Here is a 288358-nt window from a genome sequence, read left to right on the forward strand (position 1 = left end):
TTATTATCATATTATTCAGTATGATTTCTTATGGTGTTGGCCCCTGACACTCTCTGTGGGGTTCTCCTCAATCCCAAACCTGATAAGTCAAAGGGGAGGTTTTTTTGTGAACCTTGGGTTTCAAGTTAACACCAATCACGTGTAGTGAGCTAGCAGTTTATTAGTGCAACCACTGCTGATCTCTCTGAAGAGCAATCACTGCAGCGTGTGTATGGATGCACAACTCTCATTGGCATCCAGGTAATTGCTGCTTTCTTTCTTTAGTCTTTATGAGACAAAGTCTGCCAGTATCCCTGATATCAAAGGGCTCCACAGGCAGTTATTTCTGGACAAGTAGAAAACTACCAGAGTTTTTTGGTGAAGCTGTGGGTTAGGTTCCCTGTGGCTTTTATGAACACATGGGGCTTTATGCAGGTCTTTGACTCCTCTCAGGCATTTGAACCATGTGATCTTGTGCCTTCCTATGAGCTGTCTCCTGCTAAGCCCCCAAAAGTACAAATGCAGACACTTCAGCTGATCATAGTGATATCAAGGTTGGAGCAGCAGCCCAAATTCCTCCCAGGAGAGAAGCGGGTAAAGCAAGCCCAGAGCTGTAGGAACAGCAGACTGTTATGGTGGGACAGTCACATCCCATTAGGGCTAAAATTGGTGCACAAAAGAAGTTGCTGGTGTTACAGGTTTTTGCTTTTCCTTTGCAATGCATTTTTTTCATCTTTCAGTTTGTTGGGGTTTTTTTTGTAAAGCCAGAAAGTAGCCTGTTTTGTGTACGTCAGGCCTGTTCTTCTGGAACCAGCAAAAAACTTGGGGCTTCATTTTTTCCCAGATGCTGTACAGCCCAGGAAAGGCCTTTGTCCAGCAGGAAGGAAAAGTGCCTATGAACAGATAAAACAGCTCATGCTTGTATGGGGAATGAATATTTTGTTGATCAGATTCAGCCTGCAAACAACTCTACAGCTGATTGGTGGGAGTAGGGACAGTCAACAAGAATTATTATAAACACTTTTAGAGGACAATGAAATACTCCAGATGGTTATAAATCTCATAAGTCATATATTACTGCAGAAACACCTGTTTTAGATAGCAACCCTGCTGCTAGAGGATGGAAGTTTAGGTTGTAGCAGCAAAAGGTGGCAAGTTCAATAAATAAGAATAATAGGGTAAGACCCTCAAGTGGAGTAAATCAGTGTAGCTTCATTGAAGCTGTTGGAACTAAGTCAATTTACAGCAGTAAGAATCTGGCTTGTAGTCAACAGGGATTTTACAGAATGTTTAAAAACTCTCCATTTAGAGAGTTCTCTGCCTTATGTCTGTGCACTAAATCGTATCCGCACAAAGTCCTTGCTGGTATAATGAGGTCATTTCCGATGTGAGCGTTCATTATATGCTTAGGTAAATTAAGGGGAAAAAAATACATCATTAGCAAAGTCTTAAATAAAGGATGGAGCAAGGTTAGCGAGTGAGAACTATTTAAATAAAATCAATCTCAGCCCTGGAGAGTTAATGGGGAGTGGCTTTCTATGGAAAAAGGCTGATGGTGTGTTGATGCTGCACATAGAAGCTGAGCAATACAGCCATGAGAGATTAAAAGCAGGGACTGAGGTTTTTTCTAGGCTAATATTTCAAGCTTTCTAAACTTCATTCTGTGACATACCATGAATGCAGCCCAGGTTTCCAGCTTCAGAAAAAAAGGCTCTGATAAACACATATTGCTGGAGCAAATGAAACTGAAGGTTCATCCGGTTTTACTGTAGCACTCGTAGCATTAAGAGGGATTGTAATATAATCCTCTTCAATGAATAACCCTAACAGATGTTATCAGGGTTGCTCTGTACGAGCTGTGGACCTCTTGCTAGAACTCCCTCTGTGGAAGTCCAGTTCATAAATTGTCCTAATGGGCTGCCTGCCTCGTCCCGCCGCTGCCGCGGCATGAAAAGGAGGTGGTTACCAGCGGCCTTGAAAGCCGGCATTATTCCCATCTGCTTTTCATTACAATGCTGCTAAATATTTCATGCTTTTTATTTTACAAACAAATAAGGGCAGAACTAATCTTTTTGTTTAATGTTCGTTGATTGACATTTCAGGGAGGAAAAAAAGTTCTGGGTTTGTTTTGATTTGTTTCTTTACTTCAGATCTCTGCAAAAGCTTTTAATGGAAGATAGAGCAGATTTCCGTCGACTTTTCTGGTGGGCTTTTTATGGCACCATTGATACAGGAAAAGATATGGGGGAAATCCAGATGATGAATGTGCTGTTCAATCAGCTGGGATTTCTTTGCTTGCAAGGAGATAACTCGATGAAGTGCAAACAGAGACAGGGAGCAGACGTTGACTGCTTGTCAGCTATATACAGAGCTATCTCTGGCTGGGCTGCTGGAAAACACAGCAGCTATTAGTCCCCCTTTGCCCTTTCACAGCGCCCTGTCAGAGGGTCCCCAAGCGCTGCAGCCAGAGCCATCCATTAAACCTCAGGGCAACAAGTCTGGTAAATTGCTGCTTCTTTACAAGGAGGGGGATGGCAGCCCTGGGAGGATTCAGCCGACATTTTAACCCCTGGTTCCCTAAACTCCCACTGAAGTGGATGAGTGAAGGCATTCCTGTGGGCGCTCTGCATCTCCAGCAGCAGGCCTTTCTCTGTCCTAGAGGGATGGATGTAGGTGACCCATCTCCACGCAGGGACCTTCATCCCTAGGGCAGAGGTGGGGAGGGAGTCAGGAGTCCCCCGTGGGGGATATGCAGTCTCCCTTCAGGCCTGTGGACATGCTGGAAGAGGGTTTTGAGAGGTTTCTTTCCAACCCAAAGCATTGCCAGGCACAGACTGAGGCCTCTTGGCCACTGCTGTTCCTCTCGAGTGGCGATGTCGACTGGTTTGTCTGGCATTTGGACGAATATCTTCATTAGAGCATCCAGTGGGCTGTGTCAGCTGTGAGGTCGAATTGCAGGGTGAGATGAAAGTGTGAAATGTCCCTCAGAAAGAGCTAAATACTCATAGAATCATAGGATGGTTTGGGTTGGAAGGGACTTTTAAAAATCATCTCGATCCTACCCTGCTCCTGCCATGAGCAGACACACCTTCCAGTAAAGCAGGTTGCTCAAAACCCATCCGGTCTGGCCTTGAACACTTTCAGGGATGGGGCATCCACAACTTCTCTGTGAAACCTGTTCCAGTGCCTCACCACCCTCAGAGTAAAGAATTTCTTCCTAATATCTAATCTACCATAATTCAGTTTAAAAACATAACCTTTTATTCTATATCTGTCTATCCATATAAAAAGTCCCTTTTCTTCTTTTTCATAAGTCCCTTTAGTTGCTGGAATTGCCGAAAGGTCTCCCTGGAGCCTTTTCTTCTCCAGACTGAACTCTATCAGCCTGTCTTCATGGGAGGAGTGCTCCAACCCTCAGATCATCATTGTGTCCCTCCTCCAGACTCACTCCAGAAGGTCTGCACCCCAAAGCTGGACACAGGACTGCAGCTGGGGTCTCACGAGAGCAGAGTAAATATTAAGCAAGGATAAATGGTCCCTTCTTCCAGCCTGCTGCAGCCTGACCCTGCAATGGAGCGGCACTGTGTCAGTGCAGATGGTTAAATCACCATACTGCATTTGACCACGTAGTATTTTTATGTCATTGCACAAACAGAAATGAGCTTGTCTGATCCACTCTTGAGGCAAATTCTTTGCATTTATTGCAGGATTAATTTCTCCCTGATGGCTGATGCATCAACCGCCCCATCCCTTTCTCCCATAATCGCTGGCCTGAATTCAGAGCAGAACCGAGTCTTGGGGCCTGACCCTAATGCTTGCCTGCAAATAGGCTTTATGACTTACGCTGAGCAAGACACCCAAGCAGTAACATTATATACTGGTTTCTATATTATATTTCTTCTAGTATTTTCCTTATGAGGACCTCAAGGCCCACTCCAAGGTTTGACTAATTCTCAACAGTCATCTGTGCATTACATTCTTTTTGCTGAAATATTATTGCTAGGGCTGAAGATTGCTGGTTCTGAGCATCTCTCTACAATAACATACAATACTTTCACTCAGGACTGTAAAAAAAAAAACCTGTAGTGGCCACAGTTCCTTGCATTTCATCATTTTCATTGAGGATTTTGACGTTTGTCTTAAAAAATTTCAAATCCAGGAATAGTAAATGCCGAGTCATAAAAGCTTAGGAAATGGGTCGAACCCAGAGTGCAAGGCAGCATTACAGTGTCTGATCTGCTGTCTCTGATAATACCCTCATAAGACAAGGGTCTCTTTTTTTTCCCTCTCCATTCCTAAATAAATGAATTGCAGCATGTATGAAATCTCCAGAGGCCATCTGTGACTGTAATTCATTTACCCACTGTATTATGGAACAGATTTTCCAGTGAGTTCAAAACTCGGGAAAGGGGGGAAGGGAATAGTACGATGAGAAGGATCTGTGATCCATATCTAAAAGTAAAAATATTATTCAATTGTCATATTTGATGGATAAAGTGTGTGACACACCAGGCAAAGCCATAGCAACTAGATAAATATGTTTAAAACATTTAATTTTGATGCATTAAGAATGAGTTGGAGCAGGGGCTTATCGACGCTGAAATTAAGCAGACATTTCTAAGTTCCTAAAAGCCTCTGATTTTGTTTAGCTTGGAAGAAAATTTGCTGTAGATAACTTGGAAGTGTAAGTGGAAGTTGGACATGGTGCACAAAGAATCAGCTCTGACAGGTCAGGACTAGCAATTACCTTTCTTCTTCATCTGTTATTTTCCAAGTGCCAGCAGCCCCTACTTCATTTGTGTTAGACCACAAGAGGCCTCTCGGCAAACTTACAGACCCTTGGCTTCTGCTTTTAAATTGAAATTAGTACATTTGTTTATGACTTTAGCTGCTAAAAAAATATTTTTATATATAGGGTACTCTCAATATTTCTGTAGTGCAGTTAACATTCAGTAATTGTAATTAGTAACACATCCTCATAAAAAGCCATTTGGTTATGTGGCTGTAAGCATCAGATTTCTTCCCTGAGTAATTCCAAGGATGTCACTGAAGCTGCAGCAGGAATGAATTTGGTCCATGGCAGCTGGCAGGGTTCATGTTTACTCTGCAGGTCATGCTGGTACCCACTGAAGAGTCTTCATTCTGCACCAGGTCGTGTGTTTCTTCATAAAGTGATACTGTACAGACGAGGGAAATGCTGCAAATTTCTAAAAACTGGTTTCTGTAGACGTCTGATCGAGAGTTCTGGCAGAGGGAGGAAAATGTTCTCTTCCACACAGTAATTAGGGGGCTCTGTTGGAGCAGAGAGAAGTGAAAAGAAGGCAAGACAAGGATCAAGGCTCCGGAGGAGAAGCTTACCTTGCCATCAGTCTGAAATCAATGGAATGTGCTGCACTGAGCCCTTCACCTGCAGCCCCTGGAGCTTGTAGGAACCAGCATTAACTTTTTCATCCTAATGCATCAAGCCCTCAAATATCTTTCTTCTGAGCCAGTGGAGATGTGAAGACACACATAACCACTTTCTTTTCCTTCTTCTTCAAAGGGTGGCAGATACACTCACCTTGCCTGACTCATATGGTCACTGTGGAGCCTGAACTGAGCAAGGGCTGGGGAAAAGCTGAGCATTAACAGTGCTGCTCCCAGCCTCTGGAGAAGGAGTCACAGCTCCTCAGTCGAGCAAAGCAAGCCAAGTATGCTCGCCTAGGGGCTGAGTGAGCCAAATACTGCTAATGTGGCTGCATTACTGCTTTCAGTTTGACCATCATGGCTCACTAGGGATGAAGTAAATGACGACTGTGTTTCTTTTTTGCTCACACCTTCTCATCTATAGCAGATAAAATCCTTTGCAGAATGCCCACAATGCTGAGTGTAATTTTTTTATACAATACTGGCAAAGCATTCAGTGACAGGACTTGGTACACACCAGCAGAACTGTATCTTTTCAACAATTCACTTTTCCAGTGGAGAACTAAGGTGTTGGCAGAGATGTGCTTTATTAGTGCAATTATGTCTATGCAACAGGCTTTTTTTGCATGCCTGTATATACATACACACACACACACACACACACACACACACACACACACACACACATATATATATATATATATATATATATATATAAAAAATTATACCCATGATCAGCAAAATCTGTAGTGCCAGGCTTGTCTTGGTGAATGCAGACTCTAGGCAAGAGGTTAGTAAATAAAAGCAGTGTAGGCTCCTCACTGTCTCAGCCCTTCCTGCTACTCTTCAAAAAATGAGATGATGGTGAGAAATGCTTGGCATTATTTCTTAATTTACACAGGGTATCAATTTGGTCCCAGAAAACTAAAAAGATATTCAACAAAAATCAAAAATCATTCAAAATCTAAATTTCCAAGGCTAAATGAGAAAATGGAAATAAAGGAAAGATGCAGCAATAAAGTTAAAAACAAAGAATAATATCATTTATGCACAGAAAACAAAAAACCATAAATGACAAATGAAGTGGCAGTTTTCTAAAAAAGGGAAGAGGAAGGCAGGGTGAGCTGCAGATGAAAATGCTGTTCCAGGAGGAAGAGGAGGGGCCTGGCAGGGAGTGGGAGTGGGAGTGGGAGTGGGAGTGGGAGTGGGCAGGAAGGATGGGTCTACACATGCTTGGGCACAGGGCTGGTCCAGTGGGAGGGTGACACAGAGGTGACAGCCTGAAGACATAACATTCCCTCTGTGTAGGCACCAGATGAAGCGGGATTCCTGTTCTGCTTCCACCTGGGTCATGGGTGTCTTCTGGTCACAAGGGGAACCAGGGGCAAATCCCACTCTCCCCAGGAAGTCGCTGCCAGAACTCCCCTTGGCATTCCCTCATTTCACAACTCAATGGCAATTTCGCACTTTGGAATCTGTCTTTCAGTAAGTGGAGAGGAACTGGGGAAAACGTCTTCCATGACCAGCTGTGGGTACCTGACTGGCAGGAGACCCAGGAGAGGCAGGGCTGCAGTAAAGGCACAGTCTCATGTGACCCACTGGACATGGGAGCTGCATCCTGGTGCTGCTGGGGGATGCTGATGCCAACTCCCGTCCATTCTGAGTGAGACCTCCAGGAGCTGATCTATGAAAAAGGAACAAGCAGGGCTCTAAGGGGATAAGTCAGGCCTGCCTACGGATCTTATGAAATTCACACCACAAATCCATGCCCTGAAGCCATGTTGGGTTTCCCAAGCACAGAGGAGGCAGCAAGGCAGCGTCTCAGGCAGCGAGGATCCAGCCTGGGCACAGCCATCAGCCTGGAGGGGCACAGCCATGCCAGGGATCTGCTGCCCAGACCTCAGCTTGTTTCCTCAGTGATGACCAGAAAAGCCAAATGCCTTCTGCTAATAATCACAGCTAGAGATGCTTTTTAATAGCTCTTCCAATCAAGAGTCACGTTGCTTATAGTAAGAAATTCCAAACTGATCTTCTTCCTCGTTGTCACTCTCTTGCTGTGCTTAGCTCTCCAGCTCTCTTACGGCAGCTGGCAGGGAAAAAGTGCTCCTGGCACAGGGGAATGCCCAATCCCCTGCAGAGGAGCCAGAGGCTGCACAGCAGCTGGCCCCAGCCCCGTGTGCCGGCAGGCTGGCAGGGAACCTGTGAGTATGGTCTCCATCAGACATTTGGCAGAACTAACCCCTACACAGGGATTCTTATAACCAGCAGTTACACCCATTCTCCCTCCAAAACCACCTCGACAGTGTTGTACTGAAGGCAGACACCAGCCAAAATCGGCTTCTGGCCGTGCCCATGGCCACAGGGCACCCACACACTGTGTCTCTGCCTCCTGGGCTGCCTCCAGCCACCTTGGACAGCGCTGGACAACACAGCTACCAGCCAGAAGCAGAGTCCTCTCTAGAGGGCACTTGGCAAAGCTTCAGGAAAGCTAGAGGGAAAGGTTTGATGGGAGAGTAAGGGTAAATTTCTGTATGAAAGTAGTTAACCACTGCTCGTGCCTGCCTGCTGTGCTGGAAGGGCAGCTGGAGAATCTGGGTATCTCCTTTTGCTTCAGAGCAGTCACAAAGCACAAGGTTTCATCCCAGAATGAGCAATCTTGGCCACAGCTGTCTTCCTGGGACCAGATTTTGAGAAGAGCTATTCCTGCTCTTGTGTGCAGTGCCCTTTCAGACAGTGACAAATGGTTTGTATTTGTCCTTGATAAAAGCCATGCCTTGTCTGAGTTATTTTTACAGCATTTTAACCACTAGTCAATCACCCTGGTTTTGCTGTGGGAAGAGCTAAATGCAGCAATTAGAAAGAACCAGACAGAGTGCATCAATATTTAGTGGTGTGTTTGGTGCTGCTGTCCCATACTCACCTCACATGGCATGACCCTGTGAGCTGGCAGGAAGAGAATGGCTAATGTGTGCATTGCTGGGTGATTCCTCCAGGACAGCAAAAAGGGTTTAATTTATTATGACAAAAACAGGGTCAAGAGGAAAAGATTTTTGATGAGCAGGAGGAGAAATGCCAGCGTCTTCTTTGGTACCCCTTTCTTCCCAGCCTTGGAAAATAGAAGTCAACATTATGAAGAGCAGTGTTGGATCAAGCTGGTAACTCAAGGTAGTTACCATGAATGCAGGTGTCATGTTATTGCTGTCTGGATGTCACATTGCCCTGGATTTCTTTGCTTTTATTGAGCAAAAACTTGGGTTCCATAAAAATGGACACTAGTTGTGTTAGAACACATACAGCTCTTGCATTTGTGCAAATTTATTGATATTGGAGAGAGAAGAAAGCCAGAACTCACCTACTGGCACCTAAATCACCTCTAAAATCTAACAAAAATCCCAGCCAGACATGCATGCCATGCTGCTCACTCCCTGCTCGGATGAGCACAGGTAGGAGTGCCAGCAGCTGGCAGCAAAAGGATCGCTGCTGGCTTTAAACCCATTTGTGTCACATCTCGCCCGTGAGGAGCCTGGCAGGCAGGCAGCAGTGAGAAAAGCTGGGCAGTTGCACAAGCAGAGAAGTCCCTGAGGTCTGTGTACTGGGGCCACCTGCCTGGGAGCACAGATCCCTTCCAGAGAGGGGCAATCCCAGAGTGCTGGGCATTCACTCAGTAAAAGGCTGCAAGATGAGAGCAGCTGGGAATGGACTATGATCTGCAGAATAAGAGATGATCTGATTTTTTAAGGATTTCTGTTTGGAGGGCTTGACGGACAGGACCCTCCTCGAAGGCCCCATGTGCTGACCTTGGACGCAGTGCAGTTCCTGGTTTGTATCTCTAATCTGCACTGTTGCTATGGGAAACTCTTTCAGGGCACATGTGTGTGCATGCACACGAGGCTGTGCATGCTTCCCAAGGGAAGGTGGCAGACTCCATTTCCTCTGCCCCTTTTATACCACAGCCTGAAACATTTGTGTTTAAATTCCATTACATCGTGAAAAACCTCTTCTGTTTCAACCAGCCAAAACCAGCTGCTATTTCTTCCTTTGTTTGAAATAGCAAAGCAAAACAGTGTTTATTTTAATTCTTGAGAGTGTCACAGATAATCTGTGGGATGGAGTCCTCATTTTCCATGCACTCCAAAACTATGGAGTGTCACGCACAGCTGTCAGTAGTGCAAAAAAATGAAAACAAGTTGCTTAGCTCAGACAAAAGCAGATAAAAGTTCTGTGTGCATTGCCCTGTAAGAAAAAAAGGTGGAAGGGATGAGGAGAAGAATCTTAATATAAAAGAAATGTGAGGATTTTAGGCACTCACAAGAGGATAAAAGAATCTGAAATCTGCCAGTAAAGAGGGATCTGTTGCCTTCCTGAAGCATGGGGATCTAATTACTCTTTTCTTTCCCCTCTTCATTATAAAGCAACTATTGCAGAACATAAATGACCTTGTAGACTCATGAGATATTCCTGCCAAAAAGCGTGTCCATTATCAAGTAATACATTTTCTGCTTGTGTAGTTCCAGTGTGCTCTTTTGAAAAGCAGTAAGTTCTCTTCTGTCTCCCTTATCACATTTCAGGATGCCTTTAGTCATAGGACCCTGCTTATTCAGTAGTTCATGTCAAAGTTACTTCAGTAAGAAAAACGTAGAGTTCTTTCAGAATTGCTTTCCTGTTCCCCAGTAAGGGAAGCATTAGGCTTGCTCCTTCTCTTACTAAAATACATTTGAGGTTTGCTGTTGATTTCATGGACGCATGAGACAATAGCTTTTGAGCCTAAGTCCCTCCAGAGCTATTCTAATTCACACCATCTGAAGCATCTTTTTGCAAGAAACCAACAGTGGAAAGAAAATAAGCTTTTGGGACAAGCACTTCAGAAAGTTAGAAACTAATTTAAAAGTTCATCATAGATCAAGTCCTCCTGGCCAGCTGTACTGTAGAGCAGGAAACCTGAGTCTTTGATAGGGAATAACTTTAGGCTGAAATCAGACAACAATAATTTCTGATAAACAATAACCCCCAAATGCTAGAAGCAATCTGAAATGGGGACAGTTGTGCCTTCAGGGACAGTTGTGAGCAGTCTTCCCTCTAGGCCAGCTGCAAGGTGCTGGTTGGCATCAACGGCAGCCAGGCCATGGGCCATCCCATCAGCTTATCCACACACATGGCCATGCAGTGGGAATGGTCACTGCAAAAAGTAGTACTATAAATGCACCTCAGAATACCAAACTCAGGTAAATCTGTTGTCCTCTGATGTCAAAATCTGGATTTGAGGGCTTTGCTTTGCTATTTAGTGATACAATAATAGAAGACTATGGTTTTGTTAAGAGTGAGCAAGTATCCACTATTTTGGCTAAGAGAGTGAGCCTTTTGTTGGCTCGAAATAACTCATAAATTGAACTTATGCCCTTAATAATAGAGCTACTTGCTTTCATTTAAGAAAAAAATTAAATTGCTACCGTTATTGTGTCCCAAATTTTATTCAGTCATAACGGTACTCAGGTTTTTATTGTTGTTGTAAAGCATTCAGGTATTTCAGTCTCACAAACAGAACATCAACCATCCATGTGTGGTGCATTTTCTGTCAGACAATTGCAGGTTTGCAACAAAAGAAAATTTAAAAAAGAAACAGAATTTGCAATAAAAGAGTCCAAGAAATGCAGGAAAATGTTTTGACTTTTTAAAGATGTATTTCTCGCTGGGAACTGTGAGTTACAATCACCCCTCCAGCGTGCTGAAATACTGAGTGCCCCACATGCACACCAGGGTCATTAATGGCTGTCCCACAGGCACCATGCTCCTAGAGAAAGTCATGTTATTGTTGTCGTTTTGTGGTCTCCCCAAATTCTGACATAAAAAAGCTGAACTTTTGCATGTACTCACATTAGATGAATCAGGCTTTTGTTGGCCTAAGAAGTTGAGTGTCAACACCAGGCTGAAGTTCGTGGCTCTTCCCAGCTCCAGCCCCAACTCCCACCCATCCTTTTGACACATGGAAAGAGGGCAAAATCCGAGTATGTTTTAGTACAAGTCAAGGCTGTTGCTCAACACGCTGGACAAATGAAGCTGGATGTGTACAAACAATCCACTTCAGCAGCAAATAATTTGGCTTTGGCATGATTAAGGCTGTTCTTAACTTCTCATTGCAGATGGGGCCAGAAAGTTCTTTTGCAGAACCTGGAGTGACCCAAGCCTAGCTCCTTATGTTTCTAGAAATAATCATGAATACCTGAGGAAGATCCCCTTCAAGGACTGTGTCACTGTCCCCACTTACAGAGGGACAAGGAGAAGCCATGAGCTGCCTTGCAGGGGATTACCTGGCAGTTCAGGGGCCTCAGAATGACAAGCTGGGTCCATCACAAGAAATCCAGGTTTTGGCATGGAAGAGCTTTTCCTGAGCGCAGCATCCCTTTGGAGCCAATGCTGCCCCAGGGAGAGGGGCAGTTTGTGCTCGAGGGAGATGCCTGATAAGGCACCTGGATGCCAAATCCTCCTGCCCCCTGTGCTGCACTGCAGCCTGTGTCTCCCCCAGCCATGGGCAAAACAAACCTGGTTTCTGACTCTTGTGAAGGAATTAAAAGGCAATCCCCATGGCTTCTGCAGGAGCACGGCAAAATGTTGAAGAACCACTGATTTATTTGGCCAAGCAAGTCTCCAACAGTACATCACAAAATTCTCCCTGTTGATCTGAATACAGTGGATAAAAAGTAAGAATTTACACCTTGAGTTTTCATTTCTTTTGTTCAGTTAGCGTTTCACTACTTGTGCCCAAAGTATGGAAATAAATGGGATTTTTTAATGAGCTTCTTCCCTACTAGTAATGTCCCAGTAGCTCTGTCTGTGTGGATGTGACTCCCAGGATCTTTCCAGTCTCACTGCTGACCTGGGAATGGTTCAGTTAGATCACCTGAGGATTCCAGACAAGTCAAGGGTGTCAGTCTCACTGTGTCCCAGTTTTCCTTTTCTGAGGTAAAATATAGTGTAGCATGAAATTGTTCCACCTTTCTCTACGCGTGGCCAACAGCTTCATGCTGAAGGAGAAATAGTCTTCCAAGGTAAGACAATTGACTTGTTTGATATGGGCTGTCTTTATTTCCTTGCCATCAATGTCTTACTGTTCTGAGACAAATCCTCTGGTCCCAAAATATAAATACTCCCTCTCAAAAACAGGGCTATTAATGTGTGTGTCACATTAAATGGAAAATATCTATTGCTATTTTCTAGAGTACTGATAAAATAAATGCCACAGCACAGCTTTATAACTACCTCTGAGCAAATATCTATGTCTATCTGTATCATAAGGAGTTGATCCTGGCTTCAAATGAATTTGCATCTTGTAGTTGATTCTTTTTTAAAAACTGCATTAGGCTAAATCTGCAGTATGTGTTTGTGAGAGAAGACTTTATGAATGTCCATAGCACCAGAAAAAGCTCAAACAGAATTACCTCTTACTACACACAGGATTTGCTCTTCATCCAGGAAAGACAACTTGAATGATTGGTGGATTTTTATGTCTAATAAAGCATTAACTGTGATCTAAACTTTTCCTGCAGTTAAAGTATTTAGTATGGCTCTTTTCTTTGTGGATTCTTTGATACTCTCTCCTCTACCCAGCTGTTTATTTAAGATAGAAATTGCAGGAGCATCCTATCTTTGTGCTTTCTCCTTCTCAGTCAAATCTTGTTGAAACTGGTTCATAATTTCAAAAGTTGCTATGAGAGGAACAGTTAGAGATGCACAAACACACACATACACATTGACCACACAGGCCTTTTCACCCAAGTTAAAAATAGAAAACCAATTAAATACACAAAAACTACTTTAAAAGATGAAGGCTTAGGCTTAGGCTGGAAAGAGGCTTTTTTTTCCGCTCTCCAGTATTACCCATCAGTGTTTTTCTGTCTGGGCTCAGCGCACTGATGGGGTGCAGGGTAACCCACCAGCCCTGGCAGTGGTTTCTCTGGTGTGAGCACCAGGCAGTTGTACCACAGCCCTGCTCCCAAAAGGACTAGGACAGGAGTGCAACTGTTGCCTTTGGGGAGGAAAAGCTGCCAGTCCTGCCCTGGTATCTAGGCTGCCACATTCTGCTTTCCACAGACTCTCTCCAGGGAGTGCCACTGCCCTCTAACTTACATATACTGATATCACCAACAACCATGGAAATGAGATTAAACCAAGACTCAGATCAGAATTTTTGTGAAAATTTGGATCAAAATCCTCATGGCAGGGCCGAGAGCCTCCAGCTTTAGGACTTTGGTGACGTGCCTGCAAGGGTTTGTCAGTCCTTCCTCACAGGACCTTCCCCAGGACAACAAACCCACCATCCTGTCAGGTACCAAATCCATCTCTCTTAGTGAAGATGGTGCACCCTGATGTACCCCAGTGAAGCATGGATTACCCAAGCAGAAACCATCAGGTCAATTTAGCGAGCAGCAGCTTTTTGCAAGAATGTGACCTGCTTGTCTTTGTTTACCCAAATCCTAGGATTTCTCAGCTTTGCAGAGAACCGTTTTCATTCCACCTGCTGCCTGCCACAAAGGTGTAGTTGTGCTGCCAGGTACAGTGGAGAACGGCTGCAGAAAAGCACCCAGACTGCATCAACAAAAGGTCTTAAACATGAGGGAAATATTAAAAAAAAAAAAAAAAAAGGAAAAAAAAAAGAAAAGCAGGACATGTAGCTCAGCCAATGCAAACATGTAAGAAACTCTGCAAGGGCTCAGAAGAGAAACCAGATTGCTGTTGAAATAGCTGGTTAACATTTTGTCTGGAAGCACAGCTTCAATAAAAATAGGTAAGGAAACCAGCTAAGGACCCCCAATGGCAAACATATTTATTGAGAATCCAATAAAAGTCTCAGAACAAATAGCCTGAAGGACCTGTAGACACAGCCTCTGCTGTAATAAAAATGCAATACAAGGCATCAGGGAAATGGTAAGGGAAAAGGGCTGCTCCATGAGAAAACCAAACAAGAATCCCAAAGCATGAGGCCTGGAGACACAGGCTGGGATGTAATAAAATAGTTGCCATTGGGGAAAAAGAAAGAAAAACAAAACATCTAACAAAGGCACAAAGAAGCCCCAGATACCCCAGCTAGCCTAGAAAATCACCACGAGTTGCCGTAAAAACACATGGGAAAATAGGAAAAGGGTAATGGCTGCAAAGCGATCAACTCCTGCAGGTACCTGAGGGCAGCGCGTAGGCGAAAGTCCACAGGAAGCCGTGTCAGCTGCAGTAAACTCTGAGGGTGCCTAGGAGACAAGGCTGTAAAAGGTGACAAAACAGCAGCCTCAGAGGGGCTAAATCTCTGCATGGGAGAAAGATTTACTTTAAATCCAAACCCCACATTGCACGGAGTTACGGGTTTTTTGTTTTATTTATCTTGGTCAGCAAAACTTTTTGGTAAGTACAAAAAATGCCAGAGAATTCCTATCGTAAGTGCACAGGACAAATTGTTTTCAGAGCCATCTGCTAGCTCAAAGGGTCGATCTGCACCCGCTTGTTGTGAATTTTCATGTACCACAAAAGCAGCCAGAAAAATGGGCAATTATCGTCAAAGCCATTGTCATGTTAAGTACTGTTAATGAAAATTATATAAAAGAAGGGTTCGTAAGATCACGCACGATTTTTTAAGGAAAGTGAGTACATTGAGAGAAGGAGGTGATTTTCATTTCCTGGCTTCAGCCACACGCTTCAGGTCAGAGCCAAAAAAGAGCAGTTGCATGGAAAGGTGAAGGAAGAGATGTGTTGTGAGGCTGTGCCACTGCCTGGGGAGCACAGGGGACAGGACAGGAGACGACAGGGCAGGACAGCACAGGGGACAGGGCAGGAGAGGACAGGACAGGACAGGACAGGACAGGACAGGGCAGGGCAGGGCAGGACAGGACAGCACAGGACAGGAGAGGACAGGGCAGGACAGCACAGGACAGGACAGGACAGCACAGGGGACAGGACAGGGCAGGGCAGGGCAGGACAGGGCAGGGCAGGGCAGGACAGGACAGGACAGGACAGGACAGGACAGGACAGCACAGCACAGCACAGGACAGGGCAGGGCAGGACAGGACAGGACAGGACAGGGCAGGACAGGAGAGGACAGGACAGGGCAGGGCAGGGCAGGGCAGGGCAGGGCAGGACAGCACAGGGGACAGGACAGGGCAGGGCAGGACAGGACAGGACAGGGCAGGACAGGAGAGGACAGGACAGGGCAGGGCAGGGCAGGACAGGACAGGACAGGACAGCACAGGGGACAGGACAGGGCAGGGCAGGACAGGAGAGGACAGCACAGCACAGCACAGGACAGGACAGGACAGGACAGGGCAGGGCCAGGCTGACCTCTCAGCTGCTGACCATCCAGCACACCCTGCTGCAGGGGGGCAGGTCTGCACACACGCTTTCCTGCACTGCCCCTCGTTCTGCCATCACTGGGCGAGGGCAGCACTGGGCAGTTCTGCCTGGGCTCTGCAGGGATACCCTCAGGACAACACAGGGTGCAGACTTCACCTGGTTTTCTCCAGGTAAATGCCAGCCCCAGAGGAGCTGTGGCACATGTAATGACACAGGTCTGCAGTGGATGGAGATTTGTGTGTCTGTTCTAAAATTTATTCAATCTACATTTAGGGGTTTTGCTTCTTAAAAAAAAAATATACATACACACACACAAACATATATATATACATACACATGCTTCTTCTGGAACAGCTGCAGAATTAATTTTCTTAGATATGTGCTGGAAGTTGTCAGTAACAAAGTTTTTGTGGTGGTTTTGTTTTTTTTTTTTACAATTAGGACACCTAAAGCTGACAATGCTTTGTCAAGTTTACTTTCCATTGCTGATAATTAATTATGTGCTTTTTTCAGTCACACTTCTTCCACCTGCTTGTCAGCTCTGCCCCTTGCACCAATCACTTTAAACCACCCACACTTTTGAAACTATCCTTCCTGAGCTGGTCTGCCTGGGCTGCACAGTCCTGGGGTTTCCTGGGCACAGGGTTTAAAGGTAGAGGATGTGGGATTAGGATTTATGAATGAATCCCCAGCCAAGCATGTAGTGAGCTGTTCCTCACAGCTTTGATCTCTCCAGTTCCCGTCGATACTTTGGGGTAGAATTTGCCCTTTTTGTGTAATTTCCAGTGTTGCCCCCTTTCAAAGACACTTCAAGTTATAGACACTTCTTCCAGCCCACCTGAGGTGGATTTATCCATCGTATCCATGCAGCTTCCATCTGCTGCTACGCCACGGAGTGCTCCAAGGACACGGCGGTGTCTGCAGTTCACCAAGCCACACGTGCAGGGGTGCTCTCATCACACACAGGTCTGGAAGGAAGAAAGCCCAAAAAGACCAGTCACAGCAGAATGGTTAACCTCAGAAAGGTTAAGCTGTTATGTCTGTGGTCCAAAAAAGCGGCGAGCTGAGCTCATTCCACCAAGTCTCTTGCTAATCTGGTGCTCTCAGGGGTGTGAAATATTATCAGCTGTTAGAGTTATTAACCAGTGTTAACCAGGTAGTGCGTGCACTGAGCTATGTTTAAGGTTAACTGTGCCATTAAGGGCTTACAAACTCAATTAGAGATTTTAGTGCTCAACAGCTAATGGTTAATTTCTGCAGATGTCCTGTTTCCAATTACTATTCATATATAATGTAACCAGCATGGCATCACACTTCAACTCAGACAGACCGATTTTTTTTAATATGTATTTTAGACCAGCAGAAGGTTTCACTTAATTGTGTAATACCAATATTTAGTATTCCTGGAGTGTCTTTGAAATCCCTTTTAAATCCCAACTATTTTCACCTTTCTTTTTCTATTATTATCACAGTTCCCCACGTCACTTGTGCTCATCTGACCTCACAAGGTTACAGAGATGTTCTCTGCATTGTTCTGTGACCCTGCTACCCAACAGGAAAAAGGACTTCAGCCAAGTGCTCCTCCTGGTTCCCACAGTCACAGGGAGAGACTCGGAGGTTTGGGGTTTTTTCCTCTCATTGGAGATGACGTGGGAAGCTCACAGCCCCCAAAGTGTATGGAGGAGCTCAAATGCAGATTTAAAAGCCTACATTTGATCCTGCTGAGTTTGGAAATTTTTAAGCAACAAAAACCCTTTTGTAAGACCTACTCTGATAAGAGAGAGTTTGACTAAATTTGCAGAGGGAGTTAAGTGGGAAGTTCTGAGTCCTGGAGTTAAACCCAGGTGGAAGGAAACTTGTTGCTGTCGATAAAGAAAAAGAGTGAATAAATCAGCTCTCAACTAATGAGCCAAATAAATTCATAAATTCACCCATTAGGAAAAATCAATTACCTTCCTTACAAGCAGTAGTGATATTCCTCCTGAGAAGGACATGAACGCATACCTAGCTCTGCACATGCTAGTAAATCTATGCTTATCATTAAATCTAAGTTAAGAATACAATTAAATTTAAATTAAATATGAAATGCCTTAGGAACTACTCATGAGCTTGAAATTCAGTCATTTAACTGCAAAGTTGAACTGGGGCCTCTGGGAGAAAAGGACCCCAGGGAGATGTGCACCACTCTAGGCTTGCAAAACCCTATGAGATGGTTTCACAAGCCCTTCCAGCCTTCTAATGGCTGCACTGCTATTAAAAAGGCATGTCCCACCTCTTCTCCCTGCCGTGCTTCCCCAGCACAGCAACCAACCACGTTGTTTGGCCAACTGCACCAGCAAACTGATCTAGACCAAAAACAATCCTCCAAAACGCCCAATAATTTTCAGATGGGTGTGTTCCTTGACTCATATGACTGCAGATGTTGTCCTGCAAAAAGGAGGGCTGGGAGGACGGGGTGATCCCCCCTCTCCTGGTGGCTGCAGAGCCATCAGCTGGTCCAGCTGGTAAGGAAATTCCATGTGCTCTGAGGGCCTTTTACAAAGTTGGTGTCATTTGGAAAGTACTTGCAGTCACTTCTGACCTGTTTCATTGTGTATGAAATCGTGGCTGTTTGACTCATTCTTTCAGGTACAAGAGCTTTTTGGATGATATCTGAGGAGATGTTCTTTGACATTTATAGAGGTGCAGTGTCAGTGCCTGTTATGGATATTCAGGTTAATGTTAGTCTACAGAAAAGGCATGGGCCACACAATGATAGAGATCTGCTTTTTTCTCTAAGAAACACCAGACAGAGTAATTAACCCCAGTGGTGTAAGTGTGGTCAGCCATTCTAAACTGGGAAAGATTTGACAAGAGATTACCAAAAGGGAGAATACAAAAGAGGCAATTCTACATTCATATATTGGAATATCAAAAAAATATTTTTATGGGAATAACAGATGGCTGGGGCTCAGAATTTGTCTAGATGTCTCTGAAGTTTTGGGGTGAGACCCGTCCTTCTCAGGTGTGCAGGGAATTTACACTGTGCATAAAGTGTACGGGTCTCCACTCTGTTAGGGAGTGGTTGTTCAGAAGCTGTGGGAGGAATTCCAGAAAGATGTTAGGACCCATTCTAATGCTCAGTGCTTCTCACTGAACATCTCCCACAGAAATACAGACTATTGAGTACCTCTAAATGCCCCCCACACGTCCCCAAAGGGGAGAGACTCGCCCACACAAGCCTGTAAATGGAAGGCAGGAGAGAGGAGGAATAAGGCATGCATGATAGATATTCATCACACTCTTCAAAGCACCACTGGATGAGGTTCACATGGGTTGTGAGAGTATGAGCAGTATGGAACACATCCAAAAACGAAGGATTCATCTATTAAAAGACAATGTGTGGCTGACTCTTTCTTTCATTTAAATTAGTGGAAATGAAGGAACAGACAATCCTGCTTATGGAGTGATTTTCACTTAGCACTTTCACCTTGATGAAGATATTTATTTATATCAGGCATTTACTTTACAATGGCAGTGGCACCTCTAACCCAGACCAGGCCACCAGAGCAGAGAATAGCCCCAGTCCTTAAAAAGAGACAAAATCAGGAGGAGTTGAAAGGGTTTCTTAGACCTCATAGGATTTTTCCTTACTTTTTTTTTTTTTTTTTTTTTCTTTCAGTAGAAACTCAGAAAAGCACTCAAGTGAATGGCAAAGTGTCTCACAAATATCTTGAATAATTTGGCAACCGCAAAGTTCCACATCTAATTTCATTACAGCACATTGAACGTTTTGGGGGTTTTTACAATGGTTTTTGCACCTTTAACAACATGTTGATTATTGCATTTTGAAATAACTCACTTCTTTAAGAATAACTTAAGTGAAAATTTCATTTAGAGTTACAACACCTGGAGAAAATCAACATCATGTGACTTGTAGGCACTTCTAAACAGGAAATACTCCATTTATTTTTTTAGCTGTGTTTGTGTAATAAAGTCTAGCATCCAAGTGTGAGCAACACATTTTCTCATTTTATTAAACAGCATGAAAGGATTTATTACTTCTCCACTGAATACACTTCTGGCACCAAATGGAGCTGGACAATAATTGTCAGGCACTGAGTTTAACATTATGAGAAAACACCTTTGGTGGAGTTCAGAGTTTATTGTATAATGAAAAATACACCTAGATGGTGAGGCTTCCTTTGAGAATTTGTTTGGTGAGTATAATCTCAGGTACTGCTGCTAATAAATTGGATTCGTTGAAACAGAAATTAAAGTACTGAAATAATATCTAAGACAGTTATTTTTCTTTTCCTCCTCCAGCTACACAGAGTTCCCTGAGAAGGAAAATAAAAACAGAGGGAATGGAGAACACTTCTTTTACCACTCAGCAGGTCAGCACTGTGAGGTGCTCGCAAGCGCCATGTACCACATTTGGAATTTTTCTCCCTTTCTCCTCTGCTCTTTCTTGAATGCTCGGGCTGCTCCTCCTCCTGTGGTTCCACCCCTGGCCAGAGAAAGGCTTGAAGGACTTTCCTCTCTCTTTGTTATGTTCCCTGTATCCCAAGGGAAAGTTGCCCCAGCCAGGGCAGGAACCTTGGATATGGGCTTGGCTTGGAGAGAAAATCAATGTGTGTTTTACAGGTGTGAGCATCCTTGTACCCTCAGGATTTCCTCAGGAATGGAGACAGACGAGAAAAGGGAGAGGTTTGGTAAAAAAGATGTGGTAAAAACTGAAATCCTGCACTTCAGAGGATGAGCAGGAAGGACCAATCTGCAGCACACTGCTCTGAGTTCCCTGCATCTCGTACAGGCAAGGGTGCCTGTGCCAAGTGCCTGGAAAAGGTGGCAGTTTTATGCTCTCTTGACTCAGTCACAAATGACTGCTCAAAGTCGAAATAATAAAAAGTCCCTGTGTATCTCTAGGGTCCAGGGCTGACAAATTCTCCCCGATGTTGCAGTGGAGCATCGCAACACTCAACATTTGATTTGTTTTCCACTGACACTGGCAGCGCATGTGTTAGAGGTTCCAGGTTAACTACAGGAATGGGAACAAGCTTTACACAATCCCCAAATTAGGGGCTCGAACTAATGAAAATCTCTCCCGTTTACTGCCTTCCTTGGTGCAGGACAGCAGGCTGCAGGCACCCCGGCATGTCCCGCAGGAAGGTGGGGAGGGGAGCGGGGGTGGGACTGGTCCCCTAAGCGCTGAAACCATCTTCATGCCGCAGTCCTTCACACCCCCCGGGAGTTCCCTGTAAATCGGGATGCAGCAGGAAGCCTCGCTCCCTCCTGCGCCCCGCGGAGCGCTCACCCCGAGATGCGGGCGGGCGCCAGGAGAGGGCAGCGGTGCCCGGGGATCGGCGGCTCCGGGGGCGATTTTCCGCGGTGCCGCCGCGCTCCGACGTGCTGCTTGGCTGCTTGGCTGCCCGTGGCGGTCCCACGGCACATGAGCCGCCAGACACAGGCACACAGGTTCGTCCTCATGCCCCGGCTGCCCTGCAGGCCGTTTCTTACGGGGATGCGGGTTCTAAGGCCGGAAAGGGCCTTTATGGTGAGGCGCAAAATGTTTAGAAAGGCCTGTTGCAATAGGACAGGGGGTAATGGTCTCAAACTGAAAGAAGGTAGATTTAGACTAGTTATTAGGAAGAAATTTTTGACAATGAGCGTGGTGAAGCACTGGCACAGGTTGCCCGGACAGGTGGGTGGATGCTCTATTCCTGGAATCATTGAAGGCTAAATTGGACTAGACTCTGAGCAACCTGATCTAGTTGAAGTTGTCCCTGCTCATTGCAGAGAGTTTAGACGAGATGACCTTTGAAGGTCACTTCCAACCCGAATTATCCTAAATAGCTCTTACTTGGTTACTTTCGGTTGCTTCTTCTGAGTTTAAATGATCCTTTTCATTTGTGTGTACTGCGGATCTCATTGGCAATGCATGAGAACCATAGGTGAAGCAAACTGCCAACGAAAGAAGAACTTGTCTATTGGTCTCTGGTGCTCACAGAAGGAATATAGTAAATCACGGACAGTAAAACTTACATTTAAAAGTAAGATAAATCTTGAAAACTGTTTGTGCTTTTACACATTAAAGTCTCGATGCAGAAAACAGTTATACATATAATTGATGTTACCACCATGATAATCCCATCGTGGCACATTAACTGAAGGTATCTGCATTTTTATAGAAAGCCACAATAAGAAAACACAATAAAGCCTTTCAGTTCTACCTTAGTTAGGCGAGTTGCAGGATTTTATTCCCTTATGAACATGCGGATAAATGACATTTTGAGGAAAATTATTATAATTGATAGATATTATGGGATCAAGACCTGGTTATAAATAACAAGGTCATTGCTAAAATGGGGATACTTTCCAACCAGTTTTAAAGTTTGTCTAGCAAAAATAGGTCAGGCCATACTAAATGGTATTTCAGGCAATTCTGAAATCAGTTTGGAGGAATTGATTTAGAGATGTATAATGAAATTTAGAGATGTATAATGAAATTTTACAACTTCAGGGAGCTCAGATAACATTTATGTGATTTTGCTCTGAATACGAAACTTTGGTTTCAAAAGGCAGAATAATAACTGAACCTCAGAAATCAAATGCAAGAAAGAGGTGGTCAGAAAATGTCCGGAAAACAGTCTTCTTCTTATGGGATAGGTATGTACGGCATGAATGAATGGCAAACTTCTGAGGCAGATCTTAGGGCCATGTTAATTACCTTCATAATCCTGACTCCTCACAGATCATAGATGTCTCCTTGGCAATCAGACCCTGGAGTCACTGATAAGGGCTTCATTTGGCTGGGAAATGACTCCCGAGTACTGCAGTTGCACACACAAAGGTACATACTGTATGAAGGCCTGTTCCTATGGAAAACTGCTCCTGGGATTCGAGCCATCACTTATGTTTGTACTTGGTCTGTTTGTTCATGCAGTCTCTCCAGTGTGATACCGATGATAATTCTTGCCTGACTAGACAGCTCCGTGCCTGGACACTGTTCCCAGAGACAGAAAAACCGAGCCTGATAACTCATATTGGTGAGACTGAAGTGTGATAGGAGTACAAATAATAACAAGTATTTTTAAATATGTGTCTACTTCCAAGTTTCTGCACAGAAATCTCGAGCTGGCACTGCTATAACATTTTTACAGAATGGACATTGTTCCTGTCTGACGATTTCAGCAAAGCAGCTGAGCATGTGTTTAGATATGAACAACAGCAGGAATGGAGGGAGAGAGGAAAACATGATCAAATGTGGCTGTTCTTCCTAGGTGGGCCTGGACCCTGGAGATACTTGGGATAAGGAGGTGATCCTTAGAAACTGGGTAGTTATATTAGGGTTAGCCAGAAAAATGTTACCTCTCGAGAAAGGAGGGGACTGGAAAGACCTATCTTGTACTTGCAGGATAAATAACAATACATATATAAATACCTAGCCAGCCTCCAAGTGAAGTCCTCTCCAGCATCATCCCCATGGAACGCATGCACACGTCAATAATTCCATCATGTCAGCGGCTGGTACTTGCGCAGGAAGAGGTTAATTCCGCCTCAGCCTTTACAAAGTAAGAGCTCTCGTTATTTTTGTTTTGGTTTGGTTTTTTTAAACTGTGCGAAGAAAGAGGCAGGCTTTAAATATTTGCGTAGGCTGCTTGGCAACAGATTGCACGCGATCTTTACAAAAACAATGAGCTCTCATAGAATTTACATTGTTTGAACCGGGCGCTAATGGCTCCTGACCAGTGCTCGGCGGCCGGTCCGTGGGAAGGAGCAGGGAGAGAGGTGTTACATTGTGCATTGTGCGCTGCGGCTCCAGCCTTCCCAGAAAGAGGCGCTGGCAGAAGCTGAGGGCCACGGTGGGAATAAAGCCGTGCCTTTTACAGCGCATAAAATGCACGAGGTGAGAGCTGACACTGCACTCGAGGCCGCTGCTCTGGGGTTAAATCTGCACACACGACATGGTGTTCCCAGATGTAACCGAGGGCTGTCTCCTTTGGTCTCAGGAAACAGAGGTGTTCCCAATATTTTTCCTTCAGAAATGACCGCTACTTGTCTGCGGCAACAGCACTGTTAAGCAGATTGCAATCCTTTCCCTATCAGCTGGGAACTGATTTAAAACTGATATATCATCTGTTCAGGAGAGGCAGAGCATCCCTGTGCCAGCAGCTGTTCAAAAATAATTGAAATCAGCTCAGAAATTATGAGATGCCTCAAAGCAATAAGCGCTATTTTATTTGTTTGTTTGTTTGATTGACTGATTGGTCCTTTCACCTCTAGGATACAACTGGAGCATGTTTTTCTAGGTTTCTTCCAATACTGTTGGAGCAAAACCATACTTCATCTCTCCCCCAGATTTTCTTCCTGTCAGGGAAAGGGACTTTTAAGCAAATATCTTTTGCAGCAGCAGTGAGAAGAAATCTGAGAATTTCTGGTACCGGTTTTGTAATATTTCCATCATCTGGGGAGAATACATCATATCCCTGCACTGACAGCCTTAGGTTAAGAACTTTGGAACCATTCCTGGTGATACAGAGGGGTGTTACTGCACATACAGTACCAACTGAGATACTTGAAAAGAAGACATAAAAGGGAACTGAATATGGGTATATCTGATACCCTACCTCAAAACATGCACAAATAAAAACTCTGATCACCGTTGCTTGACTTCGACCAGCCAAAATACAAGCAACGCTTTCTGTTTATACAGAGAATAATGAAACCACATAGCTTTCCTGAAACTACCTCCACATGAAGACACATGAGTGTAGCAGTTCGCAAGAGCTGGGAGAAGTAGGGCATAGTAAACTAAGAACATCCATATTTATATAACATTTATTATATAAATAAGACAGTATTAATTCAGAGAAATAAAGTGACTTACATATGATCATATATGCCCTAAGCCACAGCCATAGCAAAACTAACATGCAGACTTTTCAAATTCAGGTGGTCTGAATTGAGTGAATGATGCTGATAATGTTCTGTTATCAGCATCAGTTGTTCCACCAACACTCTTCTGTTCAGTCCCATATTTTTTTAATTTCATACATGTGTATATACAGGTACAAACACGGTAATTTTACACACATCTTTGGCAGAGAGGCCGTTCAGGTCAGGTGTACACACGAGTATGAACTGTGCTGTAACAACCATCTAGCAACATGTATTTTCAAATGTTGCGGCATTGACTATAAATTCAGGATAACCTCGCAAAAATGGGCTGTGTGATTTAGTGACTGTCTTGCTGAATTGATAGAAGAGGATTAAATTATGACTATTAAACCATTCACCTTTGTCAGTGGATCTAAGCACAATCTGTTTGATAGCGACAAAAAAAAAAAAAAAAAAAAAAGCAAGCCGTCTGCCGGCAGCTTTGTAGCTTTGTGAATGAGTGAATTAGTTCCCACTGGCTGAGCACTAACTGCAAACTGTTATCACTTCACAGTTGCTATTATGCTATTATGACTTTTGCTTTGCTCAATGGCTCCATTTCCCAAGGTAGAAATCTGTAAGGAATGGAATTAAAATACTTTGACCAAGTCTGTGCAAAAACTGGAAAAATGAAAAGAAAAGCAATACTCTTTTAAGATAAACCTCACAAAACTAAAGGCAAAGGACCATTAGGCAGATCCTCTGATACAGCTTTTATTTTACAAGTCATTATACTTCACACAATTAACCCACTTTTGAATAAACTGTGCTGTTAGTATGGCACATCTTCTAGAAAGGCACGCTCTCTCTCTGTAGAAATTATGAGTTGGCAAATCGTCATTTCTCTGGATGACTGACTCACTATTAAAATCCCCTCATTTGGATTCATTTTGGCTTCGGCTTCTGGCCATTGGTTTTTGTCTTTCTTGTCCCCAGTGCATTTTGAAACCCCTTAAGACCTGGTGTTTTCTTCTTAAGAAGGAAATTAACTGTGTGTGTGAAGAGCCCTGAGCAGTTTGCCTCTTCATCAAACATTTCAGGGATGTTTCTCACCAATGATTATAGGAAAGAGCTCCTGGACATATACGTATTTTAAAATCAGTTGTGTAATAAAATGCAACTAGATTCATAAATGCTGGTAAAAATCACTGGATACAAAAGGCAGAGCTATCCAGCACACCTACATGTGGTCACATTTTTACCTCATCCTGGAATATCAAACTGCTCCCATAAAAGTTTTTTGGATGGGATAAACCATTGACTTGTATAAAAACAGGAGAAAGAAAATCTTTGATTTTCAAGTTTTGTGCCTTTTGGCAATCTTTCTAGAAATTAATAAATTTGGGGAATTTGTCAGATTTTTATTTCAATAGTTCTGCAGTGGAGATAAATATTGCTGTTGGGACTTCCATTCAAACCCATCACTTGCAACTGTGTTGGTTTTGAGAGGTAGGAGATTGCACCAAATGCCTTTTCTGGTCTCTTTGAAGGGGAGAATTAAGAGTATTTTCAATCTCCAAAATTTCTTCTCAAATTAGACCCGCTGAATTTTGTGCTGTGGTATCTATGATCATCTGCCAGTTCAAGTCAAGGGAGCTGCAACATAAATAGATGTATTCCTAAGCCTCTCCCAGAAGCAAAGTACAAACATTTCCATCAAAGCTGACTGAAGTGAGGATGCCTCATACTTTCTCCTTACTTGTTAACTGTTGTTCATTTTTGCAAAGAAGTTATTATAACAGGGAAAACAATGCAGGAATACATATAAATCCATCCCTTTTTTATCCCCTCAACCTAACTCTCTGATACAGGAGGGACTGAGTGATGCAGAGGGAGGTTGGGCATGGGGAAAGGCAACATTAATGAAATTCCTATACTGAACCACGGGCAAGTTGTCATTTCAGGCTGCATTTCTCTGCTCATGCACACACCAACACCTACAAACTGAGCACAGAAAGTTCTTTTTGGTACTCCATACCCACAAGATATTGCTGTTGCTTTCTCTCCAGATTTTTCTGTTTAAAGGATGGGTTTGAAATCCAGGGCTTGATTTGGAGAATGCATTTGCAAAAGAAGACAAGAACTGATCAGAAGGAAGCAGGCAGCCACCTCTCACTAGAAACACTTCCTGGCTGGGGTGCTGCTCTCCAAACCAAAACTGAGAGCCCTGCTGACCACAGCAAAGCAAGGACATCAAAACCTGCTTAAGTAAAGGCTCCACAGTGTGATCTCTGACTTTTAATGTGATTATTCTTTAAGGGCATATTGGTTAGAAGATGACAAACCCTGACAGATGCTTGCAGTTAACTATGCTCAGGTGAAATACCACCAACCATGACTCCTAAACTGCTTCTACAGGCACCACAAGGACATTCCTTGCACTCCTCAAGGTCACACTTTGAAACATGATAAAGAGAAACTTTCTAAATCATCACCTTCCTTCTGCTAAGAAATGACTGATGGGTTTTAATTCTCCTTATTTTCAGAGGCTTCTGGCAGAATTGTGACATTAAATATTCAGTGAAATATAAGTAAGGTTTGAAAATGCCTGCTCTGAAAGAGCTTGGAATCATTAGTGAGTTCATCTCATCCTGCAAAAGCCTCCGTCTGGCAGGTTATGCATCGGAGTCATCCATTTCTTACCTCCAAAAATTATCAGTTTATTTATCAGCTACAGGGTTCAGCCCCTCCATTTGAAGCATTTACATATTTCTGTTACTTTCCAAGCTAATATTGTTTGGGAAGGTCAGGGGAGGAAGCTCTTCTCACATCTTTCACAATCAAACTGACTTGACATTGGATGTAAAATTGAAACTTCTTCTTCAAACAGAAACAAACAAATAAGAAAAGGTTGAATTGCTTTGGAAGGGTGCTGCATTGACTGGCAGTTTAGCTGAATGTTGCATTTGAAGAATATTTGACATCTTCAGTGCTGTGAAAGAGGTCAGGCAGTTCAAAAGAAGCCCTCTTGCTTGCTGGCTTCTAAGAAACCAATTCATTTTGTTACTATGGTGAAGTACGCAGAATAGATCACACATAATTCATTCCTCCACAAACATTTTATTGCAAAAATATGCTGGTTGTTTTCTGCAATACCAAATATTATTTCAGGGCTTGTCTATTTTGTTTCACACAGGTTATACCAGGAAATTACAGAAAACTGTAATATACAAGAGATTTGAAATCTGTAGATGGAAAGCTGTGTATAAAAGTCAGCAACGTTAGCATTGTTTTTACAGCAACTGCAATAGCAGTGCTTGAACACTACTAATTACATGCTGCCCTGCTTCCAATCCTAATATTCATGGGGTAAAAAACAGACCAGGCAATCTCCGTTTTCACTTGAAGCAATCACTTCTAGTTGGAGAAGGCTGATTTATAATTTACCCCATATTAAATATTTGTAGTTATGTCCAGAAATAGTCTTTGCCAGCGAGAACTATTGCAGAGGCCTTGACTTGTATCTCTGGGGTATACAATGAATGTACCACACGTTTCTCTAACCAAGATAATTCAGGCAGAAGAAGGTAACCAGGCCAGCCAGGGTGACTCGAAGCTGAGCACTGTGCAGGGATGGCCACCCCTGAGCAGCGTTCAGCTGGATTGCTTCTTCCTGCACAAGTTCACCAGCTTACACTGCTCTGCAGGACCCTACTGCCACCACCATCATCTGCAGAGATGTCCACACACCAAGCCACTACTCTCTCCTTCCATGCAGCAAGTCCTGGTCCCTCTGTTTCCTGGGTTACTGTTTAAGGCACTGCTGGCACCAAGCTGGCATCTCTGCCTTTGCATGGAGATCAGACAGAATGAACCCATGAAACTCATGTTATGGGAGCAGGTTCTGAAGGAGATGGAAACCCTAGGAAATGCTTAGATGCTCTCAAGGGGAAAGCTTTGCTTCTCTGGCCTTTTCCCTGGCTTTTAGGATGCTACACAACATCTAGAGCTTGAAAATTGATCCCTTTACTGGTAGACATTACAACCTTTGTTCAATGTTTACTGGGGAAACAAATCTTCATAACGTGCTGGAGCACACAGAAGGGAATCTGAAGGTCCTGAATTCGGCTGGTCACAGACGAGTGAGAGCAAGTCAGGCTCAAAGGGGCAGAATTACACAATGCTGTCACATGGATGAGACAACTGCAGCCTGCATCCATCAGAAACAGAAGGAAAACAGAAGCAGAATAAAGGGAAAAAAACAACAAACAAGTTTCCAAAAACTAGAGGGAACCTTTTCTGTGTCAAGTCCTCTCTGAATCAAGGAAGGGTTTTGCCCTAGTAAGGGGAGATTTTGAATGAAAGACTCATGGCAACAGAAGGAAATCAGCTCCACAAGTACATAATATTCAAATGAGTTTTACATAACTACTCTTCTTTTCTTCCAACTTTCATCTGCATGAAAGAACAGCAAAAAACCAAACTGAATGTAAGAACACCAGCCTGAAGGCCAGAGAACAGCCTTTCCCACTGTCTCTGTCAAATAAAGCACACATGTTCTCAATAAATCACACCTTAAAATGAGCCACACTTACCAAAGAAAATTAAAAACCAACAGAGGGAGGACTGAGAGTGACCCACACAACCTTGCTCCCACCACGCCAGCTGTCCTGACGAAGAATCAGAAGGAACTCACCTCTAGAGCTCTAGCACATGAAAGTTGTGCCTGTGATCCCACCTCATCACCCCAAAAGACCCAGACCCCAAAAGACCCAAGTGCATTTTGTTACTAAGTCAGTCCAAACAACCTTACCTTGGTAGCAAGCAAATAAAACAAATTCACCTTCCAAGTTAGAAGCCACTGTAACTCCTGGCATTATTCAGGGACTGTGTGATGAAACTTATACATAGTACATAAAGACCTTCCAGCAATTTCCATAGTCTATTTATTGCCAGTATGTGGCAACAGTTGTTGTGAATCGCTGTGGTTCGTCAGTGTGGCCTACGTGGTGGACTTCTGGGAGTCAAGGAAGGAGGGCACACAGCAGAGGGAGGCTGCTCAGCATCCAGAGTTTCTAAATATGCTCAGTGGTACACTGAGGCAGGGCCAAGAGTCATCACTCCTCTTCCTCTCTTACCATCTGAAAGGGACTAAGAGGAAGATGGGTCCAGTGGGGCAACACACTCCTATTTCTAAGCTGGTATTCATTTTATTTATTATATACATTTTATAAATTAATTCAATGCTAGTTATCACACTTTGCTTGGACAAGTAAACCACACATTTTAGTGTACACTCCCTTTCCTTTAAAGTAGTCATAAAGCACTTATATTTCCTATCTTACTTGTTTTTTTGCACATGACCTTACTTCCTCCAGTTGCTTAATCCTCTTATTACATTTTTCTCAGTCTCTCCTCTTGACTTGGTTGAATTAGACTGTCTTTTTCTCTCCTGACTGTTTTGGTATTTTGCTTTGAAAATCTGTTTTACATGGTACCCCTCCCATTGTTTACATGTGTGGGCAGAGGAGCCAGACTATGGGGTGGCTGTTGTCAGACAGGGTAATAGAAAATAAATCTTTGCTTACCTATTCACTTGGGAGAGCTAATGAGTCTTTTCTCTGAGCTGGCCCTCCTTGGTATTTCAGATAGGAGCTAAGCAAGGAAAATAAAATATTGATGAGACCTACAGTGGCATGATTATTGCCTTAAAATGGAGTGACCACTCAAGTCGGTCTGTTGTACTGCATCTGTAAAATACAAGAGTTAAATAAGAATGAGGATTACTTCCTGTGTTACAGACTAACTTTCCTCCTTTTTTCTCATTCAGCTATAGGGTAAGACAGCAACTATTTTCAGTCCTCTTCCTATAAGGCTTCAGAAAAAGGATTAAAAGTTGAGTGAGATCCTCACATACTCTGCAGCCCCTTTAACAAGCCAGAAGTGCATGCAAAGACCCAAGGACTATACCAGTGGTGCAGGGGCAGGACCCAAATGCCCATCACCTGTCCTGAAACACTGTTTGTCATGTGCAGAGAAACACCTTGCAGACCTGTGGCATTCAACAAGGATGTTTTGGGAATGTGGGTAGAGGGAGGTCTAGAAAGGATCAGTGGAAATTTGGGGTTGTAGCTCTTTGGTGAGAGCAGCCATGGATGGCTAAGGCATGGGTGGATAGGAAGTTACACTTCTCTGAGGTTTGGGTTGAAATGCAAGATAGTTTCACCTATTGCAAGATAGACAACACTTTTTTCTGGTCACCGTTGGTTTGGAACTGTTTAAAACAAAAGCAAGAAAAAAATCCCTTCCTAGAATGACTGCTCATATGGAGAACTCTGTTTATAAAGGCAAAGCAAATTAGCTACAATGGCGTAAATATCTTCCTTAATTTCAGAAACAGCTTCCTTTGTGTCAGATACCTTCCCTTGCCATTTTAGCAGGAATCACAAGGTACCGTCAATCTGGAGAGGCACAAAGCTGAGCTGTAGAACTTGATGGCTTTGTCCCTACTATTACACAACCTTCAAGTGTAAATTTTCTTCTCAAACTGAGGATTCAACTCATTAAATCACTCACTGGTAAGATAGGCAAAGGATGGGAAACGGAAAGCTTTTTAACATCTTTATTCTGCATACACAAAGAAGGAAAAAAAAAAAAAAAGAGAAGATAAAGGCTATGCAGAAGAGTGGTAGGTTCCCCATGAACTTCCTATCAGACTCCCTGCCTTCTCATATGTGACCAAACTCTTTTTTTAATAAACCTGCTATTACAGTTCAGAGTCTCTGCCAAGTGTTTACAACATTGCCCTAAGTAACAAGTCTGAGCCAAGGGACTTAATTAAATCTAACCTGCTTTTTCAGTTATAGAATAGTCCTTTAACATCAAAAGGCAAGTGGACTTTGTTAATAAAATCTGAAGTCACTTTTTGTTTAAGAGAAGTTCTCTACTCCTCACTGCATACAATCAGTTACTTCTTAGAGGGCATATAGTATTTTCACAGATAATTTCCACATGCCTTTACAGAGTTTGCAACAACTAACATAACATTTGGTGTTCTAGCTTTATATGAGAATCTCAGATTTCATACTTTCTTGCTAAGCTGATTCACAGTCCCCAGGTTGCAGGGAAGAACTTAAAGAAAAATGTTTATACAGGATGCCCTGTTGCTCTTACAATTTTTAAATGTCCTTACAACTTTAGAGGCTTACCCTTCCATTTAGATCATGTGGTTCTGCATATATTGCAATGTTTTTTACAGGTATCTCCAATGAGATTCTACCTGTGAGGGCTTCTGTAACCACAAAGGTGATTTGGGGAAGGTGCCCTCTGAAACTCTTGGATGGACAAACATAGGTGACATGGCTGCTGCATCCCCACACACAGCTGCACACCCGCTAAGTGAAACTGGACCAGGGTTTTCATTCACAGCACCTCATGGCCCACAGTGTTAATGTAAGATGAGGTCGATGCAGCTCATATTGATGTGCTGGGCTAGAAACTGGAGTGCTCAGACCTGGCAGATGGGCTGAATCCCAGGCTGAAGTCCTACCTGACTTGCTGGCAAGAGAAGGGCAGGCTGCCATGCTGATGGTTTTGCCTCCGTTGGCACAGGAAGAGCTCGCAGCCCCAACTTGTGCTGCTCCTTGACCACACCAGGTTCTGCTGTTGTGCCTTCAGAGTACAGGGCGACACAGAGCAGGTGTCTTCCCAGGTATGAAAGGTTTAATGCCTTTTTCCTCTCTCTAAGTGGAAGTTTTAACTTCCCTGTGCCCACAGTGTTAATCATCTACACCTTAAACCCAGCTTGACTCTAAGACCCAGACTGTGCAGGTCAAGTGCAGCTACCTGGCAGGCCTGGCAATGTCAGTGACGTGGGCTGCACCCTCAACCACCATGAGTGGAACTGGGCAGCTCTTGCACGAGGATAAGGAGGAGGGTGAAGGTAGTAATTAGCTCTAGGAAACCTGCAACAGCAATGAATCACAGCTGTAATATCACAGATCAGGTGGGGCTGGCAGTGAGGACTTACAGCAGAAAGAGTGTGGCCAGCAGGACCAGGACAGTGACTGTCCTCCCGTACCTGGCTCTGGTGCAGCTGCACCTTGAATGCTTTTCACTTTGGGGGCCTTCATTGCAAGGAAGACATTGAGGTGATTTTGGAGCTGGAGCACATCCAGGCAAGGGCAAAGAAGATGGTGACAGGCCTGAAGCACAAATCCTGTGAGGAGCTGCTGAGGGAGGGTTAGCCTGGAGAAAAGAGGGCTCAGGAAGGATCTTATTCCTCTCTACAATCACCTGGAAGGAGATTGTAGCCACATGAGGGTCATTCTCTTCTCAGAAGTAACAGGTGATAGGACAAGAGGAAATAGTCCCAAGTTGTGCCAGGGGAGGTTTAGATTGGATATAAGGAAAATTTTTTTCACTGAAAGTATCGTCAAGCATTGGAAAAGCTGTCCAGCGAAATGGTGGCAACGCCATCCCTGGAGGTATTTAACAGACTTGCAGATGTGCCACTTTAGTGACGTGTCTTTGTGGTGGCCCTGACAGTATTAGTTTGATGGCAGAACTTGATGATCTTATAAGTCTTTTCCATCCCAAACAATGCCAAATCTGTGAGTGTATGATTCTGCTGCTGAAAGCTATGTGTTGGTTTGCTTCCCCTCATTCATTTGCCTCCATCTCATGCTGCCTCTCTTTGTCCAGCTGGTGTGCTGACCATAGCAAATGGCCACTCGGAGGTCTCACAAGCAGGCCAGTGCAGAATGGAAAAGGCTATTTAGAGAGCTCATGACACCCCAGCTCCTGGAGGATGCTCACACACAATGAGACAAAACCTCAGCTGTCCCCATCCAGTACTGGGAGTAGTCTTTGAGCTGCAGTGTGGATTAGGGATCTCTGGCTGCCTCTGGCAGACAGTAGTTCAACTGATGCTGTGAAGTCATTCACCTGTTTTTCCCACAGCCACATTTGCTCAGTTTCCAGCTCCACCTCTAAATGTGGTACTGATGCATTCAGCCCACTTGGATAATGCCTGGGAAAAAAAAAAAAAAAACAAAACAGGTCCTCCCAGCGTAAAATGAAGGCAAAGCCTGGCATTGTGATTTGTGCAAATCTGTCTTGAGTTCAGACACTTTTTCTTTTCCACAAGCTGTTTTCTCTGCTCCTTAAATTCAGATTTATAAACTCTTTGTCACAGTATTCACATGTCCTTACACCTGTGCAAAACTTTCCAGTCTTGATACGTAAACAGCTGAAGACTGTCTCAGACTCTTGGAGACTGCATTTTGGGATAGCAGACTACTGCATGTTATAGTGGTGACGAATCCTTATTAGATGCTTAAGGGGTGACTTTGCCTTCTTGCCATCTCCATCTGATTTTGAGCCGTAATGACAAAATCACCAGAGGAGGCTGTGGGAAGAGCGCTGCATTCCTGAGCTGGGTGAAACAACTGGTTGTGTGGAGTGTTTGCTTGAGATCACATAAACACTTCAGACTTGAAAGAGCCACAATTTCTAGATCGCAGTTTGTTTATATTTAACTTTGTAGGTTTTGCTTACATGTTTTGCTAGTCTAAGTCTTGATGCTATACTGGTCTGACTCGATCGTGTCAAAATTTGCTGTTTACCGGAACAAAGGTACAAATAGTGGTATATTGCAATGGAACGCCCCGTATGCAAATGAAACGCTCACGCTGTTCATCAGGTTTGTAGAGAACAGATTTCAGTGACACCCAAGGGCCTTGGTAACAATTACTGTCCAAGCTGGATGAAGAACGGTGTACGTGAAGACAGTCAATGTGAGAATTCACCTCATAGGAAATTTGAGAGCCTGCCCGAGCAGACTACTAAGAGCAAGCTAAATCAGTACGCAACTATTAGTGTTTTCAATGTATAGTGGCACTGATTTCATCCGCACAAGGAAAACCCCTCTGTTGCTCATACATTGCTGCCGTGGGTGCGTGACACTCGTTCTAGGGACGGCCCTCCTCGGGTCCCCAGGCAGGGCAGGAGGACGCGGGTACGCGCCCGGCGTTGCCCGCGGCGCCCCTGCCCCGGCAATAAACGCGCCCGAGGGGCGGCCGGAGCGGGCGGCGCCGGGCTCGCCGCGGGGCCGGGCCTGGCCGGGCCTGGCCGCCGCGGAGGGGAGCAGGGGGCGGCGGGCGCGGCGCTGCCCGCGGCGGGGGCTCGGCCGGACCCCCGCTCCGCCCCGCGCCAGCGCCCCGCCGCCCCCGGCCGGGCGGGCAGAGGGAGGGAGGGCGGCCAGCGGGAGCGGAGGGAGGGAGGGACCGGGGCGGGGCGGGGCGGGGCGCAGCCGGCGCGGAGAGGGGCCGCCCCCCCGCCCGCTCCGCTCCGCGCCCGCCGTCGGTGCCGGTGAAGGCGGCGGTGGCGGTGCCGCCGGCTCCCGCCGCCCCCCTGGCCCCGGCCCCGCGTCCCCATGGCCGGGCAGGAGTGGGACTGGTTCCAGCGCGAGGAGCTCATCGGGCACATCAGCGACATCCGAGTGCAGAACCTCCAAGGTAAACCGACACCCCCGCAGAAACGCCTCCCTCCGCCCCCGCGCCGCCCCGCTCCCCTGCCCCCGCTGCTCCCCGCTCCCGTCCTTCCTCGCCGCCCGCCCCCCGGGCCGCCCCGCGCCGGCTCCCCCAGCTCCGCGGAGCGGGGGCGGCGCGGGTGCGGGGCCGGGGGAGGAGGTCGGCGGGGCCGAAGTTTCCCCCGAGCGCGGCGCCGGCCCGTCCGGCCGCGGAGAGCCCCGGCGCTGGGGCGGGACGGGGCGCGGGGGCTCCGGGGATGCGGAGGGGGCGGCACCGTCGTGTCCCCCCCGGGCGGTGCCGCCGCCCGCGGCCTCCCCCAGGACCGTCGGGGCGGGGGTTGCGGGCTCCGGCCGGGCTCGGGGGAGATCCGTGCGGCCGGGGCTCGCCCTGCCGTGGGGTGACGGGGTCCGCGGCTCGGGGTCCCCGCGGGGCCTGTCCGGAGCGCCCCAGCTGCCGGAGGAGCCCGCCCGCCGCTCCCCAGCGGACAGCCGGGGTCACTCGGCCGCGGTCAGGGCACGGCTCCGGGTCCGGACCACCGCGGCGTGAAGCGGAGCCGATGACCATCAGAGGACTCGATTTTAATCTATCTTCTAATAAGCTGCTGTTGAATAAACATGGACAGGGCTTTTGGATAAATCGTCTACGAGATGCTCTCCTATTCTGCCACAGGCTGTGCAGGCGGAAGGGATGCAAATACCTGGCTCTGAATGTAGATCGGTATCAATGTAGTAGTGGTAGTTGTAGTTCCTCCAAAGTTGCGCTTGCTCCTCACCAGGTAACTCCTCGTGATTGGAAAGGACAGCAAGATTCGATGGAAGAGGAAAATAACAGCAGCGGTTTATGGGAGAACGACTTGTTTAATGTAACATACTGATCTTAATCAATAGCTCACGTAATACTGCGATGTATCTTCATGTTCCATAAAAATAATAGACTTAAATCAGAGGTCATTATCTCTTCCTGTCTATGCATAATTATATTAAGGCACTGACTACTGGCAGAGCAGTGCAATTGCTGGAAATTAGTTTCGGTTTGGATTGATTATAGAAGATACATAATTTATCAGAAAAGAGAGTCAAATTAGCCATTCTTTCAGCTCTGGTGTATTAATGCAGTTAGCTGCTGATGGAGTCACTCCACATCATTTTGACCTGCATCATCATAACCTCTGAAACTCAGATTTTTGAGTGCCGTCAGGGCCGTTGATTCCAGGTTGCATTCCCCTTGGGTTTTGACAGTCTCTCATTACATTGTAGTTCTGTGTTTCTGGCTTCTGTCTCAATCCCTTTCAATTCTCTGTGTAAACATGGGTGACATGCCTCTGATCTCTTGTTGCTCAAAACTATAGTAATTAATCCAAATTTAATCCTTAATTCATGGGCATTTTTTGAGAAGGAATACTCAATCATTTGTCAGAGAATGGTTAATTTCCTTTTCTGGAACTTAAAATGCATGTATACAGATGCACACAGCCTCATCTAAAATTCCTGTAGTTGTGTAGGAGAATGTCATCCTACAGAGCAAATTCCTTTGAATGACATTATGTTCACAAAAAAACCCTTCTGTTCTCTTCTTGCCATCCAAGAGAAATTTCAAATTATATATTATCACCTTGCTTGCACTACTAAATAATCGTTTCATGCCTCACGTGAGCACTTATAGGGCAGAAAAAACATTTGTTCTAAGGTGCTGCTCCAAATCAAGTGATAATAGCTGTCACAAAATATATGATTTGTAACACATAGTTCTCACACTGTCTTCGAGAGATGAAAAACATTTTACAGATGGCGAGTCTGATACTCGTGAGAGTGTGATTTTTGTCTCTTGGGAGCTTGATGGCAGAGCATGGTGCTTCTCTTTAGAACAGTTTCTTGTAAAATGGCAGCATATGCTCTATGCTCATATGTAGTAATTAAACTTGCTTCTGCTTTATAATTCAAAATTCATTCTCTCAAAACAACAGTCTGAATCATTGCTAGTATCATTGTCTATCTGTTGCAGAATCAATAACAGCTTTGATGTGCTAGAAAGTCAAGAGTTTAGGGTTAAAAACTAGGTGAAGACAGCAGAGTTTCCATCAGCACCATCAGACCCCCCTGCTGCCCAGAGCCACATGAGGGACCTCAGGCAGGGATGGTCCCCATCTGCTGCTGCATCTCCAGCTCCTGCAGCACTCTCCTGTAACACCAGCTGTGTTTAGAGTATGAAGCGGATGGTTTGTCTTGTTCCAGAATGCTCTCATTCAGTGGGACGTTTTGCATATGGGGAGGTGCCTCCTGGTCTCTGGGGGACCTGCCATGTTAATATAGACCCAAGAAGGAGTAAGGATGGGAGGCAGCAGCTAAATATTTGCAGGTATGAACAACACATGCAAACACGTCTGCATGCCGAGGTGGAGACTTCTGGGCTGATGCACAGAGCCAGAGAAATGTGAGGTGTGCAAGGCAGATAGAGGCAGTACAGCCAGGCTGTCCAAGCCATCCTGCCCAGCTTGGAAGAGCCCAAGTGCAAGTGACTGTGAGAAAGGGTCCTGAGCAACCTAACTGGTATTAAGGTTTCCACAGGAATCATACAGACATCTGCTGTAGTAGTTTTCCATACCCCTTCTGCTTCGTTTTTTAAAAGTGAAAATTGTTTATTTCACTTGAAAATGTCTTCATTATATCTTGGCTAAGCTATAGAGCATTACTGACATAGAGTTCTATTTGAAGATAGCATATGTTGTTTCAGTCTGTTGCATCTACCCTCTCTAGTTTGGTTGTTCCACATCCAGGAAGAATCCAAGATGCCAGTTACTGCAAAGTGTCTGCTCTCAAGAAGATGCTTTTGCAGTGATATGATCCCACCAAATTGAGAAGATGTTGTCGGTGCATGTGCTGGCTTCAGAAGAAGCTTCAGGAACCATATGTTCTGTCATGTAACTATGTAACTAATGAGAGAAATTATGGCCTCTGTGGGTTTTTCAGCTTTTTCATACAGAGCCTAAAACTGACAGCAAAATGTACTAAATGGGCTGGACTTTGGGGGTGGAAAAAAGAATGATTTTAAAAATGGAATTACATCTTGATATTTAGGCATATAATAATGGGCTTCTATTTTCCCCTTCCATCAAGAGATTTTCCATTTTATTTTTAAAAGCAGGAAGTGAGATTTCAAAACTGTGTCAGCTAAGTGATGCTAAAAGCCAGGTACAATTCTTTCATTCTCAACAGAGGTGTTTCAGAGAACAGAAGCAGAAGTGGCAATCTAATGGAGAAGAAGAGAGAGGAATATAAAGATGGAATAAACACTAGGTGTGGTGATGCACAAACCAAGTTCCTCCCTCCCAGTCTGTTCAGTTTCTAAATGCATTTAATAAACTAATACCCTTGTGCTCTTTGTTCCGTTTGTATATTCCCCATAGTGAATTTCTCCACAGTGAATTTCTCCACATACTGAGAGAGAAAAATGGAAAGCCTGCACAGAATGTAGGAGTGCATTGTCAAGCAGGGGAATGCTCAATAATTAATTTCCTGCCAGGAGATGGGTTTTTTCCTCTTTCTTTCTTTCATTATAACGCCATTGGGAACATTTTGTTACAATACAAGAATATTTTAAAATCTTCCCTACTGGAAGCTTGATTTAGTATCATCAAAAATATACTTTCTTATGTGGTGAATTGCACTTGCTAGAAAGAAGCAACATCCTCATCCTCTTTTAGATGATATGTTGGTTGTGTGCTTTGCAATAGTCTAAATGTCTGTTGAGTAGTACCTATCTTTCCTTGCATTCCTTGGAATGAAATATGTAGAGATGAATAATTGTGCAGTCAGATGTATTGTTCATCTCTGGCAAACAAGTGCTGCTACTACAACTTTAAAATTATTATGGTTTGAATGCTCATTTTGTGTGTTTCTGATAGAGTAGATTGGCTGGAGTGGTAGAACTCTACCTTTCTGTTATCAGAGGACAAGTCAAGGTCCTGCTGCTCATTATTTCACTACTCACTCACAGTTTGATCCAGAACTCATGGAAACCTGTACATGTTTATTCCTTGGTTTCTGTAGATTTAACTATTTCTTGATTCTCATTCTTGCTCTGCTGAGGGGTGCATGGCCTTCAGAAGTATTTAGAGGGCTACACAGGAGTGTATTGTAGCATTGACAGAAATAATGGAATTAAAAAAAGGGTGACAGGCTGGAAGAAATAACCTGAACAGTATTCACCCTGCTGGTTCCCCATCCTTGCCGTAGTTTATATCTCTGCATGGATCACTTAGTCATAAAGTCCCTGTACTCTCTGATTTTGCTTGTCTTCCTGTTTGGATTTTTGAGATCTAGACTTTATAAGCTTTGGACAGTACTAACTATAATTGTCACTAACATGAATCTCAGCATCTTATGAGGTAACAGATTCTGAAGCCTCTGTCTAAAGAAGTAATACAAGTGCTTAACTCACAGAAGTTAATTCTGGCAGTGAGAGTATCTATATATCTTTACTTTGCAGGGGCCTAAGCATCACTGATGGATGACCAAAAGCAGGTGCTATAGTCAGACCTGAAGTGTTTCTCTCTGTACTTTTTATTTATGTATGAGGCATACTTTTAATGACTTTTGCACTTAACTACAGAGTGTAGTATTTTTCCTTTAATTACAAGATACAGCAGCATTCGTCTTGTTTGCTATAGTTTGACATGCTTTTCACCTACAAGGAAATTTCACAAGTAGGAGGAAACCTTTTTAATGTATCCATTCATTCTGACAAAAGTAAGGTGCTGTAACTGTTCATTACTTTAACTCTTCTATAACTTGTCATCATACTCAGCAGGATTTCATTCTGCTTGTAGGCATGTTCATTTAGTGGAGTTCTTGGTAGATTCAGGTGACATTTGGAAAGATTAAATTGTCAGGAGAACCTTAGGCAAAGCTCTGTACAACTACAAAGTGATCCTGTTCTATATAGAAGTGATGTTAAATAGGCCTGTGAATTGTAAATGTGAACCCCCAAAATAAAGATTCAGATCCAGGTATAAGAAGCCCAAGTTAACGCTGGATACCTAAGTGTCCTAGTGAGGATGGTCTTTGTAAGGGCAGTCTCTTACCTGACAGTATTTGTTAGCAATGGAAGGAAGACTTACCCGCTCCAGAAACCCTGGCACTGAAATAAAGGAACAGTAAGAGGTGAGACAAAGTACAGATTGCATGTTTCAGCATGCAATTTTAGCAAGGTTGGTGCCTAATTTCTCTAACAAATTAGAAGTCTGGGCTCTCTGTCCCATTGAATGGATGAAATGACACAAAATTCAAATCATGCTCAGTAGCTCCACAATCACATAAGCTCATTTGTGTACTGACACTTTGTCTTAAGAGAGGTTCTGTTTGGCAGCTGCATGGACCTGGCTGGAGGCATGGGGTTGATGTGCTGTCACTTACCAACATCACCTTCTCTGTCTTTCCTGGGTAAGCTGTTGTTCAAGTGCTGACCAGCCTCAGCATTAGAAGAGCTTGTGACACAGATCGTATCACTTGCCTGAAGTCATAGTTTAAAAATGACAGTCTTCAAAACACTATGTTAAAACTAGCGATGATTTAAAAAATATAATGGACTTTTCATAGTTCTTCTGCTTGTTTTTTGTTTCGTCCGCTTGACTTGGACAGAAATTCAAGCAATTTTCTTTCTCCTAAGGAAAATTTCAAGGTTATGTCACTTGACTTCTGAAGCATGTGTAACATTTATTTTGAAAATATTACAAAGAGATGACTTGATTTCTATTTTTCACTTTTAAAGACAGACTTCTGTTGGACTAGAAAAAGCAACCTTGGGCTTTTTGGCTTGTCAGTGTCCATTTAGACATTATTTGCTTATGTCCTAAGTTGTTGAACCTTACGGTTGTTTCAGAATGATTCTTAAGGGCATATGTCTAAAGGGAAAGAGCCAAATATCTGTCTTGTCGTAGAAGTCAAAATTATCTCAAAAATGTATTCAGGAGTAGATATTATCAGATAAGCAGTGATATATGTGTCAGTGCTGGGGTGGTGAAGGGCATCACAGCACCTTATAAGAAATAAGTATCTTTTTCTACATGTCTCTGTACCTGTTCTATTTTTATATCTCCCCAACCAGTTAAATACAGGAACTGTAAGTGGGGGATTGAAGGGTGAATTTTACTTCACTGTAATTGCTGCATGTTTCTGTGCAAAGAGCTGAGCTGTATTTTAGCTGTAGTTTGAGGCTGTATAGCCTTGAATAAAAGTTTAAATCGGCATCTTCTGGGGATGGTTATAATAGCAACAGCCTGGATATCTACAGGGTGAATGCCTGTGGATCTGTTAGCTTTAAGCTTTCTTTATAAAACCAAAAATCCCACTGAATCTGAATAGATGTTATCAAAAACACTTAAAAGATAATTCTAATCCTGTGCCCATTACTTAATTTGATAGTATGATTGAAGTATTACAATAATGTAATACTTTGAGGGTTTCTATTAACTTTCTGCTAATTAATTTCAGACATAAATTAAAATGTATTTTATGTTCTAGTATCTTGAAAGTTACTCCTGATATTGGTCAATGTACTTCAGACCTAGTACTTTTGTGAAGAATGCGTTACCTTGGTTTTTATACTTTTATTATTAGCATCTCTTACTGTTAGCAGTCAAAAATGAGACCTTTCTGGACTTTATAGCACATCTAGTGTTGATTTGCTTCATTATGTTTTTCCTCTTTTGGTAGTGTAATGGGTAGTATAACTCCAGTTGTTTACAAAATAAATGCTCATTAAATATGTTGTCACAGAGTTCATTTTAAAAACAAAATTTTTATTCCAGTCTTCATTATATTTAATGAATTAATATTTTTGGATTTTCATTTTATCATAATTAAGACAGTGGAGATGAGTGCATAGTGTTCATTACCAGGAAACACATCTGTTTAGATGTTCCGTGTGCCTGAGTTCCTCTTGAGCCCTGCTAAGGTCAGAGATTCTTTACCCATATCCATGGAATGGCCCAGATACATTTTTAGTCATCCAGCCTGTTTTTCCTAAGTTTTCTTTAAGGGACACACATAGCAGTACACTAAAGCCCCGACGACTGGGAGGCTGTGTGTTATTCATGTGTTGTGAGAGCCTCATCACAGCCTGAAGTGTCCATTTCCAGCTGAAGCTCTGCACTGCAGCCAAAGCAGAGGGAGCAGTTACGTGCACAGGCTGTCTTTCTGTTGTGCACTAATGGCCAGATAGGAGTACTTTACAATTTTGTTTCGGTCTTTTTGAAGAACCCCCTAATGTATGTCAGTAGGTATTTGGTGTATTCAGCCAGGGTAGTTCACAACTGAGGGCTGATTATGCTTCTCTTGGCTCAGTGAGAAATGGGAAGGGCAAGAGAGACCTGGCTCTGTGACAAATGAAAGCAATGCCAATGAAGATAACTTAAAATCTGATCCTTCATATGACTGCATCTGGACACATGAATAAAGTTTTCTGGCTCTTACTGATGTTCATGATAAACATGAACTGCAGTTGTAACTTAATAAAGATATAGCATTTATAAATAACATAGTATGAAATGTCCACTTCAGACTTATTGTCTTAAATACAAGGAATGAAACATAAATCTGTCTGGGCTGTTTGCCCAGGGAGAGTAACAAGGCAAACAGAAGCAGGCCCATGGGGAAGAGCGTGTTCCTCAGAAACGTAGATAGTGCAGGAGGGACTGCGGCCAGCATTTGCATGTCATGCTTAAACTTGGTGAATCATAAAAGTCCTGCCCAAATGAGAAGATGATCGTTCAGAGACAAAATTCCCACTGACTCTCCCTTTTTGATAAGGTACTTCATAGGCCTGTTTCTGGTACAAAACCGGAATGATTCCAAGAGTAAGAGTTAAGAGCAGCTAGGAAACATTTGGTTCCTTTCCTTGATCTCAGATTTCAGGCTGTGTAGGGGCCTTCCTGGCCTGATGATTAATGCCACTTAACAACATTTAGTTCCTGTTGCTCTCATTTTTTTCCTATTTTTTTTTGTTGTTTGTTTGTTTTTGGGTTTTTTCTTGTTTGTTTGGTTAGTTTTTGTTTGTTTTGTTGTTGTTTTGGCTTTTTGCATTTGGTTGGTTGGGTTTTTTTTTTTAAATCTCTCGAGACAAGGAGTGATTTGAAGTTTTAGACTCTTGCCTGAGTTATTCTTTTCCTCTCATTATAGAGAAAAAAGTTGTTAAGGGACTTAATGTTGGTTAAAAGAACTTGTGCTCAGTCTTCTTGCAGAAGTTGTTTGGTTATTGACACTGGAAAGAAGACAGAGTATGAATTTTTACTGGCTAAACTGCATTTCTTCTTGCGAAGGTAGACAGTCGTTTGACGTATTCAGTGTTGGCCTTTCAAAACTTGAAAACATTATGCATTTCCTTATCCTTATCAGAAGGATTAAAGAAGATAGGAGATCTTCGTTCAACAGCTGTGTGTATGAAGAGAGGAAGCACCATGTTCTGGTTGCTAGCACAGCTAAGGGATGCTGTGAAATCCTTTGTCTAAACTGCAGCCGACAGTATCACTCATCATGAGTTTATTTTAATTTAAGGATTTGGAGGTTGCACCAGTGGGACTCCTGTGAAGTCAGGAAGTGGTTGATGTGTTTACCCTGGTGATGGGAGCCCGTTTCTGCAGGAGAAGGACGGTGCACACTTCCCGTCCACACCCAGGCAGAGCCAAGAGAGGCCGTTCTCAGGTGCTGAGAGATCCCAGTGTAGCTGAGGAGGTCTGGGAAGCTGATATCCATCTGTCTCAAAACTGTTTGGAAACTAATTAATACAGCAAGTTGTATTCAGATTTTGTTTTAACTGGTCAGATCTTACTACTTTTCAAGTCCTTGACACCCTTTAATTTTAGGAAAGGTCAAAGCATTATTTCATTGCCCATTCCAGAGATGGCTCTAGAGCAATTTTTTTTTCATGCAAGATCTCAGCTTTTTTCATGCATAGTGAGTCCTTTGCTTTTATGCTGGCACTGATTACAAAAGGCAGTTGCAGAAGCGGTCTGGGTGCCCACAGCAAGCACTGATGAGACCCCCTTGCTGCGTCAGTCAAGCCAGTAAACAGCTTTGTCATTTAGGCACTTAATTATGAACTGAATGTTCACTTGACCTCTTATATTCTCATTTCACTAATGAACCAAAGCTTAGGAAGAGTGACTGACTTCAGAGCTGCAGCAGTTTGGGCTCTTTGAGCCAAAGTTTCCACTCATTTCATTTATCATACTAATGATCAGTTTTGGAGCCTAAACACAGGAGCTACATGGAAAATACAGCATAATGTGCTAATGTGATGGCCACGTGACAGAAAGATTGGCAGGGACTGCCCACTTCTTCTTGGCTTTCTGGTCCTGCTACACATGTGTATTCTTGCATGCAGCATCCTTAAAGAAGAATGAAGGGGCTGTTACAGATGTGGAAGTAACATTTAGGAATTCTGGTTTTGCAGAGTGGGTCCAAACTTGAGTTCTGGTACTCAGACAATATTGATGCGTATAGGCTTTCTTTCTTACTGCTTGTGTTTGTCTTGACTAAAATGGAAATGTGTTCCTACTGCATTCTAGCAGGGATTTATTTCTGGTTTTTTAGTGTTTGACTGTCTCATGGTTTTAATGTATTTCTCTAGATTACACCCTGAAGTTAGGTTTGAGGATAAAAGACACATGAAAGCCAGAGGATTGATTTCAAAGTTATCCAAACTATCTAATGACGTGCTTTTCTGTGCATGAACATGGAAAATTTTGGTGGAGCATGCCTTGAATCTTCATATTCTCTTTTCAAGGTGACCATTGGAACTACGAGACCAAATTCCTTTCTTTACATATTCTTCTCTCTTTCAATATGTTACAGCAAAAACTAACAATGTCCCCATACAATTCATGTGAGCTCTAACACACATGTATACTGCCTTCTCCATGGTAAACCTTTACAAACTGGTAGTTACCATGAAGCTACAGACCCGTCTTTGACCCCAGCACGTGGTGTTCTCATATTTGGTGGCAGGTGGTTCCCCTCTGGGCTTGCATGTGCTTGTTGGTGTTCTGTGCAGTGCACACCAGTTGGTATGAAGGTTAACTGCAATCAGATTTCAGTTTGGCTTGACTAGGGGTGCTTTAAATGCGAGAACTAAATGTTTCTAGAATGAAATAAACCTGCTTTGCTCTACTTTTTCCCCATTTCTGAAGATGTATTTTTTGATGTCTCATGTTGATCATCTTTATGAGTTACTAGTCATCATCTTCAGGTAGAAACTCCTTTTTCCTCTAAGGGCTTTGGAATTACCTCAGTTAAGATCCAAATTAGCTGTGCTCCCTCTGGCTCTTTGTACTATGCTTTCAGTTCACTGAGTTTGTTACAGAAGTTTTGTTTGTTTTGGTTTGAGTATGTGTTTCTAGAAAGAAGATAAAGTTAAGCTGGGGAAGGAAGAAAACTTCCTGCTACATGGAAGACGGTAATTAGTGATGAACATCTCCAGGAACTATAATTTGTTTTCTTTGAGAAATGTATGCTAATAAAAGCTTTCTGCTTGCATGCATAAATGAATCAGATTAAATTTTATCCCAGCATGAACTTGCTGTCAATTCATACTCTTCAGTACAGTTCTCAGAATCATCCAAATGTTATTTTAACAGAGAACACTGCTGTATCCATTGTCCTAAAACAAACCCTGTCTGCCTTGTGCTCAGGTCCCAAAGAGCTTGGTGGGATAGAGAGGAAGACCGAGGAAGAGCTTGCTGAGGGCATGGATGAGGCATATTTATCTTGTGTGAATGTAGGAAAATACCTGTTGAAGGATGTATATCTGCCCTGGGTGATCATAGGAATGAATATGTTCTGCAAGAGAAAGAAGTCAGAGAGTTAATAAAAACAAAATTAGAAATAGGACAGCAATCAGATTCTGTGTTTTCTTACTGCAAAGGTCACAGAGGAATGAGGCAATTAATTGCCTAACCTTTAAATGTGGTTTATAATGGAAGCTCTGCGATATCTGAGAGCGTAAGCTGCCTTGATTTGAAGCCAGTTGAAGCTGGTGTCCTGTGGATTTACAGGCTGAAAAATAAGCCATTCTGACCTGCTCCTGGAAGGTTCCTTTCCTTCTTCATTCTCTATTCCCAGTTTCTCAAGCTGTTTGGTGTTTGTTTGGTCATTGCCATCTAGGCTTGGTTTCATTGCAGGAGCAGAGGAAAGCATTGCTGTTTAATCTCATTCTTAGAAGTGAATTATTAATACTAAGGGGAATGAATAAATGACAGGTTCTTTGCTGAGCACTTTCCCCCCACCTTCTCAACCTTTCTTCCCACCAGAGCATGGGAAGTGCTGAGGCTTGGTAAGTCCTGAAATAGCCCCAGGTCTTCCCTGGGCAGGTTCTTCCCACCGCACACAGGCACTGCCCTGCGATCAGCATGTGCGTAGGAGCTGATCCATCGCTTAAGGCTTCTTTGGGAACCCCAAAGAACAATAATATCCTGCTGACTAGGATTTTACTATTTATATCCATTAGGTGAGTAGCCACCTCCTATGTCTGCTCCTTAGTTACCAGTCTGTAAATCTGTCTTTGGACCACATTGTCTACTGCATGGTTGACGACATAATTTTCAATTTCAGATGAATTTGCTTGAGACACTGAGAAGAGCAAATACATCGATGATGAAAGGCATCAGCTTTTCTTGTTTTGTTAACCTGTTCACTTTTTGGACATCAGACAAAGAGACTGGCAGGAAGCTAACCTAAAAAACAAGGTCTTTCAGTAGGAAACAGTACGAAAACAAGAGGAAAACAATCAGATCCCTTATAGGTATGTTTTTGAAGAAGTGCTGACATATATCTGTCAGATTAAAGACTGAATCCTGCCACCCACATACTGTCCTGGCAGTTTATTTTTTTTTTCTTTTTTTTTTTTTTTTTCTTTTTTTTTTTTTTTTTCCTGCAGCAGATTTTCAGTCTTCTTGAGTAGAAAAGGTGTCATTTTCTCCCAGAAAAAAACATTCCCTGGCTTTGAAACATAAGGAAACCTGTCAAATTTAGCCTGGTGTTTTCTAGGCTGTTTTTTTTCAAATGTGAGCTTTTTAAGAGAAGCTGTACAGTTTACTTTGAAGAGAAAAAAATACAGTCTGACCTGTGGGAGTCAGCTAGAGTGAAGTGAAAAGAAAGCAATTCTTTCACTGCAAGCTTTTATGAAGATTTTTGAGGCTCCTATCAGAAAATAAAGTGTGCTAATAATGGAACTTAGTTATAAAATCCAACTGCTTTGGCTCCCATATGGATAAAACCATTGTGGACAGAAGGGGTTAAATCTGATCTGAGCCAGAAGGGGCCATTGCTCCTCATTAGAGCTAATTTTAATGGTTTGAATGCAGAACACTTAGTTCTGTAATTTGCTTTTTCGCCATCCTTTATGACCAGAGCCCGGTTCTTTTTTGAAGACCTTGCTAGTATCCACCAAGGAAGCACCATATAGCTCTTGGCTTCCTGGTACCTTCTTTTCTGCACTTTGGAACATGATGGTTCTTCCCATCTCCCTTCTCCCGTGCTATCACTCCCCAGCTCCGCCTTTTGAGGTTTTCCAGTGCATATATGTCCTTCTTGTTAAAGTACTGCAAGCAAAATGCGTGGCATATTCAGCAGTTTAAATGGAACTAGAAATTCTCAGAGAAACCGGTATATTTTCTGAAACCATTTTTTAATTATAGTGAAAGCTTTGTGCTTATAGAAAGTTTGGAGTATTTTTGGTACCATCTGGTTACCTAAGCTTGGACAACAAATCACATTTGATGTAATGACGACAGTGTATAATACTGTGTTCTTCTAACCCATGTCTCGTTGATGTGGAAGCACATGGATTTTCCTGCAAAATGTGGATTCACCATCTGTGCTAGTATTCTTTGCATGAAGTCAAACACTGTTCTTTGTGTTGTGATTGCAATAGACCGATTCTGCTTTTACTGCCTTCCCTCTTGGACCAAATGGAGAGGTCACAGAACAAAATAAATCTACACCAAACACTACTTACTGCCAATGCTTATTTATCTTACGTCCAATGTGGGAGCTACCCACATTTATTAAAGTTGCAACTCACAGATTAAGTGACGTTTTTATGTTGTGACCACTGTCACTTTTTTGTGCTTTGACATTCATTGGCTTATTTGGGCTGGAACCTCTGGCCTTGGGGAAACTGTGAATTCCTTGTAAGCCCCTTGTAGATATCAAAACCTAAGGGACAGTAGCATTAAGAGATAAAATGTTGCAGGCAGGTGTGTTGCAGCTTGGTTTGAATCACGTTGCCCATCAGTTATAAAGTAGCTTAGAGGTTATTTGCCTGTAGGGCTAGGATTGGTGTTTCAGTCTGATCCAAGGCCGGGGATCCTCAGCCTCTCTGTGCTTCACCGTTGATGTCTGAACTGCTGTTTAAATTCTCCTGCCTTCCTTGTGACTCCTTTTATATTTACAGAATACTAGTTAAGATTCTTATATAGAAGGTATTGCAAAGCAGTCTGTCTTTTAACCATTATGTAATTTGAAGTATTGCACAAGAAGTGTTTTATATGCTCTGAAAATTTATACCAGTATGATATTATCTGATAGCATCATTCATACTCACAAGTTGGTACTGATGGTTTCCCCATGAAACCTGTCAAGCCCAGGGATCTTTGATCGTCTTATTCTTTCTTCATCTCTGTCAAGTTCTTCTTGACACTGAGAAATAGATAGAACATCTTTAAGTAATAAAATAAATATATTAGCAGTAAAAATTTAATCTGCTTCAGTAAATTAATTGATGTGGTATGACTGAGCAAAGAACTATTAAAGGACCTATTCTATTTTCTTGTATTTTCAGTAGTTTTACTTCTGCAATCTCATGGACATATGGTGCTTTATAGAAGATACAGATCTGTGTTTTATTAATGAGCTTTTATGGTAATTTTGATACATCAGTAAATAATCCCAAAGGGGAAGGAAAGGGCTCTAGAGGAGATTTTTTAGTTGTTGGATTCAGAGTATCAGTTGAGGGGTTAGACTTCTCTGAGGACACTGTAGGGAAAGACAGCTAAAACAGGAGAGCAAGAAGATGCTGGGGCTGGAAGGGGACTGAAAGGGCTGAAGCTGGACAGGCTGCTGGAGAAAGAAGGTGCTGATCCCTGTGCTTTGGAGGCAAGTCCATCTTTCTTCAGACATAGCAAATGCTCTTACTAGATTTGATAACAAATTTGAAACAGCAATAGCAAAGCCTTTATTAGGTCCTTAAGACAAAATTGTGGTGAGGTTTAAGAGCAGTGGCTGGTGGTGGTCAGCAGGATATTATCAGAGAATTGACTGGAATAACATTTTCCGAAATGAGAGAATGTCAGTAGGAGAGACTTGAACATGTAGGTAGACAAAACCCTATGATTTTGCCTGCTTGGAGGAAAAAATCCAAAGCTGCTCACTGGGGATTTGGAGGAGGAGGAGGTAGTTATAATATAGGAAGCTAAAAGATTTTAATGCTTTGTTCATGACTTAAATGCACCAAACCAAGCACTTGTGCCAACCTCAGTAACTATAAGCTATTAAGCTTGCCTTTATCCTTCCTACTTGTCATATGAATTTCTTTGCCTGCAACTGGGATCTGATCTTGCACCCACTGAATTTTTTGCCATTGAGCTCAGTGAGGCTAAATCTGGCTACTGCAGTGGAGAAACTGCTCATCTCCGCCTGTCTCACTCACATGCACAGAGTTGCATGCTCTGAGCACACAGTGAGGGTCCTCCAAGGGCTTCATTGTGGCTCCAGCCAGTTTATACAAATGAATCTGCCTGCAGTACAAAAACCTGAATGTACAGAGCTACATACCAGAATTAAATCTAGATCCTCGGATCAGCCTGATATCCCATGCACTTGTCCTGGGTTGGCATGTTGCCAGGTGAGCCAGCAGCACACCTGTGCAAGAGGGGTGATGTGGAAACCCCTGGGTGCATGTTGCAATGCTTTATGCATTCATTTGCCTGACTGTAGGAGTCATTCTTATGGCTTCTGGCCTGTTCCTCAGCAAAGCAATTAGCAAGTCCGAAAGGTCTTGCCTCAAGGCTTTCATAAGCCATGAATTATACATTTTATTCTGTATGCTGCCTTTCCTTTCTCTAACATGCTCTTTCCTATCCTGTAATGTCTTATTTCCCCCTCCCATAAAATCTGACAGCCTGTTGCCCAGAGCGGGGGCAAAGGAAAGTCTTATCATCTATTTCCAACATACAACTTCTTTACTTGGTCAGCTGGTTGATTTTTTTTTTTTTTTTTCCCAGGTAGTGTTTATGAAAGAAAGTGCTTGTTGCAGACATTGATATCTTTAGGCTATTCAGTGCCTTCCCTTCTGAGAGCAATACCAATCTGCTGGGCATTCAACAGCAACAGCTGCTGCCCACCTGCCACCATTAAAACACAGGTTTAGCATTTATTTACAGCACCATGGAGCCATAAATGTGGCCACTGCCACTCTGGTCTGGTGCAGCTAAGGAATAACATAGGCTGCATCAACGTGAGTACCCTCAAAAGTTACTGAGAATTAACTTTCCTGAAAGTCAGCCTGGATGCTGGTGTAATGGTTCCCCGGAAGAATGAAGGTGGTTCTGCCTCAGTTGTTCGTAGTTAAATGTAAACTGGACTCCACTTCATGCTTGAAGTCGACCCAAGCCCTTACAACAGAAGTGGATGCAGAGAAAGCTGTGAGGGTGGCAGAGGAGGGACCCTGAATCCAGACAGCTGGGCCAAGCGTGTGCTTTGTTCGAGGATCAATCCCTGTGGAGCTGGGCTCATTCACAGCCGCTGCTGCTGGAGGCTGTGCTGGGAGGGGCAGGCAGAGGAGCGCTTTAGCTGGAAAGGCTGAGCACAGAGCCCTGCCCTGCTGGAGCAGTGGGGCTGAGGCTCATCTGTCTGTAATTCTGGTTTTTGCTTTTGACATCGCCTTGAGGCAGGGAGGAGGAGTTATGTGGCTACTCTAAACAAAAATAAGCTAGGAATTCATTTCGAGAGTATTTCCCTGCTTTTCTGTCTAAACAAGAAGCTCACTGGGGATGCCTGAGCTGCTGTTAATTACAAGGATGCTGGAAAGTCACCACATGTATGTGGGTACGTTTACTTTGCAGATGTCAAAGCAGGGTTATATACCTAATAGCTATATACCTATAGTGGTTCTTGTAAGCAGTTTATTAGGCCTCTCCAGACTTTGAGGATGCTCCAGGGAAAATGCCTACATGGCCCCATGGCTATACATTACCTGGTCACCTGCTGATCCGTGGGATGCAATTATTCCTCCAGCCTCACTGAAAATGCTCTCCTAAGTCAGTGCCGTGGTGGTGACTGCAGAATGAAAGATGATTTTCAGCCACTTCAGGAGCTTGCTGCTGCTCCCTCTCAGGAGTCCCCAAGGAGTCCTGCACGCCTGCAAGGCAGCCAGCTCGTCTCTCAAATCAGTTATTTGGGATACAGACCCACCCACTCTAGATGGTAATTCTGGGCAGTGTCAGCTGGGAGGTAATTTGGTCCCAAGGCCCATGGTTTTGCTGCTGGGGGTTCTCCATGGATGCTGGGATTGCAGCATGTGGGGGTGGGGGAACTCGCAGATTCAAAGCCTGTGCTGGCCAAATTACACAAGCTGTGTTTCCAGTACCAGTGTTCTCATGCTTTCTTTGCCCTTCTGCGCTGAAAATCTTGTTTAGTTAACAAAATCAATTCTAAGCTGAGGCTGCTCTTGGACTTCTAGTAAACGTAACATTTAATTGCTAGGATGAGAAATATTTGAGTAGTGAATTTAGTGCCATGATATAAGCAAGGCGAGGTTTATAGGGAGAGGTAATGCTTTATTTTAGGCTGGCTGATAAGTTACTTTGTTGTTTTTCCTCATCCTGTTTGCTGGCCTAATAAAAGCTCCTACCTCACCTCAGACTTTTTTTGGTGGCATGCTTATCTGAGCAACAGAAATCAATGACATTAGCCTAGTGCAAGTGGTCATGTTTCCAGACTGCAGATTATGAAGCAAACAAACTCAATGTTAATTTGTACAAATCCAGTTTATTTATTGTCTTGCTTATATTGCTTTTTTAATCTAATTTGTGACCATTAAGAAAAAAATTAAGTTCTTTCATTTATACAGGGTAATCTCTTGAAAGTACATTATTATACATTCAACAGTTTGGCTACAAATAAGTGAGATTACAGCAGTGACTGACTGAGAATAACAAGTAACTAACAGCACAGCCAAGGCCCAGCCTGACTGCAGATGCAAAATGTGAAACTTTGTCTTGAGAGGTAGTAAATGGATAAATTAAACTACAGCTCTAAGCAGGAGAACACAGTTTAGCTGTATTGCCATAACCTGAGTTTTGCCAATGATGCCTGGATCCCTGAACGAAGTCAATCATCTGTGCTTCATGGTAAAAAACAACACATACCCAGTCTGCAGCTTGCTAGTAATCCCAGCATGTATAATGTACCAAAACAAGAATTTTCACTGCTTGAAATGCAAATATTACAAATCATATAAACATTTTCCCTAGATTATTTGACTGTAGGGCGAGGCCTATTTAAAGTTCATCCCACCTTAGCTTACTTATGCACGGAAAGTCCTTGAGGAACACTTCAGGGAGGAGGCACAAGTGAAGGCTGAGAGATGCCGGTGTGTTTCCTCAGCCCTTGCCAGGCTGCAGACATTGTCCTGGGATCATTCATTCCCAAAAACAGTGTTAGGATTTAATTCACCTTTTCTCTTCTTGCAATGGCTTAGCAGAGCAAAGTGGAAATATATTTTAATTTACTAAAGCAAGATTTGAGCACTAACAAAAACTCTGTGTCTGGGTTGACACTGGTGGAAACAGTAGGGAGATTGTTTGAACTGCTCACTTCCAAAGTGCTTCAGCAAATGTTTCCTTGATCAGTACAGTCTACTCCTATCTGCAGTCACTGTAGCTGCTGGTATTGCACACCTGGAAGGTCCCTCCTGTTGACTTAGCCCTCATTAAAGCTGTGCCTTTCTCACAGCTGTGACTCTTAATGACAAACACTTTGAGTTGTGGCACTTTGCAGGGCCTGGATGTGATCCCTGAACCTAGCTGCCCTGTCTTGTAAGACTCCTGGGACTCTCTTTACTCTTTAATTTTGGCTCACTGGGTGACATTTCTCTGAAGCCCTAACCAACTGGAAGTTGGACCTTCTCAGCTGGTCATGTAGACTTCCCCTGCAGCTGTGACTTTTCCCTGGGTTTGACGGTTGTTTGCAGTACATGAGAACGTGAAATGCTAAATGCCAGGATGGGAAAGCACTCCCATTTGCAGTGAGAGAATTAGGCTCAATTTCACACTCTGCTGTAACTCTGCAGACACAGAAGGATGTTTGGGACCAGCGATGTAAACACTGCAGGCTACAGTGTAAGCCCTGCAGCTACCGAGGTGGCAGGACTAGCAGGGGGGAGACAGAGGTCGCCCCGAATTCCTTTTGACAGGGTCAGCAAACACTAATCCTTCTCTGCCAGGGGAAAGTTGCTCCGTTCGCTCACGGGGAGCCCTTGGTCACGTCAGCCCATGTTTATGCACCAAACACAGTATGAGAGCACATAAAAGAGCAGTGTTGTCAGCTCAGCACCCCCCTGCCCTATACAAACACCGCCTTGTTTAGCCAGCTTGGCTTGTCATTTTTATTTCATTTTTGTAGGATAAACTCCTTTTCTTTTTCTTCTGTGGTGTTGGTAGAAGACTGTGTTCCATCTATTAGTTGCATGTAGCACTTGCTCGTTGTGTCTGCCTTAGAAACCTCCGGGTCTGTACATCTGCACCGCCCCAGATGAAGACTGCAAGAGGCGATTTCCTCCCCGCCCTGTCACTGCGTATTCTGAACTCAGCCTGGTCTGCTTACCCACATTCCTGGTTTTCTTACTGAATGCAGATGGAATATCAAGTGCTTATGCACAGGTAAAACTATTTGTTTTAACTGAGTCCATCAAGTTAACACTGAATTATCAGGACAATTAAGTGAAAAAAAACCTTGGTTATGATTGCTCATGTAGGCCCAAAGAGCATTTTGCTGTGGAAAAAGAACAACTCTACCAAATCTGAGTTTCTGTTAATCTACAAAAGAAACTTGTCAGATGATTGCACTTTTTGATTGTTGCTTCATTCCCTTGGCTTTTTCCATCCCACCAGCTAGAATTCACTAATAAATATCACTGAATAATCTCTAAAAATCAGAGTGCTGATATTTGCAAACCTGTCCTTGCAGAGAGGTCATTGCTTTTCTTTGTAAAGGATGCAAATGTGGAGCAGAAGGTAACTCCAGTCCTTTCTCCCTGAAAAATTATCCAAGGTCAAGGAGAGAATTTTTGTGTGCAGAACTTAAAAATGACGTGCAAAACATAACTTTGCTGTAGTCATGCTAACTCTTTCTAAAGAACCATTGAAGTGGTATTGCAAAAAAACCCCAACCAGTGAAGAGCCCCCCCCAGCACTCATTCCTGTAGATGCTGACTCTTCAAGAGCTGCCTGGCTACAGATTCCCTATCACTGCTACCTTGGCATGGTATGCCACCTTGGACATGTCTAAACTATGCTGAGCTTGTCTGCAAAGAGATGGGAAGTACTCCAGGGTAGAAGCTGTGCGTGTGTATGTGTGTGTAGCTATGCAGTCTGGATCAAACTCTCTTTGATTTTAAGTTGTGCTAATAATTAACCCTCAGCTTGTAGTAACTATCCAGCATAATGACAACCACACTGCTGGCTCCTGTCCACGAGGTTATTGGGTATGTACTCCACAGCATATCCCTTCCACTCTGTGTCTGGGAGCTGATGTCAGTGAACGTGAGAGAGTCTAAATTAGCCACACTTGTCAGTGTGTTTTTCCAGCTTCTAATACTTAATAGGTATATACCAGTTCATCTGTCCTTTGACCTGTTATGTCAGACTTGAAGAGTATTCTTCCTGCAGAGACTTCATTAAAGCTCTTGTGCACACACTGTGGGCTATGTTCTCATGTTTGTGATAGCAGTGGTGCTTTTTCATGTTAAACTGGTTTGACCATAAACTGTATGAGATTAAGTCCATGTCTGTTTTATCTAGATTGTTTTTTCCTTCTTCTGTGTTATGTGATGGTGGGTAAGCAAAGCAGCAGTTGGCTCTCTGTGTTGCTAATCACCTTTTCTGTACAATTTCTTGAAGGTATAAAGGACGCAAACAGGCAGCAAGTGTGTTCATTTCTGCCAGTCACTGATGCTTTGGCAGCTCACATAGAAACTATCACTAAGAGGTGCAGGAATTAGCATAACTTTTGTTTATACTTAAAATATCATTGCTTTAAATTTCATCTGCTTCTTCTTGTCAGATGCTTTGCCCTAACTGCATTCCCTCAACTGATTGTCATCAAAGCTGAAATCCTGGCACAGGCGATGTGGCTGCGGATCTCCATCATTGACTCTCATCCTGGTGGCTGAAACTCAGCAGTGAGAAACTTTTCACTGCAAACCAAAGGGAGCTCACACAGCCTGCGAAGGGGAGCAGAAAACATGCCCTCCCCTCTGTCTGCCCCTGGCCTGAGCCTGCATGGTGACCCTGTGTGGTGACCCTGCGTCTCACCCCGCACACCAGCCATCCTGAGTCCCCCACCGAGCTGATTTACAGCCTCTCCTTAAGTGCATGTGTGAAGGAAGGGGAGATTGAGCTGTAGTTAATCTCATGTTTCTAAGCAACCAGGTAATTCTCTACAGCCAATCCCTAAAGGGAAATTCCTGTTTTCCTGCACCACTGCTCAGAGAACGCCTTCCTCTTTGCCTTCTCCAGCTCCTGGGCAACAGGCAGTGGAGTCTGAGGAGGTTCACAGCTTTGCAGCATTTCTCCAAATGCTCTGGGGGAGGGCGAGGAAGCAGAAAAAGGGCACTTTGTTAATGGTCTGTAACAGGTAAGGAGGTGTTCCTTGCAAAATCAGTAGAATAGAGGGAGTGTGGAAAGTTTAAATGTTTTTTCCAGAGCTAAACTGAAAATCACAATCAGAAGTGGGGGTGGGGGGGGGGCAGATGGGGGTGAAGCCGTGCTCCAAGAAGCTTAAAGATGTCTGAATAGTGTATCGCGAATCCTGTTTACAGTGAAACCTGTTTGCTGTTAAGTTTTGGTGACAGAAGTGACTGAAATCTATTCTGAGTCTGTTTGAGCCTTTCAGAGTGACTATAAGCAACTAGCCTTTTATTGATAAAAGGTTCTGGAATCTCAGATCTCACACTGTAGAAATAGGAGTTACAGGAATCTGAGATGAAATGAGATCTCTGAGCTTCTCCACTGTTGGGAGAATGTATGCCAGGCTAGAGCTTCACAATAATTTTTTTTTTTTTTTTTTTTTTTTACATCACATGACCCTTACACAAGCAGTTACACTGCAGAGACCTCAATCTGCTCAGATCCACCACTGAAGGTGAAGCGTGGTGAACCCAGAGATATGCTGGAATGGTGACAGGAATTGGGCAATAAAGTCTAGTCACAGCTCCAGCCCCAGTGGGGAAGGTCAGTACCTACCCTGGAATTAGCTCATTTGGTTGGAGCGTGATGCTAATAATTCCAAGGTCACAGATTTGATCCCTGTACAGGCCATTCACATAAGAGATGGACTCAATGATCCTCACTGAGTTGGTCCCTTCCAACTCAAAATGTTTTGTGATTCTGCTCAGGGAAGCAGTCCTGGATAACTTGAGAAATGATTCTGTTGGTTGAAGGCTGCCCATTTGACCAAATAGAATTACTGATTAGTGGGGGGGGGGAAAAAACCCTAGAAATTCAACAGTAGTCAAATTCAACAGGAGGGAATATGGTTAATAGAAATGGACTTGCCGTGTAGGACAGGTGCATCACTGTCTTGAGGTTTGGGGGTTTTGCCTTGCCTGGTGTTTTATAACCTGAAGCTCAGCTGAGAAACTGTCCATGTTGGCCTTTGTCCTGTTTATTGACAAATACGTGCTATTGGCTACTGCTGAGGACACCAAGTCCACTTGACCCAGATGAGATTCAGTGCCAAATGGACATTTAGGTGTGATCCAGCATTCTGTCCAGAAAAGTGCACACTAAACCACTCTGCACAAAGGTTCTTGTAGTAGCTTGGGCAACCAGATGTTGGGAGCATAATTCTTTGGAACAAGTCTACAAGCCTGATTCATTTGAGCCTGTAACAGGCATGTACTTTTACAGAGTGAAGTATAAAGAGGTAACCTTTTGAAAATACAACTTCAAAGTTATATTCTTGGATTATAACTTAAGGAAGGGGCACTCATGAGATGGACTTGCCTTTGGCTGATGTGCTGACCAGACAGGGTGCCTCGTACCATGTACCTCCTCACCTCGGGGAACCACACCTCTCTAATGGCCAAGTAACTTCTTCCCCAGCATCACCCTGGCCCTTCACTGGCTTGCCCTGGAAGCACAAGGTAAGGTCCAGCCAAGGGGCTGCCCTGCCCATCCTGCCACCTGTGCGTGGGCTTGCCTCACGTGGTGATGTGCAGCGGAACACAACCAGGGCTGCCTGGGGCTGGACAGATTTTATTTCCAGGCAGGAAATGCTGTCAGGGCAAATTATGAGGAAATCTTCCAGCAGCCTCATTTAAGTCTTGAATCTTGGCTAAGTTCATCTCTTCACATGGCGGTAGAAGAGCACATACGACGGGGCAGTTTGGCTCACAGGCCTGCCCTTGGAGGTCAGTGCGGCAGCTCACACGGGCACACCAGGTCTGGTGCCACGGCGGGAGGTCTGGGTGGGTACGGAGGAGCAGTGTCTGGCTGATACCTGGCAGCCTGGGCACAGTGAGGGACCTTTCTTCCCCCTTTCTTCCTCTGTGGTACTTTTCTTGAAGATCTGACCGTGGTTAAAGGGAGAGATTAGTGGGCAGGAAGTGCCTGAGAAGACAGAGAGATTAAAACTGTTGCTGTAATTTTGGTTTGGGAGCACACAAGAAATATTCTAGCTGACAGCCACCAGCGCTGCATATGAGGTAGCTGTTTTCTGTCAGGCTTGTCTACTCTCAGCACCAACATGGGTTTTCATCTGTTTTTAAATTAATGTTAATTACAAGTTATTAATACTTTTTTAAACAGCAAAATGCAGCTGAAAACAATTACCCCTAATTGCTAATTTGTGTATGTACACCCAAAATGGCAATCTCTTCATCTGAACACCCAGTTCTCACTGGAGTCAGTCAGTATGGTTTTGCTTCCATTTTTTACTTCAGTTTTGGATTGTATGATAGTCTTTCTTTTTAATGGTGTCGCTGAAAGTTACAAGATCTCACAAGTTCTGTGATCTTCTGCAAAGTGTGATCTTGTTAACTCATAAGGAGGCCTCACTAAAGAGATGTTCTTTGGTTTCAGAAGAATGCTTAAATCACAGGCACTGGCACTGGGAATGAATCAGTTCTTGCAAGTTGTGCATAACATGCACTTGAATTTGTGCTGGGTCTCAATTTCATCTGTGAACATCATTTTCAGAAGCTAAAGGCCACAAAGGCAGCTTGTGCTGATAAATCTGTGGTACAGTTCAATGTTGACCTTTGCAATCCCAGATCTCAGATGGCTTTGGACTTTAAAAATTTAATTCAGCGATACCATGGCTTCTCTTTCCGTCTGCGTATTTTCATCCTTGCCAATGTAGGAAAGATTCAAAGCTGCCAAATTCTGCCAGTGGGAAATGGCCTTTCTGGTACTGCAGTCACAATCTGGTGGAACAGATTGTTAGATGGGTTGAAATCTGCTGGGATCACCTTCAGCTGGATTCCAGGATATCAAAGGGCTGACATCCAGCTGGCACCATGCAGTGAGCAGCGTACTCTGCTGGAGTCCACGTTGCTCGACATTTTGATCAGCACAGAGTGTGCCTCCCTCAAATGTGTAAACAACACTAAATTAGGGGTAGCAACAGCAAATGAGAGAACCTAAATCCACAGGGATAAACTTGGTGACTAGGCCAAGGTGGAGCTTATGGAGTTCAGAAAGCAAAACGGTCTGCACCTTGGCGAGACCAACCCCTTGCAGTGGCAGAGGCTGGGAAGCAGTTGTGTGCTTGTGGTCCAGCTGATATGGACATGGCTGTTGATATGGACGTGAGTGCCAAAAGGTGCCAGTAACTTTCAGCTAGTTTTCAACTTCTGAAAGTTGAAAACAACCCAATGATGCACCTTGACTGTGAATAAGTGAAGCCATTTTCTCGGTTACATTGGGAAGGTCATTGCCTTCTGTGTTTCAGTGTTAGTCATGGCCAATCTTCTCCAAGGAGCGATCATACTGCAATTGACCTTTACTGGCTGTGGAAGGGCACTTGCCTGAGAGATGGTGCATTCCTGAACACTTGTGTTTGTCTGAGCACTTGCATTTGTCTGTGTTTTTATCCTAAAGTTTTACTTGAAATGTGCCTGTTTGCACTTCCGTAGAAGACCTGAAAAAAGTTGAATATTCTAAGGCAGGAAAAATGTTATTGGGTATTGACCAATCATTAAAACAATGATTTTTCTTTGTTTAAAATAGTCCCGTTTTTAAAAACAACTGAAGGAGGAAATAAAGTGATTTTTATGCCACCTATTCTTAGTGTTACAGAACTTCCTGCCCTTTTTGGAAGATATGCAGTGCTGCAAGTGCTCAAGAATTTCTTTCCAGAAGCCAAGACCTGCAGCTGAGTCCTGTGCCCACTGCCCTTTGGGCCCACAGCCAGCAAATCCCAACTGCAATGTGGTTGTTCCTTGGAGAATATTCGCTGTGACTGATGCTGAAACACTTCATCCTACAGTAGTGAGGACTCCCAAGTGGAAGTAGAGAGGACTCTGCCATGATCAGCCTTCAGGTGTTTTAGTTCTGTTTAGCAAGCTGAGTATTCAAAGGGACTTTGTCATCAAAAGTTGTTCTCTTATTTTTCTTGTTTTTACATCCTTACCTCAAATGTTAGATCCACCTCTTGGCCTGAGGTATATCCATAGTACTTTTCCTGCACTAATAAGGGTAAGAGGACTTCTGACTGTGCCACTGGCACTACAGAGCTGTCAGGCTGTTAAGGAGGAAAAATGCAGCTGCCAGCTCTACTACAGACATCACACGTGTCTGCAGGCAGCACAGCCAGCCTCCACTGCAGGGCTGTAACACAGACATATCTGGACTGGAGAAGCATTTGTTGCACCTCCCATCCTCCGTGGGTAGGTGTGGATCATGCCATGTGTGCCCAGTCCATCCCACTGTTCACAGCATAGCTGGCAGCACCAAGCCCCCTTGGAGAAGCTGCCAGGGACATCAGCTAGCTGCAAGCTTTACAGCTTTGCTTAGAGCAGGGATTTTAATAGGCTTCACCTATGGAAAATGATTTTTCAGCCATGGTCTATATTTAACTAGCTTCTGTTTGTGCAGCATTAAGTCACTGGAACAAGATGAGTTTGTTTCATTTCCACTGATATGGCATCTTGCATCTTGCCAGTCAAATCCCACATCTGAGCCCAGCTCTTTTTTAACCATGTGGCACATTTCATCCGGGACCAGCTTGTTAAATTAAACTGGAAAGGTGGGGATCTTCATCTGCCTGTGATGTGCCACCAGCACGGTGAAAACAAGACAGTTGTGCGAGTCCTGCAGAAGGTAGGGATGCCTGTGTGATGAACACATTCCCCAGCTGAGAGCCAGAGTGTCTCAGGATCAGTGGGTGTGTGCTCTGCATGTCAGACCTCTGCTGCCAGCCTGCTCTGCATATGTCCAAGGGACCTTTGACTTGTCTGAGCTCTTTCTTATATATGAAAGTCTGGATCTGCTGGATGTTCTTCTGCCCTTCACTAAAGATTTAGTTCCGGTGAAGAATACCTGCTGCCTTTTAATTATTCATTCCTTCAGCTATGAAATAACCAACAGAGAGGATCCTTTTATGGTGAGCTGGATTTAAAAGGTAGCAGCTCCTTGTGATTCTGATATTTAATGCATGAGCGAGGACTGAATGCTGCTATCAGGCCTCCTGAGATGGTGCATCAGCTGCTGCCTTTGGGCAGCATAATGCAGAGATGCCTGAGGGGTGTTGTGTTCATTTTGTGCTGGCCTGGAATGTTATAGCTGAAATGACTAGGTATGTGTATTGCTCCCCTAACCACAGCTATCACAGAGCAGCATCAGAAATGGGTTATGGTTGCTCTGGTTTTCCAAATTGTTGTCTGATAAGAAAAGGAACTACCTCTATAGAGCTGCATTACTTTATCAGCTGTGAGATGGAAAGAATGAACAGGGAAGGGAAGAGAAAGAGATAACCATGTGCCAAGATTACAGCCAAGATCAAAGACTGAATGGGGAAATCAGCACCAGCAAAACAGAAAGGTAGGAATGATAAATGCAAAGCAGGCAAGGAGGAAAATAGTTATTGATCCTTATGTCTCCAACCACTTGTGCAAAACAAAGTCCTCCATTTGCAGCATTGGGAGTAGGATTGGGACGAGCAGCTAACAAAATGTGTAATTTAAATGTTGTAAATCAACAGTATGTGTACTTTTTTCTATGGCTTATCACTGGATTGGTAAAGGTAAGTATTAGGGAGAGAGAAACTGAAGAAACTCTTAAGATAAGGACTTTTCTTGTAGTGCAGACCCTGCAAATGCACAGGAGAGAATGGACAGTCAACCTGTTGACAGACATTACACATACCTACTTTTTATCACAGGTCTGTGTTACCTTTTTGAATGCTTTTAAAAACCTCAAGAATTTAAAGGTTTAGTCAGCTGGTTTTTTCATAGACACGCCATCAAAATGCTAGTTCTCATCCTGAGACCTTACAAAGTGCTTATGGACAGTAGGGAGACTGGGGCATGAAGCATGTTTGCTTCTCTCATGTTGGTGGCATACGTCAGTAATCCTTTGCTTTAACTACCAAATTGCAACTGTTTCTGAAAATGCAACCATTGTATGCAGCCACTGGATAACCGGGTATTTTGTTAGACATGAAATAATATTCCCTTCTGTATGAGGACTCATGTTTTGTTTATGAAGTGTCTCCAGTCTGGACAGCAGCAAAAATCTGTGTGATGTATGTGTGACTCAAGAGACTAAATAAAATGGCTCAAGGGCTGTTAAGACATACTTTAACATACAGTTTAAATAGAAATAAGCCAGTGCTGCTGCCAAGACAGGCAGAGCTATAACACACCCTTTTCCCCCTTGGCTCATACCGGCACAAGTGTTTGTGTGACTGTGCAGTGAATTGGATCGAGTGACCAAGTTAAAATAAACCCTTTTGTCCACCAGGTTAACTTTAGCTGGCATCAAATCCTGCATCTGGTTTCCCATGGAATTACAGAAGGATTTAGGCAGCTCTTCCCTATCGCCCCCTCCCAGCCATTTGAGTCTGTGAGCTGATGGAGAACATTAGGCAAATCTTTGCACAAGAGCTGTCTGCATGCTCTCATTGGGTATGTAAACTGTGAATCTGTGATAAAGGGAAAAACAGATATGGCACTACACGTCATGTTTAGTCATGTAGCACCAAAGGATGAAGAAGAAAGCACATAGTCATTCGGGGTCTTTTCTACCTGATGGGGTATTGCAGACTTGTATCTCTGTCATGAGATACATGTTATGTGGCTGATGAAGCCTGCTGTAGGTACACATTTCTCCATTTCTGCTTTTGATTGCTTCCTAGCATGGAGATTTAAATCCAACTGCATGAACGTTTCTAAGTTAAAGAAGTAGTAATATTTTAGTTACAACCTCTGTTTTCAAGAATAGGCTATAACAAATTACATGATTGAGTTATAAACATATTCAAATATGACAGTCACAGTAAAAGTAGCAAACAAAACTTATTTTTTTTCTTTTGATGACAGTGAGAATATCCATTCCCTTGCAAATAAGCTCTGATCCAGGCATTCCACAGCCACCCTATTTATAGACATAAGGGCTTTAGTTCGCTTCCAGACCCTCATGGGGAAGGAATTGAGGGCAAAATGAGACAGGCAGAATCTGCTCTTCTTGCTGTGCATTCAGGTGCCCTCAGTGGGTGTCAAAGGAAGTCTGAGGCTCTCTCCTGGGCTGGATTGCAAGTGGCTGTGCTAAAATACAAGATAAGCCGAGAAGAGACTTGTCATTGAGTGTTTCCCTCCTTTTGGTGAGTGCCAGGATGCAATGCACAGGCTGATGGGTGACAACCTAACTCAGGAGAGAAGTGTATCCTACTGCCCCAGCTCATTAAAACCAGGAGTTACTTTAACACTACCTCACCCATTGCTGTTAATAGATTATGTGTTGTTACTGTACAATGGAACAATGCAGAGGTAACTGAGATCACACATGGGCTCACATTTGCTTCTCTGCTGCATTTGCCAGAATGTGCAATGAAGAGTTTCACAGCTCTGCACTGACCTCCTGGCTGCAGAACACCAGACAGTAAGTGATGTGATCCAACACTTGGAGATACGAAGTTAACTTCCAACTTTTTTCTTACATAAAAAAGCTTCTAAGTTAAAATTATATTAGTTTGGCGTTTTGTATGATGTGGGTTTTAAAAAAAAAATTGGTTCCAACAAGCTTTAGGATGGATTTACTGTACTGTTGAACTACAGTGTTGTTCTTTGCTGCTTATGTTATTAAGTTATTATGTTTATCTCTGAAGATAATGAAAATGAGCTAAAAATTTTCTTTGCTTTGCAAAGTTTTTAGGAGACAAACACTTGGCTAGGGAAAACAGCCTCAACCCAGCATTAAGAGTACCTTTTTGAATGATTTTCTGGGAAAATTACATAACCTACACTCAGGATCCAAGCTGCCGTGGGGAATAGAGAAATTGAATGCATATGGGGAAAATGATAGTGTCTCTAATTGTGTTTCTTGTCATGAGAACATCAATAAATGTTTTAAAATGACATTTTTTGAAAGGGTAGGAGTGCATGTTTCTGAAAGCTTTAAGCAAGTATTTCAGCTTTTTCAGAACGCAGCATAAAAGCTAAACTGACAAAGGAATAGAAGATGGTGAAAGTAATCCTATTTAAAACAATTAAATAAACACATCCTGAAAACACTGGCAACTTACTAAAGAAATACCCAGTGAGTAATTTCAATGGTTTGCTAAGCAACAGGTACACTGCTTGGGCTCCTAACGTGTAGGTGACCTGAAATCTTCAAATAATGCTTTTGGCTCCAGAGGTGCATCAGGATATCTGCCCCTTCCTGTGAGCACCAGCAGTCTCCCAGTGGCACCTCCTTATCCTTTGCCTGCCTCTGTGCCAGGAGAGGAGTCTCAGGTGTCTCTCTGCAGATGTGGCTGCAGGTCTTATATCCTAGTCACAGTTTAAGGATATTTTGCACATAATAGTATTAGATTTGGGGATTTGTAATGAAAAAGTTCATTCTGATATGTGGAGAGTGAACTAGTTTAAAAAGTCATTGATCTAATGGGTTATGATTCAGTAAAACTCAGTACACTTTGCATTTTCAAAAAACAATTGACATCTCAGTGTAACTTTAACCAAAACTTACAGAAGCTTAATGCTTCAGTGAATTGAGTTGGATAGTCATCTTTAGAGCTACAAAAATATCTGAGATGCTGACATTACTTGAAAGATAAAATCTACAGACTGATATTTACTTAATAATGTGCATAAATCCTTCCTTTTCTTTCTTACTTCCTTTCACCCAGAATCATTTTGGCATGGAAAGTGTTATTTTCCATCACACCGCAGTTGCATAGTTCTTTTTGATGTATCACACTTGCACACTTCCCACAAGCTCTGAGCTGCTGATTAATCTTATTAAGGGGTTGTACCCAAATTATGCAACAGGAGTCACTGGGCCTTTTGGAAATCCTAACAAATAACATTTAGTCAGCTGAGGAACACTGTGCTTATTGATGGGAGTTATGCTTTTAAAAGTGGCCCGCACAGCTGTTTCCTAATCGTTGAAAGCATTTAAACTGAAAGCAGTTTAAAATATAATGATGCTTCTGTAGAGGAACCTTTCATGTCCCTGAATTATTTACAATATTGGTCTGCTGTGCTTGCTTTTCCATCTGCCTTTCATAGGCATGAAGAAAAGATGAAAGTGCCTGTGATTTGCACCTACATTTTTTCCTTGCTACTCAAAATGTTCCTACTGAAGGTCAAATTATGAAACCTGGAGAAGAGACAGATGTAGCGTGTTTATGAGGAAACACAAGAACTGCTCAAAAGCATCAGGAAGCAATTTGCATTCAAAATTGAGGAAGAAAGGTTACAGAGGGGAGTAATTTGGAGAGCCCCACAAGAGTCTGTGCCCACCTTGTGAGACACAAGACAATCTGGTCTTGGAATTAGCTGAGGTGTTTCTGAAACCAGCTTTTTCTCATCTTTCCTGAAACATTATATTTTCTGGTACTTGGTAAGTGTAATAGAATCAAATAATCAATTTAACAAGTAAAGAACAGAGTAGTAAAGCAAAGTAACAATAACTAGAAGAGCTGTGCATCCAGCAGAAAACTGCCTGGAAAAAGGGGCTCCTTGGCAAATAATGCTTGCTTGCATCTGGAAACAATACAGAGCCTGAGTGTGGAGAGGACCATAGGAAAAAAAAAAAGTAGTTAAAAAAATCTTACTTAATATTATTGTCTAGTGGTAGAATGGGGGAGCAAATGACAAACTAGTGAATCTGCAGGATTTATTTCTGCTGTTCAAAGTACATGCAGCATCAATTTTTAATTGGATAGAGTGTACTTTTTGAGGAGAGAGAAGTATGCGTTTTTGTTTTTTTTTTTTACCTGACTCAAGAAGCAGAAGGAGGATGGATGGTGGGATAATCTGTGGAACATGTGACTCCATATCCCAGGAAAAATTGAAATTCAGCCCTAGAGAAATGCCTGTAAATTGCAAAGGCAGACAAACTCTTCAGGGAAAGGATAAAATAATACCAGCCACTAGTGTGGAAAAAGCTTCCAGGCTGCAATTAAAGGAGCTCGAAGAGATTAACAAAGACAGAAAAAGTAGCATCTTATCCAGTGTGCGTATGTTGGACATTGGCACGCGGAGCACGGAGTGAAACCCGTCCTCGCAGGCTGGGGCAAAGGCGGAGGTGAGGAGGGCGGTTCCCCCGTGGCCCAGGCTGGCAGAGGTGCCGTGGGCAGCCCTGGTGCCTGCTGCGGGGAGCCGGGCTCGGGGCAGGGTGCCATTGCTGCTCCGGCCGCTCTGCCGCCGCACCCCGGCACCCCCCGGCGCGGCCCGGCCGCCGTGACCGCACGGGGGACGCAGCGGAGGGGCGTCGTTTCGACAGAACTGGGTTAGCTGTGAGCGCCTCTGCCCCTCTGAGGAGAATTGGCAGGAGGGCACAGATCTGGGACGGCGATGCGGGCCGCTGACAGGAGCCGTGCGGAGCACAAGGACGTGCACACGCGGACGGGCACCCAGAGGACGTGCGGGTTTGAATTAGGCCTCGCTGGGCCTGTAACTTCCTCAGGAGGAAGGAACTCCTTTTTTCTCTAAAGCAGCAGAGTAGAGGGCAAAAATGATCTGTTTCCAAGGACTGATATACCCGATACTACTCATACCACCAACTCCATTCGGGCCGGAGGGTTTCACTGGAATGAGCGTTCGCCCAAAAGGAGCATACTCGTGTGCAGAGCTAGCTAGAACACCTGTGAACCTCTTCAGTACAGACAACTGCAGACAGTGTAACTTGGTTTCAGGGACATTTTTGTACAATTTCAAGCAAGAACCGGGCACTTAAAGGTAAAGCATGAGTTTGTGTTTCCAAACTGAAGGCAAAAATTCAGGTGTGCCCTAATTGGCCATCAACTTCTCATTGATCCATGTTGCAACTTGGGAAACTATAAACTTTTTAAAGAAAGGTCTTCTCCAAAAGTGGATTGCTGACAGCATTCCTTAATGCAAAACAATTCTACCTTCTCACCTCTATATCTGAAGTGAATACAAAGTCTCCAAGCCATAAGAAACTGCTGATGAGTGTGTCCAGACCAGTGCAAATCATCTGATATTTGAGGACTGCAGTGTGAGAAGTTCCTGCCCAGGAACTGCAAGGGGTGGCAGACAGACTGAAGGGATTGTGTCCTTGAGAGTGCAGCACAGGTGGCTTTGTGGGAAAAGTGCTTGGATATGCACCTTGTGCATAGGTCATGAGTAGTCACAGCACTTGGGGACTGAGCTGCTTCCTCAGTAAGAACACAGAGTCCTTTTTGATAACTGTGGTATTCTCTTTTGCTCCAAGCGCAATTTCTGAAAAAAATACCAGTTAAGAAACACCTTTTTTTTTTTTTTTTCCCCTCTCAGAAAAGAACAGAGGCAGCAATGAGACACTTCAAATTGAAAGAACATTCTCATATATCACCATACCTACAGAATTTATCGGAGTCAAATTCTTTGCTTAAAATTTTTTCTTTTTGTCTTTGACTTTTAACTTCTCTGCCCAGAGCTTATTCCAAAAGTGCCAGGATGCTCTCACAGGCTAAAAGCAAGAACAGTAGGTGCTGACATGCCTGGAAGCAGCAGATTTCTTAACAAACACTCACTTGATGTTGTAGCATTTCCTTTTTAGAGCAAGTAAATACAATGGTGACCTTGTCTGTCAAGCAGTTGCAGTGTTAGGAAAACCTTTAATAGTAGCATTTTCCATATCCCCAGCCACTCAGCAAACCTGCTTCACTACAAAAAGCTCTCCTGATGAAGGGAGGGAAAGAAGTGGGGTGTTCATAGAGCCTAGTCAGCTCAGGGGAAAAGCAGGCACAGCCCTGGGCAAAGCAGGCAGAAGTGTCATTTTCTGATCTCCAGGAAGGAATTAGGGGTCAGGCTAAGATAAACAGATCTACAAGGGGATGGAGAAATAAATCTCCAGAGGATGCTGGCATCAGTGAAATAGTGCTCACTATGCAGGCAAGAGAAAGTAACTGCTCTTTGCTTCTTGTCCACATTGAACAGACTGCTTCTGGTTTAAAAATATTCTCTGTGGTGACCTATTTGAGAATAGTTTTGTGTTACTTTCCTGACTTTATTTCTGGCTTTTGATTTCCCGTAGAGATCTGGAGCCTGATGGATTAGACCTGTTTCTGGGAGTAATTGTGGCAGTAAGGAAGGGCCCCGTATCTGGAATGTGCTTTCCTTGGCAAGCACTGGGTGGTGGCAAACTTCAGGGTGTGACAGGAGACCTATTTATTTACTTTGGTTCTTGTGCATACTGTAGGGGTTTTTCTGTGTGTCCAGCTTGGGATGACAGTACTTGTGTCCCACCCAGGGGCTCTGTGATAGCGACACTGTCTTAGACATGCACTGCAGAAATTTTTCATGGCTGTTTTTTTAAGAGACAGCTGGTTTAACAAGGCCAGCTGTTTCATAAATAGGTTAGTACATTTTAAATTAACAAAGTAATTTGTTAAAATAGTCGACTTTAATAAGGTGTGTTAGTTTTAACCAGTAAAAGTGAGTGAAAGGCAATTGGAGCAGGAAGCCAAAAGGGTTGTTTTATCCAGGTCCTTCCTTCTCCCTGATTTTTTTAAAATATTTCAGTCCATCTAAGGGTCAAACAATTCAAGGTCATGCAAAGAAGATTGTAAATTGATGTCAGGTATCATAACGATCATCTACTTACCTGCAGTGGTGGAAGTCCTAGTGCAGACTGGTCAGTCTACACTAGTAGAAATAGTGAAAAGGAAAACCACACCCAAGCCTCCTGCCTTGCCACTGCTATACAAGCATGAAAAAGCAAAGATTTCTCACTTTTTCTCTATGTCCCAGGGCCTTTTATCCAAAGTGGTCTTTTGCTTCAGCCTAGAACATGTCAGCATGCCTTCAGCCCAGGTTCTCTCTGGCCTGTCCACTGCAGTTCCTGGTAGGAGAATGTGCTGGAGGCATGTACTCACACAAAGGTCTGCCCAGCCAAATATCTCTCTCTCTGTGACAATGCCAAAGGGGGTACCTAGTTAGTATAAGAAAAGGGCAAGAGTTTTCACAATTTCCTCATCCAGTCTGCAACCATTTGCAAAACAGGGACTTCCAGAGCCAGGAAGGAATATGCTGGTGAACAACATGGGTGAATTTTCCTTCCGTGACTGTGCCTCCCCTTAAGCTCTCACTAAATGTGTTGAATCCTTGGTGTCTGACTGAGGATTTCAACAGTGCAACTATGTGAAGAGGTAATTCCCTCTAGTTTTGTTTTTAAACCTGTGCCCTGGTGTTTTCATTTGATGTTCCTTAGTTCTTTTGCTGGGAAAGACAGCAAATTAGTCTCTCAGTGCCACTCATGAGACATCTCACACAAAGAGAAAAAAAATATTCTGTCAAATCCCAAGTTGTCATTTCATCAGATCATGTAATCTTACTCTTGCCAGCACTCTTGCATCAAAAGACAAAAGAATTGTTTGTCACCAAAAATATCCATCTGCCAGGTAAGCAGTCACAAGAGATTAGCATGATGTGTTCCAGCACCTCTCTTCTGGTAAAGCATGAAGATAACAGGGCAAAGGCTGGTATCACCCACTGACTTTTTTTCAGAGCCAGCTCTTCCTAGGCAGAGACACAAGACAGCAATTACACTCTGCCAAACCCACTGCAGCTTGGAGAGCTTGTTAGGAAACATGCCAGGACCAGCACTGCCTCCTAGTTGTAGGTGGATATTGGCAAGAAGTTCAATGCAGGGCAACCAGAAGGAGTGCTGGAAATATGCAGCTCCCTCTTCTTGCACTCTAGAAGTGAAATATTCACCAGCATTTATACTTTATCCATGAGGAAGCTGGGACTAATGCTTGCATTAGTGCCTGGGTAAGGAGGGAAACCACACACCGTGGTAACTTCACAGATTTCCTCTGCTGGTTCCCAGGAGCTCAGAAATGTGTCATTCATCATAGCTCAACTGGTACAGCTCTGGATCTTGCTTCTAGAAGTGATAGGTGCCAGGCATGATATGAAGGATACAGTCCCTTTCCTGGAATGCCTCTGGTACCTGGCTGAGCACCAGCTGTCTCAGACTTGCAAAGTAATTAGTAGTGCATCTCTATTTTGATGCCAGAGGTTAAAAATGTTCTAGGGCTACTGCTGAAGTATGGGATGATGACTTGCATGCATTGACTTTTGGAAGTAACTCGAACCACAGGTTAGGTTTGTTACATAATGTTGTTACATTATTAAAAATGGGTGGATCCTGAGAAATTGTGGGATTTGACTAGAGTGGGCAAGTTTCAGGGATACTAACTCAGCACTGATTAGCCCATCTCTGTACTTGAAGAACAAACTGTTAGTACAAGATGTGAGTGGAGCAACTGTATTTAGAAACATGTTTCCAGGGAAACATTAGTTTCCCTGGAAGACAACCCTGAGACATGAAATTTTATGTGACTCTTGGGACAAATGTTAAGTTTGAAGACTTTTTTTTTTTCCCTTACTTTTTATAGCAAGTACATTCTGCTCCAAATCCATTCGTTTCAAACCTGTATGGTAAAACCTATTTTAACTGTGGAGTACAGTATCTCAGTGGATTTCATTAAAAAAAGGGCCCACACAAGCTGCATTCCAAAGATCCATCTCTTGCATAGCAACTCAAATCAAATCAAATCAATGCTTTCTAAGCATACTGGCCTAACATGCAAAGTGTGATTTAAAAGAGCAAGGCTTGAGATGTAACTTGGCTTCTTGTATGACATCAGACAAATCAATCAAATGTACCTCGTTTGTAAAATCAGTATAGTGATAGTTTCTTAGCTTTGACCCTGAAATTGCATGGATCAATTTTATAAGTGTCTAAAAATCCAGAGGAAAAGGGTCAGTTTATACCAGCAAAAGTTTTTTCTTTGACTGGCAATTCCTTCTGAAACCAGATGATTTCATCTCTTAACCCCTTGGTAGCTTCCTTACCAGCAAAGTTCTCCAGAAGACTGCTGTATCTCACTTAGTGAGCAAAGTTTATGTTCTTTATGCAAGATCTCTGTTGAAACTGTAAATACTATGAACTTGTCTAAGTACTTTTTGTCATTATTTTGTAAATTTTAATCTGTTCATAAACTCAAAGTTTTTATTTCTCTGCATGTTGTCTTTGACAAAAATATGTCCTTTGCTATATAATTGTACTTCTATACCTGATTGTATCCATTTTTTTAAATGAGAGAGTTGTCTGAAAGTGTCTAAGTGGAAGGATTTATATAATTAAGCTTTGAAATCCTATGTTTCATGTCAGAGAAGTAAATCGATTGATTATTGCTTTTCCAGCTGAGACATTTGGGCCAATGCTAGAATTTGTAAAAGTCACCAGTTATCTCCATTTTTAATTTTCTGTCCAAGGTAGGAGAGGCAGATGAGATTTGTCTTGGGAATCTGAATGACTCATGATCCTTTCTTCTCATCTGTTAATGTCAAAGTGTCTTTATTTGCTTACATATGTGAGGTTTAATATGACCATCCTGCAAAAAAACAGCTATAAACTTAAACCTTTTCAATGTTGAAAGAACAGAGTAAGTATTATTCATTATTTTATTTATAATGAAATGATCTACAGATTAAATCTGTTTGTTTTAGCAGACAAATCAAAGCTAAATTCTAAATCCTGATGCCTATCTTGAGCTGTGGGTGCTGTCAAGGAAGAGCCTCAGTGGGACTCAGCTGTGCCCAGAATGCTGCAGGATGTGAGATGAGTGAGGAATGAAGGCTCTGCAGACCTTAAAGAGGTGTGCAGCATGTTGTGGTGTCATAGCATCAAATCCTGATTAAATTATGTGCTTAGGGATTTCTGAGAAGCTTTTTGTACTTAATTGCCAGCCACGTGTTTCATCTGGCATGGAATTGTAAGTAATTACGTTGCTGTCTTTGGTCCATACATACTTTCTTTTCTTTTTTCAACTGCTGATCTCCAGCAGAGCAGCAAAGCCCTCTTCTGACAATGTCTCTCCACTTAGAGGATTCCCACCTACTCTGCACACACCACAGAAAATGAAGACTGTTCATGTTATTGCTGTTGCTGACCATTTGAAAACAAACAAAAAGTGAAATTACTTGTCTGTCAGCCAGACACAGCTGTAGGCAACAGTGTGAGCTGACTGGCAGTAAAGCAACATGAAGCAAAGTTATTTTTCAATCAAGTTAGGCTTTACCCTATTAATCCACTGAAGCTGCAAAGGCAGTTTTCAGTAGACTTGTCACTTTATTAAATGGGAGCTAAAGCCAAAGGAAATCCATTTAAGAAAGAAAAGTTAAACAATGTAATTCTGCAGCTGTAGAAATAAATGGAAATAGAGAAGGTATATTTTCAAAGCCATTCTTTCACCGAAATTGCAGTCATAATTATTAATGGAAAAAATAAACTAAAGGGTAACCATGAAAAGTCTCTCTGAAGTTGCACTAAAACAAAATTCCCATCCTGACTTTTCTGGTGACTTTCTTAAGAACGTCACGTTGGTGAGCGAGGGAAGAATGGCCTGCTGATGAAATTCAGTTGTAACATTTTCTCCCCTGTTACTTCCAGTATCAGTAACTTCCAAGGTTAGTAGATAAAAAGTGTTTCTGTCTTTTCAACTTTACTGCCCTGGGGTCAATATACAGGTGCAAACAAAGCCAGCACAAGTGAGACACACTTGTATCAAGTCCTGTTGGCATTCCTTCCTTGGCTGTACTAATGATGTTATTGATCAGCAGTTTTGGTATTGTTGGATAGATGAATCATGAAAGTCATCTTACAAATTCCTTATTTTATAAACATTAGGGCCTGACTTTGCAGTCAGTGTTTGTGGGTTCAGTTTCAAGTTGGCTTCAAAGTGTGAATGATTACACTGTTACTGATGAGAACCACAGAGCACAAAAATTTACCCGAGGCCTGAAAGGAATTCCCACAGGCATTTAAGATTTTGAGCCTTGTCCTTGACACACTTTACATAGGATTTTTTGATAGAGGTCATACTCTGGTATCCATGACCTTCCTAGTAATATTTTGTAGCAGAATCTAAATGCTGTTTTGCATTGAGAGTAATTTTATTTTTTAAATGATACTTCTGTTTCAAAGTAGCATCTTTTGCTTAAAGACTTGGTGTTTGCCTGTTGCCATGCAAGAGGCTGCAATCAGGTTGTTGCATTCCTGATATTTTTTTTTTTTTTTTTTTTTTTTTTTTTTTTCTCTTTGAAGATTTCATTGTGTTTCCAATCCTTAGGGGACCTGTCTGTATGATCATGTTTTAGTCATGATTAGCCAATTCTCTGATCTGACTTTGCTTGTACTAAGGGTGCTGCAAGTGCTTTGATGGTGCTCATTGCCATGCACACTTCAGGCCTGCCAGAGTCCTTGGAATACTTAATAATGTCTTTCTGTGATCTGAAAATGACACACAATGGGGATATGTGAACTCTGGCTCTCAAAATCCCTGAGACATGTCTCATATTTCTAAAATGCTTCATTTGTTTTAAGTCATTTCATATGCCTGTAAAGAGCAGAAACTCCTCACAAGAGTTAAACTTCTCAAAACCAGGCTCTCAAAACTAAGCAGTTGCTGGATGGCATGAGCCAGGCAAGGCTGCACAGGACCATGACCATCTGCAAAAGGTTCTCAGCTGAAAGCACCATGCAAAGGCAGAATGGTTCTGTCCTGGCTCTAACACAGCTCTGTGAGATGCCTGGGCTCCTTATGAAAGAATCTTGTACAAGTCACATGCAAACAGTCTTCAAACAGCTTTGAAATCTCTAGGTCTGAACATGGACAGGGCCTGAGTGAGGAGATTTTGTCATCCCATTCACCCGCAGTGCCAATGCCTGTGCTTGTACTAGCTCACCTGATCTCAGTGTTAGTGACAGGTCTGCATACAGTGCAGCCTTCCTTATGCTTTTGGTGTTTTTTCCTTTTTACTGGATTGTGCAGCTTCTTATGGGTTGCCATAAGGAACAGGAGTGTGTAGTCCTGACAGCAGCGGTGTCCTTTTCTGCTGTTCATCTGTCCATCCATCCATCCATCCATCCATTGCATTTCCTAAAGCTGAAGAAAAATGGAGGCTAAGGAACTGATTTTTTCCGATTGGACAGCATGCATGTTCCAGCTCTAAAGGTAACTGGAGGCCTAAAGGTGGTGGAGGTATCACCTATTAACCATATCCAGCACATACCAGCATTCCTCTGGGCTGAAATTGGCAGGTGTGCCTGTCAGAGGAAAAAGAGGCAGAACAGAAGCTGACTGATTAGAGCTCTTCTGACTCCTACAGCAGCAGGAATGCTGTCAGCCCTCATGCTCTGCATTATTCCCATTGCACAACGTTCCTGATTTGATATGGCAAATGGATAAAAACCCAGGAGCATACACTAACCAGAATCCTGTTGTTAGAGCTTGGGGTGAGAGATGCAAGGCAGTGCAACTTGGGGAGCAAGAGTGAGCTCATGTGATAGTGTTTGTACATGTAAGTGCTCTTGGCCCAAGGACTGCTGTACACAGTAGGCCAACTCTGTTGCCAAAGTGTGGCTTGACACCCTCCCTTGTGCTGGCCCTCCCTCTCATGCCAAAATGCCTTTATTCCTCTTGCTAGGGACTGTGACGTATATTGGAAGGTCTGCCTTTCTCTGGAATATCGGATTAACTTCTGAGTACAAGCTAATATAGCAAATCAATGGCTTATGTCCCATTTTGAAGTGTATCTCTTAAACACATCTCAGGAGGGATTGTTATGCATGCTGGGCACAGTTCAAAGCAACAAATTACGTGTGCTTTCCATGAGCGTTTTTTGTGGTTTTTTGTTTTTTTTTTTTTTAATTTTATACTTGGCCTTTTGTAAAGATGTGATGATGCCATATGAGCATTGCAGATTGCATAAAAGGAAGGGCTTGTTGCTTGCATGATAATTGGTCCCTGAAGTTCTTGCTGCTCCCATTTTCTTCTTTGTAACAGAAGACACTGCCATATCTTGTCCTCAGTGATGGAAAAGTCTGATAAAGACGATGACAGAGCTGATGATGTTGAAGGTACAGTGTAAATACAGATTACAGATATGTACTAAAAGGGGTTTTGCTTGAAAGAAGAATTTCTTGCTATTGATAATACTGTGCAGAATGTCTCTCTGGTAAACATTGTCTTTGGAAATTCCCATAAAGAACACAGATATTTGCTTGGCATTTAAATCCAAATTGTTTTACATTTGCCTTTCCATCTGAGTGGATGTTCCATGTTGGCTATGAAGGACAGAGTGTGAATTTTTATGGATCCTGCCATGTTATCATTTGAAATTTGGAAAACAGTTGCAAGACAAAAAGCAAGGTAGAGAGGTGGTGGCTGTCCTGGAAGCTACAGGTGACTATTTAATAACAAAGTGAAGAGGTGTGTCAGTGTTGAAGACACATGAAGTGTCTACAGCTCACTGTGCTGTGGTTTTTGATGACATTGGTTTAATGCCATAAAATGGTACTATTTTACTGTTGGATCCTCAGAACAAGAGAGCTCGTATACATGTTGCTCTTCCTTGGGTTTTCATCCCGGCAGATTTGCTCAAACCTGCCTTCAGGCATATAGCTAAAATTGTGGAGCTCCATCAAGAGCATCAATCAGTCACTTGAGGGCTGCATTTCCACATTCTTGGAGACTCAGGAAAAGCTGGGATTCTGAGTGTTACTGAAGGCCTTAATCCAAACCCAGTCCAAGATATCTGATATCTTCTAGTTTTGATTAATTGGTAAGCTGTGCCAATACTATTTCTGAACTACATTCATACATTATGAATGGTCTTAGTTCCTGCTGGAGCAAAGGAAAGACTGCTACTGATTTCAGAAAAATATTTTCTCTGCTCACTTTTCGTAGCTGGATAGCATGACCCAGAATAATACCCAGGACTTGCAGGACTTGCAGCTTACAATTCCCTGTGCTACCTAAAGCAGTGCTCACCAGGGTGCAGAGGGGACCAGGCTTTCTGCTATGCTGCCCATAAAGCCTGTGTTAGTGCTAGAGGGGCCAGGCTTGGGGTCATGTGGGGGGCACTGCGTGATTGACTTTGCTGACCACTCAGAATTCTGCCTGTAACTTCTTCTGTGGCAGGCACCCTTTCTAGAAAAGTAGGAGTAACTCTCTTTAAGCCTCCTAGAATACCTCCCAACAGGTCATTTAAGTCAAATGGCAACTTGTTAGGAGTGTGTACTGGTCACTGCTAGGCTCTTGCATTTTATAAAATGCATCTTAGAAAGTATTTCTACTGTGGTTCAGCCTTTTATCCATTTTAATCTAACTTTGGCAGCCTACAGTCTGCCTTCATCCATTTTTGCATGGTGGTTGCCTTGTGCTACAATACAGCACCTCACATAGTGTAGCTCCCACCTCTTACACTATTTTTGGTTTTCTGTTCCTCTCTGTCCCTCCAAAAGAGTCTTGTACCCTCTACTTCAGATCACATGTCTGGCCCACAATGAACAAAGCATCTACTTATTCCTCCAAAGCCAGAGGATTTTTCTCTAGTTAATATTAATCTCCGTAAATCTCTTCAATCTTTTGCTCTTAGAGTTGCATGTATTTCTGCATGTTTCTAATATTCACCTGAGTACCATGCTCCTCACTCTATTTCTTCTGTGCTGCTTATTGGCTTTGATAAAAGACTTTAGAAAGATGAATAAGTGGCTCTGGATTCTGCATATCCATCCGAGCCGCTCCATTTCTTGAGCACACCAATAGGGTTTTGGTTGTCTCTGCACTGGGTTACTCTTTCTGGCTTTTAATACTGCTCTTTCAGTACTGCACACATATAATTAAGTTTTACTTCTGAACCTCTTCTAGTGCTGTCCAGAAGGCTTTGTAAGCATTCTTTCATTTGGATAATGTATTGGCTGGGTAATCTTGAGTTGTTTGGGGACAGTGGGGGAAGAAGAAAAGAGAAATCCAGAAGCCACCGGCACACCAACAAGCAATTCTTTGTGATTTCAGGGCTTTTGCAAGGTAGTTCTGTGACACATTTGTGGTTGCCTTTCCTTACCTGATTTTAGAAAATGAAACTAAGTCTTTTATGTTTCCCACAGGTAAAGGCAAATTCCAAAGAAGATTATAGCCCTCTGGCAGTTGTCTTCTCAGCCTTTCTGTACCATCCTGTGGTGCTTTAAAGATCCCGGTTAATAATAGCGAGAGTTCAAATTTTGTGTTAAAGACTGATTTGTCTAAAGAAGCTCAGGAAACTGCCTGGGACCCTTCTGTGGAAAGTGGATGTGTTGCCAATCCCCTGCACCTGCATTTTCTTCATTCTACTCGCAGATTTAATTACAATGGTTTCAAATGCACAAAAATGCAGATAAACACCAACATGTTAACATTAACTGACAAATACAGGAAACAGTGGGACTGGGCACGTGCTAGTTCTCATCTCATTTGGAATGTCAAGAAATAACCCTGACACATAATGTGGGTTTTGTTTGGCTCCTTTGCTCATCTCAAATTATTCAGGCTTTAGTGCTGTTGTCAGATCTGACGTATAGCAGAATATCTTACTGCATTTCAGATTTTGATGTTTCAACACAGTTAACCAGCCAAAAGGATTTTTTTTTTCTCTCTCTAGAAATGAAAAAATATGAAGGATAAAGAATGCTTCACAGCTTTAAGTTTTTAGGTTTGCCATAACAAGTAAAGGTAAATGAAAAGTAGAGATGGAATGGACTGGACTCTGTGATTAGCCCTTACTTGCTGGATGTAGTATGGTTTCTGGAGGATGGTGTATTTTTCATTTTAGATGCCACAGGATGAGAATGGAGATCTTGCCAGGGATCACTTAGAAGTGATACTGATATGGCTGTGGGACCTACTTCTCCATGTGGGAAGGAAAGGTCTGTGCTAGTAAAACCATGTCGATGTGAACTTTATTCAAGGGCCATTTCTTTAACTGATAAGAAGATAGCACTAACTGGTACCTGTCTGAACAAGGCAACTATGATTTTGTTAGTTTCAGAAGGGTGCTTCTCATTTTATTTTTGAGCAGGTGCACAGAATCTAACCAGATATACTCAAGTAGGTAGAAAAGCTGCAACAGATTGAAATTGAAGTTAAGCATTGTGCTTTAAAGCAGAGTTCAATATGACAGCAAAGACAGGAGTGGGATATTTTGCCCACTGCAGAGCTGGGGACCTCAGTTCCTTCAAGAAACATCAGCAGTCGCAGGAGGTGAACCATTTGGAGAAGCCAGTGCTAGTGCAGCAAACAGCACTGGAACATCATGAACTCTGGGCGAGGAACAGCTCTTGAACCACGACATTATTGGCCGTTGTTGCGTTTCTCCTAATGGTAGTTGCTGGTAACAGCAAATCCTCTTTCTTCTCATACTCAGAAGGAGGTATTATGATTCTTGAAAAGTATGTAATAAACCACAAGAGGTGGTCTGCACAGCCTGAAAACCCCTTGCTGGATCAACACTTAAGTCAGTTTTTAGATCAATTTCAAACCCATTGAATTTAACCTAATGAATACTTTATTTGGGTCCAGCAATCTTCACAGTAAACACTGATGTCTGTTTCATTCAGTGTTCAGAACAGAATTGCATTTCTCTTTTTTAACCTTGTCAGATTTTGTTTCATAACATTCCTGGTATGTAAATGAGAAATTTTATTAATCTGTTCAAAAACATTTCCCATGTATATAAAGAGTCATGCGAACAAAGATGTTTGCTTTGTGATTGAAGGGTACATGAAGGGGAATCTTTACCATCTGCCACTACTAAATTAGTTTTCAAGGGAAAATATAAATCCCTCTTATTGGAAGCATTTTTGATCAGCTCTAATAGTAATATTTTATGTAGGATTTCTCTTCCAAAGCTCAATAGAATTTGCAAGTAAATTCATCTAATTCTTTGGTAAGAGAAACATCTGTCTCAGACATTATGAGGATTGAAGCACTAAGAGTTTTTTAGAAATCTCATATTCATCCTGTAGTATTTGTCTGGTGCATGTAATCTTAATATACCAATTGCAGCAGTAAATTTTTTGCTATAGCCAGACACTGAAGTCCAAAAGAAACCTGTTTAGCTGCAGCTAATGAAAATGTAATGTTTGGGATCTTACAATGTTTGCGTTCTGCAGCACCAACCCGAGTTTTAAAGAATTTTGAACCAATAAGACTTGGACTCTGCAACTTCGATGGAATGAAAAAGCCTCAAGCTTTCAACACCTGCCATAGAAATTTAATAAGGACCCTAATAAATGGGTCAGTTTCAACAAACAATTAACTTAACAACTTCATCTGGAGGGCTTAGAGGCCCTGTTCATAAGAGGTAACTTGAGAGCAGACTCATGTTATATAGTGTAGTTAATGTTTCCTTTAGAAAACCAGGGGGTTTAGGATTTTATATTTCATGTGCTCCAGATTACATCAAATTGGCATATGGTACACAACAAAGCCTTCAACCCCTGTATAGATCAAACAGAAAATTTATATTAATCTTCTGAGCTCTTTGGGGGTTTCTTAAGCACAAGGAATATATAGAATTCACAGGAATTCATAAGCTTATAAAATTAATTTTGTTGGCTAAAATTTTTCCTTATATTTCGATCATGCCTTTAAAATTCACACTCCTACAAATATGGAGATTTTTATGTGCAAGTACTGAGTGTTCACAGAGCAGTGTTGCTGGATTGCACAGTATACATCAGAGGAATGTTGTGAGCTATTTTTTCATCCTCTTGTGAAAACATTTAATAGAAATTATGTCTCTGAGCATTCATAGTTCAATGTGTTTAATGTAACTCTGTGTTGAGATGAAACAAAAGTACAAAATTTAATTTCACTTTCCCCTGCTCTACTTTACACATTTCATCTTAAACTCTCCAGTTCTTTTGCTGTCAGTTGCTACCCCTGCACCCAGTCTCTTGCTCACCCCCTTTTACTTTTGTTACAGTACACCTTTAATCATCCTTCCTACGTCAGATGTGTTGCTTGCATGTGCTCTGTCCTTGGGCTGTGCACCTGAACTTTGTCCCACATATTGTATTTGAACAGTAGAAGGTCTCCCGGACAAGGATCTGTTCTTCATTGGGGTTGTCAGTACCTGGTATTTATCATCAACATCCTGTATCTAGTGCCTGACCACGTACTCTAACTTATGGCATGGTCTTTATTTGCCTGTAGGCAATTACTTATATCTATCATCATCTCAAATGATCAATTTTAGGTAAAATCCATTTTCTAAGATGTTGGTCTGGTTTCCTTTATGAATACTGTTTGCAGAGAAAGGAGTGTTCAGATTTGTTAGTATGATGCCTAGTAATCCGAGATACCTAAGTTGTGTCACAGTGCAGGAACACCATGAAGCCCAGTTTAAAATCCTGTTTTCATTTTGTTTAGTGGCCTGTAGTTCAAAAGTGGATTGTTCAATGTGTGTTCATTAGGGACTGATTGCTTAACTCTATGAACAGGGGCTTGGTGGGGGAGGAAGGCAGAAGGAGAGGAATTTGCATTTCCCAAGACTTAGGGTGTCTGAACCATATTCCACTTTGGAGCTGGGCTGTAGTATTTAATTATCATACATTTTCCCATATATTTTTGTTGTGTAATAAGAAGTGTCATTTTCTCCAGATCAAAGACTTTGGCAAATGCTGGGATACATCCAGAGCCATGCACATTATGATCTGGTTCTGTGGTGGCCACTGGGTACTGACGAACTGGATGTGGTAGGGCGATTATCCTGGCAAGTTATTGTCACTGAAGCCAAGGATGGTTAAAGCATCTCTGTCACAGTTAGATGGCCAACACCAGCATTTCCACCTTGAAGACTTGCTTCTTGTTAATAGTGAGTGTATCTATAGAGGCCGAGCTTATGGTAGAAAGAAGGAAGCTGGATTTTGTGCTTCTTATAAAACTGGAACTCGGCAAGGTGTCCGGAAGGTGAGTTGTAAGTGCATCTACAAGCCAGCTTGACCTGTTGTGAAGGTTTTAATGTCATTTGATGATGATATCCTAGATTAAATGCTAATAGGTTTGGAAGCAAATTTAAGTGACCTGCTTTGCTTTGGGAGTAATATCCATACATGCAAATCAAGCAATTTCCTGAAGCTATGTAATTACACACTGACAAGTGTTCTACTCAAATCAGCTTCCATGTTTCATAGTTCCTTGAAGTGCCCAGCCCCATGGTGGTGTGAATCAGACGATTATTCACAACTGGTTCTACAACAACAGAATAAATAGTATTTAGAAGCAAATCAATATTTGCTATATCCAATTTGCTGTTGAACATAGAAGCTCTTAGGGATCGGCTTCCTGCAGGTGATGCAAACAGTAGTGACCTTTGAGGAGATTTGGGAGGGGAGAAATGGCATGAGCAAATGCCTGAGGAATTTCTAGACTGATGGGGAAGGAAATAGTGCAACACAGGAAAGCAGCAGAACTCCCTTGTGCATTAGCAGCTTAACCCAAGTGGTTTTTGAACTGGCTTAGTTTTACTCTTTGAGGAATTAGTTGCCTTTGCCATAAGATTTTACAAAGCAGTATATCTTTCTGAATATTCAATACTGACTAGGGTGCAGTTACTGGTGCTGAGCCAAATTCTGCTGAATTCTGCTGTCCTCTAGGACACACCTGTGGGGCAGAGAACTGTGTGGGTTATACAACAGCAAACACCCAATCCTAACAGTACACCTCTTCCTTCTCCAGTGGCTTCTTTCCCTCTAAATTATTGCAGTTAATGCCTGTCAGTGCCCTACCCCTGTACTTTGATACAAACACTGCCTCTTACACCCTCCTATGAAAGCATGTTGTAGTTTGGCTTACTGGAAGAGTGTGGAAGACCCAGCTTCTGTGAGTAGTCAGAATTTGTCTCTATAATTTTTCTCTTATATCAAGATCTGAGTTGAGCTGAATCAAAAAGGCAATTCCTGACTTTTTACAACCTTCCAGCATTACATCTTTCAATTCAACCCTCACAGCAGGCGTCCTTCTTTTCCAGTATAGGATTTGTGTGCAGGCCAGCCATATGGTGGGTGCAATTATTATTTTATAATAGTGTTATTGCTCTCTAGCTGCCCAGTAAACACAGTGCAGTTTTAGTAATCTATGTACATAAGTATAGGAACTTTGGACTTGAATTATTTTCTTCACTTCTATATAATATTAGGTGTGAAGGAGAAAAAAAGATTCAATTTAATTTATAGAAACTGCATAAAGTTTATAGAGTCTCTACAATTGTCTTAAATGAAATGATTGTGGAGAAGAGTGGCTGTACTGAAACTGGGAGGTCCACAACACTGGAGCAGAATAGCAGTTAAAGGCACACAACAGTAAATACCTGTGCTGAACTTTTCCCCATTAATTCTGCCATTGAGCATATGGACTGCATTAGGGGTTTGTGTGCCTTAGGGATTTTATAAACACATTTCCTCTTCTTTCCTATTCCCCTTCCAGTTACTGTTGCTTTAGAATTTTACAGAATCAAATAGTGCCCATTCTGGGGTCATCACTCTTCCTGGAAAGAAGCTGTTTGCCCTAGAGACAAATTCATCTCAGAAACCTGTCTATGTATGCAAGTGCTTTCCTGAATGTGCCTTTTTTTTAATGTTTGGTGTATGAGCTTCCCGAAGCAGTAATACCAGCTTGGCTCACCCATCATTTGAGGCATATGTGCAACTCCTGATTTGCATCACGGCAGAATTTCTGCAGCAAAATTAGGAGCCAGTGTGTGCTCAGTTTTATGGATGATCTGTAAATAAAGACAGCTCTCTTTTGCATGCTTATTTACACTGAAAGGGAAGGTTGCCAAAGTGACTGGTGAAAAATACAAGAAACCAAGCCTCTTATGATACCAGAAAACACTATATTTGCTTCTATGAACCTTTCTGTGTTTCCTTTTTGATTTTGGTTGACATTGGAAATCTGTATATCCAGCCCATATGATAAGGTCTCCTTTTTCTTTTCTGAAGCCTGGCACTGGTGCCCATCCAAGCATTCCTCAGCATTTCAGACAAGTGTGATAGGTGGCCCTATTGCCTGCTGCTAGCTTCTCTGCCTGTTCTGCCTTCCCCTTTGCACCAACACCTGTATTTGAACAGAAAGAAGTATATCTGGGAACAATTCTGGCTTTAACCTCCACCCACTGCCAAAGGTTAATTTTAACAGCTCGATTGTCGAAGTTACATCCTGGTTGACACACAGCTCTTCTGCTGCTCAGCCGTGGCTGTGGGTGTGAGAGCATGGAAACCCAGTTCTGAAGCTGAGGTGCTGAAGAAAGCGAAGCCCAAGAAATATGTGACACATCTCTCAGTTTATTGTACTTGGGGATTTGTAGGTGGTAAATGCTGTGGGTGTTTTACAGATACTCTGGAGTCCTAATATAATTTACAGTTTCATTTGTAGAGAGCTGTTTCAAATCTTTGCACATTCTTCTAAGGCATTTTAAAAGAAAAGCCAAGAGTAATAATTAGTTTGGCATTTTCTATGTTTTCTAAAGCGCTTAAAGGGTAATGATGTTTTTAACCAATCTTGGCGAAATTCAGGTTTTATGGAATGACTTAAAGGGCCTGAATGGACATCAGTGAGAGATGTGCTTCAAGCTGAAAAGCTCTATTCCAATGCATCAAAATACGGAAAACAGTTATACATATGATTAGAGGTTGCTGACCCTTTGGTTAAAATGATCAAAAAGAACAGTATTAAAATTTGATTTACAGAAGCTACTGCTTGGCCTATAATCAGTCTGACCAATAAAAGCAACCCAGACTTTTTCAGAATGTGATTTCCCAGTAGATAGGTTAGCTGTTTTTGTAGGGCTGAAGAAACACAAAATGGTTTAAAAATATATTTGATACACTCCATGAGTAAATTGAAATACTAGCATATAACTAGTTTTAATGGGTTTTGTTCATAAATTGCCAGATTTCCTTAATTCAAGTGAAACTTGAGAACCACTTGAGAATAATTGTCTTTAAAATGAAATATTACTTTGACAGTCTACTTCATTTATATTAAATATATCGTTTACTTTTTTATATTAGAAGGTAAATGAAAGCTGGTCAGTAATATGATTCCCCTTGCACTCTTGCCATAGTTCACTATGGAAATGGATTCAGGAAATGGCAGATGTGATTAAAAACTCTTCAGCTGGCCCAAGAGCTGTTTGTACAGCACCCAGTGCACAGCCCTTCTGGCAAGGAACAAGCACTCCTAGTCTTATTGCAATATAAATAAAATGATTCTTCAGTCTGGAGACTTGGAATTTTGATTCTAAATGTACTGGCTAGGAGACTGGGAAGATGGGATTTCATGAGGCTTTTACATTCATGAGAATGAAGACAAAATTGTTGTGTTAGTCCCGTTTCCTTGTGCATGCAAGTAAATACATTGGAATCCACGCCAGCCCAATTTGCAAGAGGGTGTCAGAGCAATAATCCTATCAATTGACATAGAAGGGTCAAGCTGCCTGTTCAGAGGGTGACAACGCCGGGGAGCTGTGCACAGCACATAAATGTTCACCTCTCAGAAGCCGAACACTGAAGATTGCAAAACTAAGAGAAATTCCTTCCTCCTGCCTTTAAAATATATCTATAAATGTATAGCTCATGTCTGGGCAAAGAATTTGAATAAAACACTGAAACTGAACCTTATATCTCTTGATTTAGAATATGTTTGTTTTATTCACCGAGTTCTCATGAATTCTAACTCTTTTGTGCATCAGTTTCTGAAATTTCCTACCAGTTTTCCCTCTTCTGGAATCTTAAGTGCTGTTTTTTGTTTTTGATATTTCTAGTCGAACGCGAAAATGTACAGAAGAGGACCTTTACCAGATGGATAAACCTGCATTTGGGAAAGGTAAGACTGACGGTCTTGATATTGGGATACAAAGGCATAGCCATTGCAGTTAACTCCTCTAAAGTAGTTAAGCTTTGGAAACAAAGTTGACATATGTGCATATAGGGATGTTTGGTGGAGAGTGAGCCAAAGCTCAAATCCAGTTTCTGGATTAATTAATTTTCAGGCACAATGAATGCTTGACTGGCATTTATCCTCTCAGGTACATTTAAATCTTTAATGCCACTGCCTGTTACCATGAGGGTAGAATTTTCCCATGGAATGCACCCACGTAAAATCAAATATGGTTGAGGCTCTGAGGTGATGATGTCTGTGTTCTTCCCTGAACTGGAAGTCTGAACATCTGAGGAATCATGGCTAAAGACAGATGTTCTTCAGAACCTGTCTTCATCCCAGATCTGAAGACGGAAAACAGTAATTCCCTGTCAGACATGTTTTGGGGGGGCAATATGATGGGATCTTCACATATCCACTTAGATCAGAGAGCTAATATTTGAACATCATATCTTTAAGTTGTAATTGTTTCAAAATGACACCATAATATGGCTCTTAAACCTAATTTACTGTTCTTATTGATAGCAGATAAATACTACCTCTCCTGAGTAATCTGTCATGCAGAGAAGGTTTTTGTTGCTGTTGAGGTTGAAAAGGGAAAAAAAACCCAAACAAACTAACATTACAGAGATAGCAGCCAGGCTTAATGCAGGATCAAGGAGTCAGACCAGCTTCCTGATCTAGACTGAGCCCTAACTCAGACTGGTGATTGAGCTTCACAATACTTTAGTATGTGTGGCTAAATTTCAAAAATTACAGATTGGGACTAGGTTTGGGCTGACTCTCAGTTTAGTAGTCCTTGAGAAGTGATTGCATTTCAGACACAATAAAGGGGTTTAGAAGAAAGGCATCACATATATAGTTGCTTAAGTCTACTACTCTGCAGTGAGTGTTTCTGAAGGCATAAAGGGATCTTCTTAAATCTCACTGGAAAACCAGAATAAGGCTAGTTGGAAATGTTTTGACTAGCAATTGCTCTCAAAGGCCTCTCAGAACAAAGACAGTGTTACGTGATGCCTTCGTGGATCAGGCTCTAGGGCTTTAAACTAACTGCAGTTTTGGAACTTGACAGAAAGGGTTGTCAAATATGTGACTGCAAAGAAGGTCTTTGATTTACAGAGGAACTATATAATGAAAAAGGCTGTAGAGTGCTGTTAATTCTGCTGTGCCAGGCATGTGAAGTCTTAAAACTTTTGTGGGCAGGTCAGCTTTCTCTGGAGTGCATACCAATTTTTTTCCTCTCTAATTCAACAAATAATGCTCTTTTGGAGAAAGGGTGAAAGCCTTCAGCTTTATTAATGTTTTTGCTGGAAGTGGCATAATAAACATAACCATGTAAACAATGTCAACTTCACCAAAGCTGTCTCTAATTACAGGTGATTCCCTGAGGACACTCACTGAGAAACGTGTCTTCTGCCTTTGTCCTCAAAGAAGCACTTCTTGCAGAGTGGCTTCTTTTTTTCAGAGGCAGCAATGAAGTCTTCTTGTACTTCTTCAGGAAACTTTTGGTGTGATCCCACTTGGGTCATCTCATGAGAGAATCTAGCTCTGCTGGTCATGGGATAATTGGGAGTAATCTGAATTTCTGAGTTCTGTTTGTTCTTGCTTTAAGTACCAAAAGAATAGAAAGTGTTTGAGCTTTAGTCTTTCAGATAAGTTATTTAATTTTAAAATGAAAGATACTTTGCTTTTTTCCTGGAGCATTGTTTAGTCTCTTGGCTAGAATAAAGATCAGTAATGAAAATGTGTGGTCCCAGTTTGCCAGCAGCAGTGCTGAATCGAACAGAAGTGTGTTGCCCAACCAAAGATGAAAAGACTGGGCTCTTGAGGGACACGTGAGTGCCACCTGAGCAGAGTGTAATTGCTGCAGCTGGGACTACCCCTAAGGGATTTGAGCTGATTTGGCTGTGTGCCTTGAAGTGCACCCATCTACCAACACCACAGTGAAGTGAGGAGATGGTTTCCTTTGGAAGAGTTTGCTGAGAAAAGTGAAATACAATGCAGGATGTTGCTTTTTAAAGTACTTAGAAAATGCTGGGAGACAGATCAGCACCACCAGAAGCCTTTCACATGAGAAGGGACATTGTGGCTGGCTGGATCACGGATTTATTTCTGCACAAAGTGGTATTTGCTTCTGCTGGACATGTCTTAGTCTGAGGGATCAGCACCCAACCCCTCGGTGGTTATTTCTTAGGCAGGGTATTTAGAGTTAGATTCCGTTATGGGAAATCTGGAATTAGTCCTTGTCTGATTTCAGTTTTAGCTCCAACATTCACAGGACAGAACTGCCATCAATGTGAAGAGCAATCAGCTCTTTCTTATAGCAGGCTATGATTTACTTCTTGTATCTTAGTTCTGTAAAATTCTCCTTCTATCTCTCTGAAATCATGGTGATTTATCAAAAATAGTGCTTTAAAAACTACCTGGTTTCTTTTCTTCACAGTGCAAGCCTCCTTTGAAAGTGAAAGACTTGTTTATTGATATACAGGATGGCAAAATCTTGATGGCGCTCCTGGAAGTCCTGTCAGGACAAAAGCTGGTATGTACAGAGAGGGAGAAACCTCCATACCAAGGAGCTCAGTATGTTACAAGCAACAGTGCCTGGACATCCAAGAAATAAGGGTGAATTTGGGCCCATGTCTTGCATAAAGTAGTAAGAATTTCAGCAACTTTGTTGTAATTTCCTTATGTTACAGGTGGGTATCCTGAGCTATAATGTTTCAAAAAAGATTTCAAGGAAATATAACAATGAGGTGTAAATGGTGTGTGATCAGTGTTAATGTCCTTACTCCTGCTGGTTTTTAAGGCTTTAATATTTTAATGCTCACACATTCCATTTGGAGATTACCTAAGTCACATTACCAAGAAGACAGATATTTGCTGTATCATTTTTTAAATCTCTAAATTCTGTTTCTATTTTGTCTAAGATCATTATGACACTCAGTAGGTCTTCTGATGCCTGCTGTAGGTCTGAGTTTCATTCTGGTATCCTGGCTTGAGTTTCATTAATCTTACTAATACGGTCTAAATCAGCAGTGCAAAGCTTTATTAATCAGAAACTTCTCTCCTCCTTTCTTTGTGAGAGCTGTGTAAAGTCCCACATGCCAGAAATGGAACACCCAATGCAAATATAAATGCCCAGTTGACTTTAGTGTTTTCTTTCTCCATCAATCTTGTCATGAGAACTCTCCTATCTGTGGCTATCACACTTGGTAAGAAGAGCAGCTGTCTCACCACTGCAGATGGACCTGGTGGTGCTCTGTAGTGACTGACCACCTGCATACCCCACAGCAGGAATGCCCCCTGAATGTGTGCCCACACATTCAGAGTCAAGAATATTTTTTAATATTCTTGAAAGTTAGCAGATCTGCAGCAGAAGCAACAGTGTCTCTATGTGCATTCACACAGATTGCATTGAGGGCCAGGCTTGAAATGAATTGAAGGGGGAGATACATCATGGTAAACCCTAGGCTATGCTCTGGGAGGTCAGGGAGGAGGTGAGAGAAGGGGGTAAGGTCAGCTGGCTGCATTTCTTGTTAGCTGTTTCTGCACACATGGGATGAAAACAGTGTGCCAAAGTGGAACTGCAGGGAGACAGGCATGTAAAATCATTCATTTCTGCCAAAGTGAAGGTTTTTACCTCCCACCTGATAGCCTGTGCCTGCTATTAGAATTGCTCATGATTCCTAATTAGGATAATTTCAGTTAATTCAAGACAAAAGAAAATATGTTATTTTGAATTTTCAGGCAAATTTGATCCTGAGACTGAACATGCTTGGGGAGTGATTACATGAATAATCAATGTGGCTGGTCCAAGAGAGTGATAATGTCTGGAGAATAAGCAAGCTGGTTGCTAACCCTATTTTGCTACAATCGTGTAGTTGAAGCATTTTACTGCTCACAAAAGTTGGCAATAATTTTTCATAGATGGATTTCCTTAGCTTTATTTTGCCTCAGTGCTTGTGATGTTTTAAGTTTTGTATGTGTGTGAATGATTCCACCAGTTTTAAAAACAGTGTGGCATTTCTTTTTTCTAGATGCACGAATACAAATCTTCAACCCATCGCATTTTTCGTTTGAACAACATAGCGAAAGCACTTAAGTTCTTGGAGGACAGTAATGTGAGTATTTTCAAAGACAGGTCTTAATATTTTCTCTTGATGTATGCTGCAAGTGTAATTGTTGCTAATCTGATGTGCTGCATGTATGCAAGAAGAGTGTACTGCTCAAGAGGCTGTGACTTACCTTTGCAGCAATGCTGAAAAGCCACATAAAAATGCACAAGAACAACTACGGAGCCTAAAGCAAGGATTATTTGTTCATTATATATGTTAAAGTTCAATGGGATCAAAGGATCAGGAACCCAATATTAAAAGAAGATAAAAAGAAATGCAAGTAATTTTTATGATCTGGGTCATAGTGGCAGTACTTCAGTTACAGTGATGGTAGATGACTTTCTTTACTCAGAAATACTTTCACTATTAGAAATCATGTATTTATCTGATCAACTGCTGCAGCAGTTGATCATGAGTCAAAACCAAGAGAAAGTGAAATCTGGGTACCTGATATAAATGCATAATTCCAGGAATCAAAGCCTTACAGGGATATAACTTTCCTCATAGTCGGTGTTGTACTACCACAGCATCACTTCCTACAGTTAAGTGTCCAGGTGTGATCAGACCCTGTAGCTGGAAATGATTAATTCCTTTTTCTATTTCTCCTGTGATGGGTTTATTCCAAACCCTGTGAAAGAGGCATGTGTGTTGTTGAGAGTAATGGGGTCGAGAGAAGCCCCAGCCATGTAACAATTTGTATACATGGTATTCCTAGATCTTCCAGAAAGAGAAAACAGATATTGGGCTATTTCCTATAAAGGACTCCAGTAAGGTTAAACTTTATGGGTGAGGAGGGATCAGTGTGCATGCAAAATCCCGCCTTGCATGGGATGCTCCAAAGCAACTAGTGTCACTTTGCTGCTTCCCTGAACTGACTTAGCTCCTGCTCCAGCAGTAGTGCTCATCATGCAGGAGAGTTGCTGCAAACCCCAGTGCAGGAATGAGCATGATGTAAGGTCTTAGCACATCTCTTATGATTTTGTAGATGTGGGAGGTTTAACATCCTTTGCCTTTTTCCCCAGGAGAGGATGTGAAAGGTCAAGAAGTTGTGCAGTAACTTCCAGGTGTTCCAGCCTCCCTATGGAAACTCCATCAGTAGGGGCTGATCTGGCCCGAAATGTGTACGTCTACACGTCCTGCTGTAGAACTGCTAAGAAATATTTTATGTATTCACATATTTCTTAACAGTTTCCCAGTCGATGCTTTTTAACCAAATCCAGCTAAGGCCCACTGGCAGATTATTTCTCTTTGTTGGTAGCAGCACTTGACAGAGCTGCAGCTGAAGCATGTCTGGTTGCCAGGACCTCACTAGGTCCTCAATCACCAAGGCCAGGAAGAAGGAACCTAGAATGCAGGTGGCTTTTTGATTAGTAGTGCTAAAAACTACTTTCCTATGGATTTTGTGTTCCCTTAAGGGTAAACAGTCAATATCTTCTACCTGAGTATCTCTGCTGGGCTGGGTGACAAACATAAGCAGCAGTAAGAGGACAGAGCTCACACTAAGCAGTGTAATGATAAATGCGACTTGCTCCCCATTGTGGAGAAACTGCTATTCAAATATGCTAAATCTTAAAGGTTTTCCCATGCCAAATGACTTGGAGCTAGCAAGAAATCTGATCCTTGAAATACGACTGCTAGAGGTGTCTTCTTGCTAAGACTGAAAATGTTGTGCAAACCACTAGATAAAAAGTTATTTTGCTTTCCTTTTTTCAGCTTAACCAAACCAGTTAGTGAAGGGTGGTGATGAAAGCGTTGGCAAAATGCCTTGGCTGCCGAGAGCGTCAGGGTTAGATATTAAACCACAGTGGGTGGAACCCGACAGCGTTTGCTCCTGTGGAACTGGGGCAGCGGGGTGAAGCCCTGCTGAGTGATTCGCCGTGTCCGGGACTTCTCCGTGATAAATGGGCTGCTGGGCTTTAACTCGGTCTGGGTGCCATGTGCAGTACTGACAGCTTCCTTGCTCCCTCCCTCCTCCGTGACCTTTGCCAAAACCAAGTCTGTGTTGTCTAAGAGAATAACATCCTGGTGTTATCAGCTGGAAAAAACCTCAGTGTGGGAAAGTCTAGAGTTTGCTTGGATTAGGCAACCCTATCCGTTGCTAACTGATTTAATCAGAACTCTGTGACAAGCTGTGTAAGGTGGGATAAGGAAGGAGAAAGGAGATGCATAGAAAAAAAGAAGTAAGCAGTCTTACTAGGATTTTAGATTTTTGTAAAAAGAAAAAGACTCTACTTTTTATCAGTGGGGTCCACTGGAGGGGGCCCCATCTTCTTCAATTTCTGTATGGAGGAAATGCATTTGTAGTCCCAAAAATGCAGAACTGAGTTCCCTTCTGTTCTGCAGACTATGCTGAGGGTTTCAAATAGGAGTTCCAGGAGAAGGGTGATTGTGACCACGGCAAATTTTCATTAATACAAGATTGCAGTATTGCTTTTTTGCTGCCCTGTCAGTGGCAGCAGTAGTATAGACATATCCAGTAGTTTCAGTGCATTTTTTGCATATACCTTGCTGCTCTGAATTTGGCTCTGAATTTATGATTTCTTCTACAGGTAAAGCTTGTTAGCATCGATGCAGCAGAAATAGCAGATGGAAATTCCTCTCTGGTACTTGGACTAATATGGAATATAATCTTGTTTTTCCAGGTAATAAAATTTAAATACTTTAACCATAAGTAATCAGTCTTCATGGTATCCATCTATTCCAGCTGAATACTGATTTTTAAATTGATTTTTAATCCTAAAGAACATAATTAATCATGCTAAACCTGAGCTTTTCCCCTCCTAATATACACTAATTTTATACTTGCAGATGCTTTCATTTTATTTCATTGGACCTATTTTGATGTAAATTGGAGACAATTTAAGCCCTCATTTAACTTGGACTTGAATTAGAGCTTCAGATTACTACTTTCCCTTCTTTCCTGTGCCTTCTCAGGGTTCTGTTCCAGATTCCCTGGATCTGAACGAATGTCCTGGGTATGGTTCCAGGTCACAGTTTATTTTCAATAACCTTTACCTGGATTTGGTCCAATGTGGTGGGAAATTCCATTTAGAATCACTGTTCTCTGGAGACTTACTCAACACGGCAAAAATTTGCCACTGATATACATAAGTCATACGAAAGATCTCAAAGGACCTGGAGCTGATAGCAAGTATTTGAGCCTGAAAATTGATTTATCCCCAGGCTTAGATTAAAACTGCTCCCTAACATAGTTGGAAAATTACCTTCTAGATAATCCCAAATTCTAATGGACAGAGAGAGATGGAGGGAGGGTTCTGCAACTCTCATAAGACTATGAGGCCCCTTCATTCTCTTGGTCTGATTTAAAAAATGGTTTTAAGGTTAAAAAAGTGATCTCAAAGTTGCACTGGGGCTTCTCTTCCTGGCTGAGCTCCTCAGGCTGAACAGTGCTTCACAGAACCAGTTTGGCCAGGCAGACTCACGGGCACAGATGATGTGACCAGAGCCTGTCACCCTGGCAGCAGAGGGCACAGGGGACCCAAAAGCAGCAAAGTCTCAAATGTCAGTGCTGATCAAGGACAGGAGTGCTGCTGCAGGTCACCATTTCTAGACAAAAAATACTTCACTCAAGCGATTCCTGTGAAGAGAACAATTTCAGTTACACTGACTTGTTTCTTTGGACATGTTTCTTTGCTTTTTGTTTCATTTGCACAGTTCGGCCTGAACTGGTAGCTTGCCCTCTCTGTTGCCTGGGCTGCTGCTGGCTGTCATGCTTGTAAAGTACGAGTTGAGAGCTAAAATGAACAGGTTTATAATTATCACTTAAAATTCAGTTATGGCACTGATCACTTTAAAGTTTGCATGAAAACAAGGACACTATGCAGCCAGTGATAAAGCAGAACACTGTGTATTTCACCTTTTATTACAGATTAAGGAGCTTACAGGCAACCTCAACAGGAACTCCTCCTCCTCCAGCCTGTCCTCTGGGCCCAGTGGTCCAGAATCAGACACATCCCCCAGCACTCCCAGCGTGGAGAGAAACATGTCCATTACAGTGAAGGATCAGCGGAAAGCCATCAGGGCCCTTCTAATCTGGGTTCAGAGGAAAACCAGAAAGTAAGCTAACAAACCCTTGAACAAAATAGTGTCTTGCCACCGGGCCCTTTGAAGCTGAGTCTCTTTTCTCTGTCCTGCCCCATGGGTGTGTTGCCATGTGCTGTGGCTTCTGCTTTTGAAGTTTGGGAGCGCAGGGTCTCTGCAGGCGGTGTTTCACTATGGCCATGTGTTTACAGAAGCCATCTGACCTTGAAGGCCACTGCTGGCTCCATGGTTTGAGTGTTAAATGTTAACTACCACTAACCTGCTTGGTGCTGTTTAAAGCAGGATCTTTTTCTACTCCCCAGACCCTGGCTTTCATTCAGTCTATTTGACATCTTTTGCTAATTAAAGGTTAGGCATAACCAGGGGGTGAACTGAAAAAAATAAATATATTGAAAGACTTTATCAGCAGCCTTTAAATTAAGCAGTAGCCCAGAGGAAGCTTCTCTGTGTGCTGCAGAGTGCCTTGAAGGACAGAGCCCCTACCAGAGTCCCTCCTTCCTCAGAACTGAAGAGACTGAAACTTAAGTCACTTTTCTTGAATTTGTAACAGTGGAGTGCCTTTCCACCACACAAGACATCTCTCTCCTCTTTAATAAAAAAGTGGTTCTTTCAACAAAGCATTTTGTGTAGTAATTATTTATTCTGGCAGAGTTACTGTCAGGTTAAAAAACTATAGTGTAAGATGTCTCATGCACATGCAAATACTTGAAGTGTGTTTTACATGTATTGTTATTTGAAGTAGTGACTGGCAAAGAGTTTTAAAGAGGGCATGTGTCAAAGTTACTTATACAGGTTGGTTAGCTGAATATTTGGCATTTTTTGTCTCTGGATTTATATCTTGCCTTTGAACACAAATTTTCTGTGTCTAGTGTTGAAGACAAAAATTTACATCTTAAGTACTTGGTCCTGTGGACCACATCATCCCTTGGTTATCTCCGGTGAAGCTAAGGGTGCTTGTTGAGCAGATAAAATTGTCTCATTGAGATCTGTAGCTCACTGCTGCCAGTGCAGACCATAGAGGAAGTACAGTTTTAGTCCAAAATAATGCTGATGTTTTCATTAATAAGTGGTACAAAGAAAGTGAGGACCTGAGAAGTAAAGGCCACAGACTTTTCAGCTCAGTCAAAGAGTGCAAATTGAAAAGATCTCATAAGAGAAAATTATTCTTGCATCTGCAGTATTTAAAACATAATAGCATCATTGTAATCCTTTATCCCATGATCTGTGCAGAATTTTCTATTCTGGGGCTGTATCCCATTGCAAGTTTGATGGCTGTTTTTCCTCCAAATCTTTGGGCCTCTAACACTCTTGTGGTGTATGCATATGCTGACACCATTTGCATTTGGCAGATTTTCTGTTATAGAAGGCCAAGTACACAGGAATGGGAATCATTTATGCTTATGTGTTTAAATATTTAAATCTTGGATGTTTTCCCAAGCTATGGCATTAAAATGCTGGGGAGCAACAGAAACAGGAATCACAGAGACATTTGGTTTTGTGAACGTTAAATGTGGTTACTGATTTCTTAAGGGCTTTGTTTTTACTAACTACTTCCTACAAGCAGGTTGGTGTCAGCTGTTAGCCACACCAATTCAGTTTGTGAACCCATGTGTTCCTGAATGTATTTCTAGATTTTGAAATCCAAAAATATCTCAAATCTGACAAGTGCTACTCAGCAACCTTATGTTTTAACTTTGAGGAGTCTGAAATGATGATGCCTTTACTTTGGATTTTGTAACAAACCAGACATGTAAACTGTATGTAATTCTCTTTAGGTATGGCGTTGCAGTCCAGGACTTTACAAGTAGTTGGAGGAGTGGCCTTGCCTTCTTAGCTGTCATAAAAGCCATCGATTGTACTTTGGTAGACATGAAGCATGCACTGGAGAAATCAGCACGAGAAAACCTGGAGGATGCTTTCAGCATAGCACAGAATAAACTGGGTGTCCCTCGGCTCCTCGAACCAGAAGGTAAACACATCAACTTTGTTGGGTAGTGCTCAGACTCCAGTGAATTCATGAATATTGCATTGTGATACATACCAAAAACCTCCCAGTGATTAGGCTGCTGATGGAATCAGTGTGCTGAGCTTTTTGATAAGAAAAATAAAAATGGTCAGTGGCTTGTAATTGTATACTTCCAGTCATAATTGTAAACCATAATTGACCTCTTTGAGGTCAAAGATCTCTACCACAGTTTTAGCTATGTGCAGTAGTCCTGGTTCATGCTTTGTGACATCTGCATTCTTAGAGGGCATTAATTGTTGTGCTGAGGGGTGTCCCAGTGCCTTGGCACCGTTCGGTACCACCTAGGCTGCAGAGACTAAATGTCACTCCAGGATGAACTGTGCGAGGCTGCCATACCAGGCAAATGGAGTGATACCCATTCAAGTGCATCTGCACCTCCCAGTTTTCCCCTTACAGTGCATATATACACACAAGTATTTATACACTTAAACCTAAGTGTGTATGTGTACATAAAACAGGTATAAATGGGTTTCTTTTTACTGAACTCTACTAGACTGGTGCTAGGCCTTAGTGTCATGATTGAAAGAACAATTAACTGTCTAGTGACAACAGCATAAATGGCAGTATGAAAGTGAATGAAAAGGGAACCCTGGTCGGGGTTCAGTATGTGTTTGGAAATAGGAAAAAATGAACGTGAATAGGATGTTGAGAGCCCTGTCAAGTGCCATCAGCAGTGAAGAGCGTCTCTCTTCTCTGTCAGAAAAAAAAAGAAGTAGCTGTTTGTAGCTTGTTATTTTTGTGACCATAATGGCAGGATAAATGTCTGACAATCTGTTCCTTTGCAAGAGCGTTTCAAAGCTGTGTGTGCTCAAGCCCCTCGCGTCTGTCTCCACAGATATCATGGTGGAGTCACCCGATGAACAGTCAATTGTGACATATGTGGCACAATTTCTGGAGCACTTCCCAGAGCTGGAAGGGGTATGTGTTTACTCCTATGTCATGTCATTTCTTTAATTTGCCTTGGTGAATGTAATAAAGTCAGATTTATTTTCTAGGCTTCTTTCTGAGCTATTCAAAATAAACAACCAACCTGGATTTAATTATTCACATTTTTTTTAAAATAAATCCACTGAAATGGGCTTTCATTGGTGATTACTAAAATTATTTAGGTAGAATTGTGCTTTATACGTTTACATCCAATTGTGACAGTTAGAACTGGTTTCATAGGACTCTACTGCTTTGTTATATTGATTTTAAAGAAGGCTGAAATTTATTCCTTTATCTATAATGATTAATTGGACCTCAAATTTAATTTTTACTTCTGTCTTCTCAGTTTGGGGGCCATGATCAGGTATGAATTTGGCAGGTATGAGACACAAGATACGAAAAGCTGAATTTTGTCAATACAAGACTAAAAAACATTCATCATAAGCCTGAAATAAATTGCAGTTTAAATGACCAGGACTTTAATGCAAAAATAAAGAACTGAGGATGAAGCATGGGCTGACATTTTCAAGAATTGGCAAAGGCCTTTTGGAGAAACAGGAATTTTCTCTCATTTCTTGACTGAAAGTTACAGTTGGGATATATTTTGTAGTTGATAAAATTGGTGGGCATTACTTAGGTAATTGGAATTAAAATTATTACAATAATCTAACTATTATTATTAGATTAGATGAGCAGTAAGATTGGTTGACATTAAGACTTGTTGGCATTTTAATGGACAAAGTTAAAAACAACCTTTCTTTTAATAGAGTAGTCTGTTGGAAGGAAATAATCTGGTATATCAATATATTTCGCAATGGATTTATTGGAGTTGTTAGGTTTATGTTATTCCCAGGGTTTGGGATTGTGTCAAAAAGCCAAGTCAGTTGTCTCCACAGGTGCAGCAGGGAGAGATAAATACATTAACAATTGAGGAGTAGGCTTATCTGCATTCTGATCTTCCTGTTGAGCTTTGTTCAAGGCACTTGACTTGCCAAATTAGTTTTCCGACTTTCAAAATAAGTGAGTCATTAATTGGCCGTTCATAAAGTAATGGACTGAAAGACTAGGTATGTATTCTTTCCATCGTGTTTGGGAAATGTAAAATGGTATCTGACCTAGGATTTGACTTCTAATGGTATATCATCACTTACAGGAAGACTTCACAGATCCTGACAAGGAACTTCCAATTGAGTCCACATATGTCCACATCAAAGACACGCCGTCAGAAAAGGAAGGCAGAATCTTGATTTTAAGTGAAAGTGAACAAAACATGTATACTGTTAATCACGAGAGGAGTCATCCAGCTCCTCCAAAGGTCCATATCCATGATATCCCTGAGAGAATCCCATCAGAAACCACTTCTGAAAATTGTAATGGGAAACTGAGTCAAGTGTTAGGCGATTTACAGGGAATGTCTGAAGAGGAGCCTCAAAGGCCTACCTCACTGAAAATTACAGGACCTGTCAGTTTTGAATCCAATTCCTCTTTGGAGGTTCTAAATGATAAATTCATACCAGGTGAAGAGAGCATCTCTGATGATGCACTGAAACAGAATGATGACCTTTCTCCAGCTATTCTGACACATCAGAAAAATTCTGTTGACTCTTTTGAAGAATACTCTGAAGAATTAACTAAGGAAACCCCTACTGAATATGACAACGAAACCAAGAGCCTTTCAGCCAATACTTCTTCTTTGAGTCCATTATCCTGGACTTCAGGTATCCTTACAGATGATTCTATTAATAAAGTCGAAGAGAGCAAACCCCAGTCTTCAATTCTATTGCCAGAAGATACATCAAAACAAGAAGATACACAGAAGTACATTCTCCACCTTCTAAATGAGGAAATACAGACACTTCCACAAGATGAACATACAAAGGAATCACCCGTCCTCGAGACAATAGAAATGAACCCTTGTTCACCAAATGCTTCTAAACTCGAAAGCCAAGAACTATCTACACAGCATGAAACATCTGATGACTCTCTCTCAGACGTACCTAAAACTCCAGAGGACCTGGACAGCTGTGATGAAGTTGAGTCTGCAGCTGAAGTGCTACCCAGTTCTTCGAAAGTATCCGTGATACCCCATGATCTCTTTTATTATCCACATTATAATGTTCCCATATCAGCAGTTCTGAACGCTTACCTCGAGCCTTGCATTGAAAGTTATGATACAGGAAATGAAAAAGCTTCTTCTGAAACAGTAACAAATGTTTTACATGACAAGAACTTACCAGAACAGGACCACAAGGAAGATGCTCCAGAGCCAGACTTGGAGAATAAGCTAGGTACCCCTCCATCAGAAACAGAAACTGAGAACAGTGAGGAGGAAACTACAAAAACAAGCAGTCAGGTGAATTCTTCTGATGAAAAAGAAGTGCCATTACTTGTAGAAGAGTTAGAAATAGAAGAAGATGGCAATATGGCCACCAACCATGATTCCACTATTCCACAACATCCTGAGGTATTTTATTTTATTTCCAGCATTTCTTTGTGTCTATGTGTAGGCTTAGCATCAAATCCCAGTGGTTTTCATTTGCTTTCATTTTGCAATGTTTGGGAGAAATACTTAAAATGTACTTGGTTTCCTGTTCCATTACAGTTTGCCACAGCCCCCTACTGGAATGAATGGAATTGCAGATCCCTGAGAGGATCTGACGTTTACAGAGAAACTATGTCCTAATACTAATGGCACTGCAAAAATGTGAATTTATATTATGCTTTAAAATAATTTGAGGCTTCTGTAATCCCTAAGCCTAAAAGATTACATAAAAGCATGGTAAAAATGTGAATTTTTACTATGTTTTAAAATAGTCAGAGATTTCTGTCTAGTCCTTTGGCATAACAGATTACCAGAGAAAATATTTTTAATAAACTGTAATGAGATGAACAGAAATTATTATTGCTTCTAAAGAATGGATATAGGCAATGATAATTTTTGTCTCAATCCAAGTAAGTTTTCCTACAAAAACTTAGAAAAAAAAATTGAGTAGGATACATTACATGAGTAAAATGAAGGCTTGTCTGCACTGGAGGAGGAGAAAGAAGTGAGTACTTGGGGGTATTTGGTTTAGGCAGTTTGCTCCTGCATCTCCTCTTGCAGACACCAGTTTTTGAAGTGCCATACATGTTTTCCAGCACAGTAATTTTTGACAGTGTTTTTCAGGAATGAGTGTCCATTTAATGCTGCTCTACATGCTGCTTAGACACGTTGCTTGACCATGTTTTGGTTCTGACTCTAACTACAGTAATGGAGTCAGTTTGCTGTTAACTTGAAGGACTAATTGGGGGTAGATTTTAAAAAGTCTAGTAGATTGCTTCAAAGAACCATGTCATGTCATGACTTCTTAATAGAAAGATCTGACTTTCCAACTGTATGTATGTTGAACTGATGATTCTGTGTATCCCAAAAGATTTTCAAGAAATTAATTGGTTTTTTATTCTCTTCAGTGAGACTTTCAATCCCATACTATCTGCAATTGAGTGTCTGAGTCGGCTGCACCACTAAGATATTTGGAAGGGTGGGGAGTCAATCTTGTTGTCTAAAGCAAAACATTCCTTAATTTCAACAGGCCATAGCAGAATATCTAGAAGATTTACCAATAGCCATAAAGACACCAGAAGAAAATAGTAATAGGGAGGAGGAAGAGAAAAATATAATTGAAGAAGATTTGCAGATCTCAGAAGTTGTGACTACTACTCTGTCACAAGATGACCTGGAAGAAAATGCTGAATTCCAGGAATTTACCAGGTATTTCACATTAACTTTGTCCTAAATACACCTAACCGGTCTTTTGAAATTGCCCTGTCCATTGGATACTTGTTGTAGTCTTGTGTTAGGAAGAAGTATTGGGATTCATTGGCTTCTTCCTGTGTTTCTCTTAAATATGTCGAGTGATTCAGCGGGACTTGATTTGACTGTGCTACAAACTTTGCCTCACAAACCCCAAGTGGAAGCACAGTGCATTTTGAACATGGAAGTGTTATGATTGCTTTTCTAACAGAGAGGGTGTTTTGTAATGTAGATGAAATAGTCCATGTGCATTGTGACACTATGTGGAAGCATGACACTGATTGATTTTAGTAGATGCCTTTTGGATGTTTTTTTTGGTTATGAGCAAGTAAATGAGGTGTTGGAGAGAAAATAAGATTAAGAGCTTAAGGGTCAAGGTAAAGGTATTTTAATGAAAAGACAAAAGCCATGTGTGGAAGCAAATTAGAAGAAGACCGAAAAACATTTATTTATTCTCTACTTCCCATCAGCATGGCAGTGTCCAGCCACTTCCTGGGAAGCAGGGTGTAGCGTTTGCTACAGAAGACAGATATAAGAACAAGTGGGGGGGTGTGTGTGTGTGTGTCACAGCCCTTTGGTCAGTTTGGGTCAGCTCTCCTGGCTGTGTCCCCTCCAAGACTCTTGCCCAGCCCAGCCCACTGCTCTATGGAAATTTAAATGCAGCCCAGCCAGGCCCACTACAGAGACACTCAGCTAATTTTGCTCCATTTACTTCTGGCTTTTCTTTTGTTCTAATTTATTTTTAGGTAATCTATTTAAGGAGGGCATGAACTGTAATTTATTGATGCTTATCACTAAAGCACTCTAATGAATTTGAGAGTTTGCTTAGAAAAACCCACTGTTCTCTTCAAGCTTTCTGTTCCCTGTCAGTCCAATTTTTTTTTAATATCAATGGCCATAAAACCTGGGTATACTCTCACTTAAGTATCAGTGATGTCAAAGGTGCAAAAATGCTCTCAGATACAATTTTTCAGAAAAGATTCCTTTTTGAGCATATGAATTTTTCATTGTGGGTCAGATTTTCCCACAGCCATTTTTATCATGTTACTGATAAATTCCAGCCCATATTCTAATACATGCAACAATGCATATTTGTGGTTTTGTGTAGCTTAAACCTGTCACATCCATTTGCAGTGTCTTTTTTTAACTTAACTTATGAATTTAAAAACTTTGCTTTTACATACAGAGGCAATGACAGTGATGCCAACATTCATCTCCGAAAAAGGTTTTCTCGTAATGCTTCTGAGGAGGTAAGTGTGGACATTTATTTATTGCTGTTTCTCTGGTTCTCTTAAACTCCAGAAGTTCACACACTGTAAAAAGGCCTGTGACAGTATGAAAGTCTTGTGACTTCTAATAATTTTAGTGCTAAAACCAGGCATTGTTGCAAAGTTTTACTGAACTCTCCTAAATACGTACTAAACTTTACTGAACCTTGAACAAATTGACAAAGGAGTACCTAATACTGCAGTTAAATCTATTGTAACTTTAAATCACACCTGTATAGCTGCAACATTTTGCTTGTTTGAAGCTGCCTTTGTTTGCCTCCCGCGTTTCTTTTAGTTCTTGCATTCTCTGTATGATGTTGGTGCACTGGTTTCAACCCTGCAAAAATGCTGGGTGTCTCCTGAAGAACACTGTTTCTGAAAAATTGGTCTCTGTCCCTTTTCCTCACAGTGGCAGTGTATTATATGATCAGTAGCAGCAATTAACCCTAAGAGAATGTTAGTTGTAATGTGAAACTGCATCCCTAATGCCAGATGTGATTCATACTGGATTCTTGAGAGCACACGATGCAGCTGAGGTCTGGATTTTTATTTTTAAAGTCAGGAGGAAGGGACAGCATCAGCAATCCGGTGTGCTGAGCAGGGACAGGAATATTGCTTTTTTTCAACACAAAAATAAAATTCTGGCCATCTTGGAGTTTTAAAAAGATGCTGCCACCAGTGTTCAATGAAAGGGAAGTTTCACACAGATGCTTTAGTTGCAATGCTGTCAGAGCTACTAGAAATACATATGAATGAGGGAAGTTTCATTCAACTGATGAAAGCAGTTGGAAGCAAAAAAATCTTATTTCACAATTTTTTTACTTTCCTGTGTGTGTGCACCAGACTGCAGGGCTGGATATGCTGACAGGAAATACGTTTATAAGCACACTTTCATTTTATTTGAGCAAAAATTAGATACAATTTGCATAAAATACACAATTACAACCTTTGTGAGAGGCTGAATTTTATTTTTGTTTTCTAATCTGTTCCTGGTTTGTTTAAGGAAACCTATGGTGTAAATGAGGAAAAGATGACAGCTATGGGTGAAAATCCATTATTCATCGGGTGAGTGTTTCTTATTCAAACTTAAGACTTTTGCAAGGAAGCCATAACTCCAAAGTACTACTAGCAGTGATACAAAGGGAGCTGGAAATTAATTATAATGGTAATAACTGTCTTCTGTAATAGCTTAGAGTCCACGTTTCCTGTAGGTGTAAGATACAAAATTTCCTTATTGCTCAGTCTATCCCTTGACTAAGATGCTTTTTCTTGACCTGAAAGATTCAGCTGTCTAAGCAAGATTCTGAGTATTTTCCTCATGTGGTGGATATCTCAGGCTGAGAGAAGAGTGGGAGAACTTCAAATGTTAGGCCCTCTGGCAGCAAGGACTTGTTCCAGGTTGGAAGACTGTAAAAACAAAGTTTAGTGAGAAAGTCAATTACTTCAGTGGAGGACTGGCCTCTCTTGGAGAATCTATGAGTTTTGATAATTTGTATGTGTCTTTAGTTTAGACTTAGGGTGATGGGTCACAAATATGGAGTGTGCATCCCTTTGGTATTAGGGTCTAAATATCTATACGGAACAAGGATTGCTTTAGGTTTTGCCTCTTAGCTGATACTGAATAGTACCTCTCAGAACTTCTAGGTAAAATGGTTGTTATATTTAGATGCAGAAAACACTTTTTGAAAATTTTATCAGGATCCACTGGCCTGTCTCTCTGTTAAAAAACAATGCACAAATAGCTGTTACAGTTGTATCAGTTGTAGAATTTGCTGATGTTAAGTGAATTTTGTGTAATACTCAGATATATATCCAGTAGGAAGCCCCAAGCAGAAAACCACAATTTTTTCTCCAAAAGTAGATTAAAAGCAGTTTATCAGAGTATTTTTCTTACAGTACAACAAAATTATAAAATGATTTTACCAAGTTGTGCCTTTTTAAATAAGACCTTTCCTTGTCTTTGTGAGAACTCAGTGGTGCTGGCAGAATTTTTTGGGCTTTGCTCTTACAAACCACAGCTGGAAATGTGGAAAATTGAAATTTTCGAGTTGTCCTGCAAACACCCAGCTGCTAGCTGGTTTCTTGGTTGGAAGTCTTGGGCTTTTTCTGTTTAATATTCTAGTGCCTAGCATGAAGGGCTCCGAAAGTAGATGATTTGGGGAAAGTATATCTAGTCAGATCCAGTGTATAAGCAAAACTGTGGAAGTGTGAGATGTGTTGCCCAGTGCGATGTTTACTGTTCTGAAAATAAAAGGGCATCTTTTTGACAGGTGGAAATCTCCTTACATCAGAAGGCTTTGCTGTAACGGCACTCACTTAAACTACCTGAGAATTTGTCTGGAGTTTTCAGATTGATTCTTACATATGTTGACTCTGGAAGGAACACACTGTTAATGCATTGCCCCTCCTAGTCTAGCTGGGGCCCTCCAACTGACTACACTGAAAAGGTTCATTAAACTGCTGTCTTTTAGTCCACCCTCTGATCTTCACAGTAAATATTAACACTGAAGGTTTCTTCTTTTCCTCGCCTCTTACTGAATTCTCTTCTGTTTTCAGGAAGAAAAAGGACTTGGAAGCAAGCGAGACTCCAGCACCAACTCATGAGATAACGATTTTTGAGCAGCCAGAGCTATTCTACTTTATCATTTTCTTCTGGGTGCTGGTCTACTGCCTTTTACTCCTTCCACAGCTTCTTAGCAACAAAGCTTGACCTGTGTGAGGTGTGGAAAATAAAGGGATGGTGGCTGGATTGCTTTGTGTATCTGCATATGAATATGTTCCTTCAGGTGAAGCACAAACAGAAATCCAGGACCTGGTATTTGTGTTTCTTATCAGGTTGTCTTCAATTCCGCTACTGTTGTGCTATGACAGTGTCAAAGCACGTTTTATATTATGGTAATTGTGTAAATATATATAAAAATTATCTGATTTAGTAGATGCAATTTTGTACATTTGTGCCTTGCTTTATAAGATGCTAAATAAAACCAGATTATTATCAGTAGAAGTATGAACAATTCAGAGCTCTAGTCTTCAAAAATTATTCTTCTGGCTTCATTTTCTTATGTAGGGACTGATAGCTGTGGAAGAGGGATGGTGTTACCTCTGGATCTGACCACCTGCAGGCAAGGCTAGAAATGCTTCTTCACATTTTCCATTTGAAAGTTGGAGGCAGAGCAGAGATACAGGTAGTGAATCACACACCAGGAATTGATTACAGTCTGAGCAGCAAATCCAGTGGAGCAACAAAATCAGGTTGAGGGTTCATTGGGGTAGGGAAGTTTGACTTTTTTAGGATTTAAAGTAATTTTTCTCCTGTATGATTTGATATGTTTGATTTGCAGCAATAAATTGGGTATGAAGATGTGTGAATAACATACGTGTTAGCTGCTTCTTAAGAGACTTTGTATGGGAAATCCCAGGCCAGAAACTAAAGTTTTTTAAAAGTACCTCAGTGCTTCTGAGTCTGCTTCTGCTTCAATTTCTTTTCTGCTTTTATTTACACATCGCAGAAAGATTTCTCTCTTTTGCAGATACAAAAAATAATAGGTAAGCAGCTTTGCTGAGGCTACTGGTAAGGCACTAGGGCATGGTAAAAGAATTAGAAATATCTTTTAAGTGTCCAATTCAATTGAGAAAGAAATGACAGATATAAAACTAAATACAGAGAAGTGCTGACAACCAGTATTGACTTCCTAGCACAACTGAAGAGGTTCCTGTGGGTCATCCATGGGCACAGTTGAGCCGCTTCTGCCTCTTTTAAGTTCTGTCCACATTAATGATCACTTTAGGCTATTTGATATAGAATTTTTCCCAGAGAAGGTGTAATCCATGCTTTGTAGGACAAAAGAGAAGTCTTCAATTTCATAGTAATAACTTTTCTCTGTGTGACTTTCAGTGAAGTCACTACTCCTCATTGGCACATTTTTAGTTTCACTGGACGCTTTATGAGAATACATCACATTGCTGCTTCCACCTGAAAATTCAGAAGGTTCACTGCAATGTGCTTCCTAAAATGAAGGGTGTTATAATTTTACACTGAATGAAAAATAAATGACATGGCTATAAGTTTTACATATTTTGTTGTAGCATAATGTGTATCCCTATCCTGGCTAAATTTTCAGATGAACTAATAGCACCTGGGATCAAGATACTTTAAAATATATAGCAATTTATTTGCAGGTATTTAAAACCTGTCTGTAGTCATGTTATCTGCTGAGGTAATCCTAACCATCTGTCATACTTCATTCTTCTTCATAAGCTTTTTGTTCCCCTGGGATTTTTCTCCTGAGCTGCAGTTAGAATCCAATAGAAGTAAGGAATGACAGGAGATCTTAAACATTGAAGATAAAATTCTGGACACTTTTCAACAAAGCTGAAATCTTTCCTATTCTGTCCTGCCACTGTTAACTAGAGCTGGATTAATCCCATGAACCTAGAAATAAGTTCCATTGTTTTCGGTGATGAAAAGATCCAAATGTCCCAACTTAATTTGGTTTAAATAAGCTTAAGTAAAAAAAACAAAACAAAACAAAACAAAACAAAAAACAACAAAACAAAACAAAACACCAAAAACCCACAAACCCAAACATTTCTTTCATCTTGTTCACGAAAATAGTCAAGATTTTGAGTCAGCCGATTTTGTGATCCATTAACCTGTTTGTGCCTATTGTGGAAGACAACGATACTTTTTACAGAAAAAAAAACTATATTAGAATTTTTGAAAGTGCTTTCTGGAAGTAGGCTAAAATAAAAAATTGAAGGGTTAGTGCTTTTTCCTCTGAAAGAATAAAACTTAGTACAAGAAAAGTTTTATGCTTATCCTGAAAATCAGGGAATATCAGGCTGGGGTATAGCATCTATTTAATAGCAGCAAGCAGCAGTGCTCTACACTAGTTTCGAGCAAAACTATTGACAGCTTTTCATTATGTTCCACTCTTCATAGGCTTCTTTGGTTTATGATAACTTTTTCTGACCCCTTAGATCTTTACTCTGGTTCTTCCATGTTTATTAATCTTCAGCAGAAGCTGTTTGCAGCTGGATTGCAGTCTCTTTATAGGGCTTTACAGCTATCAAAGTTCAATCAATGCTCCCTTCTTTTTTCTTTCCTCCTAAGAAAATTAATGAGGATGAGGAGCTCTTTGGATGTCTTAGCTAAACTACTGACATCCATGAAGAATGGAAAGGTGAATGGGAATGTGCAGTTGCCAGAAATGTCATCACACACTATTTTTGTCCAAGAAGGAGAAAACCCAAGGTTCTCTTTATTACCTGCCACTGATGAATAGCGACTGATACATTGAAATTAAATGTCAAACAGCATCCCACAATTGTCTTAGTCATCTCAGCCAGTGTTTCAACTGATGTACACTATCCAGTCTATCCCACTGAGAGACAGAGATTGCTTCATCCATCCATAACAGATGAAAAAAAAAAAAAATACTAGGTCATTTCATGATACTTGATATAATATTGCTTTCAATTTTTGGGTTTTGTTGTGGGTGTGCTATAATAGAAGCAGTGTACCTTACCCAGCCATTCCATGGGTGAGAAGATCCAGGGTAAAGCACTAAGAGTGATTACACTGGTGTTGTCAATTGTGCTTAAAAAAATTACTGAACTCTTCAAGAGTTTTTTGCCTTTACCTGGACATCTGACACCTGCATAAGCAGCAGCTTCCTCCAGTTAAACTGACTGGTGAGCCTGCATCTCTTCTTCCACAGTGCAAGTCCAATTCCTTAATGTAAGTGCCCTCTTCCGAAAACACTGCTTGGTTTTGGGGTTTGTGGCCTATTCTGAGCTACTGCCTAAAAGCCTGATTATGAAACATTTATTATGGCAAAGCCTGTTTTTAACTTACTGCCCAGAGGAATGGTTGGAGATAGTGGAGGGTTTAAACCCTGGTGGGCAATCCACTGTCTAACCCATTTGCCAACAGATATGTGCACTGTCTTAATACCGAAGTTTTTGCAGAACTTTTGCCTGGGTTGAAAAATGCTCATCTTGAACTGACCACATCTGGTATATTGATTTAGTGGCTTAATTCAGATATATAGGGGTACTAATCTGTTAAGACTCTTTCTAAAACCTGCTGGTTTTGAGCAAATGTGGGTAGCAGAGCATTGTGACGTGTAAGTGTCAGGAAGTGCCTTGAGGATCACTGGATAAAGGATGTTTGGTGTTTACAGAAGCAGCATTAAAGAGAGTGGCAACTGTACTAGGATGGTTCAATGTCATTGTAGTCACGTAACTTAACTGCAAAGTGTTCCATCATGATTTTATAGAAAGTGCAAGGAAAGATACACTGCTAAAGACAGAACCCCACTAAGAATTTATGGGGCAGATGACTTAGAGTTGAGGAAATGAGTTAAACAGTCACATAATCTACAAACTGACCAGAATATAGCTTTTGCCAATTTGTAGGAAATTATCAGTGCAAAGGCAGGGTAAGCACAGACTACAGTAAAAAACGACAATCAGTTTTCAGTGCCATGAATATTTTTGAGAGATTGAGCTCTAAAATGTATTTTTATTCAGTTTCTAGATTGTAATGAATGTGTCTACAGAATTTTATGCAAAGCTTGAGAGTTCAGCTGTTTTAAAATAATTTTTTTTATATAGCAGTGATTATTTTATCTATATATTTAATAGAACTGTAAAACCATTTTAAGAGTACCTGTAAAATTCTATGTATGTGATACAATTATTTATTAATAATGACTCATGAGAATGAACATTAAGCTATGCATTGGTTGTGTCATCCATCTGAAAACTGGAAACTGCAAACAGAAGAGCTTTTAATGAACAGCAGATCTGAAAAGCAGGGAAAATGATTGAATACATTTGTGTGATTCATAAAGCTGCATAGCAATATGTCATTTTGTGATGTTCAACTTTCAGCTAGAGTTGCAAAATATACAGTGATTGAGCTACTTTCTTCCATTAAAACTTCCTGAGGCTGAAATTTCTACATGTTGATATTTGGCGTCTAAACACACTTAAACCCCCCATTTTCTGGACACTCTCAGTTTACTCCTGTTCAGTATGACTGTAACTTCTTTATTCACGTAGTGCTCCACTGAGTTTACAAGGGTACCATGCCACACCCAGTGGGGGATTTTAGGGTTCTCTGCACTAATCCTCAAAGAATCTGAGCTTTAGGAGATTCATTTGGCCAGTGTATGCAGTATGACATTCAGCCATCTATCACAGTAATAATTATAATAGTGCATTATCACTTATGCTAGCTTTAAATACTTGGGAGTCCCTTCTTGCCAAGCACAAACATGAATACATCCAGTGATGTGTTCAGTTCCTCTGCTTCTGTGGAAGTCAGTGCAACACATCTGTGTGCTAAGCACACACTACACGATCTGGCCCTGAGGGCACTTAACATCAATCACATAGGCCAGGAAGTCACTGAAGCCTATGCAATGCCCATGCAAATCCAATGTACGCCAACCATACACCACTCACTTCAGTTACTCCATTTTACTCAGAGCATTTGTTTGCCTAAATTCTGCATAATCAACCTTCCAAAGAGAGGAAGTTAACATCTGCTTTCACCTTCAATTAAGAGAACAGCAGCAGGGAACAAATAACTGGAAAACAAGGGTGAGGTTTCAGGCTGGGGTGTGGCCATGGAAGTTCCCAAACTGCTACAGCTGAAAGCTCACACCCTGGCAATACATTGCCTGCTGATTCCATTGAGCTTATGGGTAATAGATATGGATGGAGGTAAAAACCACTAAATGCTTTGTATTTCTGCATTGTGCAGGTTTTTGTCAGGTAAATAACTTCCCCTGGCACACCACTGATAACACTAATTTTATAGCTGCCCAACTTAGCATTGATCATGTTCCAGGTTTGTATATAAACAGGACACACAGTATGGCTTGTCCTCAACCATACCAGTTCAAGATCATGAAGCCATTCATGCAGGAGGATGGGATACATGCACATTAAATAATATGGAAAAGTCACAATCTCTGTGGAGTAGCTCGCTTGCTCTGTCCATTGCTTCACACAACTCCAGAGCTCACAAAGGGTGAAAAATTAATCCTTACTTTTTCAAGTGCCATAGTCATTTCAGGGTTATCTTAGCTAAAATTGGGGAACATCAAAATATTTTTTTCCTCCACTAAATGCAAGACATGGAAAACCTTTTTTCATCTCAGTGGCACTTTTGACAATCCCTTTACAAGCAGCAGCTACTGCTGATACTGGAAAATGAGACTCATGTTATTTTCTCCCCATAGTGGGGGAAAATGTGTAAGTTTATGTCTCTGGAACATAAAATTTGCCCCTGAGTGATTAATATACTTTTTCCTTCATGAAAAGATTAGAAGGACCAATAAAAATGATTTTACCATAGTAAGAAATAGGAAAATCTAACATTCCAAGAAAGGCTAGGTCCTGGTCATTGCTGCTGTGTTAAAGCCAGGTAATATCTTATTCCCCAAATAGTTTCAATACTTTCACTGGGCCTTCCTGGAATCTCTTTGATTCACAAAAAAGTTTTGCTGTGTCCAAGGACCAGTTTGTACAGGGGGGTCCCTGGTCCATGGCCATTATTAAGACTATAACAGAAAATCGCTTGTTTATTTCAAAATGACTGGTCTGATGTGAATCAAGTAAATATAACATAAATGCTGCTGAGTTCTTGAGAGAAACAATGCAGTAACATTTTATTGCCAAATAAGTTATACAAATCAAATAAATATTTTTACTGTAATGAAAAATTCAACTTGTACTTTTGTCTTGAACAAAACATTATAGTAGGCATACCACCTTGTGCTGTTGTATACCGCTGTGTAAAAAGCTGAATAAACTGTTCTACCTTTCTTGTAAAAGTTCTCTAGTTTAAAATGTAAAGTGCTACATGGCTAAAGAGTTAACGAGGGACTTCATCTTAAATAAATCATTTGTAAGTGAGGAATGTAATATTTAAAATACATGTTTCTCTTTGGCAAGTGGTGAGGAATTATGATTTTTTAAAATGAGAACAAATGCTGGGAGGATTTGAGTGGTGTCCAGATATACTGAAGGAAAGGCATTTTCATGTGCTTTCAAATACATTTCTTCTCAACAGTTTCAGTCAGGGGCTTGTATTGGATGTTTGCACTAGTTGATCAAAGCTAATTTTTGTGAGAAAGAACTAAATTCTTCTGTATAGTTGGTAAACAAAATGTTTTTAGAAACTGTTATGCTGTAATAAGAATAGTATTTACTAGTGAATAGCTCCAATTTATTTTACAGAATCTCCAATTTTGAAATAAATGGACAGGCTTCCTGTATCTAATCTGTTACCTGTGGACTTTTCCTTGTGGATTCTAATTGTTTAATTTATTAATTGTTGTTGTTGTTGTTATTATATATTGCATCTATTATATATTATTTTTATCTATTTACACATTTTCATGCCCAGGAATTAAATGCACTTTTTAGGAAAGAAGACCTCAGTAAAGACTGCAGATTGATAAAGTGAATTGTTTCCCACTTACCCAAAAAGTGACTTTTCATTTTGGAGGAAGAATCAAAACTTTTTTTCTGGTCAACAAAAAATGGATTTAAAATTTTTATAAAGGGGAAGAATTACTAATTTATTAATGCATACTGGCATTATAAAGGGAAGCAATGGGAAAGCTTACAAAAACAGTTGTGCTTAAACAAATTGTAAGGACAGTAAATAATTATCTGGGTTGTTTCTATATTCATGTTTAGACTTGGGGATTAGTAAATTTCTAGCTGCAGTACCATTTCATATTTACTATGTACTTCCCCCTACACCCTAATTCCCTTTGCAGTATATGACAAAAAGAAAATAAAGTACAATAGAGTTGCAATACAATTCAGAATCAGCCCCATGATGTGTGTCCTGAAAAAATATATCTAAATTGGATAAACACGGAGAAAGGAAATGGTATATGGGAAAGCTATAGGAATGCTTCTCTAAAAGTTTCATGGGTATCATGCTTTAGGACTTGTAAATACTCCTCTAATCCTTCTACAAAATCATCCCACATGCTTTCAAAGTGTTTCTAACCACTCCTGGAGTAGCTGAACCTGTCTCTCGGACCACCCTCCCCCACACCTAAGAGTACATAGCAAGAGAATATTCATGGTGCTGTTGAGAGTTTGGGATAATTTGGGTCCAGTCCTGTTAGCAGTGCAGATTTCCAGAATCATAGAACAGTTTGGGCTGGAAGAGGCCTTTAAATGTTATCCAGTCTAACTGCTCTGCCATGGGCACCTCCATCTAATCAGGCTGCTCAGAGACCTGTCCAGTCTGACCAAATGTTTCCAGGGACAGGGCATCTACCACTCTTCATTACCAAACTTTAAAATCTCTAAATAAGCACTGTGGAGAGGAATTTGCAAGTGCACTGCGGAGGGGAGGGTATGAAGTTCAAATAGGCAAGATGGGTCATCTCAGTGTGTGGAAGCAGAGTAAACTTTTACAATGGTATGAGATCCAAACTTTAGTTCAAATTCAAACACAGTAAGACAGGAACCACTGGACTGGTTTTAACTACTCTGGGATAAAAGTAATTCTGACAGAAACTCAAATATAATCTCCCTTATCCTTGCTGTGTAATCACAATTTTTGTAGCTTGAAGATGATGCACATGCAGTGTTGGAAACACACTGGATCCATCTGGATCTTGGCAGCAACAAAGACAAGCACAGAGTTCATTTCAGATAAGGAGCCCTACACCTGTGTACACACTGAGTATGTACTTCGGTTGTGCAGGAGCCCAGACCTCCTAAGGAAAACCTGTGACCATCACACATATTCTTGTTGGTAGTGTAAACTGAAACCTTCATCCTCTCTCCAGGCTCATTTTACCTGGTCGGTAAACAAAAAGCCAGCAGGAGCACCTTTGATCCGGTGAGTGGATATGGCAAAGCCTTTGACTTGAGCTGTGATCTCTACTAAGACACCAATTATGAGATGCCTTCTGTGACTTACTTCATTCTTTGGTAAGACAGTACCACTGGCTTACCACAGTCCTTGGCAAACTACACTTTATCTTGGAATATCATATAACATATGATCAAAGCAAAATGTATAGCTCCATCTGCTGTAAATACTTTGAATTGATTATTTTTACTTTTTTTTTTAATGGTTGCTCTCTACCCTGGGGAACAGATTTATCACTCTGCTGATATGTATTTTATGCATGTCATCAAGGATCGACATAAATATAGATTTATACATTTTAAAGTGGTATTTCTTGATTCTCAGGCATAAATGAGCATTAACAAGGGTATATGTCAAGGACATTAGGAACTTCTGTTAACTGTTGTATGACTGATCTTACGCACTGTGCTATTGCAGCTACTTCTGGAATTACTCCCCTCTTTCAATAAAAAACCCTGTCAGGTAAAGTCACAGGTGACTAGAAAAAGGGAAACCTTGCACCCATTTCTAGAAAAGGTAAAAAGGAAGAGCCTTTCCCCCTTGCTCCTCTGGTTCCCTACTGGCACAAACCTGAAAGGAAACAGTGCAGTGCTCAGTTCTTCAAGGGCTGACATCATCAGTAAACCTGAGCAAAACTTTTCCTCCTTGCTGCCCATGTTCAGATGTTTTAGTCACACCAAAGTCTTTTATGATTCCCTCCTTTTTTTACTTTTGATGTATTTCTAAATTTGTAGGAAAATTAGTCACAGCATCCAAACCCATTGTAGGTTTGATGGCATCAAGACAAGCCAAAAATGATTTCTAGAGGAGTTGGAAGCCAATTTTGGTTTAAAAATATTCTTTCTGTGAGACTTTCCAGAACAGCCAATACAATTACAAGCTCAGAGTTGAATACAAATTTTGTTCCTCCCCTGCCACTTTTTTTTTTTTTTTTTTTTTTTTTTTTTTTTTTTTTTTTACCCACTGGTAGCTATAGGGGGTCAAAAAGGGCAAAAAGGGATTTCTTTCCTCACAGAACATTTATTTTTCTCCATCCTTCTTCCTTACCAGTGATTTAAATTTGTTTAGTTTCTTTAGTGATGTGTCACTGTGATAGAGACACTCCAGAGACTCTTAAGTAGAAGATGATGGAGTAGCACACCAGTCTGGAGAAATCCAAGGTAAAAGCAGGGAACTTTGCCTGGGAAATGTTACCAGGAGAGAGAGGGGTCAGTTTCCAAACTATGTCAGCTCATATCCTCATGTCAGTAATTTAAAGAGGTTTAAAAAAAAAAAAAACAAACAACAACAACAAACAAACAAAAAAACCCAACAAAAAACACCTGAAATTTCTCTTGCACTAAGGAAAATATCCTTGGAATTACAAAGTCTAGATCACTGAAGTGGGAAAGCATGCCAATTTTTTTTTTTTTAATTGCATTTTAGGGTGAGACAAAGATTCATGCAACCTAACACCTTGTTAAACTCTAAGCTTCAGTTTTAGAAATGGAATCTGTTCAAAAAGGGTTCTTTCCTTCTTCCAGCTTCCTTCTCTATAATCATAGCAGCAGCTTTTTCCCATAACACATTGCAGGTGTTATTATTAGCACTGTGGTTTAAAATGTTTGCAACTGTCCTTTCCTGCAGTGATTCACAGCTATGAGCTAGAAAACCTGGTAGCCAGACTAGGGGCTTCTTGAGAGGAAAGCCTCAAGGAGAAATTTCCCGAGTGGAGGGCAGAATAGGCACGTCCTTTCCTGGCCAGAAACTAGAATGGAGCGCATGGGCACGTGTGCCAGCTTGTTTCAAAGTGCCTTACTGAACCCGTGTGTGACAGGAGGCCAAAGACATCGTGGCTGGTACCAACAGCAGGGAACAACAGAGGTCACCATTGTCTCGCAAGAAGGAATCTCTCCAGAGCCCATTGTGGAACCTGATGTGACAAGTGGAGCCAAAACGCCTGGTTTCTGCTAGTGTGATTAGAGAGCTCTGTAGCATGAACAAAGACAATTCATTGTGACAAAGTGGTTTTTAATGTCAGTTTTCCTCCTTTCTAACCCAAACAGAATCTTTTTTAAATCTCAGTCAATAGAAAAAACCAGAAAAGCCTCCACTCCCCATCCACTACTGTTTTTTTAAAAAAGGAGATGTATGTCTCTATTTTCCTGTTGTCTAACAAGTTACCCCATAGAGTAAATATCAGTATTTATAGTACTAAAGATATGGGGAAGGCTGTTACTTGGTACATTGTTACTTAATCTTTTCCAGATTTTAATAGCTGGGCAGGGTGTCCTTTTCATTCCACAGCCTGTTTGCTTTGTTGTTATGGTTGGTTGTGTGTTTTCTCTGAATGCCAAACAGTTCAAAATACGTGGAATTTTTCAGTTCCATCCCACATTGATGAGTTACTCTCACTTTAAAAATCTTTGTAAGGAATTTGTGAAATTAACATAAAAGTAAATTTTTAATTTGGGTTTAAACTCTGGTTTAAGGTTAGGACTGATTACACAAATATAAGATGTCAAATATCGGTTTCTCAGAATGGAGAGAGGGTAGTGGGGACAGGATTGTAAGGAACAGCAGAGATTGTATCCTGTGCTTTTTTATCAAAAATTCCTGTCAGCAGGCAGTTTCAAGGATGAAGTAGCTGTGGAGAAAGACATCCAATTTTATAAGAAAATAACTTCCAGAATTCTCCTGGCATTTGTCTGTTTTGTTTTCTAAGTATTCTGCTTGTTTTATCTTTGAACCTACTTGAAATGGATAAAATTCATTATTTAACCATGGCCTGCACTAAGAAGGATTTTTTTTTTTTTTTTCTGCTCTATTTTATGTTAGAAGGAATCAAGAATGCCAATTTCCTTCAGCATTTCAGCTAAAATTGGAAAAATAGATCCATATGCTCTGACAGTTCCCACTGGATAAGACTGACCAGCTGCTCTTCTTCCTCAGCTTTTGTCATGGGATATAATTATTCTTCCATCCATAAAAAACAGAAGGATGCCCTTTCAATCTCACAAAAATACTGAGTACTGTAACATTTAACAACATAATGGTGGGCATTACAGAAGATGCGCTCTAAACAGCAGCAGAGGTTTGTGCCAAGAAAATACTTAATTTGATAATACCCCAGACCTCTAGATCACTTTGAATTTGAAGTAATTTACTTGTGTTGTTTTAAATGAACCTTAGGAGTGCTCCAGTCAGCTTTATCTTTTCATACTGATTTTGTAGACACAGTTATGTTAACAGTGGCAAGTCCCTGGTAGAGAGCAGATGGAAGGAGGAAGCTGGACGCCCAGTGACAGATCTTCAATTGAAAACAGTCTTCTGCACAACTTACAAGCGACTGGCCAGAAGTAGCATCACATTTATGGTCATCTTCTTTATTAGGCACCACGGTCGATTACCATCCAATCCTTGCGCAAGCACATGCAATCATAGGGCTCTCACTTGGTCCCCTGGCTTAACACAAATGTAATTCATTCACCTCTGGCTGAAGGGTTTTGGTGGTGCAAAACCTTACCCCATGGCAGCTGTTTAATCCCATTTCAAAGCATTTTAAAAAATATTTATTAGTAACATCTACTAGATCTATGGAGTGTTGCCAAGATACTGGAGCGAGACCAGTGGTCCTGCCAGGCAACAATCTGCCTCATGCAGTTGACAGAAGGAGAAGCTGCCTTGGGAGCCCATATAACCCAACCACCTCCAGCTGCCCTTTCTTCTTCCCCCTTCTGGGCCCTACACCAGCAAGGACTAAAGGCTCCCCAGTTGAAAAGCAGCGCTTTCTGGCAGGAAGGTGACTTCTGATGGAAATGGCCACCCGTGTGTGGAAAGGTGGGATTTTGTTACACAATCACGAGACTGCTCAGCGTTGCTCTCTACCTACATTAACAAAAAGGATCACCCTTTCTCCCAACGGCTTGCCGTGCGATAGAACAACCCCATTCCCTCAGATCCCTCTCTGCACGACCAGCCCTGCCTCAGCGGCACAAACAGCCAAGGCCCGGGCCTCGGCCCATTTCCCAAGATGGCGGGCGCCGCCCTCACGGAGCGCTGCCGCGCGCCCTCCGCCCCCCGCCTCAGCGCGCGAGAGCCGCGGGGCACGGCCGGGGAGGGGAGCAGAGGGAGCGCGCACGCACGTGAGCGCCCGGAGGCTCCCCGGCGGTCGCTGTATCCCGCCGTCCCATTGGCCGCCTCGCGAACCTTTCACCTTTTACCCGGCTGCGGCCGCCAATCGCCCGCTTCCTCTCATAGCGTGGGGGATGCGGAGCGTGCGGAGTGCGCAGGGCGGAATTCTCGGAGCGGGGTTGCGCCGCGGGCGCTGGGCGGCCCCCGTTGGTACGGGCGGGAGGGGCGGGGGCGGCGCTCCGTTTGCGTAGCGCCAGCCGTAGCGCAGGGGCAAGGGAGGGAGGGGGAGGCCGTCCCGGGCCCAGGTGAATGGAGGGAACTGACAGCTGCGGGGACTGAGGAGGCGGCGGCGGGGAAATGGCGGCGGCGCGAGCACAATGAGACGCGGCCTGTAGTAGGGGGAAGCGCCGGGCTGGGTCCGGTCCGAGCAGGTAGGAGATGGCGCGCCGGGAGCTGCATGGCGGCCGAGCGCGGGTGTGTCGCGCCCGCTGGCCGCAGCTGCCGCGGCCCCGGCGCCGCCGCCGGCGGGGGGGGGGATGGCGGCAGTCCCTGCCTCCCTCCCGGGGCCCGCGCAGTGCTGCCCCGCCTCCGCCCCAGCGGCCGCCCGCGCCGGGGCCCGGGGCCCGGGATCGGCCCGGGCAGCTCCCCCGGCGCCAGCGGGGCCCGCACGGCTGGGCCGCGCTGCGGCCCCGCTCGGCTTTGTCTGGGAGCGGCGCCCCCCGGGCACTCAGGGGCCCTCCCGCCGTGACCGGGGGAAGCAGTGGCGGGTAGTAAAGGGGTTCAAACTCGGCAGTGCTGATGTTTAAGGCGATATAAGAATGTTTTGGCTCCCCTCTTTGCCTCCTTTCCATCCTTTTCCAGGCTAAATGAAGGCAGCGTGGTTAAGGCAGACCTTGTGCTGTGTTGAATGTGCGTTGCAAAATGAAAGGTTAAAAAGACGTGTTTTGTTGCTGTGTTAGGTAGTATAGAAATAGCTCGCATGAGTTGAAAATGAAGGGTGATACTGACCTATCTGACCAAAAAAAAAAAAGAATATTTTTTGTGTGCATTATGCTTAACCCGAAATTACTGCTTAATAACAGTGACTCTCAAAGTGAGTAGTGAATCTCCGTTAACTGCTAGCAGTCCGGAGGATCTTTGGCACTTCAGATCAGCTTTGAGGGTTTTTGATGTTAAGATTTTGATCTTCAAGTTTCGTAATGGGCTCAAGTGGTGTAAGTGTGTAAATTGGAAGATTGTCTTCCGTTTTCTTTCCCTAAACGTGGTAATCAAAACAGTTAACTTTGCAGACGCTCAGTTTGCCCTGTTTTACTGTGTTTTGTGTGTTTTCTTTAAATAAGCCACTCTGGATATTCTGTTGAAATGCTGACTGCACGTGGATGTTCTGTAGGTGAAGGTAGTGCTTGTTTTAGCAAGTTCATACAGACACTAACTGAAACTCATTTCATAACTATTCTCCTAAGTTCCTCTCTTAAGAGACTCTTTCTTATTGTTTATCTCCACATTGTGGTCTTTGAGCTTTGAAGATGCTACTAGCAGTTTTCAGCTGGAAGGTGCTTTTTTTGCGTGTTTAATAATTGGATTGTTACCTTATTAATTGTTAGGGTTAAAAATATGTATATACTTATTATAAGTGTTGACCCTGAATTAGCTACTGCTGTTCTTCAAAGCATCCTGATGATGTGGCAGGTCAGTACTTGGCAGCCACAGAGTGATTAATACAAGAATTAACAATTAATTGAGAAGGAAATGGCATCAATATGTCATTGTATAAACCTATTCTCAGTCCCTATGTTTAATATTAAATGCAGTTTGGGTATTTTCTCTTTATCTCTCTTCTACTTTAGAGAGGTTGTATTAGGCTAAGAGAAGTGTAGATTGAAAATTGGCTGGGGCTTTTCACATGAGGAAGGGATAACAAACATCATGAAGGGAGTCATGAAGAAAGTAAAAGTGGGAAGTGGTTGATTGTTTGTTTCTTTTGTTTTTGAAGGATTTCTGTATCCTACAGACTGAACACAAATGTGATACTCTTTACACTGTGTGTAACTGAAAGACATGGTGCGTCAGTCTGTTGGGAGTGCCAGAAGTTTACAAGACAGTTAAAACAATTAATTTGTAGTGAAATTCATCCAAGGCTATAAAAACAGGAATCTCTTTTCAGTCTTGGCAAACACCAAGGTGGCTGGTCTATGGAAGGTACTTCTGCCTCCCTGCAATTACACTGTTCCATTCAGGACCTCCGCTCGTTACTGGTAGAGGAAAGGCAACCAAGCTGTTTTGTCTGTTACATTGTACTAATGTTTTTCTAGAAGTTACATTTTGTTCTTTTTTTTTTTTTTTTTAAATACCTTGATCACCTGTAGCATACAAATGGAAAAAACCCTAAAATCTGCAGTTCAAAACCAAGTGTATTTTCATGGGGTTTTTTTATGTAGTCCATAGATGTTTCTCCTTTCCAGCCTCAAAAATGTGCAAAGTACTTTGCCACTTTTTCAGCAAGGTGTATGGATTTGCTTCAGCACCGGTGCTCAGAGTCTGAGTATCACTGCTTGACCCATGTTGGCTTTCAGTATGAGCTGACTCAATGTGCATTAATCTGTACTGAATGCAAATTAAACACATGAATTCTTAAAAGAACAAGGAGTTATTTAGTGAAATGGATAAAAGAGCTGAAATAGTTTAATTTCTCTTTGAATAAGCTCTAGAATGTGAGAGCCAGAGTTCAGGAAGATTTTGAAAAGGATTCTAGGGCTTTAGGAGTGTTACAATAAGTGCTAAGACTACAGACAGGTTTATTATTTTGAGGCATAGGTTAATCTATTGGTACCAAATTGGTTTTTGCCATTTTGCTTCTCTGTATTCTTAACATAAATATTCGTAGCTCTGTAGCTTATTGTGTTTGTAGCTAGCATTTTATTTACTCTGTTAGACAGACAAAAGAAATTCCCTAACAGCTCCAAGCCCCGGGGGTCCAGGGTTATGTTCTCTACTGTGGTCAAAATGACTTCTCGAGACACATTTTCGTGAACAAAGCTTAGTTAACCGAGGGGGAGTTTCAGAAAAGGTTAGAACCACGGGGGAGTCGCCTCATCACCTTTGTCTCTAATTGGGGTTTCTTGTCAGTTATGCTAATTTGCTAAACATAAAAATTGTGTCTGCTTTATGTTACATGTGCATCTTCAGCACTTTTCATCCAGTGTGTATGTCGTGCACTATAAGGATCCTTGCAAAGGTAACCCCTTTTTATCACTTAACTGGCTCATGATTTAAGGGCCAGTGAAAAGGTATCACTAGCAGGCAGCAGGTAGAACTTTTGAACGTTCTGAGATAGGTTGTTCTGCTGTTCCATAATTCTCTCTGACCTTTTTCCTTCTCATGTAGGTAATACTAACTAGAGAGTATACATAGTGTTGGCAGAACAGCAAGGTGGCTCCTGACTGACTGTGTAGCCAACCACTGGCCATATGTATCCTGTCACCTTTGTGTGTTCGAGTAATTTCTTCAGACTGATAGCAGAAGTTTAGTTTTATTTATAGATATATTTTAGGAAGTGCTACTTTTAAAGAAAGTTAAAGTGCAGTTATAGTGTTGTGTCAAACAGGAGCTTCTGCAAAAGGTGTGCTTTTAGAATCCTGTATCCTGAAGGCTAAGAATAGTTGGAGCAGATTAGAAAGCATGATTGTGCTTTACACCTTCCTGATGTTTTTTTTTTCATCCTTTAGCCTTCTGTGAGTACCATATGTATTGTGATAAACCAGAAGAGAAGAAACTTGATCTATAGTAAAAACTAAAAGTTTTTTTAGCTGAAGTTACAGTCTTTGTTGACATTTCAGGTTTTGGTGTTTAAACTGTGTTGACTGGGGGTATGGTGGCTTTAGGACTGTTATTAAAATAAGCTTTCTAAAATACTTAATCTAGAGAACAAAGCAGTGCCCACCTAAATCTGTGCTATGTGGTTATATTAGGTAAACTGTTGGTTTTGATAGTTCTTGCATGATTATCTAGTAACGTCATAATTTTTCAAATTTGCATGCTGAGCAGTATATTTGGAATTCCCTTGTTATTTCTGCTCTGTAGTGCAGACTACATTAAATCAATTTTCCATTATATTTGTCACCTTCAAAATCATACACTCAAGAAGCAGAGAACTGAAGCTCGTGTCAAGAAATTTACTTGCATTTTTGCACAGCTGCAGGTGTTGAAAAGGCTGTTCTCTGATGGGAAAGAGAAGAAGGAGCAATATTTTCCACTTTCATGAGTACTCCTGGATCCAGGAAAGTTCAGTACTGCTTGTTGTGGCCCTTCCTTTACGTGCAATACACTTGTCAGTCGGTGATCTGCGTTTTGGTTGGCACAGGTGTTACTACTGAGTTCCTTCTTACCGAGACAAAAAAAGTCATAAGTGTTCTCTGTTGATCTTTGCTAATGGTAGTGGAAAATCTTGATTTGCTATGCTTTCTTCTCTTTATGTCAGTGACTCAGTGCTTCTGTGATGCAAGCTAGTATGACCAGGTTCTGCCCATGTTTTAAATATTCTTTTATTCTTCATGAAGGATTAATTCCTTTGGGTTCATTCAGTGAGTGTGAGATATCTGAGAAGCAGCAAGGTGGCTACTGACTGGAGGGATTGGTTGCTGGAAACAGTACGTGGTCAGTTTAGTACTGTTTTAGCTGACCTCGGGATTTTTTTTGTTTTAACTATCAGTATCCTTGTGTTTTTTCATTTGTGCAAATCCACACACAAACATAAAAAATCCCCAACTCTAAATTAGTGTTTGAACCAACCCCTTATTGTTAGTTATTAAAACCTGATTTCTGGTACCTGTCTCCTTTTTTGAATTCTGATTCTTGATAATTTGTCATGCCATGCAGCAGTCTTTTCCTCAGCTCAGATGCTAGTAAGTAGCTGTGTAGCACAAAGAAATTGATTTTAAATATAGAATTTAGGAATTTTTTAAAATCTTTTATTTTTAAAAACTGAATTGGAGTTTTAGACCTGCCCACTTATTGGTTGCATAAATCTCCTTTCCTTAGGAAGTGAGGTAAATACATTTTGCTTTTTAAAGTTAATTTGTTTGACTCCATTGAGGTGATTTGACTATGCAAGCATGTCTGGGCTGGCTACCTTTGCAATTCATGTTTTTCTTTTGTTTGCAAAATCTGCTTTGTTTCTGATCTACACCAAGTTTCTTACAGCTTGCTTTCAACAGTTGCTGGCCTTTTATGATATTTTTGCTCTATATTTTTTTTCTTCAAGCAGAAATAAAGAAGGCTTAGCTATCTAAAGGTGAAATTGCCTTGTTTATAGTAAAAACTTGTAGACATGATCTGAATTCTACACAGCATTCAAACCATTGAAGACTTTGCTCACTGAGTTTTGACAAGTCAATTCAGTTTGGTTTTCTTCATCCCCTCTTAACTTTCAAGTGCATAAATAAAAGACATTTTACAGATGTTTATATTCTGCATACCTTAAAACATTTAAATGTGTTTGGTCTGACTTATTAACTGGGGTTTTATGAATTCATTATATTAATTCATGATATTTCTTCTTTATTCAGATATTAGTGTCTGAGATCAATCTCAAGCAAGACTTTTAGTTCCTCACAGAAGCTTTGTATTTCTGAGCAGGCAAACTTGGGCTTTGCTATACCTTCATGGTCAATGGCTACTAGGCTTTTGTTTTTGGAAGAAGACATAAAATGAGAGTGCTTACCAAGCAAAAGCTTGGGTCTGTCAGTTTCTTTTAGTGACCCACAACCTTTGCCATCTTTCAACTAAAGTTAAATGCCCATATTGTCAAATCGCTATGTAAAGGTGTTAAGGGATATGACCTCTGTTAAAAATAGTTTTGGGGAAAAAAAAAAATCAAATGCTTCCCCCCTGCTACTGAAAATGATTTTTCATGATTCTTGCTGTCTAACATAGTGCTAGCTCAATGATCTCTGTAGAAACTAAATCAATATTGGAGATAGATAATGGACATAAAAAAGTACATGACTTCTTAAAACAAAACAATGGAAATAAACACACATTTAAACCCCTGTTTCTGCTGTGTGTTTTTGGAGTCCCCAAGGAGATGTATGTGGGTTTTGTCATTTGTTCTTGCTGCTTATACTTTCCTGTTTCTGTGAGACAGAATAAGAGGAAAATTGGAATATGAATATTTTCTGCCAGCTTAATGAAGAGAGTCAGCATGAATGGCAGAAACTGTAAGGGGGAAGTGACAGAAGCATGCTACTGAGAGTCATGGGATTATTTTTGTATCTTTTTCATTATTTCTATGGTTACTGTCAACAAGGTCTTATGGACTGCCTTACAATTTTTTACAAGGCGTAAAAAAAGCATGTGGGAAAATGTTTTCCTTTCTTCATTGTTTCTAAAGAATATTGAACTCTTATCAGCATTGGCCTCAGGAGTTCACTGACACTAAAAGATAGCAAGCTGTAAGCGATAGGGCAACAAGAAACTGTCTGTATACTTTCAAAGATTATAACTCAAAAAATAAACATATATCCAGGTATTTCCAGAAATGTATACCTAGAGGTTTATATACTGAATACATCAGCTGATTTGTTTACTGTGTAATCAATCACAAAGGCTCTGAGATAATGAAATCTTCCACTACAGAAATGTGGCTGTGCCACCTACTGAGCAAGTTTGAGGCATGATGGGTGATGAAGCTCTGGAGGAGAAAGAGTGTAGGTTTTAGGAAGGTAATGCATTTTTATCTTCAAGTATTTAATTGAAAAGGGGATTGGAAGAATGCCAAAGACATTTATGAGCTCCCTGGGTCTTTGAAAGATGTATGATCAACTTCCTGGAAATGAGCAATTTTCCCTGTTGTAATCCTTGCATACTTAATGCTTCTGTTATGTTGAATTTAAGAAGTTAAACCTGCCTTGTTTGGTTGTAAACCAATGTAAGTTGTCTGGAGAATGATCTTCTAATGACTATGTGTTGCCTAAACTGAGTACAGGATGAGTTTTTAGTGACAAAATTCATCATTTGTTAAAACTGTCTGCTGACCAGTTATCTCAGCTGATGAGGGTCTGCAAGGAATTATTGGATGATTTTAGGCCATGTAGTGACTGGCATAATGATGAAGCAGATGCTGATTTCTGGCAGACATTTGAAGTAGTATGCCACTAATGTATATGTTGCCAGCTATTAGGAATTGTTAAAACCTTCTATCGATTCATCCCATTACTGCAGTCTGCTGCCTCTAGGTGTTTCCTCTGGCACCATTTAAAAAATTTTGGGCTGCACAGGAAGATGGGTTTTAGAATTTTTATTTATCTTAGTGTAACACAGTTCAGCAGCTGTTGACAATAGAGAAGAGAAGCTGGTGTCTGATTTTCAATCGCATGGTCAAAAACCTGTTGAATCCAATTTTCTTGTTTTCTATAATGATGGCGTTCAAGTGGCTGTCAAAGTGGATGACAACCTCTTCCTCATGCCAGCTCTAATACTCCTCTCATCCATATCAACTACTGAATTCAGCTCGCTGAGCCAGTAGATAACTTGCCTAGGTCAAGGAAAATAAAATATCACTTGTTTATATTGTCCTGAACTATTTTTTTCCCAGAGAGTCAGACAAGTGTCAAAGCTGTTAGAGGGAAGGGAAGGAGCAGTGGCAGTGGGGCTGCTTCACTGAGCACTAGATTATCATCAGATTGGATTTACAGTCTCATGAAAACTAATCTCAAACTGCTACTTCTCACCAATTAATTGAGATAACTGTACCATGTTTTTCACGACTTTGTACTTTCTCATTTACTGTTAATAGCTGGTGTTATAAACAGGTGTGTTATGACAGTAGTTTTGTGGGTTTGCATATAAAAATGGTAAACCCCCAAAGTGAGGGGAAAATTATGCTACGAAAATGAAAGAAGACAGTTGTATTTACTGACACTTCTTTAGCTAATACTATTCTGAGATATGAACAACTTATAAATGAAAGTAACTATAATCAGTGTAGTAATCAAGAGGGAACACTTAGACTAGCTATTAGCTTGGAAGATTCAAATCTGAAGTTATGCCTGGTTTGAAACCTCTCATTTTTACCAAGTGGGAATTTGTAGTTGTGCCTCCATAATTATGAATCTGTACAAGAAACTACATAAAATTCTAGGACTTACTTTCCTTTTTGCTTCAAATGTAGTGATTATATGTTCCAAGACACAAATACAGTTAGATACAAATCAATGACTTCAAGTTATTAAATTTTATTAGAAATTAATGTTATTCTCTATCCAGTTTTCCATTCTTATGAAAGTGGTGGGGTGAGGTTTTTAGATGGCATTTCGGCCTAGGAAAAAAAAATACCCCCTGGTCCTGATACTTGTTGTTAAGCTTCATTGGAGCAAGGATTTCTGAAGTTTCATGGTAAAGTGAATTAACAAGACTAATTCACATAAGAAGCAATTTATTCTGTGTGATTTCTTTCATTCTGTTATATACTGACTCAGATGTGGTCACAGATTACTTGGAAATGGTTGTGGAAGCAGCAGGTAGAGTGAAAAGAGAGTAAGAGTCATGCTTTGGATGTATAATTGTGCTGTGCAAAATGTGCAGTAAGCTGTGATCAGGAGGCCTTTATTATATAGTGCTTTGTCTTGCTGTTGAGTGAAAATGAAAGATAAGTGATAAAACAAAAAGAATCTTTCTGGTGCTTTGTTTACATCAGAAATTTATTTTGTCTCTTATTGTTTTAGAAAAATTTGTACAACCAGCTACAGATTTTTATAAGCATATTTGAGAAAGCTAAAGTGAAATATCAATCTGGTAAAATGATGGGATGTAAAACCTCTGCATGTGCTACGTGCTTAATCCTACTAAAAGAGGAGTAATAAGGTCACTCTTCTCAGTGACAGCTTGTTCATAAGGATTTAAGGCACTTTTCCTTTTTGATGTACTTCATTGCTTTAGTTGATGAGTCTCATTTTCTCTAACATCTTGTCTGTGCAACAAGGTCAAACTTAATAATTTTGAACTCAAAAAATCACATATCTTTAAAATTTCATTTCAAAACTACTTTTTTATTACAAATCTTAGAGGCTTAGAGGGTTTTTGGGGGTTTTTTGTTTGTCTGTTTTTAGTGGTTTGGTGCTTTTTTCACCAGTTCTAGTATTTGAAGTGGCTTGAATTGCAAATTAGGAAATTATGAAAAAGGTAATTTCTTAAAATCATTAGCTAAAGAGAAATGAGAGACTTCCTGTTCAGGGTTGAGAAAGCAGTGCTGAGAAGAAGAGGAAAATCTGCCTTGAAAGTTAGGCATGTAATCTGCTTAAGTCATTCTGGAAATCATCAATTATCTGCCTCTTTAGGCATCTTAATGCATCTGTGTATGCCTACTCAAATAAGCTGCTCATTAGCTGATGAAATCAAATGATTAGTCAATGAAATTGAAAGTCAGTTGTATTTAAATATTTATTCTGAACAATTTAAACTTCTATTTATTATTATAAATGTAATTTATGTTTGCATTAATTGAGTTATGAATTCTTTCCAAATACACTATAGTATGCAGGGGGAAAGTTGCTCTACATAATTCAGTATAACAATTAATAAGTATCATAGTTTGGCACAGTTTTGTTTTCTAGTTATAGAAAATGTGAGATATTTTTTCCCTGCCATAACTATGGAGTGATTTAGGGAGGAGAACAAGGACCTATCAAAAACCTAGCCAGGATATTGGCATCTAAGTTGACCAATGGGAAATGTCGATGCAACTTTGGAGGGGACATTTAAAACTAACTGCGGGAGATCAGTCGCTCTCTCGCTTTTGTGATCTGCCATGAGGTGACATCGTGGTTGGGCCGGGCCCAGCCCGGGTCAGGCTCTGCTGCCCCTCTGGGTGGCCAGGCCAGGCCCGGCTGGGCCTCTAGAAGCTGCTGCCTGCATGGAGAGCGGGGGCAACCCAGGTTGGGCCCGCCATTGCCGGCTGGGCCAGGCTCAGCCAGGCCTCTGAGAGCTGCTGCCCACATGCAGTGCGGGGGAGGCCCAGGTCGGGCCCCTCTGGGTGGCTGAGCTGGGCCCGGCCGAGCCTTTGAGAGCTGCTGCCCACATGCAGTGCTGGGGAGGCCCAGGTCAGGCCCCTCTGGGTGGCTGAGCTGGGCCCGGCCGAGCCTTTGAGAGCTGCTGCCCACATGCAGTGCTGGGGAGGCCCAGGTCGGGCCCTGCTCCCTCTGGGCAGCTGAGCCGGGCCTGGCCGAGCCTTTGAGAGCTGCTTGCCCGCATGGGAGCAGCCCGGGTGAAGCCTTTCTTTGCAGCTTAGTGATAGCTCCGAGCTGGACCGCCCTAGATAAGACCGAGGGGTGGAAAAAAGGACATCTACCAGCTTCCTCCATCAGCACAGCTTTACCTTTTCTTCAGCTCCTGCAGCCTCAGTGCTTCCGCGTGGCCTTTTCAAGCTCGGGCAGTTGTAACCCTTTTCCTAGCAACATAGAACTTTTAAAGCACAATTCTTCCTTGAGAGAAAGAAGAAAGAAAAAAACAGAGGGTACATGGAACAGACACTGCAGGAAGTCAGTTAGATGAGAAGTGAAAGAACTAATAATATTGGAATAGGATTGAAGAAGTGGACATTTTTAACCGGACTTTTCTAAAGTAAATTATGAAGAAATGAACTGTTCTTTGCAGCATCTTAGCATTATTTGGGTAGAATGCTATTCTAATCAAAATTAAGGACTGATGTAGTTGAGATTTATTTGGGAACTTCTAACCCCTTCTAACCCCGCTCCTGGGTTAAAAGGAGGTCTCAGCCTTTGAGACAAAGATGACTGTAGACTAGAAGAAGTATTCGTAAATAGTACCCCAGATACACTGAGAAGCTCTGCTGATAGAACATCACAGTCTGCGAAAACTCTGGGCGGAAGCAGATGTGTGACATTGAGAGCACTGTACTATTTTGTCTTGTGGCAAATGTCTTCATAAAAAGATCTTAGAAAGACTCTTCTCCTAAAGCAGTGAGTGGTTATGTCTAAATAGTAAAATTGACTGAAAATCCTAAGTTGTGTCTTTCTGTGTTGTTCATTAAGAAAGTTAATAGTTTGTAAGAGGAAAGAAGCGTGTTTTAAAGTATCATTCTGTTTTAGTTTGTTTTCTTTTTCTCAACCTTTTTTTTCCCTCATTCTTTTAATATATGTTAATAAAACTATTTTTATTCATTTTTAAGCTTAAGCCTGCTTTGTTTGTTTTTCTCCTAATCTCTCCCTCCCACAAAAATCAATACTAAACCCCTACATTAATTGGTGTTTCTGCCCAGTTTTATTAAATTAAAACCATTACAATAAGGTAAATGGTATGATTACTGCAATGTTAATGGCTATGATGCTAGTCTCCTAATTAGTCAGATGCTTATGTTGTGAATCAGCCTAAATGATACCAATATGGATGTGCTTGTTTCTAACTTTAAAAAGAATGTCAGTTCCCGACTAATAGGGTAGTTTTCTAATAACCCTAGATGTAAACTCTCCCAGTATAAATCTGGGAGATTACCAGTATACATCAAAATTAGGTATGTTAATGCCTCTGATTTAATTGGACTTGCTGTATTGGCGTGTTAATGGTTGAGTAATTTAAAGTGCTTGATTATTCCTTGTTGTTAAAAGAAATTACTTGGTATCTAAAGATTTTTAGTTAAGTTTGGTGGGATTTGGTTTTGGGTTTTTTTTCTTTTTTTTTTTTTTTTAATCTGAAATATCTCTGCTTTTCCAAATCTTCGATTGCATTCATGTCTTTTTTGATTTGCTTCTAGAGACTTGCTCCTTTCCTTTAATTCTCTCATGACGAGGTCGAGTTCTTTGTTGCTTGCATGCTTCCAGTGCTTCTTCTGATCCAGCCAGTCTGACTGTATGTTCATTGCAGCTGCCCTTCACTTGTGTGCTGCTCCATGAGTGTCTTCAGAGAGTCTGGGTTTGATTGAAGAAACATAGTCTGACCTGCTGGAATTGGTCATCTGCAGGGTACTGTGAGAATAAATGAGGATAAGAAAGTACTCTTAATCTAATACTCATCATTAAGTGAAAGAATTGATGTGTGTGCAGAACTGCTCAGACTGGAGGAGTGATACAGTGATAACTGCAAGAGATTGTATGTGAATTTGAGTTTTGTCTCCCACATTCAGAATGGTGGAGATGTGTTCTACTGCTTATTTCCTTCTTCTGTCCTTTCCAGGTCGTTCCTTGTCAGTCACCAGGAATGTACCTGCCAGGTCGTTACTGTTTTCTTCTGGTAGGTCTTAATGTATCCGAAGTAGAAGCTGAGCTCAGCAGCAGCACAGAGGGGAGCTGTAGTCCAGGCTCTGCCAATGCAGCTGCCAGTCACCCTCACGGAATTTGGCTGCATTTTTTCCTGAAAATTGAGAACTATTGAATTAAGAAAACAGCTCAGAGTTTTGATCGTTGTTGCATGATGTTGGCCACTTAATGTTGCTGCAATCAAGCTACTACACTTATGGTAATTAGATGATACTAGGCATAATAATTGGTGGTTTGGCAGCATGGATGCAAACTACAACTAGCTTATAACAGGGTGGAATTGTTTCTTTTGCTTTGTATTTTTTATTTTTTGATAACTAGGGTTTGTGGGGCTGGTAATCCTAAATAAAGCAAATTCTGATGTGTTGTTTTTGGACAAGAGTCTCTACTCAAACTTGTACGTTTGTGTTGTGCTCTGAAAATGCAGTTCACAACTGACTGAATTACAGGACTATTTGTTTTAATATTATAGAAGAAAGGAACTCTCTTCCAGTGATGGCTCTGGAATAGGGTCACGTACATGTACGTGTCTTTTTTAATGTCGTATTGTCTCAGTAATACAAACAGGGTCTGGAATTGAAACGAATGTAGGAATACATTGTTGTGAGTTGTGCTTAGCAGAAAAGATAATTGACATGTTTAGTACTATATTAATTTAGTTATATTGCTTCCAGAACCCAACATAGTGTCAGAGACCCTCAGCTGCACCATTTACAGGGATTTAACTCTTTTCAAACATTGTTTCTCAGGCCTGAGTAGTTTTAGATAATAATACAAAAAATGGAATTGTTTAACAATAATTTCATTTCTCTTTCCTCCTAAGTTGCTTCTATAATAATTAAATTAGTGTTCAGTAAATGCTGTATTCAGTAAACCACTACTGCTTTAATGTCTGGAACAATCCTGTCATGTGCATATCTGGGAATGCTTTTGCATAAATGCAGGAAGAGCTCTCACTCCATTCTGAAAAATGAGAGGTAAAAAGTTACCTCCCCTTTCATGCCTCCCTGCCTTTTTTTTTTTTTTTTTTTATTTATTTAATGATGGTTGTAGCAAAACAGCTTATTTCAGTTTTTGAAGCTTTTTGTTACCATTCAACAAGGAGGAACAGCTTGGATTTTTTTTTTTAAGCCACATAGTTAAGAGTATCCATCACTACATATGTTACAAGAATATCTAATGTGGAAAATGGGACTAATGCTGCACTGGACTGTAATCTGCATTTAGCATTAGGGAAAGATAACTATCAATATACATTCAGAGAACTCTCAAGGATGCGTGTTTTATCTCAGTTTATTATTTTTCATCTTGCATTAGTTCTGCTACTGTGGAAGATTGATGGATGAAAAGGAGTGGGACTGTTTTCTGATTTGGAGTTGTGCTTAGATGCAACAGGACACGAATTAAGGGACCTTTATGAACTGGTTAAACGACCTCCTCTGTTAGCATTGAAGTATGACCTTGTTCTGGCTTTCATGGTTGATCATAATATGAAAAGCTTTCAAAGAAGGGAAGAAAATACAGAGCTTCTCAGTCAATATTTAGACACCTATGACCACACATACTGGGGAGAAGGTGTCCGCATTTCATTTTATGGATCTTATATTTTTATTTTTCAAATTCAGTCAGGATTCCATATTTACTCCTAAACCTAAGAATTCCATTTAAAGCATCTGTTCAAAAATAAGCTTTATTTGAAGATAAAACCTATAGAGTTACTTAGCACAAGAGGAAGTCCTCAAATCTATGCAAATCATTCCAGTTTTTCCTACTGATAGTTCAGAAACTGACAGTACGCAGAACAAGTGTGTCTCATCTCATAGGTATTTTTTTACCACTTTAACTTAGATAAGGACTTCAGGTCTTCTGTTACAACCTTTTTGCCAAGTAGATTGTTGAATATTTTTGATTCAGTTTCAGTATTGTGTCAGTTGTTCCAAAAGGTCAACAAGTGCTGCAGCTAACCTGTGATATGAAAATGCTACATGAGGCTTGAATCATAATACTGGTAAAATGTAATATTTATGGCTTCTCGCTGCTTTTGAACCACAGACACTGTGCAAATGTTTGCTTTATTGGACAATATTGAAAAATAAAGATTGCATTAAAAGATAGATATTGTTAATTGACAGGAACTGCTGAAGTCTTAATTAGTTTGACTGTAAAGAATGTGAAGGAATGCCCATATTCTAGTCTAAGTGCATGTTTTTACATAGAGGGAAATAACTATATCTTCTCAACTTTGGAATTACAAGTTAATAATTTTACATGATGCACCTTTATTCTGCTCATATCTTGTGTGAGAGACCTTGCAACACTGTTGGTTTGCCACAGAGCATTTTCATAGAATTGTAGAATTCCGTATGATTTAGGGAAAAGACCCCCAAAAAATCCAGCTGTCAATGTAAGACTGCCCAGTCCACACAAAGCCATGCCTGTAAGTGCTGCATTTACACACTTTGTTAAACACCTGCAGGGGTGTTGACTCAACCTGGCTAGCATCCTCACCTTTACATATTCTTACATATTCAGAATAAACCCCCAAAGACATACCTAACAAACCAATAAAACCAACAGCAAGCAAACAACACCAAAAAAAACCCCAAAAGAACCCCAGTGGCCCTATGGAAATGGCTTTGAAGTTATTCACATATTTTCTCCTTCAATTAAATAATCAAGTATGTTTTGTTTGTTGTGGGTTTTTTTCTCTCTGGTGAATTCTGTGGCAGCTGAGGAGCTTTGAATGTCCTCTGAATTTGGGAGGAAAAAAGTTTCTTTGTACTACATATTTTTATGTATTTAATACTGACTTCATTGCAGCTTCACATAAAAGAAAATTCCAGTAGCGTGCCCACAAGTTTGTTGCGGGGAAAGGTCATGTGAAGACAAGTAGTGTAACTGATGAGAAGTCTTTCTTTAGGATGAAATTAAAAACAACAAAGCATAAAATGTGGACTAAATAATGTGCTAACCAGCATATAATACACATTTTAAGGTGCACTAGGAGATGGTTCGATTCACCGTTGATGATGAGTACTTTTATTTTGTTGGTGCTTTTTTTTTGGAGCTAAGGCTAGAATTTGAACACTGGTTCTTGTGTGGTACATGAATTTATATGGCTGACTGCAGTAGATTTGAACTCTCCTTTTAGAATGGGTAGAGGTTTTAGAGCTTGATTTACAATCCAAATGTCTGCTGGCCTTACATCATTACTGACTTCAGAGAAAGCCTTTTGTAATGTAGGGAATTCGGTAATTTTGGATGTTGTGGCACAGTGATACCGGTGAACTGTTGAATACCCATGTTTTGAGGAGCTTGACTTTCAGCCACATGCAGAGAAAGGGTTTATGTTTATGCAAATAATGGGATTGAAGCCTCCACATGGGGTTATATTCAGGGGCAGCTGCTGCTTTTACTTATCCAAAGCAAGAATAATTAATGCTTTGGAACTGTACTTGCCTCACAGCTTGCCCCCAAATTGGGGAAGAGAGAAATCCCTTCTCTAATGTCTGCTTAATTGCCTTCCTGTAGAAAGACGTAAGTGCCTGAAAAGCTTGAACATAACCTTTAAATTAGCTAAATCATCGCAAGTAAATAATTTGGTACCTAAGTAAATGACCAAATGATAAATAAATTCACAGTCAGTTATCCCTACTTGTGATACTGATATTACAGTTACCCATAAATTAGAATGTAGACTCTGAGCTGCAGTTTTTCTGTGCAGCAAAAACCCCTCAAATATGTGGCATAATTTAATTCTAATTGTTGTTAAAATAAATAAATGCCTGTCAGCATGTTTGTATAGTTGAGGGGGGTTTTGTGGTGGTTTTTTGTTTGTTTGTTTGTTTGTTTGTTTGTTTTGTTTAGAGAGAGATACGTGTCCTGAGTGTAATTATTTTTCCTGACTTCCATAAAGGTTTAGGTCCTTGGATGTCAAAGAGTATTTTGCTTTCAGGTTAATCTGAGGCAGTAGGGAGGTTGTACTATGGTTTCTGACCTAACTTAATTGTTTGTAACATAATAAGCCAAAGAAAAAGAGTTGAAATATGGAGTTGCTGGAATAACAAAAGGATAAGTCCTCTTCTGTAGTCACCCCTTGCCCGCTGCCCTTAGCATCTGCGACCAGCTGTGATTCTAGAGGCAGGATTCCAGCCCACATGTTCTTTTTCTTCCCAATCATAAATGCTTTTTACCTTACTCCCTGAAGATCATGCAGGACTTTGTTCATGCTGGAATTCAGTTGTACTGGCATAAAGATTATTCACTAAATAAATTGTGATTTTAAGACTCCATTTGCATAGCACTTACTACAAATTAACTTAATTTTCAAGTTTTTAGCAGTTTGAATAATTGCTCTAGGGACTAGTTGTTTAATCTCAAATTGTCAAAGACATTGAAGAGCAAGGACACTGACAGTCTTTCAGATTCAGCCTTTTGCTTACAGTGTGACAGCAGGTGTTATACTGTAAATTTCACTTATCCATTTTCTGACCCTCTTTTTTAATAGCAAGTTAGGTATCATATGAATGGGATTATTTACGAGGACTGAATTACAAACGCATGAAATAAAAATAAAACCTGTTGATAGTCTTCTTGGATACTTGGTTTTTGCATTAGTAGTGTTTGAGAGGTAACAAATAACCACTTGGTACTTGAAACAAATAGGTACTTGAAGATTGTGGCCGAGATTTGCAGAAGTAACTTGTGGTTGCTTGCGGATTTCTAGAGTGCTGGAGATTTGCAGAAGTGCCTGCTGTGTCACTTCTTGGATGCTTCTCTTGATGTCTTTATAGGATCTGGAGGGTTTGTGGTTTTTTGGTTTTTTTTTGTTTGGTTTTTGTTTGTTTGTTTGTTTTTGTTTTTTTTAATGTTAGTGCTTTGAGTATTTGTTGTGTTTGTGATGCGTTTCAAAGTTAGACACTCTGAGTGTCTGATTATTTTAGAATTCTTGTCTTCTACCTGTTGATCAAGTATGTGAATGTTGAGCTCTTAAAAGGAAAGGTGGCATTTTAAAAAAGGGGAATCCATGCTGTTCGATGAAGACATTGACATTCCTAAAAAATTGGGTTTCTAAAATGTCACTAATTTTTCCTTTTTGTCTCTTTTGCTTGTTTTTAACAAGACCTTGAGAAACTATAGAGCAAAATTAAACGTATATCTCTCTATATTTTAATGTGGTGTAAAGTACTTCGCCGGCTGCGGCTGCAGCGCTGGGCAGTCCCGGCGGTGCCGCTGTCCCGGGGGCCGTCGGCAGCGCCAGGTGCCGCTGGCCCGCCCGGGAAGGATCGCACCAGGCTTTGTCTGAGCGGGTGCACCAGCGCCATTTAGATGCTAATGTGATACACGCTGCTGTTTTGTGCCAGACCTTGACTGCATCTCAGGAATGTGGCCTGTCTGGTTTTGGGTTGGCATTCAAAGGGCCCACTGTAATTCCTGCCGGCCGATCGATTAAAGCCGCGGTCCTCTGGCTTCTGTGTGCCGAAGGAAGCGGTTGCGCTGGTGGAGAATTAGAATTACATAGTTTTTTGGTTCTCCAGATCTTACCTACTGGTCTCTGTGCTTTGTGTTTTCCATCTGCGATTTGGCAGTAATTTGCTCTGTTAAGCTACACATGCCGCATTAGCTTTACTGACAAGAGTTGAACCTTTCTTTCTGTTCATGTTTGCTTTTTGCTGGGGTATCCAAATGCTGCGTTATAACCTTCAGCTTTTCTTGCAAATACATAGAGTGGAGTATATTTCTGTATTTTTACCTTGGATGTGGCAGTTTTCTGTTGTTAGGTTATTTTCTGGTTCAGTGGAATATATATTCTGGTTCGTGTTTAGAGGCAGTGAATAAATGAATAACCTAGACATAACTCCAGGAACATGCTTTAATAAATGGAAGTTCTACTTACTACGTCTTAGAAGCAATTTGCTGTATGTTGTGCTGAAAATAAAGGATATGTTTATTATGTATGCTGCAAACACAAATTCAAAATGTAGCCCAGGGAATAAATTTTTTGTCAGTCTATTTTATACATGAATGCAGTATCCATCAGATTTTCTGTGCTGCATTCCTTTTGTATTGTTGTAAAATGAAATAATAACTGTTTATTTTGTTTTCCGAGAAAACATATCTTCTTTCAGATCTCTCTCTTAAATGTGTTAAATAAAAATTTTCATCTGGATTTCCCTACCGGTTTAGGTTAAACATGCACGAAGCACAGGGGAGACAAGCTGTGAATCTAGTTGGCCTTAGCTAGCAATTATTTTAGCAGATAAAACAAAACATGCAAATATCTCCTGTGCAGTTAAAGCTGATCTTTCAGACACTGACTGTCTGTATCCCTAGCCAAAAAAGGGCATGTGATAATTAGATTTTGAAGGACCATGTGCTCTTGCTACAGAGTTAAATATTAAAAAGCAAGAAAGCAGACTACCACATGGCACAGTTGATTTTAATGTCAGTTCAATGGTAAAATGCTCTCTCTTTATGTTGCCTTTTAGGTTACCTAGGGTGAAACAAAATTACAGGCTTGGAGACTCTGGAAAAGCTCAGCATCAGCGTTTGAGGTAAAAATGAACATACTGAATTAATCTTGGGAGTGTCCTCTTTGTTAACTTTATGGAATTGATTGGAGGAGAAATTTTCATCAAGATTCATTTTGCATTTAAGTTTTCAGTATTGATTTAAAAAAATTGGACTTCACAATCTCTCTTTTTAGGTCTGGCAGAACTCACACTCTTAGGTGTATATACTGTGCAAATTTTTTATTTTATAGCTTTGAGAACACTCTAGATCTGCTAAATATGGTATTTTTGCTTTAAGTTTTATATATATTTTCAGTATTAATATATTATGCCTATATTTGGCTAATATATCTAGAAATTCACTGTCATGAATTTCTGTCTTTCTGAATTTTACTTTTATGGTCTAATCAGCTTAAGTGCATAGTATTTTCTGCTAAAAAGACTGGTGTACTTTCAAGAGAAATGGTTGTTGCTTTTTCGTGACTTGACTAAGTTACTTGCTGTTTCAGATTGAAATAGTTTAAAGAAGCTTGGATTCTGATTTTTTTTTTAATGTCTGCCTCGAAGTGAAGATACATGTGCATGGAAAAAGCAGTACAGTTATACAAACCATAGTAAAATTATATCAAACACTCTACTTTTGTATTTATCACATGAGCCAGTAATTAATGATAGTAACCTGGAAATAGGACTAGGGAAGTATGTGCACATTTAAACTAAAATATCTTTTACATCACTCTTTTAAACTTTAGTTTCTGATAGTAACTAAAATAATTCATGTTCAGAGTGAACCTAAATAGTTCATTTCTGTCAGCAAGTTGTAGTGTAGGCTCAACTCATATAAATGTTTATAAGCAACTGAATTACCGTTGACTGAATTATTAATTACCATTCAGCAACTGAATTAATCTTGCTGTTGTAGTTCCCTTTTCAGATAATTTTTATAGTTCATAGGTTTTTGTTGTGTTGTTTTTTTTTTTTTTTAAGAGTCAAGGCTTGCCAATTATGTGATTAATCTACAAGCTGATATCATGATGTCAAAATGCAGTTCGGGAAGCATAAACACAGAGACTGCGGAAATTAAAACGGTAAGACTGCTGCGTTGTATGGGAGAAGCAGGTTTTGATGTATCACTGCACTGTGTTCTACTTTATGTTTAAAGGTGCTTCAAGACCAAAGAGTAAAGTAACTTCCACGTGTGAGTTTATAGAAATTGACTGAATTTCTTCGGAGAGGAAAATGAAAGTAGCTACTTCTTTTTATTCGTAGAAGTTTAGATGTTTATCACGGAACAGTTGCCCTGATACTTGTTATGAAGCTGAATATGATTAAAAATCTATACAGTCTTAAAAAAAAAAAAAGTGCGTGTTTTTCTTGTGGATTTTATATTCAAAGGTGGTTGTGTTGGTGGAATACAATCAGTTAAAAAAAAATAAATGAGAGAGTTGACACAAGGGGTTAGAATTGGAATTGAATTCATATGTTGCTCCAGATAGGAGATACAAAGTAAATGGTAAGGAAAAGAAATTATAGGTAAATTAAGGTCTTAGTTTCCATAGTAAGCTTCAGTTTGAAGTATGAGTTCAGCAAAAATAGGGAAAGAGGCTATCTGATTAAAACTACATAGCAGAAGAATGTGCTTTGACAGCATAGGGAAGACAGAAATATATTTAGTTCAGCTGGTGCTCACCTTGCCTTACAACCTAAATGCATATACTTCATGTTTTATCTTTTGTCATCTGTTAGGGAGGTGAAAGGAGTCTGCATAGCACCAGTTCTACACTGCTGATTAAGCAACTGCATAGTTAGGATTGTTGCACGGGCCTTGTACACATCATTTTAAAAAATGAAAGTTTGTTCCAGAATCTGGCTGCATGTGTGTATTTAAAGGAGAAACATCCCCTTTCGGAATGTTTATTCTGAATGCCTCATGCACTGGCATCAATAGAGGTGTGCTACAAAACTGATTTTGGTTTTTACATTGTATTGCTTTACTTGTAGTGCCGTACAGCCTGTGTGTTTTGCTAATGAATGGTGGCATAATCCATTTGCATTTGAGCATTCAGTGTGCAGCAGCACAACTGTGTGAGTGATGACTTGCTGGCTCTGTTGCTCGAGGTGGACTCATGGCAAACAGTGTTTATTAGGTTTGGTCATACTGAACACTACATGAAGGACTTAAGGGGTTTTCTGAGTCTGCTAAGTGTCACGCTGTACTCCATTTCTCTACTACAGATAGACATTTAGGAGGAGTTTGCCAGGAATTTCACCTGTTAACTGTTGTACTGCTTGTAGAAATGCTTGAGAATCAGCTCATCCAAATGCAGAACCTCAATTAAACTTTTGTTTTAATAAGCTCTTTAATGAAACTTTTCCTGGACAACAGAAAGCAGCCGTCATTGTGCTGGTATGCTTTGGTAGGCTATTAAAGACTAATGTTAGACTGGTTCTGTATCAGAAAAATAGAAAAAAAAGAATTCTTTCAGTTCAAAATTAATATTTCTGATTGTGCTAGGGAAGGCGGTCCTTAAAGGAATGCTTATATTTGAGTTTTGTAAGCATCTAGGCATTCCCTGCTAGGAAGAGAACACATCTGAAATACCTTCTTTACATCATTTGAGAATATTGTAAGATCAAATGGAAAAATTGCTGTTAGGAAATGCATGGGATAAAGATCTTTGAAGGATGAGAGAGAGACTGTCTCATAAGATGTGTTCTGTTTTAAAGAGAGCACAACATAAAAGAGATTTCTGATTCATCTTACTGAGTAGTATTGTCAGTTGTTTGATGTTTGAGTTTTGGACTTTTTTTTTTTGCAGGTAAAATTTGGGGATGTTTGATTTGGGATTAAGTTATCATAAGAGAATTAAAGTTGCAGGAGTAATATTAGCAAAATACACTTCTTTTTCTGGAAGAAGTAATGTGTTCTTCTGGGCTGTCATTGAAAAAGTCAAATCCTTTTAAAAAGTGCACTTTTTTAAAAGGACATTTAGAAACCAGACAACATAGAAATATTTCAAGTTCACCTAAACTGAGGCAAAACTAATTCTTGCCTCTGAGTGCTTACGGTGTAAGTTGGTATGGGACATTCTCAATGACATTTTACATTTTGTATATTAACATTTACATTCATTTTCTACTCTGGATTTCATATTTGTAATATTTTACATTTTTCTTTTTATTTGGTTCTCCTTTACCCCATTAAGAATTTTCTGTGTTAGATCATTCAGCAAGTTAAAGTTTCACGTAGTACTTGAAGATAGAAATTGCTATAAAGAAACTGTGTACAGGCTCTTCAAGTGCTCATGTAAGAGAATATTCAAGCAGCAAGATTCTGTTCATATTTTTTTATAAATTGTGGTTTATTTCCTTTAGAGTAAGTGGATTATTTTTACCTCTGGAGACTAACTTGTTTTGGCTGATGTTGAGAGTATTTTTAGAGGATAAATTAGACATTCCTGGACAAAGATGAAATCCTGAAGCATCAGAAATAATGTTTGTATCACAAGGATTATATTAGGTACATGTTTACAAATCAGTATAGAAAGCAAATTAAACACATTGCAAATGGCAGTAGAAAATATTTGTTGTTAATAGAAGATGATTCAGTTTTGCATTAATTTGTAAAAACAGCACAAAGTGTGCTCATAAATGTGGTAAAAACTTGAAAGTTGCATCCCCAGCACACTACTCTCTTCTCTGTGTACCTCAGTGCCATTCCGTAAATGTTTTAAACTGTCCTCCAAGCAGGACTAGATCCAGGATGTCTCATTCCAGGTGAAGCCCCTGGTCAGTTTGGCTTGTATTCCTTAGTGCAGTAAACCTTGAATTTTTTTTGCCAGGGGATGGCTTGAAATTGGATATAGTCATGGGACTGAAAAACCTGCACCACAGTTCCAGATTTATTGCAGACTGGAAAAAATTGCTATTGCTTGTTGTTGACTTAATTTCCAACATTGTATTTTTTTCTGAAAAACAGTTCTTTAAATAATGGAATAAGGGGTTAATTTTAGCTCTGCAGTTCACTAGATGTTCACATAAATGTGCATTAAAATAAGGACACAAGGTTATGAATTCTGCTCTTAAACCTCTCAAAACTGATGGCCATGAAACTTTGACTATTATTTAAGTAGAACAAATAAGCTTGAGCACTGTGCTGCTTTATCCAGCTTCCCTAACTAGTCTAGAGTCAGAAGAAGTACTATTTGTTTCAGATGTTTCTCATTCCAAATTCAGCTTCAGCTAGTTCTTACAGTTTCTTGTTCTATCAGATTTCAAAATAATGCAGTGGACAAAAACGGAACATCTTGGCAAGTATCTTTATTACCCAGCACTGGCTGAGCAGGACTAGTTTGGCTTTTTGTTTTGCTTCACTCTTAACTAGTTTCAGTTAGCTCATGTTCAGTTTTCTGTCCACAGATTCTGAACATATGTGCTTACGTCTCAAATGTTTTCAATTTAAAATCTGTTCTTCAAATAGATCTGTTCTTTCCCTTTTTATTTCTAGATGATCCTGTACTGCTTTTCTTTTATTGAAAAACTTGATATTTTTCCTTGCTATTGAAATAGAGACTCTAGAATGATACAATTACTGAATTATACTGGCTTACTCCCATAATAATGTTGACATTGATCTTGTCAGATCTTATATACTTCCAGTACAAATGATAGGAATGAGGGCCAGGACTAGGAAACTTAGTATAGCAGAAAGAAACATTGATTTTACCTGCCTTAAATTCTCTCCCCCCTATATGTTCTTTAATATGTTCATAAATGTGTTATGTCTCATGCAAGCTCAACCCAGGTATGATTGCAGTGGCACACAATGCTATTTTGCTTGTGTGTACTTTTCAAGTTAAAAATGTGCATATACTTCTTTCTTCACACTTCAAAGGGGTTTTTTTGAGAATGCTTTTTGGTCTCAGTGACATGATTGTATTTAAAAGCAGGTCTTCCTTGAAGGTGCACAGAAACAAAAACTAGCTTAGAATATTTGTTGTTTCACAGCCTTTCCCGATGAACCTGGAATCATATGTAAGTGTAAATCCTCTTGCTTCTTACACCAGGATAGCTAAAGTGGTATCACTTACCAGGTGCATTGGGAAAGAGGTGAACTATTTGTAATACCGGATCCTTAGCTTGTTTTTTATTAGCAGCCTTTTAAAATAAGGTTGGTTTTCTCTCCTTAATTCTCTCCCTCCTGGTGATGTGATGTAGCTATTTTATATGTTCCCAAAGTTGTGTTGATGATTTGAAAAAAAAAACAAACCCATAAGACAGATAGAACAGTAAACAAAGAGGAGGAGCTGCTCATCTAAAGTGATTCATAAAACTGAAGTGGTTGGACTTATGTACAAGAATGATTGAGGAATCAGCTTCAGCTTTTATTATGGAAAATGTTTGGGCTTTTTTTCCCCCTGGTCTGTTCTAGCAATTATTGTGACGGTGAGGTCTCATTTTAAACAAAGCAAACATTAGTTGCTTTTCACCAGTTGCTCTGTGTAAGTAGAGAAGCTTTATTGAGACTGTTTCAATGAAATACGAAAGACCTTTTTGTTCTTCAGCCACTACAGGGGGTTTGAATTGTATGATCTTTAAGGTCTGTTCCAACCCAAACCATTGTATGATTCTAAGGATTTTTTTAGTCTGTGTTACTAACTAATGCTTCCACTCACTGGAATATAAAAAGAGAAGCTAGATATATTAAAGGAGAGCTTCATCTATTAGCTTGGAGAAGGGGGTGTTGGAGATAAGACCTTTCCCTGCTTTTTCTCCCTTCTTCCCTGTTCTCGTGCACCTAAGCTGTCAGTTCATACAGAAGCCTCACTAAGGTTAGTCGTGCCCAGAGTTTTCTGATGCTTTCTGCTGGTGTCTGGGGAAGATTGTGTGTCATGCTACTGTCTTTGCCACGTGACTGATTTAATCTATCAGTCACTTGCTGATGAACATTGAGTACATTTGATGTGCAAGTGCTCAGTAGATCAGAATGTCGAGGATGATCAGATTGCTACATGCAGCTGTGTAACACCTAAGCCATTCTATGATGACTGTATCTTTCCTGCCAGCTGTCTGCTATGACCCAAAGCTTTGGAGTCTCAGTGGGCATACAGCCACTAGTTCCAAGGAGAGAATGAACCAAAACATCTTTAGTTGTGCCAGATTAGAACACTATAAAATTACTGTAATTGCATTGTTAGAACCTGAATATGCTTGTATGCATTCTTTGAAATGTACAGAAACAATTTAAGAATCTTGTTTTGTATTACAACTGAAATTAATAATGACATAGTAGTGATTTTGTGATTTTTGTAGACTGTGTTGTTCTGTATTTGCAGCTAAATAAAGCAATATTGATCCATTTTATCTGTTTAGGTAATCTGAAATACTTGGGCTCAAATGGTTACTTACATTACAGGAGTAAATGAGAAGGTTGCCATGAGTTTGGAGATCGTCCTAAAGCATGTCTTGTGAAAATGCACTTTTGTTCCTTTTGAGTTTTTTTAAAATTTTAAGGCATTTTTTCTTTCTGGAATCTTCTCACTATGACAGTTTTTGTGATGCCGAGATGAAAATATCAGATAAAATTCCAGAGGTGTCAACGCACTTTTTATATTAAAGAGGAACATTTTTGATGGAAGGGGAAGTACATTTATTGATGATCCCAAACTCACAAAGTTACATTTATCCTTGTTCACTAAATAGTATTTACTGCTGAATGTTTGTCTACAAAAGATACAGTTTTACAATGGAACTGTGTCTGTAATGCTACTTCAGCTTAACCACGCTGACCTTCAGGGTTTCCCTGCCACTTTGAAAGGACTTGAGACAAAGATTTATCTGACCACCAATGGTAAAGTGAAATTACTTCTGACTCTGCAAGAGGAGGGATCATGTAGTTCAATGTATTGTGTTCTCTTTATTTTACAATATATACCTGAGATGGAAAGTGAGATAATTGGATTAATATCTTCTTTCAGAGCTTCCTATAATTGTTTAATACAGTGTAATATCAGTGTCTAGACCTGTTCCAGATTATAATATTTAATGTTAAAATATTAGCATATTACAGAGCAACGGTGTTACTAGTTGGACACTATGGAACAAATATAAATGAATACTTAATTACAGAATAGCATGATTACTAGGGTTGGAAGGGACCTCTGGAAATCTAGTCAATGCCCCATTTTTGATGATTTAATTGTACTGCGCTTTTCTTTTTTTTTTTTTTTCTTTTTCTTTTTTTTTTTTTTAAACTCTGTCTCTTCCGTTATTTCTGATAACCATTACTGGTTCTCTAAGACAGCATATTATATTTTTCTATATTTTTTATTCCTTACTACACATTTACAAAACTTAAGTAACTTTCCTGTTGTTTAGAAAAGCAAGAACATTTCAATGCAGTAAAATTATAATTAGCTTTTCCTCGTATTTTTTTAATGAATTATTTAATATGAATGCATGAGCAATTTTATGCATTTCTCAACCTGTATTGATGCTAAAATTAATATAGAGCTTGTAGGAATTTTGAGGAAAACTAAGTTTTGAAAATACTGTTCTTTTTCAAGTACTGAATAGGGTATGTATCCAGTTTAAAGACAGAGTATTCAAAATTTCTTAGATTTCATGTAGTATGCTTCTGTGTATTTCAGCAATATTTTTCTATGTCATCAGGCCATAATCACTTTCATAGGCTAAAGGTTTTTTCGTTCTAGGGTTTGTTTCTGTTCACTGGTAGGTTTTGTTTGTTTTAACCTTGATCATTCCTGACAAATGTTTTTAACGCACACACCCCAACGATGAGGACTTCATAGCCTCAGTAGGGAAGTGTTCTCCAGGGCTTAATTGTCAGGAAGTTCTGAATGCTTTCTTAATGAATTACAATGTCTTTATGGATGTTGGTGGTTAACATGGTAAGGATTCCATTCCCTATTAGTCCTTATCAGAGTCACCAGCAATTATCTGTCATGCTTCTGCCAGTTCTTAAAAAGATAATCTTATCAGAATCTGATGATTGGAAAATACTGACTTTCTTGTGTAGTTTCTATTCTTTTCCTAGCAATTAGAATAAAATTCCTGTTTGTGTGTATTTAAAGCTTTAAGTGGTCAAAGGTCTTTTTGGTTGGAAAGAAAAATGAAAGATCTTATATTTGTGCCTGGACTGTAAAATCCATGGTTTTTCTTTCCTGAAGTAAAGCTAAGACAGCTTTACTTTTTAAAGTTTAAATTTGTGATGGGATTCTGTCAGACCATAAATGGAACTTCATATTAAAATGTATGTGTGTAAATCCAAATGCCTGGAATGAGCATTGTCCTGTAAAGTACAGCTCCTTTTGAATTTCTGGGGTTCTTTGATAAGCACACATCTTCAAGTGGAGACCTGCCTGTAAATTTAAAGTTAACATTTTCTGCTGAAAATAGTATGAGAAGAAACACTTCTGTAAGTAAAATCAAGTCATGTCCTTTTCTTGATACAAGTTTTCTCTTGCTGCTTGAGATTGCAAGTATATCTAATACTTTGTCATTTTCTTCTCATAGTAGGCTGTGCTGGAACAAAAATGCAATGAAAGAAACACTGGATGAATGAATGAAAAGCCCTGCTTTGCAATCCCTCAGCATGGCGGGACTGCAGCTCATGACCCCTGCTTCCTCCCCAATGGGTCCATTTTTTGGACTACCATGGCAACAAGAAGCAATTCATGATAACATTTACACACCAAGAAAATATCAGGTACTAATGGTAGTACTAATACAGTAACATCCATAAAAGTTAATTAATGGAAAAAGAACAAGAGCAGGTGGAGAATGTGCTGTGGTTGCACAGTCAGGACATGTCGCTCTGAGTTCGACCTGTTGGGAGCTAATTCTTCAGTTTGGCTTTGTTCAACATTCCTTATATCTCCCCTTTTCTCAGTTTGCTCTAACGAGCAGAGCAGCTTTTAAGATGAGTGTCCTGCTGCTAGGGAAAATAAACTGTGCTTCTCAATTGAATGCATACATCATGTCTCCTTCTACCTCTCACTTTGTCTTCCACATGATATGCTGATTTTGATTTTTGGTTCACATACTGGTCAAAGCAGCCCTCTAAAGTCAGAAACCCCATCAGGGTATTCTGATTTTTCACTTTAAGGAAAACTGGGTTCTGGAATAACAGTCCTTTTTGCACTGTAGAGGTGCCCAGAAGTGTTTTGTTAGCCTTACTGAGAAACTTGGATCACCTTGAGCTAGTCTACTTGCTTGGGCTGAATTGATGTGGGCAATTAGATTTAAAAATTGTAGCTTCTTTCTTCCCACCACGTGTATAGCAACAGAATTCTCTATTAAAAAGATACCTTCAGAAAGCTGCCTGAGAGCAGATTGTGGTACTGAAGGATTTTAGATTTAAAAGCTGGGCTATACGTAGTATGTTAACGTATTTGAAGGATTGTGAGAATGCATTGTTGAGAAAGAGATGTGTTAATTATATGGCACTTGAAAGATCTCAAGCAATACTATTGACTTGTACTTGTCTATAGTTTATTTTATTTTTTGTCAGCTTTTTCACTGCCTTGCTGCAAGTAAGGACATTATTGTTTTTTAAACCTAGGTTGAACTGCTTGAAGCAGCTTTGGATCATAATACAATAGTCTGCTTAAACACTGGCTCAGGGAAGACTTTTATTGCAGTACTACTCACTAAAGAGCTGTCCTATCAGATCAGGGGAGATTTCAACAAAAGTGGAAAAAGAACTGTGTTCTTGGTCAACTCAGGTAGGAGGAAGCATATCTAAACACACTGCTAGTATTTCCATGGGATATTCTGTAGCAGAAGCTCGTGAAAGCAAAAGTTGGGAGAAACTTTTGCTTAGTCTTCAACAGCAAGGATGTGATACCTTTCATCTTTTGTTTTATCATCTGTTTATATATTGTTTATATATATAACATGTTTTCTAGTTTAAAGTTAAGGCATTGAATCTGCAGTGCAGTTTAATTATCCACGTGTTTCCTTGATGTGGTTTTGCATAGAGGCAGTTGCCATGGTTTAACCTTAGTCTAAGCTGAAGATCACATGAAATGTGGTGCTAGGTCGTATGGCATATATCTTATAAATTAAAGCATGAGAAGACCTTTATGTAAATGAAATTTATTTCTTTCCCTTAAGCAAATCAAGTTGCTCAACAAGTGTCAGCTGTCAGGACACATTCAGACCTTAAAGTGGGAGAGTATTCAAGTTTGGAGATAACTGAATCATGGACAAAAGAGAAGTGGAGTCAGGAATTCTCTAAGCATCAGGTAATGTATTAAGTAAAAGCTATAAGCAAGGCATACAGAGAGTTAGGTTGAATCAGAAGTGATTCCTTCCAATTATACATTCAGTCTTTTTAAAAAAGAAATCCAGCATATTTGTAATATTTGTGTGTTTATTTTGAGGCAAATAAATGTAGATGTTTTCAGGTTGTTTATAAAAACCCATCCTCTAAGTCCTTTGTTATCAATCTTCATAACTTGTTGATGATGTTGATTGCAGAAGAAATTCTGAGTGTGCATACTATATTTTAAATGCAATTAAAATTTTATTAAATGTTCAGGTTTTGGGGTTTACTTTCTGGTGATTAGTAATGCTCTATGGCATATGGGAAACCTTGATAGAAGAAAGTGTTACTATACTTAGTGAAGTTCAAAGTGAGTGTAAAAACAATTCTATTAACAAACTAAATATTTATGTGTTACTGTACAAGAAATAAGTTTTTCTTTAAAAATAATTCTGATAACATCCTACTTAATGTTACAGCTGCAAATAGTTAAGAGCTTATGAAGAGCTATCTTTCTTGCCAGAGACATGATGATAGGGCATATATAGGGATACTAAATTAATTTATTAGGGATTAATGGTACTTGTTCTGTGGTCTGATAGGTGTTGAGATTGTCTGTTGTATTCATTTTTTAACTAGGCATGTGACTGGAGAGATACAGACATGCATAAATGTACTCCCATTCAGACAGATGGCTTTCTCCAGTAGAGAATGTTTTATTCTCTTTTGTCCTTACCTGGTGTAGGTAGATGAAGAGAGGTTGATATTTGCCAGTGCTGTCTCACAAGGCCTGCAGAAAGCTTTTCCTCCTTCACCTTGACCTCCTTGACCTCAGACAGCTTGTACTTTACTTGTTACTGACATTTTTTTCCTTTCAATCTAGGTTCTGGTTATGACATGTCATGTTGCTTTGACTGTTTTGAGAAATGAGTATTTATCCCTGTCAAGTATTAATCTTCTGGTGTTTGATGAGTGCCATCTTGCAATCCAGGATCATCCCTACCGTGAAATTATGAAGGTGCATTTATTGTGTGAATGTTTAATATACTTGGTTGAGGAGGAAAAGTCAGTGGGAGAGCTGGAGAATTGGGAACCTTTTAAGGCAACTTTTGCTACCAAAAAAATGTTAGTGGAAGCAATGTTAGCATGTTCCTGGGACTGTGAAATTACTGTATTAAGACTTCAGTGGTACTATGTGGTAGAAGAGTAATGTATTTACTGTGTTTTACAGTGGGGATTAAAGAAAAATCTGTCTTGAACAGACAAGCTAAATTTATTGAATTAGGGGAACTTTTAAAATTCATTATTAAAATAAATGAGTTAGGGAATGGGATATCCTAATCAGTTTTTAGTATTTTTAAAAATGCTGCTCTGTAACAGTGTTTCTGGGGCTCTTTTCAAAATATTATTGGCTCCATGTCTTTTTTCGCTTATAAATGAGAGATACCTGCATAATAAGTATCTTTCCAAATCTCTTTTCAAGTGCATGTGCTTTTTTTATATGGCATGGAAGTATTACATTATGTGTTGTGTGTATTCTGTGAACAGAATATTCTGTTTAATGCTAACTGTTCATATTTTTCCATGTTGTAAATATTTACCTTTAAATGTGATGGCTGTTTAAATTCCAGTCAGTAGACCAGAAAATATTAATTCAGTGTTTGGTTCCTTTTGCAACACTTGTTATTGAAATAAAATTTTCCAGCCTAAGCATCATAAGTTTGCCGGTAGGATAACAGGATACCTTTTGTAAATAATTTATTTGATTTTGTTTCACAGATCTGTGAGGATTATCCATCATGTCCTCGAATTTTGGGATTAACAGCTTCCATTTTAAATGGGAAATGTGATCCTGCTGAGTTAGAGGAGAAGATCCAGAAACTGGAGAAAATTTTGAAGAGCAATGCTGAAACTGCAACTGATTTGGTGGTTTTAGACAGGTGTGTTTTATAATGATTGTTAGTAAATTGATGCTTGCATTTTCATTCTGGATAGAGGAATGAACCAGTAGCAATATTTTGTCTTACTAATTTTAGAAAAGTTTGTGTTTATATGATGTTGCTATTCCATTTAGGGTGGAGATGGAATGTTAAATGGCTTTTGAGTATAAAGGCTGATTTGCCTTGGTAAGGAGAGATTTTCTGTAGTTAAAAAAACAAAACGTTGCCTTTTTCCCCCCTTCCCCCCAGATGCATAGCCTGGGTTTTAAATGCTAATGAAGGATAGAGGGAGATGAGAGAAAGTAGTGAACACTTAAATAACAGAACAAGTGAGATACAGAATCTAGAATCCTGTGAATGTTGTTTAAATTAAAGGTGATAATGCGATGACTTGTTGCAGAGGAAATTAGGGTAAAATGACTGCTATGTAGCATATTTTCTTCTACCATCATTTGTAAATGTTTTAAATGCATTTTTTTGAACTTGTCTGAACCATTTCCTTTTAAGAATTTCTTGCTGTCATTCAAGAATAGTAATTTTTTTACTTGCGTAAATGTATGTATAGACATAGATCTACATTATGTGGATTGGTTTTCTTTTGTATAGCAAGAGAGTGCACTATGGAAAAATAATTGAAGATATTGGTGTAATAAATAGAATTTGCTCAAATTTTCCTATATTTGAAATGAGGATAGCAGTATTAGCCTTCATTTTAGGAGTGCATTGGAACAGTATCTAGAATTAAGTAGTTCAGTATTTTGGGTGGTGGAGGTTTTTCTGAAGTGTTTAACTGTATAACTTTTAATAACTATTGATTCATGGTGGGGAAAGAAATGTTCTTGAATTTTCTGTATAACCTTAAGAGCTGAAATAGTTCTGGCTTTCAGAAGCTGTGATTAACTTGATCTTTGCCCTCATTAAGATATACTTCTCAGCCATGTGAGATTGTTGTAGACTGTGGACCATATACTGACAAAAGTGGGTTGTATGGAAGATTATTAAAGGAATTGGATGAAGGACTTGCTTTTCTAAATGACTGCAACATATCTGTACATTCAAAAGAAAGAGATTCTACCTTAATTTCTAAGCAGGTAAGAATATCAAGAAATGTGAGAAACCAGGGGAATAGAAATCTTACTACTGCTTTTCTTTGCCATGTATGTTACATAACTGAAACCTCCTTAGCTAGCCATCCTTGATTACCTGAAGCAAAAACACTTCTGATTTTTGTGTTTCCTTAACATGCAGTTGTTTTCATAAATGAGTGGGGCTTCAATGTCAGGCATTGATTAGAGATTCACTTAGCTCCCTGATGTTGTAGGTCCTTTTCTGTGAAGTCAAGAATTTGACGTTTCACAATTTCCTATGACCTTTGATTAATTCAGTACAAAAGAGGAAATAATGCTTCAGGAGGAGTTTGGATTGTACCCTGTTGTATTAAAAGTTGATAGAGGAAGGATTTAGGCAAAAATTCCAGCCAGAGATGTACATGGTTTGTAGTTTATCTTAGAACAGCAGTGGACTAGTGCCATACCTTGCTGGAGCTGAATTTGAATCTCAGGCTTTCCCCTGACTTTCTCTGTGTTTGCCCCTGTGTTGTCCTGACCTTTGGCAGGGGATGGTCCAGAAGTTGTGGAGTTTTTAGCAGGGACCTTTCACACAGGGGATCCAGGTATCTTTTTTAACACTGCTTGACCTTCCTAGTTTGGAATTGCCTGCTAAGTTACAACTGTGTAGATATGTCAGTCTTTGAACAAGAAGTCAGTAGTGAGTCACTACTGTGACTATTCCTGTAACAGTCCACGAGAAATCTGGAGAATGTGTTTCTTACTTCAGTCCAAAATACTCTGGTTTCCTTTAGCATTTTTAGAAACTTAGGACTCTGACAATGTTTATAAAATACTGTTTGTGCCAGGGGGAAAGATGGTATATAAGGCAGCCTATTACAGTCCATGAGAATTGGAAGTCCTGCTTACTTTTGTGCTAAGCTTAAATCATAATAGGCTAAAATACGTAAGGAATGCTGGCTGGAGGCAGTCTTCATGACTTGCAGAGTCCAGAAGAGTGCATTAGCTGCTGTACACCTAAAGCTTGTAACCCTCTGTGCTTGTTTTAAACCAGTAGCTCTCTGAGAAGATGGAGGCACCCATATTAAGAAAAGAAATGAGTTTCAGACTGAGATGCTGTGTGTGTCTCAGCAATGTAGGGTATCAAGCCTCTGCAGACAGTTACAATTAGTCTAGATAGTTTTGCCCTCACGTCTTAGATCTAGTAAACTTCACAGAAGATAGGTTAGCCAAAGATGATAGCCTGTTCTTTATTACCTCATACAGGGGAAGAAGGAAGAGAAATTAAAGCAGCAGCTAAGAACTAGCATCCTGACTGTTGTAGTTCAGTTGTAGTTCTTCTGGTACAATATAGGGCATCCAAATGATAAGTCCGATTAATAGTTTTATCAGTGTACCCCATTTCTGAATTCCTTGTTTATTGTCTGACAACGTCACTCTTCCAGAGGAAAAACTTCTCATCAGATAAGATTATGATGGTATTCTAATGCCTGTTCTGTTTTCCATGAATAGGACATAGTTCTCTCTTTTTACTGTTCCACCCACATGTACAAACCACTGTATTCTGTTTTTCCTTTGAAAGGATAGACTTCCTAAGGCTACCTTAAAGCCACTGTACAACTTTCTGGTTATATACTTCTGAAACTCTCCCAGCTGTCAGTAGTAAATTAGGTAAAAATGCCCAGTAAAGTGTTTATTCTATTAATTCTATGTTATATAATAAAGACAAGGATTTTTGCTTTGTTTATCTAGCTGCTTCAAAAAGACTTCTCCTTTTTAGTATAAATTTCAAATTGCAGTTCTAAAAAATGGCAGAATTTTGATTAAGGTTGGGGTTTTTTGGAGATTCAGAAATGTACAGTTTGAAATTAATTGGTAGTAATTTAAGGGGGGTGGGAATATGCTCCATTAGAAACACCAAATTTCCCAAGGTCGTCTAAATAAGAAAAACAGACTCCTGCATTTTTTTAAGTAGAAAAATTGTCATAATCCTTACAAAGACTGCTGTTAGAGAAAAAGCCCCTAGTCTTAAATGAATAGTTCATGAATGTACTCTTTGAACTGATCCTTGAATTCATTTGTTGTAGATATTGTCAGACTGTCGAGCTGTGTTGGTTGTTCTGGGACCGTGGTGTGCAGATAAGGTAGCTGGGATGATGGTGAGAGAGCTGCAGAAGTATATCAAACATGAACAAGAGGAGCTGCACAGGAAATTTTTATTGTTTACAGACACTTTCCTAAGGAAAATACATGCACTCTGTGAAGAGCACTTCTCGCCTGCCTCACTTGACCTGAAATTTGTGACCCCAAAAGTAATAAAGCTGCTTGAAATCTTGCGCAAATACAAACCATATGAACGGCAGCAGTTTGAAAGTGTTGAATGGTATAACAATAGGAATCAGGATAATTACGTATCTTGGAGTGATTCTGAAGATGATGATGAGGATGAAGAAATTGAGGAGAAAGAGAAGCCAGAGACTAATTTCCCATCTCCCTTTACTAATATTTTATGTGGAATTATTTTTGTGGAAAGAAGATACACAGCAGTGGTTCTAAATAGGTAAAGCTTTTTATTTAAAAAAAAAAACAATCTGAAGAAAAAAAGGCAGTCTCAGCTGCCGGGGTGTTAATATCATGAATTATTGGGGATTGCCTTGTATTTTCATAAATCTGTTCATAAAGTTTCATTCATACAGAGTATTTCTAAAGCGTATGGGAAGAACATAGGTCTTTGAAAGTTGTACTCAAGGACTTATTTCAGACCTGAGTTTTTAATTTGATTCCTTTAGAAGGCAAAATGTGAAATATTATACTAAACCTGTGAAAACAAGCCTATACTGATTTGTTATGATTGGTCTTTAGATTTATATTTTCAATGAATGTTGGAAACTTTTCTAGCCTACTGAGTTCAGTACTTCTGGAAATCTCACCATTAACCTACTAAATCACAGTATTATATGATCCAAGTCTAGAGAAAAATCAAATTTACCCTTGCAAAAATATGTCTCAAGATTTACCAGTACTAGTTTCGCAGTTGATGTTTATAAAGCGCGTATTTAGTCAAACATTAAGTGCTTTCTTAATGTCTCCACCAAGAAAAATATTAATGTGGGAGTAATTGCCAACTGGCAATATTGTAGTTATGAATCAGTTCATATTCTTGAATGTGATACATTAGTTATGTATAACACTTAATTGTTAAAAGCTATTTGCCACAAACTGTGAATAACATGACTGAAACACCTGTCCTGGTTTTGGTTTTTGATGGGTTTCTCTGATAGGGTAGTAAATGTCCTGTGTGAGATGTTCATTGCATTCTGGGTACCTCTAAATTTGACCCCTCTAGTGGTACATTTTTGTTCAAGTTAATAAGTGCATAACATATCCTTTGGTCTACAGACTTGCCTACATGTTTTTTGTCAACTTTTCTCTTTTCCTTTTTTGCATTTTTAATATGTTCACATAGATCTGCAGTATAAGGCAAATCAAGCTGTTCAGCAAAATGGACATATTCTGCTAATAAGTCCTGAAGAAATAACATTAAGAGTCTTTTGCTGAGCTGAAGCAAGTATTTCATTACTCTACAGGGAACGAACAGAATTCTGAAAACTTTTTTCTTCTCTGTTCAGTTATGAATGTGATTTAAATCCATATTGGTTTTCCGTTGTGCATTCACTAATTCTGTGATTTATACACTATACAGTATCCTAACTGCTGTTGAACCTGACAGAATACAGACTCTAGATGAAATACGTGATCAAATTCTGTAATTTTGAGCTTTATGCACCTTGAGTAGAGGTTATTGGTGGTAAAATATAAAACTACATGTGACTTTTTATCCTTTCTGAAAGCTAGCTGCCAGCCTCTCAAAATGCTCCTTTACCTCATGTAGCACCTGATTTCAGAATACCAGATACTGATCATCAGACTTGAGCTGTTGGAATTAAGACTGGAAGCCTTTGGTAGAGAAGCTCACTCTAGGCTCTTTTCAGCAGAGTACATTCAATTCCAAGGGCCTCTGCTGATGATAGCTGTACTTAGGCTATATATAGTGGAAAGACTCTATACTGAATGAGAAAGTCATGAGTGTTTGAATTAGTGTATCACAGCTACTTCCAGTATTCCAGTATGGCTCATTAAATGGAGCTGAATTAAAGCAGAAGTATCATTTTTCTTAAAACGTAGTTATTAAGGTAGTTATACCATTTTATGAAATTCAGGATGACTGAAGAAGGGCAAAATTCATTCTTTATTATTGCACTCAGTTGATGGAGTGGCTTGCTCACTGTTTAATTTGGTGTATACATTTCAGTTCTGGTGCCTATAAGCTCCTTTCAGGATAGAAGACATTTTCTAAAGCCCAGTTTCCTTTCACTGGCATTGCAGTGCCTCTCACCTCCCTTAAGAAAAGGGTTTGAAAGCAGAAGTTCTTGTATCTATTTGAAAAACACCACCTGTTACCTACTACAAATAGTTTTCTTTAAGTCACAAGGTTGAAGTCCTATATATTTCTCAGGAACTTGGCAAAGATTTGCAATGAAGTGATTATTCAGATGCTTTTAATTGTCCATTTCTATGCAAGTGAACTGAAGTAAGAATGTTTGAGATGCTTAGTGGGTACTCAATTTGTCTGACCTCACAGAAATGCCATGTTGAAAAAGAAATACAGAAAAAATATTTCTGTGCAGTTATTAACCCATACTTTCTTAGAGTGTGTGTCTCAAGAACCTAGACTGCATACAGAAATGTAACTCCATTTGGCCTTGAATTAACAAACCATGTTTGCTCTTCAGCACAGGAGGATCCTTCTAGTCTGCTTCCCTAAGGATGGCAAACTGTATGCCCCTTTTCTGTCCTCTTGCCTATCTCCCTGTTCATTCCAGTTTTAACAGATTGCAAAGGAGGAAAGCCTTCAAGGTGTTTTATGTTCCCATAAATTTTGTTTAAAACTGGGACTAGGAAAGGGGCCCAGACTTAAGTAGTTTTCCAGGAGTAAAAGGAGCAGGGAGAACTTTGCCATTTTCCCTCTGGTTTGGCAGCAGCTTGCTGGGCAGATGGCAGGCTTGTAGCTGGGGACTGGCACAGCATCCATCTACTTCTCTGGCAGACAGAAGTGCTAGAGATGTTTTTGGGAAAGGTTTGTGTTGCTGTTGGAGGTGTAGAGATGCAGGCTGATCTTTGGCTGTGGGGAGCACCTGGTAATGAGCATGATGATATGCTTTGAGCAGAGTAGTACTGGGATGGTTATAGTGACACATGCACAGGATTATTTACTGTATATAATCCCTTGTTTTTTGTTGGCTCTCCCGCTCAAAAGCCTGTTACAGTTAAGTAATTTCAAATTCTGATCATCCTGAAAACTGATCAACTAATGCTCCAGCATTCTTTCTTTGCTTGCATGCTGTAATTGTGGTTTTAAATCCATAAATGCCTCATTCTTAGATGTAGTGCATTATTTAGGTGAGCAATCTTCTACCTTATCTGTGAAATCAGAGCACTACAAAAGTCAGCCTTTTCTGCTTCTATGACATAAAGAATAAATTGAGTGGAAATAAAGTGAGAGTATGAATGCTCCTCACATCCCAGTTGAGTATTCCTTTTAAAGAATTGTATTATGTCCTCTGAGTTAATTTCACAAGCGGTGGACGTCTCACCATGTAGGCTGAGCATTGCTCTTGAGAAAAACAGGCCAACATTTTGTCAGCAGTATACTTGAACAAAATGTATATTCTAATATTAAGTAGAATTACAATCTTACATTTTACCCTAGAAGTTAACATTTTATGCTGAAGAAACATACTTTTGTTGAGGAAGCAAGTCTTTCCTCTAAAATCAGCTAGAGCTTGCAGAAAAAGATTAACAAAGTAATTTTGAGTGGAGTGCTTTAACAACAGGGAACCTTAGAGTAATAGATTGGATTAAAAATATCTAGTTTTACCATGATAATTCTGAAATGTGCGTGATGTGTGCGCACTCCTTGTATTTCTGTATGCAGTCTGTCTTGTGGTAACCTTAGAGAGGTTTCTGAGACAACCGCAGTCAATTTGTGTAAACATGACGTGATTGTCATGCTTCCACTTTTCCTTTTAATACAGGTCTTAAAAATAATAGATTTTCCTCCATTTTGTAGGTTATGTAACTTCTAAAAACACGTGTAATATTTTTAGGTTGATAAAAGAAGCTGGCAAGCAAGATCCAGAACTGGCTTACATCAGTAGCAATTTTATAACTGGACATGGCATTGGCAAGAACCAGCCTCGTAACAAGCAGATGGAAATAGAATTTAGAAAACAGGAAGAGGTAACTTGAAGGGGAAAAAAAAAATTAGCTGGCGGTAGTCACCTTTTTGTGTGTGTATGTCTTTGAAAACAAATTAACAGTCAGAGTCTGGGGCACAGTCATTGGAGGTTTATTGCTTTGTTTTAACAAATATGTGTACTTGTTGGGGATGTTTGTAAAACAATAAAAGCATGTTTGGAGACATTGCTGTGTCACATTACACAAATAGAAATTAAAACTTAATGTAAAATCATGTTTATATCTTGTCAGATCCTTATCTAATTTTTCTGCATTATGTTAGTGGTAATACAATAATATGTTAAGAATGTAAAGAATGTCAGGCCTACTGACATTTTCAGTAGTTAATATTTTAATATTTATCTTTTCTAAATGTGAATGTGGTTAATCATTAAACTTTATAAATTTTTACATCATTTAAAGCTCATTCTCGCTGGGTTGTGCTCCAGACACCACATTTTTCCTGAGTATTGTTTCATATATAATATAAATATTAGAAGTGCCAGCTCTAGAATGTGCTCTACCTCCTGAGGATGCTTCAGCCTCAGGAATGTTTGGGAAAAGATGGTGTCCTGAAAGCAGCATTTGTTTTTTTCTTTAATACTACAACTGAAAATTTGTGAGTAAATAGGGGGGGATCCTCTCCGTTGCTAGGGGTTATAGAAGCTTCTGAGACACATGTGATTCCACACACCTGATTTTATTCCTAGAAAGCTGCTGGTTCTGATAAATAGTCTTGCTACGTTTCTGAAAAGAGTCTTCGTAATAGTTCTGTATTTTCATGTCTGGACATGTTTTGGGTGTGTTTGAGCCACTCATCTTGGTTTTACTGCCTTTTGTTGAATCTCACAATGGAAAGATCTTGGAGTAATACGTCAAATTTGTCTTCATTACTTTTGCAGGTTCTTAGAAAATTTCGAGCACATGAGACCAACCTACTTATTGCTACTAGTATTGTGGAAGAGGGTGTTGACATACCAAAATGCAACCTGGTGGTGCGTTTTGATTTGCCCACAGAGTACCGTTCCTATGTGCAGTCAAAAGGAAGAGCTAGAGCACCAATTTCCAATTACATTATGTTAGCAGATACAGACAAAATCAAAAGTTTTGAAGAAGATCTTAAGACGTACAAAGCAATTGAGAAGGTATGAGGTCAAAGGAGTGGGTCTGGGGGTTTTTTAAGTGTATTTTTTTCTGGGAAAAAACATCTCTTACCATGTTCTGTTCTTAAAATGCTAAGATCCTCCGAAACAAATGCTCAAAATCTGTTGATGCCAATGAAACTGAAACTGAACCCATTGTCGATGATGATGATGTCTTTCCACCCTATGTGTTGAGGCCAGATGAGAACAGTCCAAGGGTTACAATTAACACTGCTATTGGACACATAAATAGGTAAGAGGTATATTCATTTCTTACTTCACGTCATTGAATAAAAAGTTTCTTAGTCGGTCTTGCCACATGGATGCATGGGCTGGGGCATTTCACACATTTCTTCTTAGGCATCTTGACAAAATCTTTTCTCCTAAAGAAGGTGGTCACAGAGGTTTGAAGGGATTATTTGCTTTCTTGAACTTTGTCCTTCTAGAGGTTCCAGCTCTGATAATAAACGTAGAGATGTTGATTCCTGTTTAATTAAAAGCTTCCCTGGAAACATTCAGCTTCAAAATGTATAGTAAATTTGCATTTTTGCTCTTGTCAAGCTAGCTTTAGAAATAAATAAATAAAAGAACTGTTAAAACAGTAGTTAAATCTTCCAGTTCTAATATATTCACATTTGTAACACCAATCCTGTCATCTTTACAAACAAAACCACAGTAATTAAAGTCCACAAGACATGATGGGAGCTACTCAAATATCAGCTCTGTAAGGCAATGGTAATTAGGAGCTTCTCAGTGCTAGGAAGACAAAAAAGACAAGGAAGAAGATCCAGGGAACTGTGGACCAGTCAGTTTAACTACAGTCATATGGAATGCTATGGACCAAGTCCTCATGGCAACAGTTTTTACGACCATGAAGAAAAGAGAGTTGGAAGAAACCAACCAAGTTTTACTGAGGGCTTTTTATCTCCTTCATGAAGTGTCATGAAGTGGTTGACTCTATGAAAAGCAGTGAATGTCATGTACTTAAGTAAAGCTTTTGATGCAATTGGCAAAGTACTACCTTAATAGCTAAATTCTTGAGTTGGAGACCATTCTGATGGACTGTCTGGTAAATAAAGCCTCTCAAAGCAGTCATATTTGAAGGATAAATGGCAGATGGCGAATGGTCAAAGGCTGCCTGGCAGCTGATTATGTGTGGCATTACTTCTGGATTGTTAGGAGGTCCAGCACCGTTTAGCGTCAGGATGTTGGCATTTAATGCCAGGTTGGGAGAGAGTGAAGTCAGTACAAGGGAGGAAAGGTGGGAGGGGGAAACCATGATCAATAGGAGAAATACGACAGCAGTAAACTCAGGAGACATAATAGGAACCCTGGGACCTAGCAGGATCCATCCTTGTGCATTATTACAAGCTGGAGTGACCTTTCTGGAGACAAGGTTTGTGATAAAGGACTTTGGAGGTCTTCTGCTCAGAAGTTAGTTGACTATGAGTCAGTAGTATAGCTTTACCGTGCTCAGTATGCCTGAAATCATCTTCCTAGCATTCACGAAAGTAAGGTAAGGTTCAACTGAAATGTGTTTAGCTTTCAATTTGCAGGATTTGATGATGTGTAAAATGTTTTGTCAATTTAGGTACTGTGCTAGGTTACCAAGTGATCCATTTACACACCTGGCTCCCAAGTGTAAGACCCGGGAACTACCTGACCATACGTTTTACTCTACTCTCTACCTGCCAATCAACTCACCTCTTCGAGCATCAATTGTTGTAGGTATTTGGGGAAGGAAAAGCATGGTAATACATTAATATGTTGGGCTAAGAGTTGGTCTGTGCCTTTTCTAGGTTTAGTTTCACTGTTGGTAATGAAAACTAGTTTTTTCTGTATTGTGCTTGCTCTCTAACTGTTTTTAGGTCACTATCTATTTTTGTTACAATTCATTTTCCATCAGTTACTGTTTATGCTAAAGGCAAAAATATTTAGATATTCTTCCTTGTACATTATTGTTTTTGCACTTGTCCTTTATTGGTTTTGATCAGAAGTATAGTTGAGTTCTTGTAATTTTGGTTTCCATGGAAAAACTAGCCTGAATATCTTCACAAAACTGCCATCAATGTGTTTTTTACAGAAATTTTGCTTGCCTCAAATGCTTGTGTTAAACTAAACATACATAAGTAACGTGCTTGTAAACCAAAGTTTTTACAAAGTATTTAAATGTTTATAGGGCCCTCCAATGAGTTGTGCAAGACTGGCTGAGAGAGTTGTAGCTCTTATTTGCTGTGAAAAACTGCACAAAATTGGTAAGAACTGGAAAAACTACCTCTTTGTTAAAGTACATTTTATAGAGAAGTTGCACATGGTATGGATGTTATATATGTACATGCATTTCTGCTGTAGACAACTGTTGCAGCTTTCTTTTGCTTGCCTTGTTTCGTGATGGGGTCACATACTTACTAATTTAGCTTACACCTCGTAAGCTGAAGTTAAACAAACAGCAACATTTAACAAATTTTGCATTAAACAGCAGAAGCAACTTTAGTACAAGAGACAAAGATTTTGGCACTGAATATACTTAATAGGGGAAAAGAGTCTTATTCTCTAGAAGATACTGATTATAGGTCAGCCAAAAGAAGATGGTTTTTAAAGTGAATTGTGATAAAATATAAAATACACAGTGCTAAATTTATTGCTTTTTCTACTGTGTTCTAAGTCATGGTCCAAAAATAGAGCATGGTCCAAAAAATAGCTCTTTTTTCTAGTAAGTATAATGGAGCTTGTTCTTCATTGTGGAACATTTTAAAGATAACTCCGTGTTACTGTATTTTTGAAGTACAGAAGTATTTATGCATTTTTAAAAGCAAAAAGAATTGTAGGTCTGGGGTTAGTATTTTTTTTCTGAGTTAAACCTTTTGAACACTGAATTCATACCAACAAATATATCCAAGAATGGCACCCTGATGGTGGCTCAACCCAGTGTTGAAAAGTGCACATTCAACAGCAGTAATTTGCTTTTTATAATAATAGAGAAATATAAATTTTCCCACTTCCTTTGTATAACTCCATTTGAATGATTTCAAAATATTTCAAAATTTCATTCAGAGATCACTTTTTATGGGTGAAAAGAATTCTCAGATATCTTTGTTACAAATTTCAATTTTGTAATTATAAGATTCTTTTTTACTACAAATAAGCATTTTTGCTCAAAATTCAGTCTTTATCACTTTTCCCCCAAAGCTGCACTTTTGGAGCCTTGCAGAGTCCATGTATTTTAAAACCTTACGTGTGAGTGTTTTCACAAGCGATTTCACTATTCTGAGGGAACCAAGGTTTGATTTGCTCATAATGCTATTTCTTTGTATTCTTTTGTAATATTCAGGTGAACTGGATGACCATTTGATGCCAGTTGGTAAAGAAACGGTTAAATATGAGGAGGAACTTGATTTACATGATGAAGAAGAAACCAGTGTTCCAGGGAGGCCAGGCTCTACAAAACGAAGACAGTGCTATCCTAAAGCTGTTAGTATCACTTACTGGATCTAATGCTTTGCGTACTAATAAGACAGAATTGCCAACTCTTGATCTTAGCTGATTAGAAATTTTTAGAAGTCTTGTATTTAGAGTGGAAATACTTTGCTGTTCTAACTCTGTAGAAGCCTGCAGTGCTACCTGAGTTTATGGTACCACGTGCTTTGGAAGCATGCCTGTAAGCTCAAACAGCATTCACTTTCTGAAGGGCTTGTTGGCAAATAATTATTTGCCGAGTAAGAAAATAATGAGGAAAACAGTCCTGCATTAATAATCTGTAAAATCTTTACCTTATTACTGGCTTTCTGTTATGACAAATAATAGAAGACTAAAGATGTGTCCCGGGCTAACTACAGAAATATGTTTGAGGGGTTTTTTTTGGATGCTTGGTTTAGTTTGGCAGGTTTCCTTGTTGAACACAGAATTCCATAATTCCTGATTTAAATCTTAGAATATCAAATAAGTGTACTTCTAATTTTTTTTTTAATTTTAAAGCCGTTCTAAATATTATACTTAATATTATACTTGATTTGTTGAAAGGGTCACACAAGAAAATACGGCTCTGTGTTAAGTAACGTTTTCACAGTCTGTTAAAACAGACTTCAACCACACCAATTTGTAAAATTAGACTTCTTAAATGGTATTTGTGGGGGAATTGGAAATACTTTTAAGAGAAAATGGAGAAAAGAAGCTTTGTTCAGAGTATTTTGCAACTACTCTGGAATCTTCCTTTTTCTTCTACAGTTACAGATTCTGTCTAAGGTCCTTTGAATAGGAGAGTAATAGTAATTCATACAGAATCTGATAATCTTTGCATTTCACAAAGATGCACGGTTTGCATTTTTGCACAGTATTTCTTGTTACAAGTGCTTTTCTCTGTCCTCTTACCTCACCCAGTGATTGTTGGAATGGGGTGATTCATAAAATGTAAGATTATGGTATCTCATTCAGAGGAGTTGATTTGTCAAGTGATGCATCATTCTTGCTCAGTTATTTCTTTTTTAATAGGGAATCTAAGAATACTTTCCCTTGCCTTTGTCCCAACTTCTCACATCTGGAAAAGATGCTTTGGCAAATGTTTAAGGTCTGCAAGATCCTCTTGGGTTTAATGTAGTTATTAAATTCGTGAGTAATTTTCCATTAAGCCAAGGCCGTAGTTTTACTGCAGTGTAACTTTAAAATCCAGGACTACATGTATTGCAATTTAGTTTTAGATAAACAGGAGGATCATTTTGAGATCTGCAAAGTAATGAACTTCTACCAAACATAAAGCGGTTACTTATCATCTATGAGAAATATGAGCAGCAGAATTAAAAGTGCTTGTGGCTGTTGAGAGTGTTCATATCTGCAAGCTAGAATTGTAATGAGAAAACTCATATAGTGTAGTGCCTGGGCAAAGGGGCAGTGTATTGAATTTTGTTAGTGTTTGTCCCAAGTGATCAAAACATTTTTGATACTTTTAAATAATTCTGCTGGAAAAAGAATCTGTGTTAATGAAGCTGTAAGTTCTGTCAAGCTTTTTTTTTTCTTTTTTCCTAAATACGCACATTTTCCTTTTTACCTTTTATTTTTCCATTCTGTTGTTAATTTCCACAGATCATGGACATAAAATGTGCTCTAGTATTACTGGTTAAATGCAGACATTTGAATCAAAGCTTGTTTCCGTCTGCTTAAAGTGAGGAGAGGCATGTTTTGCCTCCATCCACTACAGCAGAAAGGAAGGTTCTAAGCATACCTGAAAGCAGGATTAAAACAAAAACAAGGTTAAATGATGTGATCCAAGGCGATAATACAATACTTTTACATTTTATAAAAGAGGAAGGAAAGAGAGAAAATTGGAAAGTTGGAAAATGCCCAAAAAAATTATGAGATGCACAGGAAAGGGGCTACCAGTCCCATGCTGGCTTACAGGGTGCAGTGGGGGAGATCTGCATCACGTGCAATGTGTTTCTCTCCGGTGAAGTCCCTCGCAGAGCAGTCAGGCTTGCCAGTGAGGGAGCAGAGCCATGGCAGTGGGACCAGCACGGGGTGTAGGGGGCACGAGCAGCTTCCCAGGGTAGTGTAGGGCAGCACAGACAGCAAAGATTCCAGCACTGTGTAGATTTGGTAGCACCTGTCGGCCACTTGTGTATAGAGGGTTTTGAGAGTGGCAACAGCACGTCCACTGCGTAAAGTTCATTGGCTGGCTCTCATGATCTGTCAGAAATATGCTACTTGCTTGCTTGATGTATCAACTACAAGCTGTTTTAATAATTTTCAAACAGGGTGCTTCATTTTCTAAAACAAAGCAGTTTCTAAGACTTATGTTAGAGGCAATTTGAAACTTGATTTTTCAAACCTTAATCTTCAAAGAGGCAATGAAGAAACATTCCTTACTTTTTACTCATTCAGGACATTCCACCCTGTGGGTTCTACCTTGCTTTGAGGAACATGGATATGGTCGTCTCCCATGGTGGTGATACAAGTGTAGCAAAGAGAGGGGGAAAGGGAGATGAATAAGCGTGTTATTATGCACGTAACCAGGCTAGTGCCAACAATTAAAAATACAAATCCAGTTACTGTTGCAACTCTTAAGTTGTGCTGGCAACTTTCCCTATTATATAAGCTCTACAGATTTTGAGAGGGCAGTAACCCGTGATCTAGGTTATGATCCATCAAACCAATCTCTCATGTTTGCATAGATTGAAATAGTTCTCCAGCTTGATCACTTACGTCTTTCATCTTGGCTCATGCCTCCTCAATGGAGGATGAGGCATTATGGATGGTAATGCAGCACTCAGTTACAGGGAGAATCAGTATCCCTTTGTTTTTCAAGTAGTCAGTAACTGGGGTGATCTGTACTTGCTCCCAAGGATAAAGGGGTAAGGCTTGGCATTGGTTACAAGGGAGGGAGGAAGAGCTGGGTCAGCACCTCCTAGGCGTAGATGGTGGATTTCTTTCCCAAACACCCATATTCTACTTTCTTTATTGGTCTACGACTTTCTCTTCAGGAGGTCCTGTCCTAATAAATTTGTAGGGAAATGTCCCAGAATTATTAGTCTCAATCACTTTCTCCTTCCCTGGCAACCAGCACCTTACCTTAGCAATCTCTTGAGGCTGGGCATGTCCAAAAGCACCCACCACAAATAGACCTTTTTTTGAGGGAACAATTCCCCATGAAGAGGCATCTTCAACTTTGAGAGCAGACATTTGAGCTCCAGTATCTACTAGAAAAGTTACAGAAGCTTTATGGGGACCAATAGGACAGGCTGTTAGTAAGTCTTCTTCAGAATTTTTGGTAAGTTGTCTTGTGAAAAGCCATCCTCTGTCCCCCAGATCACCTACTGAGGACAAAGAAAATCTCATAGCTGCTGGCCAAACATTTTTTGGTTAAGAAAGAAAACACTGCTTAAACCCAGAATAATTTTTTTTTGTTGCTTATTTTTTGCAATGTGTTTCCAAATAAACCTAAGAGGACTTTTTCAAAGAATAATAACTAGGTGAAATTTGCTGGGTTTCATCATGTTAACGTGGGTTTTGTTTATTTTTTTTTTTTCAGATTCCAGAGTGTTTGAGGGATAGTTATCCCAAACCTGATCAGCCCTGTTACTTATATGTAATAGGAATGGTGTTGACGACTCCTCTACCTGATGAGCTCAACTTCAGGAGACGAAAGCTATATCCTCCTGAGGATACAACAAGATGTTTTGGCATATTGACAGCCAAACCTATACCTCAAGTAAGGGATCTGTTTCCTTTTCTTATTCTGTGTGCTTTGCAACCTGTTATTTCCCACTTAATCCCTACCCAACAGAGTGAAGAGTTGAAAATGACCATAAATTATTGCTTGTATCAAGTAACCTCCAGAAAATAAGCATCACTGTCCATCCAATCAAGTCACCACTTCTTTTTCCGTCTTTAGGGATAGAACAACCCATTTTTGCCAAACTTTTGGTTTAGAAATTTTGTATTTTGCATTGGTAAATTCAAGATGTCCCTCTTTTTTTGTATGAGGCATGATAGGAGTAGACATACCAGCTACAGAGGTGGCTTGCACTGCACTGCCTTATCTGTACAAAAGCCATGGTAGCAAATCCTCTCAGCATTCCTAGTTCAGCAGCAGAAGCATAAAAAGTGGGCATGTTAATTGAAATTGGCACCTCTTTCTTCAGAAAATTTTAATAGGCATTTTCTGTTGGCAAGACTCAGCTGAGGAAGTTTTTTTCAAATTTTATTTTCTGTTGTCCACATAAGACATTTCAGGAGTATTTCTGTTTTTCACATTTCTTTCTTCATAATAGAAAATGCTTCCTTTTCTGCTTAGCTTTTATAAAGAGAAAAGCTGTAAAATACAAGGAGAACTGTTACAAAAACAAGTTAGTCATTCTTTAACATTCATAGTCTCATCTGTAACTGAAGGGTCATCACTGTTCAAAATTCTGATCCTATTTGATTCAATTTTCTGTAGGGTCAGTCAAGCATTACTGTAGAATCTGCACTAAACAGCCAGTAGTCTGTAGAGGAATCCCACTTCGGATTTTCTTTTGTAATTTCTTTCGATTGTGTTCTTGTTTAGATTCCTCACTTTCCTGTGTATACTCGCTCTGGAGAGGTTACAATATCCATTGAGCTTAAGAAGTCTGGTTTTACTCTGTCTCTGCAAATGCTTGAGTTGATAACACGACTCCACCAGTACATTTTTTCACATATTCTTCGTCTTGAGAAACCTGCACTAGAGTTCAAACCTACAGAAGCTGATTCAGCCTATTGCGTTCTACCTCTAAACGTTGGTAAGAGCAAAAAATTTTGTAACTTACAACTTGTCAGAAAAGTTCAGCCTACAAAACTGAATTACACATTTTCCTTTTTAAGTTGATGACTCCAGCACTTTGGACATTGACTTTAAGTTTATGGAAGACATTGAGAAATCTGAGGCACGTACAGGCATTCCCAGTACGCAGTATACAAAAGAAATGCCTTTTATTTTCAAGTTAGAAGATTACCAGGATGCAGTTATCATTCCACGGTGAGTACTCTGCATAGTTTAGATGTGTACCTATTGTACTTACACAAACACTCGTAATAAGGGCATGTTAGTATCTGCAGCAGAATTGCTTTTTAAGAACTGTATGCTGTTAGTCTGAAAGCATCTGGTAGTGTTTCAAATAATTTAAAGATTTTTTTAAATCAATAGTTATAGTAGTAGGATTTCAGTGTTTAGGCATCCCAAGATTCATTACATTTTTATAAGGAATAGTAGAGCTCACCACAAAACTTACATAGTATTTTGATAAAGCACTGCAACTTCATCAAGAAGTGGCTTACTGAAACCAGTTTTTGTTTGGAAGATTGCATGGGAGCCCTGTTCTCTGGTTGCTGCTTATGCACACCAAAGGCCTGCTAAAGGAAGGTATCATGTTGGTAGATATGAAAATTACAAATGATGAAGACCATTTAATAGAAGCTTTATATTGAGTGATACTCACTTTATGTACTGGGTATGCAAAGGTTCTGCAGAATTGGTAAGCTTTGTGGAGGTTCAGTTATTCCCTGTCAGCCAAGTGGCTTGTGTTATACCTGGTATATGTAAACAATGGTACTTGCTAAATATGTAGAGAGGATAAATTTTAGTTTAAACTTTGTTTTTTGGCCTTATCTGTCTCAGATGTTTGGGGGGTTTTTTTGAAAGAAGCTGAAAAGTCTTAGTAATAGTGTGTAAATTTTGTTTAGAGATACTACTTGTTTAGAGTTCCTATTTGGAAATTTCAATGGAAACTTAAAATGATAGATGGATCAGGTGAAAGTGTGAAATAACTTAATATGCAAATCTAGTTGTTGACTATTGTTTTCATTATATTTTATTATTATTATTACCATAATTTTCTGGGTATGTTTATCACCCTAGTTGCAATGAGCCTTGGTAGCCATGAAAAAGATGTTGCTGCAGTCTGGCTTTTATTTTAATATTCTGCCTGTAATACAAGACAGGAACTTCACTGTTTTTGAAAGGCTTTTGAATTAACCTTGCTATGTATTTGAGGTTTTGTATTTTAACTTTATTTGGAGGATGACTTGGTTAAAATGCCAGTTTAGACATGAGGTAGTACAATCTTTGTATGCAGAGGAACTCAGTTTCTACTGGTGTAGAATACCGCATTGGAGACCACATGCTAAAAAGCCAAATTAACAAACTTAATTGTTAGATGTTTTGAATTAAGAAATTATCATTTCTAGCATTACTGTTGTTCAGAGCTTGATTTTCTATTACATATTGAAGATCTAAATCCTCCACGTATTTTAAATTAATTAATTTAATTATCTAGTTTGTCCTGTAGAGGGGCTTTCACAGATTATAGATTGACTTTATTCATCTTTGTCTCGAAGCACATTTCTCATTTAGCATTTGAGTTAGCTAGATAAATGATTCCTACAACAAAAAGAAACCTCATTAACCAAAAATTTCAAGTGCACTCCTTAACTGTTAATCTCCTGACCATGTTAGAACATAAAGAATTTAACAAAAGCTTTACTGTAATGCCAAAATATTTTTTTTTTTTTAGATATCGAAATTTTGATCAGCCTCATCGATTCTACGTAGCTGATGTATACACTGACCTTACTCCACTCAGTAAATTCCCTTCCCCTGAGTATGAAACTTTTGCTGAATATTATAAAACAAAGTATAATCTTGATCTTACCAATCTTAACCAGCCACTGCTGGATGTGGACCACACATCTTCAAGGTAACAACAGTCGTATTTTATGTCTGATGTTTGTAGTTTGACAGTGAAGTGCCTTTTTTTTTGTTCTTTAAAATATGGGATAAAGCTGAGGGTTTGTGTCTTCCAAAATAATTACTGATTTTTTTTTTCTTAAGCAATACTTAACTTGTGTAACAAAAACTATGAGTTGAGTCTGTTTTTTCCCAGAGGTAATGGTGCTGTCACTTCACAGTGCATTGAAGCTGGATACTAAGAAACTTAAGGAAGTTTAGGCTAGTAAGTTCTATTCATTAATTATGTACTTACACCACAGTATTTTCACATGGTTTTTAGACTTAATCTTTTGACTCCTCGCCATTTGAATCAGAAGGGGAAAGCACTTCCACTAAGCAGTGCTGAGAAGAGGAAAGCAAAGTGGGAAAGTTTGCAGAATAAACAGGTAAAATAGAAGCATCTAATTCAAGTGCACTCTCTTAATTTTGATGTGTTGGCTACCTTTACAAGGAAAATTCTTTTCTTCCCTCTCCTCTGCCAGATACTGGTTCCTGAGCTCTGTGCTATCCATCCTATTCCAGCCTCATTGTGGAGAAAAGCAGTTTGCCTCCCCAGCATACTTTACCGCCTACACTGCCTTTTGACAGCAGAGGAACTGAGAGCTCAGACAGCCACGGATGCTGGTGTAGGGGTTAAATCACTTCCTGCAGATTTCAGGCATGTATTTTTCAATAGCTGTTTTTCAATATGATGTCTGACTTAAAAAGGGAAACAGCTATTGCTGCATGAATTATAAAACTGGTGACTCTTGTTTAACTCAGGGCACTTCTCAGTGAAACACAGTTTAAAAACAATTGATTGTGAGAGGTCAAATTACATGTTGCAATCGTTCTTTCCAGAAGGTTGTGGCTCATTTTAAACATGTATGTGCATGTAGAGTCTTCTTGTCCTGTGCTAATATTTTTTGTTAACAAACCTCCTGTTTATCTTTACAGATATCCCAACTTGGACTTTGGATGGAAAAAGTCTATTGACAGCAAGTCCTTCATCTCTCTTCCTAACTCCTCTGTAGTAGAGAATGAAAATTACTGTAAGCACAGCACAGTTGTAGTCCCTGAAAATGCTGCACATCAAGGTGCTAATAGAACCTCTTCTGCAGAAAACCATGACCAAATGTCTGTGAGTTACAGAACATTGCTCAATGAGTCACCCAGTAAACTCCAAATTGATGTCTCGGTAGAATTTGCAGCAATTAATGGTGTTTCTTATAATAAAAATCTTGCCAATGGCAATTGTGATTTAGTTAACAGAGACTTTTGCCAAGGAAATCAGCTGAATTACTGCAGACAGGAAATACCTGTACAACCAACTACCTCATGTCCCATTCAGAATTTGTACAACAGTGAGAACCAGCCCAAGCCCAGCAATGAATGTACTCTACCGAGTAATAAATACCTTGATGGAAATGCTAACAGATCTACCTCAGATGGATGCCCCATAATGGCAGTGACCACCAGTACTTCAAAAGCTATTAATCTTTCAAAAGACAGAGCAGATTCTGAAAAGAGCCCTTGCAGTGGGTACTCCTCAAAAACTCTCGGTCCTAATCCTGGTCTCATTCTTCAAGCTTTGACTCTTTCAAATGCTAGTGATGGATTTAACCTGGAGCGGCTAGAGATGCTTGGTGATTCATTTTTAAAGCATGCCATCACTACGTACTTGTTTTGCACTTACCCTGATGCTCACGAGGGACGGCTGTCGTACATGAGAAGCAAAAAAGTGAGTAGTAGCAATCCATACTATGTAAAAGGCATGCTGTAACAAGCTATATAGATGAAATTTTTGCCGAAAGGTTGAATGGGGACAGGTCGATTTAATTCCACAGCTTTGTTCATTATACATTGAGTATAATGCATATTAGGAATAAAAATACAGGACTGTGGGTTTAATGTTGCCATAACTGTGATTGATTGAAACTATTTTCTGCAGTTCAATTTCAAGTCTAAGGCAGCTGATTATGAACCTAAGAAAGGATAGGACTGAATGAAACTAAAAGTTCTGGGTTAGTGAGAACATTTGGTGCACTGAACATCTAGGGCTGTATTGAGTAGATGCTCTTTAACAGCAATGCTTGAATGAAGGGTTGAATTAGCAGCACAGAGCCTTAGGCTGCAGCTTTACTTGACCTTTCCTTCATTTCCTTAAGAAGATACTTCCCTTGACATTTTTATTTAAAAATGAAACCACAGATATGTCTTACAGAACTGTTGCAGCAAAACTTGTGAAAGTATTTTAGAGTAAATGTATACAGTAGGGAGCAGAGTCTTCAGTTCTGCTGCTGCAAGAATAATCAACTGTGAAAGCTTTTATTTGTTTTGTTTTTTCTTCCACATGATGTGATAATTTCAATTAAATGCCAAGGCATTGATTGTCTACCTCTAATAAAATGCGTCACTCTGAAAATGAAATGATTGTACAGTTTAGTCTGGGAAAATAAGGAGGACTAAATAAGTTGTACTGTTCAAACAAAAGAAGTGATTGAATATTCAAGTTCAAATTTCAAGACTTTAAAATGTGTAAACTGCATTTGAAAAGGGAAAAAAAGACCAGTGGTTGATAGTTAAAAAAGAAATATATTTGTATCTGAGAATGCTTTTTTCCCTTCCCTTTAAAATACTTAAAATAATTTTAGAGGCTATCAAAATAACATCTGGATTATGACTTAAGAAGTGTTATATGGAAGTGTTTTAACACTTTCTACTGCCAAGGTTTAGGTCAATCTATCTATAAATAAGATTTTTTCATTCCAAATGTAGTCTGAATGAGGATTATTTATAATGGTAATAAATTACTTGTACAGGTTCTATTTACTATTATTTTAAAAGTAGCAATCAGTTTGTTTTGTGAGGAGAATGTAGTATATTAAATTTCTTTAACTGAAAGTCACCTAATAGGCTTGGCTTTAGAAAAGAAGAGGAAGATGTGTATGTTGCTTTGAGTTGGTTCTACTGCATTACAAAAGCTAAACTCCCTTTTGAGAGTTGGAGAAAATTTATAATAATACAAGATCCATCATCTTGCTCCTTTTAGCTTATTAATGTAAATGTAAGTCCAAAAGTTTATCGTATAATCTTCTTAAAGGTCAGCAACTGTAATTTGTATCGCCTTGGAAAAAAGAAAGGACTGCCAAGTCGCATGGTGGTGTCGATTTTTGATCCCCCAGTCAATTGGCTTCCTCCTGGCTACGTAGTAAATCAGGACAAGAGCAGCACTGACAAGTGGGAGAAGGATGAAATGGTATGAATTTATTTAACTATGTTGATGAACACTTATTTGTGTGTCTCTATTCTTTCACACTTTCCTCATTCCACCAACCCCTGTTATTTTGCTGTTTTCAGCAAAGAAAAGGTAAATCTATATATTTCTTTTCTTTCTAAAACTTCTGTGTAAGAAAATGAAAGGAAGACTGATTCTAACCAGAACCTGAAGTAAGGAGATTTATTGCACATCATCCAGTGGTGAGGGTAGATACTAATGGAGAAGCAGAGAAGAAAAGCTTTTCTGCTGCTACTTACCCTGCTCCCAAGTGTTTTTCGGAAGTTTCTATTGGAAATTTTGAATTATATTATCATCAATAATTGTTGCATGTTCAGGCAGAATACTGTCTACTTTTTAATAAATAATGAGTTCACCTTTATAGTATATATGAAAAAGAGTTGGTGTTTATTATAGTGGTGAGGCAGATTGAAGAGTAGAACTGGCTTAAGATAATGTTCAATATTGATGGCTGGTGGCTACACTACGGGTTATGGCTGAGAGCTGCTTCTCATGTCAGGTGCTGGCTTAAGCTCTCTCACCGTCTGACACCCTCACTGTCTTATCAAATGCTTCCCAATGATAAATCGTAATGAGGAAAAGTTCACACTATTTTCTGACATTCTAGGAGCAGAAAGACATGTTCAGAAATACCAGTGAGCATAGCAATCAGTAACATGACCTTGAAGTGTTTCAGAGTGGTTTGGAGTTCAGAGGAAGGAGGTTGAAGCACATCTTTCTTTTTCCCCGTTCTGAATTCCACACTCAGACTGTAGAGCCACCAGAGGGCACATGGGAGTGCTGTTAGGTGGATGTACTGTGCAAATAAATGTTTATTGCAGAATAAAACAACCTGATTATTGTGGTTCTGTACTGTGCCAAGATTTCATTCAAAGAGACTTCCTGCTATACCTTTCTGCAAATGAGATAGTATGTTTGGGACTGGAGCTAATTGTCAGGTTTTCATAGGTTTCAGTTTTCCACAACATTTCAGTGGCCTCTTCCTCTATGATAGTCACTGTTTATTTGTAAATAAAACATATTGTTTCAGACCGAAATGCAGAGGTGATGAACTAAATAGTGGGGGCGGGGGTTTGTGCCAAGTAGATATTTTGCTTTCTTGGATGTATATTTCATTCTCCATCCATGGGCTGATTGTGTATAACTGAAAATAGGGATCTCATCATGACTAATTATTACTATAACTTAGTAGTCAAATGATAGTATTTATCAAGCTTTATTAAGGGGAATAATCTTTCTTAATTCATTTTATCAAATGGCTGATTTCCAAAAGAGCATTTGAAAAGCATTTAACTTGTATTTTGCATCACGTTTTAATTGGCAATAGCTTCCTGAAAATTAGTCAGGTATTATTTATTAAAAAAAATCATTCTTCTGTGGTTCATCATTGATTTATCTTTTAAATGCTAACGATGATAAAAATTAATGATCAGAATTGCTTTCTGTTTCCTTCAGCCAGTGCTCATCCTTATCCCTTAGAATTTTTTTTCTAATGTACATGAAGTAATGCACAGACAATGTTAGGATAGTTCGTGTAGCTGTCCTGCTAATGACAGTTTAATTTTAAGAAACTTGTGAATGAATCCACAGTAAAAATTTATAATTTGTTCCATGTTTTTAAAAACAGGTGCCAAAACCTGTTTTGGAGCATCCATATAGACATTTCTCATTCAGAGACTTTTACTTATTTCAGTAGTAAGTGTGACAGGTGGTGTGTAAACAAGAAAAAAGCAACACATCCTTGTTGGGACTGGTTAAATTAATCTTACCATATGTTCCATCTTACTGCAGGTATCTAAAATAACTATTTTAAGTTCGTTTTTGATATCTTTCTGATCAATTTAAGGTACAGAAGTCCGTTCTATATGTGTGTGAGATAGGCAGTTACAGAAGCAGGAATTGTTTCAGGAGAATGTCTAAACTAAGACCTTCTATAGCCCCTTTTTTTTTCCTCTCATTACTAAACTTGGCTAAGCCTGGTCCATCCAAATGAGGAACAGTGAGATGTTTGTTCCTTAGACTATTTTAAGTGCTGCCTAGTGCCCCTTACAGCTGCCACTCAACCACACATCTGGATGGGTGTGCATTTTGTCCAAAGGGAAGCATCCCCCGTGGTAGCATCTGGTTCACAGATTTACAAGATTTACTGACTGAGCCCTACAATGCAATGTGCATAGGTTCAGGGAAGATAAAGGCCGTTTCACTTGACGCAAAATGTTGGCTTTCAGGACCCAGTCCAGGAAAGTGCTTTGAATCTGATCTTGCTCCTTTCAAATTCAGTGGCAGAATTCCTGCTGACATCAGTGTTGCTGTGTTGAGCTTTTTAATAGTCCTTTTGATATTAGGAAGGCTACCAGTGCATTTAGCTAATATGTTTAAGTGCTTTCCTGGATAGAGGCCATGGCAAATTGTAAAGAATTATATAGTTGGGAATATTTGTGTTCAGTTTGTAATTTATGTCAGTCCATACCAATTTATTCAATAGGAGGAGAGAAAAGGCATAAGGCATCATTAATTTTGCTGTTACGGGTGTGTAAGTATTTCTAAGTATTAGAAAATCAATTACAATTTTGTCTTCTCTTTCGGTAGGTAGGGATTGAAGTATAGCCTGTAAAAAAAAACAAAACAAAAAAACCTGAAAAAAAACCCCACTAAATGCATTTTCTGTGTAGAAAAAACCTTCACAATTGCATTGATTCAACATTTGTAATAGCCTTACTTAGCAGCTTGAGAGAAGGATGCACCCGGAATTTTCTTTTGCTTTCTAAAATGAGCTAATTTAAAATTTTCTGTTGTTTACTTTGGTGTGCAAGTGTATAAATTTTAGTGGATATAAAGTTCATTGTGTCTTCCTCATATTCAAGTACAAGCATAGGTTCCTATGAAATGCAGCAGGTACTATGTGTAGAACACATACTGTTGTAGTTTAGTAACAAAGAGTTTGTATTCCAGCACGATTATTCCAGTCCTTGTTTAAGTTGAAGTTGTATTGTGCCTCTGATCAGACAATATACTTAGGAACATATTATTTTTAGAAGATACTTCTCAAATCCTGGTTTTCTGATCTTTCTGCAGTAAAAGTCTCTTATTTCCCTCTTCAGCACCGTTTTTTTGTGTGTTCTTTCATAGACAAAGGAAAGCATGTTGGCTAATGGGAAACTTGATGATTATAATGAGGATGAAGAGAATGAAGACCTAATATGGAGGCTGCCCAAGGAAGAAACAGACTTTGAAGATGATTTTCTGGAGTATGATCAGGAGCACATCAAATTCATCGATAATATGTTAATGGGATCAGGGGCTTTTGTGAAGAAAATTTCACTCTCACCCTTTTCAACCACTGATTCAAACTATGAATGGAAAGCGCCCAAAAAGTCATCCATGGGTAATGTTCAGTGTTCATCAGATTTTGATGATTTTGACTATAGCTCTTGGGATGCTATGTGCTATCTGGATCCTAGCAAGGCTGTTGAAGAGGATGATTTTGTAGTGGGCTTCTGGAATCCATCAGAAGAGAACTGTGGTGTTGATGCAGGAAAACAGTCAATCTCCTATGACTTGCATACAGAGCAGTGTATTGCTGACAAGAGCATTGCAGACTGTGTGGAAGCCCTGTTGGGCTGCTATCTGACCAGCTGTGGTGAAAGAGCTGCTCAGCTTTTCCTGTGTTCATTGGGGCTGAAGGTGCTCCCTGTAATTAAGAAGACTGATTGGGAAGGCACTCTGTGTGCTACCAGAGAGAACTGTAACAGTGAGCAGAAGAATCTTTCACCAAATTCTGTATCTGCTTCTGTAGCTAATTCAGAGCCTTCTCTGTGTAAAGACCTGGAGTATGGCTGTTTGAAGATTCCACCAAGGTGTATGTTTGATCACCCAGATGCTGAAAAAACCCTAAATCACCTTATTTCTGGTTTTGAAAACTTTGAGAAGAAAATAAATTACAGTTTTAAGAACAAGGCTTATCTTCTTCAGGCATTTACTCATGCCTCTTACCATTATAATACCATTACTGGTAAGTTGTTTTCAAAAAGCTCTATAGTTTTTCTCCGTGTTGCAAAAGCAAGAGAAGTAGTATCTTGTGTTCCCATATATAGATTTGTTACAATAGTCTTGGAATACAATATCTTAAAAAATAGTAGTTTACTCACTATTTAGAGGGGGATATTTGCTCAATTTATATCTCAGTGATTATTCATATTTTGACTTGATGCAGATAAAGTATATTTACTGAGGCCTCACCAAGTTTCAAGAAACAGCATCAGTGATAAATCCTCTATCAACAGCTGTATATGACTGATACTAGATCCTCATTTAATGGAAATAAGTTCTTGTAGAACTCTGGAAAATTGCCATGTACTTCAGGAAATAGCAGTCATATTTTCCAAATATATTTAGCAAATTTGTTCTGTAATTGAATCCCAAGAATGTTAGACTTTGTACTTCTGAAGATGAACTACAGACTACAGCTTTTATTAGCTGAATAATCTATAGGAATACAGAATGTGGAGACTTCCCTTTGAAGCTGTAAATTCAAAGTCTTAATTTAAGTCTAGGCATTTTATTGAGTAAATATTTAAAGTTAAAGTTTGAAGTAATTGACTAAATCAGACTAAATATTAGTTTTGGTTTAGCGTTTAATGTTTCTGTACATGATCTCATAAAAGATTTTACAGCAGTAGAAATTTGTATTTCTGTGATCTTTAATTGCTCTTGCTTATACTAATTAATGTAATTTTTATTCATTCTAAAACTTACATGTTTTCCTACAGTAATATGCAATCAAAAGCAAAGCATGGTAAATTCCATTCCTGTTTGTAGTGATTGGCAAATTTCTTTGCAGTCAGCAGTCTGAATTTTTCCCCACAGTGAATTGGGAACTTTTTCTGAGGAGCGAGAAAGTTCTGCTTTCGTTAAATAAGTAATTTTGAAGTGCAACTACACTGAGAAACAGTTCTGACAAAACACAGAAGCACTCCTTTGGCTTTTCGTTGTAGGAGATATTATCCACATATGTATTAACTTTTTACAAATATGTCACAAAACGTATTGAAAGTAAATGATTCCTTCATTTTTAGACATACATAAATAATATTTACACTTCCAGAAACCTTGAGGCACAGTATCCAGTTAAAATTATATTGTTGAAACTGTGTGAAAAACTTGTGATTTCATTTCTGTTTACCAGGTGAGACAACAATGAATAGCTGTTACCTGTAACTTTTTCCTCTTTAAGGGGTAGCTAGCAGTTGAGATCTGGCAGTGTCTTAGGTTCAGCTGCTATAAAAGCAACTTAGTGCTAGTAACTTCACTCTCATGGTAACTTCTGTAGTAGTTTGTCTTCCTCCTTCTCAACCCGTATTTGCATTCAGGAGGGTTTTTGCATTTGTTTCTGTTCTAAAAATAGAAGTTCTTAGCTCTCTGTTCCCATAGCCCTGTCAATTGTCAAAAAAGCAAAGGCTTGACAATTCTAATTTCCAGTTTAAAAGACATATCCTAAACAGGGATCTTTGTTGAAGGTGTCTTAACATGTGGCAAATCAGACAAAAAACCTCAGATTTTCTGTTCCCCTGCTCTTAATACACTGATTTTTATATTAATTGTTTTAACTTCTTAATTTTAGTTTAGTTTTAACTGTTACAGTTTTCAGACCTGGCAGAATCTGTTAAATTTACTTTTTGATGTTTCTCAGCACATGAAGATCTTGAGTAAAAACATTAATTGATTATAAACACAGCTGTTTTTCTAGCCTGCCAAATTTTGTTCAAAATTTGCTTTATTATCAGATATAGTTCCTGATTTTCCTGGTTTCTTTTTTAATATTTCATTAGCAATCTCTTTAAACACAAGAATACTTCTTTTAAAAAACAGATTGCCTTCTCTGAGCATTGGTTAGTTTGTGGAATTTACATGGCACTGTACCAAACTTCTTATCCAGAAAGCCTGGAAAGAATGTGTGTGTTAAACTTAATTGTGGTGTTGTACATTCTTTTATTTCCAATGCTTTAAGATTGTTACCAGCGCTTAGAATTCCTGGGAGATGCAATTTTGGACTACCTCATAACCAAGCACCTTTATGAAGACCCACGGCAACACTCTCCAGGAGTTCTTACTGACCTACGATCTGCTCTAGTCAATAATACCATTTTTGCATCATTAGCTGTAAAGTATGACTACCACAAGTACTTCAAAGCTGTCTCTCCTGAACTGTTTCATGTTATTGATGACTTTGTGCAGTTTCAAATGGAAAAGAATGAAATGCAAGGAATGGATTCTGAGGTTAGTGGAAGTAGAAGAAATATGTTCAGTATCTGATTTGAAGCATGTCACTGGATTTCTTAGCTTTTTTGCGATGTTTTATGCACACAGCAGCCAAAGAAGCAGGCTGCTGGTAATAAAAGGATGTAGTACACAAAGTAAAATACAGCCTTCAGAAAGTATAAAATCAATTAGAATGTACAGATATTAATGAATTTGAAAGCCATTTGCCTCTAGGTATTTCTGTGGCACTTGATTTTAGTTGTTTTGCTCTTGTGCTGTTAGAACAGTGTGGGACACACACTTAGCTTGCTGCTTTCACTGACTTATAGGAAGCACTACTACAACATGAAATGGAGGTGAAAAGTTGCTGAATCATGTAGTGCTGACTCAGGGTAGGTTGTCCATATAACACCATGAACAAAGCTACCTTGGCACAATCATTAAATGTACACTGACAAGAGATTTCTGCTTTTTTTCTTATGATTTCTGCTGGAGGAGGTGTTACTGCACTATATTCAAGTATGTCTGACATGCTCCTAAAGGCATTCTGCTTGCCATGGAAACATTAAATGCATCTTTCAAGTCAGCCACTTGAAAAGTAGTTTCACTGAAGGCCTGCAAACACAGGTCATATTTTGTGCTGTGCAGGAAAGCTCATGATAATGAATCTGTTTTCTGGAGAATGTAGTAAAAGTAATTAATTTACATAAGCTGGTTAGGAAATCTGTGAGGGCAAGGACCTTGTGAGTCAATCTCTAATCAGGATTTGGAAGAGATGGATTTCTCTTTATCCTTCTTTAAAAGTGTTACTGAGTAGATGTCCATGATAATTTGTGTTCTGAAAAACTGACCAATCTCTTAAAAAATATTCTGTGTGACAACATGCCAGCATTAAATAAGCATGTTATTTTTGTATTTAGTAATTTTTTTCTGATAGACAACTTAGAACTTTAGGAATCAAAATATTTCAGTTACACATACGTGTTCACAGCCCTTGCGCTCTGTTGCAGAGGTTTTAAGGGAAAAAGTCATTAAACATTGAGTAAGAAATTTGTCACTGAAGTTTAGATAATATAAGTTACATTAGAGGATTAACCTCTTATCTTTCTTGTTTTCTCCACAATATGAATGAAAAGGCTAGGAACTTTTTTCCAGAACTTACAGTGGTTTTTTTTGCTTTGTTCAGTTTTTGTGAGTATGCAAAAAGAAACTTTCACCGAAGTTGCAACCAAATTGTGTGATAGCTGTTTCAAATAAGATCCTTGTTTCACTCCCGCTACGCCTGCTCCCTATCTTGGTCTGGCACTGAATTACTGAAACTCTTATTTCATCACTTAATGTAAGAGTCTTTGTTTCTGCAGTTCATGCCAGCTAGACCGGTTTCCATGTGTGTCTCCACGTCATCTGCTTTTCTGTTTTTTCAAATCTCACTCATGAAACATCTGTCCCTTGCCTTACAGCTCTTAGTTTCTCTCTTCTTCTCTTACTTCAGTATAATGCGAAAATGCTTCAGTTTACACTTGGTATTAAGTACCCTATTCAAAACAGTTGAACTTGGTTTTTAACGTCAAAATTCCCGTATGTATTGCTGTATGTGTCAGGTCTGACTACTTGTTTGATTTATTTCAGGTAGAAATATTGGGTGGAACACATGTATGAAGTATTATAGTCACTCTTAAGAGGACTGAATTGGATTTTAAACCCCAAACGGAGTGAGAGGGTAGCTGCTGGGGGAGAAGACTGACAGAAACTTACTTCAGGCAGAGTAGCATAATGGTCAAAATCTTTGTTTTCAAGTTACTTTGGTTGGAGTTAGGCAAATTAATATTGCATGTGTTTATAAAATATTTTAGTAAAGGATTAGATCAGCTCAAGACCTTTAAGACGTACACTGAAAGTTTATTTTTGATAATGAGAATAGATTATTGTCTTAAATTGGTAGCTTAGAAGAAACACTGCCTGCTACACTAAAACACCTAAATTTGTCTGTTAGATCAGTCTGGTGGTGTTGTTTTTCAGTTATTAATGTCCTGTTTTACTAGGGCTTGTTTCATGCTTGTCTTTAGGGGTAAACAAGGTTAGGAGAGGTACATGCAACTTTCCTCCAGAGACTGGACTTGAAGATTATAAAAGTCTCTTTTTGGGAGATACATAATGTGTGAACTCTTCCATTGTTATGGGTGACTTTCTAGTATTAACTGCTATAAGTCTGGTTCTAATTGGGAAAAACAGACCCATGGTGAAATCCTACAGAATTATCACAGAAAGAATTTACGAAGTATAAAAGTTCCCTGTACGCCATGGTGTTTGGGATTTTTTCTCCATGTTTGAAAAATTATATAACCAGCAGCTTGGTTTCACTTGGGAATAAAACAACAGTTTTGCTGTGGAAAGTTGTCAATTAAAAACTTAACAGAAGCATCACAGGATATAGGATGTAAGAGAGCATACATTTTTGAAGATCTTGGTTTTACTGTAAGTGAAGCTATCATTTTCTCTTTTCCCCTCCCCTTCTCTCTCCCTCCCACCCTTGCCTTTTTTTAATTGCAAACAGCTCAGAAGATCTGAAGAAGATGAAGAAAAAGAGGAAGACATTGAAGTACCAAAGGCCATGGGGGATATATTTGAGTCCCTTGCTGGTGCCATTTATATGGATAGTGGAATGTCTTTGGAAATGGTTTGGCAAGTGTACTATCCAATGATGAGGCCACTAATAGGTATTGCCAGCTTTCAGAATATTACTAATAATTAAGTCCCATCTGCTACAAAAAGAACAAAGCTAATTTTTATTTTTCAACTTTTTTTTCCAAATAGAAAAATTTTCTGCTAATGTGCCCCGTTCCCCAGTGCGAGAGCTGCTGGAAATGGAGCCAGAGACAGCCAAATTTAGGTAAGAATATACTTCCTTCCATGCACACTGACAGAAAGTGTTTCTAAACTGTGCTTCATGAACTACAGAGAATTTTTAAATGTCACAAAGTACTTGTAATTTCTTTTGCACTAAGCAGCTAACATAATCATCATGTCCACTGTTTATTTTTTTTCCTTGCATAGCTTTCTGAGAAATGTAATGATTTCTTTTTAATTTTACTGCTTTAACTTCTGTAGAAAAAAGAATGTAGGTCTCTTACTTCACATTACCTTGCCTTGGCAGTAAGTAATTCTTGTGTGTATTTTTGCAGTCCTGCAGAAAGAACTTACGATGGAAAGGTCAGAGTTACAGTGGAAGTTGTAGGAAAGGGAAAGTTTAAAGGTGTTGGCAGAAGCTACAGGATTGCCAAATCTGCAGCTGCGAGAAGAGCACTACGAAGCCTCAAAGCAAATCAACCTCAGGTCCCAAACAGCTGAGACTCCTCTTAGAAATAAATGAAATGGGGAAAAAATAACATACAAATAAAGCAAATTTAAAAAAAAAAGTTGATGTTGAGAGGAACAAATTGGAAGACAGAATTTAAAGTTTGTTTGGTAACAGAATAGATAACAAAACATTTAACATGTATAAAATTTTGGAACTAATTGTAGTTATAGTTTTTTGCGCAAACACAATCTCGTCTTCTTTCCTCACTTCTGCTTTGTTTAATCACGAGAGTGCTTTAATGATGACATTTAGCAAGTGTTCAGAATAATTGTTGTCAGGTCTTTTTGTTTTACTTTTCTTGTCAGTACAGCTTTGCTTAGTATTAGAAGGCCAGGGAGCTTATGCCTAATGCAGTTGCTAGATTTATATATATAGTAATCTTGGAATTCTTCAATCTGTGCACTAGTGCCAGTCATAAAGCAGTTGAAAAACTGTACTGGATGATTGGGTATAAGAAAGATTAAGTGTGCCAGTATTCTCTTTTTTTTTTTCCCCTTTTTTTTTCTCTCCATGTCATCTTTTTACATTAAGATGGCATTCCCAATCATTATTGCACTTATTTGTTAGGGACAGATTTTAATTGAAATGGCTGGCATACTGGTAGAGTGAAACTTTGGTTTCCTTATGCCACACAGTCTTGCATAAAAAAAGGTTCTTGCCTTAAAAATAAATAAACCCTCATTAATAATCTTTAATTTCTGATCTTTTTTGGAACAAACTGTTTTACATTCCCTTCATTTTCTTATGCATTTTACAATGATACAGCTCTATATTTGCAGTACAACTCATTACTATAGCTGTGACTTATTACAGGATTATAATAGAAATTATATTCATATATATGTAATTAGGTTATTTTTAACAATTCTGAGGAGGTGGTTAGTCTACAGTTTTTTTTATACCATAAACAAATGGTCTTTGGCTAAAATTCCAATTTTACACAAACCTGCAAGCTAGATAGTTCCAATACTGGAAACAGCAACAAATAATTGCACAGTGCAAACTGTCACTAACAAAATAACCTTAGACATATCACACCTAAGATATGCTGCAGATTTTATAGTCAATTGGTTACGTATTTAACAAACAGAGCACCTTTACACTTAGAGATATTTCCACATAAATTTCTTACTGTACTTTTCAGAGTTGCATGCATATTTCATCTACCAAAGCTGTGCTGTTAAATAACATGAAAGTTGATGTTTGAGATATAACTGCCGTACTTTTGATACATCTGTGATTTAGGTCCTTAATTTAGAGAAACTAGCTCATTGGTGTTTTGGTCTACTGGGAGCGTGGGGGGAAATCATACTTGTATTTTTTAGGCTTTGCCTATACATCTTTAATTTAGATTTTTGTAGGCACTCTTCACTTAAATACCTCAGTTCTTTTTTTCTCTTCTTTTCCTTTTTATTTTTGCATGCATTGGGTTTTTTTTTTCTGTTTTGGTGCTATGTTTATATATTATGCTTGAAATTTTAATTTTTTGCACTGTAACTATAATACCTCTTAATTTACCTTTTTAAAAAAGCTGTGGGTCTTGTATTCCCACCAGTATCAGTAGAGGTTTGCTGCAATTTTGCCCTGTTAATTATGCTTGAAGTTTGAGAAAGCAGAGCAAGGTGTTTTAACATTTTCCAGCACAATAGTTTGAACTTGATGCTGTGTCTTACGAACTAAATTACAAACAAATACTGTATTTCCTGCTTTTAAACCCTATTCCTTTCCTCACAAATGCACACTAAAACAAAACAAAAACTGTCAGCTCTTGCTTTCTTAACAAAAAATAAAGTAAATGCCTTAGTGACAAGGGGCAGACATTAAGCTTTTCTGAAATACAGTTTCAAAAGTTCATATATTTGCTATCTCAGTCACTTTTCAGTCTGTGAAAAGGACCATTCTTGTATTTGAAAGCTGCTTGTTATAGGATTCAAACCAAGAATTAAAATACTAGCTTTATAAAAAAGTCTAGTATTTGTTTGGTACTTCAGTCATGAAAGGAGGTATAAGAACTTCAAGTGTAGATGATACAGTGATGTGGAACATAAAAGCATGCAGTCCATATTCTCAAATGTAAATTGTTTTGCATTAGCTATTTAAAAAACTGAAAAAAAAGTCACTGATTTAAGCTATAGCTTGCTCTTTGTGGTAGGACTGAAGTTTCTTAGTGAAAATACATGATTACTGATGCCAACAATTCTGTGTTTCTGGCCACACATCAATCAGCAGATGAAATCAGACCATCTAGAAAGTCTTAAGTAGTTTTAATTGCATTATGAAAAGCTAAAATTTCAGTTATTCTTTGAATGCCTAAAATTCTTACTGATTGTTATAAGGTTATAGATTCTCAGGGGTTTCAGATAATTGTTAGCAGTGAAGTGGTTACGGAGTGTTTGGGTGCAGACAAAATCAGCTGAACCTACTCTGTGTTTCAGAACAGTTTAATGATCACTTTGTTACTAGATAAAGCGTATGAATTGGACATCCGAAGTGTGTAGTGGCTGACCATAAAGTAGTTTCTGCTGCTGATGCATTTTTAAATGCATTTTAAATGCCACGATTTTTCCCAGTGTGACCTCATTGAAATACTTTTTATCCTTTGAGGCAGAAAATCCATGTTAGTTTCCATGTTATACATCTGTGTGTTTTACCCTACAGTTGATATGATTTTGATACTGGACAGTGTACGCTATTAAAGACCTAAATCTGATCATTTGAAGGTTGGGATAGAAATCACTTGACACGCTATAAGCACAAGTGTAAGCGGACTGTTGCAGCCCATCTTCAAAAGCAACCACACAAGGCTCATCATAAATAGTGTGGGGGTTAATTGGCATGAACCTTGGGGCTTTTTGTCTAAGTCCTGTTATACTGTACTTTAAACAGTCCTCCTAACTATGCTGCGTTTTTATTTTTATGGCTTTTTTTTGCGCTGTTCTGTTCATGTAGCACAAATAAGCATTGCACTTGGTACCATGCTTTACCTCATTTCAAGGAAAAAATGCTTAACAGAGAGGAAAAATGTGGTTTCGCCTTGCTGCTGTTCTGATTTAATGACTTTGAAAAAGATAGTTTTTAATGCCTGCAATGTGTCATTTACTTGCACAACTTAAATAGGTCATTTGTAACGTCTGTGGCATTTTTACTGTTCGTGGAAAAATACAACAAAGATGTGTAACAACTCTTGATTGTATTTTAAAGCTATTATTTTTCTACTACATCATTTTACTGTTATGTGAAGTAATTAAAATTAGAATGACCTCTGACTGACACTCCAGTAATTATCTCTGAACAAACCAACATTTTACACATGTAATGTAATTTTTGGGAGAAGACAACCCCTAGTAATTTGGTCAGCCTCAACTAAATCTGTTCAGTCTGAATATTGAGTGCCCAGTAGTGACTTCTGAAGTGTTTGTTCAGCTTGATGCTGCTAAAGTCCATACAAAAAAAAATAAAAGCCTACTATTTTTAAGTCTCATTACACAGTAGTTATGCTGCAACTGCCGGGTACAGAGCTTGAACAAGAACCAGTTTCGGTGCTGGGGAGGAATACAGTGGTGGCCCAGGGATGAGGTGCTGGATCCTCAGCTGGTGCAAATTGATGTAGTATCATTTCAGTCAATGGAACTGCATTCATTTATATACCTGAAGATCTCATGCTTGTATCTATGTTGCGGAGTTTTGTTTTTCCTCCTTATGAGCAAATGCAGAACCATCAACTGGAAAATGTAGGGGAGTTATGTTACTGCATATGACATAACATATGCTACATATTCTATGCATTTATCTATACAGAAAATGAATTATTTGTATCCCAGTCACAGCAGCACACACAATCCAAAAATGACAAATAGCATTGTGATCTGCTGTGATACTGCACTTGACTCTGACAGTATTCTGGGTTTGTTTTGGATGGGGTTCCCCATGAACGCATTTTCATGGAAATCTCTGTATTTTTAATATGAATGAAGCAAGAAGCATTTTGATTTTTGGTACTTAATTGCTAACGTTGATCTTTTTTCAATTGCTCTAATATTCAAGAAGTTAATTTCTTTACTGTCATATTAGATTTTAAACTTTAAACACTACAGTTCATGACCATCAAATGTAATATAAATATCAGCTGTAACTCAATATGAATTATGTTAGCAAATATCTAGAGGTCATTGTAGTATACTCCACTAGCAGTTAAAATTAACTTTTATCAAAGCTAACTACAGTTTTTAAAAATAAATTTCATCCAACAAAGTTGATGGGGTTTTCCCTCTTTTATTTGAATGGCAACCACAGACTACTTTAATTGCTTTGTAGATGCACTCAGAATTTACTGCAGCAGCAAGTTGGGGAGAAAAATGTTTGTGAACAATAATTGGAAATTGCAGGCATTTTTATTGTAAATAGTGTGACTGAAAAGAGGGTTAAAATCAAGTAGAAAGAATAACAAATATAATTTGATGGACAATAAAATATTTACCATCACATGCTGCAGCTGTCTTTAAGGGACATAAAATGTAATTCATTCATACTGTAATCATGCTGCAGAAGTTTGCAATCTGCACCTTATGGATCACAATTACCTTTAATAGTTTTTTGTAATAATTGTAGCTGAGTATATCTCCAATAAAGTTATGGTCTGTTCACCTTGTATTGTTGTTTTGCTTTTTTTTTAAATTCCTGTTAATATCTCTATAAACCTTCTAGAGTTTACAAAAAAATCGTTGTTCAGTCTAAATTTAAAAATATTGTGAAAACATTTGTGAAAACAATATTTCTTCACCTTGTTTAAAGACAAGTCTGCTTGTCTCCTTCCTCTGATGAATGAACTGTCTTCAGAGCTATGTGAAGACCCTTAAGGGACACTCAGGTTAAAAATGATGGTGTATGTAGTACAATTTGATCTCTGTCTTGACCATTATACCTGCAAAATGTCTGTTGTAGCTGGGAGGCCCCAGAGCACAAGGGTTCTCGAACACAGGTTTGCATGACTGGCACATGTTTTAAGAATAATATATCAATATGATCTAATAGTCTCAGCATTAATAATGCCAATTTCATTATTTTTGTGTTTGTTTTCTGTTAGTATTTTGCTTATCCTGAATATTGGCAGTGTGTTTGTAGAACGTTCTGACTAGCACAGTAGTGCCATGTATCTTTCACTGAGATGAGTCAGACCTGCCAAACAAAGATCAGGAGTCTTCCTTACTGAAAACTTCACAATGCAGCAGTTGCTTGTTTGGTATCTGCAGTGAACATCTCTTGTGATATGATACATTTTGTCTTAAGTTATAGAGAAAAGCCTGCTGGTCTGCTGGTAGGCACAGTGATAGCTTTTTCTAGGATTTGGAAAAGGGGCCTTTAAGGGTAAGGTCCTTCAGGCTCTAGTGTGTAAGGCTAATAAGGATGACAGCACAGCCCCCACCTTCCCAGTTCTAGCAAGTGAGTCAAGTCAGAAAACTTCCCCCAGATTTTCTGCAGGAAAATTGATCTGAAAGTAATAGTATTACAAATTGGTTGCAGATGCCATTATATCCTGTTAATTTTGGCAAAATGAGGTGAGGGATGGCTGCCTCAGCTGGAGTCTTCAAGAAGGTGGTCCATCCCTTGCTGGGTAGCACTGTCAAGGAGATGGAGTTCTCCAGAAAGTCAAGGTGTAAAATCTATAGAGGTTCTGCTTCAAAGGCATTTTTTTTGTCTGCAAACCTGCATAGTATCCTTTCTAGTCCTGTGTCCAAGTCACTAATGAGGATACTGGAGAGCACAGGGCCAAGGATGGAGGCCTGTGGAACCCCACTAGTGACAGGTCTCCTATCTGATGTCACCCCATTCACTACATGCCTTTGTACCTCACCTGTGGGCCAGTTGCTCACCCATCCCATGATGTGTTTATCCTGCACTGTGCTGGATGTTTTGTCCAGAAGAACTCTTGCGAGAGAGAGTATCCAAAGCTTTACTGAAATTAAAAAAGATCACATCTACTGGTTTTCCTATATCAGCTATGTGGGTTACATTGTCATAAAAGGAAATCAGGTTTGATAAGCAGGACTGTCCCTTCATGGAGCTGTGCTGCTTTTGACCAGTGAGTGACTGTGTTGCCTTTCAGGAGTTTTTCGACACCTCCCTGAATAATCTCCATAACTACCAGGCACTGAAGTGAGACTGACAGGCCTGTAGTTTCCAGGCTCCTCCTTGCCCTTCTTGAAAATGAGGATAACATGCAACAGATTCCAGTCAGCTGGGACCTCTCTAGATTCCCAAGACTGCTCAAAAATTATCAAGGAGAAGTGTTGCAATGACATCAGCCAGCTCTTTGAGGGCTCTTAGGCGGATCCCATTGGGCCCCATAGATTCATAGGGATCCAGCTGGAGCAGCAGACCCCATGCAAAGTCAGTTTTGACTGAGGTTTGATCATTCTTGCAGTCATTGTCCTCCGACTCAAGGCACTGAGACCCCTTAGTCCATCACTAACGCTGAAGACAGAAGAATGCATTAAACACCTCTGCTTTGTCCCTGCCCCTGTTTGTGAGGTGACCATCCTCATCCTGGGATGGGCTGATACTGTTTCTACACTGCCTATTGCCATTAATATATTTGGAAAAGCTTTCTATTGTCCCCCACATTTCTGGCAGCTTCAACTCCCGTTGAGCTTTGGCCACATGGATTCTCTCCCTTCAGTGGTAAGCAGCATCTCTGTATTTCTCTGTGTCACCTGACCTTGCTTCCACTGGGTATGCACCTTCTTTTTGTCTTATTTCCAAGAGATTACTGTTCAGGCAAGCTGGCCTTCTGCCTCCCCTGCTTGACTTCTGACATTGGGGAATTGGGTGTTCTTGGGCCGTTAGGAGGTGATGCTTAAAAAGGACCAGCACCAATGGACCCCACCACCTGCAAAAACATTGTCCTGTGAGACTTCATTTACTAATAACATGAGCATCCTGAAGTCTAGAGCTGAGGTTTTGCTAGTGCTTTTTTAAACTTGATCACTTTGTGGTCACCAATCTCCACTTGGCTTATGAAATCCTCTCTGCTGACAGATCAAGGAGGGCATCTTGCTGAATTGGCTCACTTAGGACCTGCTTCATGACATCATCCAGGTTTTTTAGGAACCGCCTGGGCTGGGTTGTACTAGCTGTGTGATGCTCCCAATTGATTCCCAGCAGGTGGAAGTTCCTGTACAAACATGGGAAGCTGACTTGGAAGTGACACTTCGTTCCTCAAAGAATAACTTGTCATTGACATCATCCTGGCTGGGAGGTCCATTAGACTCCCATGATGATATCCACATTATTCGTTTGCTTCTTGATTGTTACCCAGAGGCTCTCAACTGTGCCGTTGCCGGCTGTGATCTCCATGCATTCTACCCATTCTGTTACCCACAGTACCACCCCCTGCCTCTTCTGCCCTGCCTGTCCCTCCTGAAGAGCCTGGAGCCGTCCAACAGGGTATTCCAGTGACAGGACTCATCCTACCAGTTTTCACTTATGCCAGTGATGTCAAATCTCTGGGACTAGGCCAAAGCCTTGAGCTCCTCCTTTGCTCCTCATGGTGTGTGCATTAATGTAGAAGCATTTCAGGTGTGATGCAGTTTAGCCAATGCCTGGTGAGGCAGATTGAGAGATCCCATTAGTGCTCGTTTCCTCAAGTTCTGGCACATCATCACATCACTCATCACTGATGAGCCTGGTTTTGCCCTTTTCCCCCTTCAATGTTAATTTGAAGCTCTGCTATTTGACCTTCTGACAATCCTCAGTGCTCACCCTATAGGAATTGAGAAGACACCTGTCTAGCTGAGGAAGAGTCTACAGGTACTGATTTCCCATCTTATTACAAGAAAAAAATGCATTTCATAATTACATCAGTTGAAATAAGATGTATTTCGTTGGCTCTTATTACTCAAGTAAAATCATACAAAAAAAAAGAGTTTGAAAACTGAGGGGAGAAAGTTTTGGACAACGCTTGTCCTGAAAAGAAGCAGTAACAAAGCTAATTATAACCTCAAATCCAGAAACACAGAGGAGCGGGTTTGGTGCATGTATGGGCTTCCCTTAACACTGCTGCCAGAGTCCAGGTGCAGGATCTATTCCTTAGAGGAAATCTCCATGTCAGTGGACACAGGCAGTACTGACATGTAAGCACGTTTTATTTTCCTCATAGCAGTGCTTAGGTATTTCCTTATTGTAGAATGTGAACAATAATTTCATTTTGATGAGCAAAACAACCAAGAGCCTTCCCAGTTTTATGGAAATGGTGTCATTTACTTTGCTGCTTAACCATCTCCACTTACCTGGCTTATACGGTATTTTTAACATTACTTTTAATGTGTGTTTTATTAGAAGTCTCATGCTAGCTTTTAAATTGAAGTAATTTTCTTCTGTTAGCTTGGAAATTTCCTGTAGTTCTGAGTTCCTGTCTGGCTCTTACTGAAGTCACTGGGAAGACATCCACTTGGGGTCTGTAACTTGTGTGCATTTGAATTTAACACAAAAGTCCTTCAGACATGATAAGTGTAAATTCCAGATGTCAAGCAAAAGGTGAGAAATGCAGGGGTGTGCAAAGGCAGCCTCTGCTGTTCTGCTTCTATTTTTTCAGGCTTTAAAATAAAATGTGGCACATTCACTAGCTGCCTACTTCTGAGATAACCCAGTGTTTTCTCCCAAGTAACAAGTGACAGGACTAGGGGATATGACCTTGAGTTGTGCAGGTTGTTGGATACTAGGAAAATATTCTTTACTGAAAGAGTGATCAGGCGCTGGAACAGGCTGCTCAGGGAACTGGCAGAATCACCATCCCTGGAAGTGTTCAAAAGGCATGTGGATGTGGCACCTGGCGACATAGTTTTGTGGCGAACGCCGTGGTACTTGGTTAATAGTTGATGATCATCTTAGAGATCTTTTTTACCCTAAACAACTCAATGATTCTATGACAATTCTTCAGGTATGCCCTCTGCAGACAGCATTGGAGCTAACTCCCACCCATTTCTCTGTTGGCAGTGGAGCTGCAGGGCACCATTTGGTTTTCCTTCTCTGAGATTACCCTTTCAAAATGAGGTGAGTTGAATGAGAGAGGCCCCTTCCTCCCCTACCTCGGGATGGCACTCAGCTGATGACACGGATCTCACACAGTAGCCTGAAGCTGGATATGTTCTTCCAGGCAAAGTGATGGAACAAGGAGAAAAGATTTCATCAGCGTGCAGCGTGGCCAGTGAATCACCTGTTATTCCAGGATCGCTCTCATCTCTTGCCAAGGTGAGGATGATCCTCTCTTCTTTACAGCCTCTTGGCCTGAAGCAGGGGAGATGAACTGCTGCAGCTGTTCCAGCAATTGTAATAAACGGGTGCTAAGCTGCAGACTTACCTAACTGAGGCACCAAGTTCCATGAAGAGAGTGGAGGATCACCAGTCCAGTCCTCAACTATATATTCCTTTTAAATGCAATTATCACTTGATTGGCATTTTCACATCACTTTTAGGGTAAAGCTTTTAACTTTATCATCTGTAGAGCAACATCGAGAGAAGAGCAGTGCTGTTTGTGTTTTCTGTCTCACTACCATCATTAGAAAAAAAGCAGCACACACCTTGTTAAGCACAGACATCTGCTTCTGTGTTCTTACACTACAGCCATTTAGATCAGTTGTTTTCCCTTTTGTGTATTCATTCTCCAGTCACCACCTGACTTTAGACAAGACCTGTCTGCCTGAAATATCTGAATGGAACCCTCCCTGAAACCAGTAGAGCCTCAGGAGCTTGACAGTTAAGATCAGAGAGTCATAGAATGGTTTGGAATGAAAGGGGTCTTAAAGTCTAGTTCCACCCTGCCCCGTGATGGTCAGGGACACCTTCCACTAGACCAGTTTGCTCAAAGCCCCATCCAGGCTGGCCTTCAACATTTCCAGGAACCAGACATCCACAACTTCTCTGCCTACTCTAAGATCTGCCCTATTCTCACACAAGTATACCAATTAATGCTATTTTGCAGCACCAATTTCAAGTTAAGAAATTATTACTTTCTGGGTGATTCTTGCTGGAATAGCAGGGCATTATGTTCCTGCCAGCAGCACTCGTCACCTTTTTCCCAGCTTTACACAGTACACGTGTTCTAGGCAAAAGAGATCTCACTATACAAACAAGCATGGCATAGGCAGCTGCACTCCCTGTCTGGCCAACTGGCTGCTGTGCAGGGCTGTGCCAGAAAAACCTGCTGTAGAACAAGGGCAAAAGTTCCTGGGACTCTGCCTCAACAATGGTGTTGAAATTGCTTGTGGTGGAGATGGGAAGGGATCTGTGCAAGATTTAGTAACCATTTTTTTGCTGGACCAAACGCCTTTGTTGGGCTTTAAGATGTTGCTCTTTCTGTGGAATCTGTCAGCTAGAAGGGTTCCTGCACGGAGCAGTGCCTGCCACGTAGGGCTGAATTCCTGAAAAATGCCACTCTTCTCAGCAGGTACAGCAAGGCAGAGAAAAGCGAGACCTTCCCCTTCCACCTTGCAGGGCTGAATCAAACACGCATCCTTGTGCATGCACATTGAGAGGGAAATTCTTATTTTACTCACCATTTAATTGCAAGCTGTTGAATTTAGTGTAAAATAACCACACAACAACCTCTGTAGAAGGTTTCTTGTAAAGTGATGTTGGTTTATTGGCAGGTTGGCTGAGGTGAAGGGTTACTTAATGCAGCACTAAATAAATCGTAGCAGAGCCTTATGGCACGTAGGCTGTAGGAGCTAAACTAGATGTGAGTTCGTAGTCTATGGTACATGTACAGCAGCTGCTTTTCCTACAGGGTAGGGTGTGTTGATGTGTGTGAGGAAATCCCAGGAACTGCAATGACTGAGGCAAGGAGTGGTGGGGGACCTGCATAAACACCTGAAATTTATCAACAAATAGAGAAAGATGTAGACTGAATTATGCTGGAAGAAATGTCACGATTCAGAGACACTTCAAATATACAGAGGAAAGCACGCAGACCTGGGCAACCCAGCACATAAATAACACGCCCAGAAAGGGGTGAGCATTGTGGGGAAGAGCTGGGCAGTGGTGGAAACAGGAAGAACCAGACTAGCCTAGTAGGCAGGAGTAAATCCATTGGTAGTGATTTTCAGGGGCCAATTTTATGCTTCTCACTTGATTTCCTTGTAAAGCTAGATCTAAAAATTCAGAAGTTGATTCCTTGCCTTGTTCAAAGAGGGTCAGAGAAGGTCCCAAATGAGAGTGATCTGGAGAGATTTGGGGTAAATATGAAGGCATAAGGGTCTACTTTGGCAATTATGGCAGGTATGAAGGAGATGAAGTTGCAGTTGAAGCCACCTCAGGGGCATGGACATTTTTCAATGGTGTAGGTAGCAGCAGTCTTTGACAGCCAAGTTCTAACTGGGTAAACAGCCTAGCAAAAATCCATGTGTTTCTTGATCTGCTCTAATATCGCATTATTTTTGTACCATTTCATCCAGTTGCCCACCACAGAAATATCTATGAGTGCGCTCCCATTTTCCTGTGGTTTCCTAGAAGCACGGCTGGGGTTATCTTTGGGGAATCTGGGCAGTGCAGTGTGGTGATACTGGAGACGGAGCCTTCAAGCCTTCAGGTCAACTCCCTCACCAGCCAGAGCTGCAGCGCGGGGAGGTTCATCCCTGTCCACGACCCAGTGCCTGCAGGTCGGAGCCGAAGGCTGCGGGCTGGCCCTACAGTGATGGTAGGATTGCTTACCAGAGATGGTTACGGCAAGAATGCCCCGAATTGTGCTAAGTTCCACTACAGCTGCCTTCGCACCTCCCTCACCTGCAACTATGATCATGCTTTTTATACTATGCTCCAGAGACTTCAGTATAATTTTCTCCGCTCCCCATCCCCAGCCATCTCCCTCGACTGTCAGTGCTCATGCTGGCTGTGCACAATGTGCGCAGTTCCTCTGCTCCTCTAACCCCCGCTCCACCCCAGGGGCAGCTGGATTTCCACAGTGAATGAAGCAATTCCTGTATGTATGATTTTAAAGTGCTTTGGGGCCCTTTGGGAGAGAAGGTGCAATTGTACAAGAACAAGATATTATTAAAACAGGAATCTGTGTAATAGGTGATAAATTTTGATACTGTATGTTTAATATAATATGACGGTTGTAAATCCAGTGAATTACCATAGGCATTTGCTGTGCTGTGTGTTTATGAATTGTTTGGGCAGGTGTTTTTCAAGTCCCAGTATTTCACACGAAACGTGAGTTATAAGAGAGTTTAATAATATTTCTTACTAAACTCCAATATGCTACAATTAGCTGCAGAAATGTTATCACTTGATGGTTGAGCTTGGTTGCTCATCAGGTTCATGTATAAGAAGGTAAATGAAAAAAGCAACAGAGAGAAAAAGAGACCTGCACAAATAAACCTTTAGATCTGCCTTTGATCTCTTACAAGTAAATATCTTTAAAAGCTGCAGAAATCAATTGTTTCAGTATTGTTCAACCTGTATTTTACATGTGCTTCCACATAAGTTAGAGGCAGATATTTTGATTGCAAAAATGAAATTGTTCTCTAAAAGTTTATATCCAATAGTTAAACTATTTATATTTATTGATGTGAAGGGATATCTGTACTGCACATGTTATTTGATTCAAATCTTGTAGTATAGCTTTTTAGTCAGATCTAAAATAATGTAATTCAGGATTATATACAGTCAGAATTTCTTATTTTTATTTTTTACTGACTCCCTCTTATAAGTATAAAAACACTTAGAAGAACTTGAAAAACTTTTTCCAATCGCTGAAGAAGAGAGAAGTGCTCTCTTTCACTCTTCCATCTGCTTTTGTACCATGAGCTAAATCTCAGCCTGAGCTGATGTTATGCCAAGCAACACAGCATTAAACTATTGAGAGGAGAGCTTTAGACTGAAGAGCATCATCTTCATCACTCTAGGATTTTGTGGGCGTAAACCAGGCTGTCATTATTTTTATGAAAGCCATTCGCTTGTGTTCTTTGGGGTGTGGCATCCTTTGCTTGCTAAGTAGGTGTTTTCAGCTCCAGAGGGGTTGAAGTAACTTTCACACCTCCTTAGCCATTGCTGGCAGCTTCTGGATGAGCAAGGCTCATGGCTGGGCTTCGGAGGTTCTGTGTTGCTACTGCTCCAGCTGCTGTCCCGGGTGGCTGAAAGTCCTGGTCATCACTGCCCATCTCTCCGAGTCCCATCCCACTGTGGCTCATGCCCTCCTGAGTGCCCAGGAGCTGAGCACCGCTGCAATCAGGCCCATGGCTGCGTGTCACTGGATCTCACTAGTGTGATGCTACAAGCTGGTAGCTCAGACGGAGTCTTACTTAAACATTTTCTTTCCCCTTGACTGGCGTGAGGAAGGCGCCTGCAGCCCGCCCCCTCCCCACACCGTGCCTTGTGTATGTGCAAAAGCTGCCCTTGGCCCCAGATATGTTTGCATTTCATAATTGATGCTGGACTCGACTTGAGGCAGATACGAAAGGACAATTTTTTAAACAGATGTTGCAGGTCACTTGTAAGTTATTTGTCAAATAAGTTTCAGAGCACAAGCCGCTGCTTTTGCCATTGTAACCAAAGGCGTCTGCTGTTCAGCAGCAGTAATTACAAAGCCAGGGCAACGCAGGGAAAATTCATCTTATTTAAAAGTGTTTTAGTGTCACCAAACAGCTTGCTATGCCATTAGGCGAGTTTTGCTAGACACATTCAAGTTGAGGATTTTAATTTGTTTGAAGTATTCTCTAAAACAGAATTATGTTGGAGTTTACATAAAATGAGAGAATGACATGAAAAGTTTTAACTTAAGCAGCAAAATATAAAGGCTAATCTTATTTAAAAGTAATATGTGTGTCTTGATTGAGTGCCCAGATACACTCAACTGGGACATTTTAGTGGAATCGGTTCTAAGCTGTTACACTGAGTTATACAGAGTAGGCTTTCCTGAGCTCACATTGCCAGACCTGAAATACTCTTGTGGCTGCATTTAATAAAGAAACGAAAGTCTTGGGTAAGGGGATATGATTTTTTATGACAGAAGGAATGCAAATAACTTTTAGTCTCATTGCCTAGACCGGGTTTGGTCTGATTTGATGGAGTTTAATAATGACTTATAACCTGTGCTGACAATGTGCAGACCCGCACAACGTCATTTAACTCATTTATTCTGCTTGCTGTAAAAACAAAGAGATGGCAAATAAATATATGGAAAGTTCATTGTTTGTCAGAGGGCCCAAGCCAAAAGTTTTCAGTGACCTTTTAAAATATGGTCCCAGGCTAGTACTAAAATGTCTGTCACTCAGCGCACACACTTGCACAATTTGGCCTTTTAACCCGTGCATCTTGTTTTTCTCTCTTTCAACTGGTTGTATGAATTTCAAATCAGCTGCAGCTATTTAAGTTTTGCATTGGAGGATTACTGTAAATTGCAGTCTGACAATTACAATGTACAGCGCACAGGAGAGTTATTAATGGATAGGCCTACTGATGGCCTTTCAGCGCTGACGAGGGCCTGGTGTTCCTCACCCATAATTAGATCCAGTGGTCGGGGTCTGCACGGATGAGGCAGAGAAGGGGGTCGGCTGGGGAGCGCCGCTTTATCAGAGGAAGATATCAATTGATCAGAGATAGTTACTATCGGCAACGTCTAAATCTCTAATTCACCTTCTTCTTAATGACTTGTATTGGCTTAAGAAGCTAAGTCATTTGACAGCACGGAGCTCAGCTGACAAAGCTGTGCAGGTGGTTTTAATAGAGGATTTCTGTTGCTTGAGATTTCACTAAAGACGGAGCAGCAGTTCAACAGACACAACAGAGGCCAGTAAAAACCCCAGTCTGCTGCTCTGCTCTCTGAGGGTACCAGTGGGGCTCAGGCTGCGCTGAACCACCACTCCCATTTACACGGCACTTTTTCCCTTTGCAGAGCTGAACAAGGGCTTTCTCTGAGGTTTCAGTATTTATTTTAAGGAATTAATCTAATGTGGGCATAAATTATATGTGACAAATGAAAACCCTTTGGAGGGGGATTTCTTTATTTATTTATTATTGCCCTATGAAAAATGTTTTCCAGGACATTATGTTCCTGGAAAACGAAATATACTTACAGGACAAAGAGAGAGTCCAATGCCCAGGAAAAACCAGTAACCTTTGTAAAAGCTGAAGACAATAGTTGTTTACCAGTGATAAACTGAACGCAAGCCAAGTACTTAGATTAGACATGGCTTCATGAACCAAAATGTCAGCTTTTTAATGAAGTAACCTAAGAAGCTGTGGTTTTGTGCTTAGATTATCACAGTGTAAATCCAATAAGAGACGGGCACCTAACACCCCAAGGCGCTGCTGATCCAGCCCTGTTCCTTTCTAGAAGGATTATAACCACCTGCTGGGAAGTTTTCCATGCAGTAAAGCTGGTAGCCAAACTGATATTCACAGCATGTCCCAGAGAATTTTTATTATTATTATTCGGATGATGTATACGCATGGGAAATATAGGTTTGAGTCTGTTAAGGCCCTTTTTGGGGGTAAACATTTGTTTAAAATCTTGTTCCAATCTCTTAACACGTATTGAAGTAAAATCTAATTGAGTAGAGCACTGGCGTAGGCAGAACTTTCTGTTGCTGTTCTTGAGGGAGAGCTCAACAGAAAAGCACGTGGGACTTTGCATTGTAGCCTGGAGTGGAAACATATTTATCAGCACAAAGCCTGCTATTTTAAGTTCTTCTGGAACTAGCAAAACTGATGGACATTTCTTCTGATTTCACCACCACGTTCGTGACCTCACTCCCAGTACTACTTCTAGGTTCATGTCACAGTTTCTACTTGTGAGCCATTTGTACTTCCAATGAACTCACAACTCAGCTCTGTAAGCTATGGCTTTGCAGCTTCTAGGTTCAAGACCACTGGCTGGAAGTGCTAAGAATAAATTTCCCATACACCTGTAGCATGCTGTTATCTCAAGAGCTCTATGCTTTCAAAACTTGCTAATTATGTTTTATAAATCTCTGAGTCTTCTATCAGAGGAGAAAACAAAGGCAGGGGGAAATAAGTAACTCTCCCAAAACAATTGAATTGTTAAATGGTTTGTTAAGTAATTTGCCCAGCCAAAGTTTAGAGACTGAGCTAGAGTACAGATTGAAATCCTGATCCTTTGACACTGATGGTGAAAGTCACAGAGTCTCAAAATTATTTAGGTTGGAAAAGACCTCCAAGATCATCCGGATCAATCTTGGACTGATCACCTCCTTATCAACTAGACCACAGCATTAAGTGTTATCTCCAGTCATTTCTTGAACACATCCATGGATGGTGATTTCACTACTTCCCTGGGCAACCTAATACACAACTCCTTCAGAGAACAAATTCTTCCTGATATCTAAACCTATGGCACAGCTTGAGACTATGTCCTTTTTTCCTATCACGCCTGGGAGAAGACACCAATCCCCACCTGGCTAGAAGCTCTTTTCATGTAGTTGTAGAAAGCAGTAAAGTCCTTTCTGAGCCTCCTTTTCTCCAAGCTAAATGCCTCCAGCTCCCTCAGCTGCTCCTTGCAAGACTTGTGCTCCAGCCCCTTCCCCAGCTCTGTTGCCCTCAGTGCTCCAGCCCCTCAGTGTCTTTTTTGTCATGAGGAGCCCAGAACTGAACACAGGGTTTAAGGTGTGGCCTCACCAGTGCTGAGTACAGGAGGACAATCCCTGTCCTGCTCCTGCTGGCCACACCATTGCTGACACAGGCCAGGATGCCATTGGCCTGCTTGGCCACCTGGGCACAGCTGGCTCGTGTTCAGCTGCTGTCACCAGCATCCCCAGGTCCTTTTCCACCAGGCAGCTTTCCAGCTCTGCCCCCAGCCTGTGGCTCTGCCTGGTGTCGCTGTGGCCAAGTGCAGCAATTGGTCTTGAACCTCATACTGTTGGCCTCAGTCCATCGACCCATCAGACCCATTGGCTTCAGTGTATTCAGGAGCTCACCAGCATTTTCTTTTGCTTTACATAAGGATGGTACCCAGAAGCCCAAGTCACAGATAATTATCACAGAATTATAAAGTTGTCATTAAAATGAGAGCTGTCATTTTGGAGCCGACTAAAGGAGATAGCTGGGGTGTCAGTGTCATCCTGAGTTTAACATGGACGTACCAGAAGAAAGCTAACTGGATAAGGGTGCTGAGATGGAGGGCTGCTTTTCTGTACAGTGAAGCAAAGCAAAAACATGGTGATAGCACTTGTCTTCAACCCAAAATGTTCCTCTTCTGCCATGAACAATGAGAGATGCCCAACAAGTACTTTTTTGGACAGGTGTGTAGAGGAGCTGTTTGTTGTAAAAAATTGTTTTGTTTTAGGATTGCCTGTGCTTATGCCCTCTGACTTGTGTTTGAAGTTACATGGTGAAGGGAAGGTTTCTTCACTCATTTTTAGAGTAATCCCCACCGTGAAAAGCTATTACCGACATCTTTGGATGCTATTATTTAGTCTCAAACTACTGTCAATGGTGAGGGCAATAAGCAGCATGGTTCTTCAAGATCCTGTCACATCACAGAAAGGTGTTTTCCTCCTGTTGAGTGCCTTGTGTCATCTGCCAGGTACTGGTGCTGGGGCAGGCCTGTGTCTCCACCACATTGTCTACAACCCCCTGCCAAACAGACAAAAGTCAAACTTCTCACTGAGGACAAGTTTGGTACCAAGAATCAAGCACAATCTGTTCTCTTGCTGTAAGTCTGTCTTTTTTATTATTTAATTTTTGTTCAAGTATGGGTTTGAATATTTCAATTTATTTTCCTTTATCTATGTTGAGGGACTTGGTAAAAGAATTGTTTGGGAGGTAAAGAGCCAACCTTGATCACTCAGACCTTAAAGGTGACAGTTTTGGCATGTTTTGAGGGCTTGAAGGGGGGGGGGGGCACATTCTTTGCTCATGTTAAAAGGGGAACCTCTGCTGACTCAGTCAAGCTCTGTTCATTTATGCAGAGAAGATAGGGCCCAGTGGTTTGGTCTGTAATGGTTTCCATAAGAGACATCTCGGCTCACTCCCAGTATTCTGTGTGGTGTGAATAATTGCAATCTGTTAGCAATTTTGAACAATCCTGTTAGCACCAGGAGCTGATCAGCTGAGTTTTGCAGAGATGTTGCTAAGCTGTTCTGTCTCTCAGTCACTTTGCTCTGGCAGCTCATCTCTTCCTGCAGGGCAGTGTCATGTGGGAGCTGCTGGTGTTAAGGCAGCTCTTTCCCCTTTTGCTTGCCAGTCATGATTGTGACCCACCATGTAATACTTCCATTCAAACATGCCTGTTCTGTTCAGTGGATTTGAAGGTAGTTGCTCTCTTCCTTCGTGCTCATTAGCTACTGACATTGTGATAAGCTGGTCACAAGAGAGTACATGACTGGTGACCTAATTCTACCACGGTGCCCATGAACCATGATCAAAATATGATTTTCGCTGTGCATTGGGACTTGTGTCTATGCCTTATGCCTCTTTCCCAAGTAAAAAAGGTTTACTAATTCAATCTTTAGCACATATATCTCTGTATATATACATTTATGCAGTAAGTGGGTGTGTACATGAGTTGTTCATCTCTGACTTGCATGTCAAACATTTGACAACAAAGCAAAGAAAACCACCAGCTCTCCAGCTTCTGAAGGGAAGCACTGCCACAAAAAGTATTATAATGAATAACTGACTTCTGTCTTAGTGGTGCCTTCATCTTTTTATTCCTTTTTAAAATAAAGTCTGTTTTGACTGTTTTGCTATACTGTTAACAGACGGATACACTCAAAATCTTGGCAGTTATGGTCGAGACTGGATTAATATAGGTTTGTTATTTTACTAGCATATCCAAAGGCAAATATTCCTACTGGACTCCACCCTTCAGCTGTGAAGCAGATTGTAAATCAGTCCCTTTTTTGTTGTTTTTAAAGTAGTTTAGGGGCTTTAAAATGGTATTTAACATTATTACAGTCTGCTTGAATATTGTACAATTTCTAACTATTTCTTCTTTTTTATATCCACTTTCCTGCCACTCAGAAGCTTCTAAAGAAAAGAGTGCAGTCACTGCTAAATGCCAAGGTGTAGCAAGAAGTGCTTTATACAGTTCTTCATGACTGTTCTCTCCCAAGTACTTAGGTGCTATGATTTTTGGCTTGCTAGGAAACCCAACATTTACAGAGGGAAAGAATGAAGGCTGGGTTTTCAGATTTTGTTTTTAAGGCTGGAATGGGTAAATTTGTCATTGCACCATTCCCTAGGAAAACTCCAGAGTCAACGGTCCTTGTCTCTTTGCTGCCATCCTTAATGTATCACTAAGACTATGGAAAAAAATATTCTGCATCTGGAAATATGGAAGGAAATGGCTACTGGATCAGGAGCCAGCAGTTCTGATGCTAGCACACATCAGACACATCCATCAAGCACTCCATGACCTGTGAAAGTTATGTCCTAAAATATCCCTGTTCATGTGTTTCTATTTTGAAAATTTGGTCTCTGAGTTTATTCTCTTTCCTCAAAGTCAGAGCAATGTAACCTGGGTGCTGGAGGAAACTGTGTTTTGAGCTGATCTTAGATTCTTGACTAATTCTAAAAATAGGGCCTTCCTATCCATTAAGATAAGACTGAAACTCTGGTGACATTAAGCACATTTATAATAGCCTTGATGTTCTGGTCTGCAAAAAAATGCCCATCCTGTCTAGCAGGGCCACTATGTTGGTGTCTCTAACCTGGGTGAGAGGTTCCAGGCTATCAGATGTCACTTCCCACCGTGTTCGAGCCGCTACTGTCCCCAGGGGGAGAGAACAAGCGAACATATGATGTTTCAGAGCTCTTGTGATAAAGCTTGAGTACCTTGGAAAGAAAATCTGCTTCTTGCTCACCTCGTTCTCTTCTGATTTCATGTCCCTGAACTCTCTTGTGCTGCTTGTTTTCCTTTTCTTTGCAAGGGTTCCCCTTATCTGGATTCCTGCTGGATCTCATGCTCCTGTTCACATCCTGCCCCTGTGCTGTGGAGAGCACATGGGATCAGTGCAGCCTGTGCTGGGAGCACTTAGCCTCACTGACAGGCCAGCATCTGTGCACAGCATGCTGTGCAAACCCAAGGCTGCTGGCTGTGTCAGTAGCATGTTTAGAGTTTCCCAAATGAAAGGAATAAAAGGTGAAAAATATTATAATTTTTCAATCCCTGTAATCTAATCACTGTGTAGATTGACATCCAACCTTGCTTTTCTGCTCTCCCAACACTGTGCTCATGCCCCTACCACCCCAGCAGCAGTGTTTGCAGCCTGTACACTGAGCTGGGCAAGGGAACTATTCTCATCACAGCCTGTCTCTAGGTATTTTTCTGTTTCAAGGTCATGTTAGCCTTAAGCTGGATCAGGTTCCTCATCTGACCTACTGCATAATTTCAGGAGCACCGGCATCAACAGGAGGGAGAAGGCAGGGCTGCTGGAGGCAGGGGAAGCACGAGCTGACCCTGATCTCCCCTGCCCCTGGTTGTGAGCTTCTGTGGGACCTCTGGGCATGTGCTCCCAACCTGCATCTCCCATCACACCAGCCATGGCAGCGGCACCAGGACCAGCTGCTGGCCTGGTGCTCAGGTTACTCAGTGAGCTGATGTGTCTGTAAAGCCCTGCGGTCCCAGCACAAGGAACACTGGAAATTGTTGACAGTGGACAGGTGAGGGAGAGCTGGGCCATGTCTTTCAGGTTGGCATCGGGTCAGAATAGGTGTGGTGTGAGACTGGACCTGCACCAAGGCACGAATCAAAGCATCAGCTCAGCATCCTCATGTCAGACACAAGCGAGCATTTAACAATTTACCTTGAGGGTGGGACAGGAGCAATTTACATAATACTTCTGCAGGTATCAATCTGCGTGCTGTGGCTGGCTTCCTGCTCCCCATCCACTACATGCACACACGCACACACACACACAGTGACTTCTTTGTTGGAGTGGCAAAATGCTCCACGGGGAGTTGCACATCCCAGAATGCAGCTCTGTCTGAGTCTAGAGCTGTGATGGATCACTGTGGGGAACCTTAAATCTCTGCAGTGCTCAGATCTCTATCAAAAATGAGGGCAGCTGGAGTACGCTCCATTTAATGTAAACTACACGTATAGCTGGATTCCTTACCACCTTGTCAGTACCACCCCTAACTTGCCAAGGCCCAGAGCCCCTGAGTCTACTGAAACCAAAGGGAGGTGAGCATTTTCTTTGACTTGGATACAGGTATTTTTAAGGGAACATGGGAAATAATTAACACATAATTAACCTGTGGAACTTTCTGCCAGGAAGTATTACTGAGGCCAACCACTCTGCAGGGTTAGGAATTTATATGAATAAGAGGAGGTCCAAAGCGGAAAAGGTATCAGCCTTCAAAGTAGGCAGAACATCATTAAACAAAGTGAGTTAAGAAGATGGTTTTCTTATGAATAAATTATTTTTCTAGCGGTCTATTGTGGGGTGTCTCTCACATTCCTCTGAGTTCTCTGGGAATAACTGCTGGTGAAGACAGTAGACCACTGGTCTGATCCACTCTGTCAAGCACATTTCCTATTAAGTATACAGTATTGCAGATGTACTCTAGAGCTATTAGAGCAGCACTCACCCTGGTTCTTTCTGTGCTCTGGAAAATACTGCTTGTTCAAACAATGTAAAAAACAGTATCTGATTGTATCCCAGATCTGTCACTCTTGTAGATTGCCATGATATGAATGGTTCATTGTCACTTCGTCTCACTGATGAGTTGTTCATTAGAAATGAAAACATATATATGGAGGAAGCCAGTCTGTTCAGGGGTAGACTACATACAACTGTCAGAACATGTCAGACTGGAAGGCTGCCCTGCCCAGGAGGGACCTTTGCAGTTGTCTGTAGGTGTCTAAGGAAAGAACACAAGCAATGGAGTTAGTGAAGAGTTATCCTTCCTGGTAAACCATCTGATAGCGGGGCTTCATACCTTGTGGATTCCTAGTAGAGCTTCAGGTTATGTCCCCACCACAGGGATTAATACACACTTTAAAAATTTTTATTCCTTCTTGAATCCTTTTTATATTTTGGCCATCACTGCATGCTGTAGCATGTAGCATGTAGACAATGTGTCATTCCACATTGTCTCAATTTCTGGATAAGAAGGTGCCTCCTCTTGGTTGTTCTGAGCTTGCTTGGCCCAGTCTCATAGGATGGAGTAGAGCGAACATTTATTCCCACAAGACATTATGGCCCAGAGGCATTTCTTATACCTTCTTCTTCCTGCCTCCTCACAGCTTTTCACCCTGTCTCAGTGATCCTGAGACATCTGAGCCTCTGTTGCTCCCTTATTCTCCTCTTCCAAAGAAGAGCTGCAGCATCTCCAGTCAGATGGGCTCGGCAGAAGACACAGAATCACAGAATGGGTCAGGTTGGAAGGAACAACATTGGACCATGTGGTCCAAAATCCCTGCTTAAGCAGGGCCATTCTAGAGCACATGGCACAGGATTGTGTCCAGACAGATCCTGAATACCTCCAGTGAGGGAGACTCCACAGACACTCTGGACATTTTGTTCCAGTGTGTGTTCACTGCACAGTAAAAAAGGTCTTCCTCAAATTCAGATGGAGCTTCCTGTGCATCAGTTCCTGCCCATTGCCCCTTGTCCTATTGCTTAACACCACTGGTTAAGCAGAGCAGAGCTCCACTCTGCTGGAGCAGAGCCTGGATCCACCCTCTTGACATGCCCTCTTCAGATACTTGTCTACATAGATAAGGTCCCCTCTCAGCTGTCTCTTCTGAAGGCTGAAAAGGCCCATGTCTCTCAGCCTTTCCTCACAGGAGGGGTGCTCCTGTCCCCTCACTGTCTCTGTGGTCTCTGCTGGACCTCTTCAGGAGCTCCATGTCCGTCTTGTACCAAGGAGCCTGGAATTGGACACAGCCCTCCAGATGCCCCTCACCGGGGCTGAGAAAAGGGGCAAGGCTTGCGAAAAATTATTGGTTTGCACCCTAGGAGCAGTAGGTTTGACTTTGTTTTCTCCTTGACTTTGCAAGAGATCTAAGTTTTTGCTATCTACTTTCTCTGCAGTATTTATGACTTTACACATTTCTATCAGATCTGCTCATCTTTGCCATCACAATAAACTTAAGTAATTTCAAAGTACCTTTTCCACTGACTGCTTCCATGTAGGGAAGTTCCAAATATCCTTGTCTTCCACTGCCCTCTATGCACTTTTCTCCAGTACTCTTTTGCCTTTTCCTTTTGCATTCTGATGCATCCCTGTTAAAGACAGGGTCGATGAAACAGAATCAGGGATTCACAATATAAGGACGCTGTGTGTTTGTTTACACAGTGGGACAATGAGCACTGTGGTGATGTTCTCCTGTCCCCAAGTTCACAACTGCTCTTTAGACTACTGTGAAACCCAGAGCTATACTTTTAGAGGACAAACCACAGCGAGCCTCGGTTCTATTTCCTAAGCAGTTTTTGAGCCCGCTTTAGGTGCACGACTCCAGGAACAACTCCTTGAGACAGCTCCTTGTGGATATTTTCTTTTCACTGCACAAATGAAAAATGGTTCTCCTAAAATTTTCGCAAGAGTGAAACTATGGCCATTTTGAGTCAGACCAGAAATGCCTCTTGGCCACAGCCCTGTCTCTCTGATAGTGACTTGTGGAGGTCTAGGGAAAGAACCAGGCATTATACTGTGATATTTTCTGTACGTATTTTCCATATCTGTGCGAACTTCGTGGCCTGGAGGTTGTATTTGTTTTTGTTCTCACAGTCCTCAGGGAACCTTTCCTCTGTTCACATTCATATGGATTTTTTAATACCTTTTAATCCAGCCATTTTTTAATCTGCAAGAGGAACTCATCCTTATCGTTGAAGACCCTTGACATAAGCAGAAGGAAGTTTCTGACCTTTTTTTGAAACTCCAGACTTGTTCACCTGACCACCATAATAGCTATTGGCTATTATAAAAATTATCATTGCATATACTTTGAAAAGCATCTTTTTCTCATATAGTCTCTTTTTGCTTTTGTCTGCCCACATGTAGAAACCCAAAGGGTATTGCAGCTCATGAAAACTCTCCAACCCAGCTTGAAACTAGCAGCCTAAGAGCACTTGGAAATGATGGGAAGATGCACAGATCTCCATGGTTTACTCAGCCTTCTGCTGCCATCATTGCACTGTTATCAGTACCCAGCAAGACAGATGAAATCTACTCCTGCTGTCTGCTCAAGTCACAGCCACACCTCCAGGCTGCAGTATAGACACACCCTCTGTCTGAGAGTCTTACCCTACAGGAGTTCTTCCAGTTTTAATAAATCTGCAGTGAAATATTAAACGTTGGCATATACATTTTTTTTGGCAAAAAGAAGCAAAGGTTGGAATCTGAATTTAAAACCGTAATGCAACCAGTGAACATGAAGATTTATGGACTTAACAAACACATACAGCTTTTGAGACATGCCTAGCAGACATCATGCTTTTAAAATGTCACAGTTCATGTAGCTGTCACTTCAAACACTAAGGAAGCTGGCACTCCCCAAGTGCCAGCAAGCTCTGACTGGACAGTAATAAGACTCAGACGTCTAAAATTAAAAACTGTCCAAGAAAATGTGTAATTTCTTAAAGACCTCATTCTGCATGTTTTATACCACACTCCACTTTGCAAAGAAATTGTTGTCTGATCAGCTAAATAAAAATGAGATGTTTCCACCATAGCTTCAGCGGAGGAAACAGCTGTTTGTAGTGGAACAGCTTCCATGGGCAGTGTCATGAGCCCTACTGATTGAAAAATATCTTCTCCTATGAGGTTTGCTTCCCTTTCTCTGGCAGATGTCTAATCAATGGTTCTGAAATATGTTTTACACTGTGACCCATCTGAACATCACTGATGAATAGGATGTATTTTACTTCTGCAGTTATCAAAAGCCTCATTTCAATTCACAAGTCAGATAGTTTTTCTTTCTGTTACAGCACTTTAGTAATGTCAGCTTGGAAATCTCATTGCAGCCCGTTTCAGCAAGCAAGGTACCCTGACCTAATTGAGACCCCTGGTACAAATAGGAAAAGCTTTGGAAACCTGCTGCCTTTCTCCTCCTAACATCAGCAGACAGACACCCCTACGGAAGCGAATTTCTCCTGCTGAAAAGCACCGTTGATAAATGAGCCTTTTCTTCTGGTTGTTCAGAAAGTTAAAATAAATATTAAACCCCATAATACAAGAACACTTTCTATGAATTCCAAGCAGACTTCAGTCTTCAAAGAAACATGTTTTTGTTTGAGTTTGAGAACTTAAACATACAAATTTTCTGGTGAGCTGAAGCAGGAAAATTCTGGAGTGAATTTATTCTATGCTAACAGGATATTCTGCTGATGCACAGCATTAAATAATCATAGATCAGATGTTTTAAATGTTATTTTCCATATACCTGGGTGTAGTTTTACATCCAGCTGTTGCCTCCTCATCATCCTAGAGACACACTGGTTGTACTGGATTTTCCTGTACTTTTGCATTGTGTTTCCTTAGGTCAGGGAGATCAGTTCCCTCATCCAATGGCCTCACCTCCTCGAGTCCTGCTGTGAGTACAGTGAGGGACAGGTACATGTGGCTGAGCACAAAGAAAGAACAGTTCACACCCTTTCAGACGCAGGCTTAAAATCACATTTTTCAGACTTCTGATGCAGATGTTGGACACTAATTAGTGCACTGACCACCTTGTTCCACTGAATTCCTTGTTTCCCTCGATGCTTCCAGTCACACTTCCAAGCCAAAGGTTTCTATTGGGTATTGTGGGATTTTGCACTTTGACTTAATTAAAGCACATAACAGAAGCACAGCTAAGTCTCATCTATAAATGTGGAACCATGCTAGAAACACATTAGGATGAACAGTTCTGTTGTAGTTTCCTCTTTTTTCTATGAAGAGTTCCTTTGGTGAGGCAAATGGAAATAAAATGGAAAGGAAAAGAAATATTCTTCCCTATGGAGATGAAGAAGAAAAATAAGAAAGCCCATTAAAGTCCTAGTACTAAATAAAAAAAGACGAGAAACAATTCCTGCACTGCCACCATGGGACACAGCAGAGATGAGTGTTGTCTGTCAATACTGGTCAAATTCTTTTTCTTGTCTCCCCTTCAGGAACTGAAGGCAGAGCAAGAACTGCGATGCCAATGAACTTCTCAAGTTTAGTCATCTTCATTCTTTCCTCTGCCAAAGTGCCTGGCTCTTTGAAAAAGACTTTTGGTTCACAAAAAGTTCAAGGATTACTAATTTGTACATAGAAGGACTGAAATAAGAGATTTTAATTAAATTCCAGACTTGTTATTGAGTTAAAGTATTGTCACAACAGAAATTATTGTTTTGGAGAATCTGGGGTTTTTTAACATGCATCAGAAATCTAAGTAGAGCAAAAGGAAGCTTCAGGAAAATGAGAAAAGGAGGAATCTCCAGTCTTTGGGTTGAGATCCTTTTTTGCTCAGAGTTTGTAAGCAGGTGTGTGGTGGGATAGAATGCAGCACTTTGTATCTTTTTGTACACAAGTGCAGTACACTGTACAAATACTCGCCCAAAAGAAGTTTCATGGATTACTTTCTTCTTGTTTGGGTGGGCAGGACCCCTTGCTAGTGACTGCAGCTGGAATGTTGCTGCCCAAAGTGTGATAGCACCTTTATCAACCGGGGACACAATGTACTCAGCCACAGCTGAGCTCACAGATTTGCCTTCCCTGGAGGAGTTACCAGGAGAGTCCATCACAGGCCTTGTAACAGCTCTCCAGTATTTAGAGCCACTTTTCTCAGACTCCCACTGTTGGATCCTTGAGAACACAGGTGCCGAAAATATGAATTCTCCATGTGTGACTACTCGCGCTCCATGTCCTTCCCCTCCAGCCCATGTGTATCACAAGTCTTCTGCTTCCAGCCTGGCTGATTAGATGGCTGGAGTTGACCAGCTAGGTGGGATGATTTTCTTAATTACTCCACTGGGAAGACTAAACTATTTCCCTAGCTGTGTCCAATGAGCTGGCTGTGTATTTGACACCCTCTCTTTACAAGGAGATGACAGAGCAAAAGATTTGGTATAGGGTGTATTGGATGGATGGATTAAGCAGAAATTTGGAGAAGGAATAAGCGAGATATTTAAGAGAGGTACAAATGTGTTGGTTGAAACACTTTGTTTAAAGGCCTATGAAAGATGTGAGCAATTTTATCCTTGTACTGCCCTAGATACCAATGCAAGAATGAATGAAAGAGACTTGCATTGAGAGAGCTTTGGTTTCTCCCAGACCAAAGGGATTTTGAAGTTGACCTGAGGTGAGAAGAAAGACTTTGGAGGGGCAGGAGGTCGCTTCCATCCCAATGGGCCTTGTGGTGTCATGACAAGTTTTCTGGAGCATCTGAAGTCTCTTCTAACAGCCCGTGGGGATCTGTGTTGGCTGGGATGCTGGGTAGGTCATGGAGAATATTTGCACTGGTCTGTCCCAGCACTGAGCTCTGTGCTCACATCAACCCCACAAAGAGATGACAAGACAAGCTGCTTCTTACCAAAGCTTTGCTCTTTGGCTAAAGGAATTAATAAGAAAGACAGAGGGAAGGAAGGCCGAATGGCCAGTGTGGTGTGGGCAGGCTGCATGGTGATAGCTCACCCCTGGGATGCCACACGTGTGCCTGGACAGATCTAGCAGGGGACACAGCCCCTGTTACCCTCTGTTCAGCAGTGTACATTTGTCACCACAAGGCATTGTATATTTAATATCTCATGAGAGTTGTGTGACCTCCAAGGCCTGCATGTCATGAATGAGATGAAATTCATTCACTTCACAAAGTGTAGAAAAACCTCTTTAACCCCAGGGACAGCAGTCCCAGATTTTCACATTGCTGCTATCATGTTTTTCTCTTGAACCCAGAAAAGGTCTGTAATTTCTCTGGCTTGTCCATGAAGCTGTTCTAAGACCCCTTTGGTGGCCCACAGGATGTCTAGCAGTTCTTGGTCCTGTTTCACCAGATGGAGAGGCTGTAGTTCTTGTTGGACATGCCTACTAAAATTAATGCAGAAAGTCATCCACACTGTTTTGAGTTGGGAAGCTCTACCATAATGAAAAAAAAAAAAAAAAAAAAAAAAGATCTATGGACAGGACATGCTTGTATGGTGTATTGGTAAGAGCTTTCTCCTGGTAGAAATATATATTCAAAAATATAGAAGTGCTAAGCCATCAAAAAAGTGATTGAAGCAGCAGCTAACTATTATTTTTTCAGGGGAAAAAAGTGCTCTTTTGTCATTGACCATCTTCTCTTGATGTAGTTATCCCCAATTAGGCTAAAAGTGCCAGAATCAAAATATAGTGTCTGTCAATTCAGTTTTACAATGGCTAGATAATTACAGAGCAAGAAGATAGGATATCTGGAAGGGTGTTAACTGAAGAGCAAGGGCCTGTGTAAATAAACTTGACAATGATATGGACAGGCAAGAAAAAGACACCACCGGATAATAGCATTGTTGTGTGCAGGAGTTATTTACATGCAACCAGAGCTTGTCACAAGTAATGAGAATCAGAGGAAAGCCCCTGCCCTTGGATGCCAGGCACACCATGGAACCTCTTTCCCTAAGAATGCCAGCATAGAAGCTTAATTTTCTTTCTGGGCTGCAGAATGCAGAAAATTGGAAACTACATCTTCTGACTGGGCCTAAAACATGGGCACAGTGTCAGCTTCCAAATATCAGGTCTCCAGGCAAGCTCCTCTTCAGAGATCAGCTAGCTCCAGAGTAAAGTGGGAAGGGGAACATGGGGCATGAGGGAATGTTGGGGGTTTTGTAGAGCCCGCGTCTTTTGGGTGATCATGGGACTCCAAAGAGCTAACCACAAGGGGTAGCTACACCAGGTACTACTCTGGCCTTGCCTTCGTCATCAAATAGTGCTCACAGGAAGGTTAGACAAAACTTCCATCAATTTCCACGGTTTTCACCAGGCACAATTATGGCTTCAGAAGGTCTTCAGCCTCTTTTATGTGTCAAAAATATTAAATTGCAGCAGAAAATCCTGCATCTTTCACCAACTTAAACTAACAGCTTCTGCAAGCCATTTATAGAGCTTGCCTATATCTGAGCCTACTCTGTCCATTTTCTGAAGTGGTTTAACATCTTACTGTACAAACACAAACTTTCTTTGCTATGGCTTATGTTGACCAGAAGTCACGGTTACTGCAGCTCTATTAATTACTTGAAGTGTAGATTAACACAAAGAGCACGCCGTGCTAACACAACCCCACTGCATTCAGTCTGCTCTGAGCATGGGCAGAGCAAGGCAATGTTTGCCTGGAAAACACTGTGTAAACGTTCTTTTCATTAAACAAGAAGGAAGGCTTGTACAGCATCCAGCAGAAGGTCCTGCTCTGAGACAAGGTTCTTTTATCTGCACTGAAAAATAAACAATAATCTTATCTATAGCTAATAAATATCTTCAGGATTTGGCCCATAGAAATGATAAATGGGATAGGTCTGTCAGATTAAGAAGAGTACATAAGATTTCTCCATTTTTTTCTAACTGTGTCTGTACTTTAATGGAGACAATGTCAAAAACTACCCAATATCATGATATCCACTATATTGTATAATGTCCCACTGTGTGGGTAAGGGAAAAAAAAAGAGAAAGCCTAAACAATCATTATTCGTAATATTTCTTAACCTCTGAATGAAGAAATGTAAATTTCTAGATGTCATGGTGACACAGAAAACTTTGGAACTGGAAACAAACTCATTATTCAGGGTAGAAGAGCAGAGGAGGCAGCATGTTGCCCTGCATTTTTAAGCAAATGAAACACATGGATTATTTTTAAGTCACTGACCCAATTTAGTGAGGATTCTTTGCTGTTCCTGCACAGGAAGGATACATCCCGCTGCCTTTTCCCCCTCTCTGGGATCACATTGTCTCCTTGTAATTTTCTAGGAACCACTTTGACATGAGGCAAGTAATTTTGCTGCCCATTTCCCTCTTTTTTTTTTATTATTTATTTTTGTATGCATGCATGTATGTATGTATGTATGTATGTATTTATTTATTAATTTATTTATTTATTTATTTAAAATAAATGCAGTGTATCATCGGGGAATAAGAGGGAAAAAGGTGTTGTGCCAGGAACCAGCAGATGCCCCCTGGTCTGCCAGTAGCCAGCACAACGTGTGCTCGTTGGAATCTCACCTACAGATGCTTTAGTACCATCCCATGTAGCATCCTGCTATGTTTAACATCCTGTGTGAGAAAAGCTCTGCTGCTCTCCTTAAGAGTCATTCCCCTGCTGAGTAAGTCTCATCTTGACAGCTGGTAGGAAAATTGCAGCTCCCCAGTTCATCCCATTGAGAGCTGTTTTCCATCACAGCAGTCATTGCTCAGCTGTAACCAAGGGTGCTGTTTGCACTGCTGGTGGAACACTGCCTGTGAGTGTGTGCAGAGGTGTGGTAGTGAAACGGCTGCCCGCATCTCCTAGTTCAGCCCAGGGAGCACTGCAGCACCCTTCCCGCTGTCCTGGACAGCTGCCCACTTCTCTCCACAGCTCTTCACAACCTCCTCTCAGTTCCTGCCCTCAGCTGTGGTGCCCATATGGCTTCTTTGAGCTAGAAAAGAGGTAATTGCTTCAGAAAACCAAAAGAGAGTAGATTTAAATCAGATATTAGGAAGAAATTCTTCACTGTGAGCGTGGTCAGACACTGGCACAGGTTGCCCAGAGAAGCTGTGGATGCCCCATCCCTGAAGTGTCCAAGGCCAGACTGGACGAGGTTTGGAGCGACTTGGTCTGGTGGAAACTGTCCCTGCCCATGGCAGGGAGATGCCTTCCAACCCAAACTAATACACAATTCCATGATAAGAGCAAAGTGTGAACACAAGTTTCCACCTGAGGAATGTACAAATACAGCCTACCACAGCTGTGCTGCACTGAATACCTTCCAGCCTTTCCCTCTAATCAGGTTTCAGATCTCTACCTAGGGATGTGTAAATAGTTCTGAATCTGACTTCAAGTGATGAAAGTGCCTCAAACCCATCTATTTTCTCTGAAACAGGCCATATACTTCCCAACTGCTGAGGTAACACAGCTGAATATTCTGGTCTCGTGCTGTCCCATACTGGCTCTCCCAGTCTTTCATGGTCCCCTCCCATCTGCTTTCTCTCCCTCTGGCCCCATGTCGCTCTGTGCATCAACTCTGCGGTGAGGACAAGCAGCAATGTAGGGGACTGCACCCTCCAGCCCCACACATGGCATCTCTCCATCTGGCCTCCTAAATCTCAAGCAAAGCAGGACGGTTCTGCCATGGGGGTCATCTCCTCTCCTCACACTTTGCTGTTCCCTCTTTGTTCTTGCCTGCCTGTGGCTGGGACTGGAGCCTCCTCCCGGCCTCCTGAGCAGCCTTGCATTGGTGGGGCACATCTCTCAGTGTGCTTTTTGGTAGGAGACCTTGAACACTGCACAGCAGTGCACACTGTTCCTGGTAGTTTTATGCAGCTGTGAGTTGTGTAAAATTAGAGAGATGCCCAGAGCTCAAAAGCATCATTCAAAGTAATTGCAGGGCTGGGATGAGCCGAGCCAAGGCCTCAGAGATTTCAAGGTTTCACATTGATACCTCCTGGTGATGCACCCAGCAACAAAGTCTTTTTCAGGTCCTGTCCTTCAAGAGAATTGTACTGCTTTATACCCTTCAAAAGCTGACTATATTATGCACTAAAATGCCAGAAACACTTACTCGGATCTCAGCTGCTAAATCATCTTGGCCTGGCATCTTACTCAGATGCCTGAGCTCTTCCTTCTCATCTCAACTACCCTTGCATGACCTGGGGGAATCAGGAATATGAGCATTGTAAAACAATCCCCTTGGGAGTCTGTCTTCTTTCCAGGCACTTAAATACTTATGAGATTCTGGCCTTGTTGCACCTTGTTGCTCTGGTGCTTGTTGGCACCTTAACAAGTCTATATTTCTTCATATCTCATCTTTTTCCAGGGGTAGCCAGAGTTTGGGAGTTTGGAAGTTGGTGTCTCTGCAAATTCTCTAACCAAACATGCTGGTAAGTACAAGAAAATTAGCAGCCTAATAGTACAGCTCCTTTATGGCCTTTTAATGTGTCCTTTCATTTCCATTCATTTGGAAAGAACTGACTAAATGGCAAAAATAAGTACCTGTGGAGTCACCGGGCCAAACACATTCCTGGTGTAAGGCAAATGAAGTTACACTTGGGACAAGTTTAGCTCAGTGGATTTTTGGTATGGCTCTGTTTTCCAAGTCAAAGAGCTCTCAGCTGTTCGAAAACACATCTCAGTACATTCGTGCCGTCCTCAAAATGAACCCATGTTTCATGATCTTCAAACCTGAAAACATACTATATGTTTTGTATTTCTTGTCAAATAGCCCCCAGAATGCTGTATCAACCTTCATGGTTAATTCACCCATGAAAGTTGAGGTAGCTGGCCCTTTAGGATTTCTGCCTCTCCAGGCAGTGAATGGAACAGAGCCAGGGCAGGGGGATAAATGCACCTTCCTTCCCAGACGGGTATAGCACAGAGAGTTGTGGGAAAGGATTCAAGGCCTTCAAAGCATCTGAGCTTTCATGTGGAAGGGAGCACAGGGGCCACAGAGAATGGGGATTGCACTGGAGGAGGACTGATTTCGTTTGCCTTTAGACCAAGCGCATGATACAAAAGCAGATTGCAGTTATGTTTCCGTCCCCTCCTTTTCATACTGCCCCTCTGTTGTGAGCCCTGTGTCTTTAATACCAAGGATCTATCCCAAAATATTTAGCTCATTTTGTACATATTACCTTCAAGTAATCATACACCACTGAGTCATACATCATGGGATTAACAATCCTACACGTGGTATAAACAGAACCTAAATAAAATCCCAGAAAAAGGATATTGCCTTTAAAATAAGTCCTGACAGCTGTGGAAAATATTATGCCCCAATACAACCCTCCCATAAGACACACATTAATATGAAGAGAACCCCAAACTGTTCCTCTGGATATTTTGTAAGGTTTTATTTTATTGTGGATTGGACATATTGAAGTAAGACTATAATCTTATTGTGCTCTGACCTGTGCTTTTACTGCACTGTATAAACAGCAGTTACTACGTTCGATGGAGAAATGTTTACAGAAAGAAGAAATAAAAACAAACGGATTTATTGTGTTGCAGAAATTTGAAACAGGGCTGAAAGGCTGCCCATGTGTTTTGTGCTTGTAAGACCTTTCCCTGATGGAAACAGACAGCTTAAGCATGACAGAAGCACAGCGAGGTCCTGTGCTATCAAGAATAAAATGCAATATCCGCACAGCACCGACTCTTTCCAGCAGCCTCACCTGCAATCAAAGCCCTTGATATGGCTCTTGCTGTTGTCTGTTCACATACAGCAGGTTTGGGATCTCATTTTTTTAATAGATTTTGAAATTGTTTTTAAGTGCTAGTGAAAAGTGCCAGATTGACAGTTCTGGAGTCTGGAGCCTCTTTTTAACCACAGAAAGTGTACAGCATGGGAAACAGCAAAACTAACTTCCTTCCCCAGCCTGATCCACACCCCCACCAGTGCCAGAGAGGAGGGAAGCACGGTGGGCTGTCCTTCTCCACAGGTTTCTGTGACGTCTTAAAGCACTCAGGGCAAGCAGCCCTCATGGGCTGCAGGTTGAGAAATCACCCGAGGCACCCATAAACCCATCCACATACACAAACCACTGGGGAATCCAAGTCTGCGTTTTGGGAAAGCCATTCTCTCCTCCTCTTTTTCAAAAGCTGACTTCTTCTCAAGGCAAAGATCATTAGAAAAAAGTAGACTTTCACATCATGATTTGGCTTCTTTTTTTTTTTTTTTTTTGACTTTTTTTTTTTTTTTTTTTTTGACTTTTTTTCTGACAAGCATATCAAGATCAATGCCAGTATGATCGTTTTGATTTTTCATTTTTCCAAATTCTGTGTTTGTGGCAGAAAAGAATGCTAATAAACATGTCAGTGATATCCTTGATAAGAATATTGATTAAAAACACCATATGCACAATCTTGTACTATAAAACAGAAGTATTTGATAAACACTGGCCTGTTTTCAGCCCAACAAAATGGAAACAATTTTGAAAATTTTTAGGATTTTTCTGTTTCACATTTCAACCAGTCTTGTGATCTTCCAAGTCAAGTCTCCACAGACTACTCAAAAAGGAAAAAAAAAGTTTCCTAAAATGAAATCCTGGCCCCATTGAAGTAATCTGCAAAGCTCTAGTTGAGTTCAACCCAGCTAGAATTTCACCCCTTATTTGTACACTGAGCAAATCTGATCTGGACTTGGTAACACATAATAAACATGGGACCTTAGGATGCCATTTTTAGTCACTTTTCAGGGGAGAGCTGTGCTTTAATTTATTTTGTCAAGTGTTTCCACTTAGGTTTTTCCTATTAATGCTTCTGTTACCCGCTGCACAGTAAGGTTATACCTCATATAAGTTCTTCTCCCTTAATAGTTGTGGTACTTTTGCAAATGTTCCTCTCTTTAATATGTGATTTCAGGATAATGAATGCTTGTCAAACTGATTTCTTGCTGTCTTAAAAGAGCTGGATGTGTTAAGCAATTTGCACTAGCAAACAGGCACGATACGACTTAGAATGGCAGTCATCCCACAGAGCAGGCTGAATTATCCAGGGCTCCTTCCCAATAATCAGATGTCAGCTACTTGGCCATTAAAAAGATGCTTCAGGATTTATGTTGAAATCCAGTTGAATTCTGTCTCTTTGAGACCCCCATTGCAAAATGTCTCTGTGTACATGAAAAAATGAATTTCTGAAAATAGCTGTACATCAGATAAAACCCTGAAAAATTCCATGAGCCACCAAGTATGACAAGAAAGGTGAAACACATCCTTTCACTTCCACAGGAGAGGAAAACATAGTCCAGGTGCTGTTCTTGGTAACTCCAAGAATAGTTAATAAAATTAAATAAACCAGTAATGTAAAAAGATTATTAATAAAGAGAAACTATGAAGTTTACTGATTTTTTTCTTTTCTTTCTTTCCTCAGTGAACAGCACAAATCTTCCCCTTACAAAGACCTTCTGGAGAAGTTAGACTAGATGTTCTGAAAAAAACCCTCATTGACAAATACCAGTTTCTTGGGTGGAAAAATTTACCAAGTAATAAACAAACAGTTGTATCAAAACTAGGTTTTCTAAAGCTAAAGCCATTCAGGTTTTTATGTCTAATCCCTTGTTGAGTCCAGAGCTGGGGCAAGTGCTGGCTGACTTTGCCATGCTCCAGCTCCATTCACCCTCCCAGGGGCTCAAGGCCTCAATCTCTCACTTTTCAGGCTGTGAGTGGTCAGCCTCACAGCTTATGGTAGTTTTAACTGTGGAAATGGTGTCACTATACCACATTAAATGTTGAAAGGAGAAGATGTCAAGAAATTATCTTATTGGTATAGAATCCCAGGTTTTGGTGGAAATAAAAGACTTTTCTAGTGCATCTATATATGTATTTAAAATGGCTGTTTGAAATTGCCTGCCTTGGGGAGATGTTTAACTCACTGAATGCAGGTGATGGTAGGAAAATAAACATCAATTACACAGTCCTGTGAATTAAATGTATTTTAGACTCATGGGAAACAGGGTTAGGTAAAAATTCAAAAAGTTAGTTATTCCAACTTTCTCTGCTGAGGTGGGATCAGCTTCATGTGTTGTGTGGAGTCAAACCTGCATCTTCCTATGTTGGTGAGGGGTTTGAAGTGATCAGAAGTGTGTGACCTATGGTCATCTGTCCTTGCTTTCAGACAGCAGAGCTCATTTGCTGTGATGCAGACAGGAATCAGGTGATTCACCTCAATGCTGGAAAAGCTTCCTCAGCCCAGCACCGAGAGTATTTTGCAACACCTTTTTTTGCAGGTCTGTTGCAGGACTATGACTGAGAAATGCTCAGAAATGTATGAGCTGATAAGGTCTTCATAACCTGCTTTATAGCAAAAATTGAAAGAAATGCAACCAATTTATTTTGGCAGACAGAGACTGGGCATGGTTGCAGATGATGGGGGAACAACTTCAAGAGCTCAGAAGGATAGGTTGTGTGCCTGCTCTCTCCTCTGGGGGCCACCAGCACACCCGGAATCCATTATGGAGAGAAAATGTTGGATATCAGATAGGTCTTGATTTTATCAGTGCAAAGGGAATAGAAATCAGTGTCCACAAAGGGAAACTTTAGCAGGGAGTGAGGTTTTCTTCACAAAAAGAGGCCAGATACCTTTGACTGCTGGAACAACTTCTCCAAAGCTGTAGTGGATTACCCAGACTGGAGATCTCTGTGTAACATTTTCCAGCTCAGCCAAAGGGTTTTTGTTTGATTCAGGAATTGCTTTTTGGTCTTTGTTGTTTTATGGCCTTTGTTATATCAAAAGTCAGACTAGATAATCATAACAGCCCCTTTCAGCCACCAGAACTTTGGATCTATTATACAATTTTAGGAAATCTCAGCCCTGGCTCCCATGAGTTACATGTGGTCCTGGTGAAAGTCGGTGGAGAATATTGCTTGTTGAAGTATGTGCACTCCCTGTACAAATAGGTGCTGTGCACAAACAGAAAGATAAGTGAGCAATTGTGTGAGTATGTGAATGAAACAAGATGATGTACTACAGAGAGAACGATAAAATGAATCTCTGTGTAAAACCAGCCATCTAATGGAAAAAGCAAGAACAGATGGTGGAATAACTCCTAAACAAGCTGTTGCTTTAGACTCTGGCCATCCACAAACAAGTTGTGAGAATTTCTGATCCATGGTCCAGTGATTAAAGAGATGAAATTCAAAGGAAAAAGTGGGGAACAAAAGAGGGGGAAAAAGAATGCATAAAACCCCAGCTCAGTTTAAGTTTCATAGTGAAATATCAAAGCAGTATTGAAACATAGGAATACCGAATGCCAATACTTTATTTTTATGTTTTGCATTTACTGAATCAGTTTCAATCGTATGAAGCTCTCTGCCCTTAAGCCCTATGATATAAATTTTATTGGATTTAAAGGAAACAGATTGGGAATCTGGGACAGAAATATATATGTATTTTACCAGTGCAGATTTTATGGTTTTGCCAGAGGAAGCTTCAAAACCATTTGATGTGTTGCTTATTTAGTACTACTAACATATTCAGGAATTGGGGATGGGAAGAAAAAGAGAGGTAGGGGAAGGAAGAGAGAACTGTGCAAAGAACAAGAAACGTTCTTTCCCTGGAACCAATAAAGCGATCAGAGGCTGCAAGTGTGCCTGGAGACATGAGAGTGAGAGGCTGAGGGAGGTGGAGGTGGACAGAGGATGTTCCAGCTGCCTGCAAGGCCAAGTAATGTTTCCATCTAATTTTTTCAGTGTCAGTCTGAGTATTAATGCTCTAACCTCATAATTGGACAGTTAGCTGAGGTGAAGATGGCCATTAACAGCCAGTTGTCAAAAGCCTGCTGCTGGAAGGGCAGGCAGATGCCCCTTAGTGGGTGCTGCCCCAGAGGTTTTATCCTCCATGCTCAGGTGTTACCATCTAGCACCTTCCCTGCAGCCAGTGCCTTCCAAACTCCTGGGGACTCAGCGGCAGTTTTGAGTATGTGTGCCAAGGTTTGACACGTTTATTCCTCTCTCACAGCTGGCTGTCAAGAGGGAGGAGGAGCTGTACAACACTGCATTTCTGGCTCAAGCTTTGCTCTCCACTGGATGTTGTAGGAGACCCTTGCACTTTGCTCAGGCAGAGGTCTTGTGTTACCCTGGTTTTTCTGAGTTTTTAAAGCCTTCTGATTGCTCGTAAGATTGAGTCAGTCTCTTTAGCTTCTGTACAATATTAGGAGCAGTTTTCCCCTTTTCTAATACACGGTTACATAAACAAACTTTTTGTTTTTCATTCCCTGGCCTTTGTTTGCATATTTTTAACCTGAAAACAATTGTAACTGACAGTTGGTCTGGCCATTCAGCTGGGAGGCGATAACCCCAGAAGCCAATCCACAACCAGACCTACAAATGTATAAAAAGTAAGAAATAAACAGGCAGGGAGTTCTCGGTCTTGGCTCGGCCTTGAGCTCTCTCGCTGAGGAGCAACTCTGCACTGCAAATCCCTTGTCTCCGTGTTATTCCTTTGCGTGCCGCGATCACAGTCTTATATGGAAATTGGCCCTCAAGACACTCTGGAGTAAGTCCAGGAGAAGTCCTGGGCACTAAAAGGGAAGTGGTCCCTCTCTTTGCCTCCTAAATATTTACCAGGTCTCTGAAGTAGAGGAGCTTGAGGCACCTCTCCAGTTTTCAGGAAAAATGCGAGCATTAGATAGAAGTCTGCTACCATTTGTGACACTGACAGTGATCCAGTCCTTGGTGGGGAGTGTGTGCGTGTGATATGTTCACATTTTCCAGAGATTGTCTGCCCGTCACCTCCACTTCCCACCATGGCCTTCCAGCTGGGATGATGGCTGTACCACTGGAGGACTTAGGCTGCAGCTTCCTCAACTTTAAAAAAGAGTAAAATCCTATTCCTTACAGAGATCTTCTTTACTTAGAGGATGAGAAGGTCACTGGTCATAATTCCTCATTCTGCCTACTTCAGCTATGTGTTCCTTGAGTTGGCTGCCAGCAGAGCCAGCTGATGGTGCTGACCCAGATGCAGGAGCCACGCCATAGCAGCAGTCATCATTTGGGGTGTTAAGGTAGAAGAGAGGAAACTTCTCCTTAGAGAATGTAAGAAAATTTGGAAGGATATGTAGAAGGTAGGGGAAGAGCTAACGTTTCCCAATGGTTTCGATTATATTGGTGTTTCCTGGCCATGGGAAAATTGAGGAAGTCACAAGCTCCTGGATTTCCCCTGCTGGGGTAGGTATAGGCAAGAAGATGAGGTCTGTAGTCATTGATCTTGGGCACAGAGGAATTCAGATGTCTCCATCATCACTTAAAGTAAGGGACCACAAATGGACCACCTGAAGTGCCTTAAATTCACCAAAATGATTATTTCTATAAACATATATATTGCAGAGTAATCTGATTTATTTGGACATCGGTCATGGCAAGTGTTTACTAATGTCTGTTTTTGCTGCCATCACTAGGCACTGTTTTAAGTCACTCTGCCCTCAGAGTCTCCACACATCCTTACACCAATGTGTCATCATTTAACTCTCACTAAATTTTATGTATGTAATGTCTTAAATAAGAGATAGCCCCAGCAAAGAATTTCTAGAAAATATTTTTCTTAAACCAAGTTCTGAGTTCACTTCAGCTGTGCTTGTTTTCTGTGACTATTGTAGAGAGGAACTTTGCTAGCAGTGATGTTTTTAGGAAAAAAGGGTGGTGAGCAGATACTAGAAAATATCAAGAGAAAGCAAATTATAACTATGTAGAAGGGTTCATTAACACCTATCCTGTGATAATCCAAACAGAGGCAGTAAAAGTAATGTGTTTGAGAAATGTAATCTTATATATTTTTAATAACTTAGTAGAAATGGGTTTTGACCTGTTTTACTTCTTTTGAGAAAAAAAAAAAATTAGAGTTTTAAAAATTCTTTTTTCTTCTTCTGAAGAAGCTTGTATTAGCCAAGGAATGGTTCTCTGGGCTTCTGTCTGGGCTTTCTTTCATTGTTCAACAACGAATCTGCATTAAGTATTTAAAAATCCAAAGGAATCATGAGATTCTGTTTAGAACCTGAAAATCCACCGACCAAGAGTTCCAACAATTCGCATGAATAAACATATTAAATAAAAAAATTAAATTTGTTAGTTATCCAATTTGAGAACTAAATGTATTTTGTGGAACGATCTGGAAAAAAAAAATACGAGGGTGACTTCTGCAGTTATTAGTGGGATTTCTCAAATCACACTGAACATACCCCACAGGTATCATGATAATGTGAACCCAGAATAATGTATTAGTGTTTTCCAGTAGTAAAATATTTTACTTCTTTAATTTAATTCACTGGGTTATAATATCTAGGCTCTGAAAAGAAGATTATTCCTACCCAGGGTGGAAAATGTCATCCTGTGGTAGAAGAGGGCTAACCATAATGCTAGTAATACTGGACAGAAAAAAACAAACATCCATGTGGCAGCTGAAAGAAAACAACTGTAGCATTAAAAAAATCTTTACTATTGAATTACAATGTGTACTAAAACTTACACTCTGCAACAGACTTTCTTGGGCATAATCCCTATTAATAAAAAAGTTGAAGCGTTTGAATATTTTCTAACTGATGCCTTTGACAAGTGAAGGCTAAATATACATTGCAGTAACCACTGTTGCATATACGTTTCATGCCCAAATGGAGAAAATAACATGTTGACTGTAATTTTGTAAGACCAGAGGGATAAGTCTCAGATTCATATCTTAAGATAAAATGGTGCAATTACCATTGCAGTCCATCTTTCTGGAATATCTTCAATCAAAGAAAAGTCAACCATAATTGTGGATTTCAGTGGAATATAGATGTAGCAAAAATGTTTCAGACCGCCGTGATTACATCATCTGCATCTTGAAGATCCCGTGCCATTCACTCCCAAGCCCAGCACAGCCTCATCTTGTTCGGTGCACTGTAAAGACCAGTGATACTGTACAGATGAAGGGAAAACAAACAAAACCCAGTCAGGGCTTACAGGGATTAGTGTGCCAACATATGCAGATTCTCCAGCACTCTCAGGGAATGCCTGTGAGGCTCAGGGATCTTGACTGTGGTCCCACCCAGGAAGCTTTGCCCATGGTGGGTGGTGGAGGAACCTGGACTGATGCAATTGCCCATCAGTGGGTCCCTCTAATGAGACCACCAGGCTGGAAGAGACTGTATCTTCCCATGGTCAGTGACCTGTCTTTGTGACTTCTTATCCTTGAGTAGCAAAGCAAATGAAATCAGACCTAGAAAATTAATCACTATGTTAGTAGGGCAGGGCTAAGGTGCTCTTTCCCTTGTTCCCACTCCTGCAATGTGGATGAACCTCACTGGGATGCTCTTGTCCTGGCACCTCCTGCCAGAAACTTCTGTCTGACCTGTTGTCTTCAGGACTGTCACGTTCATGATGGATGGGAGGGAAATGAAAGGCAAGGAGATGGTGGGGAGCAAAGGAGAGGACAAGAATGATCCCCTAACACATTACCATCCCAAGTTTTTGGTTTCTTTTCCTTCCCTCAAGGTGCTGTGTATACATGTATCCTGCTTTTCAGCCATAATAGACAATGTGACATGCCACATATGGTGCCACACCACATATGGTGCCACGGACACCTTTTATTTAATCCACCTTTGAAAAATATGCAGTGCCACAGCCATCTCACAGACTTATGCAAGTTGTAATAATCACAGTTTTAATTTTTTCCCACAACTTTGAGGCTTAATAGCTTTAAAATCTTACAAGTTGTAAAAACAATTAAAGCAATAATTTTAAAAATAAGCAGAATGGGACCTTCAAAAGAATGTGAACCTTTAACACTTCACGGTTAAATAAGGGCCTTGTAACACAGTCACTTGAAGGCCAGCCCTGAGAAAACGCAGAAGCATCCTGTGAATTTGTTGATGCTAGTTCAGACAGACTGTTTATTTTCATGATTTCATGGAGGAATTTTAATTTAATGAGTGTTTTATACACTAATGTAAAGCATAGTTTCAACCCTATAATTATAGTGTCAAAATATTTCTGCTTAAACAGCAGCAGCTGACTACAGCAATGTGATTTACATCTGAATTGTATCAGGGGGACGCTGCTAAAAATAATCAGCATGTGCCTTTTAATTGAATAAAAAATTAACAAAGAATATCAATGTATTTCTCAGCCTAAATCTTTCTGCCTTTCATATAAATGCTTTTCTTATTTTCTTATTGCTTTTTCAGGGCTCGGATTTCCAGAAAAAGTGTAGGCACAGAATGGCCATGTGTCATTTTGCCCACCCGTTCCTCCCTACTGCGCACACAGCGATGGGAAATTGCATGAGCAAATTGTCAGTTCCTGTCATTGAGAGCCTACATTTTTTGAAAATCTCACCATTAATCTTTCAGCTCAGTTTTAAAATAACCAACTGCCATCACGAAACAGGTTTCTCATGCTGCTTAAGGCTGTCAGCAGGTTTTGACCAGTTCAAGCCACATTTTGCTCTTGGAATGGGGTTAGAAACCTTTTTGTAGTTGCTGCTGCTGGAGAATTCATCTTTTGAGGTAATGCTTAGGGCAGCTTCAGATGGGAGAAATCTTGGTTGTGTGTTCCCAATCTCTTTGCACCACTGCTCCACCAGAGATGGGAACACAGCCCTGAGCAGTGCCCTGGTCTTTGTCTAGCCCTTATCCATAGTAAAGCAAGATTATTCTCTGTTTGTCTTACAGTACCTTCTAGAGGCGTCGGGTGAAATGGCACGCCGTTGTGCTGGGTGCTTCCCAGGGATGGATAGCCTCTTCCCCAAAGAAACTGCAACCTACAGGCCAAGGCACACACAGGAAGGACCTTTATCCCCATTGTGGAAAAAAGGACCGATGCTGAGTCTACATCTACATCTACATCTACATCTACATCTACATCTACATCTACATCTACATCTACATCTACATCTACATCTACATCTACATCTACATCTACATCTACTGTGGGTGGAAGGGCATGGGATCCTCCAGAACATATACCTCTGCCGTGTGCTGGCTCCCTGCTGGGGAATGCCAACGAACCCCTTCTGAAATGTTCTGTGCTTGCAGACTCCATTGTAAGAAAGGGAGAAGCAATAAGCAAGGGCACCAGGGGCTGTGTCTGCAGGCAGGTCAGCAAACGCAAACTCCGGAATACATCATAGCAGACCTCCCCTCCAGTCTAGAAGACCTCCAGAAGTATGTGACTTTCAAATTCAACCAGGAAATCTGCGATGAAGCAACAGATGTTTTGTTTCATTCATGGAGGAGAATTTGGAAGAGAAACTTATGATGTTAACTCACATATACATGCAGGCCTGTGATTCCCTTCTCTTCAACAGTTCAATGGCCTGCTCCTCCTCTTCTGTGCTGCCTGAGCCTTTGTGGGTTTAGGTTAAGCAAATCCGTCTTGCTTCTTGCGCTCAAAAAGGGTTTGAGACAGTCAGCTAGGCTGCAGGAAATCCTCACTCTTTTCTCTCAGCCCTCAGCTTTAGGCCCATCGCAGCGCGCACAGCCAGCGCTTCCCCCCAGCCAGGTCGGCCTCGGCAGAGCTCTGCAGCCATCACACAGCCGCTGTCAGCAGCCCCGGGCTCAACCCGCAGCAGCACAATGCAGGCCCTGTGAGACACTGACATCGCCATGGCGCCGGCTGAGCTTCAAACACGGTCAAAATCAGCTTTGTGCTCTTGGGTTGCTGGTTTCTAGCCTAAGAAGGTATGATTATGGCCTTGTACAACCAGTATGTGATCACAAATACATCTGCGAGTTAGAAGGAAGTCTCTATTATGTTTCTATTAAATTGTATAAACATTGCATACGTGCATTACATACTGTGTATGGGCATTGAGGTATATGCTCCCACACACACGTCTAGATGTATAAATATTGTGCTTCCCTTATTTGATGAAGCATGAATTTCGAGTCCTCTGGAATTCAAGGCTTGATCCTGATTCTCATCGATGTGCTAGCTTTAGTTCCTTTTCTTCCAAGCACCAGATGCTCTCCAATGCCAGCAACGTGATGTTAAATGTTTTTCACAGCATAAGATCCTGGTGTTCTGTTATGGCCTTTCCTGGCCACAACTAGGATCAATGTATGGATGAATCTGCTGTTTGTATAAATTTCAATGTCTCTGTAGGAACTGCATATACTCTTTTTATTTTATGCTAAGATTCCACTAAATTGTCCTTTGGATTTATTTCAAAGAAGGAGAAGGGGGGAAAAGGCAGTAAAGATTGCTCTTCTTATGCTTTAGTTGTTTTTTTAACTCAATTATATTTTGACAATTCTGTATGAAACTTTGGAGTATGTCTTTGTTTAAGCAGTATATCTTCCATAGGAATAGTCAGTTAAATGTATATGGCTACTTTCAGGCATAACAAGCTTTGACAAGGGCATTTAGCGGTTGTAATTCAAATCTAATTCAGAACATCTTAGCGCTGGACCTGTCAAGCACTTGAAATGCACTGTAGCTGCAAAACCAAAGGATACGGTCTCAGTCGTGCTCTGTGTGGCATCAAGCTGATGTGTCAACAAGAGCAGTTACAATTACAGGTTCTTTCAAGCATACTAAACTAATTTACAGTACTCTGAAAATGTGGGAAAGGGCCTTGCTAGCATAAAGGTGTATGGGACTTTTAGACTGCAAAGTCAAGGCAAGTGGCACGGCCATTTCAGGAGTTTAAATATTATTTCGTTTCAGTACCACCTTTGGGGGATTACATTTGTAACCAGATATTCTGTAGATAATAATAGATTTGCCTTGCAGCCATCAAATACCCTTGTCAAATCCCATTAGAATCACATTGCACGTTTATTTGAAACCTCAGTCTAAAACTCATGCATCTGCTAAATGAGGATGGGGCTCTATTTGCACTGGCACTGACTGGTCCTTTCTGTTTGTCTTCCTTGTTTACCTGATAAACACCATTTTCACTGGCTGCAAAATGCTCAGGCTTCTGCTTACAGGGATTAGAAAATTTAATGCAGAGGGAGAGGTTTTCCCAGAAGCAGATCTGGTCCAAGGATGTCCCACAAAAAACAAGACAGAATTACAGTAACCAACATGTAATTTTAACATCACGATATAAAAAGACTTGATTTTAAAGTGCACCAGTGATTTAAAGCAGCTGCACTCATTTAGAGGGCATTGCTTTAATGTGCACACAAAGGCTAATGGAAGCTTTTACAAATGAAAAAAAAATCAGGTTTTATGATTTATCTACTTTTTATGCACAACATTATAGGCCTTTCCCCTGGGGACTCATAAATGTGATTTTTACTTCCCAAATTACAAAGCTAGTCAATTATTTGGGAATGAGTCATTCATTCAAAAGTGTCTGTAACGGGATGTGTTAACCATCAGGAAATTTTACACCAATTGGAATTATAAACACTAGGGTAAAAAAATCTCTTGGCCAACCAGCTATGTCTATTTATGAAACTTTGAGCGAGGAGCGCAGTGTAACTTACGCTGGAGAACTTCTGAGAAGCTGACTTGGAGGGGAGAAAGGGGTGGGGAATTTTTTTCCCCTTTTCCTTTTGATTGTATAAAATGTGTTTATTTTATTTTGAAATAATGTAGTTAGCAAGTCTGCAGCAACTCGCAGTCAAGGCTCCTAAAGCACCTTATAAAGCTCAGTTGATTAAGCCTCGCAGCCATGTACAGGGTAAGGAACTATTAGTTGCATTTTATGGAATGAGAAGCTGAGGCCAGAGGTGCTGCTGGTAGGAGACACAGACATTTCCTTCGGTGACCGAAACCGCTCCTTCCCTACCGCAACTCCGTCAAGGCCAACAGGAACCAAAGGAGCTGGTTTTAATTTGCATCTGCTTCCCTCTGTATCTGGCTGTCTGCCCCCAAAGACGTGCACTGACCCATCCAGAAGTCATCCCTGGGGTTAACAGCAAGCCCCAGGCATGGATGTGACTGATGACTCCTTCCTAAACTGATTACCATAGAATCATAGAACATGCCAAGTTGGAGGGGACCCATCAGGATCATCAAATCCAACTCCTGGCCCTTGACACCCCAAGACTCCCACCATGTGCCTGAGAGCATTGTCCAAATACTCCTTGAACTCTGTGTTGGGGGATCTTCATTAGTCAGTCACTAGTTCTGTAAAAAGAGCAGCAGTCAGGGAGGAAAGGGGAGAAGCACCTATGAATAGATAGGTATGTCTCTGCTGATACTTCCTCTGCTCCTGCTGGATGCAGAGGAAATCTATTAATTCCCTTCTCATCAGTGCAGCATCTCTGCATCTCTTTTGTGGGGAAGACATTCAATCTTTGTTCTTGAAAAAAGAAATTCATACCTGCTCTTGCAAGTAGGTGAATTAAAAGTTAAGAGTGGAAAATTAAGGATAGTGTATTTATAGTGCTACCATTTTTAAGGTATTATTAGAACCCAAATCATTATTTATCTTTTTTTTTTTTTTTTTTCCCTAAAGGAATTTGAATGTTGCTAATAACTTCAGTGATGGAAATGTTTGCCATGGTTCAGCACAGTTGCCCTGCTCTTGTGGCACCCTGGATTTTTCAAAATAACTTCCAAAAATACATTTCAGTACAAAGCAGATCCATAATTCTTACATGTAATCAGATGATACAAAATCTAAAATTTAAATCTCAGCTCTTCAAACACACTTGAACCCAGTGGAGCCACTGTTTCTACATGCAGAATATCCAAATGCTGATGTAAGGAAAGAAATAGGGTCATGGAAATCTTGGTAAGGAGTCATCCCATAGCAACATCCTGATGAAGTCATACTACTTTGGGCATAAGCCATAAAAAGGATAATTCAGAGCCCCCAGGGCTTTGGTTAAATGGTGTTAAGAATGGGGAGAGTTTTATGTACAGGAGCCACTGCGACAGATCTCATGTGCAGGCAGATGCAGAACAGCTAGAGGTGACCTAGGACCTAGGGAGATGTGCAGCCAGGATTGGGCTGCCTGCCACCTTATAAGTTCGGGAGAAGGTAGATCTCAACTCTTACTCCCATTCCCACCATCTTCATAGGGTTCATTTTCTGAGGCTTTGCCTTCCTTTCTTTGTACTTAAGTCCAGGCCATTGGAGTGCAGAGCCAAGTACTTCACATCAGGTATTTCCTCACAGCATCATTTCTGCTGGCTGGTTTGCAATACTGTGAGCACATGGCTGGCACAGTGAGCCCTGTTCTCTTTTCTCTGGAAATGTAAGAAAAACAAAACAGTGCCTCATGAATCCTCAAAAAACTGACTGTTCAGTCTGTGTCCAAATTGGAATTACGTCATGTAAGTCCATCGAAATGACAGAGGAATGTAAGCTTTTCTAAGATAGCAAAAAAGCCAGAGTGTGCTTCTAAGTGATCAAGTTCCTTCCATATCCTGTTTACAAGTAATGCCATTATTCAAGCCAAGCCTGGATCCTACAAAGACTTAAGAATGGTGTTGCCATTAAGGAGTGAACAGATACATTGCCTTCAGAAAATCTATACACAACATAAAATTAAATATATATTTAGGTGTTCCCAGCACTAATTTATAATAAAGCCAGTTACGGGTTGCTGGATTAGGCCCTAAATAGTTTGGCAGTGCATGATGAAAGCTCCCCATCTGTAAATTACTTTCTGTGGAACACTTTATATTGAATTCCAGACAAGTCAGAAGATTGAAAAAGAAGGTGGAAAATTTCAGAGAAAAATAGATTTCCCTAGGTCTTAGTTAATACTTCAAGAACTTATCTGCTATATAGAGCTAATAGGCCAGTTGTTGAATTTTTAAGCATTTTCCTGATATGTACTTTTCCAGAGAAATCTAAAAAATGTTAAGTAGCTTGGGTTCAGGTATTATTTACAGTGCAAATCAAGAATTCATTTTTTTCCACCAAACTCACATGCCAGGAATCTGACACAGGATCTGAACCACGACGATTGAAAATTAAGAAAAGTAAAGGCTATTCTCTTTGTCATCACACTTCCACTTATAGTGATATGCTCTTTTGTTATTAAGCAGGCCCAATCAAAACAAAAGGGATACTGTTTCTTTTATGAGTAATGCTCTAACCCACCAGCAGAAAAAAGTTCACATAAAATGTATGGGTTCGGACAGCATAAGATTTATTACGATGGCTACAAAAATTATTCCTTCTTAACAGCACTTAAATTGTCTAATTATTCACAGCTGTTTTCAATTTGTTTCAAGTTCTTAATTAGGGGGTAGGGTCCTCTGCCCAACGCCTGAACCAGCACTGTCAAAAAATGCTAAGAATGGTTTCACGCTGAACAAACCCAGCCATGAGGCTGATTAGTGGAAGCCACTGCAAGGTAATTTGTTATTCATACTTATCCATCTGCCTCCTGCTGGGCTGAGATAAAGAGATGCACAATTTCCTTCCTGTTTATATCATTATTTTAGTCCATCACGGTAATCAAGGCAAGTTTGGATGGAAAAAAAAAAAAGTAGTTTGCTGCTCTTTTAGAGGAGCATTCCCGGGCAAACAGGTATGTTTGGGAACCAGTACCTGATAATCTTAATTGAACTCTGGATTTGAGGCCGGGAGATCTTTGTTTAAATTTAGCACAACAGCGAGAGTCTCTGCGCCTGAGGGGTTCTCGGGAGCAAACAGATGTGCAACCTGCAGGTAGGAGCCACTCCTGGGGGTTTAGACTTCCATCAAAGACAACTTTCCTGAAGGATGTTACAGCAGGGCACAGCTGGTCCCTGCCGATTTTGCATAGGGAGCTCCAGTTTATTGCTGAGAAGAACATGCCAGTTCTATTCATATGTATTGGACACTAAAAGTAGACGATTAAGTCATGCTCAGAAAGGTCATAAAAAACGTTTTTGTCAGGTTGCCTTGGATCTGTCCTAGACATTTTCTCTCCTTTGAATGCTTCAACCATTAGAGTTTTGAGAAGTCAAGAGCCTGTGAGAGTCCGTGTTCTCCCTCTACCTGTGGGGCTGCGTGTTTTGCATCAGCAGCAAATGTGTAGGTGCAAGTTCCTGCCTTTGCATGCAGGAGTCTGCGCCCAGGCTGGATGGATGTCTGGGCACATACAGTAAAGGGAGCTTGAGCCAGTTCCAAAGGAAGTCTTACTGGTTTAAATGGGAGTAATAAATCTTTCAGGTCACCAGCTGCACTTAGCTGGCCTCATTAAAATTCAGATCCTTAGTATCTGTGGGCAAGTGTATGAAAAGGGGTTATGGGGTGAATTGGTCAACAGATTTTAGGTTTGTTTGTGCTCCCTGTGGACCCCCCTACTGAAAAAGTCCTGAAGAGTTGAATAGGAAAAAAAGAACCTATGCTATTTTTTCAAAGTATCCTATAGGATTTAATAGGGAATTATATCCTGGCTATGGACATTTTTTTATGGTTCAGATAACTGTAGGAAAGACTGATTTGTGCATTAATGCATTTTTCTAGTGTGTCTCAATTATAGAAACATCTGCACTAAGTGAACTTGAAACCTCTTTGATTCCCTGTGCAAATTCTCACTATTCAAAAGTCCTCATGTTTTCCTATTTCTTGCCTTTAGCTTAATAGTTTCAGAGTGAGTTGCAATAGTATGTAACTGCATAGCTTACAAAGGAAAGTGGGATTTTTAAGATGTAATTGCTTAAAACCTTCAAATCCTGCATTCCAAAAACATAGCTAGCTCAGCACAGATTGATGATCTGGATGTTATCATCAGCATCTTGTTATCTCTAGTACAGACAAAGAGTTTCAGCCTAAAAAACAGTACTTCCTCCATGAAGCCCTTTTATGGGCTGGAGAGGTTTTGTGAATCCATTCTAGCAGTCATGGCTGTTTAATGGAAGGATGGAGTTTTGTCTGTTTTCAGTCTGGTACAGAGTGATTTTTTTAATTTTTTTTTTTTTAATTATTATTACTCTCTGCTGTTATTTACACCAATAAAAAATTAGTGTGAGCTTTTAAGGTAGACTGTTTCGTGCAGTGTGGGACAGCAGAGAATTTTTTTTCAGCTAATTGGAAAATGAAATACTAATATCTTAAAACACATTGTTAAGTTTGTTCAGTCCTTTTCCAGGTTCATATAACAACTTTATAGCAAGCTGTTCTTATTCTAGGTGTGTTGGGCAGCACAAGAACACTTCTGCAGGTCTGTGCCATGGTGAATGGTTTCGATTGAGCGTTCACTGCTTGGTACCCGCAAAGCACAGCTGACACCAGCTCCAGGCTACCAGCATTGTGCTCACTTGGTGTGAGGACATGAAGCCTGTTCTGACTGTCTATGAATGGAACTCAGGGGCAGTGTCTGCTTTCCAGGCACCTTTCCACACCCAAAATGCTTTCACTGGCATTTTCTTTGTGGAGTTGTGGATCCCCTTCCTTCCAGCTGGAAGTGAGCTACAAGCAAGGGATCCTTGCCATCATCTCACTTGGTAAAAAAGCAGTGCACTTCCTGGAAAGTTTCATGTCCAAACAAGAAGGAAAAAGAAAAAAAAAAAAAAAAAAAAAAAAAAAAAAAAAAAAAAAAAAAAAAAAAAAAGGCAGACAAACAGTTGCAGAAACAAAGGCAATGAAATCAATTGCTGTTATTACAACAACCAAGAAAGTCACAGTGAGAAAAGACTGGGTCTTATGGCCCACCTCTTAGGAAAATGTGAGGAAGACTTCCATTCTGATGGCAAGTCCAGGGACTGACTCAGCAGGCTGCCCAGAATCATCAAGAATTGTGTGGTACTCAGAATTGAATTTCATATCTCATGTAAAACTTTCCTGTATTTCTTCAACTCTCTGAAATGACTCTGCTTAAGCCTTTCCACCACCTACATTATACGGCACAACTTTATTGCAGAGGCACTCACGTCTGCTGAATCAATACATGTTAACCATCACAGTTCAGAGGATATCTGCTGATATAAACACTTCTTGTCTGGGTGTATAAGGACTAATTCCCACTAAAATCAGTTGGGAGTCCATTATTAATAACAACTGACCTGAACCAAAGATTTGCTCAAATTTGCAAACTGAGCCTGTATTGTGACCATTGCTGTTGTTTATCCTCTGTCCAAGCTTGGCATTTCCCTTGATTGGAGAAATGTCACTGGCAGCTTTGATATCTGAGAATCTTCAGTCTGTTTTTGCACTTTTGTGATGGCAACATGAAATCTGTCGAGTAAACTCAAAGCATTCTGGAGAGAGTTCAGAAAAATTTGGACCAATATAATTTTATGTTTGTATGAATAGTCCCGGTGTTTTGTTAAGTCTTAACTTAGTTTATATTTTAGTCATTTACTGGGACACCAATAAAAAAGAAATAACCTTAAAGAAAAAACAGCTGGTGACTCAAAATCAAATCCTGCTAATATTTCTCTCCCAATAAAATTGGTATCACTGATATGAAGGCAAATTCTTCACATTATATATTATATTATATACTATAATATATAATAGAATGTATACACACACATAAATCCCTAATACTTTAAGAGCTAGGATTTAGAAAATATATAGGGAAGCAAAATTACATTCAGTGCTGGGCACTCTACTACCAAAAATATCTAGAAAACCTGGAAGGACTTCAAAGAAGACATGTTAAAGTGAGACTGGTAATCTGGGGGAATTGGATTTTGGGGAAAGTTTTAAAGCACCTAAAACCTGTATCTAGAAATTAATGAGACGGTGACTCAGAACTCTGACTTGCATCAGAACTGGCACCATTTTTGGCTGGCATGTGAAGGTAAATTGAAGACAGATCTGGTTTACACTGGGCTATAAAATGACATGGTTTCGATACAGCTTCACAGAGTCATCTCTTCAGCAGCCCTGGAAACTTCGAAATGTGGGGATGGAAGTGGCAGCAGGGGCCAAAAATGCCAGAGCACTGCCTGAGAAGCCTTCTGCACCTTGAGAAGGCCCTCAGCCACTCCGCAGCAAAGCGCTGGCATTGGTGTTCGGAGGCTGCACGCACCACCTCGGCAGCAAAACCTTTGCCTTTTGAGGGCACCAGTGTCTGCAAGGCTGGAAGATAAAGGACTACTGTGCCCTGAGCTGCTGACAAGATCCAAGTCTCACTTTATAGGCACTTTTTCCTCAGATGTGGCAGTGGTGTTGCAGCAGGGGCTGTGGCAGGAAAATCCACGTATCCTGCAAATGACTGACGGAGATATGGGAGGAATGGATTCACCCGCTCATGGACACAGAGATTTCCAACAGAGGCGGGCGCCTAGCCCAGATCCTGAAGTCCGGGTATGTAACCAAAACACAAAAGTTGCCTTTACTTGTAACACAGCCAGCTTAGAAGAATCCCTAGAGACATACATACTCATGAAATCAGAAAAATAGGAATTTCATAAAGAAAGTTTCTTAATTGTGAGACATTACATGCTTATTCCTTTCCTCATTACTGAATTTTAATTTTTAAATAGATATTTTTTGCAAGAGCAGATTTATAAACTTCTTCTCTGGCCCCTTGGGAAGGTTTTTCTGGGATACAAAAGGTATGGTTCCCGTTAGGTGAGATTTTTAAATTTAGATGTAGCAAAATATTGTTACAGAAAATCACACTGCTCACTATGTTTATCTTTGTCTTCTCAGACAAGTTGGCTGATTTAACACACTTTTTTCACTCCAGACAAAACTTACTTCCTTTCAGGTATTAGCTAAAAAATTAGGGTATAGTTTCACAATGAACAATTACCTTTTATTTTAACCAGTCACAAAATGAAGCCTGCTATTGCAAGAACATTTAAAAAAATACTTAGAAGTCAAGATATTGGTTCTGCCAATTTAGGTGTGGGAAGGCCCATTTCATGAGTGAAACTTTATCAAAAAAGAACTCTGACTTGCATATTCAGGCACATGAGACACAGCACATCAGATGCTGTCTGAAGGACTGACTGATAAACTTTTCAAAACCTAAGGACTCTGTGGGTAAATTCTTACTGAATCAGATCACTTCTGTTTCCTCCATATTTGGAACTTCCTTTTTTTTATTTTGTTTAGGAAAAATGTACTTATCCCACTTAAAACCATTTCCTTTTTCCTCTTTGCAAAGTGAAAAAGCAGAGATGTGAATTAATAAACATAAAAGAGCTATACTTCGGCTGCAACAGCTTATTGTTGAAAATCTTGAATCCTAATTAAGGGAAAGAAGAGAATTTGACCTTTGGAAAGCGACAGCCTTGTAATATTTTATGTGTACGATTATTTAGAGAACGGCAACCACTTATGTGTTTGAATTTATAAGTGAAAGGTAAAATATTATTAATGTAAGTGAAACATGCTTCAAGCAAAGAATAAAGCAATGAATCACGTTAAGTGAACTTTTGAAGGATGTGCTGCTGCTCCTGGATGGTTAGCTCCTTGCAAACAGGCTGTTAGGTTGAAACCGTATCTGTGGTTTGTTGTTTCATGAAAGAGCAAGATAAACTGGGGAGACTACAACAATAATGAAAAAACTGAAATCCATGAGACAGGTTCTGTGAGCACTTCCTCAGGGAGAGGAAAGGCAGGAGGGATGGATTGCTAATGACTAGAAGTAGAACGTTTGATGGCATTACCAGGCAATGTAAATACAGGCTAATGGCCTCATCCTGAAGCATTCTTGTGAGGTGCGGGGTGAGAGGCCTCATAATGGACCACAGCCAGCAGCAGCACCCTAGACAGGATAAGACCTGAAGTTACAGAGAATACAGAGCAGGGTTTCAGTCCCTGACCGCACCTGTGGTGGGAAAGTGAGATCTGGTCTCCAGAATACACAAAATACAGAAGTCGTTGTCCCCGTTCATGTTTCTGTCTATAGCTGCCTGAATTTCATAGGCTCTGTAGTAATTTCTGCTTTAAAAATTCCCATTCTTAGAGTTATTTAGGGAGACATTCAGGTCCCTAAATACAGGTGGCTTCCAGACACCACTCCATGAGGACATGAGTCTCTTGCAGGAGCCCTCTGTCATAGCTGCTGGTCTTGTGTTAGGCACCCTCAGGGGTCCAGGATGGCACTCAGCACCTCCAGCTAGGCTCCAGTACTGCTCCTGTACTTCCAACAGGAATTTCTGGTTGTAACCAACAAGTGTGTTTCAATTTATTTCAGTATTTTCTCTCCAATGTCCCCACTGCATTTGTGCACGTGGAGTATTCCTGGCTGTCTTCTGGAGGCTGGAATTCTCCCTGGATAAGCATAGGTTTGGACATAGCACTTTTTCACAGTATAGCAATGTATAGCACAGTATTGCAAAGTATAGCAATGTTAGGCACTGTGAAGAGTACCTGTGGTTACTGTTGCATAAAAAAAAGAAAAAGTGTCAATGTGCATGGGAATATAAAAGCAGTAGTTCTGGCACCACGACAACGTTATATAAAAGTTTTCTTTATGGGTCTTGAGGCAAATTCAGCTATTGTTTGCATGCATGTACCTCTTGAGTGCCTGGTGCTCTTCCCGTGGACATTAGAGCACATTCCGTCTTGCCATTTTCCCTTCAGCTGCACAGCTCCTTCTTCATGTATGGCAGCTTTAAAAAAACAACAACAAAAAAGTACTCTTTAACCCTACTGACCTTTAAGCACATGACCTGTGAAAACATCATCTTCTTTCTATCTACCATACTCTGTATATTCAAGCACACATTTGACATTTATGTGTTCCTGTGGCAGTAAATTTACCTTCTGCTGACATAGAAATAAATGCTTTAATCAGAATAAATCTGACTCTTTAAATCAGCTAGCTACAACTATAGCAAATTAATTACTAAAAATGGCTGTGCTTAAGGAGTCTGGATGTTTCTAGTATTTATTAAGAGCATGACTTTATTTTTTCTACAGCTTCTCAAGAGATTTGATCTCTGCACAAGTGAATAATTTCAGCTCACTTCAATGGAACTAGTATGTAAGTTAAATACTATTAGTCTGAGCCCCAAAATGAATATGAAAGCTACTGCTTTCCTTCCCAAGGGAAAACCAGAACTGGACAAGGATGAAGAGAACCATTTTTAACACACAATGTCTACAAAATGGGTATTTCTGGGAGCAGGTGCTGTTTGAGCTCCTGCAGAAAGGACCCTGGGCATTGTGGTCAGCCTGGGGCTGGAGGTGGGATGTCACTGTGCCAAGAAAGGAGCTTGAGGCAGGGGTTGTGTGTTGGAACATCTCCTTGCTACCAGCCCCACACCAGCCTTGGCTCCAGGCAGTCACTGGGCTTAGCCCGCTTTGACCTGCTCCTAAGATACTCTGCAGATACACTCTCTGAGTCCAAACTGGAAATTATAAAATATTTTCCTGCAATTTTTAACAGGAAATGCATCTGGCCTCCATAACAACAATAACTGTCATAATTAAAGACACTCTTTAAAACTTCATTTGGTTGAGAAAGGAAGCTATTTGAAGGAAATGTCAATCCAAACCCTTTTTGTGAAAAGAGCCCTTAATGACTTTCAAAACCTGCTGTAACTGTCTAGGATAACTTGGAAATACAAATGTCAGAAGATTTCTTGATCAAAGCAAGCTCCCGTTCTTACTGTTTTTCATGTCTTTTATAAATTTCTGTCAATTTTATTGAGACCTAAGCAAGCCCTTAGTTGAGACTTTATTATGAAAGAACGTATTTTTCATTTTTTACAGTTTTCACAATATCTTTTCCCTAACTATGACTGTTGCTGCTCAGAAAGTAATGAGTTTGGCCAAACCACTTTCACAGACGAAAGCTATAATGGGAAATAAAAACAAGAGCTTTCTCCACCCTGACAGACTCCCATTTAGCCCTTTGTTTCTGTCCTCAAATGCTTTAAGATGAAAACATTCTTTATTCAAGTCCCCCTTGCCCTGGCCCTGCCTGTAATTTGATGTCAGGCTCTTTCCCAAGTCACCCTTGAACGTCCAATTTGCAGTGCAAGCATCTTCCCCTCAGATCTCCTGCTCCCTTGGTTAAAATGATGACCCTTAGTGGCTGGGGGTGTGAAGACCTCTATCCATGATGCCCTGCAGCCCTGCAAAGGTGTGAGTGACCAATGTGGTGTAGCAGAGCTGGCTGTGGGGAGGACGGGAGGGACAGCTGGATCCCACTGCCACAACATCACACAAAACTGCCAGAGGCGCTTCTTATTTTCCCAAGTGGCATGCCTGTGAAAGGAAATGCCAGCTGAAATTTTAGGGTATTCATGGGAGAGTTGCCAGCTGTCATATGAAAAAATACCATTTTTTCTAAGCTGCTGCTTATGTGGTATAAAGGTGGAAAGATGGCATCGTGAGGCTTTCCTCTTTGCCAGATTTTGTATGGGAAAAGTGAGGCGTGTCTGAACACATGCTAAGGTGTCCTACACTTGCTTGTCTTAAGTCTGAAAGCTTTGGACCAGCAGAAAAGCCCAGCATCACTGGAGGAGCAATGTGTGCAGTACTCCTGGAGGGCCACTGCACTGTTGTAACTTGTGCATGCCTGTCACTTCGAAAGCCAGGGACAGGATTGGTGCCTCAAATGGACATCATTCAACTAAAGGTGTTGGCCCTGGGGACTTCAACTGTAGTGAAATCTGGCCAAGATGATGTCTCTGGGGTAAAAGTGTCATTCTCTTTGAATTCACAGGGACCTTAAAAAAATCCTCACTCAGCTCACAGCAAAAAGAAAAAAAAAACAAACAAAAAGAACACAACACTCGAAAAAACAAAACAAACCCTCAACCAACAAAAAAACCCAAACCAAACAAACAAAAACCCCCCAAAACAAAACAAAACCAAAAACAAAACAAAACAAAAAAGAATCAGGAACAAAATAGGCAAAGAATAGGATTAAAATAAGTTTTAGGCTCCTTATAAGTTGGATGAATGAATGATTAGACAGTTTCTCTCAAAATTATTGAGGGTTCCTCCTCACCCTTACAAAGAAAAGAAAGTCACAGACTAGGCCACTGATCCACCAAAGAGTTCAAAGTTTGCTGAAGGGTGGGAGCTGCCAAATTCATGAGGTCATGTTCAGAGCGAGATAACTGTCCAGATCTCATTCTGAAAATGAGTTTCGTTTCTGGTATGCATGTGAAACCTTTCCGTTTCTCTCAACTGACTTTAATCTTCAGCCATTCTAAGCTTGCTAGACTGCTGCCTCAGACAAAGATGATAAATAAAAGAAGTTTGCTGAATAGTTTTCTGACTTTCTCTGATCAGAAAAAATCTCCTTAAAATAAGCAATACTGAGACAGCCAGCGCTGCAATGGGATTAACAAAAATGTGATCAAATAATGATCTGGATTTAACATCCATAGGTGCAGAATGGACCATGAGCTGCTGTGAATAGCATCACTAGCTTGCTTCCTTTTAAAAAAAGTTTCATCCATACACTCTCAAATAAAAGCAAATTTTGGGTCTTTTTGGTCCTAACTCTTCAAAATGGCATCTAGCCTACAGATTAATACACAAAATAAAACAAGAAAGTGGGAAAATTAATGAAAAATGAATGAGTGAGCAAATTAATGAATGCTGTGAACTCCTGAGGATGTTAGAAATGGGGCAAATAACAATAATAGTTACTGATGGATTCTGTACCTGGTTTGTGACACAGCTCCTGGATGGGCCATTGCCCCAGCACTGTCCTCAGGGCTCTTCCCTGAGCAAAGGGGAAAAGAAAAGTCTGAAATGTGATAACAGAGTCACAGGGCTCGGTGAAGGGCATCTGAGGGGTACCAGAGACAATATTTGATTTTAACTTTTAATTAGCTATCGATCAGGTTAATTGAACTTCTGAGGCCAGAGACAGGTTGCTCTCAGTAAATGAGGAATTTGCATTCTCCAACAGCCTTCAACAGGACAGATTTGGCAGCTGGCTTTGCAAGTGACTTCTGCTAAGGCAGGGTATGCCGCAAGTCAATTCTACTAACTTAAAGTGGGGTGAACATTATATCTCTGGTTAGGCTGTGCTAGTCTGAAGCACTTCCAGCTTAAAGATTAACTCTGAATAACTCTGAGGACATCTCTTGGCATATTTAATCCCAAAAGATACGGAGATACTGTAACACATTAATGTAGTCTTTATGTACCAGTAAGGTCCAGATGTGGGTATTCAAGCACCAAATATCTACTGAAAACATGTAAATCTGTCATTTAAGTCACTGAGAGGAGCTTAACCTGAAACTAGAAGCCTGAATTGAATGAAAGACCTTCACTAACAGCAACAGGAGTTTTGTCAGTGTAAGGACCAAAGGATTTAGTCTTAACTTTGAAGGGAAGTAGTTTTAAGACCATTGACAACTGGATGGAAATGCTTGTTTGGAAACCTCAGAGCCACTCTTATATAGCAGTGGCAGAAATGTTAATGTTAAATTTTTCCTTGCAGGTCAGTGACAGAAACACAAGTATTAAGAAAACAGTTTTTTGGATGTTATCTACAACTTTAATATCTCTTTGTAGATTTGTGAGCCTGCTGAATTTGCCTGTCTGTGATTTGCCTGTAATTATTAGAGAAAAAAAAAAAACAACAAAAAACCAAAAAACTTAAAGGTAACTCTTTAGGTCAAAATTTATAACTTTCAAGTGATCATCTGCACCCTGTCATTTTGACTTCTTAAGCCTGAAGTTTGCAGTGCCTCAGGCAAGAACATTACTATTACCGTACGTCAGATAAGATGCAGCCTGGGTTTTTTTGTATATAATATTTATTGGATATCGGGCATTGCTAAAGGGGATCTTATTTTAACTGAAGCCAGATTTTCTGTAGTTAATAGAGTTAGGAATGGTGTATTATTTTCCAACTTGGACGGGTTATTAATACTTATAAGTTGTGAACATGGAAAGAATTCCCATAAATCTGTGTAGTGCACTGAATCTTACAACAGAAGAGATAAAGATGTATGAAAAGCTGCTGAATGCCTGCACGTCACATTCAGCCCCCGTTCAAGGACCTGATTCTGCTCTGGGGAGCCCTGGAGGAGAGGGTGCCTGACTGGGGCTGTCAGCGGCTCCAAGGGCTGCTGGTCCCAGGATCGGCTCTCCTCATCTCCACATGTTGCTCTCCAGCTCTGTGTGTTTTCCACACGTCACGATAGTCCTCTACTCCCCAAAAGGTATAGTTTAGCCAAAAGTGGGAGGATTTAGATCCTCCCTACACAGAAAAATCAAAGAATTGATGACTGATTATTTTCCTCCCTCTGTTTTAGCAGAGAGAGTGGGCATGTATTCCTTCAGTGCTGCTGGAAGGGGCAAGGATCACTCTCAAGTTGAAAGAGCTCACTCCAATTAACCAGAGAGACCATATTCAGACCTCAGTGTCCTGTACCAGATTCTGAATCTAGAGAAAGTTATATACACCTGTCTCTGTAGAGCTGCTCTTTTCCCCCTGTGGAGCCTTATGAAATTAGGGGTCATTTTTATTCTGGCTTCTCTTTTCAGCTGTGTACACGCCTCCCTTGCATACACAAGCCTGGCATTCATGCAAACCAGGTGCATGCAGAAAAGAATTTTGCTCTGAATATTTATTTAGCCAGCAGTAACTAAGCTCTCCAAATTCTTCTCTGGATAACTCTGCACAGAGCTTTGTGTAAAACCTGGGACAGACTTTCATTCTTAGCTTTAATTTCTCAGTTGTTCTATTCAGGATGCCAGAGAAGATATTCCCACAATATGACCACCTTGCTGCTGCTTCACTGCATGACTTCAGGCAACACAGGGAGTGCGGAGCCCTGCTAGGCGCTGAGGGCCCTTGGCTCCCTTCTGACACTTAAGCATCTTATTGAAATCAAAAGGACTCACTGGCTTCAGTGTGACCAGTGCTTTTGGTTTCCTTGAACAGGGTTGGAGCATGCAGCTCCTCATTGCATCCAGTCCTTCAAGATTTTGTTCCAGCTCTTTCCTTCACTGTCTGTAAATATGCATGTAATGGTACTCAGCCTGTAAAGATTTCATAATGCTACACATTATGCAACAGAAAAACTCAGGACAGTGAATTATAAATGCCAATGTATTATTTTGGGAAGTGTTAGTAGAAAAATAAATGTGATATATCCATTCTACTTGCACAGTAACTGCTACCATCATTCTTTCACATCTGTGCAATTATTGTCCCTGTGCAAGGTCATGTTGGTAATCCCATCTTTACGGATGTACAGCTAAGGAAACCTAAGTGACTTCCATAGGTCACAAAAAAAAAAAAAAAAAAAATCCATGGCCATGCAAAGACCCAGGTGTCCTACTCAGGTTGTAACTTCTGAATTTCCTAACTTGGTGCTATAAATAGCCTGGGTCCCAATTCTGCTTCCACCTACATTCCCATATCTCTGTCCCCTCCATCTACATGTCTCTGCTCCATCCTTTTGTAGGAACACTTACAGTTCAGCTTCAGGTTCTCTACTGACATGTCTCATATTTGGTGAAGAGATGATGGATTAGTTCCCCTAAGCTGAGGCTGGATAACTAAAACCAGGCTTACAGCATCCCTAAGTACACAAATGAACAGCCTTCTCTCAGAGAGTTATGGTTTTGTTCTACACAAATCTGGAAGTGGTGTCATATAAGTCTGCACATGCACTAAACACTGATCATATCTGACAAAAAAGCAAAAATGGAAACCTCTCCTAAGGCAAGACCTCCAAATGTATAATTAAGACACAGAATGTGTGGATGGTCACATGGCTTACACTGGGCACCTTGGGACCCATAGCAGCTGCTTTCTGCTTCTCAGTACTGGCAGCTTCCAATACATGGGGGGTGGTGTAGAGGGAGGTTGTACCTTGTGCTTTCTTAGTGTATTACACAAGGAATTAAAGAATCCAGTTTCAATTTATAAGTGTCTTTACAAACTTTTTGGTTATGAAAAATGTAACTGATAGGTGGTAAAGACAGGACATGGGTCTGCTTGGACCTTTGGACCTGGTAGAGGTACTGTTTTGATCTGATGACTTTGTCATATCCAACATTCTGTGGTGAGACCTATCTGACAGTGCAATTTCTCTCCCTAAAACTTTTTTTAGCTTGGTGCCACAGTAGTTTGAAACTTAATGGGTGTTTCCAGTTTGTACCACACCAAAGATATAAACACTTTCATTTTGTCTTCTGAAGAGTTGAAAACACAATAGCTGTCTGGGAGATGTTATTGAAATATTTGCTCTTGACAAGACAGGGCATCCACACAGCTCTATTACTCAGATCACCAGAGGTTCTCTGTGACATTACCTATGCTGTCTTCCCTTCCAGAGAAGTCTTAGAAGACACAATGCCCTCCCAGCACTTACAAGCGCTGTCAGGTTAGGCTGTGGTAACTGAGGAAGTCAAATGAACGGTGCTTTTGTCAGCCAGAACATCTACACCTGATGGGAGTTTTGAGACAGTTCCCAGATCAGCCCAGTAATGTAAACTGAAATAGATGTTGATATTTTTTTTTTCGATACTCAGCTGCGAATATTGAAGGCTTCTGAACAGAAAATTTGCTTGATATTCCCATCTTTTCATGGGTGCCATAACTTGGGTGACAGGTAGGGAGCAGAAGCTTTTATTTGCCACCACTTGAACTGGCAGAACTCGTGAACCACAGCCTGCTCCTATTCTTGCTGAATCACATCTCATCCATGTACTGGAGGGAGAAACAGCCTCTGCAACCACAGAAGAAATCATTGTGAACTGAGGGTGTTTTGAGTAAGCAAGTCCCTATGAGAGGTCTTCAAAGCACCTGGATGATGAGTTCATTGCTTCAGTGCCAAACTGGACTACTCTAAAACACTGTCCATGCAGAGGGCTTTGGAAGCTTGTTTTCAACCAGCATTTTCAACGGGGCTGATTGGCCTTCAATACTGGATGTGTTTTTCTCCTGGTGAATGCTCATCTCTATGCCCTGGGTTTGGGGCTAGCAAGTTTGAGCAGACACGTGTCCAAAGAGGGAGGGCAGCTGGGAGGATACGTGTCAGAGTGCAGCAGGCTTGATAAGCTGCAGAGGCACACCTTGAACCCTCGTCAATGAAAGGCATAGCCCCAGACTGCCAAGAGGGCTTTAATAACTAAATAACATTTACAAAAGGAAACTGGGAGTATCTTTACTGAGATAACAGGTTAGCAGGACCACCTGGATAGCTACTGAGCTTGTAATGTGTCAGGCTTCTGTAATTGCTATTGTTAACTGTAATTAAGTCTTCTGCGGCTGCAGGAAATTTTTATAGGTGTTGATCATCTTCTTGACATACATGAAGACCTTAGGACTCCAACTTACGTGTTCAGCAGCTTAAAAATCAGACCTGCACTAGGAATTTGCTGCCACCAGTGCGTACCTCCCAGCACCTGAGGAAGTTGCTGTGTTTACATGATGAGAAGATAGAAAGTTTGTGAAGAGGCTTGTCAAGAGTCTGCCATTTTTTTCTGGCGCACTATGATGTACCTTGGAAGAGGCTAGCTTTAGATTACATATTAGGAAGACATATTAGTGGCCAGAGAAGACATGGATGCTCCACCCCTGGCAGTGTTCAAGGCCAGGCTGGATGGGGCCTTGAAAAACTTGGTCTAGTGAAAGACCTTTAAAATGCCTTCTAACAAAAACCAAGCCCTGATTTTATGAGCTATCCCCCCTTCAAATGAAAAATGGAAGGGCATCCATACTGCACCTGAAGCAGTATCATCTACAAAATGCAATGGAGTATTGTGTAATGGGAGGTCGGAAGGCAGAGAAGCGAAAGCCAGAAGGAAGCAAGGGAAAAGGTTGTTGTTGAGCCCCTGAGGGGGAAGTGACACTGAAATGACTCCAAGGCAAGTTTGTAAATTATGAGCAAAGATAGCACATGCTGTTTGCCTCTCTCTTTGCATTGTTCAGAGGGATGGAAATTTATGTACAGTCACGTAAATGAACTAGAGTGAGGCAAGAAATATCCCTGAATTTATCTTCCATTTTTGTCTCTAATAATTGCTTCAGGATCTCAAATCCCAGAGCATAAATATATGGTTACCCCTCTGTTCCTAGTGGTTAGATAGTTTTTAAAGAAGGATACTAAATATTAAAAGACAGTTCTATACATATGTGCGTACTGTCTTGGAGATCTTGTATGCATACGTGTTTTCCAAGCCCATTCCCAGATAGAATGCCATTACTCCACAAGCTGTACAATGACTTCGTTATTGAGAAAGGCAATCCCATTGTGATTTGAATTGCGCCTGGAGTTATTAAAAAAAAAATCAAACATGGTTTTAATTGCTGTGAAGGTTTTAGTTGCTTATAGCCAGGAATTTAGCTGAAAATGTCTGCACTCCTGAGTTTAATTTGTGCAAAGTTTAATATCTTCATGCAATAAACCACTGAGGCATTTCTGTTTTTAGAACAATATACTAAACCATTCTGACTTCTCCAGGCAGGATCAGTTTAAAGCTTTGATTACCTAAGCTTTAAATCCTTAATCTGTGCTTGGAAAAGGCGAGGGGGGAGGGAAGGGCAGTTAGTGGAGAGGGCAGCATTTTCTGAATGTCCAGCCAAGTATCTACAAAAAAAATTAAATAGATGTTCTGTGGCACAGATACATATGATTTTGCCCACGATAAAAGCACACCAGTGTGCTAATCTGAGGGGGGGGTGGGCATGCACGTGTGGCCCACGCATGTGCTCTGAACCTGGGGACAAGTGCCTGAGCTCTGCAGTCCTTGCCCCTTTTACCCCTCGCAGCCATGTGTGAGTAAATCACAGCTGTCAGTATGGTAGCAGCTTGATTAAAGTTCAGGGGTTTAATAGATCATTTTAAAAACCCCAAATTACTCCCACTCCCTAGTCGATCCACCTGGACCCTTGCCCTAGGTGCATGGCAGTTTTCAACCAGCACTGGAGAAGCCAAGTCTGGGCCTGAGGTTCCTGCTTATTCCCCGAGGATCCTCGCTGCAGACCTAGACCAACATTCTCAGCTGTATTTAATCTGCTCTGAGACAAGCTGGCTATGAGAAAATGCAAAGGAAAAGGCACATAAGCAAAGACATGGAAAAACTTGGACAGTTGGCCTGCTTTGTTCACTTGGTAAACTGGAGGCTGGCCAGTAACAGCGGAGCTCCCTTGGCAATACAAGTCTGTTCCAATTAATCGTGTTTAACCATTCTAATCACACTTTAGCACATTAATCCTATTTTCAATCCAAAACACATCTGAAAGAGCGGCATGTGGGCCTTTTTATAGCAACCGCAAATCAGATGTAACTGAGAGACATAGGGCCCTAGTTTACTCTGCACTTTCACTGAACTTAAACTTAATAAAATATGTGACTGAGTTGTGGTTGGATTTACTGCATGATGTTGATGCTTCCACATATAAATAGATCCCCTAAGTAACTTAAAAACCTGTCAGAAAGGGCAGTGAAAATTTGATTATAAGGTAACCAGTGCGTGTGTTTTCTAACAATGACATTGTTCCTCTGGTCAGTGGTACTGAGAGAACTTTTAAAATTTAATCTGCTTATGGATATACATGATGCTACACTTGGAATCATGGGGCTATGTTTTTTGCCTCAACCACGCTCAGTTACAAAGAATTTTATGGCTTGCTTTAACCACGAAAACAAAATAAAGCTGTTATCTTCTCCCAGTCATACTTCTGACTTTTAAAATAAATTTTGGAATAGCAAAATTTTTAACTTTATTGTATTCACCATGCATCAAGTGAAATAATATTTTTGGTTTGTACTCCTGATAAAATGTAGCTGCTCTGCACTGTTTCTGTGTTAAAATCCTTGCTTTCAATAAGAGGTGGTCTTGTTAAGGTATAGATCTGTGATGATGCATTTTATTTTCCACTCTGTGAGTTTGCTTTAAACTGAAAAACAGCAACAAGAAAAAAAAAGAAGGAATACATCCAGTTATGTCCATTCCCAAACCTCTTGATGTATTTAATGCCCAAATCCATGTTTAAAGGCAGACTCAGTGGAGATGTACTGAGATGTAAATTATGCAGAAGGATTTGTGTTTGAGCCTTGAACTTAGCTGTGAAGTGGGAATGAAGTTATCAATTCATGATAAATTAATTTAGCAATTCAGAATATAGCAAGAAAAGGTATAAAAGAAAAGTCCGTCTTAAAAAGGAAAATCCTGGACAATTATCAAGATTATACTTGATGTTTGGTTATCTACGTAAACACTTCTAAGCTTTTTATGTTACAAATATTAATCTAGTAAGATGTATTAGGGGAACCTAAATGCAAACTAGAAATGAGTTTATCCAGGTAAGTTAGGTTTTATTAAACAATTTAATTCATTCCAGTTCTTTTGGAAGAAATTGCAGGTTATGGTTAATGTAGTGTATCAGACAGGAATAGCATTCACAGAGCCACCTGCATTTAATATAGAACTGTCAGAGATCTCTACTCACTACCACTTACCCAGAAAGAAATATGCAACAATTTGATCAACCCTGGGCTTTCTAATATTGAAAAAAAAAAAATTTTTTTTTCTGAATACAATGAAAATAAAGACTCAGTTTATGGAATTTTGTTCTTCAGTAGAATCTATACAGGGGTTTTTGAGCTTATTGAATTAAAAGTAATTTTGGCCCCTTCTGTATGCTTTAGTAGGTACTGGAAAATACTATCCACTGGGACTGTGCCCAAATAGAGAATTAAGACAATACATTCAAGGCAAGTCTTATGAAAAAGGCTTTTTCCAAATATCATGAAAGAAAGTTTGAAAAAATAAGTTAGTGCTTTGTGGTGCCAAAGTCTGAAAATCTTTGGGTTAAAGATACCAACTGATGCATGGAATATTACAGAATTCCATGACCTGCTAACAAAGCAGCTGATCTACCAGGTATTTCTAATATTCTTCAAAAATGAGTCTATTACTGGTGAAAAGAGCAATTGAGTGACTTGGTATCTGTGATCATAGAGCACAAAATGGTGAGCAGACAGTGTTGGCTTCTGCTCCGCTGCTGATGAAAAGCATGACTGGAAAAAGCTTGCCCTGTAAAATGGGGACAAAGCAAGGGAGGTTTTACCAGTACAGGAGCTTGAGATGCCTACTAGGGATACAGGAATACAGGGATACAGAGGACGAAAACTGCTCTGATGGGAAGTCAGGGGCAGTGTGAATGATTTGTTTTTTCACTTTCTGCACTAAGCTTGGCACAGCAGACTTCATGGTAGAATTTAAGGAGGAACTGGGAGGCACATGGCAGAGCAGCAAGTCCTTCTACCTACTCTAGAAAATGAACTGCAGTCAGCAAGAATTTGCTTGCTTGTGAGTCAGGCAAGTGCTGATATTTTGTTTTCGGTAAAGCAGAACTGCTAGGGGACAAGGGGTTTAATGTATTAATCTTCCCCCTCAAGTTCAGTGAGCTTTTTGCCATCAAACTTTAACAAGTGCCATGAGACTCTGCTAAACCAGACAGAATAGAGATTGATGGATTTATTTCCTTTCCTTTATTAGGAAACCTTTCCATGATTTGTAAGAATTCATCTTCTGAAGGGAAGCTGTGCAGCAGATGAGTTATCTAGAGAGTTCTGGCCCGGCAGCAGCGGGGAAGCTCTGTGGCTCTGCACCCCACAGCCCAGGTTTGGCATCTCCCTTCACCACCCACCTGCCTACAGACAATATCCATCCACAGCAGCCTCGAAAGCCCCTGAGGCCAAGGAAACCACATACACATCAGCAGTGGGTACCTGCTGATGTGCAGAGATGCCACATTGCCATATCAGCTCTGTGCCAGTGCCTTCTTTTCACTGCCTTCCGAACACAAATCCTCAATGGGCTGATGATCATTGTTGCCTTTAGTAGGCCTTAAACAATGCATTGAATTTTAATCCAAAAATGTTTCCCTCCTCTGGGTTAGATTTTCCCATTGTACTGTAGTGCCACAACTGCTCACGTGCTCCCCAACACTTCATGTGTCCAACAGAGGAAGCTGGCAGTACGAGTGAAGCTATTCAGAACTAATATGTGTTTAAGTATTTTGACATTACAGCAGAAATGTTTCCCAGAGCAACAGGTTAAGTAATTACAACTTTTCCAGCTTTTTAGATAAGATATTCCTGTTGCTTAAAAAAGTGTTTATTTTTATCTATCGTTTCAGGGACAGAAAGTGTCAAAATACAAACAGAATGTGAGAATAAAAGTGATAAATTAAGAAACAAAGGTGTAAGTGTAGTTACTTGACCACTTCCTGGATTATTTGACACCATGGATTTCTCAGGCTCAGCATTATACTTCCATCTCCCTGGGAGATTTGGATAGGAAGGCCTAGATTATTTACTCAGTTTCTCTGGTATGAAACTGGAGTAATTGTAATAATTCAGATTTGGGTCCCAGTTACCACAGTTTAAATTCTGTAACATTAGTCTCTAGGCAGCCTCTGGGGCTTATCCATATTGAAAACCATGTAAATAAGATCACAGCCTAACTCCCAGAATCAGTTGGGGAACTTTTTTTAATGCTAATTTTAATTCAGGTTTGGTTTAATTCAGGTTTCTAATCTCCTACAACCTCCTGTTTTAGCAGTGGGTGCAGATGCAGTGAGTGGTGTTACAGCTGCTATGGAAGCACTCTTAATTTCTCTTCAGGAATGGCACAATCCATTTGTTTCAGGATGTTCAAGATGAAACTCCCTTTAAAAGAGGTGCTTTTATCTTAGCCTTGGAGTACGAGTTTTGTACCCAAACCAGTTCTCTTCTCTGGAACAGAAAAAAACAAAAGCTACAGTGCATCTTGCCTCTCAGAATGGCTTGGAAGCTCTTGTTCTAGATACACACATACATTCCACAGATGAATGGAGGTGCCATGTCATGGTCCTGTTGACCACATGGCGATTTCTTATGTATACATTTAGTGTTGAACACCTCCATGTGGCTCAGCTTCCCACTATTCCTGATTGTTTGAACTGCAAAAGCTGCCAGCACTCAGCTCCGTGATGCTGGGCACAAGGTGGCTCCAGTCCCTGCAGAGGCTACAGCTCAAGCTTAAGGTATGGTTGCTCTTTACATGAGGTGGACTTAACCCAAACTCTTTCCAAAGCTTTTGGATCACCATCAGGAAAACTTCTGGACCACTATCAGTTCTCAGCACTTCTCACACTGTATGTTTAGAGTAAAACTTTTAGCTGAGATATGATTAAATCCACTGCTTCATGCAGCCAAGTCCTGGATCACTTCCCATGGCCTCATAATGTCCTCAAGCGAAACAAGGAAATGTGACATTTATGACTCGTTCCTTGATAGGTGTGACAGAGATGAAGATCCCATTAAAGCTGTTGGCTGTGTTCCTATTATTTCCTTATAAAAACCTAATCTATATATATATTTTTTTGATTAAGAATTGTAAGTTCTAGATGGTCTACAGGTTGGTGTGTATGACAGGTAATGCCTTTTGACATAGGCTAAAATGAGTGTGTAATATGTGTCACATACAAGCAGAGGTGCCCAGACCACCTAGAAAAAGTTCTGTAGCCTTTAAATGAAGTAGCACACAGTCTGTACACATGAAAATACATGCAGTTACCACCTGGTGTCAAGAAATCACATCTAAAGACACAAGACTGAATTTCCCAAGTGTGGAAGTGCTTGAGACCTCAGTCTGGGATATTTCTGTTTGTCTAGAATATTATGAACCAGGAAAGAAAACTTGTTTCCTGACACAACACTTGCTCTTTGTATGGCAGCTGAAGCTCCAGGAACTAAAGAGGACAAAACATGTTAAGTATTGGGCCTGAGAACTTGAAGCCTGTGGCTTAAGGGAAAGGTCAGTTGTTGTACTAAAGGAAATTGAATCCAGTTTCAGAATTTTGCTCCCATCAATGCTTTTACACATGAGCAAATTAATGTATTTTAGTTGTAGTAGAGTCACAGTTTTTCAGGCCAGATTGTGCAAATACATGTTTTTCATACTAGGTAAGCATCTGTGTTTCTGTTACTCAGTAGCAATATTGTAGTTCAATATTATGCAATGACAATACTGCAGTGCTTAGGAGTGAACAGGAACTGCAAGGTGCTGAAAAAATTCAGAGCAAAGAGGTGGCCTCTGCCCTAAAGACATGGTCCTAGAAAATAAGAGATGTGAGAAAAGTTAGGAGATCAATAAGACCATATTGAGGGGTTATTGGACAGTACATTAGTAAATCCACTTTGTATTTGCTGTATATATATATATATATATATACTGCATTTACTGAGCTGTATAATAATGGATCATATTTCTTATTCAGTACTGGTGTATCTTTTTACAAATATTTTCATTTGTTTTATAAATTGCTGGGAACTATCCTAGCAAAGTCTCTTTAACACTTTGCACAGGACAGTATGAAGAATATAAAGTCCTTTGTCGTTTCCTGTGCATGTTGGATGAATTTAGTGCATGCACTTGCTTTTAAAAAAGAAAGTATCTTACGTAATTTTCTGCCTCAGATTTCTAATTAGACTGAACTCAAGAGGCAGGTTTTACAGTCAGACAATCATTATGGGTACAGTCTTGTACCCCTAGGGAATCTGGTTAGGGGGAACTATCATAATACCATCCCCAGAAGGGATGTTCCCTTATATTTGTTTGTTTAATGATGCTGCATGTCAACCACTCGAATTCTGTTATTCCCTTAAGGAGCTGCTGTTGCCCTAGATGTTCTTCCGTGATCACGCAGAACAGCAAGCTAAAGAGAATTGCAAGAGGCTGTTGGACTGCAGGTCCTGTGTTAAAGCCACTTTGTCACTGAAACATCACTCCACTCACATCAGGTGAGAGTTTCAGCAGCTGCATTTGGCCTTTTCACCCTTGTCTGCGGAGACATAAATACCTTGGAGTGCTTTCACATTCATTCAGACATGTCAAAGGCTGTCTGTGAAGCTGAGAGTCTCACTATTTTTAAAAAGGCAAAGCAAAGCCCAAATGTTATAATGGATGTAGTTAAAATTAGAAATAGATCCTAGTGGAAATGTGGGGAATGAGACCAAGTTGAAATAGAGGCTGAACCCATATTCTCACCCTGCTTGCATCTGCTGCTCCGAAAAGAGAGCCTGGGGTGTGTTTGAAATACACACAGCAGGTTTGGGGCAGCTCCGTCCCTAACTGCAGTTAGTAATGGTCCCCACAGGGCAAAATGAAGACTTAAAACTGAGATATATATTTTCAGTCTTCTGGAGTGCAAGCACTTTGGTTTAAGAAAAAGAAGGTTGCAGTGCATTTGATGTCAGTTCGAGATTCAAAAAAGAAGACTCCACGCCCTCCTGCATTGATATAAAGACGTGGCCTCCAACTCTGTACCTCAGCCCTGGTTCTCACCTGGCTCTGACCCAGCAGGGTGTTTGCAGCAGATTTAGAGCTATGCAGACTTCATCCAACATCATTGCACTTCCCACAAGCACAGCATCCCTAGGGGGCTGTAAGGGCAGCCACATGCCCTTTCCTAAACTGCTTCCAAAGTACATTTTTAACAAAGCTGCAAGAAAGATTTTTGGTGGGTTTGGGGGGTTTTTTTGGGTATTTTTTTGGTTTTTGGTGGGTGGGGGGTGGGGTTTGTGGGTGTTTTTTTGGGGGGGTGGTCTTTGGGGTTTGTAGTTTTTAGTTTTTTTGTTGGTGGTGGGGTTTTTTGGGGTTTTTTTTTGTTGTTTTTTTTTGGTTTTTTTTTTTTTTTTTTGTTGTTGTTGTTGTTGTTGTTTTGTTTTGTTTTTCCTCTTCTCTTCAGTCCAGCTATGCCTGATGAACAAGACTGAGAAATCTGGGTCAAACTCACTGTTAATTTATAGAGTTCGGGAGACTGAGAATACTTCTTGTCTATGCTACAACCTGAGAGCATCAGGGAGAAGTTCAGCAGCGGAGTTCCCCATGAAGCTCTCTGAGCAGAGGATGCTCACTGCCAGTGCCTGAGCAAACTGGGGGACATCCCTGCTGCTCTGCAGTGCATCCTCCACCTGCCACTGCTGCCTGGGCAGTGCTGGTCTCTGGACAGTAAAATTACACCCACAATCAATTCTTTCCATCCTGTCTTGTCTCCATGCACACAAGCACTTGGGAAACAGGACTACCCTGTGTTTTCAGAGGGACGTGAGGAATGCAAGGCCCCAAAAGGCAGAGGATGGGCTCAGAGCTCACTGCTGAGGTGTGTTTGTTTGGGTTTGACAAATTTAGGTTTTCCTTTGGAAGACTGAACCTTCCTTTTGAAAGTCTTCGAATTCCAGCTTTGAATTCCAGCTGCCTCAATTCCAGGCAGGCAGATTTTGAATGGGATCCCTGTGGTTTTGGTTTAGGGTTATATCCACAACTGAAAGGGGCCTTAATTTAGCCAGTTCCTCTTGGGAAGACGGCCAAAAGATTGAGGTTTCTGCCATCTTGAGCACAACCTTCATAAGAAATGCTCCTGAAGTTTCTTTGCTGTCAAATTCAAGTCCTTCTTGCTGCTTCAGCATGCCACCCCAGCTTAAAATCTGTTCAGAACAGGTCACAGCTTGAATCCTTGAACTTTTGTGGTGTTGGGCAGGCATGGATTACAGCAAACAGCATTCACCCTACACTTTGCTTCCTCATCACTAGCTGAGATTTAAAACAGCCACAGTTCTCACTACTTTCTGCTGTTCCAGCCTCAGAGATTTTGATTAGGAGAAGAAATAGAAATGCCAGAAAAATGAGTGGAGAGAAGAGGAAATTGCCAAAACCAAGCTGCCTTGGGACATATTCTAACTGAAGTGGTACAAGAGAAGCAAAGCTGTGGCTCTGTTGTGTTCATATTTCAGTTTCACACATGGCCAGTAGAAATGAGGATGTGCCATAGGCAGAGGAACACATGCTTTCACCTCACACATTACTTGTCCTGATGGAGGAGCTAATTACCCCATGCAGGATTGTGAAGCCCTGCTCTGTGTCCATGTGATAGCACCTGCCCTACTGACCACAGTGGGGACTGACTGAGGGACTCCAGAGCTAAAAGCTCTGTGCTTCCAGAGCTGCCATGTGGCTCTGGAGTGCTCAGTGGAAATCAAGATCTTCCCAGAGAGTACCACAGAAAAGTGCTGAGTGAAGGATACAAACACCTCAGGACTCGAACAGGACAGGACTGGGAAAGTGCCACTGGTGACGTATGACAGTATAATCTCTGTAGCTCTCTGTACCCAAAATTTAGGAGCTGTTTCTTCAGCCTGTGTTGCTTAGAGAAAAAAAAAATTTGACAAGATAAATCTGCTGGGGTTCATCGCTGGATATATTTATACCATAGCAGCAGCCCTTTAGTTTAAAATGGGGTCACAAGGCCTCCTCCCTCATGTGAACAGCAACATTCTCTAGCGCAGGAGCACCTTGGTGAGAGGAATATTTTCCCAAAAGGCTGTTCTGGCCATTAGCTCTTTAAATATAGCAAAGAGTAGCTGCAGCAGCCCAGAAGCAACTGCAAACCATTTTAGGTCCTGTCATCACTCATTCTGTCTCCTCTTCCAGCTGGTAGCTCTTGTCACATCTTTCTTTCCTTGTTCCAGAGGAGTCTCCTGGTGTTGATAACTATTCCTTATTACTTCTAATTATTCAACCAGTCCAAACATTTTCTGTCCTTCCTCCTGTGCGTGATAGAGATGGATGCGTTGCTGCTTTTTCTCTAGATTCAAGAAGGGTGCACCACAGGAGGGCAAATGGAAGAAATTCCTATTTTTAGCAGTGTTGATGTGACCACAAAATCCCTGCTGTGCTTGTTTTGGGAAACCTGCACTGAGATGCATTTTGGTGTGAACTTGGGGTGGCTTTCTCTCCCGTGTTTCATAACTTTACCTGCCTGCAGGGCACAAGCCTCTTTTTGGTCCCTGGATTGGCTGCAGGCTGAGAGAGATGGAAGAGGGGAGGGAAGGGGATTGCCTTGCCTTTGGACTGCACATTTGTTATTGTTTCATTTTAATTGTTCCTAGTAATTCTAAACTGCAAGCTGCTCTGTGCATCTGGGGAAGCATGATTGTACAAAAGCTTTTTTTTTTTTTCTATTTGAAGCTTTTTTTTTCTTTCATTCATTCTTCAACTTATTTTCTTTTTCCTGAATCTTCACTTCTTTTTTTAATCTTTGCAAAGGAACACAATTTTTTTTTTTCTTCTAAGCTATAATTTATTTGTTATTTTATTGGGGAGCACAGGAAAAGGTAATTATTACTACATTTTACATTATATAGGGATCCTGCTCTGTCACAGCTGCTGGCCACATGACCAGCCTTTCTTTAGGGAAACCCAAAGTGCTCAATTTCACTCTGCAATTCTGTACTGTCCAAAACGTGCTCTTACAGAGTCTTCTGAAAAGGTCATTTAATTATGAATTAGGTGTAGATGTTTCACGGAATTTTAAAAATAATGAAGGTCCCGACTTTGAGGTATAAAAATAAACAGTTGTTTTGGTTTTTTTTAATGAGACAATTTCAGAGGCAATGATTTTAATGGGTAGCATGTTTCAACGTTTTAAAGAGTTTGAACAAAGCAGAAAAACAGCCTTAAATTTTGAACTCCTCTTTAAATAAAAATGTGACAGTTCTAGTTTAAGGAGAGATATAGTCTTTGTGCTGTGACACTGGCGGTATGCTCACAAAGCTGCAAGCCAGTTTCTAAAAATCTGCTAAAGGACTGTTGCATAGAGAAAGTTACTGGAATATGAGAGTTTTGGAGACATGGAGAATATGGACATATGTGGATTTTTACATCTTCACATACCCCTCTGAGCTCTTCTGAAGCTCCTGGAGGAGAGGGTGGAGTTGTACATTCACATGATCGTCAGGTTGGGTTGCCAAACTGCACCAAAGGAACACAAGTCTTCAGGTGTTCGCTTCACACAGTTTGTCCTCCAACCTTGTTCTTGCCCCTCTGCTCTGGCATGACTCTTGGAAACCCCGAGAGAATCCCCTCTGAAGCAGAGGCTGTCCAACTCAGTCCTCCCAGGACATGCTGGACAGCAGGGCCATGCATTCAGATGTGGATTCGTCTGCTGTGCAGGACCAGGAGCGCTGTGCAAGGCTGAGGCAGGCGGGAACTCCTTCAACTGCCATAGACAAGATATTTGCCTGCTTTAGTCCTTGGATGAGTCAGCCTTGATATCTGTCAAACTGCACCGTCTGCTTGCCAGTGGGCAGTTGTTTCTCCTTGGCTGATGGACAGACAAATGCCTGTGGGTAGGCAGATATGTGACATCCTGGATACCAGAGCAATTTTTTTTTTTTCCTTTTTCCAAGAAATGAGGGAATCAATTCTCTTTGACTGGGAGCAATAAACCACTTGTTGAATGCAGGTCTCCAGTCCTGAATTGCAAATAGCTCTTCTGCCATTATCAAACTTGCATTGTTTTTTTTTTCCTTCAGGTCAAAACTCTAAAAATATTCAAGAAAATGTAAAATGAAAGTAAAATCTTAGGGTTATTTTTTTTTTTTTCTCATTGGATTCACAGCTCTTGCTAATTTACATTATAGACCCAAATAAATTGTGGAATCAGAGTGGGGTGTTGAGGGGAGGTAGAACATGGAGCAGTGTGTGGAGGAGGGGGAGAAATGGATGGGTTTACCTTAATCATAAAATTTGCTGTTAGAATAATAAAATAATATGATACATCTGGGTTGATTTTTCTCCGTGGTGATAGAGGGCCGTTCTAACAGTTAAGCCTTGGTCATGGCTGACTTGGACATACTTCAAACTCTGTGATAGGGTTCTCATATCTCTTTCTCTTTTTCTAAAATAATAACAAGAGGAAGGCATTTATTACCAGGCAGGCTGCACCCCTAGGCAAGAAGTAGTCATCTTTGATTTAACTTTACAGTGAAGTTGCTGAATTAAATGTAGTTTTGGTTTTATCTGTTTGCATGGAAGGCTTCCAGATAAAACAACTGTTTTAGTGACCTATGCACTTGTATCATGTTAATTAGGTTTGAAAACTCATCTATTGTTTTCATAAGGCTATTACATTTTCTGTAATTAAATTAAGTAAAAAATAAGGATGCATAAAATAATATTTATTATTAATCCCAGACTCGAAAGGCTTACAAGATGTGAATTGAAGGTAAGGGCCTTGAAGACAGCCTGAACTTCAAAACAATGTCAAATAGTCTAGTTTTTCAGCAAGTCATTACTACATGTATTTAAAGAAAGCATTGAGAGAGTGAGAACCAGCCCACTGAACACCCAAGGCTTCTGGCCCCATTAGAAACTGTAGTTTCTGGGATCTTTACAGCCTAAATTACTGCCTAAATGGAAATGAAATTTTAACCCCAGTTACATGGATAGGGGTGCGATCTTGTGCTACGTTGTTTGATCATGGGACAAGGTCTGGGAGGTTACCTGCATGGTCACAGTTCTGGGAGATGGAGAGAAAGTGGATAGCGTGGGAGGACATGAAAGGGCAGGGGTGAGTCAGGTGTCCTGTCTGTGTGAATCCTGTGTGTTGGTTCAGTTTATGCACAATCACGCTATGTCAGGCCGATCCAGGTATCTGTCCTGTTCAGTATCCCATCTGTGTGGCAGCCAGCCTCAGATGTCTAGGAAGGAGAACATGTACACAAACGAGGCAAAAATGTTTCACAGAACACAATCTCATCTACCAGTGATATTTGGATCATGGATTTTGTGAGACAGAAATTTTCTCATATGGCTTCTGTGAATTTTTCTCTTTTATCTGCTTGCTGCCTGAACTTGGGTTAACTTTTGGCATTTGCTTACCTGCATGTTTACAAGGTACAATTTCCTTTGGTTTATTCTGAATCTGGAACCTGCTTCTTTCTTCTTTTGGTCTTCATCTCTGGGAAATACGTGCTGCTCATGGTGAAAATCTTGGTGTGTGTCCTGTCCTGCAAAGGCAGGCTGGCAAGAGATGAGCCTGTTTCAGTCCATTTCCTAGCCTTTGCCAAGTTTTGAAGGCAAAATTTTGCCTTCAAAATATGTTTAAAGTAAGTAGACATTAAAATGGTCCCATGCTGTGGCTCTGACCACAGAGATGGGAGCCAGCCTAGTTAACATTCTGTCTGGGAGCAGATGTCCTGTATTGGTCTTGGTGTGCTGGGAAGCCACCAGACTCCAGCTGCAGCACAGCACAGCTGGGCTATCCCACACGGCCAGGCTCTGACACCAGCAGCAGGGTGGCCAGTGGCTTGTATTTCATAAGGTTCTTGGCATTTCAGTCAAGGGCAAAGACAAGGCACTGCCCCTGGGAAGGCAGATCCCCGGCAGAGATCTGGGCTGGCACTGCCTGGCTGAGTAGTTCTGTGGGAAAGGACCTGTATGGATGATGGGAACAGACCCACTGAGCACAAGCTGTGGGACCAGGGCTTGCTCAGCCAGAAGACAACTTTAGGGGACCACTCAGCCTCTCCTGGTACCTGCAGGGAGGTCATGGGGAAGATGAAGCCAGGCTGTGCTCAGCACTGCAGGGTGGGAGGACAAGAGGCAACAGCGCACATTGAAATCAGAGAGGTTCAGACTGGGTGCAGGGAAGCATTTTCTCCCCGTGAGTAAAATAAGTGGTGGACAGGTTGCTTGGAGAGTCTGTGCAGCCTTCATCCTCGGAGATTCTCCAGACCTATCTGGGCAAAGCCCTGAGCAATCTGTTCTGGCTTCATCATTTGCCTAGGGTATTGTAGAAGACTCCCTCTGAGGGCACTGCCTACTTGAAACACCCTATGTTTCTATGAAATATTTCTTGTGACTGAGGATGTTTATATTATATTTCATATGTAGATCTTCTGGTGTCTAATAAGACAACTTTTCTTGTAGTGAGGAAAATATGAGTTTGTGTTCTCCAGGTTGCCTGTTTGCATGAAGCACAGAAAAGTAGTGTTTAGAGACCTCTAACCTCTGCAAAGTGCTAAGGGGGGCAAAAGCCTCAAGGCAGGGACATGCAAACAGACACAAATAAACACAGAAACAGTATAACCACGCAAGTCTCATTTTCTTAGGCTAATTTTGAAATTTGTTAAAATCTAGATGTGGACAAAGGTTTAAATGAAATGTAATAATTGCTACACCAGTTCACCCGGCACTATAAAGTTAATTAAAGTAGGTAGCCCTTCCATGAAAAGAAATTCATGATGGCTAATTGTGGCTGTGGTATGCTACAGTACAAGCAGATTTCACATGCCTTGTAAGCAGCGTATTCTGAACTGGCTTGAGTGCATGCACATCAATCAACCAGAATTAATCTCATGGTAAACATATACTGTGCAACAGCAAAACCTATCATTTGGATCCTCTAAAGTTTAATTAAAAGCCTATGAGAGATCTTTAAACATGAAATGAGATTGATTATTAAACATCATCATAGCTACAGCAATGATAATTGTAATCTTGGTTTGTGTCCTTTAATGCTGTGTGTTTTGTAGCAGTGGAAGCCTGGAGGCTCCTGCATTTGTAATTTATGGATACTTTTAACCAGTTCATTGTCTTCACTGCTAGAGCCCAGACTCTTTGTGGGAGTATATTGGCTGAAGTTTATTGCTTTGTATGCTTACAACAGAATTTGTTTAGATATGTTGAGCAGCTGCATTTTAAAGCCTCTTGAAACAATAGCCATCTTATAATGTTACTGTTCAGGGCAGATTTGTGTACCAGGGATAGAGGTTCCTCATAAAAAGAGGTGTCTCTTACCTAACTCTGAGACTTTTGCTGTCTCCACCAAGTTCTTCTCTCCAGCTGTCCTGCAAACTCCTTTCCTGCCCAAGCTGCCAGCCCCTGGCCCCACAGGCTCCTCTTAACCCCACTGCATGCTGCTGTCTTTCTGTGCCCCGTGGCTCGGGGTCCCATGCAGCAGGACCACCTGCGCTGCTCCCAGAACCCTCCCTGGCCATCGTTCAGCTGTGACCAAATCTCTTTCAGTGGTGACCCCCATGCCCTGCTCAGAGTCGTGGTTTTAGGAAATTGTCATCCTCTGCCCTGTTGCCTTTGCCTAAGGATGGGGCACCGTCAGGAGAAGGAACCAGGATTCACCCCCACTTCACTCCCATCTCACATAATGAATAAGCTTTAGTTAAAAGATGGCAGTAGATACAAGATGGGTGCCTGTGGGTTTGTCCATAGAGAGAGCAAAACTATTTCAAAAAAATTCTTTAAATTCATTTCCTCACACTGTTGAAGTTGTGCTTTGAAAGGTTGCTGCATAAAACAATCAGTGGCCTGACTTGGGACACATAATGGCTCTTTGGAAATTGTTTGGTGTAAGGATGGCACATAAACAAAGGTTTCTTTTTTTCTTCTGGGCACCAACTGCTGGCAGAAGTAGATGAAAACAGCTTCTCACACCACACCGCCCATTTACATTTTCCATATGCTGGATTTTAAGATTATAGGGTTTTAGATTCTGAGTTTGCATGTTGTATTTTACATAATAATGAGTTTCTGTCTGAGGCTGAGTTGATACATGAGAAGGCAGAACCACCACCACACAGACAGCGAGGAAGAACAACACAAATTTTGGAAAGGAGTTCTTACTGAGCTCTTCACATTTTTTCCAGGAAACATATTCAGTTTCTGTTTTCTGCCATGCAGATGGTACGTGCTTTTGAGCCCCTTGGAAGGAGTTTGTCTTCCTACTTGGTGGCTCTGTTTCCAGTAACTTCCTACTAAAGATGTTTCAAAATTATATAGATCAGATTTTTCTTCATAAATTAATTATCCTGTTACAAACCACTCATCCCAAGAAATTTTTGTTTCAGTCCTTGACTTTGACACTTTTGCACCTCCCTGCCATCACAGAGTGGCCTTTTACTGCCTGTTTTAATTGTAGAAACATCACACCAAGAAAAGGTAATTCTTGGGTACTCTTTTAATAATTTATTTCCCTATTACAAGGAGTTTCTCTCTGTAAAAGGGGAAACACATCACTGTGTGGTAGGGATGTTCCTAGGAGACTGGATTAGATGACTTCCTGAGGCCCCTTCCAAAGCAAATTATCTTGTGATCCTACATGCATTTTTTTAAAAAAATCTCCCTGGTACCATTCTGAAAATGAACTCAAGATTAGAATTTATTTCTGGTTCTTCCTTTTTTTTTTTTTTTTTTTTTTTTTTTGGCACCAAGCACTTGGGGATGAAATGTCTACCAAGATTTCACACAGAAGAGGGTCCTGATGGGTGTTGCAGTACACAGATCCTTCAGCTTCGGTGCAGCACAGCAACATCCTGCAACCTTTTCTTTCCTTCATCTCTCTCTGCTTTCTCTTATAGTAAAATTGAAGTAATTGGTCTTTGCCACAATTGAGAGTCCTTTGCAGGTGGACTGAGAAGCTGCAGTCCTTTCCTCAAAAGTCACTTAATGACTTCAGAGACTCTTCCAGGTCTCTGCAGACACTTTCATTTCTGCAGTCACAATGCAGCCAGCATTAAACACTTCCATGAACATAGGTTTGTTTAGATCCATCACACCCTGCTTGGTTCTAACCTCCTCTCAGCACAGCACATGTCCTTTGCCTTGTGTAGTAGAGGCCTTCAAAGTTCACTGAGCAGAGAAGGTGAATCGCATAAGGAGGTGATTTTACCCATTTTGCAGCTCAAACTCAGGATCAGTTGCGCTCAAGCTGCATTTTTGCTGCTTGTATACAGACTTTGTCAGTTGACCTTCAAGTAAGATTTATTTCAATGTATGTTCTCAAAGCAAAGAAAATTGAAAGTATTTGCCATGCTTTTCATGCTAGAAATCACCTAAGATTTATATCTATGGTGAATTAATGAAGACAGAACATCTCTAAAGAGCAATCCCTGACCTGAACTTAGAATAGGTATTTGTAGACATGCACAGTTTCCAGGTCACTTGGAGCGACTGGAAAAGTCCAAAGACCCTCAATGAAACTGATTTCACAAATTTCTGTAATCAGTAAAAGGGGATTATAAGGGTACAGAATACCACGGAACATCTTATTGCTACACTGACTGAGAATGAACACAGATCTGCTGCTACAAAGAGCTACAGTAGAACTTTAAGACATGAAATATGTCTGAATTCCTCAGCTTGAGGACAGCTGTAATTATAACGAGCTTGCAGAAATCAGGCTGCAAGAGCAGCCTGTTCTGTCCCCCTGCCTGGGATCAGCCATAAATGACTCATAGTGAGGCGTAACACTACCTTTTGATTGAGAGGAATGTCAGTTCTCCAGCTATGTGATAAATCATTACATCTTTATTAGGGAATGGAGAATGAAAGAACCGGTCTTACATTATATGTTTACTCAATTTGTGTCCAGCTGCTTTAGGAACACCCTACTCTTATTTAGTATCTTAGCAAGCTTTGCTAAATCCATCTGTTCTAAAGCAGTATTGTGTTAAGCACAAAATAAAGAACCCAAAGCAGGCACCAGCTGCAGTTACCAACAAGCAGGCTATTGAAATCCACTTACTCTAGCTTACTAGACACTTATGAGAAAGAAAGGCCATTCTAATATATTTAAGGCTAGAACAAGCTTGTGTCTCCTTGCCTAAGACAAGCAGTTCTAATGATCATAGCTGGTGGTCTGGACAGCAAGAAAAGGCAGGACAGGCGAGTAAAAGCTCCTTTGACTCCAATGGCAATATGGATTTGGCCGCCTGCAAACAATGAGAGTATGTGAAACTAATTATCTACCCATTGAGATTTTCTCTCCACCTTCCCCCTTTCTAATTTCTAATGAACGTGGATAATTGCAGTGTTCCCACTAACACACAGATTAGGCCTCTGGGATTAGGCTATGTGATTGAGCAGCTAATACTAAGGGTAAACGCCTCTGGTGTTCCTGTTAAATGCATTCTTGCTAGTAAGTTAAATAATCATTCTACTAAACATTACTAAAAGATTTAAATACTTGTTTTGCAGACTTCTAGTAGATTTCTATAGTTCCTGACGTACTGTGACATGCTTCAGAATGTTCGTTTATATACAGTTTGATTTCTTTTGATGATTGTCAACTTAAGTTACTAAAAAAGGAGAGCATTTTATACACAGAAGGGAAAGGGGTGGAGGGAAAGCAGTATGTTAGAAACATGAGTAGGTGCCCTGGCTTGTCCATCAGTCTTGGCATCATTTTATTTATACATTTTCCAAAGGATTAGAAGTAATCAGTTCCAGAGGATGTGCTCTGGAGTATTGGCAGCGTCTGCTTTCTTGGCAATCATTGCAAATATTTTATACAGTTTCATATTGTCTTGTGCTGTACCAAGCACTGGCGGTCTGACGTAAACAGTGTTAATGTTTTAACTTCTGTGGCAGTGACACTTGTCCCCCTGCAGAGCCCTGTGGTTTCCAAAGGCTTAGAGTTGGCAGGGCTCATTTGGTATGGTGGGAACACTCACCTGGGGGTAGTACAGGACCCCATTTTCAGAGGGGAGGTTCTGCATGGCTCTGCCCTTTGTAGCAGCACACCAGAGCCCTCAGAGCCTCTTGTCTGACCCCCCAGCAGGATGAGGGCCTGGTGTGCAGGCAGCAGGACAGAGGTGGTCCCCATGCAGCCTGTGCTCATTACACTCCTTTTTAGAGCTCTGCCTTACTCATCAGTGAGAAATAGCAGAGCCCCACTTCCCAACTCACTTGTTGCAACATTTGCAGGTGAATAGCTTCTAAGGTATACACCTTGCCATGAAGTTATGGATGCTCCAGACAGATGTCACCTCCTCTGGTCCTTCAAGGTTATGACCAGAAGCAAGTTTAGGCAACACACTTTACTGATTCTCCAAAAAGAACACCTGAGTGCCTGCCCCATCTGCTGAGGTGAAGAGTGCTGGGATTTCCTGATGTCACTCTGTCAACTTCAGTGAGATGTTTAAGAGAAGAGAGGTAAGGCTGGGTATTAATGCAATAATTAGAGCCCAGAAGCAGTAGAGAAGGCGGGAGAGGAACATGACTTAGAGTCCCTCAGAAAAAAAAAAAGTATATTAATAAAAGAAAACATTGTATTCCTGAAAAGTTAACTCTGTCCTATTGGCCGAAAGAACAAGGACATGTTGGAATATTAACAAGTAGTTTTCAGAAAGGACTAGCAAAGTTCTGGCATTTCATAAAATCTAGGGAGCATTGTGAAAAGAAACACAAGAAATAATTGTTTCTTAATACGGCATTTGCCTAAAGTAACATTGATGTTGATTGAAGTAATGTAATTTTCGTATCTAAAATGTTGCAGGGGAGAGTATGTCTATTTCATTTATGTTTGCAGAAACTTAATCTACAGGAAAAGATTTTATAACAGAATTGGAGGTTAAATTTCATTTGCTGATTTAATAAAAGCTAACAGGATGGATTTGGGGATATTTCATTAATCTTTCTTTCCTTTCAGTGAAAAGGAAATTAAGTTCAATCTAGTTCAAACTTCGCTTCACTATTATACTATAGACTGCCAATGTCCATGTTCTCTCTGGCAAGTTAAAACCTAATTAGTCACAGAAAATTCTTGCCTGATCCTGTCACTGCGAGGCAGGAAAAGCCCGGGCCGCAGACAAAGAACGCAGATGCACTCGATGCTTGGCCGTGGCTCTGTTAACGTCTGTGCTTTCCTACACAGCGTGCAGTGACATAACTGAAAGTGGCATATTTTGCCCCTCACGCGATGAGATCAGATATAAGCTGCCTTTTCACAATGCGAAGAGAATCTTTTAACATGAAGCGGTGCAGAGAACGTTCTGCCATTCGCCGCTTCCCCATTTCTGCCCGTTCTCTAAGGAGCAGGAGCGGCTGCTGGGGGCTGTGGGATGATGCGCCGGGCCCAGCCGGGGGAGCAGGGGCAGGAGGCAGCGCCTGCCCGCAGCTGGCTCACCGCGCTGCCCGCACCGCATCCCAGCTGCGCTGGCAGGATGTGCCGGGATGCGGGGCTGGGGCCGGCCCTTCCCGCACCACCGCTGCAAGGAGCCTCCTGTGCCCACGGCCTGCTGGAGACACAAAACGCAGCTTCCTATTGCGACCGCTTATCATTTTGAAGAGGAGGGTCAACTGGTGAAATTAATTAATTCAGAAGTAACCTTTTGTCCATCACTTCCCTTAACATTCATGTAAAATAACACTTGTTCTTTCAACATTCTTGATTACACTTAATAAAAAACAATAACTACTAAAAATGCATTTTTAATTCTAGTCTTATTTCTAACAACTATTGTAGAATTATTCCGAAACTGAATTTGGCTCCCTCCGACATATATGTTTTCTCACAGTACATTGAATTTCCACTGTTTGATGAAATTTTTATTGCATATGTTGAGTGTAGTCTGAAATGAAAGCTATTTTACCTCTGAAGGTGAGATTATAGAACATAATTGGCACAAGATTATCTTGTAAAGGGCAATTTCTTTTCATATCGAATTAGTTGATTGCCATTTTTGTTTAGACTGAGATTTTCCAAGACATTTAGAGGCACTATCTCATGCGATCCCTCTGAAAATCCCAGCTGTCACTGCAGCGGTTTCACACTAAGTTTTGCAGGGACAAAAAGCTGTCTGTGGTGTAGTCCAAGAGCAAGAAGCTGTTAATTCTGCTTCTTTCTGAAATTCAACGACAAAGCATGAGCCTTGGGGAGAATTTTAGCTTCCACTTCTAACTGAGACGGCAACCCTTTATTTTTCCAGAATACGTGGGGGAAATAACTGAGTAACTCTGCCCTTCTGTTCTTCCAGAAGTTGTGCCCCTCAGAGTAGCAGGTGACTAAAGCAATGCAGGTACCTCACTCTGGGTAGAGGATTACTGTGAGGAGATCCTGTAGGATTTGTTTTATGAAGACTCTTTTTTTTTTCCTTCCCCGTTGCTTCAGCAGTGTGGCTTTGCGGAGCTGGGAAGTGACCCAGCCCTGTGATTTCCCTTGTAAGGGTGAGTGTGGAATGAACTTGAACATCCCCTGTGGCTGCTGCCCTCACTCAGCGTGTCCTGGCCCTTGCTCTCTGCCTTTAGAGATCCTGGGGGGAAGTGTCCCTGTGAGGAGGGGAGGTGGATGTCCTGGGGCTAGGGGAAGGCTTTGCTGTGGTGTTCCTGCCAGGGAAGGAACAACCCTTGGTATCCAGCTGTGTTTATGGTCTCGGCCCATGTTCTCTCGGTTTCCATGAAAGCCACAAGTGGAACAAACCTCAGGCTTAGTCCAATGTCTGTGTGCAGTTTTTGCCTGAAGCCTGACTACGTGGTGACTGAGCAGCCACCCCAGGGGTCTGTTCAAACACCAATTCTTCCCTTCAAGCTGTGCAGCTTTGCTCTGCTCTGCACTGCTCTGTCTTTCACTGCTGGTGCCTTGGAGCGGCTCCTCATGAAAAGAATTACCCCAGCCTCAGGCTGTGAGCAAAGATTCACCCTGTCCTTGGGCAGGACTTGGATGGACCAGGCTGATTCGGGTGCTGGAGAGCTGCCCTCTCTCTTTTGGCACGCAATTCCTGGCTAGAGCTGGGAGAGATTTCTCCAGAACTGCTGTGTTAGGCATCAGCACTCCACAGGCTTGTAAATAATTCAGTATATTGAGCTGTGGCTTTCTTACAACATTAAACTGTTCAAAAAGACAAATGGAAATAAAATGATAACTTGAGCTTAAACACGTAGGCTGCAGCAACCCAAGAATTCATTATGCTATTTATCTGCTACTGTGGAGCATAATTTTAAAGAGATATGTCATGTCAGAGCTTTCTTTTTAATGACTATTTCAGAACATACTACTGTGGAACATATCAGCATTCCAAGGTTTTCCTATATTTGATTATAGCTGATAGCAATCAAAGTAATTTTACTGCCAATAATAATGTTGACAGCAGCTTAATTTAATAGCATGGAGGTTAGGTCTTATTTATATCATTCCTCAAATTTGATAACTTTGAATGTAACTATAAAATATTTGGCAATGAAAACTTAAAATATGGGGCATTTAATTTGGTGTTCTAGCCTCATTGCTTAAAAATGTTCATTCTACACAAACACATTCTTACACCAGTTGTTTTGAATATGACTTTTCCATGGACCATAGGCCTTTTTTGTAATATTCTGAGAAACGCTGATTGTTTTTTCACTGTGAGCCATGTCAATAGTTGAAAAATCAGTCTTCTTTGAATAACTCTGCAACTTGCCAAAAGTCAGTAAATAATCTTTGGAAAAATAAATCCATTAACCATTTTTTATTTTTTTTTTTCTTTTCCCCCACATCCTGTCTGCTTTCCTTTACCTTGGTAGGATTAGAGTTATATTGTTGTCACATCAGTATACTGTCACCAGCTTTGATAGCTATGTCAGAGTTGTATCACTAGAAAGGAGCAGAATCTCATCTCTTTGCAATTACGGGATTTTTGCCACTGCCTCAAATGGAGGAGGCTGAGGTTTTCACCCATGGACTGTGCCATCCATGAGATGAACGCTGCAGGTCCTAGTGATCTCCATGTGCTGCTGCCTTTGTTTGGCCCCTTTATTTAGAATATTTATGTGCATAAAGTCTCATCACCCAGTATCCTTTGCCATGGACCTCTCACTTGCATGCCTGTTGCTGTGTTCAGCAGGCTTGGAACAGATGAGGTGTGGTATGGATAAGATCTGACATCTTATCCATTGGTCTGCTGGACCCTCCTGAGGACTGATCAAAGCAGCACTGAAGGAGCCTCCTGTCTCTCAAAGTTTCTCAACCTCCAAAAGCTAATTTTCTGGATAGTTATGTTCATAGAATAGCATCAAGTTTAAATGCTGAAGAGGAAAACGTGATGTTTTCATGCTTTCAGACACAGCTGGTTAATTCAGTGATAGGGAAGTAATACTATCCCCTGTAATAGAAGAAACAACCAAGTCAGAGACGTTGCAAGAGAACTGTTCAGGGAGAATCAGAGCCCCAGTTGATTCTGGGACTCCGGCTTCTCCTTGGGTTTGATGCTCTGTTCAGGCAGCCAAGCCAGGCTTCCAGTCCTGGGGAAGAAAATCCCAGGGAAAAGAGCAGCCGTGCTTCCCATGGTGGAATCAGGGGGTTTCACAGGGTGAGGGACACAATGAGATGGTTGCCATGCTTACCAATAGGAGGGTGCTGAAAGCAAGAACAGGCCAGAGAATCACCATCCCCCTGTCCTGTCTGTTTCTGCTCACATTGTCGAGTTGTTGTGAAACAGATAAATAAAAAGGCTCTCTACCATCCTCTTCCCTCCATATATGTTTTGAGATGAAGTTTTTAAGGTCATCTGAATAGAGTGTCAATTGAAAAACATGCAGTGAATGGTAGGACTGGGGGGAGCAAGGAAGAGTAACTGGTCTGGGACTGGGATGGGAGGAGTAGTCCCTTACCACTGCGTTGACAAGAGCAAGGGCAGAAGTTGCCAGAGAAGTCGTTTGGCAGCCTCTAGCCAGAACCTAAGTTAGAAATTTGTGCTAAAACCACCTTGGCTGCTAAAAGCGCCCAAAGGATCTCCAAAAATTTTTAGGGGTAAGTCAAGAAGAATAGGGAATTATGAGCTGGGGACAGAAAAGATGCCTTCAGTGCACCCAAGGCATCTTTCCATGGGGAGTCTCCCACCTGCTTCAGGAGAAGACAGAGACAATGCCAACCCAGATCTGCACTCCTTGCTCAGGATAGAAGTTCCCACCCATGCCCATCTTCTCACCAGGATGATACACCCCAGGTGTGATGGCCAGTGTATCTTAGCTCTCTTGCTCTCAGGAAGCCCTGATACACTCACCTAAATACCATATTCAAAAGTTTCTCCCAGATTAAGTAAAAAGCAAATAATGAAAAAATTGGTCTTCTCACTGTGAAGTAAATTGCCTCTCTGCTTTAAAAAGATTTTGTGCTAAAAGACAGAAAGACTTGTGTATTTATTTCCAAGATTATTAAATTACATATAGAATATGCTTCCTGAGTATTAGCAGAGTTTATAACTGAATTCATCCTATCCATGCTCTGGTTATGTCTAATGAGGATAATTATTACATGGCTTAACTATAATTCAGTATTGACTCTTTCACGCATGAAAAGCTTTTGTTGGCAAGCATCAGTGGAGAGCTTCAACAAAAGACATCTTTAGCTTGTGTAAACATTGTTATTTCAAGGTCTCACCCTAACATGCTTTAGGCTAAGTACTTTCTCCTCAATTGAGTTAATATAGCCAAAATGATATAAGGATGGGATTAGATACTGGCTTATACCACAAGGAAAAAAAATGAAAGTTGGACAGGAAAAAATGCAGTTAATTCCATCCTGTCAGCAGTGGATATTAAAGATTATTAGTTGGCACACTCAATTATGTGTGAATCACAATAGTGGTACTGTTACTTTTTCATTCAGTTTTACAGGGGCAGGTAAAAAGTGTAGGTTTAGTATCAGCTTCAGGGTTTATTTGTTCCTTGCAGTGATCAAGGATACTTGTTCACTGCAAGGAACAAATATTAAAATGTTCGACATGTTCAGAGGAAATATCTCTGTCTAATGAAATGTCCCACTTTTACCTGATCTTAGTCACTGGATAGAAATGAACAAATCTGCCTGATGGGACTTCGACTGTACGTAGATTTTATGAATATATTTCTTTAGGCAGTAACTAGTTATTCTATTATGTAATTGTTAAAATGATAAACCCACCAATATAGCTCTCTTTTTGTTGCTTCCCTCTGCTGGATAGAGCCAGTAGTGCTTAGCTGTATGTCAGTCTCATTAACACTAACAACCTGGAAACGCTTCTCTAACTCCTTAGGATACCTGTTTTTCACAGAGAATCAGTCTGAAACCTGTTCTGACTCTCATGCTAAATTTCTCAGTTTTCAGGTTAAACAACAGTCACAGAATCCAGAATAATATAAAGTTGTTGGCTCAACTAAATGGCCCCAGTCTGTGGCTTTGATGTTGGAAGCTCTTCTGTCAAGATGGGGAGGTATGCTGGACTGGACTGGGATGCTGGGCATGGCAGTGTCTCTGCCCCTGGCCCTAGGATTGACTGACAGCAGGACAAGAAGGTGTACTGCACAAGAAGTCAAATTAATTATGGGATATGTATATTGAAATTGTTGGGTTTTAAACAAAATAAGCCTCTGGCACATTGTTTGTGTTTTGCCTGCCTTCAGAGATTTCCATAGCCAAAGGAGACCGCTGTGATAATGCGCTGTGACTGCTTGACTGCCGTTTCAAGACCAGTAACAACACTAGCTGAACTACAGCATATATTTTAGGGAGAAAAATTCCAAACCCAACCTTCTAATCTCGGTTTTCAGTTTCCAGTGTTAGAAGGCCTCCCACAGGATGGTGACATTCCCATATCCGTTTTCCCTCTCAGAGTTTGCATCCCCTCACAAGGTAAATGAGTCTCATTTTGAGATTTAAATGTCAGGATTCATCTTGTACAGTTTTCCTCTCCAAAACTGACAAAGCCTGTCATCATATGTGTGTGGCCTGTATGGGTATTTGACAGAAGTAGCTTGGACAACTTTGTGCTGTCTGGGTGCCCAGACACAGGATTTTACAACCTCTCATTCCACTATCCATTCCAGAGGAGGACTAGCCCTTTAGAGTCAGCGGTGGAGATGATGTTTGTCTGAATATCCACAAAGTTCCCCAAATCCCTCCAGAGCTACCATTTCCCAGGCTCACAAATGAGACCTATGCACTTTGAGTTTGGATGTCTGAGTTTTCAAGCTGGCTGTACTGAAACGTGTCATTTAGCTAAATTTACCCAGAATTGTAGACTATTGCTATAGGTTTTTTTAGGAAATATTTCTGCTGGGGTTCACAGTCTGTGCAAAAAATTCCAAACCAATCTTATTGTACATTTCTGTCACATGTTGTCCTTCGACCAATAGTTTATTAGTGCTGGAGTCATCTTCATCAGTTGTTTCTACTACTAGTACTCATGCCCAAGTGGGAGTCTAGAACCTCTGAAAAAGAGTTTTTCTCTAATAATGCGTTTCTATTAAACGCATTAAGTTTACTCAATTTCCTCTCAATAACCCCTTAGTAACTGGACATCCACAGAGTCCTGCTCAAAGTTTAATTCTCTGTTTTCAAGAATTGTCTGGTTCTGTCCCTTGGTGGGGTAATCACACTTCTAAAAACTTTTAACGTAACATTTCTTCAAAGTCTTGTTTGGAAAACTTACATCAAGGCTGAAGTCTGCAGATAGTTAGAAAGGAAGGAACTTGTTGTCCTTGGTTTAACACCCTCAAGGTTTTTTGCCTTGCTGTGCACCTCAGACACTGGAAGCTCTCCATCTCATAGCCAGCTGTGAGAGGATTGTCCCATTGTCAATCTTCTGTTCAGGGTACCATTTTAAGATGCAGGGACATCACCACTGACATCCTGCAGAGCGGACATAGACCAAAGGGCAGCTTGGTCCCCAGGACGTGAATGAGCAAGTGGAGGATTTTGAGCAAATGGACCCCATACTTTGTGTCATTCAGGGTAAACACACATCAGATTTATGATGTTCTTGTACAGACTAGATGGATAAGAGCATACATTTGAAATTTTAATTTTAATTTTAAATTTTAAAAATTGGCCAAAAGCCCTCAAACCACCGTCTCCTGGGTAGCTCTAAACATGAATTTAACTATCTGGTGTTGCTCTCCCATCACTGTGCAGAATTCTTCAGTTTTCAGAATGGCTATAGTGCTTACTTATCAGGCAGAACAATGAAGGGCTTCCATGTCCAACGAGGGCTTTTACAAAAATAAGCCACGGAGAAGGGAGATTTTCTCAGCAGGTATGGGGTATTGCTTTCTGTTGGCACTGCAGTTTTGACTTGGCTACAATGTATATTTACTTTATGTAATGCTGAGTGTAGAAAGAATGCTAGCAAAAACCACTTGGAAAAGGAAAAAAGGAAACATTAAACCTTAATTCTGCATTCTCAGTTAAATGATTACTCCTTCAGGATGAAATTGTTCTTGATTCTTTCTGTAAACTTTTGAATTTCTTACATAAATAGCATGATTATATTTACATAAATAGTTGCACCCTGGAGTACAACAATCCTATTGTACACAAAAATCGCATTAAAATTTCCTGAGAGAAGAATACATCTTGAGCAATGGTGTGTTGTGCATGAAACTAGTTGTCCTCACTTCTTCCTTTATTCAGAACCAAGCCATCCAGAGGAGTCTGATTTATCCTTGAAAGAGGCAGCTGAAACCTTCTCTTCTACCTAAAACCACTATATTCCCAATATCTAAACACAGAAGAGCCTGCGTCTTAGTTCACATCTCTTCATCTTTTTGTCGCTCTGAATTAGACAAAGTTTTGATTATCCTTCCCTCCTCCACAGGGTAATAACAACATATAAATAACTAACTTCTCAAAGTGAGATGAGATGTAAAGTAAAATATGGCCCAGTGTGCTCTCTCAGCCAATATTAAGGAGGCAAGAATCCATATTTGGCCCTAAATGCAAAACGAGACTTAAGTACTTAAAGGAGGCTTATAAAAAAGGGTGAGAGGACTTTTTACATGGGCAGATAGCGATGGGAAAAGGGAGAATGGCTTTGAGCTAAAAGATAAGAGTTTTGGATTGTATATTAGTAAGCAATTTTTTACTTGAAGGTGGTAGGGCACTGCAAGAAGTTACCCAGAAAAAGCTGTGGATGTCTCATCCTTGGAAGGGTTCAAGGCCAGGCTGGACGGGGCCCAAGGAGCCTGATCTAGTCAAAGGTGTTCCTGCCTGTGGCAGGGGGACTGGAAGCAGGTGGTCTTCAGGATCCTATTCTATGATTCGACAATAAATAAGTTTAAATAAGTGTCTTTGGATCAAAGTATCCACACTGTGGAACAGCTTATGGACACTGACTGAAGCTATGACTGTGCTGAAGATGTGGCCATTCATCCTCCTACTGCTGTAGCTTGTGAATTTCTGACAAGCACAAACAATCAAACAAGAAAGGATTTGGACAATCGAAGATTAGCTGAAGGATATAAATAAGTGCTATGGGTAGAATTTCAGAAGTAATTTATAACTGGCTTGATTGTTGAAGTAAAATAATGAAAACCAAACAAAACAAAAAAGGGAAATCATAGAATCATAGAATTTTCTCAGCTGGAAAGGACCCATCAGGATCATGGAGTCCAACCCCTGGTCCTGCACTGGGGCCAGGAGTCAAGAGTCACACCATGTGTCTGAAGGCATTGTCCAAATGCTTCTTGAACTCATACAGGCTTGGGGCTGTAATGAGGGTTTGACTCAAAAAACCTCAACCCTTTCTAATTCCTTTTGTATGAACATGTGCCTGCCTACACACATCCCACCACTTTTGTTTCAAAGCAAGAGAAAAAAGAGTTTTAATAGGAAGCAAATGTATTTGCTTTCAATTTTTTTCTCTTAAAAACTGTACTTAGCCTAACACCCTTGAAAATATTGTTTTTAAAAAAGAAATCAAAATGTTTAGTGAGTACAAAAATAAGCTGTGTTTACTACATAATCCATTTTCACATTAAAAACCTCAAACAAACAAAAACAGAAGGAAACAAAAAAGAAGATCACCCTGAAATCTTGTTCCAGTTTTACCTGAACCTCTGATAATTTCTGTTTTGCCAGAATTACAAATTTGACAACCAGTATCCAACCAAGAAATGTAATCTATACCTCTAGGAAATGACCTTCCTGGTACTGTCAGGTAAGTACTAGGAAAGATGCCTTTCAGCAGATTCAGGGGTGATGGAGAGTGCTCATAAGACACCTGAAGAATTCTGCAATATATTGAAATCAAGAAATGGTGTGCACAAGAAGAAAAAATAAATGAAGCAAGGATGATAAGAAATCTTTGTAATCTGGAATGCAGGGAACAAGATGTGCTGTATCAATAACAAAAGCAGGTGAGTGGAGCTGATATCTCATGCTACTGCAGGCTGGACACACCATCCAAATAATTTTGTTGGGAGATGACAAATCTTTGATTTTCAGAGCAATGGCAAGTGACATTATATTTTGTATTTCCTGACACAGCATGCATCTAAGAATGTTTCTTACTTCATATGGGAATGATTTCAGGATGCTAGCAACATAGCATTCAGGGAATGAACAGTCTAAAATTTCTATAAACACCAGAATCAAGGCACTTATGAGTTTTAGTAAAAATTTTATTGAAGTCTGGTCATGTTGGCATATTGTGCATTTTAAATGTAAATTAGATTACTGGCAGTAGATTCAATTTAGTGGTAAAATGTAAAGAAAACAGTTGAGCTACAGATGAAACAATAACGTAGCTGTTCTTTAGTTAAGAGAACAGTGAAATCCAGAAACAAATGGTGTTTGGGAATATTTATGGTAGAGGAAATATGCTGCATAGAATTAACTTTGTCAATTATATGCAGCACAGTAGTTTTTGTTCAGCTTTGAAGAGCAGTTTCTGATAGTGAACATATGATAGGGTGAATGGATGGCTCTGAGGGTTTCCAGGGGAAACAGAAAGCCTTTCATCCTTAGCTCACTTGCTAAAATGCAGTTCAGGCTGTGAGTGAGCAAGGCTGATGGCTTTGTGTGGGTACAACGTGTTAGACACGACAGACACCAGGCCTCCTCTCCCCCTCCTTCCTCTGTTACACCATTTCAGGTGCAAAGCCTGTGTGACGAAAAAGGGCCATAGGAATTGGCACTATGATGGCAGCTCTAGGGGAAAACCCACTGCTAGCGTGTTGGCATTTGGCTCCTTCTTAGCAAGGTTTTCCCTGGTGGTGGGAGCCCTTGACCTCTCTGCCTTGCTCTATAGACACAACATGCTGGCTCTTGTCAGGCTTATCATCGGACATCTTTCAAAAGCTTTCAAATTTCCTGAAAAATACACAGCATTTAAATCAAAAATTCAGAAAAGGATTTAGTTATTTGTATTAGTAAATTAAAGAAAAAAAGAAGTTTAGGCTCTGGAGATCTGTTCTCCAGATCTGTGAACTGTTTTATTCAGCTACCAGTAAGATCCAGAATATGCTTGAAAGAAAATCTCACCTCAAAGGAGCAATGGTACTGAGGAGTGATGGTTTTTAATGTACAGCAATCACTGCAGCTGGCAACTGGGTAGACTGGTGCAGAGCTGTGAAAGTTACAATAGTGTCATTTAATTAAGCCAAATCTGTTCTGGCTATATAGCAATTAAAATAGAATTAATTCTTTGCACATGTTTAGGATATGCCTCATTGCCCCAGAATTACTTCTGTCATTAATTATGAAAAGGTGGGTAACAAGGGAGTGAAATAGGTGAGAATTCACCGTCCCATACCATCCAGTTTGCTTAGGTTAAAGGCACCAGGGCATTGCCTTGCTGGTGACAGACACTGGGGCTAAAATCCTGTTCTGTGATGAGCTTTGCTTTGGATACTACTGCCACAGGGCATAAGTTAAGGGCTTCTCAGAGACAAATGTGGGCAAAGGTTGCTGAAACCGCACTTGGGGCTGGCCTAGGGGGCCGCTGACAGCTGGTTGGTGTGTGGGAAGAAGCAGGGAAAATAACCTAGGAAAAGAGGTGAAAATATTCAGAGCTTTGTCAGCCAAAATGAGTGTCAAGGTCAGATCTGTGAGAAACAGAGAAAATGGACAAGGTTTTCAGCAAAGGGCTAACTGGGCAACATTCTGAGAGCTGGCTCCTGAGCTGCTGGCTCCCCAAAGCATGGTGCTTTGCAGGTTCCTCAGGTCGGTCAAGGAAACACCCGATGACTGCCAACTCCTTCTTATGGAAAAACCCAGAAGACCATAATATTTGTTTAGTTATTTGAGTCTGAAAGTGAAATGTTATTTTGTCTACTTGACAGCTTTTTGTCTAATTTTTCATAAACCCTCTGGGGTACTGCCCATTTGTATGTGTTGACAATTGCTAGCACAAACTCTGCTGAAGCTTTTGTGTAGCACATTGTCCTGCGGAAAGTTAAAAGATGAGTAAATTTTCCAGCTGTTTGCAAGGCTGGACTGGAGGCAGGGGTTTGCAGTTGCACCTTGAAGAGGCATTGATCGGGTACTGCCGTGACCAAGAGTGTTCCAAACATCAAAGCTGTACGGAGGCATAAGGAAAACTGAAACACAAATAACATTAAATTGCTGGTTGCTAGTTTTGTGTTTGGAACAAGAGTAACTGTACATCACACTGAGCCTCTGAGATCCAATGCAACCATAATAAATGTTCAGAAGACCATAATAAATTTATTGGCAAGGTCATCTAGCTGCTGCCAGACCCCAGTCTTGAAGGACGTGTCTGCAGTCTGTGCCTATGCTCTGCCCGGGATCTCACAAGCCATGGTTGGAGTAAAGGCCTGGCCAGACTGACACCAGCTAGACTTTGCCAGTGACTTGATCATTAAGCCAAAAGTTTGTGGCTGTTGTAGATTAAAAACTGGTTTTTATTCTCCAGTGTCAATAAAAGGCATGAAGGAGAGGAGCCTGAAGAGTGTTATGACAAGCACAAGGAGTGCAAGAAATAGTGCATAATTATATATGATATATAATCAGTGACTCTGAGAGGCTTCCCTTGCCTTTCATAGCCACTAGAAGTAGTTTACATCTTTCTGCTATAACTTCTGAAGCAATTACTTTTTGAATCATCTGGTTTTATAATGAGAAGTTGTGCTATTTGTTATTTTTTATTATTTAAAAACTAGAAGGCAGTGTAAGAAATCTTACACAAGAAAGAACATCTCCTCTTAAGTGTTTTCAAAACCGTTTTTGTCATAAGGTTCTGAATTCATTAGTGAGAGAACAGTTTCCTAATCAGAATGAGTAGCAAGCAGTTGAAATGAAAAAAAGATGAAAACTTCAAATGAAACAGAAAGTTTTAATACAGATACTATTTGTCTGCACTGTTTTCAAAGAGCTACTCCTTCACGTGCCTCACTGTGATTTAGCATGGTGTTGTGTTGCAAAAGTTGACTAGCTTTCACCACGATTTTGGAGTATTGCCAGTTATTCTTCCTTATTATTAACAGTTATATTTTTAAGAGAAAAACGTGTGTTTTTTTGACCTTGATCAGGGTAGTGAGATAGATATGTCATGAGAAAACTAGCACAGCTGGTTGGCTGAGACTAGTTTTGCTTTTGGATTCCTGTAGTCAGGTCCCATGCCCAGGCAGTCCTGTTCATCCGTACTTCCCTGGGTGGCTGCAGCCTCTGCATATCTGTGGTGCCATGGCTCTTGTGAACTGGTTACTTTGTGGGGAAAGCCCTTCAACTTGGGTATGACCCTTTTGTTCCCTCCAGCTCCCAGCTCTGTACTTATTGGTCAGCACAACTTTCATTGCTTTCCGTTGTGTACCAATTGGATTTGTTTTGGCAAGAGTCTCCGATATCTCCTCTCAAGAGGGGAGCTCAGTTCAGTGATTAAACCCTGTCTAGAGGTTTGGGAGGCTGAATTCAGTGTTTTGCTCTCCCATTGTTTTCTGTGTGCCTTTGGCTAAGTCGCTGGAGGAGAAGGAGGAGGAATTCATCTCATCTGGCTTCAGCTGTTACAAATTAGATGTCTAATCTGAGTTTGTGCCTCTGTGGTCAAAGGGGAGAGACAGGCACCTCCAGGGGTAGATTCATCCCTTTCCAACGTCTCTGCTCTCTCCACAGGTATATCAGCAGCTATCTGAGACTCTCACCCTTCATTTTCATATGCCTAAAATAAATCAAACTGAGTCCCACACATAGTCTCTCTTTTCTGGCTGTTACACGAAAAGTGGAATTAAGTCCATTTATGACAATGTAACGCTATGGCAATGGAAATTGCTCAAAAACAAGGCAAATTTGGAAAGCACTGGCTGATTTTTAGACCATACCCTTTATAAATACTTGAAAACTAAAGGTGCCTCTTGATCTTTTAACATCTCCTAACTCCTATAAAAGTCATAGGAACTCTTAAAAATCTCACTAAATGCCTATCTGTGCTTTTAGGCGTATAAACACTTATAAACCCCCGTCCCACTCTTATTAGGAAAAACACTATCCTAAAATGCATCCAGGCCTCCAAGTAGCATTTTCTCTGGCTTCTGCCTCTCATCCCTCCAGACACCCCAGCTTCCATGCTCTGTGGGTCTTGTCCCTGGCAGAAGAGGTAGTCCTTGGATGAGGATTGTATGTGACACATAACACTGCAGTTCTTCCCTGCTGGTGGATAATTCATGAGGATGAGAGCTGTGGCTGGGCTGGGGAGAATCAGTGAATCATAACCGCCTTTCCACTTCAGCTGAACTCTGTGGAAACTTGGCATAGTGGGGAATCTCAAACCTAAACCATATTTTATTACTTGGAGTTGACAATTCAGCTGTGACCATGGAACTGGCAAGTTATAGACACAATGCACAACACGTAAATTTAATTTGTGCTTTCTTTTGGGCTGCCTAGCATCTCTCATCCCTTGTTGAGCATTTCCATCAAGACCAGCATGATAAGAGTTAATGCATGGTCTGGAAATTTATGTATGTATGTGTGGTGGGACCCTTCCTCCTTTTTGGTTGTCCCTTTCCTTTCCTTTATGTGAGCAGACTTGTTTGCCATCCCCAAGAGTGCAAGAGGCAAAGGTGAGGGGAGAGCTGACAAACAGGGAAAATAATCCCTTTGCCCACCCCTAGTGGAAATTCTGTTAGCTACAACATGGCAGCTGAAACAGAATGACTTAACCCAACCAAATCTCTTTTATTATGTTCCTGTGTTTATTTTTCCTCTGCATTTATGACTTAGCATGTTGGTTTTGGTGTGGAAAGGACTCTAAAGCTGTAGATATGTGTTGTAATTATACAAATTCCTCTGCATGGAGTCTGTTAAAAAGGTTGATCTATTTTTATGAGGACACACACAAATACTCATTTTGATGGACCTCATTGGCATTTATTGCAGGCCTGCCACTACTAAAATTTAAAGCCAACCTCGTAAATTTTATGGAAACTACATACTGCAATTATTAGCCCGAAGACCTCCTGTCTCGCAGGAATGAGTCAGAATTTGCTTTCCACGTACACTGTGGTTTACACCTGAAAGAGATTAGTTGGGACCACCAGTAGCTTGAAAACCTAATCTCCAGTATTTTGTTTCCAGTTTAGCTCTGAAAGATACTCCAGGTGTTCTCATTAATTAGTCATTGTAAGTCACTGTGTCACTATTGTGCATGGAATAGTCATTTTCCTTGGGCACTTTTTCTGCAAGAGTGTTTTAAATTAAAAGTTAGTTTATACACTTTTTAATGTTTAGAAACAATTCTTGTGACTAGTGAAAATTAACAAAAACAAACTCTAACAGATCAGTTTAGAAGGACAAACTTTTGAACTTGAATGCTTCCTCTAATGGTTCAACTCTACAGAGTTTAACTGAGCATGTTGCTGGCATAGTGGAGGATCCAGCTAGATATCATAAGCAGATTTTGCCTTTTTTTCCTCTGCATAAAAATTCCCACTTTCAGGAATTTTTCATAAATCTTAAAGACCATGCAGTAGGTAATATTATCCTTGTGTCCTTGCCTTATTTTATAGTCACAGACACTCAGAGACAGAGATTAAGTGGATTAAACCTACTAGTACAACGAATCAGTGGGGAAAAGCAAGAATAAATGTAGATGGATGATAAGGTTTAACATATGCAAAGCATAAATATTCATTTGTGTGTTGCCTGGCTGTATACAGTCCTGCAGATAAACTTTGCTAAAACTTTATTCACTGCTTGGAACTGACAAATGAGATGCTTCCTTGCAAAAGGCAGCTCAGCTGACGGCAGGAAAAACATTGTTAGAGGCAACTTGTGCGGGATCTAAAAACCATGAGTTATGTTAATTAGGTAGCCCATTATGATGAGGGTTTAGGAAAAAAAATATATTGTGTAGTGTTTTCATTCTTAATTTCAAAAAAATCTTTTTTCTTGGTCAGATTATTTGAATCCAAGCCAAAAGAAAGAACTCAAAGGAAGGGATTTATGTTGCCCAGAGAAGTGAAGGGGAAGTTACTTTGTTGGGAGTACCTTGAGTGACAAGGGGAAAGGGTATCCACTGAGTATTGGTTGAATTACTGCAGTAAAGGAAAATAGCAATGTCTTACTGCAGTGAAGGGGAAACTATGCAGCAAAGCAGTAGCTCATGTAGCATTCTAGAAAACAGATTTGCCAAGGAGCTCAGCTTTGGAGCACAGGAATGCAGGATGTCCAGCTGCAGTTATGATGTTGCAGTTTCACAGGAAGAGATGCAGTTATCCAGAGCTGGTCTTTAGACTAAGGGAGATAATAATAAAAACAAAACCCTGAAAAGACATCTTCAGCATCCTGGGCAAATGGTAGGTCTATGAATCATAGTGAAAATACCTCAGATTAACTGAAATCATCGCTAAGGGGAAAGGGCTTAAAGTAAAAAACTGAACTGAAGATGAGCCTCTGAGAAAACATGATTTACTGCTGTCAACAGATATAGAATTATAGAATCATTAAGATTGAAAAAGACCTCTAAGACGATCTAGTACAATCATGAACCCAGTACTGCCAGGTCCGTTAAACCATTAAACGATGTTCCTAAGCCCCACATCCACAGGTTTTTTGGAACACTTTCAGGTCTGGTGAATCTGATACTTTCCTGGGTAGCCCATTCCATTTGTCCACCCTCTCCATGACAAAATTTTTCCTAATATCCAACCCAAATCTCCCCTGGCATAACTTGAGGCAATTTCCTCTTGTCCTATTGCTTGCTACTTGGGAGAAGGGATCAACCCCCATCTTGCTACAACCTCCATTCCAGTAGTTGTAATCACTTGTTTTTGTCATTGCAAAATGTAAGGAGCTCATCAAGAAAATGAGACCTAAAATGATGGACTTTCCTGGCCATGGTGATGCATTTTAGGGTGAGAATGTGCAACATGGCCTCCCAAAAGAAGCAGGCACACCTGATTTCACACAAGTATTTCAATCTTTGATGGGGGACGATAGGAAGTAGGGCACAGTAGAAATGGTGTTATTTTCAGAGAATGAATGTTGCATGTCCACAGGAAGCTCAGTACCAAAGAGGTGTTCCATGCAGCCTAAAGGGAGGTACCAAAGACCTCAACAGGCGTGGGGCTTCAGAGACAGCCTGCTCTTCACCTAATCATATAATCATGGAATAGAGTCAGTTGGAAGGGACCTTTAAAACCATCTAGTCCAACCTTTCTGCAGTGAGCTTCTTCAACAAGATGAGGTTGCTCAGACCCCCATCCACCCTGACTTTGAATGTTCCCAGAGACAGGGCATCTGTCACCTTTCTGGGTAATCTGTTCCAGTGTTTCATCACTCTTATTGTAAACATACATCTAATCTAAATCACCGAGTCTAAAACATTACCCCTTGTCCAATCCCTACAGGCCCTGCTAAAATGTTTGTCCCCCTCTTTCTGGGATAGGTAGGGAGAGCTGTCCTCAGCACTGCAGGGAGCTCAGTGGTGGGTGCTTTTGGAGCCCAAGTGTGCTATGCCCCAGGTCCATCCAGAGCCCTGTTCTGAGCCCTCAGAAGCCTTCTCTCTACCTACAGGCACGCACACATCTTGATGGGTGTGACCATACACGTTGTCATGTTCTTCACTCTTCTGACTTCCAAGGCTGGACTTCAAGTGGTGCTATGTGCTGCTATGTCAATATAGAGAACTCCATTGCATAAAATGATATAATTGCTCTTTTCTTCTCATGCAGGAGTGAGATTTGCTTGTTTTTGCTCTGTGGTCTCTTGGAGAGAGAACTAAAGGAATCTAGTTCACATTAACTCATCCATGCTGGTTGACCCTGTGGCCCAGCCCCTCACTTCATGGTGTTAGTCTGTCCTGTCAGGTCAGTGGGTGCAGGCAGCAACACAAGGAGTTTATCCCTTTGTAAGCTGTATCTATTCGTATTCTTATGTGTCACTGCACCAAATACTTGAGACACACATTTGAGATTTTCCTCTCTGCCACAAGAAGTATGAATGTTTTGTTACATACTGCTGAGTTTTTCGCTCAGCAAATGATGATTCAGATATGGCACCAGACTCATTAAACTGCCTGCACAGTAAAACAGATAAGCAGAGGTGGTGTGATGCTTCTTTTCAACTGAAATGCAAAAAGACATGCAAAAAGCCTTTCTCATATTTAAATATGGAAGTATATTGCTAATTCCATATGCTGTTGCTTGAGAGAGGGGGATGCTTTCTACTGATCTATAGAGAGATATTCTGATGATCTATAATGTCCAATGAGTGATATTTTTCTTCTTTTCCTGCTGTTAGGCTGAATATTTAAAAGCCTCTTTGACACATGGGCAGGACTTTTCTTTGTATGAATTCTTCTAACTGGTTCCAGAGTTTCTGTTTCACCTTGAAGAGGCCACATAAATCTTTCTTTAACAAAGAAAGGGACACAAGATCTGTAATCAGCTTTCTTCCAATGTAACAAATATAACAGGTATCCTGGCTCTAGCTGAATACACCACAGTTACTTGTGAAAAGAAGCAAGTGCATTGTACTTTTTCTCAGATTTCAGAAGTAGCTGTATCTAAGTGGAATGTTGTCTCTTTAGCTTGTAAATAGTCAAGGTATTAAAATGTGCAAAATTCAAATGGAATTTGCACTATAATGTGTTTTAATTTGATTTTACATTAGATTTCAGCTCCTCGTCTTTTCATGATAGCTACTGAAAAGATGTAATTTTATTTTGAAGTCTTAAGTTTTACCTTTGCTATGTTCCAATGCAGGGAAAATTGTGGTGGGAAAAGTTAGAGTGCAGAGTTGTGGACACATGCAAATTAAGTTTTGACTCTGATTATATTTTCTGCACTTGCTATTTGAAATATGCACTCATTCTATTTTTCTTTTCAGTGAATATTTATCCTGATGGCTATCACTAAATAATTGCTTAGTGTTTAAAGCTCTTTTCACATGACAGGCAATTCAGAACCTTGATCAATGTCAATTGTTAAGGTGTCGAAATCTGAAAATTTAATCATCACCAAGAGTAAAATGATATTCAGAATTATGCCTCTAAGAAAAGCCACTATTTACCAAGAAAAGAGTTTTTATATCCAGTGATCATAGTAATTTCTAAAGTGGAGCATCTTAGAATCTACTTTTGGCTTATTCACTTGAGAAAACGGCTGGCTATTCATTCACTTAGAAAATTCTGGACAGCTAGTCAGAAAAAAAGAGAAAATCCTGTCTGATCAACAGTAACTCAGGTTTTGTCTACAACTCTCAGAAACTCGATGCCTTGACAGAGTTCAGTTTGGCTCATACAATTGCAGTGCATTGCAAGTCTTGCCCTAAAATTGCCCCCAACTAAATCAAGAATTCACGGTCACTTTTGATAAGATTGGTGTGAAATTGTCCTAGCCAATCTGTGGTCTTCCACAGAGACAGATTTTCCTCCTAGACCAGCATGTGCTCACATGGGGCTTTAATAGCTTCTCATGATGCCAATAATTCCTGTCCACCAGATAATTTCTGTTGGTTCATCTGACAGTTTTTGAACCCGTCTCTGTCATGGCTCAAGATTTCTGATGGCTTGTTGCTCAGACTAAGTTGGTATGGGGGTAATCCTGTGTGCAGCTACATTCAGCAATGAATTCAGTTCTGTGAGTGACTGACACACCAGCAGGCCACGGGGACTTGTCAGCTGTTTGACAAGAGCTCTGGCTCTGGTTGGGGAGCTGCAGATCATCAGATATCACTGTGCTGCACTGGGAGCAGTGCTGGCCTCTGTTGGGGTGTGGGACCCCCTCAAGAGCAGTCACTGCAAAAGGAGCAGTGTGTCAATGTCCTACTACAGAAGTGATGCATTTGATTGCTTACCTAGGAGCTCAAAAGCACCTCAGATCTCACCCACTGAAGCTGTAAATAAGCAAATCCGGTGCTCCATCCAGTAGGAAACAAAGAACTGGCATATCTAGAGGTTGTATATAACTTCAGCAAGAAAAATACCAATTTGGTAGGCTAGGTAGTCCAGGGCAGTCCCCACCATGTTCCTGGAATAATCTCTGCTTCTTAGTGAGTGCATCACAAGTTCTTCAGATGCTTTCATTTATTTTTCTTTGTTAATTTTTCTCAAATTTTTAAGGACATTATTCCTGAAGGACATGTCAAGAACTTAGTTGGGGAGTGTCAGATCCTTTGTTGCTCAGTGGATATTGAACCTTCCCTCGCAGAGAGCTTTCCAAGTCTCCTTAGAAGGTACCTCTGACACCTTTTGATACCTCAGAGAAGGCAGAACAGCAGAGTGTCATGATGGCAACTGGACTGTTGAGTAAGTGCCCAGCACGTGTTGCTTCTGGAATCAGCAAGCAAATCTAAGGACTCCACACAAAGATGCAGCACTGCCAGTGCTTTATAACAAGACCACTTATCTATTTGTTCCTGGTACCTAAGGGTACTTCAGCACAAATAGACAGGAACATCTTCTAGGCACTCTTTGTGGGAGATCTTTACTGAAGGTAGTGCCAGAATGATTTTGTTATCATCTGTCAGTCAAAGGTGTGATTATAAACCAGATATCTTAGATAATGTGCAAAACAATCCATTTGCAAAACCTAGCACTGTGAATTACTCCAAATATTTGAAGAATAAGGTTAGTAGCTCTCTGTTGATGGAACCAATCAGCTGGTAGATCTTGAGCACCATAGTTTGGAGTTTGCTTATGTACCCTGGACTGCAGTGAAGGTTACACAATGAATTCAGCAGTAACACTTAAAGTAAACACCATCATTATGCCTCCAGTGGAGGGGGAGAAAAAAAAAAAAAAAAAAGTGCAAATTAATTTGTTCTAATGGTATAAAAAACCAAAAACCTCAACAAACAACAAACATCTATCTTGAGGATGAAAAGGAGATTTTATTAATCATAATCACATCTGATCTATATCCCCACTCAAAGTAGGGCTAATTTTATTGCTCAGATTTTTATCAAGTTCTCCAGGCATCCAGATGCCTCAGTCTCTCTGGACAACAGTTTTGCAAGGCACTGTTTTCTTGTATCTAACTGAAATTTCGCTTGTTGCAAATTCTTTGTTTCCTTTTGGCCTCTTCTGTGCACCTGGGAGAAGGATCTTTCTCCATTTCTTTTATAACTGTGAAGCTAAAGGAAACAAATAGATTTCCTAAAAGCCTTCTTTTCTCTAGGTCAAATAAATCCATTTCTCTCCTTGTACATCATGCTTCATTTCCTTAATAATATTGTTGGCCCTCCATTGGACTAGACCCAATTCTTTCTCATGCTGATGGGCATCAAACTGGACACAGCACCCTCTGATCACACTTGTGTGTAAAGGGAGAAGAATAATCACACCCATTGAGCTGCACACTGCACTCACTGACACAGCCCAGCATGTGGTTATCATTCCTTGCCCAAAGAGTGCCCCTGAACTCAAATTCACCACTTAGGATCTTTCCCTTCCTGGAAAATCCCATTAAATATGCATCAATGGGAGAGGGGAGAAAAAGGAAGGACAGGGAAATAAATTATTTTGAAGTACAGCTTCCTTTAAGGACACAAAGGCAGCACAAGTTCAGAAGGCTGATGCACTTCTGAAAGCATCAGATTACTTCTCTACGCAGAAGTATGTTATCGCTGCAAATTTAGGCTTAAAAATATAGTAGATACTAAATCACTTGACTTGCCCAAAATCAGAAAAGAAATTTATAAAACTGAGAGCCCAAATTACCTTGTTCAGTTTTCAGTTCAGTCTTCAATGTCACTCTTAATCTAAAAGTAGTTCAGAACAGACTATTCAAAAGGTTTCTGTGACTGTTTTTTTTCTTATTGTCCCACTACTGAAATATTGGTATGAATACTTTTAGCTTGGAACATAGAAACACACCAGCAGCCATTAAAGACTTCCTTCTGAAAAAAAGTGTTTCATTTTCTTTTAGGTTATTTGTTATTCCCCCCTTTGTTAAGCATTCAGCCATTTTTACTAGGTCTCTTCTTGTCACTTTAAATTAAATTCATAAAAATGTCAGAACAGGAGGGACGAAAATTATTTTTCTCATCCACACTGTGGTTCTATTGGGAACTTTTCCCTAGATGATGCTGTTTGAACCTGACTATTGACAATAAATTTATTGCCTGTAGAGCTCCAAATGTGTGATGTCTTTTCCTTCGTTCCTGGTTTGACACTTACAACATTTCCCTTTCTGGGAAAATATTGCCACCCACAAAGCACTTTCCTCCTTTCAGAAGGAATGCTGTGCTTCTACCACAGAGGGGTCATGTAAGGTAAGACCTCAGGATGAAAAGTCAGACCAAAGCCGTAGCAAGATGGAACAAGAATCATATTTCAGAAAAATTTCTGTATTTCCCTTCCTCAGTCTTTGATAGATAATTAGTTTTTAGCAACTGAAGTTTGCTGTCATGGTTATGTAAATTGCTCTGTTATGAAAGAAACAGCCAGATAATTCCCAACCTACCAGTGTAAGTACCAAATGTAGAGGTATTAATATGAAAAATTTGGTTTAGCGTTAACTATTTTGTTTTACAAGAATCGTATTCTGAAAGCAAGGCTACAACAGTGTTTCCAACATTCATCATTTTCTTACAAGTCTCATGGCGTTTGGTGTTTTTCCATAAAGCGCCAGCTCCTGGAGACATCTCATTACCTGTGATTCTCAGTTTTCATTGAAAAGCAATGCCTGTAGATCTTGTAGTTGCAAAGAAAATTTTGCAAGTTGGAGACCGAAAGACTTAAAGCAAAGGTAAAGGCCAAATACTTTCAAATTCAGTTTTTAAGTTAAACTTAACTGTCTCAGGTTCTGACCAAGCACTTCTGAGTTTTGAGGCTGACAATAGACCAGCTCTAAAGTTTCTGGATTAAAAAATGTTTAATAACTTTAAATATATTAAATAGTTATGTGTATTTATATATATATATGCACACTTGTAACTACAAAACACAAATTTTTAGATCTTTGTTTGCTGCTCCAGATTTAAATCATATCCTACTGACTCCACAGGTAGAAGTGTCCACAAAACCAGAGGGGAACAATTTTAATGTCAATATATATTTAAGCCCTGGTATATTTCTGTATCTAACAATATAAAATATAAAAATACTATCATAATTTTGCATAAAATAATTTTGATAATTGATACTTAATCTGTGCTTGCAGTTTTTTATTTTTAAAATAGAAAATTCATTAGTCATATATCATGATGGGAAAATCTTTTCATTTTGTCTGTGTGCACAGAGTGCACAGGAATGGCTAAGGAATAGGTGGGGAGGGGTGACGGATATAATAGATTCACTTGACGGATTCTTTGAAATGTTTTAATTCCTATTCAGTAAAATGTTATCACAATCATTTGTGTTAATTAAAGGGTTTACCAAAAAAAAAAAAAAAATTAAAACTCCTATTATTGGTTCCTGCAATACCATGTACCCAAGGCGGTTTGTCATCCAGAAGAAAAAACAACCAGTAAGAAGCACAAAAAAGCACATGCTTGCAAATGATAAACACAGAGGAATGCGTTTGTCTTCAAACACTTAAACAGTTCAGAAATAACTTTTGAGTGAAAAATTCATAAATTACTACAATATGTTATTTCAACATTTATTCAACTGTGCATGTTTATATTATACCAATCAATATCTAACTCAGCTCATGATTCCTGCCACATTCTATTTATGCTCATGTATCTATATCAGATAAAGGTTTTACAACTATGTGGTGAATTCCAGTCATGCAGTTCTGATTTTTTTATTTGCTTGAAGAACTAAGCAAGGGATGTACTGGAATAATAATAATAATAATAATAATAATAATAATAATAATAAAAATCTTGCTAGAAATAGAGAAAATCAAATATCTGAGTAGAATTGGTTTCAATTTCTTCTACCTTTTTTTTTTTTTTTTTTTTTTTTTTTTTTTTTTTTTTTTTTAAATACCAATATAATTATAGCTTGTTTTTAAAACTGGAATTGTAGTATAGGCAATGCCAAAACAAACAGAGCTGGCTACAGGGTTTTGATCATTTTCTCTGGTATTCATGAAGGTCTACCTACTGTATTTTATTACAATAGCTCTTCAGAGGAAGTCAGAAATGCCATGTTCTTTGTACTGATCAAGTTTCACAAACATCAGTTAAGAAGCTGGCTTTCGATTCCCATCACCTTTCTTCCTCCTTCCCCCATGAGTCTTAAATAAAATGGTCTAAGGGAATATTGTGGGAGAAAACTTCCTCTTATATGTTATCTCTATGTGCACACATATCCACAAATCCATAGGCATATCCATAAAAACACAGATACACATACACACATGTATATACACACTCAGGGGGTGGTTGGGCACTGAGCAGGGTCTCCAGGACAGTGGCCACAGCACCAGCCTGACAGAGATCATGAAGCTTTTGGACAATGCTCTCGGGCACATGATGTGGCTTTTGGAGATGGTGCTGTGCTAGGAGCTGGACTTCGGTGATCCTTGTGGGTCCATTCCAACTCAGAGTATCCTGTGATTCCATACCTAAATGTACCTGTATGCATTTCAGAAAAGGAATATTGCACTTCTGTGTCCCCACTCCCTCCGGTAAAGGTGTTGAAAGACGTGATGGGGGTCCCAGCAACACTGGCTGCTGGTGGCAGCGAAGATGCACCGTGTGTCAGGCTGCCACCAGAGTCCTGCTTGTGCTGGTCAGGCCAACACCTGCAGCAATGACAGACAAAAGCTTTTAAGATTATCTGTTTGGTGTGACCAGGAGGAAGCTCTTCCCCATGCTGGGATTCAACCACAGAGTCTCAGGTTGTCCCAGCTCTCTTGTAGGGGTTCAGGGGCTCCAGCACCACAGGGTCCCTTTGAAGTCCTGCCTGCAGGTTCTGTGTGGAGCATGGCTTGCACATTTTGGGATCAAAGCCTTACACAGCCATTTGCATCCAGGTGCAAACATTGATTCTCTATTTCTCTGCTCTTTTGATTTTGCCTCTATGTCTATTGCTTACCTATTTCTCTGTTTTCTGTTTTCCCTTATTTTGTTTTGCAGTCTTAATATATTAACACACTGGGTTTTGCTCCATTGAACTAAACTTTTCAACTAAATTTCCAAGAAGTTTATCCCATTCAGTTTATTATTGTATTTGAAATGGATTTGCCAAGGAAACAGTGATGCTGTAATTTATAAATGCACTGCAACAGCTCTAGGAGACAACTGTCTCTGTTTGGAACAGGATATGTTATATGGAAATCGAGAGAGAATTTGTAAGATTTACTTTCCACTATTAAAAGCTCTCAAGAACTTAATCTGAAAAAGAGATTATTTCTTTTCTCCCTGTGTCCAGTAGACAGCGTTATATATTTTTAATAAAGATCATATAGCCTTGGAAATGCATTTAACAAGCTTCGTTGGGATATTACATTGCAAGCAAAGTTTTTCTATGAAAACGTCTTAAATGGGGAAAATAATTTGAAATTTTGGACAAGTCATGGCTCATTTGTTTGATTTTTTTTTATGAAGTTACAAAATGATGTTGTCCCCAAATACCCCGATCTGCAATGATTAAACTTAGTCTTGTGTGGAGGCCTGGCACAAATTCTCTGCATCATAGCTTAATGATTTATTTTGCTTCGCCCTGAATTTGTCCCTGTTGAAGTCCAAATGTCTTCCAGGGGAGTTGGTTTGGACCATGTAGTCTCCATGTGATAAAAATAATAAGTCTGCTTTGAATAAATGGGGCTGGGTCAAGGGCATGGCTGTGTGGGTGTGATGTTAAATACATTTTTATTGTCAGAGATAGGGTAGCTAGAAGATACCCTGAGGTAGAGCTCAGCCTCACTGCCTGCTCCCAGAGGACTGGAAAACTAGGCAGAAAGCAGCCTGGCCTCTCCTGGGCAGACATTTCTGCTTTCCACCCATTTGGGTAGAAATCCCAGGTGGGAAAGCTGTGTATGGGGTGGCTGCTGGGGAGGGCAGGAGGGAGGGGAAGAGGTGGGCAAACGAGATCCCAGTATTGCTGTGGATTCCCTCTGGGTGTGCACATGGGTCATTGGCAAGGACCTGTGTGGCCCCTCCATGAGAGCCAGGTGCTGTTTAAGGGATCTTCAGGGTGGATCCAAACTCCAAGGTTTCCAGCCCCTTCCATGGGCTCCAGCAGGGCTGTGTGCAATGCACTGATTTGACATCAGGAATCAGTTTCTTCATTCCCCGTCCCTTGAGCTGGATTATGTCATCATGCCAGGGCATTAACCTTGGGCTTGTACATCTAAATATATTTGATTTTGGGTTTTCTTCTCTTCTAATATTACAACTTTGCCTGTAGTTTATAAATACTCCATTTAAGGAGCTATTTAGCAGTAACAACATTCCTGAGCTCAATCCAAGAATTGAGCTAATTATGGCTCCCCTTCAAAAATCTATTTCCGCTCTCCCTCCCAAGGCCTTCTCTCCTCCATGGTCAAACAGATTGAAGATAATAAAGTGCAAAAACACTCCTACTTAAATAAACAGAGGCATTAATTGGATACGATGTCGCTGACAGGTTAGTAAATCCCAGTCTTGCATCACTTATTTATGTGAGTCATCCTGCTGTGTGGAAATATTTGTGTAATGCCCTGATTTAGAAGAACTATATTCAAAACCCACAACACAGGAGGTTTTTTCGGCATCTTCCCTAAATGGGATAAGGAAGAGTAACAAGTAATCTGTTTCAACTGCTTATTAGCTGACTAATGCAACTGATGATAAATACAAAAAAAGAAACTTTCTGCTCTTGCAACTTTATAGCCATTGCATTAATTTTTCATTTTTTCATTCAAGAAAAATCATGTCTCACAGTATCCTTGGGGGAAAAAAGCCTTCTCTGTTTATAGGCAGTGCAATTCCACATTCTTGGTATATGGAACACCAAATGGCCAGGGATAGCCAGCATCCTGGCAGGGCGCCATGCATCTTATTATATGGTAGGAGAGCCAAATTTCCTCCTGCACAGTATGTCTATAAATAAATTGCTTCTTCCCAAGCAATTAAATAGAAGCATTTTTCCAACCAGCATGCAAATACATTATTTTTTTCTTACTGCAAGTAATAGGCAATTTATATTAGTTCGGTCAGAATTATTTTAACAATTATATTAAAAATGCCTTCTCCTGAGCTTGCACAGTGATAAAAAAAAAAAAAAAAAAAAAAAGCAATGAAAAATTTTCTTTAAATAACATTTCTTTACTTGTAAGGATCTGGCATAAAGAAGTCATCCTTCAACTGTCTGCAATTACAGTGCTATATGTACATTTCAACAGGGCTGTTAAAGGTTGTCACTGCAGTCTTGAGACTGCATTTGCATTCAGCCTGTAGCTTCTTTGAGGTATTTGTGAAGTTTATTTACACAGTGCCTAGAAAAAAAGAAATTCATAATTTATACTGGTTGCTCTAAGAAGATACTAGAAAATAAATTGATATTTTGTGATGCTTGATCTAAAATCTGGATGTCAGTAAACTATCGTTGAACTCCTCATCTCTCACTCTTATTCAGAACATATGGTTGTATTTTTGCGGGCTTGACTAATAAGGTTATTGAAACAATGCAGGGAGAAGGCTAGGAAATCTTCATCTGGCTGCTTTGGTAACTTAAATTTATTGTAATAATCAGTCTTAGAAGGTGTCTCCACTTTTCAATCAGATTGGCATTGTGCCACATCACCTCTTTCAGAAGTGAGAACTGAAAGGAAACTATAATGGTACTACCCTGTTGAACTTCAAATATTGACAAAATTAGAACACTCCAATATGCAAAGTGTGTCTTATTGTGTGACTTCCTTTTATTACACATGGAATGGCTTAGAAACCATGGGGAGACAAGGACTTTCTTTTGATCCTTCCAAATCTCCAGTCAGCCTCTAGAGTAACTAGGTAGTGTATTTGCAACTTTTCATCTTTGTAAAAGATTTGAGAATGAATGATTTCAAGCTACCTTTTTCCCTTCCTCTTTTGTAATAAAATTTACATGGTTTTTCCCTTTAACTTCCTTCCTCTTCTATTATGAAAACTCTTTATATACTTAAATAGTATCTCCCATTCAGAACTACTTCTAGAAGAAAATGTTTGCTGCAGTGGCTTCCTATATGGTAAAAGAAGGATGAAGAAGTTTTTTATCAGAACTCTAGATTCCTTTAGAGCCTGTATCAAAAACAAAAGGTTGGTAAAAATGCCGCTGTATTATTCAGCAGTGTAAGGAGTTAATATATTTCTTATGAGTACTTTCTCATGAAAACCAGTATTTTTTCCTGAATTTTGAGCTAGTGTGTACAGCATAGTTTCTCTGTAGCTTCATCTGTGCCTCCCACTTTGAATGGGAGCCAGAAAGGTGTCATAGATAGAATTAAGTGAGCCATCTTTTCTTAAGACAAAGTATGTTCTTAAATAATAAATGATCCTGGCAAGTTGTTTATTACCAGCAGTTAATGATCTGTTTATTAGTTAAAGTCTGTGGCTGTTAACACTCTAACAAATCAGTTCATTCTGTTAAACATCAATTTTGAGTACATTATTGGTATTAACCATACAACAAATTAAAACAGTTGCAGACAGTTGATTTTATTGCTGTGGCAGAATTGTATAATAGGAGGCAAAGGTG

The 288358-nt window shown here is 40.5% G+C and overlaps 2 protein-coding genes across 6 annotated transcripts; both read left to right on the plus strand.

The window, feature by feature from the left end:
* The first annotated feature begins 34966 nt into the window (after positions 1–34966).
* Positions 34967–107972, plus strand: CLMN (calmin). Of its 3 annotated transcripts, none has more exons than XM_040067636.1 (13): positions 34967–35090; positions 84705–84766; positions 87264–87359; positions 88858–88941; positions 91485–91577; positions 92825–93012; positions 94773–94966; positions 95859–95941; positions 97104–98414; positions 99523–99701; positions 100930–100993; positions 102015–102076; positions 103568–107972. In XM_040067636.1, the coding sequence occupies exons 1-13, from the start codon at positions 35009–35011 to the stop codon at positions 103719–103721; spliced, it is 2652 nt and encodes an 883-aa protein (XP_039923570.1). In that variant the 5' UTR covers positions 34967–35008; the 3' UTR covers positions 103722–107972. The 3 variants fall into 3 exon arrangements, with proteins under 3 accessions (XP_039923570.1, XP_039923571.1, XP_039923572.1); XM_040067637.1 differs by lacking the exon at positions 34967–35090 and adding an exon at positions 55960–56011; XM_040067638.1 differs by lacking the exon at positions 34967–35090 and adding an exon at positions 70831–70947.
* Positions 107973–116159: 8187 nt separating this feature from the next.
* On the plus strand, positions 116160–183332 carry DICER1 (dicer 1, ribonuclease III). 3 transcript variants are annotated; one of them, XM_040066136.2, is made up of 30 exons: positions 116227–116255; positions 116372–116476; positions 134800–134865; positions 135811–135911; positions 143359–143551; positions 144407–144569; positions 144961–145091; positions 145995–146129; positions 146891–147051; positions 147974–148142; positions 150206–150678; positions 154286–154418; positions 155318–155560; positions 155656–155810; positions 157149–157281; positions 157737–157812; positions 158889–159028; positions 162576–162755; positions 163593–163806; positions 163889–164042; positions 165577–165759; positions 166072–166177; positions 166274–166449; positions 166728–167511; positions 168874–169029; positions 172198–173080; positions 175076–175344; positions 177881–178043; positions 178141–178216; positions 178509–183332. In XM_040066136.2, exons 5-30 carry the CDS (start codon positions 143408–143410, stop codon positions 178672–178674), a joined length of 5766 nt encoding a protein of 1921 aa, XP_039922070.1. In that variant the 5' UTR covers positions 116227–116255; positions 116372–116476; positions 134800–134865; positions 135811–135911; positions 143359–143407; the 3' UTR covers positions 178675–183332. The 3 variants fall into 3 exon arrangements, with proteins under 3 accessions (XP_058276830.1, XP_039922073.1, XP_039922070.1); XM_058420847.1 differs by lacking the exon at positions 116372–116476 and having other exon boundaries at positions 116160–116255; XM_040066139.2 differs by lacking the exon at positions 116372–116476 and having other exon boundaries at positions 116171–116255; positions 143362–143551.
* Positions 183333–288358: the final 105026 nt, after the last annotated feature.

Source organism: Hirundo rustica, chromosome 6 (assembly GCF_015227805.2).
Source record: "Hirundo rustica isolate bHirRus1 chromosome 6, bHirRus1.pri.v3, whole genome shotgun sequence".
NCBI classification, from domain to species: Eukaryota; Metazoa; Chordata; class Aves; order Passeriformes; family Hirundinidae; genus Hirundo; species Hirundo rustica.

Coding starts and splice junctions, on each gene's coding strand:
- CLMN (XM_040067636.1), top strand. CDS start 35,009: ATGGCCGGGCAGGAGTGGGACTGGTTCCAGCGCGAGGAGCTCATCGGG. Junction 88,942..91,484: donor AGTTCTTGGAGGACAGTAAT/GTGAGTATTTTC, acceptor TTTCTTCTACAG/GTAAAGCTTGTTAGCATCGA. Junction 93,013..94,772: donor GTTCAGAGGAAAACCAGAAA/GTAAGCTAACAA, acceptor AATTCTCTTTAG/GTATGGCGTTGCAGTCCAGG.
- DICER1 (XM_058420847.1), top strand. CDS start 143,408: ATGAAAAGCCCTGCTTTGCAATCCCTCAGCATGGCGGGACTGCAGCTC. Junction 162,756..163,592: donor CAGCCAAACCTATACCTCAA/GTAAGGGATCTG, acceptor GTTCTTGTTTAG/ATTCCTCACTTTCCTGTGTA. Junction 173,081..175,075: donor CCATTATAATACCATTACTG/GTAAGTTGTTTT, acceptor CAATGCTTTAAG/ATTGTTACCAGCGCTTAGAA.